General features: G+C 49.2%; 6 protein-coding genes across 10 annotated transcripts; 3 read left to right on the forward strand and 3 right to left on the reverse strand.

The window, feature by feature from the left end:
* The first annotated feature begins 59,373 nt into the window (after positions 1 to 59,373).
* TMEM63C (transmembrane protein 63C) lies at positions 59,374 to 93,359 on the forward strand. The gene is made up of 23 exons (XM_052647099.1): positions 59,374 to 59,523; positions 60,063 to 60,142; positions 60,507 to 60,588; positions 64,847 to 64,884; positions 70,195 to 70,337; positions 71,445 to 71,493; positions 73,262 to 73,370; positions 74,786 to 74,859; positions 75,258 to 75,338; positions 75,451 to 75,574; positions 76,344 to 76,477; positions 77,833 to 77,955; positions 78,381 to 78,534; positions 80,460 to 80,566; positions 81,528 to 81,614; positions 82,168 to 82,233; positions 84,912 to 85,074; positions 85,298 to 85,403; positions 85,800 to 85,967; positions 88,376 to 88,485; positions 89,922 to 89,927; positions 90,016 to 90,081; positions 92,971 to 93,359. The coding sequence occupies exons 1-23, from the start codon at positions 59,374 to 59,376 to the stop codon at positions 93,169 to 93,171; spliced, it is 2,421 nt and encodes an 806-aa protein (XP_052503059.1). The 3' UTR covers positions 93,172 to 93,359.
* A 9,621-nt stretch (positions 93,360 to 102,980) lies between these two features.
* On the reverse strand, positions 102,981 to 106,800 carry NGB (neuroglobin). Its single transcript, XM_052647080.1, has 4 exons — positions 106,712 to 106,800; positions 105,199 to 105,310; positions 104,480 to 104,599; positions 102,981 to 103,115 (listed from the first exon to the last, which is right to left on the reverse strand). The coding sequence occupies exons 1-4, from the start codon at positions 106,798 to 106,800 to the stop codon at positions 102,981 to 102,983; spliced, it is 456 nt and encodes a 151-aa protein (XP_052503040.1).
* A 7,311-nt stretch (positions 106,801 to 114,111) lies between these two features.
* On the reverse strand, positions 114,112 to 156,745 carry POMT2 (protein O-mannosyltransferase 2). 4 transcript variants are annotated; one of them, XM_052647398.1, is made up of 21 exons: positions 155,812 to 156,745; positions 147,833 to 147,917; positions 143,273 to 143,377; positions 140,884 to 140,992; positions 139,123 to 139,231; positions 137,206 to 137,365; positions 135,414 to 135,520; positions 134,489 to 134,571; positions 131,648 to 131,757; positions 127,671 to 127,737; positions 125,126 to 125,195; positions 123,320 to 123,398; positions 122,001 to 122,152; positions 121,475 to 121,566; positions 120,343 to 120,419; positions 117,211 to 117,282; positions 116,846 to 116,905; positions 116,650 to 116,755; positions 115,688 to 115,828; positions 115,428 to 115,542; positions 114,112 to 114,595 (listed from the first exon to the last, which is right to left on the reverse strand). In XM_052647398.1, the coding sequence occupies exons 1-21, from the start codon at positions 156,273 to 156,275 to the stop codon at positions 114,490 to 114,492; spliced, it is 2,469 nt and encodes an 822-aa protein (XP_052503358.1). In that variant the 5' UTR covers positions 156,276 to 156,745; the 3' UTR covers positions 114,112 to 114,489. The 4 variants fall into 4 exon arrangements, with proteins under 4 accessions (XP_052503358.1, XP_052503356.1, XP_052503357.1 ...); XM_052647396.1 differs by having other exon boundaries at positions 117,211 to 117,324; XM_052647397.1 differs by having other exon boundaries at positions 125,126 to 125,198.
* On the forward strand, positions 156,388 to 176,264 carry GSTZ1 (glutathione S-transferase zeta 1). 2 transcript variants are annotated; one of them, XM_052647400.1, is made up of 9 exons: positions 156,388 to 156,702; positions 166,072 to 166,123; positions 167,925 to 167,992; positions 168,512 to 168,592; positions 169,165 to 169,290; positions 170,472 to 170,550; positions 171,101 to 171,153; positions 171,900 to 171,949; positions 172,026 to 172,462. In XM_052647400.1, the coding sequence occupies exons 1-9, from the start codon at positions 156,688 to 156,690 to the stop codon at positions 172,030 to 172,032; spliced, it is 531 nt and encodes a 176-aa protein (XP_052503360.1). In that variant the 5' UTR covers positions 156,388 to 156,687; the 3' UTR covers positions 172,033 to 172,462. The 2 variants fall into 2 exon arrangements, with proteins under 2 accessions (XP_052503360.1, XP_052503359.1); XM_052647399.1 differs by lacking the exon at positions 172,026 to 172,462 and adding an exon at positions 173,200 to 176,264 and having other exon boundaries at positions 156,390 to 156,702.
* A 13,315-nt stretch (positions 176,265 to 189,579) lies between these two features.
* On the reverse strand, positions 189,580 to 218,554 carry TMED8 (transmembrane p24 trafficking protein family member 8). Its single transcript, XM_052647115.1, has 6 exons — positions 218,437 to 218,554; positions 202,120 to 202,201; positions 193,938 to 194,067; positions 192,013 to 192,139; positions 191,233 to 191,538; positions 189,580 to 190,009 (listed from the first exon to the last, which is right to left on the reverse strand). Exons 1-6 carry the CDS (start codon positions 218,552 to 218,554, stop codon positions 189,792 to 189,794), a joined length of 981 nt encoding a protein of 326 aa, XP_052503075.1. The 3' UTR covers positions 189,580 to 189,791.
* A 361-nt stretch (positions 218,555 to 218,915) lies between these two features.
* SAMD15 (sterile alpha motif domain containing 15) lies at positions 218,916 to 228,761 on the forward strand. The gene is made up of 3 exons (XM_052647216.1): positions 218,916 to 220,559; positions 221,794 to 221,892; positions 228,137 to 228,761. The coding sequence occupies exons 1-3, from the start codon at positions 218,916 to 218,918 to the stop codon at positions 228,356 to 228,358; spliced, it is 1,965 nt and encodes a 654-aa protein (XP_052503176.1). The 3' UTR covers positions 228,359 to 228,761.
* The last annotated feature ends 2,144 nt before the right edge of the window (positions 228,762 to 230,905 follow it).

A 230,905-nucleotide genomic window follows, 5' to 3' on the forward strand; every position in this document is an offset into this window, starting at 1 on the left:
CTACCAGTTTAAGAAACAAAACATTGCCAACATAGTTAACCTTTCCCTGATGTACCTCTTTTCATAAGAGGTAACTTCTGTGCTGAATCCTGAGGTTGATTATGTCCTTGTACTCTCTTCCATTTTTCCGATACATGGATAAATCTGATAGAAAGGATAGGTTGTGTTTAGAGAGTTGAGTTCCAGTGAAGGACTTTTAGGTTCTCCATTAGGATCTGGATGACTTCTAAAAGGGCTACAGGAGAACCAGAGAGGAAAAAAGACCATAAAGAGGAATATAGTCTCAGTAGCCTGTGACAGTATCAACGGGAATAATATATAAAATTATTCCATATCATTGAGGGGGTGCATATTTGAAAAATAAAGCCTGAAAATTTTTCAAATTTTTTGAATAATATAAATGGACACATCCAAGAAGCTGAACCATTGCCAAGCACAAGAGCATGACACCAAGGTACATCATATTTAAATTGCTGAAGATCAATGATATGATAATGATATATCATTATCAATGATGATCATTGTCAATGAGATCAACGATAAAAAATTTCTTTTCAGGGAGCCAAAGGTGAAAAGAAATATTTATGCAGGAAGGAAAATATATGAATAATCTCTGACTTCTTAGTAGAAATAATACAAGTCAGGAGACTAATTTTTAACATCTTACCAGAAAAAAGAAAGAATTGTCAATCCAGATTTGTTTCCAGGGATAAAGCTGAGGGGACTCATCATCTGCAGACCTATTGAAGGCTTGAGGGAAATGATATCAGGTAGAAACTCAAATCTCTACAAAGAAATAAATAGAAATAAATAAATATGAAAAATGGTAAAAGTAGAAACTCAAATCTCTACAAATAAATAAATATGGAAAATGGTGAAAGTAAAATATGTTTTCTCCTCATTCAAAAATTTATGTTAAAGATTAAAAGCTTAAGCAAAAATAATAACAATGTACTGTGGAGCTTATAATAAGCACAGAAGTGGAATGCATGACCCCAAAAGCACTAAGGACAAGAGAGGAAGGAAGGAACACAGCGTTGTTAGTTTCTTGTGTAATATGTGATGTAGGGTAACATTATTTAAAGGTAGAAATTAAAGATGCACATTGTAAACTTTAGAACAAACACTAGAAAAGAGAAAGGAATAACTAATAAGCCAACAGATGAAATGAACTCCTAAAAAATATTCAGTCTCAAAGAAGGCAAGAAAAAAGGCAAAAAACAGAACCAAGAACATATGGGACAAATGGAAAAAAAATAGCAAGATGGTAGACTTAAACTCAACCATAAAAATAATTACATTAAAAGTAAATGGACTACATGGATGAACCATGAAAATATATCAAGTGAAAAAAGCCAGTCTTAAGAGACCACATATTGGACAATTTTTTAATGAAATGTCCAGAATAGGCACATCTATGAAAACAGAAAGTGGATGAGTGTTTTTCTAGCGCTAGGGGAGGAAGGTGGAGGGAAACAGAAGTGACAGTTAATTGGTACGAGGTATATTTTGGAGGTGACAAAGCGTTCTAAATTTAGACTGTGGTGCTGACTGCACGAATCTGTGAATATACTGAAAACCATTGAATTGTACATTTAAATGAGTGATTTATATGGCATATGAATTGTTTCAATAAAAGGGTTTCCTTAAAAGTACATGGACTACATATTCTAAATTAAAGACATCGAACAGCTGATAAGAAGGGGAGGAAGGTGCTTTAGCTCTATAGACATTGCAAACTAGAAGAGAGAGATGCAAACTTGCAAGGGCTGTGGCTTTGGCTGCTAGGCCACCCAAAATGGTGAGTTCAAACTCCAATACTTGAAGCAAAGTATGTTCAAACTACTGTACAGTTGCTTTCATTTCATATGCTAGCAAGGTTATGCTCAAAACCCTTCAGCAGTACGTGAACCGAGAACTTCCAGATGTACAAGCTGGGTTTCAAACAGGCACAGGAACCAGAGATCAAATCGCCACATTCGTTGGATCATGGAGAAAGCAAAGGAGTTGCAGAAAAACATCTACTCTGGTTCCAAATTGGGACAGGAGTACGTCAAGGCTGTATATTGTCACCCTGCCTATTTAACTTATATGCAGAGTACATCATGCAAAATGCTGGGCTGGATGAAGCACAAGATGGAATCAAGATTGCTGGGAGAAATATCAATAACCTCAGATATGCACATGACACCACCCTAATGGCAGAAAGCTAAGAGGAACTAAAGAGCCTCTTGATGAAGGTGAAAGAGGAGAGTGAAAAAGCTGGCTTAAAACTCAACATTCTAAAAACTAAGATTATGACATCCAGTCACATCACTTCATGACAAATAGATGGGGATAAAATGGAAACAGTGATAGACTTTATTTTCTTGGGCTCCAAAATCACTGCCGATAGTGACTCTAGCCATGAAATTAAAAATTGCTCCTTGGAAGAAAAGCTATGATAAACCTAGACAGCATAATAAAAAGCAGAGATACTATTTTGCCAACAACAGTCCATCTATTCAAAGCTATGGTTTTTCCAGTAGTCATATATGGATATGAGAGCTGGACCATAAAAAAGGCTGAGCACCAAAGAATTGATGCTTTCAAATTGTGATCCTGGAGGAGACTCTTGAGACTCCCTTGGACAGCAAGGAGATCAAACAAGTCAGTCCTAAAAGAAATCAATATTGAATATTCATTGGAAAGGCTAAAGCTGAAGCTGAAGCTCCAATATTTTGGCCATCTGACTCATTAGAAAAGAGCCTGATGCTGGGAAAGATTGAAGGCAAAAGGAGGAGGTAGCAGAGGATGAGATGGTTAAACAGCATCACCAACTCAATGGACATGAATTTGAGCAAACTCTGGACAATAGTGAAGGACAAGGAAGCCTGGAATGCTGCAGTCCATGGGGTCACAAAGAGCTGGATATGACTCAGCGAATGAACAACAACTTTAAGCTAGCAACCAAAAGGACAAATCCTCAGTGTAACAATGAAGTAGAAATAAAGTTTTGTGTAAGCTTTTAGCCAGGGTTCTTATCACACCTGTGATCAAGAAAACCTCCATACAACAAGACTTAGGGTATTTCCAGTATGGCAGCCCTCAGTATTAAAAAGCAAAAGCAAATAAACATCCTCTCTGGAGAAAGTACTATGACCCTAGGCCTCAAAGTATTTCAGCAAATACTTTTTAAATGCAATGTCCATTTGTATAGCAGACAATTAAGTAAAACATAACCAAACACACAAGGAAACAAGACAGTATGAGTAAGAACCAGCAGAAACAACAGCCAACAGAAACAAACAACTTGAAGCAGTGGAATCCTTGATCACAGGACGTGAAATATATGCTTACTATTTTAAAAGGAATAAATGCTTAAGATATCTGCATGGGAAAAAAGAATTAAAACAAAATCTATAAGAAGTCACAGCAGTCACTGTAAGTTGCCAAGCTAACATTTCAAAGAGAAAAAAAGTTACCATGAAGTGACTGATAACATTGAACATCTATTCATGATATAAACTAGGAAGAGAGGAATACTTCTTGAATCTGATAAAGGATATCTATTAAAATTAGAGTAAACATCATGCTTAGTGGTGAAGCAAAAAAAGTTTTCCCTTATGGTTGGAAACAAACAAATATACTATTACATTTTATATTTACATCTTAGCTTAGAAAGGAGAGAGAGAGAAGGAGGGAGGGAGGAAGGAAGAAAAAAGAAGAAAGAAAGGAAAAGGTATAAGGGTGTTATATTAGTCTGCTGGGACTGCCATAACAGAATACCACAGCCTGGGTGGCTTAAACAACAGAAATTTATTTTTTACAGTTTTGGGGGCTAGACGCTCAGGATCAAGAGGCCAGCAGAGTTGCTTTCTGGTGAAGAGTCTCTCCTTCCTTGCAGATGGTCAGCTTCTTGCTGTGTCCTCATCTGGGCTCTTCTCTGGGCATAGAGAGAAGGAGCTCCTGTTCTCTTCTTCTTTCTTTAAAAGAAATATTTATTTAATTATTTGGCTGCACCGGGATCTTTAGTTGCAGCACTCAAACTCCAGCTCCAGCTTGAGGGATCTAGTTGCCTGACCAGGGACCGAACCTGGGCCCCCTGCATTGGGAACCCAGAGTCTTATTGGACCACAGGGGAAGTCCTTCTTCCTCTTCTTGCAAGAACATCAATCCTACTGGATTAAGGTTGCATCCTCATGACATCAGTTACCTTGATTTCCTCCTTAAAGGCCCTTTCTTCAAATTTAATCACACTGAGGGGTGGGGCTTCAACAGATAAATTGGGAAGGGGACACAATTAAGTTCATTACAGATAGGAAAGGAAGAAACAAAATTGTACAGATGATACACATGTATATGGAGAATCTAAAATAATCTAAGAATTATTAAAATAAATAGAGTTTAACAAAGGTGATGAGTACAAAAGTCAGTATATAAAAATCAATTATATTCCTATACAGCAAAACAAGTATTTTGAAAATGAGAACATTGTAATGTATTATTTAAATACAAAAATGCCAGAATTTGGAAATAAATTTTTTAAAAGATGTACAAGACCTCTTTGGAAAAATGATAAAACCTTATCATACTCTTGGTTTGATATACCATATTCTTGGATTGGGAGTTTCAATAATTTAAAAACCTCAAATCACCCAACTTATCTATAGGTTTGATCCAACCTGAGTCAAGGTATCATCAGGTTTGTTTTGGAACTTGAGAAACTGAACCTAAACACAAAGAACCAAATATTTTTTAAGTTTATTTAAACATGTGCTAGTTTTTACATATTTTTGTGAGTTTCCTAGATTTCTTTCTATTATTGGTTTCTAATTTTATTCCACTGTGGTCAGAGAGGAGAAGGTGATGGCACCCCACTCCAGTACTCTTGCCTGGAAAATCCCATGGATGGAGGAACCTGGTAGGCTGCAGTCCATGGGGTTGTGAAGAGTCGGACACGACTGAGCGACTTCCCTTTCACTTTTCACTTTCATGCATTGGAGAAGGAAATGGCAACCCACTCCAGTGTTCTTGCCTGGAGAATCTCAGGGACGAGGGAGCCTGGTGGGCTGCCGTCTATGGGGTTGCACAGAGTCGGACACGACTGAAGTGACTTAGCAGCAGCAGCAGCAGTGGTCAGAGAAGATATTTTGTATATTACGATCAGAAACCATAATACAAGATATTTGTGGTCAGAGAAGATATTTTATATACTTAAATGTCCTGCAATTTCTTTCATAGCTTAACTTGTATTCTATCCTGGAGAATGTTCCACACACACTGGGTTCTCAATACACATTGAGAAGAATGTGTATATGGCTGTTGTTGAGTGGAGTGTTCTACAGATGTCTGCTAGGGGTAGCTGTTTTATAATATTATGCAAGTATTTTTTTTATCTTTGCTGATTTCTATAGAGTCGTTCTACTATTAAAAACAGTGTTGAAGTATCCAACTCTTATTGTCAAATTCTCTATTTACCCCTTTAATCTTGTCAGTTTCTTCATATGTTTCGACACCTCTGTTGCTAGCGTTATATTTATAATTGTTACGTTGTTGTTGCTTAGTCCCTAAGTCATGTCTGACCCTCTTATAACCCCATGGACTGTAGCCCGCCAGGCTCCTCTGTCCATGGGATTTCCCATGAAAGAACACTGAAGTGGGTTGCCATTTCCTTCGCCAGGGGATTTTCCTGACCTAGAGATCAAACCCACGTCTCCTGCTTTGGCAGGCAGATTCTTTACCACTGAGCCACCAGGGAAGCTCTTATAATGATTATATCTATTTGATGAAATGACCCTTTTATCATTATATGATGCCATTTTTTGTCTCTTGTAACAATTTGGTCTCAAAGTTTATTTTTCCTGGCAATTTATTTTTTCTGACGTAATATAGCCACTGTAGCTCCCTTTGATTATTGTTTGCATGGACAATCTATTTCCATCTTTCACTCTGAACCTCTTTATGTCTTTGGATCTAAAGTGAGTCTCTTGTAGACAGTTTATACTTGGACCATGTCTTTAAAAAATTTATTCTGCTAGTTTCTGCCTCTTAATAGGAGAGTTTAATCCATTTAGAAAGTAATTGCTGAAAAGGGAGGACTTATGCTATTTTGCTATTTTCTTAAGTCTTATATTGTTTTTGTTCTTTATTTTATCCAGCACTGTTCTTTTCTGTTAAATATATATTTATTTTATTTGCTAATATACTTGGGCTTCCCTGGTGGTTCAGACAGTAAAGAATCCTCCCATAATGTGGGAGACCTGGGTTCGATCCCTGAGTTGGGAAGGTCCCCTGGAGAAGGGAACAGCTACCCAACTCTAGTATTCTGGCCTGGAGAATTTCATGGACTATATAGTCCATGGGGTCGCAAAGAGTCAGACACAACTGAGCAACTTTCACTTTCACACTTTCACTTTTTACTTTCCTTGTTATTTCTTTTTGTTGTCTGTTTTTGAGTTATTTTCTTAATGATTACCCTGAGGATTACAACTAACATCTTAATTGGAAGCATCTTATAATCTAGTGCAGATTAACGGAGAAGGCAATGGCACCCCACTCCAGTACTCTTGCCTGGAAAATCCCATGGATGGAGGAGCCTGGAAGGCTGCAGTCCATGGGGTCGCTGAGGGTCGGACACGACTGAGCGACTTCCCTTTCACTTTTCACTTTCATGCACTGGAGAAGGAAATGGCAACCCACTCCTGCGTTCTTGCCTGGAGAATCCCAGGGACTGGGGAGCCTGGTGGGCTGCCTTCTGTGGGGTCGCACAGAGTCGGACACGACTGAAGCGACTCAGCAGCAGTGCCGATTAAGGGCTTCCCAGGCGGCACTGGAGGTGAAGAACTCCCCTGCCAATGCAGGAAACTTAAGAGACTTCGGTTGGATCCCTGGGTCGGGAAGATCCCCTGGAAGAGGGTGTGGCAACCTATTGTCTTAAAGGTCTGGGAGCGAGAATTAGAACAGAAAACAGAAACTGGTGCAATGGGTCAGGGGACCTACAGCCTCTACTGGACTGAGGTGTGTAGTCCACTCCGAGTCCAGCTTTTACTCCTAACTGCAGACTACAGAACTGTCTTCGCTCTGTCTTTCCTACGACACTACATTGACATAGTCCGAGTCTCCCTGTTTTCACCCCAGACCATTCCCTTCGGACAGTCTCAGAAACAACCAGCAAGTGTGTAGTCAGTGTTCAAACCTAACGCCGACCCAGTGTTCCAAGGTCCATGCTTTCATGATTCCAGTCATACTCTCTTCTGGATCTGGCCCTGGGGTCTGTAACAAGGCTATTATTCTAAGAAAAACATGAAAAATAATCATCAACACAGTTTCTTGATATATGCTGTTTTTCCAGGTGCTATTTCTAAGAAGTTTCTCAAGGCTGTGAAAGTACATTATTAGAAATTCCCACTGCAGCAACCCACACCAGTATTCTTGCCAGGAGAATCCCATGGATAGAGGAGCATGGCAGGCTGCAGTCCACTGGGTCACAAAGAGTTGGACAGGACTGAAGGGACTTAGCAGACCACACACGGTGCAGATTAATATCAACTTAGCTTCAACAGTATGCAAAAACTTTGTTCCTATATAGCTCTACACCCACCTTTATGCTGTACTGTCACAAATTACATCTTCATACATTGTGTGCCTAGATTTATAATTTTGGCTTTATGTGGTTATCTTTTAAATCATATAGGAAAAAGAGGAACTACAAAGCCAAAATACGTTAATACTGGCTTTTACATTGATCTGTGCAGTTACGTCCTGTGTTTTTTATTTCTTCATACAGAACCATATTACTGTCTATTACCTTTCCATGGCAGCCTTAAGGACTCCCTTTAGCATTTGTCATAGGAAAGATCTACTAGTGGTGAACTACATCAGAATTTGTTTATACCCTTCACAAAAAAATTAACTCAAAAAGCATCATAGCGCTAAATGTAAAGTTCAAAACTATAAACCTCCTAGAAGATAGCACAGGAGAAAAGCTAGATGACCTTTGACATGATGACTTTTTGGATACAACAGGCACACAACAAAAGGCTGTGATTCATAGAAGAGAGAATTGTTAGGCTAGACTTAATTACATTAAAAACATGTGCTCTGCGAAACACACAGATGAGCCACAGATGGAGAAAAATATTTGCAAAAGGCACATCTGATAAAGGATTTTTATCCAAAATATGTAAAGATTTTTTTCAAAACTCAGAAGAAAATTAGTAGCCTGATTTAAAAATGGGCAAAAGGCCTGAACAGACAGCTCACTAGCAAAGATATACAGTATGTAACAAGCACGTGAAAAGATGTTCGATGGTGTATGTCACCAGAGAATTACAAATTATGACAGCAATGAGGTAGCACAAAACACCTACTGGAATGACTGAAATCCAGAACACTGACAAAATCAAATGCTGGCAAGGATGTGGAGCAACAGGAACGCTTACTGATTGAGGTGGAAACGAAAAATGGTATAGCCGTTCTAGAAGTTAACTTGGCAGTTTCTTACCAAACTAAACATATCATTACCAAATGATCCAGCAGTTAGACCACTTAATGTTTACCCAAATGAACTGAAAACCTATGTCCACACAACAACTTGCACATGGATGGTCATATTTGCCAGTTATTCATAATTGCCAAAATGTCCTTCAGAAATAGCCAAGATGTTCTTCAGTAAGTGAATGAATAAATAAGCTAAGGTACATTCAAACAATGAAATAGTATTCAGCACTAAAAAGAAATGAGCTATCAAGTCATGAAAAGACATGTGGGAAACTTAAATGCATATTACTAACTGAAAGAAGGGTGTGGATGGCATCACCAACTCAATGGACGAGTCTGAGCAAATCCTGGGAGGTAGTGAAGGACAGGGAAGCCTGGTGTACTGCAGTCCACGGGGTTGCAAAGAAGTGGACATGACATAGCAAATGAACAACAAGAAAGTGAAAGAAGCAAATGAAAAGGCGACATGACATTCTGGAAAAGGCAAAATTATGGACACAGTAAAAGAATCAGCAGTGAAAGAGAGAGAGAGATGAATAGGCAGAGCAGAGAAGATTTTTAGGGTGATAGAACTGCTCTGAGGAGGTGAATAATGGTGGATACATGTCAGCATGCATTTGTCAAAACCCTTGGGCTGCACAACACCAAGAGTGAACCCTAAAATAAATTATGGATTTTGTGTGACTCTGATGTGTCAATGGGAGTTCATTTTGATAGTAGAGAGGCTGAGCATATGTGGAATCATGGGCAAATAAAATCTCTGCCCAATTTTGCTGTGAACCTAAAATTACTCTAAAAAATTGTCTATTTTTAAAATACCGTAAAGCTTTCTTACTGAGATTCAGCTGTTTTTTGCTCGATGAAGCATTTCCTGGATGCTGTAAGCCTTCAGGTAGTTTCCAGAGTTCCAATAAAGTTGACTCTGATAGTTTTTTGCAAGTTTGTTCACTGCCTTTGGGGACGGGCAGACTTCTGGAGTTACCTCCTCAGCCATTGTCACTGATGAATGTTGGTTTAGACTTAACTGCAAGATGCAAAAGAACTTTCAAATTTTTAGAAGATAGTACAGAAAAATGTCTTTATGTCCTCAGAATCAGGAAACATTTCTTGAATATGATACAAAGAGATAGATAAGTTTTGCTAAATTAACATTTCAGTTCAGTTTAGTCGCTCAGTTGTGTCCAACTCTTTGTGACCCCATGAATCCCAGCACACCAGGCCTCCCTGTCCATCACCAACTCCTGGAGTTCACTCAAACTCACGTCCATCGAGTCGGTGATGCCATCCAGCCATCTCATCCTCTGTAGTTCCCTTCTCCTCCTGCCCCCAATCCCTCCCAGCATCAGAGTCTTTTCCAATGAGTCAACTCTTCCCATGAGGTGGCCAAAGTACTGGAGTTTCAGCTTTAGCATCATTCCTTCCAAAGAAATCCCAGGGCTGATCTCCTTCAGAATGGACTGGTTGGATCTCCTAGCAGTCCAAGGGACTCTCAGGAGCCTTCTCCAACACCACAGTTCAAAAGCATCAATTCTTTGGCCCTCAGCTTTCTTCACAGTCCAACTCTCACATCCATATAAGACCACTGGAAAAACCATAGCCTTGACTAGATGGACCTTTGTTGGCAAAGTAATGTCTCTGCTTTTCAATATGCTATCTAGGTTGGTCATAACTCTCCTTCCAAGGAGTAAGCATCTTTTAATTTCATGGCTGCAGTCACCATCTGCAGTGATTTTGGAGCCCCCAAAAATAAAGGGTGACACTGTTTCCACTGTTTCCTCATCTACTTCCCATGAAGTGATGGGACAAGATACCATGGTCTTCGTTTTCTGAATGTTGAGCTTTAAGCCAACCTTTTCACTCTCCTCTTTCACTTTCATCAAGACTCTGGTTAACTTGAGAACACCATAGACTGAAAAGGTAAGACTCAAAACAGGAGGAGATAATTGCAAGGCTATTTTTAATACCTTTTAAATCAATTATAAAGGCACCTCAATTTAAAATAAAAATGGGTGAAGACTTGAACAAATATCTCCAGAAAAGGAACTCCAAATGGTCAATACATTTTTGATCATATACCTCATCTCAATAATTCATGAAATGTGTATTGAAACCACATGAGACACTACTAAAACTCCTAGCAGGATAGTAACAAAGACGATCAGTGCCAAATATCAGGAAGGATGTAGACCACCAGAAACTCTTCGCCCACTGCTGGCAGAGGTACACATTGATACAGCCCTCCTTTGGAAACAGCATGAATTAGTAGAGCTGAAGACATGCACCCCCACAGTGGACGATCATTCCCTCAGCTTTACTTTTGGTCTACAGAAACTCCAGCACATGTGTACCAGGCACAGGGGCATTGTTTTGGAACACACACAGAAATTTCCACCAAACGGGATGAATTAATTACAGCAGAGTCAAGCTAAGGAGTACCATGAAGCAATAACAATGAATAGGCAACTTCACGCCACACTTGAATGGACGTTTAAAATACAATGTTAGACTTCCCTGGTGGTCCAGTGGCTAAAAATATGCCCGCCACGGCAGAGGACACAGTTTTGATCCCTGAACTGGGAAGATGCCACGGGACAACTGAGCCCGTGCCCACAACTACCAAGCCCACACGCTACAGCCTGTGCTCGGCAACGAGAGAAGCCACTGCAAAGAGACACCCACACACGGCAACTAGAGAGGAGCCCTTGCTCTCTGCGCCAACGAAAGCCTGTGCACAGCAATGAAGATCCAGCGCAGCCAAAAATTAAATACATAAATAAAAATTTCTTTAAAAATGTCTTTACATGGCAACATTTCTGAGGGAGGACTCGAATACATTTTTTAAAATACAATGTTGCATAAAAGCCTAACAAGAAGTATAAGTGTATATATAATAGATTCTAAGTACATATAGAATAAATTCCATTAATATCCACTTAAAAAAGAGACACAACCAAACTCTATTGATTAGGGGTTAATAATCAGGTGGTAAAAGTATAAAGAAAAGGAAGTGAAGGTTACCATTAAGGTCAAGAGGGGCCTATCTCTGGGTAGAGGGCAGTTGGAGGAGAAAGGCGTGTGACTGGACAGCAATACAGAGAAATGCCTCTTGAGAAATCTGTATGCAGGTCAGGAAGCAACAGTTAGAACTGGACATGGAACAACTGACTGGTTCCAAATAGGAAAAGGAGTACATCAAGGCTGTCTATTGTCACCCTACTTATTTAACTTACATGCAGAGTACATCATGAGAAACGCTGGGCTGGAGAAAGCACAGGCTGGAATCAAGATTGCCGGGAGAAATATCAGTAACCTCAGATATGCAGATGACACCACCCTTATGGCAGAAAGTGAAGAAGAACTATAGAGCCTCTTGATGAAAATGAAAGAAGAGAGTGAAAAAGTTAGCTTAAAGCTCAACATTCAGAAAACGAAGGTCATGGCATCTGGTCTCATCACTTCATGGGAAATAGATGGGGAAACAGTGGAAACAGTGGCTGACTTTATTTTTCTGGGCTCCAAAATCACTGCAGATGGTAACTGCAGCCATGAAATTAAAAGATGCTTACTCCTTGGAAAGAAAGTTATGACCAACCTAGCCAGCATACTAAAAAGCAGAGACATTACTTTGCCAACAAAGGTCCATCTAGTCAAGGCTATGGTTTTTCCAGTGGTCATGTATGGATGTGAGAGTCAGACTATAAAGAAAGCTGAGGGCCGAAGAATTGATGCTTTTGAACTGTGGTGTTGGAGAAGACTCTTGAGAGTCCCTTGGACTGCAAGGAGGTCCAACCAGTCTATCTTAAAGGAGATCAGTCCTGGGTGTTCACTGGAAGGACTGATGTTGAAGCTGAAACTCCGATACTTTGGCCATCTGACGCGAAAAACTGACTCATTGGAAAAGACTCTGATGCTGGGAAAGATTGAGAGCAGAAGGAGAAGGGGGCGACAGAGGATGAGATTGTTGGATGGCATCACTGACTCAATGGACATGGGTTTGGGTGGATTCCGGGAGTTAGTGATGGACAGGGAAGCCTGATGTGCTGCAGTCCATGGGGTCACAAAGAGTCGGACACGACTGAGCAACTGAACTGAACTGAACTGAACACAGAAATGTCTGGTATAATGTTCTATTTCTTGACTTGGGTTAGGGTTACATAAGTGTTTGCTTTATGATTATTCATTACAGTGCTCATTTCTATTTTATACATACTTCTCTAATTGTGTACTGTATTTCAGAAAGTTAATGCAGGTTATAAAACAAATAATGTGTTCGTTACCAGAAACTGACGCCAACTCCCAGAGGACCACAGAGCTGCTTTCAAGAGCCTGGCCATGGAGATGGGACCCTCACTTTGCAGCCCAGAAGAAATCCCATAAGAAACCCATGTTTCTGCCCCTTGAGGATCCGCTCCGGGTAGGAGTCAGGGATGGTCTCTAGCCTCAATAAATATCAACATGAGGACCTAAGTATTTTATTAGGTTTTTTTTATTGAGGCAACATTAGTTTATAATATTATATGTTTCAAGTACACATTATATTTCTACTTCAGCATATATTATATCATGCTCACCACTGATAACATAGTTTCCAAGTAATCTTTCACGACTTGATCCTACAGGGCATCAGCTAGGCTTAAGACAGGATGGAGGTGAGGTTGTGCAGGCTTCAGACCTCCAGATCTGCCCTGGAAATGTTCAGTTTAGCTCATTTCTGGTTAGGGAAGTGCTCCTTCTCCGACATGTGTCCAGAGTTCCGTCATGACAGGGGTGCCTCCTTTGTGATGTCATCAGCATCCGCCTCTGACCTCGCCCACCGGCAGTTTCCAATATTGATCATTGGTGGTGGCTGTGTGTGCTGAAGGACAGAGACCCCCCCCCCCCTCCCCTCAACTAGTCCTGACTTTCCCCTCTTCCAGGACAGAAGTACTAGTCAAAGAGGCTGCTGCGAGCTAAGAGCATCTACCTGGTGGGGCCTTGGTGAGTGGGGACCCAGCCTGAGGCCAGGGGTAAGGGAGGCCAGGGAGTCCAGGGCTGTGCCAGCAGAGGGGAGGCCTGGATTCTCTGCCTTGAGGACCACGTGGTTAGAGGGCTCTGACTTCTCCACTCTGGCCCCACCATCCTGGGAATTCCTGCTTCCAGTGAGGGATCTGAGCTGTGTGTCTCTTGAAATCCACAGCCTCATGTCTGACTAGACAGAGGACGTGAAAATCCCAATATGCTGCTCCCCTGCCTTCTGAACAGGAAACAAATCCCTATTGTTGCTCCTGTTGTTCAGTCACTGAGTCACATCCAGCTCTTTGCAACCCCGTGGACTGCAGCACGCCAGGCTTCCTCATCCTTCTCTATCTCCCAGAGTTTGCCCAAACTCATGTGCATTGAGTCGGTGATGCCATCCAACCACCTCATCCTCTGTCTCCCCCTTCTGCTGCCCTCAATCTTCCCCAGCATCAGGGTCTTTTCCGAGTTGGGTGGAAAGACAGATAAGAGGGTGTGTTCTGACAGAAGTCCAAGCTCCCAAAATAGACCCACTTTCTTGCAGAGTCTTGATTGGGCTCTTGGGGGCAGGGGATACCCTACAGTATCTGCATTATCCCTTAAAGTGTTAATAGGGATGTAGTTCTGCCTTGGAAACACTGTCCCTATCAGTGGCTACGTTTGCTTCTGGATCATATAGCAAAATCTGCGGACTTTCAAGATCATTACCTGCAGACCCATCACCCACCTTCTTACAGGCTGCTTAGCAATCTTACCCACCACCAGCCTTGGGGTGATGGGGACAATGGTGTAGCTCTGCTGCCTTGAAACCTAAAATCCTAGGAGTCGAAGTGATGTGAAGCAAACAAACTTTCCTGGGCCTCCCACTTTTCCCCTCCCATTTTGAGTTTTCCTGAACATCTCATCTAGACAGTGCAGAAAGGCCGTGCCCTGTTGTGTAGGCTGTCTTCAGTTGTATTTGGCTTTGGAATTACAACCAGTTCTGTAATGAAAATCCTGAGCATGTTGGCCTTCTGAGTTCAAGAGAGTGTTTCTGATGAAATGATTTCTAGACAACAGGAGTAGGGTCAACATGGGCTTTTAACACTCTTGGCTAAGAGGGCTGTGCTCCTGAAGCTCTCCACCAGGGTATTTTGGGATCTCAGGCAACTTTACTGCTCAATCGTCCACATCAGCTCGTGGAATCACTAAGCTCTGGAATCTAAGGTAACACAGATTTCACCCCTTTAGCAATTAAGTCATCATTATTTGAGTCATCATTGTGCCAGATACTAGGAATAGAAAGCAAAAGGAGATACAATCTGATTTTTAAAAAATATTTATTTATTTGGCTGCACTGGACCTTAATTGCAGCACACAGGGTCTTTATTGGCGGGATGCAAACTCTTAGTTGTGGCATGTGGGATCGAGTTCCCTGACCAGGGATGGAACCCTGGCTCCCTGCCTTGGGAGTCTTAGCCACTGGACCACCAGACAAGTCCCTACAAGCTGATCTTAAAAAGATTTATAATCTAGTGGGAGAGAAGGTAAATATCAGTGAATCAAAACCTCTACTTTCTGGCCCATCAGGAAAGGTATTATTTTTAATAGATGCTGAAGGTTTCTACCCTTAAGCATGCAAGTTTTATGTCAACTATATTCTATCATATATACTTTCTAAATATATCACATAATTGCTTTTCTTTCAATATAAAATATTCTGTCACAATTAACTTTCTCTTAATGATTCAAGATTGTTATTGTGACCATTTCCAATATTATCCTGTAATACGACAGTGCCCCCAAGGCTTCTTGGCATGATCCTGAACTAAATGACCCGAACTCTGAGTTTGTTTTACAGCTGTTCTCTCTCCTCTCACTCTAGGCTTTTGCTAATTTCACTGTGCTTACAGTTTTATGAAACCTTTCTCCTTCCAATATGCTGCTCCCTATCTACTGTGGGCTTGAAAACAAGGAAACTGATCGGGTTTATCAGTAAGGCTCTTGGTCCAGCTATTGTCAGAAAGACCAAGGTGTCAATGGTCCAGGGCTCTTCTCCTCTAGGTCATCATGAAACTCAGGTTCTGAAGGTCTTGTTGATTGGCCAACCTTAGGGTGCTGTCCTTGCCAGCATCATCAAAGATGCCCCCATTTCCATGTCCATGTCCATGGTCCAGTCTGCACAAAGGGAAAGAGGAGTGGAGAGCAGGCAACTTCCTTTTAGGAATGTGGCCCAGAGATGAAACAGATCACTTCCACTCACGTTCCATTGGCTATAAGTTAGTCCCATTGCTGCACCAACCTGCAAGGGAGGCTGGGATATGCAGTCTCTAACAGGGTAGCCACGTATCCAGGTTTTAACCTTGGAAGCTCTACTGCTAAAAGGAAGAGGGAAAGAAAGGACATAAGTGGACACTCAGTAGCCTCTGCCACCATGGAGCTGCTGAAACTGTGTAGAATAAACGTAGGTGGGCTGTCACTGAAGACACAGGTGCTCTCCTGCAGATAAAGCATCTGATTTGGACAGCTGACAGTTCTATCTGTTTGGGTTGCTCAGATGCCTTTTGGGTCTCCGTTGTTATTCTGGGTTATGTTCCCAGACAAGACACTGGAAGTTAAGAAAGCAGTCACAAAAACAACTCTCATCATCTTTCAGAGATCTCCCACCTCAATCCACATGAGTGAAAACATGAAAATGTTCTCAGCACCCACAGGCCAGAAGCAATTTTCCTCTGGAAGATTCTCAAGGCCATAGGTATTCACGAAAGCCTCAGCTACTCATTCCCACACACCTTCACACCTTTACAAACACCTTCTACCAGCCTGACACTCATCTAGGTTGTTGGTGTTCAGCCTTCTGGGACATGGGGTCGTCTCTTTGGGGCCCGCCATATAAGCCACCTGGTACTCCCATGATTCTCCCTGCTCTTCTGTATCTCGCTGTATTGTACATACTTGACGCTTATCAGGTCTTGCCTCCAGGAACTGGAGAGGGTTGGTACTGGCTCAACAATTTGATCCCATAGCTGCTGTTCAAAAACTTTCCATGGCTTCCTTTGCCTACTAAGTAAAGCCTAAACTCCTGAGCCCCATGTTCAAGACCTGCTTCTGGCCTCCCATTCTGGCCTCAGCTCCCAGAAGAGGGTACGTTAAGGGATATGGCTCATCCAGGAAGGCTGGTTCCTAGGTTCTGTGTGGATGGCATCTTGGCATAGGGGGTTGGAGAGCTGCTGCTGCTGCTGCTGCTCTGGGTCTGGACTAGAACGCCCACTACTCTGTCTCCCCACAGGACACTCAGTCAAGGACACCTAGAAATTTCAGTGCTAGGGCCTCCCCTCCATTCTATCTAGGTCCTTCCTGGGAGAGATTAACATTGACTGGGAATCTTCCGTTTGTGGAAAACTAAGTTAAATATTAGACATGCATTTTATATTCACAGTGACTCTGTGTTGTTGTTCAGTTGCTCAGTTGAGTCCAACTCTTTGTGACCCCATGGGCTGCAGCACACCAGGCTTCCCTGTCCTTCACCACCTCCTGGAGCTTGCTCAAACTCATGCCCATTCAGCCAGTGACGCCATCCAGTCCTGCCCTCAGTCTTTCTCAGCATCAGGGTCTTTTCCAAAAAGTCAGCTCTTCACATCAGGTGGCCAAAGCATTGGAGCTTCAGGGTCAGCATCAATCCTTCTAATGAATATTCAGGATTGATTTCTTTTAGGATTGACTGGTTGGATCTCCTCAAGAGTTCTCCAACACCACAGTTCAAAAGCATCAATTCTTCTGTGCTCAGCTGTCCTCATAGTCCGACTCTCACATTCATACACGACTACTGGAAAAACTATAGCCTTGACTAAACAGACCTATTTTGGCAAAGTAATGTCTCTGCTTTTTAATATCTAGGTTAATGTCTAGGTTCATCATAGATTTTCTTTTTAGGAGCAAGCATCTTTTAATTTCATGGCTACAGTCACCATCTGCAGTCATTTTGGAGCCCAAGAAAATAAAGCCCATCACTGTTTCCATTGTTTTCCCATCTATTTGCCATGAAGGGATGAGACCAGATGCCATGATCTTATTTTTTTGAATGTCGAGTTTTAAGCCAGCTTTTTCACTCTCCATCTTCATCAAGAGCCTCTTTAGTTCCTCTTGGTTTTCTGATATAAGGGTGGTGTTATCTGCATATCTGAGGTTATTGATATTTCTTCTGGCAGTCTTGATTCTAGCTTTTCACATGATGTACTCTGCATATATAAGTTAAATAAACAGAGCGACAATATACAGCCTTGACATACTCCTTTCCCAATTTGGAACCAGTCCGTTGTTCCATGTCTGGTTCTACTGTTGCTTGATCTGCATACAGGTTCTACAGGAGGCAGGTAAGGTGGTCTGGTATTCCCATCTCTTTAAGAATTTCCCACAGCTTACTGTGATCTACACAGCCAAAGTCTTTAGCATCGTCAATGAAGCAGCAATAGATGTTAATCTGGAATTCTCTTTCTTTTTCTATGATTCAATGGATGTTGGCAATTTGATTTCTGGTTCCTCTGCCTTTTCTAAATCCAGCTTGAGCATCTGGAAGTTCTTGGTTCATGTACTGTGGAAGCGTGGCTTGGAGAATTTTGAGTATTGTTTGCTAGCGTGTGAAATGAATGCAATTGTGCAGTAGTCTGAACATTCTTTGACATTGCCTTTCTTTGGGATTGGAATGTGAAAACTGATCTTTTCCAGTCCTGTGGCCACTGCTGAGTTTTCCATATTTGCTGGCATATCGAGTGCAGCACTTTCACAGCATCATCTTTTAGGATTTGAAATAGCTCAGCTGGAATTCCATGTGGATCTATGTGGTAGATATTATTAGACTCCTTTTATTTGCGTTATGATACTTATTTTACAGATGTGAAAATTAACGTTGGAGCAGTTAAGTAACTAGTACAAAGTCACTTTGTTTTTTAAAAAACAAAGCCCTGTTTTTTAAAAAAATTATTTGTGGCTGTGCTGGGTCTTGGTTGCTGTGTGGGTTTTTCTCTAGTTGTAGCAAGTGGAGGCTATGCTCTAGTTGCGGTGCGTGGGCGTCTCAATGTCATGGCTTCTCTTGTTGCAGAGCACAGGCTCTAGGGCGTGTGGGCTTCAGGAGGTGTGGCACGTGGAGTTGGTAGTTGCAGCTCCTGGGCTCTAGAGCCACAGGCTCAATAGTTGCGGTGCCCGGGCTTAGTTGCTCCGAGGCATGTGGGATCCTCCTGGACCAGGGATGGAACCCGAGGCTCATGCATTGGCAGGTGAATTCTTTATCACGGAGCCACCAGAGAACAGTTTTTTTTTTTTTTTAATATTTATTTTTATTTACTTATTTGGCTGCACAGGGTCTTAGTTGTGACATGCGGGATCCAGTTCCCCAACCAGGGATCAAACCCAGGGCCCCAGCATTGAGAGCTCACAGTCTTAGCCACTGGACCACCAGGGGAGGCCACAGAGCCCAGTTCTGAATGAAGGTTCAACCAGATCCAAAGACCATGTTCTTTCCCCTTAACATGGGATCTTTCTAAAAGAACAGCTATTACCCGCATACTTAAGAGGCTTACTCCCTTCACCCTGGGGTCAGGCACTAGTTCTGTGATGAGGAAGCACAGACAGAGGACATGCTGCTTGTGTCCAGGTTTTACTCTCTTCCACCTGTATCGGAACAACAGCAGCAAAAACAACAGCTGATATTCACTAAACATTTACTCTGTATATAATAGCTCACTTAATCCTCACAACTGCCTCTTAAGGTTGTTATTATTATTCTCCCTATTTTGCATATGCAAAGAAAGAAGTTCAGAGAGTTTAAGTCCCATATTTAGGTTGCCCAACTGGGATGCAAATCGAGGCAGCTAGTGGTCTTAAACACTACTTTTGTGCTTACCTTGTTTATCTTTGTTCCCACCAGCCTTTATCCTAAAAGAGAGGAATAGAAATGTTAGGGGCCAAGGGGCCTTACACCCCAACTAGCCCTCCCCTCTCAGGATTACAGATGAGAAAGAAAAACAAAGACAGAGACATCAAACAAGTTACCCAAGATTGCGCAGCACACTAACAGCTGAGCCGGGACTGGAACCCAGCCCTTGGGTTGCTACACTGTTGCTATTGCTCAATGCTGCTGCTGCTGCTATGCTGCTTCAGTCCTGTCCAACTCTGTGCGACCCCATAGACGGCAGCCCACCAGGCTCCGCCGTCCCTGGGATTCTCCAGGCAAGAACACTGGAGTGGGTTGCCATTTCCTTCTCCAATGCATGAAAGTGAAAAGTGGAAGGGAAGTCGCTCAGTCCTGTCCGACTCTTAGTGACCCCATGGACTGCAGCCTACCAGGCAGATAACCCCAAAGCCTTCCTGTCCCTGGAATGAATAAATAAATGAATGGGTGGTAAGTAAAGACATGGACAGATTTCAGCAGAAGGTGTAGTGGCTCATTTGGCGTTTTGATGGCACTTTGCTGTTGTTCAGTTGCTCAGTTGTGTCCGACTCTGCAACCCCATGGACTGCAGCACACCAGGCTTCCCTGTCCTTTACTATTTCCTGGAGTTTGCTCAAACCCATGTCCATTCAGTCAGTGATGCCATCCAACCATCTTATCCTCTGTCACTACTGGGTCAAAAGAACTCTGGGGGTGGAGGAGGGGATGGGGGCAGGTGCAAGGCACGGAGAGACATGACCTGGGTTGTGCCAGCCTGGGGGCAGCACAGCGCTGCTGCCTATGGGGAGTCAACCCATGAAAGCCTAGCTACCCTTGGACCCACAGTGTCTCACGACTTGATGTTCGCACTCTTCCACTGTGGCCTTCTTAGTGGACTGCAAACAACTCTGTCAGTATCTTAGCATTATATAACTGCTAAAAGAGTCACTTTCGAAGATTGGTCAGCAGCCTTCCTCTCCCATTAGGTCTTGTACTGCAATGACTGGATAAGGTCTATTAAACAAACTTGCTAAGGCCCCTTCCTGGGCGAGAGGAGGGTGACTGTTTACTGCTGCCCCTTAGCTTGTTGACTTCCCTGGTGGCTCAGATGGTAAAGCGTCTGCCTACAATGCGAGAGACCTGGGTTCCATCCCTGGGTTGGGAAGATCCTCTGGAGAAGGAAATGGCAACCCACTCCAGCACTCATGCCTGGAGAATCCCACGGTGGAGGAGCCTGGTGGGCTACAGTCCATGGGGTCGCAGAGTCCGACACGGCTGAGCGACTTCACTTTCACTTAGTTTGTTCTACTGATCTTTGGGGGCTCCAACACTGGCACCTGCTTCCTGGGTCGAAACGAGTGTCTCTAGCAGAGTAGCCAGGACTTTGAAAAAACTGGAGACCTACGGGAACTGTGGTCCATGGCAAACTAGAAAAGACAAAGCCCACTCTCTTGGGCCTCCCGGGCAGGGCTGTGGTCAATCTGTAGAGCTTCCCTTTGCTGGGGAAGAAGAAAGAACTGGGTACCAGCCACTGAGCAGGTGCCTGCAGCTGGCTCCTGGGCGGGGCTGAGCACTGCTACCTTTGTGCGGGGCTGGGCGTCTCTCCTGGCTTTGACTTTTTCTGGCGGGGTTGGGTGGGTTGCAAGGCGGACGTGCCTGGGAGGAGAGCACCAAGACCAGAGCTTCGGAGTGTCTCCCGCAAGGGAGCAGCAGCCTTGTAGATTTGCTGTGGTAATTTGCAGACGGTTCCTGGTAGCTACAAGGTCTCTGAGGCGGAGCCTGGGCCTTTGCATAGGAAAAAAAAAAAAAATCCAGCCTGGGTTCCCCGGCGGTCCAGCAGCATTGGGGCGGGGCCGAGGTTGGCGGCGGCCTGGGAGGAGCCGCGATGCCGCTCCCATGGTGATGCTGCGGGGAATTTGCTGACCGTCCCTTGCCAGGTGGGGCTGGCTTCGAGCAGGCCAGCGCGGAGGAGGACCGGCAGGCAGTCTCCTCCCAGGTAGGGATCGTGTCGCCTGGCCTCGCATCCCGGCCGCCTGCCTACCTTGCCTGACGCTGGGGCCGCGGCGCCGAGGGCGCAGACGTGGTGAGCACGCGGGTGGGATGCTCCAGAAACGATCCGGCTAGAAGAAGGGGGCGCGGAATATCGGTCCTGGACAGGGGTGGGGGTGGGTGGTGATGAGGAGGGGGGGCAGGACTGCTGGCTCTACGCTTTCCGGGACCTCGGACCCGGAGGGATGGGGCGGGGGAGACTGCGCCATACTCCCCGGTGGCTCGGGCTATCCCCCAGCCTGGACCCGGGGGAAGGGTGGAAGGAGCCGCCCACCAGGAGAGGCCGTGGCTCGGTCGACCGTCTTCAGTGGGTCGGTAGAGGGTGGGCAGGAGGCCTGCCTGGGGTTCCCCCGCCGCCTGCCTTGTTGGTTGCCTCTCCGGACCACCTCCACGCCGGGATTCCCCCGGGCTGTGCCTCCGGCTGGCGGGGCTGGCCTGGGAGGGCGCGCTCTCCCCCGCAGTCTCCCCGCGGCTCTGAGCGATGGCAGCGTCACTGCTGCGCTGCAGCGGGTGCGGGGCGGGGTGGGTGGGGGGAGTAGGGGTGGGGGTGGTCGTCATTCCGTGCCGAGTGGGCTGGATTTCTGGGCCCCCAGGGGCACAATACCGCCACCTTTTCTCCTATGCTTTCAAAGAAAGGCTCTTGCCACCATCCTTACCTTGGCCTTGAGGGAGAAACTTTGGATTTGGATGATGGACCTGGGGACACCGAGGCCCAGGGGGGTGCTGGTGGCTTCGCCCCAGAGTCGCTTAGCACGGTCCTGCAGAGCTGGCCTCCCAGGCACTGCCTTGACCTGATGCTCTCTGGAGGGGCGGGGGTCAAACTAGCGCTTTAGACTTCTGGTCCAAGCTGGGGTGGACTCCCACCCCCCCCTCCCCTAGGGCCCCCCTTTCCCCATTCCTGAGAATGCAGGGGCATAGGACTTCTGTGAAAGGCTCCCGAGTGTCATGGTGTGAACATCGCAGGGGTCGGAATTGTCTGAGGACAGGAAATAAAATGTTCATCTGAGCAGAAGAGCTACGGGGCCCCTGCTCTCCTTGAGGGCTCAAGGCGGAGAGTGAGGATTGTTTTCCGGGAGAGGAAGGGCCTTCTGGGCCTCAGTCTCGTGTACCAGCCCTGATGAAAGTCAAGTGGAAGTTCCCAGGCAGCAGTGGGAAGGACGGGGAATAGGGAGGTGGACTTTCTCCTTTCACAGCCTCATCTCCTGGGAGAAGAGGTGGGAGAACGGAGAACCGAGTCCGCCTTCTCTGAGTATCACCCGCTGTGGTCCAGCCTTTCTCTCTCCCCAACTCCTGTTCCCAGGAGGAATGGACTCTTGCCCTTGGAGGTGAACTTTTCCTGAATTTACCTTGCCTTCCTTCTCCTTGGCTTGGCTGACTTTCTCTGGAGGGAAACTGAGGCAGGTGGAGAGCTGTCTTTTATTTTAGAGCTGGAGCCGGGCAGCGTCACTGGTCAGGCCAGGGAGCTGAGTTGCAGAGGGTGTTCTGGGGCTCTCACCTGCACCCAGGTCTCCTGACTGCCTGGCCCACCTCCAGGCAGGTGGGATGAGGCCCCTTCCTCGCTGATCCTCCCCCTCTTCACCCCCAGCGCCCTGGTGAGGTGAAGCTGTGAGGGCCTCCTGATGAGAGGGGACAGCTCCAGCATCTTCTCCTCCATGAAGATGTGTTTTCAAGTTTCTTAGGAAAGAAACAAGTTGAAGAGGGGAGCTAAAGGCACCTAGCTACCTTCCTGTCATGCACCCACAGTGGACACACAATTTCTATGGGCCTCTCTGAGCCCTGGAGAAGGCAATGGCAACCCATTCTAGTATTCTTGCCTGGAAAATCCCATGGACAGAGGAGCCTGGCAGGCTACAGTCCATGGGTTCGCAAGAGTTGGACACGACTTAGTAACTAAACCTCTGAGCCCAGATGGCCTTGGGGCTAGCTGCTGTGGTCACAGCCACGGAGGGGGCCCAGGGGCAGGGGGGACTTCAGCGATTTCTCTGCCAGCATCTCAGGATGGGAGGTCCCGCCCAGCCCACGCGCACAGCAGTTACCTTGTGCCTGGGGCTTGAGTTGATGCTCTTCAGACACACCTTCTGAGCACAGAGCCCCTGAAAGCTGGCCCCTGGTGATTGCACGGCATGCCTTGCGCTCCATCATGACTACCAGTAACCACTGGGGTGACCCTGTGGGACGGGGTGGGGGTCCCAGTAAACCAGATGACAGCTAGCTGCCCATGGAGTGACAGTACAATGCCAGAGGGAGGAGTACTCAGGTGGGTCTGGCTCCCCTGCACCCCCCTCTCAGGCTTCCTTCTAACCCTTCTCGAGGAGAAAGGCCCCAGCCCATGATCCAGGGACGCTGGTGGTGACCCTTCCGGGCTGGCAGAGGCAGAGGCCCCTGTAAGAACCACTTACAGGCACAGTACCTGGTTCTGGACTAGCCCCTGTTAGCTGGCGCTCTGCCCTCCAGGTTTTCCTGCCGGACAGCTGGGCATGAAAACACCTTCCCCAGATGGGTGGGAGGCTTGGGAAACATGTCAAGTGCTTATTGCAGGTGGGGAATTATTCCTGGAGACTCTGGGATTGAAGCCATCTATTTCCTGCCTCAATGGGGGAAAGTGGCCATTCCCTCTATGAAGGATGCCTGACCCCCACCCCGCAGCCAGTCTAGGGCACCCTTCTAGGCTTGGAAGGCAGACCATCTCTCCCCAGCCCAGTTCAGGTTGTGCTTTGGGCCCCTGAGGACTTCCTTTCCCCCTTCTCCACCGCTGTGACATTTTACAGAATTTCCACACTGTAAAATGCAGGTGACTGGTGGCACAGTGGACCTGCTCACACTCCTGGACCTTCCCCCCTGATTCTTGAATCCCTTGGACTCTCTAGTCTGGCTTCTTCCTCAGAAGCAGCTGGTGGAAGAACCACAGAGATCATGGGTATCAAGTGCTGGGAGCTCTTTGCACAGAGTGTCCAGGGTGTGGGAAGGCCGCGGGGCATTCGGGGCCATGGGCAGGCTCGCTCTGGGAAGGCTGGACTGTAAGTGCTTAGGCGGAGCGAGGCTGACAGCTCTTGGTGCACTGTTTCGCCTGAGCTGGGGCAGAGCGTTCTCTCCTCTTCCCTCTCCGGGAGAGCAGTGGTTTTTGCAGGCCACTCCCACGTCAGCAGGGGTGGTGTACCCTGGGCCCCTTGTTCTTGCCCAGGAGGTGGCTGGTGCAACTTATGCAAAACAGGGTGACAGGGAAGCTGAGATGAGAATGTGGGCAGCTCACGAGGCACGCTGTGTCCTCGTTACAGTGTGTCTGCATTGCTTGGGGCCAGCAGAGGGGGCTTTTAGAAGAACATCAGTGACCAGAGCCCTGTGTGCTGTAGCTCTAGGGCAGGGTTTGCACCCACGCTGCCATGGTCCTTCCCAGCACGCCTGGGGCTGGTCCTGGGACCTGCAGAAGCGGGGGGGACGGGGGGGGGGAAGGGTGCCCCACTGTCGCCTCCCGCCTCCTGGTGATCAGTAATGTTCCCAAAGGGAACTGAAGCCTGGACCCCCACTTAGAAAACCAGGATCCAAGTGTCCTGGGCTCCCGCCTTCTGCTTTTTTCACCTTCAGTTCTGCTGTTTCACGCAAGCACCCTGAAGGCAAGCTCTGAAGAGCTGGGCTGGGGTAACTGAGGTCCGGCCCTGCCCTGTGCCTGCAGACACTCGTTCAGGCTGAGCTGCGGCCTCTGGCAGCCTCAGAGCATCAGAGGTAGAGGGGTCAGGCCAGCTTCCAGCCAGAAGCCAAGCCTGCCCCACTCATGACTGAGTGGCCTCACCAAAGAAGATGGCCCCAGAGATACAAGCCTTCTCCTCCCCCTGGCTGGATCTTCTCAGAATCGAGTCTAGCCAGAGGGGACTGGCCTCAGGCCATGGGGTCCTGGCAAAAGAGCAAGGCATCCTGAGGTCTGTGGAGATACCAAAGAGCAAGACGCACCTCTGGCCAATTGGCCAGGGAGACAGATGGCTGTTTGCTGAGTTGTTCGTGTGGTTGTCAGCTGTGCTTGATGGAGGGCTTGGGAGCGTGGAGACTGGCACACAAGACACATTACCTGAGGGCACTTGGGAGCTGGGTTTCCGCCTGTTTCACTGCCTGTTCACTTCACCTCTGTGAGTCTTCCTCTCACAGCATGATAAAATAACCCCTGGGGCTTCCCTGGTAGCTCAGCTGGTAAAGAATCTGCCTGTAATGCGGGAGACCTGGGTTCAATCCCTGAGTTGGGAAGATCCCCAGGAGAAGGGAATGGCTAGCCACTCCAGTATTCTGGCCTGGAGAATTCCATGGACTGTAGTCCATGGGGTTGCAAAGACCTGGACACGACTGAGCGACTTTCACTTTCAGAATAACTCCCAATGCATTGGACCATTCAGTGGGGGGAAGCAGGAAAGTGTCTGGTATGAGACTGGTGATGGAGAGCCCCCTTCTTTCCCTTTGTTCACCCTTTTACCTGCTGAGTGGCCAGTGGTCCTGGGGTTTCTGGGCCAGCCGGTCAGGCTTCAGTTGCAGCAGCTGACCAACACTGTTGGTGGCTCTGGTGTTGGAGCTGAGCTGTTCCCTTAAAAAGAGCTTCAAATCCCTGTAGACCTTGTAGAGGGGAACATCTCAGAGCCAGTGTGTGTGCTTTGGTGGGGTAGAGGTGTCCTTCAGTATTGCTTTGGGGGGGTAGAAGTGTCCTTCAGTACCACAAATAGGCTGGTACTGGGTCAGGGACCCTTCCTGGGCAGGGACCTATTATGCCCTGGCCTGTGAACTAGGCCAGGCTTTGGGGAGGCCTTCTCAGGCCCTGAACAGTGTCCCTGGCCTGAGATCCCCGTGCTATTCAGTGACCTCAGGTTCCTTGTCATTCCTTTTTTTTTTTCAGTAGAGGGGCTGCCCTTTGTCACAGAGGGCAGCAGAGGATGAGATGGTTGGGTGGCATCACTGACTCAATGGACATGAGGTTGAGCAATGTGAAGGGCAGGGGAATCTGGCGTGCTGCGGTCCATGGGGCCACAAAGAGTCAGACACGACTCAGCAACTGAACAGCAACCACTGCACTCAGCCTTTGCTGCAGCGAGCAGGGGTTACTCTCTAGGCATGGCACACAGGCTTCTCACTTCAGCGGCTTCTCTTGCTGCAGAGCATGGGCTCTAGGTGCTCGGGCTTCAGTACTTGCAGTACGTGGGCTCGGTAGTTGTGGCTCGCAGGCCCCAAAGCACAGGCTCAGTCGCTGTGACACACAGGCTTCGTCACTCCACTGCATGTGGAATCTTCCTGGACTGGGGATCGAACATATGCCTCCTGCATTGGCAAGTGGATTCTTAACCACTGGACCACGAAGGAGGTCCCCTTTGTCATTATCTTTTAATCCTTTGTGAGCCAGCATAAGTAGCCCAGGTGATAGATAAGAACGCTGAGGCTCAGAGAGGTGGTGATAGCCACAACCACACCCATGCACAGACGTGGCAGAGCCCACACCAGCCCAAGGGCTGGTCTGTCTGCAGCGGAGGGCTCCTCCTCCCCGAGCATGGCTGACATACCCTCAGGTCACCTGCAGCTGTCACTGCTGGTGGTTTTGCTGAAGTTGCTGAAGACAGAAAGACTTGGGAGTGAAGGTCGTGTGTTTTCCCCTTCCCCTCCACTCTGGGCAGGGTGCCCAGAGCTGGGTTCTGCTGAAGGACAGCAGAGAAAAAGGAAGGATAAGATTCCCACCCCACCCCTGCCCCACTGGGACACGCCAAAAGTGTGTTCAGGATGCCAGGTCCTGGCTCCACACCTCACGGAGGGGCTCCCTGGAGCCCTGGTCCTGTCATCTGTCCAGAGCAGCAGGGTTGGAGGGGCCAGGTGGTGGGGTGGCGGGGGTGGGTAAGCGATGTGCAAGCCCCTGTCCTGGGCCCCCAAGCTGCAAAGTGAAGGAGCACGTGGGCCTAGGGCCCGCTGCCTGCTGCCCTGATCTTTTCCCGGAGACAGAGGAGGGAAAGAGATGGGGAGGAGCAGTCTTTCTCTGACTGAGGCCTTATTCCAGAGGCTGAGCAGCTACCTGCCTGCTCATCAAATGAATCATCTTTGAGCTAGGCTCTGACCTGGTTCCTTCTCACAGGCTCCCCAGAGCCTGCCATTGAAGACTCACCCTGGAGTAAGCCCCAGATACCTCTTCCAGTTTTGCCCGCCTGCTTCTTTCATCCTGTTCCAGCTCAGAGGCTCTTCTTGCGTGGGGATTGGCGAGGAATCAAACCACTTTGAAGTTTTTACAAAATGCACACGCCCTTACCTGCAGCTCGGCTAGGAACCATTACTCCAGCAAATCGAATGGACCCTGGATTGTCTGACCCACTTCCTCCTCCCAGCCCAGTCCTTATCCTCATCCCCATCCTCACCTGTTCAGAGTCTCTCTGTTCTTCAAACCCCGACTTGAACGCCACCTCCTCCGTGAAGCCTTCCCTGGACTCCAGCCAGAGGAGGTCTCACAGCCCTTAATGCACTTGTCTCATTGGAGTCTGTCTCTTCTGCTAGACAGTGAGCTCATCCTTTCATTTATCAAGTGTTCATTGAGTGCCAGTCACAGACATGCCCTCCAGTAATTCACGGGGAAGGGGCGGGTAGGCGAGTCAGCGGATGGTGACAACAGCTTCAGAAATGTTCCAGTAATGGCAGTGCAAACACCAGGGGACGCTGGGGCAATGGCGGTTAAAGGTGAAAATGTACGTACTTTATGACCAACAGTTTCACATCTGGCTGATTAATTACCCAGAGAAACTCACGCAAGTGCATAAGGAGACGGTTCTAAGGATATCTAGGGCAGCAGTGTTCGAAACACAAAAAAAGAGGTCTCAACTCACAATGATGGAGTAGACAAAGACGGGATGTTGTGCGCAGCTACAATATAAATGACTGGGGAATTTTATGTTTTGTCAGTTATGCCTCAAAAAGGCTGATGTATATACACACATGTATTCATAGTATTATCATGAATCAGTCTCAAAAGCATTATTGTGAAAAAAAGGAAGTTGCAGAATAGTGCCATTAGTGAAAATTTAATTTTAATAAAAATCACAAAACAATATCTATGTTTTATGGGCACAAGCATGTTGCAATGCTGTGATACCTACCAGGCTTGTGCTTGTGCTGGTCTTTGGGGGTGTGGAGGGAAGTTGCTGACACTGACAGGAAAATAAACGATTTCTAATTTGTCCATAACACTTCTTTTAAGAAGAAAGACTGGAAGCAAAAATAACAGAATGTTAGCGTTGTTTTTTTTTTTTTTTACTTTACAATACTGTATTGGTTTTGCCATACATTGACATGAATCCGCCACAGGTGTACATGAGTTCCCAATCCTGAACCCCCCTCCCACCACCCTAGGGTTTGTATTTTTAAGACTTCTTTTTATTGAAGTGTCGTTGATTTACAATGTTGGACCAATATCTGCTGTACAGCAAAATGATTCAGTTAAACACATACAGACATTATATTTTTATATTCTTTTCCACTATGGTTTATCACAGGATATTGCATACAGTTTCCTGTGCTTTACAGTAGGACCTTGTCGTTTATCCGTTCTATACATAATAGTTCATATCTGCTCATCCCACACTCCCAGGCCTCCTCTCCCCTCCCCCCACCTTGGCAGCCACAAGCCTCTTCTCTATGTCTGTGAGCCTGTTTCTGTTTTGTCCATAGGCTCATTTGTGCCATATGTGAGATTTCATGGGCTTCTCTGATAGTTCAGTTGGCCAAGAATCCGCTGCAATGTGGGAGACTGGGGTTCAATCCCTGGGTTGGGAAGGTCCCCTGGAGAAGGGAAAAGCTACCCACTCCAGTATTCTGGCCTGGAGAATTCCATGGACTGTATAGTCTGTGGGGTCACAAAGAGTCGGACACGACTGAGTGACTTTCACTTAGATTCCGCATATAGGTGATATCATATGGTACAGCATTTGTTTTCTTTCTCCCTTTCCCAAGACCGGCACAAACGGCATTATTTCATTCTTTCTTACGGCTGAGTAATATTCCCTTTTGTATATGTAGCACCTCTTCCTTATCCACTCATCCGTCAACAGACACTTCAGTTGCTTCCATGTCTTGGCTATTGTGAACAGTGCTCTTATGAACATAAGGGTGCATGTATCTTTTTGAATTATAGTTCCATCTGGGTATACGCCCAAGTGGAACTGTTGGATCGTATGGTGATTCTATTTTTAGTTTTCCATAGTGGTTGCACCAATTTACATTTGCACTAGCAGTGTGCGCCCTCTCCAGCATTTGTTCTCTGTAGACTTTGTAATGATGGCTATTCTGACTGGTGTGAAGTGGTGCCTTGTTGTAGTTTTGATTCGCATTTCTCTAATAGTGGTGTGGAGTGCCTTTTCCTATGTCTACTGGCCATCTGTATGTCTGCTTTGGAGAAATGTGTATTAAGGTCTTCTGCCCATATTTTTGATTGAGTTGTTTGGTTTTTGTTGTTGTTGCTCTTGTTGTTCAGTTGTAAGAGCTGTTCGTATATTTTGGAGATTAAGCCCTTGTCTGTCGTATCATTTGCAAAGATTTTTCTCCCATTCTGTTGGTTGTCTTTTCATTTTTTTATGGTTTCCCTTGCTGTGCGAAAGCTTGTAAGTTGATTTGGGCCCACAGAATATGAACGTTTGTTAATTCCGTTGATTTTATACTTTTAACCTTTTGGGGCCTGAAATTTTTCAAAATTAAAATAAATTAAGTAATCTAAGACATCAGAGGAAAGGCACTGGCTTTTTGCAGGGAAATTGGGAAAAGTTGCAAGAAGGGGTGGCAGCTGGGTATTGAAGACTGGAAGTTGGTGGGTTTAACTGGGTGGGGGAGTTGGGGAAAGGAGATCTAGGGTGTTCAAGGCCAGGGAGTATGTGGGCAGGCTCTTTGTACTTTTAAAAAATATTTAAACATTTATTTATTTGGCTTTGCCAGGTCTTCACTGCGGTACGCGGGATCTGTATTGCAGCATGTCAACTCTTAGTTGTGGCTTGTGGGATTTAGTTCTCTGACCAGGGATCAAACCCGGGCCCCTTGCATTGACAACATAGAGTCTTAGCCACTGGACCACCAGGGACGTTCCTCTTTGTACTTTTAAAATGTTTGTCAGGCTGCCCGTCCCCTGCTACGTTCCTCATCCTCATACTGAGCTCATTCTAGCTCCTGTTTCTGGGTTGTACACACAGTAAATAGGGTCCTGGAAAAAAACAGTCACGTGTCATTTTATGATCTTTTTTAAAGTGTAGATAAGCTAACGTGAGCAAGGGGAAGAATGAGCCAAATATGTAAAACTGAACATTAAAATGGAGACATAGCCAGTGATACAGACAAGACAAAATAGAATTCTGTAAGGAAACTGTGCTCAACCACATGCAAATTTAGTTGAAAATCAGCTAAAATTGATAGTTTTCTGTGTGCTGGGCTTAGTCGTGTCTGACTCTTTGCGACCATCCCATGGACTGTAGCCCACCAGGCTCCTCTGTCCTTGGGGATTCTCCAGGCAAGAATACTGGAGTGGGTTGCCATGCCCTCCTCCAGGGGAGCTTCCCAACCAAGGGATCGAACCCAGGTTACTCTCATTGTAGGTGGATTCTTTACCTTCTGAGCCACCAGATAAGCCCAAGAATGCTAGAGTGGGTAGCCTATCCTTTCTCCAAGGGATCTTCCCAACCCAGGGATTGAACCCAGGTCTCCCACGCTGCAAGTGGATTCTATGCCATCTAAGCCACCAGGGAAGCTCAGATAGTTTTCTGAGAAAATGCAAATCATCAGCTTGACCCCAGAAGAACTAGAAAAACCTCAACAGACCAATAATCATGAAAGAAACTGAATTTTCATAAACTCCACTCCAAAACACCCAGGTTTAAACAGCTCTTCATTTCTATCAAACCTTTAAGGAAGAGAGTATTCCAGTGTGCCTGATCATAGAGAGGAAACACTCCATAGTAGTCTATGAAGCCAGCACAACACAGACAGAAACAGCCCACACAGGAAAAGAGAAAAAATACCAGAAAAAAATCTCATCTATGAATATTGGTGCAAAATTCACATATTAATAGAAACAAATAGAATCACACAACATTATGCTTAGAAAATGAATATACCATGAGCAAGTGGGGCTATCTTCCAGAGATATAGATCCAATATTAGGAAAACTATTAACATCATTGAACAAAGTAATAGTTCAAAAGAGATGCGAAAATAATATAGACAGCTCCATAAATGTTAAAGTACCTAAAAGGCATTTGATAAAATTCAAGACATGTCCCTGATTTTAACTTGCATTTAATAGGAATAGATGGATATTGCTTAACATTTTATGTGTTTGTGTATGTATGTGTATATGTGCGTACAGAGACATACGTACAAGGAAAAAGTGACCACCATTACCTTCATTCTTTAACACTTCTCTAGAAGTGCAAGCCAATACAAAATTTGAAAATATGGGTTATGAATGGAGAACGGTTTATCAGTTTAAATTGTAGATGATCAGATTGGCCATCTGGAGAAAAAAAAGAACAGGACAGTCCACTGAAAAACTATTAGAAATAATCAAGGAATATACTAAGATGGGACTTCCCAGGTGGCACAGTGGTAAAGAATCCGACTGACAATGCAGGAGACGCAAGAGATGAAGGTTCAATCCCTGGGTCAGGACGATCCCCTATAGTAGGAAAGGGCAACCCGCTCTAGTATTCCTGCCTGGAAAATTCCATAGACGGAAAAGCCTGGCAGGCTACAGTCCATGGGGAGTCGGACATGGCTGAGCGACTGAGTGTACACACTCACACACACACACTAAGATGACTGCTAATCAGTGTTCAGAACAAAAACGCATAGCTTTCCTGCATATAACTTTAGCCTGTTTTGCAATATAGTGAAAGAAAATATAATATCAGTAAATGTGCTAAAAATCACTAGAAGTGAGCCTAACCAGGGGGGAGAACAGCTCATATTACTGCTGATCACTCTTGGTTCTCAGCACTTAGAACAGGGCCTCACACATAATTACAGATACTTGTTGAGTGATGCAACTGGCTCATAGATCGAGGAAACAGAAAATACCTGTTAAGACCCAGATGCATTTACTATGTGATGATGATAATAGCTGTCACCGACGTATAGAGTTCCCATGTGCCAGGCACTGTTCCATGGCCCTCGCCACAACCTGAACACAGTCTATCGTAGAGAATGTTCTGTGTGCACTTGTGAAAAACACGTATCCTGCTTCTCTTAGGAGGAGTGTTCTGTATATGTCCGCTGGGTTTAGTTGGTCTGTAGTGTTGGATATATCCAAGTCCTCTGTTTCCTTATTGATCTTCTGTCTGGTTGTTCTACTCACTATCGAAAGAGGTTCATTGAAATCTCCTCCTCTTATTGCATTGCTGTTTCTTTTTTCCATTCTGTTCATGTTTGCTTCATATATTTGGGTGCTCTGGAGAAGGCAATGGCACCCCACTGCAGCACTCTTGCCTGGGAAATCCCATGGACGGAGGAGCCTGGTGGGCTGCAGTCCATGGGGTCGCTAAGTCGGACATGACTGAACAACTTCACTTCCACTTTTCACTTTCATGTATTGGAGAAGGAAATGGCAACCCATTCCAGTGTTCTTGCCTGGAGAATCCCAGGGACGGGGGAGCCTGGTGGGTTGCCATCTATGGGGTCGCACAGAGTTGGACCCAACTGAAGCGACTTAGCAGCAGCAGCAGCAGCAGCAGTAGCTGTTAAGTGCATATATATTTATAACTGTTATTTCTTCCTGGGGAACTGACTTTTATCATTGTGTAATATCCTTCTTTGTCTCTTGTGACAGATTTTTACCTAAAGTCTATTTTATCCGATGTAAATGTGGCCACCCCGGTCTCTTTTGTTTACCATTTGCGTGGAATATCTTTTCTATCCTTTCACTTGCAAGCCATGTATGTCTTTACAGCAAAAGTTAGTTTCCTGTAGAGAGCATATAGCTTCATCTGTCTATATCCTTTTGCTCAGATGATTCGGTGAACCCTCATAGTAAGCCTATGCAGATGTTGCTACTGTTGCCCCTAATGTTTCCCAAAGTTAGAAACGTTTATTTATTTGGAATTACAATGAAATCATATCAGATAATGTGTCAGAAAGCTGATAAGTATCATACATATCCAAAAATCTACTTTTCTTATTAAATGGAGTTACTAATTGAGAAGTCGGAGAAGGCAATGGCAACCCACTCCAGAACTCTTGCCTGGAAAATCCCATGGACGGAGGAGCCTGGTAGGCTGCAGTCCATGGGGTTGCTAAGAGTCAGACACGACTGAGCGACTTCACTTTAGTGAACTGCCTGAAAAACTCCACATTTCCCTATACTTTCCCCTGTGTAATTCAGTTAACCTCACTTTTAGATGAGGAAACTGAGGCTCATAAAGTTTTAGGTAACTTCCCCTAGATCCAGTGAAGGTGGAATTTGAATCAACATTTGATTCTTTGTTGTCCATGCTAATATAGTTAAACTGATATTTTGAATCTGGAAGAGGGAGGATGGGTAGGGGGAGAAAATGAATTATTCAAACATGACTTTGAGATAACCAGCCCCTTGGGGAAAGAAATAAAGCTGGGCCCACCACACTCTTAACACCAAAATAAAATCTAGAAAGAAAATTTAAAAGAAGGAAAGAGTAAAAGAATGATTAAAAAGAAAAAGAACCCTAATAATACCAGTGGAAAACATGAGCATATATTTTTAGGATCCTCTAGTAAAAATATTTTGGGCTATAGAAATATCTGAAATTTCTGTAAGCAGTGATGCCAAAAATAGAGTAAAAAAAAAAAAAAGACAAATGACAATTTGTAATGCACATAACGAAAAGTTAATGGTCTTAATTTAGAAAAATCTCTTAAAAATCAGTGTGTTAATTTAGAAGAACATAGTTCACAGAAAAATAAATGCAAAGGCCACCAAGCAACCTGGAAGCAATGCCTGCCTTTTCTGATATTTAAAGAACTACACTCTGAAACAAGATGTCATTTTCAACTCACATATTGGCAAAGTTTAAAATTTTGATGGCTGGCCAGTGCAGACTGGTTCATCTTCTTTGAAGGACAATCTGGCAAGACCTGAATTTTAAATCCACCTAACCTTCAACTCCTTACCCCCGGGGATTTATCCTACAGCTAACCTCACATGTATGCACTAACATATATCATCAAAGATGTTCGCTACAGCTTTGTCTGTGCAGCAAAAACATAGAAGCAACCTAGACATCCACCAACAAGGATAGATTCGTGTAAATCACAGTGCGTCCTTCAGTGGGAGGTTACGACAGCTACAGGAGTGAGAGATCTGTCTCCTGGTATGCAGAGATGTGTAATGCGTAATAACTAAGAAAGAAACATAAGTACTGGGAATATGGTCCCAGTTGGGTTTAAAATAAAGATGTAGGCATAGATATATATTTGTCAGTATTTATGGGAAAATTCTTGAAGAAAATGTTTATTTTGGGGAGTGGAACAGAGGTCTGGGACAGCAGGGAGACTTTTCATTCTGTGTTATATTGAATGGTTTGATTTCTTTCCCCTTACATAAGTATGTTATTTTCAGAATTCAAAAAGTGAATTTAAGGAAAAAAAACCAATGATACAAGGAGAATACTATTTAAAATGCTTCTGTGAACTTCCTTTTAAAATTCATTTCTCAGTGGGTTCACCTTTTTTTTTTTTAACACTGATAATTTTACACCTGGAAGGGCCCAAGAGATCATCTCTAACCTGCATTTTTGTCCACAAGGAAAAGAGACCCAGAGAGGGTTTCAGCAAGTTGCCCAGGGCCCCTGGCTGGTTGGCTGCAGGGACTGGGTTCCTATGATCCTGCTTTTAGGAAAGGGACCAACGACCCCCTCACGCATATGATCAAAGCTTCATCCTAGGACTTGTCAACCCTTTCCCAGCACACATAGTCCAGTGAGTCCTTGTTCTTTGGCATCCATGTGGCGAACCTGCTAAAATGCACGTTTCCAGGCACCTTCCTGGAGATTCTGATTCAACAGGCTAGGATAGGGCCTTTAAACCTGCAGCTGAGCAGGACCCCACCCCAGGCGATTCTGATCGTATTCAGAGTCACCTGGTGGTTACAGCCCCCTCCGGTCTCCCCAGCTCAGCCCTGCAGGCAGTGTGTCTGTCTGTGTGTCTACACTGAAGCCTGCACCCCACTGAGGGAAAGTGGGGTACTCTACCTCACCAGGGGCAAGTAGCAGCCACAGATGCCAGGACTTGTGGTACAGTGTCCTTCTCGGGCCCCCAGCTTCCTCCCAGCTTCTGTTGATCTTGGATGAAGGATGGCTCCCTGGCTTACCTACCCCAGGGCTGGGCATCTGGATGCAGAGTAGAGGGGCAGACTGGGGCTTATGGCTGCATATATGGGGCGCCCCTCACCTCGTCAGAGTTCCCATGAGGCAGACCTGGCGGGGAGGCTCTGACAAGCTTGGTGGACCTGGGAGGGCCTGGCCTGCTTGGGCTGAGGGAGGAGCCTCAGGGAGGCTCAGGGAGGATGGGGATCCATGCCCACCTGCACTGAGAGCACTTCTTTGTCCCAGTGCCACAGAGCCTTGGAGGAGCCCCCTTTGTGGTCGGGAATTAAGCAGAGACGCAGCTGGGACGCTTGGAAGCACCTGAGGATCGATTAAGGGGAGGGCGAGCCAGTGAGAGCTCATCTCGGAAGCCCCCTGACCTCACCTGCTGCTGCAGGTAAGCGCTTTTGCTCTCATCCCACCCAGCAGGGCTCAGTCCCCACTGCCAGCTCCTTCCTCAAGCTTGTGGCCCGCGGCTCTCTGCTTACCGCTTGAGCAAAGGCCCTCTCCAGCCCTCCCACACCCACAACCTAACAGCAGAGACCAGGAGGACAGTGTCCCAGGTGACCCCGGCTCCTGAGACCCGGGAAGGGGTTCAGAGCCTGTGTGGCTCTGGCTAGGATGTCCCCTGGCTGAACTGCCAGCTGGGTCCCAAGTGGCTCTTGCCCAGCTGACCCCAGTGTGGGGACAGGGTACACAACTCTTCTGAGCACTCACTGCCTCTTGATAATTTTTCCTTGGGAGAAGATTAAGACAGATGGTATCTTCACAGACTGTTGGAGCTGTAAGGACTCTTGATATATTCCTACCTCAATTTCTTTTAACTTCTCAAGCCTTGCTTGTATCAACAGTGTCATTTAAAATGTAGCCGATCATCTCAGAGGCATCAAGGGTAAATCACGTCAAAACAGCACAGGAAGCCCTGGGTCTCAGGCAGCCCTTCCTGGGTGCAGCTGCCTCCCCGCTGCCTGGCCGGAGCCACCCCGTGCCCTACATCCTTCCCTCTCCTTCCATCTACCTGGTGACTCCCAGAAATTCATCCTCTTTTGTGAAAGGAGCACTGGTGGTGATCACACATCCAAAGCTAGAAGGCATTAAAACTAGGTCAGCACCAAAGTGATGCTTTTTTCCTCCATTTAAGTAAATAAAAGTGTTAGTCCCTGAGTCATGTCCAGCTCTTTGCAACCCCATGGACTGTAACCCACCAGGCTCCTCTGTCCATGGAATGCTCCAGGCAAGAATCCTGGAACAGGTTGCCATTTCCTTCCCCAGAGGATCTTCCTGACCCAGGGATCAAATCCAGTTTGCCTGCATGGCAGACAGATTTTTTACTGTCTGCGCCACCATTTAAGTAAATAAGGTAATAAATAAAACCAGGAAAGGATTGGATAGACAAGGGAGGTTATAACTGTGATATTATTTCTCTGTGGGAGTCTCTAAAATCTCTTTTCCGTGAAAGAAGTTATCCTGTCTGGGCTGTTGTCCAAGAACATTGTGATTGTCGCTGTTATCAATAACAGTGATCTTCGCTACAGTTTTTTTCCATGCAGATCAAAGTGCTTGATGTTCATATCTCCCTTATGATTTCCTGGTCTGGCCATGTGAGAGCTCTCCAAGGCAAGGAGTCTTAACCGCAGGCAGTGTTTCACTTCCCTCCCTCCAGCCCTGCCCACTGCCCAGCCCAGATCACTGCAAGAGGCAGCAACGAATACTAGTAAAGAAGGCAGGCTTGGGAGCTAGGTGGGTTCAGTGCCCAACTCCACCACCTACAAGGCTGATAAGATCACTATACATCAGTCTTCCCGTCTGTAAAATGGGAATAACAATGTACCCTAGGGTTACTAAGAAGATTAAAGTTAGTATTTGTAAAGCTTGAAACAACCTCAAGTTCTCAGTAAGTGCTCAACACGTTAGCTGGAATCATTACAAAGGCCGGTTCTCCCCCAGCCACACTTTGCTGCTGCCAGATTCACCTCCTAATCCACCGTGTAGGTGTCTCACTCACCTGCTCTAGAATCATCCATGGTTCCCCATGGTCTATTTAGTGACTATGCTCTACTCTGTCCTTTAGAGCCTCAAAGGCAGAAAGCCTCTCTTTTCCTTGTACATAAGGACTCAATGATGTTTACTGAGAGGGAGGGTTTCTCCCCTCAAGGTGGGTTAACTGTGTTCCTGGGGTGGAAATGCACAGCTAGGAGGTTGAGCCAAGCTCTTCCACCTCCCCAGTGATGGCCCAGCTGTGAGCAGCCCTGGATGTTGGGCGTTGGGTCTGCACACAAGGGTAGGTTTGGTGTCCCTGGTGTCTGCTGGGCCGCCAAGGCAGGGAGCCCTGTCCTCGACTCCAGCTCTTGCGGTGCACACAGAAGTGAGGAGCGGGCACCTGGCCACAGGCCAGAGCAGGCAGTGCCTGCAGTTATAACTCTCACTCTCTGATGAGCTCAGGCCGGGTGGCAGATGTGACATCATTGTCCTCCTTCATTGTTGGGAAGTGGCCAAAACCTCAGCTCCTGATAGCTCAGGCAGGAAGCCCGAGGCCAGCAGAGACCTTTGTGATCTGATGACGCCTTGGACAGAGAACTCAGCAAGCCCCCCTCGCTGCATCTCAGCTGCTTCTCTCGCAGAAGAGAGCCTGTGTGCCATAGAGGAGCAAGCACTGGCTTGGAGGAGGACAGACCTGTGTTCAAACCGGGGCTCCCTCAGCTGGTGGGAAGAACTCGGCCTTATCAGTTAGCCTCTCTGAGCCTCTATTTTCCCATCTGTAGAATGGGAAGATAATACCCATTCCATAGCGTTAATGGGAGGCCCAAATGGAACAAAATGCATAGAGCTCCTCTACAGTGCATGCTGGGGTGGGCACTCGTTAGTAGCTGCAAAATAATTTGCAGTTATTCCAATGAGCCCATCAGAGTTCTTCCAGGCAGCTGGGTGGGGCTGCCTCAGGCCTGCAAGCCTCTTGCTTCCCTTGACTGAAATTTTCCTTGCCTGGCCCCTACTCCAAGACGAAGGGAAGTGTTTTGGCAGAGGAAGGGAGAAGGAACAGTCCAAATCTTCCCAGATTTCTGGCAAGGGTGAGAGGCACAGCAGGGAAGAAGCAGAATTCTGTCTGATTTTCTCAGAGATTTTTCCGCTTGAGTGCTGCCAAGCTCAGGAAGCCAGGAGCAAAGTGACAGGGAGGAGACAAAGCAGACCACGCTGGTTCATGCAGGGTGGAATTTTTCTCTTGATTCATTCCACACACGGGTGGATTTGTTGGGATTCCGGGCACTATGCCAGGCACTGGAATATTGAGCAGCAAGTAAAGCAGACATTGACATTTTCCTCGTGGGGCCTTCATTCCAACGAGGGTGGAGCAGATGACAAACAGCGTAACCCAGGGATGAAGGATGTTAGAAGGCAATGAATGTGACGGAAACACAGAGAAGGAAAAGGGGGAGGGCCAGAGTTGGTAAATAAGATCATCAGGACAGCTGAGTTCAGTTCAGTTGCTCAGTCATGTCCGAATCTTTGCGACCCCATGGACTGCAGCACGCCAGGCCTCCCTGTCCATCTCCAACTCCAAGAGTTTACTCAAACTCATGTTCATCGAGTCACTGATGCCATCCAACCATTTCATCCTGTCACCCCCTTCTCCCTCCTTCAATCTTTCCCAGCATCAGGGTCTTTTCAAAGAAGTTGGTTCTTTGCATCACGTGGCCACAGTATTGGAGTTTCAGCTTCAGCATCAGTCCTTCCAGTGAATATTCAGGACTGATTTCCTTTAGGATGGACTGCTTGGATCATCAGGACAGGCCTCACCAAAACAGTGACATTTGAGACACCAGTTGTCTGCTCCCCTTGGGAACCCCCTGAGAAGTCAGTGGACTCAGAATCAGGGCCAGGTGCCTTTCAGGAGCTACTAGCATAGAAGCACAATCTAGACTCCCTTCCAGTCTCAGCCCAGATAGTGCCATGCTCTTCCTCCGGAACCTTCAGTGGCTCCCTGCTGCCTACAGTATTATGTGCAAATCATTCAGCCTGAAATTCAGGACCTCATGGTCCCCCACCTGCCTGTTATCATACCAGATTCTTCTCACCCAGCCTCTGCAGTCAAGTCAATCTAACCTGCAATTTCTGGAATATTCCACTCTATGCTTCCTTTCTCTACTCATTTGCCCCCTTTGCCCAAACAGAAGACTGCCCCCACTGTCTTCTGCCAGCCGAGAAATCCCACTGCCCCTGTCTGAAGCCTTCCCTGACCCCCTGGGGCCCTGGTCTCTCAGCCCTATCACCTTGGCTTGTGCGTTTCTCACTGAATGGCCCTTGCTCTGCCTTGAATGTGGGCCTTGGTTGAACTGTCTGATCTCGCCTGTGCCAGGCAGAGTCTGTGGTTCTTTCACCTCCAGCAGGTGGAGGACTCAGTGAACACTGGCTGGGTGGAGGGTGCCCAAACTCAAAGGCCCCCAGCAACCCTGAGACAAGCCCAGGGGAGCCTTTGCCCGCTCAGAGAAAGAAGGCAGAAATGGGAGGCCAGCAGGAAAGGAGAAAAGGAACTAACCGCGTGGATGAGATTTGCTGGAGAAGTCATGGAAGAGGAGAGAGAGAGATCCCCACCGTGTGTCTTCCAGACAGACTGTCACAAAGACACAAGGTCAGGTCTCTTCCCCAGAAGAAAATCTCTCTTCTCCATTGAGTGTCCCAAGCCAGTGCTCTTCTTGCGTCTGATTAGAACACCTCTTGCTGCAGCTGAACTTCATACCCTCTGGTTCCATCCTCTGCGTTCAGGTCCCTATTTGAGCACTCTTTTCAGCCTGGCTCAGAGTGGCCTTCCTTACCCTCCCCACCAAGAGGTGAGAGCAAGGTTGTAATGAGGCTGGCTGGCAACCCCTATAACCACACAGAGGCGGCCTGGGGGCCAGGGACTGAGGGGCCACCCTGTCATGGAGGTTGTGCCAGCCAGTCACCCCTCAGCCTCTCTTCGGGGCTAAGCTTCATCACAAGCAGATCTGTAAATAGAGCGCCCCAGCCCTGTAGCCCTGTGGTTCTCGGGCCCCTGTGTCCCCGCTCTGGCCCCAGGCCAGGGGAAACCATGTGAGCCAGACCCACAGCCTCTGCCATCTGGCTCCCAGCTTCATTGGAGCAGCTGTGCTCACAGAGCACCTTCCCTCTGCCTCTCTCCAGCTCCCCACTGTCCCTCCCCGATGCTGCCCGAGGGAATGGTTTCCAGCTGGGGGAAAGCCTCTGCGCCCGCCTCCCTCTCCGCGTGGGTGCACATGCAGTCCCCTCCTGGAATGCCCCACCCTGGCCTCCACATCACAACTCATCTTCCGGTCAGGATCCATCCCCACGTAGGCTCAAGGTTGGGAACAAGGCTACTGGAAGCAGACTGGGCTCAAATCTCCCTTCAGCAATAATAGTTCCCTCTTATTTGAGTCTTGAAAGAGTGCGTGTTTGCAAAGTCTCAGCACAGTGCCTGGCAGTGAGCCTTCAATTAATGTGACTACGGTCGGTCGTTCCTCTCTTAAGAGCTAACTTTGGCTGACACCTCCCCCAGGCAGCCTTCCCGGGTTGCTCCAGGCTCAGCCAAAGGCTCCTCCTCAGTGCTCCCAGCATCCCTTCAGTGGGCCTCTGGAGTTCACTTAGGCAGAGCTGTCCTGGTTTCTCTGGTGGATCTGTGTACCCACTGGAATCTTGTGGCTAGACTGTCAGTGTCTTGAGTGCAGGGAACAGGGCCCATTATTTTACTGAATAAATGATTTCACAAGTAATAGGTGGGTGACTGTGAGGGCAGACCATGAGAGTAGAATTGAGTCTGTCAGCCCTGACTCTTCCAGGGGCCTGTCCTAAAAGATGTGGATGCCCGCTGCAAGGCTTGGGGGAGATGGAGGAGAAACCCCATCCCCTACTGTACGGGCTAACGTGGTGATTCTCAAAGCAAGATCCCAGGCCAGCAGCGTCGGCATCACCCAAGATCTCATTCGAGATGCAGACCCTCAGGCCCCACCCACACCTGCTGCATCAGACCCTCTGCTGGGGGCCTGGTCATCTGCCATGTAACAAGCCCTCCCGGTGACGCTGGTTTACCGAAGTTTGAGAACCGCTGCTCTCCTGTTTCAGAGTAACTCAGATTCATGGGAGGGGATCTCTCTCTCTCTTTCAAGGGTCTCTGCTCTTTTGAAGGACTCCAAGAAGGCTGTCAGGCTGGGCCCCCAGGATATGGCTCCTGCAAGACCCACACTCCTAACTAACCTTGAGACCCTTTTACCAACAGAACAGGTGCAATGGAGGACACCCGCCCAGCAGACCAGCCCCTTTCCCAGGTGGCCCTAGACCAGAGGACGGGCTGTGCCAGCCCAGCCTTGTTGTTGGTCCCTCTCCTCTATCCCTGGCCCTCATTTCCCTCAAGGCCAACCTCTGGAGCCCCAGGGCAGGCTTCTGGAAAGTTAGGGCCAAGAGAGACTTTAGAGATCGTTGACTGTATACACATCAGCTCTCAGACACACCAAAGCACGTGCACACACACACACACATAAATGTACACACAAAACTGCACATAAATGAACACACAAGCATGCATGTACCCCAAAATACACACAACACCTAAAATTCACATTGCAGTCATAAATACTTTCCCAGGCACACACAGACACACACAGATTCCAAACCCATTGATACATACACCTCAGAATACACAGACACAAATGCATAGGCGCATTGTCTTCGTTTCCTGGGGCAGCTGTAACACGTTAACATGAACCGGGTGGCAGACGTTTGCTCTCTCACAGCCCTGGAGGCTGTAAGTCCAAAAGCAAGCTGCTGGCAGGGCCGTGCTCCCCCGCAGGCTCGCAGGAAGCACCTTCTTTGCTTCTCCTAGCTTCTGGTGGGTGTGATGACCCTGCGTGCTCCTTTGCTGGTCTCTGCTCTGTCTTGACGTGGCTTTCTTCTCTGCGTGTCTCTCCACATGGCCTTATTGGAAGAACGCAGTCACTGAATTCCGGGCCCACCCTAATGCAGTATGGCTTCATTTTAACTAACATCTCTGCTTGGTGATAAGTCACTTCAGTCGTGTCTGACTCTTTGCAATGCTGTGGACTGTAGCCCGCCAGGCTCCTCTGCCCATGGGGATTCTCCAGGCAAGAATACTGGAGTGGGTTGCCATGCCCTCCTCCAGGGGATCTTCCCGACTCAGGGATCAAACCCGCACCTGCATTGGCAGGCGGGTTCTGCATTGGCAGGCGGGTTCTTTACCACTAGCGCCACCTGGGAAGCCCCAGTATCTCTGCAGATTCCCTATTTTTAAATAAGGTTGTAATTTTTTTCGGTTGTATTGTTTTACTTGAAGAATAATTGATAACGTTACATTAGTTTCAGTTACACAACATGATCTGATATTTGTATATATTGCAAAACGACCACCACAGTAAGTCCAGTTACCTGCCATCAGCATACATATTATTCCAATAAAAGCTATAAGCTGTGGGAAGTAGACATGCACTTTGGAGAGGTAACCTTCAACCCAGTAGGTCCACACATCCCAGGGTACAGAGACTGACCCCCCACACACACTCCCTGCAGATGGGAAATCTGAGTCCCTTGACGTCAGGGCTGCCCGTTCCCCCTCCCCGGGCCCAGCGTGGAGTTGCTGCCCCTCTGGTAGTACCTGTCACGTGGTGCTTGTCATCTTTGTTTGGCTTTTTTGTTCGTTTGTTTGTTTGGTTTGGTTAGTTATCATCTTAGTGCAAAATCCAAACAGTAGAAAGGAGGATATCATGGAAAGTCATCCTTCTTCTCCCTGCCTCAACCTCCATCTCATTCCCTTCCCAGGAGGCAGCCCCGTCAAGAGTTCCTTGAGTTTCCTTCCTGAGAAAAGTCCAGACGCGGGCAGGGCACCGGCAGTGGCGTGGGCATCTCTCTTCACAGGGGCATTGGTTCCTCTTTGCTCTGATTGCTCTCGCCTGACCGGGTGCCCACCGAGGGCAGAGCACCCTGCCGTCCTCCCCACATCCTAGACCAGTGCGGGGCACAGAGCAAGGCGTTCAGTGAAGGCTGGCTCTGTCTGCACAGCCCTGAATCATCAACATCTGGTTGGCCTGCGTGGGCCAGGGCTCAGCCTCCTGGCTGCAAGATTCTTGGGTCTTTCCATCTCCCGCCGGCCTGCGACACCGTCCACCACCAGAGCCCCTCTGACGGCAGGCGGAGCTGGGCTGGGACGGTGCCCCGTAGCATCCCGCCTGTTCACTCCTGCTGTCGGGCACCTTCCCCGCCCCCACCCAGCGGATGCAGATGGACTGGGGTCTTCCTCCGCCGTGGCTCCATCCCAGCTGCCCCCTCTCTCAGTCCACTGCAGAGGAGCCCATCAGACAAGAGGCTGAGGAGGAAGCATCTTAGCTGGCATCTTAGCCTGGGGGACGGGGGTCCTGCCACTGCTGAGCTCGGTTGGACTTGTCACCATGGAGACGGAAACTACAGCAATAACTCTGGTTGAATCGAAGCCTGCAGCTTCACCAGGTTGCGGAGGACATGGATGTTTCCCCCAACAATCAGATACCAGATGACGTGTCACCACTATTTCCCCCCACCCCCCAAATCCTGGTGGCTCATACAGTAAAGCGTCTGCTTACAATGCGGGAGACCCGGGTTCAATCCCTGGGTTGGGAAGATCCCCTGGAGAAGGAAATGGCAATCCACTCCAGTACTCTTGCCTGGAAAATCTCATAAACAGAGGAACCTGGCAGGCTACAGTCCACGGGGTCGCAAAGAGTCGGACATGACTGAGTGACTTCACTTTCTTTTTCTGACATAAATGGATACCTCGGTCCAAGATTTCATCATGCCCCCAATCCTCTGAACCAGGAGAGCCTGGTGGGGGCCCGGGGCAGGGGGTGGGGGGGCGGCAGTGGACGGAGTGGAGCCATAGCCCTTCCCGTGAGACTGCAAGCTGCGGAAATGCGAGCCAGCAGCAGCTTGCTCACATCTGAGGAAGGAGGGGCTTGGATTAGAGGGGCTGTAAGAGTCTCTCCAGCCAAGATGCTGAGTCTGAGATCACAGGGCCAGGCGAGACCCGCCCTAGTTCCGCTGCTAATCATCCCTTTCTGCAACAAATATTTGTAAAGCGCTGTGCTCTACCCAGCACAGCAGAGAAAATAATGAGCAAATACAGCCCCTGGGCTCTGTCATCAAAGAGCTTTCCATCCACCAAGGGAGGCAGCCATTTGCTGTGTCATTCCATGAATAAACATCAGAGAGACTAGGTACCCGGGGCTTCCCAGGTGGCACAGCGGTAAAGAATCTGCCCGCAGTGCAGGAGACACAGGAGATGTGGGTTCCATCCCAGGGTCGGGAAGATCCCCTGGAGGAGTAAATGGCAACCCACCCCAGTATTCTTTCCTGGAGAATTCCATGAACAGAGGAGCCTGGCGGCTTGTAGTCCATGGGGTCCCAAAGAGTCGGACCTGACTGGGCAACTGAGCACGCATGCACCAGTTACTCACAAGGAAATAATACTTCACTGTACTGAGCTGTGGGTATGTGCTAGGGGCTGCTCTGAGTGTTTCACGTGCTTTCGTTCATGTAATCCTCACATTCACCCGGTCAGGAAGATGCTATTAACATCCTCACTTTACAGATAAGGAAATAGGCCTGGGGAGGTTAAGACATTTGCCTAAAGACATGGAACTAGTAAGTAGCAGAGGTAGGGTTTGGGTCCCAGGAGTCCAGTCTTGCTAGGGGCCCACACCTAAGTGCCAAGCTCTGTCTGTCTCCCAGGATGCCCTGAAGCATGAGATGTGGGGGCTTGACCTGGACTGGAGCTGTTTGCTAAGGAGGAAGAAATAGAGCTGAGATTAACTAGTGGGAGAGTGAGTTAACTCAGGGGCAGGTGGAACATTCCAGGTAGGAGGGCTAGCATATGCAAAGGCAGGAGGGAAGGTGGCATGCTTCAGGCACTGAGGGGCAGACAGAGGGGCCAGGGGGTGGAAATGAGGGGAGAGGTGGGTGAGACGGACCTGGAGCCATGGGCAGGGCTTGTTGGCTAAGTCAAGAAGAGCTACAGAGAGCCCTTCCAGAAGATTCCATCATGACCTGCAGGACCACTAAGGCTCACCTGGTCCTAGAAGGGTCCCTGGACACCACCAATTGGGCTCCACACCCCTCCCAGTGAGTCCTGTCCCCAGAGCAGCCCTTCTTACAGGCTGTATGTTATAATTGCCTCTTAGCCAAGGCCTTTGACACATCCCTTCTAGAATGTGGCTGGTGAAAGGAGAGGTACATCTCATCCTCCTTAGTGCTGCCAGCCTTAGAGAACTCAGGAGAGGGTAAATGAAGGGAGGATGAGCTTGCTGAGACCCAGGGAGCCTGGAGAAAGCGAAGCTGAGCTGGACTGACAGTGGAGCATCCTTCTGTGGGGAGGTTCACGAGGCCTTTCCACAAAGGACAGGGATGGGGGGAGTGGAGAAACCCGAAGCCTTTGAGGGACAGGGGCTGCCCAGCCACTGGAGCTGAGGCTCTTTCTCGGGAGACGGGGGAGACGAGACTGGAGGAGTCCTGCGGCCAAGGGGGCCTCTGCCCGGAGCAGGCCAGGAGCCAAAAGCTCAAATGTCAGAGGGAGCTATGGAAAATCTCAGGCCTTGGCTTCAGACCCCTGCCTCCATCTGCCTCGCCACTGCGGGCTGTGTGACCCTGGCTAGGCTCCTCACCCTCTCTGGGCCTCAGCATCCTCTTGGGTCAGATGGAGACAGTCATTACCCCTGCTGCCACCAGGCTGTTGGGGGTCAGGTGGGATGATGACTGTAAACACACTTCGTCACCTGGAAGAATGTGTGCCCCTGTCAGGTACCACGGAGACAGTCCAGAGGCCAGGCCCAGCCCAGGAGGCTCCTGTCTCTCCTTTATTCCTTTCCCCATGGGGATCCAGGTTGAGACTGCCTCCAGGTATGCTGCTGGGGCCTTAGTGGTCCTGATCTTCCACTGACTGATCGGTGTGGGGTCTTTGGGAAGGGAGGCTGGCCCCCACTTGCTCAGGTGAGAGCTGCCCTGGGGCACCACGGAGCCCCCCTCCCTGGTTACTGCCCCTGGGTCCTCACCATGCGGCCAGCACCGCAGCTGCCGAAGGAGCTCTTGACCTGGGGGGGGAGGGCGGGCTAATGGCCACCTTGGGCAACAGCGTGCCCCTGGCCCAGCCAGGCCCTGTGGATGGAGCAGGGAGGAAGTGGCCTCAGATTCAGGCCTTCACTCTTCTTTCTGAGCAGGCAGCTGGCACAGGAACCCCTGGGCCACCCCGAGGGCCTGGCCCCTGCACCCTCTCTACCCTCTGTGCCCCACTGACAAGTTTGAGTGGGAGCAGGTCACGATGAGGCCACTCAAGGCGGGGAAGGAAAAGGATTTGATGCCAAAGGATGAGGAGAAGCTGATTGTATGTTCAGTTCAGTTGCTCAGTCATGTCTGACTCTGAGACCCCATGGACTGCAGCACTCCAGGCCTCCCTGTCCATCACCAACTCCCGGAGTCCACCCAAACCATGTCCATTGAGTCGGTGATGCCATCCAACCATCTCATCCTCTGTTGTCCCCTTCTCCTCCTGCCTCCAATCTTTCCCAGCATCAGGGTCTTCTCAAAAGAGTCAGCTCTTCACATCAGGTGGCCAAAGTATTGGAGTTTCAGCTTCAGCATCAGTCCTCCCAATGAATATTCAGGACTGATTTCCTTTAGGATGGACTAGTTGCATCTCCTTGCAGTCCAAGGGACTCTCAAGAGTCTTCTCCAACATCACAGTTCAAAAGCATCAATTCTTCAGCGCTCAGCTTTCTTTATAGTCCAACTCTCACATCCTAGAAATAGCAAGGCTGCCTTTTTGAATAGGATTTTTTTCTAATTATAAATAATAATATATGCTCACTTTTAATGGTTTTTCAAATTCAGGAAATACTTTTCAAATGCTAATGAAAGAAAATAGTCCCACCACCTAGAGATAGCTGGTCTTTTTTTCTACAGGTATAATTTTGGTTTTTTATACCCCCGCCCCTGCCTCTCTTTTTGAACTGAAATAATCTAGTTTGCCATCATTATAGCCTGCTGTTTTCACTCCCTACTTTGTGTTTTCAGCACAAGTAGGGCATTGTCCCTCCTTCTCCCAGTGTGTGCCTGTCACTGCCCAGCTCCCAGGGGTGGGGTCTTGATGTCCCCCTGCTGCCTCTCCCCCGCCTCCAGCCCTGTTTGGACACAGCTATGGCGGCTCACTGACTTCCAGGCCATAGGCAAAAAGGCATGGGCTCTGGGTGCGGGTGCAGAGTCTGGAGGGCAAGGGAAGGAACCTTCCCAGCAAGCAGAGGGACTCATGCAGGGTGGGGGAGCATGCAGAGGGAAGGCAGTGAAGGGGGAGCCGGCACACTCAGCTTGCACCCTGTGTCCAAGAGGCTACGGTCTCCCCTGTCTGCCCTCCAGCCCCCTCTACCCCGGCAGCCTTTCCTCCTGGTTAGAGGAGAGCCCCTGGGATGTAGTAGAGATCCTGGGTGGGGGAGTGGGGTGCTGTCTTCCTGAAGCCCAGAAATACAACTTTCCCCAAATGGGCAAGGCAGCTCTCTGCTCACATGGTGCCTTCAGAGGCCATGTGATGCAGTGGAACCCGACCCTTTAGATGTCAGTTCTGCCTCTGTCTCTCCTCCCTCAGCTGTGTGGCTTTAGGCCCATTGCTTGACCTCTGTGAGCCTCAGTTTCTCTACCTGGAGAATGGGGCTACTGATACCCACCTTTTAGGCTGCCGCCTCTGACCTGGCTTGGAGGCATGCTTGGTGATCAGGGGGACAGGGCCCTGTCTGGCCCTCCACAAACATCTGTGTCCTCTCCTTCCCCTCCTTCTTCTGAGGATTTGTCATGGGCTGTGTCCACTTGGGCCTGGAGTTCATCCCTGGGATTCTCTGTCAGCTTTTTCTCTTCTCCATTTAGCTTCTGTCTTTAGCCTCCTAGGAGCTTTGTTCCTATTTCCTGGGATGTTTGCTGGTGTTCACTGCCTTGGGGGTGGCACATGGCAAAATGGTTGGGAAGGGGGCAGGGGAGTCAGCTGTCCCAGGCTCAGGTCCGACTGCTCGCTGACTGCCTGAACTCGGCCATCACTTAACTCCTCTATGCCCAAGATGGGGAAATAATAGTACCTCCTCATCATTAGCACAGAAAGCAAAAACCACTCTAAGAACCTTAAGCAAACAGAATTTAAACAGAAAATTACATACTCGTAAAATAACCAGAAGGGTTAGTACCTGGGTCTTCAAAACAGAGCAGAGATGATGTAACTGCTTCTGAGCCACAGCCAAGATGGGCCTACCGGAGCCATGAATTCTGTGTTCTCTTTCTTGCAAGCCAGGACCTAGGAGCCTCTGCAACCTACCCCACAGTGTCTTCTCGCCCCTCCTCCCTGGGAGCCAAAGACTGGGCATGGATCTGCTGCAGAGAACTCCTTCCCCTCCTCAACATTGTTTGTCAGCAGAACGCAGTGAGGGCAGCGGACTTTATAAATCTATCTCCAGTGCATCTAAATCGATGGAACTCGATCTCTATTTAAAACCCCAGCCGCAAGGGAGTGATGTAAATGTAGTTTTCAGCTTTCTACCTTCTGCAATATAGGAACGTATACTGGAAAGAGGAGGGAATGGGTGCTGAAGGCCATTGACCGTACCCAGCAGGCAATCTGATAGGTTTGTTGTTAACCCAGTTGACGCATTAAGAGACTTGGCACAGTGCCTGGCACACAGAACTCATTTAGTAGCTGTTATCTGGCATTATTATTGGGCCAAGGGTATCATCGAGCAGTGCTCACAGGACCCTGGCTGAGAGAAGCAGCCCCAGAAAGGAGTGGCCTGGTGTGGTGCTGTCCGTGGTGCTGAGTGCGCTTCTGATCTTAGCGGGAGAGACGGCAAAATGAAACCCCAACCCACACACCCCACGCTGGGGCTGCTGGCTACAGGGGTGATGGAGGGGACCATTTAGGAGCTTCTGAATGGAGGCTGACCTTAATCCTAGAAAGAGGATAGCAAAGGCAGCAACCCACATTTGGGGTACTTATAGTTTATAAAAATGTCTCCATGTACTGTCTCCTTTAAGCAATCTTCATAACGACTCTGATATAGGCAGGATAGATGTAATTATGTTCGTTGGTGGCTCAGACAGTAAAGTGTCTTCCTGCAGTGTGGGAGACCTGGGTTCAATCCCTGTGTCGGGAAGATCCCCTGGAGAAGGGAATGGCAACCCACACCAGTATTCTTGCCTGGAGAATTCCATGGACTGTATAATCCATGGGGTCACAAACAGTCAGACATGACTGAGTGACTGCCCTTTCACTTTCACTTTGTATGAACAGCAAGAAGTTAAGTAGCAGTTAGCAGATAATAGAGCCAGGTCTACGCCAGACCTCCTGACCCCAAATCGCATGCTGTCTCTACTCTATGGTGTGACATGGGGAGCAGGACTCAGTAACCAACAATATGCCATGGGGAAGCAAAAATGAATGACTTGGATACCCTCTGCACACTAGGCAAAATGTGTGCAAATCACCTACATTTTATTTCTCACCCCAAATGCGGCCCTGAATAAAGGCCCGTGTATCTTTCACCGAGGCCTGTACATGTTGGTCATTGTGGGGGAACCACAATGATGTAGCTGCTGCCATCAAGGAGCCCACAGATTTGTCAGGGGAATTGACAACTCTTGTGCATGGAAAACCAGAAGAAGCGTGCCAGGTAGTGCTGGCAAAAGCTGGCTGTGTAAAGACTGGGGACAAGGTCCAGCCCAGGCCACTCATTGGAGGAAGGCCTTGAGCTGGACTGAGGGGCTGTACTGCAGATGAGACCAAGGCTCCAGCCAAGGCCAGGAAGAAGTGGCTCAAGCTCGATCAGGGCAGGAGGAGCAGCCCTGAGACTCATGGGGACAGGACAGCAGGCAGGCATGCTGGCCCAGGAAGAAGTGGCCAGGCCACTGGCCTCTGACCCAGGGAGAAATGCAAGAGTTTGGGGATTCAAGGGAAGAGGTGGTGTGGGTCTCTTTAGATTTCTGGTGAATGTTCCACTGACTCAGAACAAGCTGGGAGGTGGCGGGGAGGGAGATCTCCTGAGAGATGAATATAAGGGCCAGTCTCATGAGCCGCCCCACAGCGACACAACTTTAGGGATATTACCTGCAGCCCTTTATCCCCAAACCTCCTCATCCTCACTGCTTATTTAGGGGGAGTCAGAAAACCGTTTAGATCTTCAAGAACCCCTTCTCTAGCTCAAATAACCCTAGAAATCTTAAGCTGCTGTTTCTCTTTCTTGGCTGCACATAAAAATTGACTGGAGGTTTCTCATATCTGAAGTCTGGAGTGGGGCGTGAGTCTTCTGGATCTACTTTACACCTACCAGGTAATTCCAGTGTCCACCACCCCCAGGCTGAGCATCACTGGTCCATGCCCAAGAGTGCTGAATGGGGAGCCAGAAAAGTCAAGTTCTGATCCCGAATCTACCAACTTCCCCGTGCGTGCATGCTAAGTGGCTTCAGTCATGTCTGACTCTTTGTGGCCCATCACCCGCCAGGCTTGTCTGTCCGTGGGATTCTCCAGGCAAGAATACTGGAGTGGGTTGCTAGTCCCTTCTCCAGGGGATCTTCCCGACCCATGGATCGAACCCGCATCTCTTCCTGCATTGTCACACAGGTTCTATACCACTAGCGCCATCTGGGAAGCCCAACTTTCCCACCCTTAGGCAAATCTCTTAGCTTGCTGCTGACCCATTTTCTTTGTGTGTAATGTTGGGCAAACCATCCTTAGTGAAATCACTCAGTCGTGTCCGACTCTTGAGACCCCAGGGACTATAGCCCACCAGGCTCCTCCATCCATGGGATTTTCCAAGCAAGAGTACTGGAGTGGGTCACCATTTCCTTCTCCAGGGGAATCTTCCTGACCCAGGGATCGAACCTGGGTCTCCCGCATTGCAGGCAGATGCTTTTACTGTCTGAGACACCAGGGAAGTCCAACCTTAGCTGTGAAGATATGAGGAGACTCAAGGGCAGTTCAGAACAAGGAAGGACTTACTGACACTTAGGGGAAGAATCATAGCCAGCTGGCATGGCAGGGAGGGGGTCGTGAATCCAAACCTTCACTGTAACAGCCACTTCCCCTCCTCCCTGTCCCCCAGAGTAACCTCCCAGCGGTGAGAGTGAACCTGAGCTTTTGTCCTGGAAGGGTGGGGGTGGGGACAGAATCTGAGGGTGGAGGGCAGGGATGGGATATAAAGAAAGACCCAGAGAGGAGGGGAAATGGGACCGGTGCCCAAGGCCAGGAATGCTGTGTTTTTGTTTTTTTTTTAAGTCCAGAACCACGGGAAATAATCTTTCTTGTTGTGAACAAAGGTGAATTGCTGAAGAGGCTGAGAAGGCCAGATGACAGGAGGGCTCAGGGCGTGCTCTGTGGCTTCGTGTGCTCTGGCGGGGAAAGGCCTGGGGGAGAGGATCGGGCGGCTCCCTATCCACAGCTCCTTCCCCTGGGACACTGCGAGTGGCTGCAGTGATTCTCGTCTACAAGTCAATGGCCAAGCCCTGTGGACCAGTTCCTGAGAACTCATGGGAATTGCGGAGCAGAGTCAGCTCCGGCTGCCGGCTGTGTGGGTGCTGGCTGCGCCTCTGGGACGCTTGGGATCCTGGCTCCATCCTGGTCCTCAGAGACCTCCCAGCCAAACCCCTCATCCTACAGACAGGAAGCCAGAACAGGAAAGACACCTGCCCACAGGTGGCCTAGAGCCCAGCTCTCCTGGGATCTCTCAGTCCACAGTACCTTCCTCTGCCCCACCCTGAGAGACAGGGAAAGGCTCCATCTCTAGATGAGGGCTTAAGCAAGGTCGTTTCCTCCCCCTGACTCTTGCCCAGCTCTGCAGCCCAGCAGAGGCCCAGAGGGCCTGGGGGTATCAGAGCAGAGCGTTATGAACTGCCTGGGTTCAAGGGCCAGGTCTGCCACTTACCAGCATTGTGACCTTGGGCGAGTTATTTAACCTCTCTGAGCCTTAACTTTCTCTTTCATCTAGGGCTGATTCTAGTACCCTTGGGTACTTCTGAGGATTACATGAGCTGGTATTATTCTCCTATAAGTGCTCAATAAATGTTAGCTGTTAATAAGACTGGCCCCTTCTAGGGCTTCCTGAACCAGCTAAACTCTGGGATTTGAGCTCAACCACAGAAGACTTGGGGCTTCCCAGGGAGCGCTAGTGGTAAAGAACCCATCTGCCAATGCAGGAGACGTAAGAGATGTGACTTCGATCCCTGGGTCAGGAAGATCCCCTGGAGAAGCGAATGGCAATCCACTCCAGTTTTCTCACCTGGGAAATCCCATGGACAGAGGAGCCTGGTGGGTTACAGTCCATGGGGTCACAAAGAGCTGGACACACTGAGTGACTGAGCACACAGAAGACTTGGCCTTGAGATGGCCAGCTCTCCTGGAAGAAACCATGGCGGGAGGTGCTGGCCTGGCTAGTTGGGACAGCAGGAGCTGAAAGCAGGCCAGGTCTGGAAGCCTAGAATGGGCAAGAGGAGTAATAAAGACAAAGCCAGTTCAACTCTGCTGAGGCCTGGGACTGCTGAGCCTCCAGCTGGTGCCACCGGAGACTCAGTTCAGTTCAGTTGCTTAGTCGTGTCTGACACTTTGCGACCCCATGGACCCCAGCACACCAGGATTTCCTGTCCATTACCAACTCCTGGAGTTTACTCAAACTCATGTCCTTCGCATCAGTGATGCCATCCAACCATCTCATCCTCTGTCATCCCCTTCTCCTCCCGGCTTCAATCTTTCCCAGCATCAGGGTCTTTTCAAATGAGTCAGCTCTTCACCTCGGGTGACCAGAATATTGGAGTTTCAGCTTCAGCATCATTCCCTCCAAAGAAATCCCAGGGCTGATCTCCTTCAGAATGGACTGGTTGGACCTCCTTGCAGTCCAAGGGACTCTCAAGAGTCTTCTCCAACACCACAGTTCAAAAGCATCACTTCTTCAGCTCTCAGCTTTCTTTATAGTCCAGCTCTCACATCCATACATGACTATGGAAAAACCATAGCTTTGACTAGATGGGCCTTTGTAGGCAAAGTAATGTCTTTGCTTTTTAATATGCTGTCCAGGTTGGTCATAGCTTTTCTTCCAAGGAGCAAGCATCTTTTAATTTCATGGCTGCAGTCACCATCTGCAGTAATTTTCAAAATAAGTCTCTCACTGTTTCCATTGTTTCCCCATCTATTTGCCATGAAGTGATGGGACTGGACGCCACGATCTTAGTTTTCTGAATGTTGAATTTTAAAAGTCAACTTTTTCCACTCTCCTCTTTCACCTTCATCAAGAAGCTCTTTAGTTCCTCTTTGCTTTCTTCCATAAAGGTGGTGTCATCTGCATATCTGAGGTTATTGATATTTCTCCCAGCAATCTTGATCCCAGCTTGTGCTTCATCCAGCTTGGCATTTTGCATGATGTACTCTGCATATAAGCTAAATAAGCAGGGTCACAACATACAGTCTTGAAGTACTCCTTTCCCAATTTGGAACCAGTCCATTGTTCCATGTCTGGTTCTAACTGTTACTTCTTGACCTGCATACAGATTTCTCAGGAGGCAGGTAAAGTGGTCTGGTGTTTTCATCTCTTGAAGAATTTTCCACAGTTTGTTGTGATCTACATAGTCAAAGGTTTTGACGTAATCAATAAAGCAGCAGCTGCTGCTGCTGCTGCTAAGTCGCTTCAGTCATGTCCAACTCTGTGCGACCCCATAGATGGCAGTCCACCAGGCTTCTCCGTCCCTGAGATTCTCCAGGCAAGAACACTGGAGTGGGATGCCATTTCCTTCTCCAATGCATGAAAGTAAAAAGTGAAAGTGAAGTCGCTCAGTTGTGTCCGACTCTTCACGACCCCAGGGACTGCAGCCTACCAGGCTCTTCCATCCATGGGATTTCCCAGGCAAGAGTACTGGAGTGGGGTGCCATCGCCTTCTCTGAATCAATAAAGCTAGGAGTAGCTATTTTAGGGTGGGGCAGAAATGGGAGGCGAGGAAGGCCTCACACTTCCCTATCAGGTAAGATGTGCAACTGAAGAGACCTGAGACTCCCGACTCACCAGCCAACCTTAACATCCTCTCTCGCTGCCCCTCCTTGGTCCAAAAAGCAAGGCTGACATTTACTCTTCATGTCCAGGAAGAGCAGAAGCAGCACCACCCACAGGCTGCAGTTTGAGGATCTGGTAAAGTCCTTCCCTCACTCTCCACCTCTCCTTTTGCCTGTTGCAGAGCAGAGTAGGGGGAAGGAGACTAGGAATGATCTGGTCTGGGCCGCTCATGTCACAAATACGCTAATGACAGTGATCTTGGTGCTGGCTCATTTTGAGCACATAGATTCCCAAGCACCATGTGAAGGGCTTTGTGCAAATTATCTTATTTCATCTTCATAGTAACCCTGAGAGGCAGTTCTGTTATTATCCCCACTTTCCAGATTTGGACACTGAGGCTCAGAATGGTGAAGTCACTGTCCAGGGTCACACAGCTAGCAAGCATGGTTCTGGGACTTAAGCTGAGGCAATCTGGCTCCAGAAAGATGCCCTGAATAGCCAGCATCCCTGTGCTCTGCTGTGAAATTCATGCTCAAAGAGAAGAGCTCCTTGATGCCTGCTGCACCAGGCAAATTGGTGCCCTGCTCTGCGCTCCTTTAACACCCTCGGATTTTAAGTTTTATTATCTTGGGGGCTGATGCTCTGATTGCCAGAAAACATTCTGTCCTCTTTTTCACACACAAGAGCTAGCTCTACCGCCAGAATGCTGGCCTTCTGGAAAGAAAGGAGGAGGAAGGTCCAGGCATGGTGTAGGGGTGAGGAGAAAAGGTTGGGTACTACTGTTTCCATGGCAACACAACAGCCTCCCTCATTGCTGCGTCTGCTTGCTGCTGAGAAAGCTAAGGACGGTAGTGAGGTGGGGGTGAGGCTGTCTTCTCTCGTTTCCTCCGCACCTCCCCTTAAGGCTGGGCTGCAGATAAGCTGAAAGCCCGCACCTGACCCAACCTTGCTGGCTAGATTCCACCCCACTCTACATTTAGAAGCTGGAACCTTGTAGCTGGGTCCTCCCAGGCAGAATAGCAGTCTGGGCCAGGCCTCTCAACAGCATTCCTCTCCCCGGATCCCAAAGGCTGTGAACTCCCTAAGGAGGAGGAACGCATGTTTGTACTTCCAGAGTCTGCACAGGGCCTGGCGAGAGTAGATGCTCAATGAATTCTTGTTGAATGAACAAACGAAAGACCGGCGACCCATCTGACGCTAGAGCCGCGAGTATTCATTTTCACTTTCCCAAACCTCCGTGCTCTGTCTCCGCTCCACGTCTTTGCCAGTTCGGCTTCCTCTGCCCACGCTTCCCCACTGCACTGTGCTGTCCTGGCACAGAGGTCACTTTCCCACAGAAGGTTGTGTAGACTACTTGACAGTGAGTCCTCCCCATGGCTCTGGGCTATGAGAGTGCTGGAGTTCAGAAACATATGCCTTGTGGGCTTGTGTGTCTCCCCAGTGAGTCTGGGAGCCTCACGCAGGTGGGAACCATGTCTGCCAGGCCCCTAGAGCCTGGCATGATGCCTGGCTTATAGTAAGTATGCAGTCCTTCTTTCTGGAAGGTTGAAACGGAGGGAGAGAGGGGGCGGTTCTTTCGGAATAAGAGAGACTAACGTAGTGGGAGTTGATGAGTAAAAAGAACAGCGTCCAGAACTCAAAACCTTCTTAGATCCAGATGGGAACCAGAGCTCTTCACGGCCCAGGGATCCCTTCCGGGGCTCATCACACACAGTATCAACCAAATAATAACAGTCTCGAGTCCTTGTGGTTGGACAGCAGCTTACCAAGCTCTTTCACATCCTTGGCCTGGTTCCAGTGCCCAGACAGCCCAAAGAAGGGCTTATAAATTATTCCCCTCCTTTTAAAGATGCTGGGCAACTGGACAGCCACATACTACCCCAAATGAGCTTAGAACCTTACTTCACAACATATGCAAAAATTAACTCAAAATGGATCACAGATTTTGACGTAAGAGCAGAAACTCTAAGACAGAGAAGCATCAGGGAAAATCTTTAAGATTTGGGGTTAGGCAGAGATTTCTTAGACACAGTACCAAAAAAGCATGACCCATAAAAGAAAATTTGATACATTGGATTGTCAAAATTTGTGACTTTGGTGCTTCAAAAGATACTGCGACAAAAATGAAAAAAAGCAAGACGGCGAAAAATTATTTGTGAAACACACATGTGATAAAGAAAGAGTATCTGGAGCTTAAAGAGGAGGAGAAGGGGTCTGGGGGAGGATGCCACCAGCAAAGAGAGCCTGGGCTCCTAAGTCGGGGCCTCGCCACTGCGTCTGTTCTTTGCAGCACCCCCGTTCTTTGCAGCACCCCCGTAGCTGAGTTGGGCCGCCAGGCCTGATTGGGAGGCTCCCTGAAGAACTGATTCAAGTAGGTAAAGTCTCTCCCCTAGGCCTTCAGGCTTGATGGACGTGCCTGCCTCCTTTATCCACCTGCTTCCTCAACAAGGGCTCCCCCTGGTGGCTACTGGCAGAACTGTCATTTCATGCTGCAGCCGACCCAGACCCCGCGAAGGCTGAGATGCAGCAGGAATGCCACAGCTTCTACTCTGACTCTCCAGCAGACGGCTTCCTGTTTAAAATACATTGTGCTCAATATAACCTATTAATAATTGTACATTTGGCTAAACACGGTAGTGTGAATGTGTTAACCAGTGACCTGAGGTAATAAAATGGTGGGCAACTTAGGCAGAGAGGCGAGCAGAAAGTAGGAAAACCCAAGATCTGTCTCCATACCGGCCACTCCCATGTTGTGTCTCCAATTGCTGCTCTGCACTGCAGACACACAGCCCACCGCCTGCCCAGCGTGTCCACAACCCAGCTCCCAGTCCTCCCGCCCTGCACCTCCCACCCAGCACGTCCTGTCTTTCCCATCCAATAACAGCACCTCCAGTTTTCCAGTTGCTTAGTCCACAAGCCTTAGTCATCCTGGACTCCTCTGTTTCACGCTCCTTATGCAGTCTATCAGCAAATCTGGTTGGCTCCACCTTCAAAATATTTCCAAAGTCTGGCCCTCTTCTCACGGCTCTCATCCCAGTCCAGGCTTCCACTATCTCTTGCCTCGATTCAATTCAGTTCAGTCACTTAGTCGTGTCTGAGTCTTTGTGACTCATGGACTGCAGCACTCCAGGCCTCCCTGTCTATCACCAACCCCCGGAGTTTACTCAAACTCATGTCCATCACATTGGTGATGCCATCCAACCATCTCGTCCTCTGTCATCCCCTTTTCTTCCTGCCTTCAATCTTTCCCAGCAAGATCTCTTGCCTGGCTTGCCACAAATTCCTCCCAACTGACCCCCTCTACTTGCCCTTCCCCTCTACCCCTTTAAACTATGAGTCACGTCATGTCCCTCCTTTGCTCAGGCACTCCCCCCTGTCCAGCCACACTGGCCCCTTAATTCTTCCTCGCTCCAGGCAAGTTTCCACCACCACAGGACACCGCCCCACCCCACCCCTGCCACTCCATCCACCAACCCCAGGCTTTTGCTCTGCCTGCAGCGCCCTTCCCGCACAGCTGGTTGGTTCGCTCCCTCTTCAAGTCTTTATTCAGACGGCATCCTCTTTGTGCTGCTGCTGCTGCTGCTAAGTCGCTTCAGTTGTGTCCAACTCTGTGTGACCCCATAGACTTTGTGAGGCCTTCCCTAATCACCCTCTTTACAATCCTAACCTCACTCCCACCCCTGAACTGTCATTCCCCACGAGAATTCCATAAGGGAGGGTTTTGTGTTGTTGTTATTTTTTTTTTTTTTTTTGGTCTTACTATTAGTCTAGCACAAAGCAGTTGTCACCAAATATTTGTTGAATGAACCAGCCTGCTTTTCTTGACTGGGAGTGAAGAATCTCTAGGGTGTGATGTAGTAGTCTGGAGCCAAAACAAGTGATCATTTCAAATTGGAGCCACTTTGCAGATAAGTCCAAGCAGCTGCTGGTTCCCTCCAGTTTTCACTCACACTTTCTGCTCTTACCTAGGCCTGAAGAATGCAGATGCCCCTGACTGTGAACCCTGCATCTGAGTCTCAGGCTCATTGTATTGGCTCACAACCCTGAAGGGGTGTTGATCTCTCTGGTCAAGTTCAAGGTGAAATAGCAAGTCCCTGTGGTGTGCCAGGAACTCTACATTCTTACATTACTTAGTCTTAGAAGTGATTTGCCTTCCCTGGAAATTGGACCAGAGAGTCGTAAGATGATAAAGACGATCGTTAATGGCCCTGCCTGTACGGGTGTCCCGTGATGTGGTGGTTCTATCCTCTAAACTGAAATATTTTCTCCCTGAGACCTTTGTGAGGTTTGTTCAAGAAAAACATCACAGAGGTGGAAATAGGAAGGCCCACTGGATGTGTGTTTACCAATGTATCTGGGCTATTCTGCCATCTCGCCCCTGGGTTTGAGGAAGTTGGTCTCCTACAGGACAGGCCTGCGTGCCATCTGAGGGCTGAGCTTGCCTTGACCAGTTATAAGCTCAGTGTAGCCCTCCCAGCTCCCCGATAGGCTTCGGTATCTTGCACAGTGTGGGGGGAGGGGGGCCTCGTGTCTGACCTGGGGACCCCTCTCCAGCAGGGAGCCTCCCAGGATGACTGTCTTGCCGAACAACCTGAACATGTTGGGGAAGCCCCGGAACTTCACGGTGGATGACTGCTTCAACTCTCGGAACACCGTCCTAAAGGGGCAGCCCTTTGGGGGCATCCCTACCGTATTGTTCCTCAACATCATCTTGTGGGTGGTGAGTGCTGGGCACTGCGGAGGGCAAACCAGATGGGTCTCACCGGGGCACATGGTCCAGTTTTCCCAAGGGATACAAGGGGCCCCAGCTGTCTGTAGCTGTGTCCCACCAGCCCCAGCGGCGAGAACCATCTGAAGGGCAGCCTGCTCAGGGCGGCCCGGGGCGGGGGCACCTTCGAGAAGAGGGGGCTTTGGGTACAGATAGATCCCTGATTCTCTTTCTTGCACCCTTGTCCGAAGGTTCCCCCTTGGCCAGTGCCCTTGAGCCTCCCACCCGGCCCCTTGATGGTTTCTTCAAGGAGGCCTCTCGTCCATTGTTCTAAACGTGCCACCTTCATTCAACCAACTCTGAGCAACCACTCTGTGCCAGGATGCTGCTGGGCACTGGGCCTTGAAAAAGGCATGACCCCTACCCTGACAGAGCTGGCCACCCAGAGGGGAGCCCCTGGGGCCCTCAGGGACAGTCTTCCTCTTGGGAATGCAGGGGTGAGTCGAGGGGAAGGCGTCTGTGAACTCTCTTGCCCCTTTCCTGGCCCACAGGTCATTGTCTTGGTTTACTCCTTCCTCCGGAAAGCCGCGTGGGACTACGGGCGCCTGGCTCTGCTGATACACAACGACAGGTGAGGAGGGGCCGGGGTGGGGGTCCAGCTTCCTCGGGGCATTTGCTGCCGTGACCAGGACATGGCTCTGACCCGCGCCCAAGCTGCACAGGTGTCAGCAGGTGGCATCTCATTACCACCCCCGCCCTGCTCATCCCTCCCAGCACAGAGGTGACTTCTGGAGGGCAGCCCCCTCTGGACCCAAGGCCACTCTTTCCTCAGGTCTCAGACAGTCTGGATTACAACTCCCCAAGATGCCCAGAGCTGGTGTGTCTGCTCCTGGGCGGGAGGGGCCCCAGTCCTCCACCCCAGTCGTGGGCAAGACAGCGAGGCAGGCGCCTAAGAGCCTCCTCTCCTTGTCCACCTCCTCTTTCCTGGCTGGCAGCCTGACCTCACTGGTCTATGGGGAGCAGAGCGAGAAGACGTCCCCCTCGGACATCTCCCTGGAGATGGAGCACAGGGACAAGGTGGGTCCTGGGGAGCTGGTGCGGGGAGGGCGGGGGTGGGCGCGCTGGCACGGGGGGAATGGTGCAGGGGCGGGCGCGCTGGCCCTGGACAGGCGGCCTGGGCTCGCGCAGGACGCGCCGGCTCGCCGGCAGGGGCCACAGCACGCGCTCGGGCAGCCTGACCTCGGACAAACGCCTCAACCTTGCCAAGCCTGTTTCCCCAGCGGAAACACAGAGACTTGACCCCAGCTGCCTCCTAGGGCGCAAGAGCATGGTGGTGGTTAGGGCCCAGAGGATAACGGCAGCAAGGGGGCCCCCACGTGACGGGGCGGAGCTAACGTGCTCCGCGTGGCGCTCAGGGCTGGGTGCTCTTGAGCGGAACTCGGAAGAGAGGTCTGGCTTGCCACCTCCCCTGCTCACCTCCCTCTCACCCGTGGCTCCCACCCAGACAGCGCCAGGGTCACCCACAGCCCCACGTCACGAAACCCAGTGGCCGCTCCTCGGTTCTCATCTCATCTCTCAGAGCCGCCTTCCCTTCTTGAACAGAGGAAAGCACTTCCGGCCGCTTCCGCGGCATCCTGCTCTCTGGGATTTCCCTCTGTCGGTGCCGTCTCCAGGCCGGGAGACTTCCCCAGCCCCAGGCCTGTCATCCACACTCACTCACGACTTCAGTTCTGCACAAAAGTGAAAGTTGCTCAATCGGTCCGACTCTTTGCAACCCCGTGGACTATACAGTCCATGGAATTCTCCAGGCCAGAATACTGGAGTGAGTAGCCTATCCCTTCTCCAGCGGATCTTCCCGACCCAGGAGTCGAACTGGGGTCTCCTGCATTGTACGTGGAGTCTTTACCAACTGGGCTATTAGGGAAGCCCCCAGTTCTACATGGATCCCTCCTAAATTCCTGTCTCCAGCTAAACTTCCTCTGAGCTCTGGCCCCATTTGTCCAGTGGCCTTCAAAATATTGTAAGGGCGTTTCGGATTCAGTATGCTGTGATGTTCACCCCCCACAACCACCTGTCCCTGGACCCCTGGTCTCAGACTCTTCCCATCACCCACTCAGGTACGTGTCGCTGCTCTCACCCAGGCCCCTGGCGCGGCCGGCTTGTTACCTAATCGTGTTGCTCTGGCCTTCCCAGGTTCGTTTCTCTCCACCTCTCCCACCATCCCGCAGTCCAGCCTCCCTCAGGCTTTGGCTTGGGTGAGCACGGTAGCCGCTAACCGATCTCTTTTGGTCCACACGTGCCCCTTACTCCATCCAGAGTGAACTCCATGAACAGGGACACAGGGCCCCCTGTGTAAGCTTTCTGTGGCTTCCTAATGCTCTTGGAATCACATGGGCTTGTGGTTGGGCCTCTTGCCCACCTGTCCCGTCTCTCTTTTCCCTCCCGACTGCCCCACCCTCCACCACACTGGCCGTCTTTCTGACCCTCCTTCTCACCCCACGCCTGTCACCTGCTCTCCCCCTCCCCACTGCCCACTGGCCCCTCTCTGGCTAACACATCCACGCTCTGTTCAGATTTCAGCTCAAGCACCACTTTCCTGGGATCCTTGTCCGCTCCCCTGGATCCCGATCTCTTGTTATAGCCTCATAGAAAACACACGCCTTGTCTTCAGTGCTCTTAGCCCAGACTGTGAGGATTCCCCGTCCTACAATCAGTCAAGTGTGCCCACTTCCCCCCTCGAGACCAGTGTCATTCTGGTCTCACTTACCATTGTCCCAGTACCCGGTCCACCCTGTCATGTCATTAGTATCTGATACACATTTGCTGGAGGCAGGGAGTAGGTAGAACCCTATTCCTTCCATTTTCATTCCTCCAAGAGACCCAGTCCCTTTCCTTGCCAAGACCTGCCCCAGGCCAGGCCAGGAGCCTCAGACAGTTCGTGTCTTGGAGGTTTCCTCTGTCGAATGAGGTCACACCTACCTTGCAAGGTGATTCTCAGATTTACCTTTGGAAACATCGCTTTGCCTTTGTAGTTTTTTTTTCTGCACAATGACATTTTATTTTAAAAATATCTAGAAGATAAATCATATGGCAGCAGTGGGGCAGTCAAACAGATGAGGGTAGAAATTACACGCAGAGGGAGAGTGTGGTGAGGGGTCCCAGGCAGGCGGCAAGCCCCTAGCCTGGCTGAGCGGCATGAGTGAAGCCAGCCGGTCTCCCCATAGTGCCGTGAGCAAGTTGGGACAGGCGTGGCAGGATCGGGGAGGATGGGGCCACCGAGGTGGGTGGACTGACCACCGTCACTCAGTCTTGCCAGCTGAGCTGGCTCCTGGGAGCCTGTGACCATTTCCTCAGGGCGGGGAGAAGAGAGAAGATACGTCTGCTTCTCAGGCCTGCTGTTCAGCTGTGAAGTTTTCAGAATAGTTTATGCCTTTCAGAGCTGTGGTGTGTATGCAGGGAAGTGTGTGTGTATGAGAGAGAGAGAGACAAAGAGAGAACGGATCCACACATGGTCACTCACACATCTTTGTCCATGCACTCTGCACGAGTGTATAGACCACACTTCTACTCACGACCTCTGCCCTTTCACTGGTGGTCCTCCACTCCATGTAACCACTAGGGCCTGTCAGCAAACCTGCCTGCTGTCTTAGTGAACCGCGAGTTGGCCCAGCGGTGGGTGGTGGGGAAAGGCTCTCCATGCGGGGATGGGTGGCCAGTCTTGAGAGTCAAGCCCAGTCTTGTCTAGCAATTCACCCCCTGCCTGGGACTTGCCCGGTCGCCACTGCCATCTCCGTACCCTGTCCCTTCATTGCTCTGCCTCATAGCCAGGCTTTTATCCCTGTTTTAGTTCCCTAGGTCATAGCTAGGGGAATGATTCCCCCAACAGGCATTCCCGCTGTCAACCCACCCAGCACAGTAAGGAGGCCTGAAAGGTGGGCCTTACACCGAAGGTAGTGAGGAACTTCCTTTTATTTCGTGTTTACCAGCCTCTCCTTGCTTCCTTTTGTTGTTGTTCAGTCGCTCAGCCGTGTCCGACTCTTTGTGACCCCATGGACTGCAGCACGCCAGGCTTCCCCATCCATCACCAACTCCCAGAGCTTGCTCAAACTCACGTCCATCCAGTTGGTGATGCCATCCAACCATCTCATCCTCTGTCGCCCCCTTCTCCTCCCGCCTTCAGTCTTTCCCAGCATCAGGGACCTTTCTAAAGAGTCAGCTCTTCGCATCAGGGGGCCAAAGTATTGGAGCTTCAGCTTCAGCAACAGTCCTTTCAATGAATATTCAGAGTTGATTTCCTTTCAGATTGACTGGTTTGATCTCCTTGCAGTCCAAGGGACTCTCAAGAGTCTTCTCCAGCACCTCATTTCAAATACCTGTTCCCTAATGCACGTGGTTCAGCTGAGAGGGGGGCTGCCCAGTTCACTGATGTGCTCGTGACCCAAATGGGGTCCGTCAGGAACTGCAGCCTTTTCTGAGGTTTTGCCAAGCCCTCCAGAATCTCAGAAGCAAGCACTTAACCAGCTGCCACACCTGGCGGCTTTTAGAGCCATGACCCTCTACCCACCTTAGCACGCAGCTCCTAAGCTGACGCCCTCTCCAGGCTTCCCCCTGTCTCTGGCCAAGGCCACCTTTTCCCGTCACCCAGGAACTCCAGACAGCAAGACTGGAGAGAAAGGCGTAATTGACAGGATTCTCAGGTGCAGAAGAAGAAACCAGCTCTAGCTTACTGCTGTAACAAAAGGGTGATGTGTGGCTTAAGTGTGGAGAAATTAGGACAAGTGTCTGTTTCAGGTCCAGTTGGACCCAGGAAGTCCAGCATTGCCACCAGGATCCCTCTCTGGTCCTTCTTCGTCTGACTGGGCTTTTTCCTCAGGCAGACTGCTGCGTGTGGCATCAGAGACTCACCAAGCCCCTCCAGGCTGCCTGGTGTTGACCGAGAGGCAAGAACCCAGAGGAAGCCATGCCATATCAATTCCCTTAAGAGCATTCTGTTTGGCCCCACTTGGGTCAGGCTCCTGTTGGTCAACTGGCAGAAGCCTTCTTGAGGGACAGCCCACTGAGCCACATGCCTGGTGGAGGGGCATTTCCCAGAGGGACTCAATGAGGGACAAATAGAAAGCAACTGATGTCCACCCCAGAGTGCCTTCTCTCCCTCCAGTCCAAGGCCCCCCCAGGTCCCCACTTCCTGTCGCAGGATGCCCGACTTCCGAAAAGACATCCCCCTCAGCACCGATTCCGGTCCGGGCCTTGCCTGGGGAGGAAGCCCCAGACACTGCCTCACTGCCTTGGACGTCCCAGCGCTGGGTTTCTCACACTTTCTCTCCTTTTCCCCCAGGGCTTCTATTCCTGGTTTTTCAACACCATCACCATGAAGTAAGTGCCTGAATTTTCTGAGCCGCGGGGCCTCATCTGCTGGAGGGTAGGGGGCGGGTCTCCTTCCCCACAGGACCAGACCTGGGGCCTGAACTGTGTGCCCCAGCCTCCACTCCCCACTCCCGGCCGCCCACTGCAGCCCAGCCCGGGAAAAAGGATGCTTTCCAGTTGGTGAAATGGGAACTGGAGGGTGCCTGCAGCCCATTTTCCCTCTGCCACAGTTCCCAGGAAAGGACTCCTTTCACAGGCTTGTAAAAATGCTTTTATGAAGGCCACACGAGGAAAAAGAAGCCCTTCCCACGTGCTGTTTGCTTTTCTCCTGTGAACGTCATTCCTCATATTTGCCGAGATGGAAAAAACCAAAACTACCGGAGAGAAGGGCAGGCCTTGTCTCCCAGCCTCTGTGCCCACTCTGGAGGGGTAACCCCTCACCCACCGCATCTCTGGATCTCTTGAGTGTCAGACACCCTCGGCAAGGAGAGACCCCAGGCCTGGCATCTCCTGATTGCCTCATCCCCACCAGTCCCTGACTCTTCTCAGAGCTCTCTGTCTCTACTGCATGAACACATATGTGTGTACACACTTACTTGTGTGCACACAGCTCTGTCTCCATCTCAGAGCCCTCTATGTTCCTGGGTGCTCCCTAAATAGCTCCCATCCAGCCTGCCCTTCTCGTCCTTTGACCCCCTCCTCCAGGGTCCAGCCTTGCCTGGGATGCCTCCTTAGGGGGCTGCGTAACTGCTCCTCAGAGGCCACTGCACAGGGGTCCGCCTGGACCTGCTCATTTGGTTTTTTGCCAAGGCTCTTAGAGCGTCTTCCATCGTGTGTCTCCACGTCCACCGTTCAAGAGCCTTGCTGGGAGCATTCAGATATTGCCCCCAGACCCCGTCCCAACCCACACGAGCCACACCGGGGCACCTCTCTTTCCCCAGACCTCGGACCCCCACAGGGGTACAGGGCATCCTGACTGGCCCTTGGGAATCCAGAGCTGGCCTTGGGACTGGCAGTCTCTGGTGTTTGAGCCCCAGCCCTGACGGAGGACTCCCCATGGCCTTGGCCTTTCGTCTTCCTTCATCTTTCACTGAAGTCCCCAGGAAGTGATACAACTAGTTTGTGTGGGGGGTTGGGACTCGTAGCCCCATGTTGGGGGAGTGGAGGGAAGACTTTTATTTCCTGGCACTTTCTCTAGTTTTGCTTTATTTTGAAAAGCACACGCAAGCTTGCATAAATACAGTTTCATTGAGAGAAACGTAGATTCACCTGCAGTCTCTCGTCCATTTCATGATCCTCCCTTCCTGCAGAAGCCAAAGTCCCAGGGCACAAAGGCCACTCAGTCTAATCAAAAACACAAAGGTTAACCAGACCCACGACACAGAACTTCTCATGGGAAGCGCATAACTGCTGTGCAAAAGGCATTTGGGAGAGTGAGAACTTAATTCCAATGTGGGGGTTTGGGAGAAGCATGGTTTTGAGCAAGGCCTTGAAGAATGGGAAGAATTTTGGTCGTTGTGATATGGAGGGCCCAATCAGAAATTAAGGACTGTGGGGGCAAAAATTTGGGGTGGAGATGGCAGAGTGTCCAGAGATGGTAAATCTTGTGGTGTGCTAGAAGCAGGAGTACATAGAAAGAGACGAGATAAAAGATTGGGCCGGAAGGATCAGTGGGAATCTTGACTGCCATCCCGAGAATCTTGGCTTTTGATTTAGAGGCAGCAGAAAGACAGTGCCTGTTTTTGAGCAGGAAACTCAGGATGATGTCTGTTTGTAGGCAGGAGTTTGAGGGGTGAATGGCAGTTGGAAGAGGCCAAAGGCAATGCAAGCAGCTAAGAAGGCTTTCCCAGTGTCCAGGTGAGAGGTGGTGATGATCAGGGAATTGACGTGGAGGAGACATGGGAAGGGAGGCTCTGGGCGACCGTCAGTGGGTCATGGTTTCCACCTGGCTTCCACCTGGTTAGGAAAGAGGGAGAAGTCGACGTCTTGTCTCTGGGAAGGGCAGTGATGCCATTAGGTGGAAGGTGAGGAGACGTAATGAGTTGGGAAATTGATAACACAGAACCAGGGCGAGTATGGGAATTGACAGTCAAGCTATTGAAAAACAGAAATAAAGCTTAGGAGAAAGGTTGGAGCTAGAAATTTAGACTTGGGATATGGGAGCGAAGAGGTTGTGGTTGAAGTTGTGGGAGCAGATGGTTCACCCAAGGGAGCAAGATCAGAAAGGATCCAAGGGAGAGAATAGCTGGGGCAGGAGGAAAAAGCATCCTGTAGGGCAGCAGCTAGCTGTAACCAGGCAGGCACGAGGCTCCAGACATGGTGTGCTCTGCAGCCTCCAACCCTGCGACCCGGACTAGAATGAGTGCTCAGGAAAGGACGTCGGCTTTGAAGACTTGGGTCTCCCCTGGGAGGGCAGGTCCGGGATGAGGAGACGTCTGAGGAGTAGAGACTGAGAAAGGAAGTCACCTTTTTTCAAGAAGTGGGTGGGACAGGGACGTAAGGATATTGGATGGAACTTGAAGGGAAGCTGGTGAAGGAGTAGATGCTTGAGGAGCTTCTTGGGTTTTTCTAAGACTGAAACATGGACACTTGAACCTGGCTGTGGTTGAAAGGGAAGAAGTTGGGGTGGCTGAAGAGAAAGGAGGCGTTAAAGGTGAAAGAGAAGGATGCCAGGTACAGCGAGTCTCCAGTAAGAGGTAGAGGAGAGGAAGCGATTCAAGCAGAGACAAGAATTAATCATGAGTAGGAGAGAGGGTGGTCCCTGGAACGTTGTGGGGGCCGCACTTTAAAGAGCGGTGGGAAGAGGACAGAGTTGAATAGAGGAGTATAGATAGCTCAAAAATTCAGGCTTCCCTTGAAAGTGTAACATAGGCTGCTGAGTATAGCCTGGGTTTTCCGGTGCAGATGGAGCAATGAGCCCAGTAGGGGCAGAGGGAATTGCTAGCCCAGAAACGAAATTCTTGTGTTCTCGGTCCCATCCGGCCCTCTGCTCTCGCTATCTGATTGGAGGCTCTCACCCTGCCTCAGGCACACTGTTTATATCATATGAGCAGATCTGGGCACCCCAAGCCTGCAGGGGGACATTCCCCCCATTCTCCCTTCTCACCACTCCTCATCCACCCCATTCTTGGGATTAATTCTCAAATGCAGGGCTGCTGCTGCTACTGCAGCTAAGTTGCTTCAGGTGTGTCCAACTCTGTGCGACCCCATAGACGGCGGCCCACCAGGTTCCCCCGTCCCTGGGATTCTCCAGGCAAGAACACTGGAGTGGGTTGCCATTTCCTTCTCCAATGCATGAAAGTGAAAAGTGAAAGTGAAAGTGAAGTCATGTCCGACTCTTAGCGACCCCATGAACTGCAGCCCACCAGGCTCCTCTGTCCATGGGATTTTCCAGGCAAGAGAACTGGAGTGGGGTGCCATTGCTTTCTCCAAATGCAGGGCAGGAAGTGTTTTAACAGCATGAAGTTTAAAAAAAAGGTTGAGAGCTCTAAGTAATTACTGAAATGGTGATATTGAAAGCCTTGAAGATATGCTGTACATTGTAGTATTGTTGAAAAATAAATCTGAATATTGGACTGGGTGCTATAAGTTGCATACCACCTTCAAGTCTGATCAGAGGGCAAGGGTGAGTAAACTATGGTATGTCCACCAGTGGGGGGGGGGGGGGCGGGCAGATGTGCACCTTGGGGCTAAGTGTGAACTAATAATCCACAAACAGACCATTGTCACCATTATTACTGTGCAGTCATAAAAATATTTAGACAAAATGTTAAACTGTCAGAAAACACTTAGATTAAATGTGAAATGAAAGAAAGTGGGGAAAAAGTGAAAGAATTAGTCGCTCAGTTGTGTCTGATTCTTTGTGACCCCATGGACCGTAGCCCACCAGGCTCCTCTGTCCTTTAAATTCTCCACGCAAGAATACTGGAGTGGGCAGCCATTCCCTTCTCCAGAGTATCTTCCTGACCCAGGGATCGAACCTAGTTCTCCCACATTGCAGGCAAATTCTTTATCGTCTGAGCCACCAAATGCTGTTTATACTACAGTCACTAAGGTAAACCAGTAATATAATAAGAAACTAAAGGAAATTGACAAAAATGATTAATACCCATTGTCTTAGGTTTGATGAGATTGTAGATGAATGATTTTCTTCCTTCGTATTTTCCAAAATTTCTCTTATAAGCATGTGTTGCTTTTAAAATTTTTAATTGGAGTTAACAAACATGCAGAGACATGCCCAAAAAATAAATGTCCAGCTCAATTATCACAGCCTCCCTCCTAATAAAGATTAGAGCATTGCCAAGACCTCAGAAGCTCTCCTCCTGCACCCTCCCAGTCACCTAGCACCTCCCTGCTCTTCAGAGGGAACCAGCATCCTGACTTCTAACTCTTCAGTTCAGTATTGCCTATTTTTGAACTTTGTATGTGAAATGATATGGCATGTGTTGTTTGTGTGTGTCCTCTTTCACTCAACATTCCATGTGTGGAGTTCAGCTGTGGTCTTCCATTTTAATCTCTGTATAGTGTTTCACTACATATATGCATAATGTATGCAGCTCACTGCATGTGTACTTCATTCTTGTGTCCATCACAACTTTGACAGACATTTAGGTTGTTTCCAGTTTGGGGCCATTACAAATAATGCATCTCTGAGATTCTCATCCTTGTCTCTTAATGCCCATGTGCATGTATTTCGGTTGGTTATAAACCTAGGAGTGGGATTGTTAGGCCATAGGGTGTATATATAGTCAATTTCTATAGATAATGGCAACTGTTACCCAAAGTGGCCGTGCCAGAGTCAGTACCCATGAGTGTGAGAGAGCTCCCAGCATCCCACACCCTCACCACCACCTCCTCCCAGAACTTTCCTCACCAACTTTCCAATGCTGACCAGTCTGGCAGTATGGAGTGATATAGCTCATTGTGGTTTGAAGTTTTTAGTTCATTGTGGTTTTTAATTTAAGGAGAAGTTTTTTGAAAACTAGGATGAATCTTGCTATCACTAACGGTTTGTTCAGTACCTGTACCATGGCAGGAACTAGGAACGTTTGAAGAAGCAATAAAAGAGGAAATGAATGCCTGATTTAAGAGTGCTTCTGGATTCCCAAGTGCGTTATCTGCAGCCTCTTTCTTTGATACGCCTGTGAAATTCAGTGAAACCCACTTTGGGCCTAACAAGTTTTGAGAAGAGGGATGTTTCTGAAGATGAAGACGCGGGCATGGGGCGGTCACCTCCTCTCCGTTTGCTCCCTCCGCCCCGCCTCGAGTTGCGGCCACACTGGCTCCAGAGCAGTGTCCCCGTCTCTGTGTCTCTTCCAGGAATGAAGATCTGATTAGCAGGTGTGGAGATGATGCCCGGATCTACATCATGTTCCAGTACCACCTCATCATCTTTATCCTCATCCTCTGCATCCCCTCCTTGGGCATCATCTTGCCCATCAACTACACTGGAGATGTTCTGGGTAGGTGGACTTCCGTGGACCCCGAGCCCGGCCCACTAGACCTAAGAGGCAGCCCGGCTGATGGGACAGAGCTTGGGGCCTGGGCATCTCGAACTCTAACTTCTAGTTGTACTTCTCAGGATTAGTTATGGGACCTTAGGCAACCCGTGCTTCCAGTTCCCTCACGTGGAAACCACAGGTGATACCTCTCTAGGTACCAGTTTGGCCCAGGGTCTGGCGCAGAGAAGGCAGAGAGTAGTAATTCAGTCTAAAACCGAATGTTTATCCATGATCCATGACCCACACTGTACCTGGCCAGGTGTTCGTGGAGGCCTTGTTATGGCATGTGACCCACTGCCGAGATCCCTGGACCGGATCTCTCGCTGTACCCACTCTGGTGGACGCAGCATCGTAGGGGCAGAATTTCTCATCTGGAGTCCATCAACATTTCTCCTAGCAGGGCAGATTTTGACACAGTAGTGTGGTGGGTGAGGGCTTGGCCTTCAGAGACTGAAAACATGGTTCCCCACCGTTTACCCACGTCTGCTTCCCGGAAGATTATTTCATCTTCCGCAGTGTCCCCAGGCCTTGGTTTCCTCAACGGTCATGGGGTGGAGAGACAACGCATGTCGCGTGCTTTGCACGCTACCTGTAGTGGGTGCTCAGTGAATAGCAGCCAGTATGTCACTAGTGAGTGCAGACACAGAGCCGAATGAGGGCCATACAACTAGGTGGTGTGTAAACGTCCGGACAGCGCCAGGTGTGCCCTGACCACTCAGGTTCCCACCTGTTTCTCCTCGGCCACTGGTGCTCGTGCCCAGTCGCTCAGTCGTGTCCGACTCTTCGTGAGCCCGGGGACTGCAGCCCGCCAGGCTCCTCTGTCCACGGGGACTCTCCAGGCAAGAATACTGGAGCGGGTTGCCATTTCTTACTCCAGGGGATCTTCCTGACCCAGGGATGGAACTCACGTCTCTCGCATCTCCTGCAACAAGCCCTGGGGAACTAAAAGGAAGCGCAGGATGTAGGCAAGCATTTCTAGGCGCCAGGCATTCACTCGGGAACCCTAGGGTCTGGTGCCCAACCAGTCAAGGAGCCAGGCTTGAGGTTGGCAACTTTCTTCTCTTTCAGACCGGGATAGTCACTTTGGCCGGACCACCATTGTCAATGTCTCCACAGAGTAGGTACCTGATCCTCTTACCTCCCATTCTACTAGCTGGGGCAGGGGAGGTGGTATGGATGTTGGTGGGGAGAGGTGGTCTGACGGTGAGTCTAAAACATGGGCTCCTCTTTGCTGATGAGAAAGGCCTGGTTTCTTTGGGAACCCAGGTCCCAAGTGGGACGCCAGGCACTGCCTTCTCTTCGTGAGGAAATGTGCTTGGTGCCTCCGTGTCCCCATCTCTGTAATGGATGAACCTAGCTAAACCAGTCACTCCTGAAGTCTCAGCAAGGTGGTCCTCTTTGCCTGGTATGTCTAGCTCCCAATAGGCAGAAGCCCTGTAGTAAGTGGAGGTTTAAGGTACTGCTTCCTCTGCCCACAAAAGAGTTCAGCTCAGGCCTCAAGGAACTGAGTGAAGCACAGACCTGATGCCCGCGGCCGCAAGACTGAGGACCCAGAGGGGCTGGGTCCCTGCCCTGGCTCTGCTGTTAGCCGGCCCTGGGTCTGGGGCAGGGCGCCCTCCTGTGAGCCTCATCCCTCATCTGTGGTTGGGGAAGGGCTGTTGGACACGAGCTCTAAGGCCCCTCCAGCCCTCATGGTTCAGGAGCCTGTGGACGTTAACGTCAGCCAACCCCTCTGGTGGCCAGAGCAATCTGTAAGACCCAGACGCGGCCCTGCTGGTCTCGGCCGAGGCAACAGGCCCCCCAGGGCTCATGGCCAGCTTCCTGACAGAGCGGAAGCAGCCTTTCCAGCAGATGTGAGTGGGCCTACGCGCTCCTAACCCCACCTCCCTTTACCCCACCCCATCTTCTGACCCTGCACCCCTGCAAACCCCACCAAACTCCAAAAGCACCAGAAAGGCTGGGCCGCCTTTCGCCAGCTCCACCCTGGGTGTTGGCAGCACCAAAGCAGAGCTTAAGCAGCTTATTCCCGGCCAGTTGCTGGTGTAAGTGTGGCGCCTACAACTTCCAACAAGAAGTGAAGTCTAATAGGGCGGCCAAGAGCCCCTTCAACTTTCCTAAATCCAGAGAGCTGGAGCGTCCCTCAGGGACCATGTCACCTTGCCCTCTCTGAGAAAACTGAGGAGAGAGGCATTTAGCCAGATGGGGAAAGTTAAGTGAAATGCCAGGCGGAGGAGGTGGGGGGGCGGGGGACAGTGATGAGATATTTTGAAGCCAGGCAGCCTCTCTGTCCTCAAACTGCACCAAATAAGGCGGGCCCTGTTTCAGAGCAGCCTTCCTGGCCTGGTGCCTTGGGACAGCTTCATGTGAGTGCAGAGCCCCGGGACCCAAACACTTCCTGCCCCAGGGAGGTGAGGCTAATCTGCAGGCCCTCCTTTCTGTAGGCCTGCTCTGCTTGGCCTCATGGTCAGCTGTGCAGTGGCAGGGGGGTGTGGAGGGGTGGGCAGGGGGCAATACGACACGGTATAAAGAGTGTAAGTGCTTCTACAGTTCTGGACACCCCTCCCGGGACCGCCACGGCCAAGAGTAGCCTTGGGCAGACACTCTGGCCCTCGTTTCCCTACGAGTAAAATGAAGACATTCACAGCACCACGCTCACACGGTCCAAGATTCTAGCGAGAAAATGTACACAGAGCATCTGCTCCCACACTGGGTCTGGCATATAGTGAACACTCGATCAACGCTAGCCTTCATTCGTTGGAGTGGACAGCCCCTTCTCCATCCCCTTCCAAGGTGCCTGAGTGTCTGGAGGCACTGGAGGGTGGCCCTGGGGAGATGGGAGGGGGTGGGGTGGGGGTCTCACGCCTCCCGTGTCTCATTCTTGGCAGGAGTAAGTTCCTGTGGCTACACAGCGTCTTCGCTTTCTTATACTTTGTCACCAACCTCCTCTTCATGACTCATCACTGCTTAGGATTTGTGCCCAGGAAAAGCTACGCGGTAAGTAAGTGAAGAGAACTGCTAGGACCCTCTCGCCTAGAGCCCCTCCTCCTGCCCCCGCCATCCAGACCATCCCACTCCCAGCCTTCAGAAGCATCCCAGCTTGTCGTGGTCTGCACACCTCTGGGGGGCAGTCTCGCTCGAGCAGGGAGGCCTCCTTCGCTTATCCTGGGAATTGTCACCTGGCACATCCGTCTGGGCTGTGAAACCACTGAGACCCTTCTAAACCAGCTGGTGAATAGCTGCCCCCAAGTATGTCCTCCCACTACACCCCTGCTGCCCTGGACCCTCTCCAAGGACCCCTGGACCTCCCCACCACTGGAAAACTGAAGGCTTAACTGTGGCAGGGGTGACCTCCATCTTCAGCGGCCAGTGCCCCCAGTGGGTAGATACTTTGACTATTTTGCCCACTCTTGGGTCCAACTCCTGGCCCTTCCACCATCTCCCTGAGGTCAGAAACTCATGGGCTGCCTCTTTGTGTCCTCACTCTCTTGGTTTGTATTTCTCCCATCCCACCTCCCAAGCAGAACCTGAGACAAGGGTTTGAGTAGCATTTACTTATTTGGGAGGTGATCCCAGGAGGGACCACTAGGCAGGTAGGGTCTTCTAGCGGGAGGGAAGATGGCAGATAAAAGAGAGATGGGCTCCTTCAAGCCTTTCATCCTAAAGGACAGATTCCCTTACCCCACCCCAGAACACAACTGCACACACCCCAGAAGGCAATTGCACACACCCCTGAAAGGTAACCCCGAGTGTTTCAGCCTGCCAGGAGGCTTGGGCACTCCTGGCCCATCTGGACTCAGCCACATCAGCTTTCTGTCTTGTCACCAGAAGCTTCCGCCCAGACTCCCCTCTCTAGCAGCACAGTTTACAGACACCTGCCACAAGGCGATGGCTCAGGAAGACATGTCCCACTCACAGAGTAACATGTGAACTTTGAGGGACTTCCCCATTCCCTCCCCATAGTCCAACTCACCTTCCAGCTCCCCCTCCCCGGTCTGATGATAGGGATGTCCCCTTGAGGTGGGCATCACGTGAAACAGTGGAGACCAGAGGTCAGCAAGACAGCATGAGCTGCCCTTGTAGGTCATGGAGCGCTGGTCCCCCCTGAGCCCTTCACTTCTCCCTGCAGCCTCTGACTCTTCCTCTTCTGACTACAGCCATCCATGGCAAGGGGTCTCCTGGTGCAGGGGCAGGGGATGCGTGGCATGGGGCACAGGGATTCACAGAGGTGTAGCTTGCCTGCCTGCTGACCTCAGGGACGTGGGCTGGGTGGGGAAGCTGGCACCTGGCTTACCCAGCAAGGAGGCAGCCTGACATGAGTAGACGACCTGCTCCAGGTGGTTGAGGGCCACCGGAAGACCCAAAATTCCTGTGCAAGCAGTCTTCTTTCTCCACTGACCTTCCCCACCTAGGTCACCAGGACACTAATGATCACCTATGTCCCCACGGATATCCAAGACCCAGAGATCATCATTAAGCATTTTCAGTAAGTGGGGAGGGGGGTGGGGGTGGGCTGAGGCGTGGATGGCCTCCTCCTGGTCACCCTCCAGCTGTGGCGCCCAGTCTAGAACAGGTCATCTTATCTTGTGGCCCCTTCTGTGACCTGAGTTCCAAACCCTAGAAGCTAATTATCTGTCCATGAGCAGCAATATCCAGCTCTGCTCCCTGGCCCTGTTCTGTGTCACCTGGGAAGGATGTGGCAAGTCTCTCATTAACGGGGATCAACCCTGATGTCCAGGCTTAGGAGCCAGGGAGTGGATTCCACCACCCCAGCACCGGGAATCCCTGGGAGCTGTGCCCCTTAGCCCTGTGGGCTGTAGCTCTAGGGAGAGGGGAAGTCCCCAGCCCCGCAGGCTGGCTCATCATCTTTGTTCCTGGCTTCAGCGAGGCCTACCCAGGGTGCGTAGTGACCAGAGTCCACTTCTGCTATGACGTCAGGACCCTGATTGACTTGGATGATCAGAGGTGAGGCTGAGGTGGAACCTGTCTGGATCTGGGGTGGGGAGGGAAGGGAAGGCTGTTGCTCTGTGGGCCTCCGACCGCGAGACCCTTCACAGTGTCACCCGTTGGCTGGCAGGCGCCACGCGATGCGGGGCCGGCTCTACTACACTGCCAAGGCCAAGAAGAAGGGGAAGGTGATGATCAAGGTCCACCCCTGCTCCCGGCTGTGTTTCTGCAGGTGCTGGGCTTGCTTCAAAGAGGTAACTGGCACGAACATCGGGGACGCGGCACAGGGGCTGGGGCACCGGGGCTCCAGGCTCCGTCCACGGCCCAAGGCGGTACCCCGGGCCTGCATCCTTGGGCCGCAGACTCCGTTCAGAGCAGCCCCTGGCTCACGTTCTCCTTTCTAGCATGTCCTGTCTCCCTGTTGAGAAGGCAGAGGAGCCTTTCTCGGGGCCTCCCCCTCCCAGAGTGATCCAGGATGGGGCTGGTTCTTGCTCCCTTTGGGGCTTGGTGGGGAGGACCAGCAAGGACACAGCAGGCTGCCAGGCCTTGGGCGTTCACAGAGCTGGGACGGGAACATTTGAAAGCCGTGGGCTCCATTTTATCACCCCGCCCATGTGGCTAGAAGGAGGCCTTGGCAGGACTGAACTCATCTAGCCAGTTCTGAAAAAAAGCATGATTCCCTCACCTGAAAAGGCTGCAGGCACATTCTGTTGCTCCTCCGGAGTCCACCCCAAGGCCAAAGGCACCCCTTCACCCCTGGGGAAGCCTCCCTTTCCCCAGATCTAAGAGCAAGGAGCTTGTTTCAGAGTGACAGCCTCTTCCTTCTGGAGAGCTGGGACCTGGAGCCCACCCGGGGTCCTGAGCTTTTTTGCCAGGCATCCTAGGGAGCTGGGGATGGAACCAAGACACCCCCTCCCCGCAACCCGTCCCCGCCCCGCACCGGCCTGCGCCCTGTGAGGGAGAGAGGCGGCCTTCCTGGAGCCCTGGCCCCTCCAGCTCCGAGGCTCACGTCTCGCCCCCTAGGTGGACGCAGAACAGTACTACAGCGAGCTGGAGGAGCAGCTGACTGATGAGTTCAACGCTGAGCTCAACCGCGCGCGGCTGAAGCGTCTGGACCTGATCTTCGTCACCTTCCAGGACTCCAGGATGACGAAGCAGTGAGTGCCGGGTTCAGGGGAGAGGGTGGAGGGGACAGCTGCTTGCTGCACCCAGCCCGGCCCCAGGAGCGGGCCTCTGGTTCTCCGAAACCATCCTTTCCCACCCCCATTCCAGGCGAGGGGAGGAGGGGAGAGCACCTCCCTCCAGCGTGCCGTGCTCTGCCCTCCTGCCCTCGGCCCTGCCCTGCTCCTCGCGGGCATCGCCGCTGCCATCTTGCTTTCCAGAGCATGGCTGCGTGCGTCTTCCTCCAGCTGCCGGGCTCAGCTTGTCTCCAGAGACGCCCAGGCCCTGGGCTCCCCACCCCCATACGTCCTTGCTTCAGCCCAGAAGTGGTCAGCGTAGCCCTCGACCTCTTGGTTCCTCTTCCAGGCCTTGACAAGAATGATACCCATTTTCCGCCCCTACGTCACCCTTCCCCTCACCGCGAGTGACAGAGTGAGCACAAAGACCCAACTGCCATCCTGCTCCTCTCCTCTCCTCTGCAAGCCTTCTCTGTTTCATAGCTTTGCAGGCTCCTGCCCTCCTCTGCCCCAGCCCTGGCAGCCCGTCTTCATAAGGAATGGATGAGGTCTGCTCTGGAACGTTCTGGAAGGAGTCTTAGGCCTGGGTCAAATACATAGGAGCCTCAGAATCAGCCTTTTGAGGATGATGGAGCCATCCTCTCCCCAAGGGAGGCTGATTGTTCACAAGGCTTTGTTTTCACCGGCCCCGACCCTGCAAAGGAACAGTAGCGCAGGCTAGAATTCAGGGCAACAGGTCACGTGCAATTTTGCAAGTTAGTTATTACACCCTCAAGTTTCTTATTCATCAAATTTGGTTGCTTATATCTTCCTCGTCCACCTCCTGAAAGGGTAAGAAGGAATATGTGTTTTATTTAGTGTGTGTGAGACATCTACATATCTTTCTGAGAACCATCACTCAGTAGAGAGGGGTCTCAGGTTTAATTACAGCAGATGTGAGTTAGGAAACCCAAGATGGGGCCCCACCTGCCCCTCTTTGGTTGTGTCTTCAATAGTCTATGCAGCTAAGACGATGTGACTCACCAGTTAGCACAGTGTCAGGCACTGGGTGGAACAGTCGGTAGCTATTGATATTAAGAGGAGGCTAAACGCGTACCTCCCCTGTCAACCTCACAGAAGGAGCGTGTCTTTGTGCCGCCACTACCATTAGGGGTACAAGACGTGAACTGAGAACTACGTGGTCCCCTCTTTTCCTGGGCGGTCCATCCCTCTAACGCCCTTTCCTCCAGTGACCAGGCCTGAGGAACTGCCCACCTATAAGGCCAGGAGAGACATATCCAAGTGTCCAGGAATTCCTCACCCCCAGACCTCTGTCTCCTCCCCCGTCTCCGCAGCATTCTGCAGGATTACAAGTTCATCCACTGTGGGATGTCCCCCAGAGAGTCCTCAGTGACCACCGTCGTCAAGTCCTACCACTGGAGGATAGTCCGTGCCCCACACCCCAGAGACATTATTTGGTAAGCCCCCTCTGCCTGTCTCCTCTCCCTTGAGCTCTTTGGGATGGAAGAAGGCTGTAGGATGGGGAAAAGAATCAGGGCCTGCCCTCCTCCTTCACATACGGCCCCTGCTGGGCTGTGTCTCTCCTGGGCATCGCAGCCTCTGCCTGCCCCCAAGCCCACCCCACCACAAGCACAGAAGGCACCCAGCCTTTGGGGAAAAGGCTTTTCCTGCGGAAAGAATTCAGATCATTCTTCTGGCTCACCTGTGGGGTGTATTCAGAGCCTTGCAAGAGGCGTGATAGGAAAAGGCCGAGGGCTGTCGCATGCAGGCGTGGGCCCACAGGGAAGCCTGGTCCACAGCTGGCACGCAGAAAGCAGGGTGGCTGTGTCTGAGGGCTGAGACCCAAGGTCCTAAGTGCGTCTCCCTCCTCCATCCCACCCAGGAAACACCTGTCCGTCCGCCGCTTCCATTGGTGGGCCCGCTTTATCGCAATCAACACTTTCCTCTTCTTCCTCTTCTTCTTCCTCACTACGCCTGCCATCATCATCAACACCATCGACTTGTACAACGTCACCCGCCCCATCGAGAATTTGCAGGTGCCTCCTCCACTCAGGCCAGGCATGGGGGCCCCCCGGGAGACAAAGGAAGAGCTCCAGCGAGGATGGGATGGGGGGGCCCACTGAGACGTGACTCCAGAGCGCACAGTTGTGGCCCTGGCAGTGGGTGTACGTGGTGGCCCAGGGTCTCCCTTGCTCTAAAGAGGATGCGTGTGGGCCACTGCCCGTCTTAGGGACTAGGGCTAAAGGGTGGGGGCGCCTTAGGCAAGTTCTGGGCTGAATTTGGGGGGATGGGCTTGGAGGACTTCTTTAGATTGGGTCAAGCTGGAGGTACAAAAGAGCAGCAGAGGGTGGGGCGAGCGTGACAGCTCCGTTCTCCCCACGTTCTCTAGAGCTGAGTCCTTGCAGTGACGATAAGGCGGGGGTGGGGAAGACGGAGGTTAGTTCTAGGGCAGCCCTTCAAGAGGAGCAGGCCCTCTGGCTCTGGTTCCACTCGCCTCACTTCTGGACACACAGACCCCGGGTTGGTCCACAAGAGGCATCTCTGCCATATGCATAGAGGAGTTCTGAGGAGCTGGAAAGGCCCACATCCAAGTTCTGCGGCCTCAAGGCTCTTGCAGTGATCCTAGAAGGCCCCTTCTTTCATGTTATCCCCACGCCTGTTCCAGCAAAATACACGCAGGCACGCACACACACGTGCACACACAGCACACATGCACACACACGCACACACGTGCACACTTGCAGTGATCCTAGAAGGCCCCTTCTTTCATGTTATCCCCACGCCTATTCCAGCAAAACACATGCAGACACACACACATATACATGCACACGCAGCACACATGCACATACATGCACACACACATGTGCACACTTGCAATGATCCTAGAAGGCCCTTTCTTTCATGTTATCCCCATCTGTTCCAGCAAAACACACGCAGGCACACACACATGTGCACACAGACACACATGCACACTGGCAGTGATCTTAGAAGGCCCCTTCTTTCATGTTTTCCCCATGCCTGTTCTAGCAAAACACATGCAGACACACACACGTGCACACACAGCACACATGCACACACACGTGCACACTTGCAATGATCCTAGAAGGCCCTTTCTTTCATGTTATCCCCATCTATTCTAGCAAAACACACACAGGCACACACACATGTGCACACAGACACACATGCACACTTGCAGTGATCTTAGAAGGCCCCTTCTCTCATGTTATCCCCATGCCTGTTGCAGCAAAACACACGCAGACACACACATGTGCACACGCAGCACACATGCACACACATGCATGCATGCGCACACTTGCAGTGATCCTAGAAGGCCCCTTCTTTCATGTTATCCCCGTGCCTGTTCCAGCAAAACACACACAGATGCACACATGCAAGTGCACACGCAGCACACATATGCACGCACACACATGCACACACGTGCACACAGTCAAGCCAAGCCCTTGTGCTGCTGCTTCCCATTGCCCCCCTCCTCTGTCAGCTTCTCAACAGGCCCCAGGCCGGGGCACCACAGCTCTGCCCAGGGATTCTCACACCACACCCTCCCCTTTTCCACCATGTCTCACACAAAATCACAGTAAAAGGAGTGTCTCCTCCCTAAAGTCTGAGTGTCTCCTCCCCGAGTGACAGCAGGTGGCTATGGCCTTGGGGCCAAGTCGGTGGGGTCAGCCTAGGCCATCCCTCCAGCGACCTCAGCATAGGAGGCCTGCACCCCTTGGGGATGCCCCTTGACCTTGAGGTGTCAGCCTCTGGCTGCCCCAGCCAGGCAGATTCTGAGTGAGAAAGGCCCCAGCCCACTGTGCAGCCTTAGGGACACAGAGTCTGCTCTGGAACTGAGCTGGAGAAGTGCCCAGAGGTGTGGGAGAAGGCAGGGGAGGCCTGTGAGGGGGAGAGGGCTTCTTGCATTGACGTCTCTCTGCCCTACCTCCATCCACCCATACAGAGCCCCATCGTGACCCAGTTCTTCCCGTCTGTGTTGCTCTGGGCCTTTACGGTGACAATGCCTCTGATTGTGTACCTCTCTGCCTTCCTTGAAGCCCACTGGACCAGGTGAGTGGGGGCCTCCCCCTTATCCTTCCCTTGGCACCGGCTTCTTCCCCAACTCCCCTGTCCCCACCAGCCCTGTGCTCCAGCTTCCTCTCTCACCTGGGGAATGGAATTGATGCAGGATGGCTTTGATGCCCAAAACCATCCCAAAAAAGTAACAGATACTTCTGTCTTTGGAAAGAGGGGACTGGTTTGTCTCAGGGATGCTGAGATACCTGAAACCAAGCCCTCCTCAGGCTGCTCCCTCATCTTCCAGCCACGCACTGACGGCCTGGAGCTGTGGGCAGAAGTGGCCAGTGCCAGGAATGCCAGGGAGAGGGCAGAGGATGGGAGCGAGAGAACAGGACTTGTCTGAAAGATGTCAGAAGGGCTGCTACGGTCATCGCAGAGGAGCCCATGCCCTCGATCTGACTGAAGACCCGTGTAGCCCATGCGGTGCCATATTTTAAACAATCAAAGAGCCCCTCCCTGATTATTAGCCCTAATAGTTCTGTGGTAGGAGCTAATTAGATAGGAAGTATTTACTATATCTTGGGGCAAAATGGACCTGCTCGGGACTGAAGGCTGCATGGGTCTCAAAGTTATTTCTTGCCCCCAAAGTTTCTATCCTCCTATCAGGCAGTAAGCCAGGAGGTTTCTCTTAACAGAAATCCTTCCTGGGCTTTCCTACGGCCAAGGCTCATGCTGCTTATTGAAACGCTGCAAGGATTCTGAGTATTGTTAGTGATGTCCCTGCAGCAGGGGTCAAGTGCATGGTATGTGTGAGCCTCCCCTTCCCTTTTCTCTGCCCACGGCAGACATCTCTAGCTGATCATGCCGTTCTTTCCTGCTGCTCTCAGTGCGCTGTGGAGACGGCGTTGGTACGTGCTATGAAACTGCTTTCTAGCCCAGGTAGCTGTCTCTCTCTCTCTCCGTCCTGGAGTCAGTCATTTGGTTCTCATCATGTCTCTCTGTTTCCTTCTAGAACAAGTCAGAATCTGTTCATAGTGCACAAGTGCTACGTCTTTCTGGTGTTCATGGTGGTCATTCTGCCCTCTATGGGGCTGACCAGGTACCTCACCCCCGATTTACCTCTCCTCTCAGCCAGGCTCACCCTAGAGTCGGAACCTCCTCCTTCAGATACTGTAGGCCCACCTGTGGTTGCTGCAAATCCATTCCTCAAATGACAGTCCAGTGCCTGTCATGAGCCTAGCATGAGCCAGGTGTCATGTGAACTCTAAGCGGTCAGCCGTGAACTCTGCCCTCAAAGTGCTTATCATCCAGCTGGGGAGACAAGCCATACCTCCCAGCTGCCTGGCAGCCCAAGGTGGAGGAAATGTGCAATAGAAATTCAGAAGAGGAGGAGAGCGCTGTGGGAGAAATGGCTGGCAAAGGTTTGCTAGAGGGGAGGCCTTGAGTGGAAAGGTCAAAGAGGCAGGGGCAGGGTGGCCAGCATTAAGAAGAGAGGCAGTGTGGATTGGCCAGCGGGAGTATTAAGGTGCGAGAGTCTTCAGGGAGCAGGCAAGGACGGTTGGAAGGAGGGAAGCCAGCCCAAGAGAAATTGAACCCCAGGCCTTAGTTCATCGATTCACTAACTGGAGGGTCTGCTTTATTCTTGCTTCTAGTTTGGACGTCTTTTTGCATTGGCTCTTTGACATCTACTATCTGGAGCAGGCATCCATCAGGTTCCAGTGAGTACTAGAGTGCATGTTTCAGGCGTACTCCCAGTGTTCACCGGGGCTTTTGTGGGATCATACCAGCTGGATATGCCTATCCTTTATCTGCTCATATAGGTAGAGAGGAATGTGTGCCAACACTCTCATTAGGCAGCTTCTTAACGTTTCCTGTGCCATGAACCCCTTTGGGGGTAAAGCCCCAAAATTCCTCCTCTGAATGAAGTTTTTCAAATAATTGTAGATTCAAAAGAAATTGCCAAAAAAAAAAAAAAAAAAAAAAAGCCCTATATACCCTTCATCCAGTTTCCCCCAGTGGTCACATCTTGCATAACTAAGGTACAGTATCAGAACCTGGAAAGTGACATTGATACAATCCACAGAGCATGTTCAGATTTTGCCAGTTTTATATATACTCTGAGTAGATTTCTTATATATATTTTTTAATTGGAAGATAATTGCTGTACAATGTTGGTTTGATTCTGATTCGATTTCTTTTTAAACAATTATTTATTTTTGGCTGTGCTGGGTCTTCATCGCCGCACCGGCTTTTCTCTAGACTGAGAGCGGGGGCTGCTTTTTGTTGCAGCGTGGGCTTCTCATTGCGGCGGTTTCTCTTGTTGAGGAGCGCAGGTTCTAGCATTTGGGTGTCAGTAGTTGTGCAAGTGGGCTCAGCAGTTGCGGTCCCCCGGCTCTAGAGTACAGGATCAATAGTTAAGATGCACAGCTTGGTCGCTCCGGGCCATGTGGGATCTTCCTGGTCCAGGGACTGAACCCATCCATGGCTCTTGAATTGGCAGGCAGATTCTTTACCACTGAGCCACCCAGGAAGCCCAGAGTTCTTTAAATGTACAAAATACCTGGGCTATAACAAAAACTGGTTATGTCAAAATATAGTTACCGAAAATATTTTAGAATTCAAATGTATGATACAGTCTCTGTTAATACATTTAATAATAGGTCAATGCATTCTAAATGGAAGCAAGCAAAAGTTACATTTTATTGTTTTAAAGCCATCTATGTGAAAATTGATGCTACTTAGCTAAAAGAAGAACATTCAACTGGAACAGAGGAGTGCATTTTTGACAAGGCAACATGCAGGTCTTGCTGGACATCCAGCCAGGTTCTCCTTTTGTTTGGTTTTGTTTTGTCTTCAGGGTTACAAATGTTCAAAGTCCCAATTTTTCAAAGATGTGCTGTTGCCAATGCCACGCAGGCTTTCATAGCTTGCTTTATAGGGCAAGAGCCAGAATTCTCCAAGCTCGCTACAATTAAACTAAGCTTAGTTTTACCCAAGATGAGTGAGTTCATCTTTGGCTAGGTCATTATTTTTAACACAGTTTGTAAATATATGAGAAGGAGAAGAATTGTGAGTTCATGACTCAACTTTGATGCCCTCAAGAAAGAATAGCTTTTGAAGGAGTTCTGAAATATGTGCAGGGGCTCACAGATTTTTCTTCTTGAGGGAGTTATCAGAACTGTATAGACAACAGAGATGCTTGGGTCACCAATGTGAGAACAGGCAGTGTGATAATCCATTCAGGTGGCTGAATGGCTCTTAGTTGAAGTTGGCCAGCTAGCTACACGTGTGCAGACAGGAAAATCTCAATCATGTGAATTTAACATGTCTAATTTAGTGGCCTAATAACTAGCATCATTTTGAAGAGATGATGAATACAAATGGTATTGTGAGCGCTCAGCAATAAATACAACATGATATGAAAATACCTCACTTCAACTGGCGACATACTCACAGCCATGGCTTACATGCCTGTGATTTGTTGCCTCCGCTCTTAATGGAAGGAAGTGCTAAACTGCAGAAAGTGAAGATGCAGTCTTTTCCCTATTCAAGGTCAGTTCAGTTCAGTCGCTCAGTTGTGTCCCACTCTTTGCGACCCCATGAATCGCAGCACGCCAGGCCTCCCTGCCCATCACCAGCTCCCGGAGTTCACTCAGACTCACGTCCATTGAGTCAGTGATGCCATCCAGCCATCTCATCAAGGTCACAGACCCCCAAAAGTCTACCTATGAACTCTCCAGGGTCTGTGGATCCAGTCAAACAGCGCTTCTTTATTTTTGTTTTCTTTAACAGCCCTTCTTTAGATCAAGCCAGTACATATGTCTCCTAACCCATCCACACTTGCTGTACACCACCCCTATCCTTGCTCCAAAGGGCCCTTTTTTAAGTTACATTGGGCTGGAAACTCATGTATACAGTCGGCCTTCCATATCCACGGATTCCACATCTTCAGATTTGACCTACTGCAGATCAAAATATTCAGGGAAGAAAATTCAAGGAAGTTTCCAGAAGCAAAACTTGAATGTGCTGTGTGCAAGCAACCACTTGCATAGCGTTTAGTTGTATTTACAGCTGATTACATTGTGTTAGGTGTTACAGATAATCTAGAGACAGAGTACTCAGGAGGATGGGCATGGCTTATCTGCAAATATTATTGACATTTTCATATAAGGGACTTGAGCATCCCTGGATTTTGATATCCACAGGGGCTCCTGGGACCAACCACCCGCGCATACCAGGGGATGACTGTATTTGAAAGCTCTTCTCCCCATCTCTATCTCCACCCCCTGCCCATCCCTTCAATTCTCTTCCTCTCTCTCCTCTTTGCTCCCAACGTCTCTGCCCTCCCCCTCTTCTCCGGCTTCCTCGGCCATCTCCTGCCCTCCTCCACACCCAGGTGTGTGTTCCTGCCAGACAATGGCGCCTTCTTTGTCAACTACGTCATCACGGCAGCCTTTATTGGCACAGGCATGGAGCTGATGCGCCTGGGGTCACTCTTCTTGTATACCATCCGCCTCGTCTTCTCCAGGTCGGAGCCAGAGAGAGTGAACATTCGAATGGTGAGGGCCAGGCCCTTCCCTGACACAGCCTTTGGAGCTTCCCTTGGGCGGCTGTTGGAGTGGGGGGTGCCTGTTAGAAGTGTGGAGCAACCTGAGGTTGGGAGGCCTGGTGGGCGGAAGGGGCCAGGTGCTTCTCCAACACCAGCCTTGGAGGGGAGGCTGCCTTGCTGGATGAGGAGCTGCAGAAGCAGCCAAGCCAAGTGGACCCTACCTTCTACCCCAGAACCAGGCCATGGACTTCCAGTATGGGCGCGAGTACGCGTGGATGATGAATGTCTTCAGTGTAGTGATGGCGTACAGCATCACCTGCCCCATCGTTGTTCCTTTCGGTGAGTCGTCCCTGAGGGCCCCCCTTCCGGGGGGAGCTGCACCCGCCGTTGCAGCTGGGAGCCCCAGAGCATCCAGCTCCCTCCTGGCTCAGGAGGAGACCCAGGGCCAGCGGATCAGAAGGGCAGGGAAGGGGGGCCAGGTTGGTCAGGAGGGCCGGGATTGGATGGCTATTTACAGAGGATGCTCTTTAGGGAATGACCACTTACCAAAATGACAGAATAGGTGCTAGGATTCAAGGGAAGCAGCTGGGCACGCGGGATCGGCCGCACAGGGCTCCCGCAGCCTGGCCCTGGCCCCCTTGCCACTGTGGCCGACCTGTGTCTGGCATCTCGGGTCCGGGGGAGGGGAGGGTCTTGGGATGGCCTCTGAGCCTGCCTCCGTCTGCCGGCCCCCAGGGCTGCTCTATCTGTGCATGAAGCACATCACGGACCGCTATAACATGTACTACTCCTACGCGCCCACCAAGCTCAACGAGCAGATCCACATGGCCGCCATCCACCAAGCCATCTTCGCGCCGCTCCTGGGGCTGCTTTGGATGCTCTTCTTTTCCGTCCTACGCTTAGGTACGTGCCGAGCCCCGCGCCCCCGCCCCGGCCTCCCGGCCTCCCCGCCTCCCCGCCTCTTGTTCCCCCATCGCTCCATCGCCCCTCACCAACGACTCTTGCTGAAACAGACCAAGCCCCGGAAGGAGCGAGGTGTTCCTTGTGGAGCACGGCCTCGCTCAGCGCCTTCTGTAGGCCCAGCGGGCTCGTGTTAGAGTCCCGGCTGACCTTGGAAGTTAAGGGGTAGCACCGGTGTGGTCCAAACTGTATACATTTCGGTTTACAATTTTCAGGGAAAAAACAACAACAACAAAAACATCCTACTCCTTCATTCTAACTCAAGGCTGGCAGGAAATAAAATATTATAGTGTCTATCATCAGTCAGTTCAGTTCAGTTGCTCAGTCGTGTCTGACTCTTTGCGACCCCATGGACTGTAGCACGCCAGGCCTCCCTGTCTATCACCGACTCCCTGGAGTTTACTCAGACTTATGTCCACTGAGTCTGTGATGCCATCCAACCACTTCATCGTGTCATCCCCTTCTCCACCCGCCTTCAATCTTTCCCAGCATCAGGGTCTTTGCCAATGAGTCAGTTCTTCATATCAGGTGGCCATAGGATTGGAGTTTCAGCTTCAGTTCCCTGCAGGAAATCAGGGTTGACTTCCTTTAGTATTGACAGTGGGTTGCCATTTTTCACTCCAGGGTATCTTCTCAGGGATCAAACCCTTGTCTCCTGTATCTCCTGCATTGGCAGGCAGATTCTTTACCCTGAGCCATCTGGGAAGCCCCCTGGCAGACTTCATTTTTTAATAAGACTTTTCTGCCAGGTATAAAAGACTACAGATTTATTATCAAAAATAGGAAAAAATGGAAAGATTAGAGTTTGAATGCCTATCATCTCACCTACAGCCTCCTGTCTGCTGCTCCCAGACCTCACTCTGTGCATGTGCTTTAAAGGACATGGCAGAGTAGGAGGGGGTTTACTGATCGACTTTACACAACTGTGGCTCCATTTTATTCTAGTCGGACTTACAGCCTGAGTTTCTTCACTGAACATTATGCTCTGAGCAGTTTCTCCCATTATTAAAATACTGTTTGAGCACATGTCTTTTAATGGCTGCATTAATTTGCCAGTTTTAGTCAGTTCTCCGTTGTTGGGATAGTGAAGCTGTTTACCATTTTTTGCTTTTATAAAAACACAACGATAAACATCATTTTGCAATAACTTCCGACTGTAAAGACTGATTTTTAATATTCATGTAGTTAGAAAACTGCTGTCATGAAAAAGTTACCAAACATCCCCAAACGAAACATAAGTGACTTTTAAATTCTGAATTGCTTTTCCGTGCTGTTAGCACATGTCATAGAGTATGCTTACTTCAAAAGGGCTTATGAGAGTTAGACAAATTTCATATGATATTGCTTATATGCGGAAAATGATACAAAGGAACTTATCTGCAAAACAGAACCAGATTCACAGATTTAGAGAAAGAATTTATGTTTACCCAGGGGGAAGAGCAGGGAGGGACACAGTAGGAGTTCGGAATGGATATGTACACACTGCTATTTTTTAAAACAGATAACCAACCTCAACCTACTGTATAGCACAGGGAACTCTGCTCAATATTCTGTAATAACTTATATGGGGGAAAGTATTTGAAAAAGAATAGATACCTGTATATGAATAACTGAATCCCTTTGCTGTATACCTGAGACCAACACCACACGGTTAATCAGCTGTAGCAGTAGTCATGTTAGTCACTCAGCGACTGATTGTGACCCCACAGACTGTAGCCCGCCAGGCTCCTCTGTCCATGGGATTCTCCAGGCAAGAATACTGGAGTGGGTTGTCATTTCTTTCTCCAGAGGATCTTCCTAACCCAGGGATCGAACCTGGGTCTCCTGCATTGCAGGCAGACTCTTCACCGTTTGAGCTACAGGGAAGTCCACTCCAATATAAAAATTTTAAAGAATTTTTTTTTAAAGTGGCGGGGAAGGGCTTACAAGGAAAGGTGTGGGTCAGTCACTGCATTTGGGGACAGGGATATAAATGAGTGACCTGAAGGAGTGACATAAATGACTCAGATACTTCCCAGGGACCGTGATATGGAAGGTAGCTGACATCTAGGGGGACATTAAATGGGCACCTAAGTGGCTAAGTAAATGAATTTTTTTTCGTGGAATCCACCAGATGCTGAAGTCTAAACTGGTCAGGTAGCACAGAGGGATGATGTCCCTGGTGGGGCTCATAGATTATGTGGTTAAGAGGAGAGCTAGGCAGAGACATTTCCACCCTAGGCTCCAAACTCCTGAACGGGTGCTGGGCCGGGGCCCCAGGCATATGTCAGCCGGGCCAGCATCTCTGCCAGCGCCCCGCACGCAGCTCTGGTCCTCAGGCGCCAAGCCCACGCCTCTCCTTCTCCTTGCAGGGTCCCAGCATGCCATCACCATCTTCTCCCTCACCACCCTTATTATTTCCATAATAATGGTCTGCGTTGCCACCTTCCTGGGGAAGATGTCGAAAATGACTAACTATGAGGTGAGTTGCCAGCCTGCCTTTCCTCCCGCAAGTTCTCCCCAGGGCGCACACAGCTTGAGGACCCCCCCTGCCTGAGGTGTCCACAGCATCAGGGCGCTGAGAGGCTCTTGCCTTTCTCTCTGATGGTGGGATGGGCAGACAGTGCTGGGTGTGCATACTGTGTGTGTCCTTGCACTGGCCCCAGAATCACGCCTCCCAGGGCAGAAGACAGTCGTCCTCTCCTCTTCCCCCCTCTGATGTCTCCTCCAAACCACAGGCTGCTGGCCCATCCCTCCTACGATGTGAGCCTGTCCAGCCTCAGAGCTGCTGGGGCCATTCCAAGGGATGGAGGGTTGAGAAAAAGGACGGAGTGAAGGAGTAAAAGAGAGGGTGGTAAGGATGATACCCTGGGGAAGGGGACCAGTCATCTAACTGTGAAGAATATTAGGATACTCTGATCTCATCTGGAGGGGAGGCCTGGCTCTCTGGGCCCCATGACTCCTTTGACTGTTTGCCAGCATTGTTGTTTAGTTGCTAAGTTGCGTCCGACTCTTTGCAACCCCATGGACTGCAATACACCAGACCTTCTGTCCTTCATATCTCCTGGAGTTTGCTCAAACTCCTGTTCATTGACTCAGTGATGCCATCCAACCATCTCACCCTCTGTTGCCCCCTTCTCCCCCTGACCTCAATCTTTCCCAGCATCAGGGTCTCGGGGCCCAGCCAGTTATTAGAGAAGGGAGCCCATCCATGCCAACAGAACTGTGTGCTCTAGATCAGCACTTCCTAAAGTGGGGTGACTTTAGAAGTGCACTGGAATGATTTCCAGTGGACCGAAACCTTTTCTGTTTTTCCTGGTTACACCTTTATTTTTCTAGTTGACCTTGTTTATGGCAGCTGACACAGGATTTTTGTTTATAATAGCGAATTGTTTCCTTTTCAAATGAATTTAAATAAGAAAGAAAGTTGACTTCAAGTACTAGCATACTACTGAGTGGAGAAGGGAACCTCTGAGAAGAGGATCTTCTTGCTTCCGGTGGTCCCATCTCTGGGGTCCTGGCATAGGCGCTTACTCCCTTTCTCCCCGGACCCTCCTCCATCTCCTGGCCTGAGTCCGTGCTAGCCAGCACCTGGGCAGATAGCATCTGTGGCTCTTCCCAATGCAACAATGTCGTGGGATCTGGTTGTTCAAGTGTCCACTCCAGAGACAGAAGGTGACCTCCATCTCAGATAAAAGGAAACTCTGGCAGGGAAGAGGGGATTGTTGACGTCAGGGCTTCTCCTGGAATCAAAGCAGCAGGCTCATCTTTGCACCACGGCTTCCCACAGCTCCTTCCAGAAGGGTCTCCCCAGCATCCCGGTCTTCACTCTGTCCCCCAAGGGTTCAGCCCGGCCACCTGGGCTGCAGGTCTGGAAAAACAGAAGATGAGTTGAAGGGGAGCGGGGGCCCTCTTAAGCCTGAGGTTAGGGTCTGAGTTTCTCTGGATATGGGGAGGGCGGCGGGGGTGGGGGGCCATTCACTGCCCCTCCCTGTCTCTCCCACTGCCGCAGCCCGAGGAGATGGAGACCGTGTTTGACCTGGAGCCAAGCAGCACCTCCTCCACACCAACCTCCCTTGTGAGTCAGTGCCTTCGCCCTGGGACAGGTCGGGGTCGGGGAGTGGGGTGCTTACAGGGATGGGCTTCTCCAGCAGTCTTGTGGGTGCACCAGCGGTTAGAGTCCACCCTGGGTATCGGGGAGGAGACGGGGTGCCCGGGACTCCCCCCTCTGACGCAGCAGGACTTGGCCCAGGTCAGATTGTTGCCGTGGCCCTGGCTGAAGAGCCTTCAGAATGATAGAAGATCCAGGAATGTCTCCAGGACACACTATAGAAGGAGCTCAGAGAGGAAGAGAAAGGGCAGGGCGGACTCAGCCTCAGCGAGCTCAGTCGTGTAGACGCAGGGGCCTGCTGGGGTCCTTCGGCCTCAGGACCGAAGGCTGCCGCCAAGGGCGCGGGTGCCAGGCAGCGTGGCGCGGACAGAGCTGCCGCGAGCTATTGGAGGTCTGCACGGAAGGGTAAGACGAGTGAGCCCGTCAGCTTGAGAGGAGACGAGGCTGGACTCCGAGCGCAGGGGTCCCGCAGGCTGGGTGCTGGCTCCCACCCCCGTGGCTCAGCCTGAGACAGGCACGAGCGCACGCCGAAACACGGCCACAAGGGTGGATGCCAGGCTGCCATGGCATGCACTGAGCTGGGTACTGGATTGGCCCGTGCCCCGATGCCAGGGTGCCTTGGAGGAGCACTGAAGAAGAGCACCAGCCAGCCCTGGGCACTCAGGGAAGGCTTCCAGGAGGAGGGGAGGTCTAACCAGACTCCAGGCACAGGAGAGTTAGGGGTTGCCGGATGGAAGAGGGTGTCGGGGAGAGCACTCGAGGAACAGGACCAGCCTGTGCAAGCGCCCAGAAGAGAGACTTCAGGGCATCAGGGAACCAAAGACAGTTTTGGGCCAGGGGCAACTGCCGAGCAGGCAGCACTCACCGAGTGGGTGGGAGGGGGTCCCCTTAGACGACAGTGGGAGGACGTGCCCACGCCAGGCGCACAAAACTACAGGCCTCACTCTGAAGCGAGCCCCGCAGAGAGGGCCCAGTGAGCTCTGGGGGATGGCAGGGGGGATGGAGCTTCAGTACCAGGAGAGACAAAGGTTTCGAAGCAGGAGTCTCTCTCCACGGAGCATTTCTCCTAGGGCCCTTCTAAGATGACCCTTCCAGAATATTGTCAGCAGTTGGTTATTGAAACCTTGCAAACTAGATGCTTCACCATTCTTGCTCTTGATCTTAACGCTTAACCCACACGGGGGGTGGGGGGGTGTTTATCCTCATATTACAGATGAGGAAACTGAGGCTCAAAGACCTGACTTAATTTAGACCCTAGGGTACTACTGTGCAAGAAAACGGCAGAACAAAGTTTGAACCAGGTCTGCCAGACTGCAGAGTTTGAGCTTTTCTTTTTTTTTTTAAAGAAATTACTGGAATTGATTTTTTAAATCTTTCATTATTATAACAGAGATTTCTGAGTGTTGCAGGTAACTATGGGGGAAAAAACAAGCCAAAATAAAATAAAAGTCCATATTTCTACCACCTACAATGACCACTGACACCTCAATGTATATTCTTACAGATACATATTTCTTCTAAAATGTCATAACACTGCACACTGTTTCATAACCTGTGTTTTTAGTTAACAATCTCCGTCTTCCTACATATATACGTTTTTACCTCTTCAAATACCTAGTCCATATTCAACTTGCCCTACGGTTTCAGAAATATATTTTACAGCTTGTCCAAACTAGGATCCAATCCAGGGTCTGTGCTGGATTAATCTGGCCCCTGCCCATGTCCCTTTTCTTTCAGCCCCATCTCTATTTTATGACTTGTTGGAGAGACCAAGCCTATAGTCCTCCAGAAGGCCCCGTCTTCTGGCTTTTTCTGGCTGTTTCTTCATGGTATCATACAGGAGGTTACAGTATCTCCTGTATTTCCTGAAAACTAGAAGTTAGGTTCAAAGGCTGGAATTGAAGATTCAAGTTCAACACTAGGGCCTAGAACATTACAGGCAGTGTCACCTGAGGAGATATATAATATCCCATTTATTGCCATTAATGATGCTAAAGTGACTCTCGGGTTCAGGGATGACTGCTGGCTTTTTCCATTTTTCAGTTACCATTTTCCCTGGAGGACCCAAAAGTTACCTATGGGGTTGACTTGGGCCCTATGAAAATATCTAAATTCTATTGCAGAAAAAAATGTTCCTTCATCATGTAGGGTTCTTTAGTCTCACTCTAATAAACTCCTACAGAAAAGGTTTCATTCTACCCAATAATTACCTGTTTTCAAAATAAGGAGTTGGTTTCAAAGTCCCTTCAAAGGACAACAGACAGCCCCATCCCTGTTACTTCTTGTGTGTTTTTCTATTCGGCTGTTGTCCCAGGCATTCCTGAGCCCGGGCCTGGACTTCACAGGTCTCATGACTAAGACCTCAGATGGCAGCCTTGGTTTCAAATCCTCATTCACGGGCCTGCCAGCAACGCAGCCCAAGGGTGTTGGATGCATCGCTCAAGCTGCGATAGAAAGCGCACTAGCTCAGGAATGGGGGTTCCCCCACCAGACCCCCAGTGTCAGGGAGCCTGTCATCTCCCCCTGGGTTCAGCCGGACCTGGAACCGAGACAGAACGGCACGTGTGCTGAAGGAGCAATGGGCTGGGAGTTAGGAGACCACTGACTAGTCCAGGGAGCATGTAGATGCCCTCTCTATGCTCGAGAGCAACCGGGAAGGCAGACTGGGCAGGCTGGCCATGACGCGGGCTGCCAGGGGAGGAGGAAGGAGCCATAGCGTAGAGGGCGGGGGCCCTGAGAAAGGTCGAGCGTCAGGGCGGGGTGGGCAGGGTCGGGTGGAGGGTGTGCCCAGATGGACATGACCTCGCCTCGCCCCGCGTGTGACCTTGTCCCATCTCCCTTCTTTGTCCTGAGCAGCTGTATGTGGCCACCGTGCTGCAAGAGCCAGAGATGAACCTGACCCCCGCCTCCTCCCCCGCCCAGCCCACCTACGGCACCATGAGCAGACAGCCGGAAGAGGGAGAAGAGGAGAGTGGTGTGAGGGCCTTTTCAAGGGAGCTGGACTCGGCCCGGTTCCAGGAAGGAATGGAACTGGGGGACCAGAGCCAGTATCACTGACCAGGACCCAGGCCTCCACCTGGCAACTCCAGCCAGGAGTGGCTGCCAGGGGAAGGGCCTGGCAGAGAGAGGCAGCAGGGCGCCCTGGTCTGCCCCCCCAACACATCCTGCAGACTTTGGAAAGGCTCCAGCGGAGCCCTGGCTGTATCTCTCGGCCACGTGGAGGCCCCGGCCTGCTGACCAGCCGGAACGGGAGACGCTGGGCAGTCTAGATAGAAGGGCCTCCCCAGGATGGGACGGAGGATATAGGCAAGCCTCGCCTCTTGGCAACAGCGGCTGGAGCCCAGAGCACAGAGACTGGAGACTTGGAGGGCTTTCCTGGGGTCACGAGGAAGGTGTGCCTAAGGGAGGAGGCAGGAAGAAGACTCTTTGGGGTCTTCCCCACCCTTCCACCAGCTGCCCTGCCCGAGGAGCTTCTGCGGCTGCGCCACCCCCCACCTACCCTCCTCCCAGCCCCATCCCTCCCTTGCAGTCTGCGGAGGACCCAAGACACAGAGGACCACCTCCTCCCAGCTTTCCCACATGGAGAGCCGCAAGGAAAAAGTCCTGCACCCCACCGGCAGGAAGGGATGGGTGAGACCGTAGATGGGAAGGAGGCGACTGACCCCCCTCTGTCCCCCGCTCCTCATCAGGGGTCCCAGGAGCCACAGGGTAGAGATTTGTTCTCTTGTCTGTCCCTGCAAGGGTAACGGGGCTCATTAAATGGGACCTGTGTGCATTCTGATGAAAGCAACCCAGGCTGGTTACTGTCAGGCGGGAGGGACAGAGGCAGAATTCACGGAGTTGGCTGGGGCGGCGGGGAGGAGGAGGTGTCTTCTCCCAAAATGCCAAGTGATGAGAAACCAGATATGCCTCCCCCAAGCCCCAGGGCCTAATGAGAGGACCCCCAAGGTCAAGGATGTGGCTTCTGAGAGCTGCCCCGCCTCATACCCATCTGAGTGCCTAAGCCCCCAGCCAAGGTGAGGGGGGGCATAGTTTAGGGTAAGAAGCCCACGCTGCAGACCAGGCACTGATTGGCCTTTCCCCAGGCTCTAAGCGGGACCCATATCTCCTCTCTGGGCCGCCCTGCACTCTCGGCTGAAGAGTGCCTCCGGCATGGTCCTGGCTCAGACACTGTGGATTCCCTGTGGGTGGTGGGGTCGGGGGTGCTCAGGCTGCCCTCCCAAAGCGGCCACCACCCGGGACCCGGAGGAGCTGAATCCTGAGTAGGAAGGACTCTGGTGGCACCCTCGCCCCAGGCAGGGAGTTGCAGGCCTCAGCCTCTGGGGACAGGTGGCCCACCAGGACCGCCAGGCAGCCAGGCCGAGGGAGACACAGAGAAGGGCTGCAGGGGCCTCGGCGGGGTGGGATGAGCCACTCCAGGTGGGGTCTGTGTGCTCTAGGGCTTTCCTGAGCTCTGTCATCCAAAGGCCTGGGTCCCTGCGGCCAACCTCCTGAAGGCGGGCACTCGGGTCCCCCTCACCTGGGTGTTAGCCACCAGCTCCTGGGCACACGGGTGCTCCTGAGTTCAGATCACTTGAGCCTCACTTCCACTCCCCTCGCTGCCCATATCCTGGCTCCAGAAGCTCCAAGCTTGACCCCAGAGGAGAAATAGCACTTGAGCAGCAAGAAGCCCTGCTCTGCCCCGACCCCACCACCCCACCACTGCGACCTTGGCCCAGACTTCGGCATGAGGGCTAATTTCCAGAGAGAGCCTGGGTCAGCTGGGGGGAGAAGGGGGTCTTACCCCATCCAGGTCTGAATAAGGAGGAAATTATCCCCATAAACCCAGGCCCCACAGGCCTGCTCCCCAAACATTTCACCAGCCGTCAAGGGGAAGGGTCCCCTCCAGAGCAGAGCGGTCAGGACCCCTGGCCTGGAGCCCTGTCCGCCACGGGGAGGTGGCGACTCCAGCCCCTCCACCCCCCACCAGCCCCCAGGTGTCCAGCAGGCATGTCCCACCAGAAGCTGGCCTGAGGGCTCCCTCTCTCCTGGCACCTCTTGCTGGCATCCAGCCCCCGTCTCGTGGTCCCCGCTGGACCATTCCTGCGGCGGCTGCTCTCGCCTGGTCCCCCTAAGTCTGTGGAAGCTGCGTATGGGAAGGGTCCCAGCAGATGACACAGCAGCAGGGCTGAGGCTGCCTGCTCTGAACCTGGGTAAAAGGTGGCCTGGTTCTGAGAGAAGATGGGGAGGGTGTTGGGAGTGTTGGAGTCCCCTGGCATCTCTACTCTTCCCAGAGACCCAGGGCAACCAGCCGGGGCCCCGGCCACAGCTGCTCCACTCGCTCGGGGCGCGGGTGAGCCTGGGTCCCGCCACAGCACAGCCAGGCCCTCCTCGGGCATTTCCCCTCCAACCTGCACCCTCGGCCCACACGGGTCTCACCCGCTGGCCTCTGCCTACCACCATCCACCCCATCCACAGCCCCCTTCCCCACCTGCCCCCTGCCCCATCTGTCCCCCACGGCCTCCCCTGACCCCTAGAGCATCAGACCTGCTCCTCTCTGGAGGGAGCTGCCTCCCAGACCAGGGATCGCCTAGAGTCTTCGAGAAGCGCCCCTCCCTGGGCCTAGGGCAGCTCCACACCTGCCTGCCTCTTCCTCAGAAGCTTCTGGAAGCAAAGTGCCTATTAGCAGCATTGCATCCTCTGGGGACCCCAGTGGGGCGTGTGGACTTCCCTTGGCCACCACCACTTAAGGAATGTGCCAGAACGCCGAACCTTCTTGTTATTAACGCTATGACCGTGCCTTGAATAAACAAATCCTCCCAACCTTGGCTGGCCTGTGCCTCTGAGTCTGAACCTGCCTAGCAGGGCCTCCAATCCATCTGGAAGGAGCCGGAGCTCCTGGAGGGGGCCAGGCTGAAGCACATGTCTTGCGCTGTGGCTTTGGCACCTGGGACCGGAAGCTGTCCCCCTGGGAAACCCTTGAGCCCTGAGGTCTTCCCTGGCCCCTGGCCTCACAGGAGAAGAAGGCCTGGCAAGCGCTGCCTGGTCTCCTGGAGAGCCCAGAAGTGAACCTGCCTCTTTCTTTCCACTGCGGGTGCTCTGAGAGTCCCCTGACCCGTCTGCTAAAAGTGTGTGCTCAGTTGTATCTGACTCTCTGCGACCCCACGGATGGTAACCTGCCGGGCTCCTCTGTCCGTGGAATTTTCCAGGCAAGAACACTGGAGGGGGTTGTCATTTCCTACTCCAGGGGATCTTCCTGACCCAAGGGTTGAACCCGTGTCTCTTGTGTTTCCTGCATTGGCAGATGGATTCTTTGCCACTGTACCACCTGGGAAATAGATGAGAACTTTCTGGTCGCTGAGGTACCTAAGAAGCCATCAGGCAGCCTCCGCTGGGCAGCACAAGCTCCAGCTGAGTGCTATGCCCTGAGAGCTGGCTCTTGGCCTGATGAGCAGCTGGATTTGACCCATGGAGGACCCCAGCAGAGGCAGCAGGCGAGGCTCAGGTCTGTACCAGTCTCAGCCAGCGACACCGGGGCGGGGAGAGGTTAGGGAGAGGTTGGGCACTTGGGCTGCCTCGTCAGGCCTGAACGGAACAAGAAAACCCTCTAGCAAAGTGTAGTTATGTCAGCTGTCATGCCCATGACAAGGAGGAAAACTTCCCTACCCTGGGGGACAATGACATGTCCTCGCCTAGGAGACCAGGATTCTGGGCCTTTCTCTAGGCAGCGTGGTGTCCCTTCACTGGTCACCTCATCCTGAAAGCAGGAGGACGGGAAGTCAATCGCTCAGTCCATTATTGAATGGAGCAGATTCAGCTGCAGGGATAGAGGGAATGGGGCGTGGAGGGGGGCTTCCTCCGTCACTGCCCCCTGTGAGGGCAGAGGACACTCTCAGGGCTCGATTCCCAAGGGGTGCTCGGGAGCACCCTTGCTGGACCTTCTCCCCAAGCTTTCATGGTCCACTCATGGGGGTGGGCTCAAAGCTCCCCATGATGTGAGCCTGGCCAGGGGCCCAGGCCCCAGGCCCCAGGCCCTTGACCCCTCTCCCCTCAACACTATTAGTTTCTGAGTAGAGTCAGATAAAATCCACAAAGACACTTCAGTGGAGAGGAGAGCGGGAAGACCACCCTGGCCGGACAAAAGGGGCTGGGTTCCATGGCCTGGAAACAGGGATGGGGGGTGTTGGGGAGGGGGAACTGGGCAGATGGCCAGGAGGGAGGCCTGGTGCCAGGGCAGTCCAGGATGCCAACTTCATGGGGCTCTGCCCAAGAGGGTGTTGGAGCACCACCCTGAGTGCCGGGCTGGGGTCTGCAGGGCTTGGGAGGAAGCAGACGGGCCCTGGACTCCTGGAGGCTCTGCCTGTGGAGGCCAAGCTTCTGGCGGCTCCCTGCCACCCTCCCAAAGCCGTCGGGGAACTCTGTGCTGGCTGACTCTGCCAGCAAAGCTCGCTCTGTAAAGGCCCTGGGGAAGCGTGGCAGAGTCCAGCTTCTGGGAAGACAGCACGCAGGTTTTTTTTTTTTCAGCAGAGGCTGTTTTCTGAACATCTGAGATACTGTGGCCTTGACAACCAGCAGCCCAGCCTCTCTCAAGCCTCAAGTACTGGGTCTCTATTCTGGCTGCCGGTGGAAGTCTCCTTGGAGATTGTAAACAATCCCAACGTCCAGGCCGCCTCCCTGAACAAGCCAGAATTTATGAGGTGGGGCCCGATCACCTCTGTTTCACACAATCCCCCCAGTGACTCTGGGGTGCAGGAGAGTTGAGTGGGCAAGGCTCTCCTGAAGCCATCAGGAAACCATCCCAGCCTCACGGAACCAGGGCAGCTGGTCCCAGCACCTCACACCGCCTTCACCTCCGGGAAGGGGTAGCCCTGTAGCTGCTGGTTGTCATTTAGTTGCTCAGCCATGTCCGACTTCTTTTGTGATCCCATGGACTGTAGGTTCCTCTGTCCATGGGATTCTCCAGGCAAGAGTACTGGAGCGGGTTGCCATTTCCTTCTCCAGGGGATCTTCCCAACCCGGGGATGGAACCCGTGTCTCCTGCATTGACAGGCGGATTCTTGACACTGAGCCACCAGCAGAGCCCCCGGTAGCCGTACCTAGTTACAGATGCACAGGCTGGATAACCTCTCGTCCCTTCACTCTGCCTCCAAAGAGCTGAAATAGCAGGTGCCTGGCAGATAACCAAAGATTAGGCCCAAAGAAGCATTTGCCGTTGGGCTTACAGTGATTAATGCCAGCGGGGGGACGACTTCTGCTGTAATCACCTTTCTTGGCAATAAGTACTACTGTTGGGTCGGAGAGAGACACAGATCAGCCTCGGGGGTCACTTCCACCTAGCTCAGCACCTTCAGCCATGGTTTGAACCCGCCCCCTCCCCTCCCTTCCAAACACAGAGCCCAAAGTGCCTTTCCTGACAGTCTTCCCATGTCGATTGCAATGGAATGTAAGTGCAATTAACACATTTAGTGGAATGTCAGGACAGGCGCTTTGAAGAAAAAAACAAAGCAGGATGGGAAAGTGTCTGGAGATGGGGAGGACTCGGGACAAGCTCCGGGGGAACCAGACACATGAGCCAGTGGAGGCGGCGTGAAGGGGACGGGGAAACAAATGGATGAAGGGGCTAAGGACCAGAGAGGAGGCCGCAGTGGCCGGAGCAGAGTGAGCGAGGGGCAGAGGGGTGGGGGTGGGGTCTGAGGGGAAAACGGGGCTCCGTGGGCCAAGCACTGGAGGATTCATAGCAGGGAAGAGACACCCCCTCACAAGCCACAGGGAGGGGACAAGATGGAAGCAGAAAGCCCCCTTGGAGGGCTCTGATGAGGGCAGCCTGGAGCAACCACATGGTAGCTCAGACAAGGAGAGGGCAAGTGAAAGAGGAGAGAGGAAGTGAGATTTGGTACAGGGCTTGCAGATTCCTGGATAGATTCGGCGTGAGGTTTGAGCAAGGAGGTAAGGATGACTCCCAGTTCTTCAGCCCGAACAACTAAGTAAACTGGTTCACCACGGTTGAGAAAGCTGGGAAGGAGCATGTCCCAGAGCTCCACCTGGGTCATGTTACCTCTGAGATGGTGCCCGATGCGAATGTTGGGCGGGTGGCTGGAGACAGAGTCTGGAGTAGAGGTGAATTAGGCTGGAGGGGTGAACTCTGGAGCCCTCAGCATCCAGATGGTGTGGAAAGTGTGGGACTGGCCGCGACCTCCAGGGGTGCAGGCAGAGGTGAGGAGGAGGCCAGAGGGAGATGGGGAGAAGAGTCTGCAAGGGAGACTGAGAAGGAGCCACAGAGAGGAAGGGGGAAACCAGGAGAGCCTGGCGTCCCGAAAGTCAGGGAGGAAAGTGACTCAGAGGGGAGGGCATGGGGTCACCTAAAACACACTTGACAGTAAATACGGGGCAGAGACAGGTGAGCTCAGAGACGCCACCAAGAGGCACCCGCCAGGTCAAATGCTGGACGAGCCATGGAACAAATGACCAGGTTTCACCCACAAATCAACGGCACAGGGCAGAGAGCAAAAAGCTGGAAGAAAACGAGACGTTTAAGGGGCACAGCCAGATATGGTGTGTGGCCCTTGACTGCATCTTGAATTGAATGAACCAGCTGCAGAAAGACATCTCTGAGATACCAGGGAAATTCAAATACGGACTCTGCATTTGGTGATGTTGAGGAGATAACCGTTTATCCTGGTAGGTACATTGATGGCGTGGGTTAAGAGGTTAAAAAAAAATTAGCTAGAAAACCATATGGAAGACCTTATGGGTGGAAGAACACGAAATCTGGGATTAGCTTTGAAACTGTCCAGCAAAATTAGAAGTCAGGAAGAGGTCTTGAGTTGCTCAACGCGGATGCAGGGGTGAAGAGTACCTGGAGATCCGTCAGGCTCTGATTCCTGTGTATGTTAACACATCTCCACTATAAAAAGTTTAAAAATAAAAAATTGCTCACCAAAGTGCTCAACTCATCCAAGCGCCGCTGAGCAGAAGAGCAAAATGAAGCCTGGGATGCAACCCCTGAGTTGGGCAGGATGGAGGCTACTGGTGACCTTGATGGTGAGCTGGGGGCTGGGGAACGAAAGCCTGGCTGAAATGGGTTCCTGTCCTCTCACGGGAGTGAGGACATGAGAAAGACAAGGAAGGACAACTCTTTTGGAGACATGCACAAGTGCAAGAAAGACCTTCAAGAGAGGCGAAAGCACCCTGCTTAGGATGGCTCCAGACACATCGGAGGAGAGGGTGCAGCCCATCCGGAGCCAGGTCACCCCGTCTCCAGTGTGGGTGTCAAGCCTTCAGGAGCCTGAGGCTAGGCGTGGCCACCTGAGTCTGAGCCACTCTTTGGTCACACAGCAGAGGGGGCCCCCCGCATGGGAGCCTGTGGGGCTCAAGAGAAAAGTCCCTTAGATGCTCCAGTGGAGAAAAGCCTTCCTAACGTGCTCCAGACCCAAGGCCTGGCCCCCAGAGCTTAACAAAAGTGAGGCCCTGGCTCCAGCTAGGGAGGCTCTGCTGGCACTGGTGGCATTGGTCTTGGGCTGAGAAAATCAGACCTCGGGGTGAGGACAGCTGGCCTGGGTGCAGCCCCTCCAGCTACTCACAGCCCAGCTCCAGGGCCGCACACACTGGAGGCCAGGAGTAAGTGGGGAGCAGGCAGGGGGTAACCCCAAGTCTGCTTGGATGAAGGCCACTCTTAAAGTCGCTCATTCCCCATTCACCCGGCTCTCTCTCTACGGTTGCCTGCCTGTTCCTCCTCACACACACACACACACACACACTTACTTACACTCACAGCTGGTCTTCAACTCCAATATGTACACCCTAGCTTAACACATATAGTCTCCCTAAAAAGTCCACTCTGGGATTAGCACCTACCCCTCCAAAGAGGTTCTAGAAGCTTTCTTTGGAAACCCTGCACGGTTTGTTGCTGTGCGCTGCTGTCCTGACACCTAGCCCATTCAATTTGTGGCCTCACCCTGTCCACCAGCGGGTGGGCTCCCAGACCCCTGGCCAGTGAACTGCTTCACACTCCAGACTAGTGTGGGTATGTGTTGAAATAAACCAACCCCCAAATGTGTAATGGCACAAACACAAGTTTGTCTCTTTCCTGTAAAATTAAAATGAGTGAGCCCCTGCACTACATTCAGGGGAAGTGCTTGGATGCTGCAAGACACTTCTAATTAGGGGGTGCCCTCCTCCAAGCAGTGATCTGGGACTCAGGCTCCTTCCACCTTGTGAGCCTGCCACGTTCAAGGCACGACCCTCAAGGTCACTGAGATCTGCATCAAAATGGCTGGAGGATGACAGAGCACGGAGGAGCAGGCAGGAGTTTGGGGGGACCAGGTCTGGAAGTGGTATACATGTCCACACATTCCACTGGCCTGAACTCAGTCGCACAGCTCACCTAAATGCAAGGGACACTGGGAAATGTAGTCCGGCTGTGTGCCCCGCTGGCCAGTTTCCACCACAGACTCCTCGCTCCATCTCAGCCACTGGCTTCCCCACACCCCTTCCTTCTTTTCTACCCACTCTGGCCTTGATTCTCCTGACCCCGACCTCCCACATTACCCTCCATCCACCACCCTGCAGCTTCATCTGGACACAAGCCAACGCCAAAGAAAAGACCAGTCCCAGAGGGTCAGAGAGGCACACAGAACAGGTTTATTTCTCGTGTGTTTATACAACCACGACACGCAGCAAAAGATAAAAGTGGAGACAGTTCAGAGCGTGGGAAGGCGGACTCTCTTGCTGTTGTCCATCAACCCTGCTAAGTACAGGCACACGCACGTGCGTGCTATCGCTTCAGTTGTGTCCGACTCTTTGAGATCCTATGGACTGTAGCCCGCCAGGCTCCTCTGTCCATGGGGATTCTCCAGGCAAGAATACTGGAGTGGGTTGCCACGCCCTCCTCCAGGGGATCTTCCCGACCCAGGGACTGAACCTGCATCTCTTATGTCTCCTGCACTGGCAGGCAGGCTCTTTACTACTAGCGGCACCTGGGAAGCCCAGGTACAGGCACACAGCAGGTATTAAATATGGGAGCCTAGAACCTGCTGTTGGTGTGGGCAGAGGCAGAAAGGGGTGGGGGTGGGCAGGGGCTAAGCCTCAGGCTCTGTAGGACTCAGGGCTGGGAAGCAGACTCAGATCTCTCGGGAAGGAACCCCCCAGCTTCCTGGCCCTTCCCCAGCCCACCTACCCTGGCTGGATAGCTGCTTCCTACAGAGATACAGGGGAGTTCCCATCTGACACGAGAAAAAAACTGCTCTGTCGGGGGGCATCTGAGAGGTTGCCCCTCCCCGAGACCCGGAGGGGCCCTGTCACAGAGCCAGCTGGTCTCCGGCCACCTGCTCCGGCTGCCTGGGGTTCTGCCACGAAGGCCGGAGCTGTCCCACTCCTCTCCTTGTGCAAAGCAAACACATTGCTGGGAGAGAAATGTGCTGAAGGCAGGCGAGCTGGGAAGGTGCTCGAACCTCAGCCAGCCCACTGCCCGCTTCAGCCCAGGCTCACCCGGGCAGGGAGGAGGATGGGAGCGCCCACCCCTCAAAGCCCCGTGCCTCCCCCCACCCTCCCTGGGCCCCATGCCACCTCTGCCACCAAAACACTGCTCCTCCTCCTGGTGGAGGGGGTGGGGAGGCCAGAGGGGAAGGCTGGGCCGGTAGAGAGGAAGCTAGGGGAAACTGGAGGAAATCGGAAAGGAAAAGCCACCCCACCTGCGGGTGGGGGTGAGTGGGACTGAGGCCCAGCCCTGCTCCATCACCTCCCTGGCACAGCCAAGGGGACAAGAACCACGAGGCAGGCAGGCCTAGGGGAGCCTGGGCTACGATGGACACAGACCAACAGACAGACACAGACAGGCGGGGGCGGGGGGGGGCGGGTACCAGGTGGAAACCATTGGGCAGCGCCGTCTCTTACTCGCCACCCCAGCCCCGACTCATGGCCTGCACCACGGCCCCGTAGAGCTGGCTCCAGGCAGCCCGCGTGGCGGGTGTGAAGGCAGGGCCCAGGCACTTCTCCAGCATGTAGAGCAGGGATTCACCCACCGTCTGCAGAGGCAAGGGGGCCACCTGTCATTCCCAGGTGCAGGGAGGCATGCCCCTATTCCACAGGTGAGAAAACTGAGGCTGGGGGCTGGTAAGGACTCCTGGGCTTTTTGGCTCTCCTGCACGGGGTCCATGCTTCCTGAGCAGGATTCTGCCCCTCAATCCTTGGGTGCCACTTAAAGGTGAGGCTTTAAAGTGAACGAAGCATTTCGCTCCACTCCCAGCCTCACGACTACCCCATGAGTGGGGAGTGAGGGGTTGCCTGGCACTTCCAGCTCACACCAAGCAAAGTCATTGTCCCTCCTCCTCTGCAAGACAGCAGTCACGAGGTTAAGAGCACAGGCTCTGCCATCCTGAGTTCACTTTCTGACTCTAGTGCTTGTGAGCTGTATGACCTTGAGCAAGTTAGGTAACCTCTCTGAGCCTCAGTTGCTTCACTAGTGAAACTTTCAACTCATCAAATTGTTGGAATGGTTAAGAGATTATCTACTGAAAGCTCTCAGCACAGCATCTATACCTAGTAAGTCTTCAGCAATAATGATGGCTCTCATTTTTAAATTATTAATTATAAAATACAGTGTATTTATTCCACAAATATTTCCTGAATACACACTAAAGACCAGACACTGTACTAGTGCTGGGGATGGAGAGAATGACAAGACAAACTCAGTCCATTCCTCAAGGTGATTACATCTGACAAGGTGATTAGACCGTGCAGTGGGCCATCAGGTGAGTGGTCCCGTGAGGGGGCCGTCAAGGATTCAGGCCCTCGACATGGGGCTCATCCATGTGACTGGCTTTGGCGTGAGGCATCAGTGAGTGATGCAAGCAGAGGCTGGCTTGTCTTCTTAGAATACTCCCTCCTGGAGCTCAGCAGCTACTCTGGAATGAAGCTCAGCTCCACTACCGAATGATTAGGGGCCACAGGGAGAGAGATCCCAAAGGATGACAGGCCATCTTGGACATTCCAGCCCCAGCTGAGCTCCCAACTGAATGCAGTGCACGCGTGACTCCAGCCACAGCACGTGGGACGGAAGAACCACTCAACTGAGCCCAGGGGAATCAGAAGTTATTGTTTTAAGCCAGTTTGGTTCTGGGATAGTTTTATGCATGCTGATATAAAACTGAGCAGCAATCCCAAAGGCTCCTTCACTTTCTACGGGTTCCAAGAGAAACCATACCAGAGAAGAAAAACTGGAGGCTCAGAGAGGTCAAGGCAGTGACAGGGTCACACAGCAAGTACCTAACAATGCAGTCACCTGAAGGTTTAGGAGAGGGAGAAATGAACAGGTGGATAGGAGGGGCCTGGGAGAGAGTGGTGGCCTCAGGCCAGGAGCTCTGGAGAGAGAAAGGGCCCCTTTACCCACCGAGAAGGAGCTGAGCTTCACGCCCACTGCCCGGTGCTTCCGGCCCAAGCCGGCCAGATACTCCTCCAGGGAGGACAGGTCCTCCACGTTGGTCACTGCAGCATCGATCACCAGCATCACCTGCCAAGGTCAAGATTGCAGTGAAATGGAGATCAGAGCAACTCCCTGCCCCTGCTCACAACCAGTCCAGAACCTGGGGGTCCCAACCAGAAGGAAGGGAAGACCCTTGTTTATCCGGGATCAGAGACGAAAGGCAGCCTGTGTCTGCCTACTGCAGGCGCTCACATTATGGTAGCCAGACTACTAACGTTAGGCCATGAAGGAAGCTGCCTTCTGCTGAGGGCCTCAAAGCCCTAGACACACCAGTTGTACAGTGTTATCCTCCTGGGTTGGCCTCCTGAGACCCTGCAAGAGCCACCAGCCTCTAAGGAAACCCCAGCTTGGTTTTACAGGGGGATGGTCCCTGATGGATCAGCACCAACACCACCTACAGGAGCCAAGGGATGAGGCCGAGGGCAAAGGGCAGAGCTGGGAGCAGCTGGCCGACCGGGTGCCCCAACTCTGCCCAGTTCAGCACAGAGGGAAAGTAGCAGATGCCTCCGACAGGAGGGAGCAAAAGCGGCACAGCCCGGGGCTGGGGCAGGACGCCAAAGGAATTCTCCCACCCTGGGTTCTCCCTCTCCTGTTCTCCCCCAGGAAGGCCCTCCACCTCTCCTCACCTTCCTGATATGGTCCAGGAACTCGGGGGAAGACAAGCAGTCCTCTGGGCTGGAGAACTGGCGGCAGTTGTACTGGAAGAGGGGCAGCAGGTCTGGCTCCAGGTCAAACAGCCTGCATGGGGAGTCCCGGTGTCAGCCCTGGGGGGGGTCGCCCCTCCAGGCTCCACGGGCCCTGGCTGCCCTGAAGCAGGGGAAGGTGCGCAGAGCCTGGGCTGTAAACTCCAGCTCACCCTCAGCCTGGCACGCACCGCTTGGCCAGCTTTGCCGCTGGCCACTCTTACCTCTTCCGCATCGTGGAAAACACGTGTTCCCCAGGCCTCATACGGAAGCCCCTCCCATAAACCGTGGAGGGGTGTGGGCTGGGACAGGCAGGGGTCCTCAGACAGGAAGCCCGGAGTCCATGGTGGGGACTCCCCTCCTACCGTCTGTCTCCTTCTCCTCCCCTCCCTCCCATTCTTGGATCAGAACCCCCTAGTCCCATCCTGGCCAAAGGCGCTTGGCCCAGCAACAATAATAATTAGTATTCAGAAGCCCTAACACTTTCTGAGCATTGAGTACCTTGCACGTGGTTTACTCAGGTATCCCCTCACAATCCTAAACAGTGGGTGTAACTGTTACCCAGTTTTATAGAGGGGGAAACAGAAGCCCTGGGAGGTTGAGTCATGTGTCTCAGATCACACAGCTTGGGAGCAGCATGGCCAGAGGGCGCCGGAGAAAAGACTGGGTTTGGGGAAAGCTGAGAGGCCCAAGTATAAGCTCTCATCCTTATCTGGGAGGCCCGAGACTGGAAATTTAGTCCCTTTTTGTTTTCGAGGGGGAGGCTTTACCAAAACCTCTTCAGAAGTTCTGGGCTGGCTTAAAGGAGCCAAGGCTCCTGAAAAACCATGGTGAGGGGGCATGTCTTCTTGGTGAGGGCAGAGGGGCTACCTAGACACCCTCAAGCTGAGCTTGAAGGCAGCCTCCCCTCCCCTCCTTCGCCCCTCTGTCTCTGGTGGTGAGAATTGGGCATCTGTCCTCCCTTCCCTGAAGGATCTCAGGTCCTAGCCTGTCGTTTCCTCGGAAAGCTTTATCCTGAAGTTGATTGCTGGAAGCGCACACTTCCAGGGCCCAGACCCCGCGCCCTGCGGACCAGGCGCCCAGTACAGCCTTCCCACGCAGGCCCTTGGGACACCCCGGTATCTCTCCATAGGGGCAGCGGTGGGCACCCCTGCAGTCATCACCCAAGGAAAGAAAACTCAGGAGGCACACGGCCGGGGAGGGGGCGCAGCGCGGGGCCCGGAGTATAGGGAGACGGGCGGCGGGAGAGGACCCTGGCCGGCGCCCAGAGAGCCTCGCTGGGAGCGGGGTGTGTGCGCTCGCCCAGACGCGCCGTGGCCGCCGCGGGAAGAGCCGCAGGGGCTGCGCCACTGGTCGCCGCGCCCCGCTTCTCCGGCGCCAGCTCGGCCGCCTCCGACTCATTCCTGGAGAGCCACCCCGCTCCCCGCACCCCCGGGGATGCTCTGGCCGCCCTCACCTGGCGAACAGGACGGTGCCATGCTCCAGCGGGCTGCGGCTCACCGCCCGCCAGCTCTGCCGGATCAGCTCGGGCTCCGGGCGCTCCATGCTCGCCCCGGGGACGCGGGGCACAGGGCTGGGACCCTCGGGGCGCGGGCACCGTCACCGCACGTGCCGCGCCATCTCCGCGGCGACGCGGCCACTCGGCGCCTCCTACGGCCCCCGCGCCTCGGCCGGGGCGCCGCGGGGGTGGGGAGAGCGCGGATGGTCCAGCCACCGCTCCTTCCCCGCCCAGGTGGAGGCGCCCCCGCCGGCCCGGCGCTTCCAGGGAACCCCCGCTCCCGGCCGCTGTGCCTTGCGCCCCGCCCCGCGCCGCCCGCCTGGGGCTTTTTAAAGCCGCCGCGGCCCCCGCCCCTCTCCGTCCGGGTAGACACGCATCTCCGGGCGACCGACTCTGGCCGCGGACTTGGCGGCTTGGGAAAGGACAGGGCTTCAGAGCTTCACGGAAATCGCCGAGCCTCTGGGGAACTCGGTTTCTCATCCGGTGACAATTTTACCACTTGCTAGTTAGGGCAAGAAGGCAATGGCAACCCACTCCAGTATTCTTGCCTAGAGAATCCCAGGGACGGGGGAGCCTGGTGGGCTGCCGTCTATGCGGTCGCACAGAGTTGGACACAACTGAAGCGACTTAGCAGCAGCAGCAGCAGTTAGGGCAGGGAGCTGGAGCTGCTCGCCTCTCCGCTACCCCACCCAAACGCTGCCTGGAGGCATCCGACCCCTGGCACCATGTCTTCTTCCTGCTGCCCCGAGGTGAGGGTGGAAGAAGGCCAGGGTGCCTGCCTGTGTGACAAGGCGGAGCAGGGGGAGGGCCGTGAAGGGTAGGGCAGGGTCTGCCCTAGCTCTGGTTACTGACTGAAGCACCCCGGCACACTCAGGGGCCACCAGGGTGCTCAGCTTTAGGGACAGGGCCAAGACCACCGCCGTGTCCAGCCAGGCCTGCGTTTTCTTGAGGCTCCATCCTTAGAAACCTGTCAGCTCCGGTTCTAACCCCAGCCGTGCTTGGCCAGGGGTGGGGTCTCAGGTGCAGCAATGGTGAGCACTCCACTGTCTGGACAATTGAGGGGGTGCCGGGAGCCAGCGTGAGGAACTCCGCCCATGGCAAAGGTCATGAGGAAGGAGGCTTTGGCATAGGCAAAGGCTGGATCGAGCCTCAGGAAACCCCCTGTTCCCGAGCATCGCCCTCACCTACACCTCTGACTGTACGGGGGCGGCAGGGGTGGGGGGGTGTGCTCTCCCCCATCACCATTTCTCTCAGAGAAGGAGTTAACTTGCAGCTCCAGTTAATAAAAATTCCTGGGCGTGACAAGAGTGTTTCAACTTACAAACTCCTCTGAAGGTTCTCTAGCCTGCCTGAGCGGGTTCGTCCCACCACATGTGATTGTTTACAGCCTCCCAACAGTGAGAGGCACGAGACGCTTTAAAACTTTCTAAATACAGACTCTTTTGAGAAGTTAGAAAATTATTAGTATAGTATAGTGGGATGATTAGAAATTATATTGGTGAAGGGTTTTTCATTTGTTGAGCCAATATTTACTGCTAAATCTCCATATTCCCTGCCCTTATAATGAATATAACTAGCATATAGGAGAAATAAGTATTAACCTTTAAGATTAATCATGTTAAACCTTAGGCTAAGTAAATTCCTTTCTTGATTGTAACCCACTACACCCTCACCCTATAGGAATGCAACTTTATTTGGAGGGTGGTGCTTGGTTTAAGAAAAAATCACCCCTGGAAAAAATAAGTTTTCTGGTTGACTGACCGTTATCAGAAAGGGCCATAAAATGTCAGCAGGCCTCATGGCCAGAGATGATGTAAAACCTATAAGACCTTTGTATACATTTATATGAAGCACCTGATTTTGACAAGGGTCATGTCTGCTGACCCCTGCGTGACTCTGTATTCATCCCTATGTATAACAAAAAGTATATAAGCAAACCTGAAAAATAAAGAAATCGGGTCAGTTTCTGGAAAGATTGATTCCCCCGTGTCGTTCTTTCTTTCCCCTTCTGGCTGAATTCCCATCTGGAGCGTGGATACTCAATTGCTATTCCACATAAACCAAGTTATTCAGCCTCCTTTTCTCCACTAATATTTCTTACTACACTATCCTTTTCTAATCTCTCTTTATATCTGTAATTAAGTAAGTTTTTTCCTAGGATGCAGATTCCATCTCCCCTTCCAATTACCCTGGATCCACCGGGGCTGGACCCCGGCAAGGGGGTTCAGCGAGAACCTTCTACTATTCAGCGATTTTTTAATAGACTTTTGTACACATTTAAATAGAAGCACTATTTCTTTCTTTAATTTGAAGTTCAGGAAACAGAATCTCCTGAATTTGCCATTCAGGGTGTAAGGTTGGTCACCTATCAATTAGACCTGAACCTTTCTCTTTCAAGCCTGAAAGTGCCTTGGGCCCCAGCCCAGTCCTAGTGGCCCGTGTTTTAAAGAACAAGATCCTCACTTATCTTGCATTATGTTGTCTCCAAGCCTATCTCCTGTCAGTCTGCCCGCCTCTCTTTCCCAGTTTCCTCAGCGGTGTGGTAAGAGGGGTGGAGTGGGGTCTCCAGGAGCCTCTCAGTCCACCTCCTTTGGTCCGTGGGTACAAGGTGGGTGTACCCTTCAGCCATGAACTGGCTGAGGCTCCATGCCAAACCCTCTGCTAGGCATGAAGTATGGAATCCTTTGCCCTCTAGAGCATCTGCTGGCCAACCCTCTGCTAGGCATGAAGTATGGAATCCTTGCCCTCTAGAACACCTGCTGGCCAACCCTCTGCTAGGCATGAAGTATGGAATCCTTGCCTTCTAGAGCATCTGCTGGCCAACCCTCTGCTAGGCATGAAGTATGGAATCCTTGCCTTCTAGAACTTCTACTGGCCCTGAATCAGGCCTGAGGGCCTCAGCAGCACTCTTCTTGCTCCCAGGCAAGCTCGGCCAAACCATCTCGCTTCTCTCCCTCTTCCAGGGATGTGGGGCTTTGGAGCACACCTTATTTCTCTCTTCCCCATCCCTTCTCACATCTTGGGGATTTCTGGGCTGGAACAGGGGAGCAAAGCTGCAAGGCAGCTGGCGTGTGTCCTAAGGCGTCCAGGAGATCCCTGAGGGAGGGAGCACAAAGGGCCTGGGGGCTGAAGGGAGAAAGCTGGGGTGCTCGGGGATTAGAATCCTGGGTCGGCGTCCCATTGCCCTGCAGCCAGCTTGGCAGGTCATGGGGAGGGCCACGTATGTCTCTGGGGACCTTTATCTTTCAGTGCCCAGATGCCCAGGGCTCCATGCAGGCCTGCTGGCTCATCTAAGGCTTCCCACTCCACCCAGTGTGCACTTCCTGGCAACAGTCTACTCTCGGGACGCTGCTTGCCTCTTCTTTCCTTTGGGCAGGGTCTGAAGTCTGACGGGTTAGTGAGCTGATGGCCTTAGATAGTAAGCAGTGCACTCAGCACTCATTCTGCCTTTTCAGAGCCAGGAGGAGAGAGCTAAGTGCTCTCTAATCTCCGCTCCCCTGAGCGAAAAGGCCCAGGAAACTGGCTGAGCCTTGCTGTCTGGCTGGTGTATTCTAATCAGGAGACACAGGGGTGGACTCCACATTTGAGAGGCTGGGGGAAAGTCACAGAAGGCCCCCTCCCAGCATCTGCCCACAGACTTGGGCAGGAGGTTCTAACTGAGGAGAGGCCAGTGTCCTAGGGCCAGTGTTGTCACGGAGGCTGCTCTATCACCAACGATAAAGAGCTAACACGTTCTGAGCATCCATATCCAGATACTGTGCAAGGGACTTTGCGTCATTACCCTTCTTCATTCTCATAGTAACTCCGTCAAGTAAATCCTGTTTATTTTGCCCTTACTGTTAAGGAAATGGAAGCAACGAGGTTAATAACTGGCTCATAAGTGGTGGGGCCAGTATTTGACCTCAAGGCTGACCCTGCCCCCTCCTCCGGACCTCTGTGCTCCACTGCCTCCCTCACTTTAATGGACTGTGACCAAGAGCTGCATCCATAGTTCTGACCAAGGCAAGGTCACTGGGTCTGGGTCAAAAGGGTGCTGAACTGGCTCTTAGATGGCTTGGGAGAGCCAACTGGGTTCGTCTTTCCAGTTTCTCAGTGACATCAATCAAGTTAGTGGCCTGGAAGAGGCCATGGTGGGGCATCTGCACCGTAAGACGGGACAGATGCTAAGATCAGGGCTTTTTCCCTCCCAGAAGACCACTGGTCTGGCTGCACCAGCAAACACCAGGCCCTGGACGAGCTGTCGATGCTTTAGGCGGCAGGTGCGAAGGGGCATGCGAATCTGAGGCTATCCCTTCTCCCCAGCGGATAGGCTGTCCTGGGCAGGTGCTTCTAGTCCTAGCACCAGGCTGGAGAAGCAAAAAAAGCCCAGCTCAGTGCTGAGGCCCTGCTGCTGCTGAGTGCTCAGTCGTGTCTGCCTCTTTTCAACCCACCAGGCTCCTCTGTCTGTGGGATTTTTCCAGGCAAGGATACTAGAGTGGGTTTGCCATTCCCTTCTCATGGGGTATCTCCCCGACCCAGGGATTGAACCCAGGTCTCTCCCATCTGCTGCACTGGCGGAAGGACTCTTTACCACTAGCGCCACCCAGGAAACCCAGCCCCGGCTCTACTGTTGACTGATTGTGGCACCTCGGGTAAGGAATCGAATCCCTCCTGGGTGGAATGGGGACAAAAATGCTGGTGACTTCACTGGGCCTTTATGAGGACTCGGGTGTCACAGACCTGTCGGGAGGTGGTAAGCCAAGCTGTGCCAGGAAGGGTTTGGTCCTTTCCTAGCCTGCTTGTCCTTGGCAGTTCTATCCCCTAGAGGGGCTGCAGGAGGAGGGTGTGGTCAGGGAGCCCCGAAGACCCCTGGTTTCACAGTACACTGGAATCCTCTCCTCCCTCAGCTACGGTCCAAAACACATCAGCTCTTACCTCCTTCAGACCTTAACGTGACCCCTGATCAGAAAACACCTGCCAAGACAGGGGCCTCTGGGGAGCAGAATGGACATTGGTGCCACAGTGCTGGGCCGCTCAGCTGGCTCAAAGTGGACGCGCTCTCTCTCTCTCTCCTTATACTTGTGTGACGAGATTACAAGAGGGAAAAACAAGGTCCAGCTTCCTGCTTATTTGGGAATACGTTTAAATAAATACAAGTAACGATCAACATTACTCAAGTAACCTTATCTGTGAGAGGGCCTCAGTGTCCTCTGTCCCCTGCTATAGCCGGTTCACCTGCCCAGCCCAGGGCCTCTGCTGGAGTCAGAATGGCTCAGACTCCAGACACAACGGAGCGGCTCTTGCACTCCAAACATTCTTTTCGTTCTGGGAGCCAGAGGGCAAGTCAGATTCAATTAAGTACAACAAGAACAACATGGCATTCAAAATAAGAGCTATTTATTACAAAAGTAAATGGCCTCTGATTATCCGTGGAAAAATTGTTTTTTTCTTTCTAATATAAAATGTGGTTTAAGAAGTTGGCTGGAGGTTGAGCTGGCAAATGTCTCCTTCCTCCACCAGCATGTCTGCAGGACATGTCACATTCTCCCGGGGGCTGGAGCCCATGTGCAGAGCATGGCTCCGACAGCCCCTCTCCCCAGCATCTTCCAACAACACAACTTGGGTCCTTGGAGCTGTGTCGGCCCATGCAGCCACACAAGCGTGCGCCAGCCTGGGCAAAGGAGGGGGTGGGGTGGGCAGACAGCTCTTCTCCCATCTCCGGAGAGCAGTGGAAGAGACCAAGGAAGCTCTTGCCCCCGGGGTGGCCAGATTAGGAGGGCGGCCGGGCAGGAGGCCACCTGAGCATTTGCCCTCCTTGCCCTCACCAGAGTGGCTGCCCCTCTGGCTCCTTCAGGGCACCTCCCTTCCAACGAGTTCCTATTAGGAAGTAAGGCACCGAGAGAAACAGCCACCACCTCCTGGTTGTCAGCATGGGGCCACTGTTTTTTAAAACAGTCAAGCCCAGGGTCTCCGCATTCCACCTCCAGAAGAGCCCACCCAGAGGGCTGCCCCCACTCCCAGCTCAGAAGAAAGCAACCTGGTCTGGGGGAGAGAAAAAGGGGCCTGGGAAGCATGGGAGAGCAGACGTTCTCCATCCCTGCTCTCCCTCCCTTCCAGAAACGCAATTAAGCAAGCAGCCCAGACTCAGCACCCGGCAGCAGCGCTTCCTGCTGGGGGAAGTCAAAAGGGCTGCAGCCCTGGGAAAGGGAGGTCACAGGGTCCCCAGATCTAATTAACAAACCTGCCTTGCTTTGGATGTGACTGCATTTCCTCTATTAACATTAATGATGGTCGGTCTGAACGTCCGAGCACGGCCAGAAGCTTCCCTCCCCACCACCCAGTGCGGAGCACAGCCTGTCCTTGGGACCAATTTCCAGTCTCCGTGGCAACCGCGGAGCAAAGAGCTTGAAAGAGCTCTGACCTTGGCAGAGCTGGTGGGGGCTACAGAGGAGGGAAGATGGAAAGTAGCAGAGGTTCATCATTAAACCCTGAAGTATTATAGTCCTCTGAGACAAAAAAAAAAAATACTTTGTCATGCACCAGGAGGATGGAAGCGGGCTGAGGGATTGGCCTTGGGTTAGTTCAGTTCTGGCCCAAGGGTTTTCTTTCTCTTTTTCATCTAGGGAGGAAGCAAAAGGAACAGCTCCGAGCTGCTTGCTTGGGCTTCAAGGTGGTAAAGAGAAGTTCTGATGCATGTCTAGGTGCTCTGGGGCCTTGAGGAAAAGGAGATTGGTGAAACAGTGACCCAGAGGAAGGGGAATGAAACAGTGAAAGGAGGGCTTCAGCACGGGGGACCAGAGAAGGAAGCATGGGGAAAGCTTAGTGAGTGACAGGAACACTAGCCCAGAAAGGCCGGGGCAACCCGGCCCCTGACACCCCACCAGGAGCCCAGGCAACCCCACACATTCACCTGGGTGCTAGGAGAGGGGCCGGTGGGAGCATGTGGGTCCCAACCTCACAGCTAGGCTGGATGCAGAAGGAAGGGGATGGGCAGCCACTAGTTGCCCCTGGCTCCCAGGCCCCGAGGACACAGCACCAGGGACAGGGTGCTGTGCCCCTCACCAACCACACGTCCGGCGTTCCCAGATGGTGAGGAGCCGAAGGCTGAGGAGAGTCAGCGGGGCTGCCTCGCGCTGGGGCCCAGGCCCCTGAGCACACACTGCAGGCAAGAGGTGGGCCCTCCAGCTTGGGGTGTTCGGCTTAAGGATCTGCTTGTTTGTGGGAAGGAGGGCGGCACAGCCTTGACAATCCTGGCCGCTCCACCCGAGGTGATTCCCCAAGGTGGGGTCAGTGCAGTCAGCCTTCCTGGAGCTGAGAATTTCTGATGAATCTTACAACCCAATCCAGTGAGAAAATAACACCAGAAAATACTACTGTAGCCCTGGACAATTTCTTAGAGTTTATGACGCTCCACTGTCCACAGTCACGGTCTACACTGCACAGGCACACGGACACACGCACGCTCACACTCACCCCCACACTCTCCACACTCATCCTTCCTCACGCCGCTCACAGGGGATGGGCCTGAGAGGGAAGTCGTCTGTGGCTGAGCAGACCCAGTGGAGGAGTCTCTGTGAGGAGTAGGGCCGCGATGCTCCCCAGTGGGTTGCGCTCACGGGGTGGGGTGCCGGCAGGCAGTGGAAGTCCACAGGCTCCTCGGGCTGCTTCCTCCATGGCTGGGAGGGTCCGGGGACTAGCTCCACAGCTGGCCGTCCCCACGAAGGTCCTGGTCTCAGGCTGGAGTCCTTGCAGTGGCCTCAAAAGTCCCACGATTCCAGCCACCTGAGCCCGGCCATCGGACTTCGGGGGTCCTGGGCCAGGGGACCTACCATCCCGTAAGCCAGAGGGTGGAAGAGGTAGAAGCTGCGGGGGAGAACCAGTGGGGGGGTTCGGGGGGGGCAGTTGGCACCCTAGGGCCTCAGCGGAGGCAGGGAGCCCTGAGACCCCTGACCCTCAGCTCCTCAGACCTTCTCTACCTACGGGACCCACCCCGACGTGTCAGCACGCCTGTGTGACTTCACCACCTGGGGACACCATACTCTGGGATCTTGAAAGAGACCAACGTAATGACAGTAAGGGAAAAGGGCTCTTCTCAAGAGGCCCAGGAGACAGAGCAGGCCAGGGTCTGGTCATGGGCTGTGTGGCCCAAACTCCCTGTTAAAATGTGGACCTGCTTTCAGGTCACAGGTCCACTATTCCCAGTTCAGGACTTTATGTTGCCCCTGGCCCCTCAAGGCCAGTGATGCTCAACCGCAGATCTGTAGACTGTGAGATGGGGGAGGGGGCGGCCTGCCAAACAGCATCCTCCCTGCAGTTACTCTGAGCCACACCGCACCCCCTGGTGACCCTCTACACCTGCCCCCCTGCCCCCCGCCAAGAGCCCCGCCAGCTGGGAGCCAGGTGACTGCAGAGAGGTGCTCTCCAGCGTGGGCCAGGGAGGTGCAGAGCCGGGAGCTACCGGCTAGAGGCACGAACGCAGGGCGTTGGTCCACGTTTCTCCACCTGCTGCCCCTTCAGGTCACGTGCAGGGCTTTGGAAACTGGCTGACAGGGCCCAAACTGGGCTCAACAAAACCAGAACCAACCTCTGGAGACAGAGCCAGGCACCAGTGTGCTTCAACAGGGGTTCCAAAACGCACCCAGGGCTGAGGCCTCGGGGTTGGGGGGTCAGCCATGCAGGTGCAGGGGGTGCTCACCTGTAGGCAGTTCCCAGGAGCAGGGTCAGGATGCCCAGCACGTGCATGCATCTGGCCAGCGGATAGGAGGCCAGGCTCCAGGCACAGAGCCGCAGGAGGGTATCCCACAGAAGGCCTGGGGAGGAAGGGAAACCCCTCATTGCTCCGTCAGAGGACATCTTCTGGGGAGGCAGATGGGCCCCTCCCAGCACCGCCGCTCCACGGTGGTCTCGTCCCGCCTGCCCACCCTCATCACCCAGGTCCCAGAGGGCAGTGCTGACCTGTGAGCATGCTGGAGAAGAGCATGGCGGGGAAGTAGTGGTGGAAGTAGAGGACCCGGCCCATCAGGAAGAAGGGGAAGTAATGCATCATCCAGCCGAACAGGAGCTGCCCACCTCCTCGCAGCAGGACCTGGGACAGCCCTGGGCCCCAAGCAGCACAGTCCAGTCAGCCGACAGGGATGGGCATGGAGCCTGCCCCGTGCAGTTCTGCCCCTTCCTTGCCATGTGACTCACAGAAGCCACATCACCCGAGTGGGCCTTCTCTCCCTCACCCCCCAGGGTGAACAACCCTACGGCGGCTGGCAGGAGAAGGAACTGCTCACTCCCCAGCCCGGGAGGCCTAGGCACTCCCGGCAGGGGGGCCCAACCCCAGCAGCAGGCCAACTGGCCTCCGGCCCCAGCTCCTGCATCTCTGCTGCCACACAGATCTCTGCAGCCAGACGGGGCAGGGGTGCGGGCACAGGAGAGGACGGGGGTTGGGGAGGGGTGGCCTGGGACCACGTCTGCAGACACGGAGCTGCAGAGGCAGCAGAGGACCTGTGTGAACGTCTCAGACACTGCGGCCCATGGCCTGGGGGCTGCTTTCCTCCTGACTAGAGGACAGAAGAGCAGAAGAGAAAAAATGGGCAGTCGTGCACAGAGTATAGAGGTCAACAGTGAAGGCTCTGAACACAGACTGCCTGGGTGTGAACCTCAGTTCTGTCACCTACTGGGACAAGGTTCTCAACCTCCTTGTGCCTTGGTTTCCTAATCCATAAACAGAGGTAATAAACTCTGCTGGGAGGATACAGGGTTTAACACAGCGCTAGGCATCTGGTGCTTTGAGCTCTAAAAAGTCACAGAGAAGAAAAGGGAAGAAGGGGAGGGAAAGGCAGAGGATGGCCCATCAGCAGGTAGGCACTCCCCAAGTGCGGGCACCCTGCGGGCTGCTAGGTGGGGGCAGGGGAGCCCAGGGACCCGACCTTCAACCTTGACAGGCAGATGCGCGCCCCTCTGCACAGCCACAGCAAAGATGCTCGCTGAGAGGATGTAGAGGGCGATGCTCAGCAGGTTCAGCCACCAGATCACCTGCAGGGAGATGGGCACAGGCGGGTGAGAGGAGGCAGCAGCGCCCCACGGGCACGCTCAGGGCCCCACCGCAGCACGCGGGACACTTACCGGGTTACCCAGCAGATACACTCGGAAGTCAGTGTCATTGACCCCTGAGAAGCGCAGGCCCTGTGGAGCAAAGGACACAGACTGGACACAGGGCTCAGCCCCTCCCAGCCACACGAGTCTCCAGGGGAGGAAGATGGGCCACCTGTCACACAGAGGGAGCCTGGGCAGGAGGCTTGGAGCGGGCACTTTCTCCGTGAGCTCCCTGGGGAGGCTGGGTCCAGCCGAGCACAAGCAGAGCCCATCTCTGGCCACCCTCCACTCGGCAAGGCCTGCCTCCCCACCCCGGCACCCCACACCGCCAGCAAGGCTCCACAGCCTCCTCCTCAGCTCCATGCCCGGGGAGGAGCTCTCGCTTTGGGCCCTACCTGAAAGTTGATAGGCCAGTGCCAGGGTTTGGACGTGAACTCGTTGTCCTTGGGCTTGAGACCATTGTTCCCCTGCAGGAAAGTGGTAAGGAAAAAGCTGGTCCAGACAGAGCTCTAGAAGGCCAATAGGAACGGGGGTCGGGCATCTCTGATGTGTGGCCACATGTCAAGACAAGCCCTCTCTCCTCTGCCTTCTCCCTTGCTGGCAGGGGAGAGTCAGGGGTCACTCTCAGTCACCGCACACCTGCTGACCACAGCTGCCCCACTTCGCCCAACGAGCAGGCCTCCATGTCCCGGCAGAGACAGTCCTCTCAGACTCTCTCTGCTCGAGGGAAAGAGGCATGACAGACCTGTTTCCCTTGGCACAAAATATATATCCATCTTCCTGGCAAAGGATAAGGTGTCAAGAGGATGAGGAGAGGGGCGTGTAAAATCAGGGCTCACTTATTTGTTTCCTTGAAAGGCCAATTTCAAACCCAAACCCAGAACTCTTAAGTCCTGGACTCTGGAAAGGTTACTTTAGCCTAGTGTTTCTCAGTAATTTTTTTTTCCATTACTACCTGTCCCCAGTCAATATTTTTAAGATATATTTTCCTTAAATACTCCCTTGCAGTGACATTTAAAGCATTTTTTTATTGTGGTATAATTTATAGATAACATTATATTAGTTGCAAGTATACAACATAATGACTTAACATTGGTATATACTGCAAAACAATCAGCAGAATAAGTCCCCTCATGACATTTTAATACTATAGGTATTCTGTATATCTGTTTATATAATGAATGAATACCTGTGTTTTATACATTAAAACCTGTTTCCTTTTTTCCGCCCTCTAAGAATGCATTACCCCCTGGTTGAGAATGCACACTTTAGTCTGAAGGACTCAATCTCAGTCCCTTCAGTCCACCAGCCAAGAATATCTAATCACCTATCTTCATATGGCAAAATCAGACCTTCGCTAAAACAAGAAGGAAAAGGGTCAGGATCCTGGATGCTAACCAGCAAGATGGTGCCAGCCTCGTCATCAGACAGACTGAGAAGCAGGAATCAGGTCAAAGTTTCTCCACCGGGGCACTATGACACTTTGGGCTGCAGATGTCTCTGGTGGGGGCTGGCCTGTGCAGTGTAGAGTGGTGAGGATCCCTGGTTTCTACTCACTGGATACCAGGAACACCCCTACCCATTATGCCAGCCAAACACGTCTCTGGAAGTCGTTAAATACCCCCTCGGAGGCACAAACCATGTTCTACTAAGGACCACGGGTCTAGCCCAAGAAAGATCCAAGCCTGGTTCATTGAACCACCAGCCAGGGCCTTATTAACCCAATGCCTCAAGGGCTTAGGAGTCATCTGCAGGCCTCACTAGGGTGGCTGGGTTGCTCCTTCAGGGTAGAAAGTGCAGCAGGGTGTCAGACCCAAAGGGGCTAGTTGCACAGCCCTTCAACCATTATGGCCATCTTAAGAACCTCACAATGAAGAATGAATCATTCTGGACCCCAGAGCAGCTGCTGAGGGAAATCAATTCCTTCTAGCCAGTACGGTTCAGCCCTAAACCCAGGGACTCCAGCCAGAGTTAGAACAAGCCAAGGGCATCCTACACATTAAACTCTTCAGAAACTGAGCTCCTTTAGTAAACCAAGAAATGGAAGCAAGGAAAATCTGTATATCTGTGCATTGTTCTCTATGCTTAGTACCCAGGAGGCTTGTTCCAGCTAACCTCAGCAGGCAAGGTGCCTTCTCTGCCCAGGCCTGAGACTCCTGCTTGGCTAACAGATGCCCTGTGGTTTCTACAGTCCAGACAATTCTGCTCTCTCTCCCCACTGTGACTTTACATCTGTTGAATAAGAAAGTTTCCTTATGTCCCTTTTCTTCTTTGATTCCACCTCTTAGATAATGAAAAAAGAAAGAAGACTATTTAGACTTGGTCTTAAAATTCTACCCAGACCTAAAATGATATTTCGACTGACAGGCATATATTCAAAAGAGCTCTGTCATCAGGCCACAGTGACAGCTACAAGCACAGAGTCAGGGAAGAAGTGACCCGGAGATCGGTTACTGTCAACTCATCACCTCCCAATGTGCAAAAATGACAAAAGTTGAATTTTTAAATTGAATCTGCTGAAATAAGTCAACTGTATTTACCAAGCGCTGCTTACATAATCACTTCCAGGAGTGACCAATTGACAATGGCTCGCCAGGAAAGAAATAACAAGTGCTACTGCTCTCTGCATCAATGCAGAGGTCCACAAACCTGGCTCTAAACATTGCTCCTGCAGAGCGCCAGTTTTCCAGAAGTCACAGTAAAGAGGTTTCTCCCTCTACATCAAAACTGTAGCAGGGTTTTTCCAATTCAAAGAGGAAATTTTAAGCTGGTGGGTAGAATTTTCTCAATTTAAAGATTTGGTCTCTCAATTGTTCTTAAACCTGTGTCAGCTGTCAACTACTAATGACAGAGTACAAACAGTGAGTCTTTAAAACCTTGAAAAGCATCAACCATGCCCCCCTATGCAGTTTGTTTCTCTGGGAACATGAGTGGGGTCCTGGTTGGGATTTTATGCTGCATATAAACAGCATACTCACACTGGCCTTTCATCCTAGCTGATTCTAATTTCCTATGATGGAATCAACTATCAGTGTCTCATGACTTTCAACCAAGAGCACTGTGATGCTCAGGGGCTCTGCCACCTGAACAGATCTGAGAATCACTTAGAGACAGAGGAGTGTAGTGGTCACTAGCACTGACTCTGCAGGCCTAGATCCACCACTTCCATTTAGCTGTGACCCTGGGTAAGTTCCTTAACCTCTGTGCTCAGGTCTGTCTTCTGTAGACTGGGGACAGGAATCTCTGGAGGACTGTAATGAGTAGTGAGTGAGTTAATACATGTGCAGTGCTTACAGTAGTGCCTGGCACACAGAAGCTAAGTAAGTGTTCACACAGTTACCACCAGCAGCATCACCACCATTATTTAGTGCCTTTGAAGACCAAGTTTCAGTCAGTATGTGAAGACACTTTCAGAGTCCTCCACAAGGGGGCAGCGGGCCTATAGCATGGTTACTGATCTGTGATCCAAATCCGCGGATGCCCGAGAGTTCTTAGAGAAGCTGCACAGTGGGAAGGGGTCACAGTACCCGGATCATCACCAAGTGGGACTCCAGCATTATCTCAGGGAAACTGGGCTGCAGCACCTCCAGGCTGATGTTCGGCACTGGAAAAAGAAAGACAGAGGCGTGACCCTTCCTCACACAGCCTCTCCTCACAGCTGTCTGTCCATGATATCCACTCTGCTGCCAGGGTCTGAGTGTAACCTTCTTGACAAGCCAACAAGCCTGTGAGAGTGTTGAGGAATTCTCCATCATTCCCTCAGCCTGTAGCACTCAGCAGGCATTCTGAGGGAGGCAATGGCAACAGATGAAAAGCCCCACCCCACCGCACCCTCCACCAGAGGCACCCACAGCCCTCGGGCTGTCACCCTTCATGATGGTGCTGCCCCAAATGCGGCTCCCACACCTGAAGCAGGTCGTGAGGCCTGAGACCCAGCCTATCTCATTCACCAAGGCATCCCCAGGGCCCTACAAGGCTCCCAGCATACTCGTCAGTGAATTGTTTAATTAGCTAGTTAATTAGCTGGTTGGTTAAATTAGGTGGTAAGAATGAAGTGGGAAGCATGCAGAAGAAAAATCAAGCCTAAAGGGGGTAGTTTAGGAGGCAGAGGATGAGCTCAGAGACTCGTTGAGTTGAAACGACACTGGACTGGAAATGTCAGATTGGAGCCTGGGAGTATAAATACAGGATCGATCAAGGGCCGTGGCCATCACCTTCTGTAATAGCCTTGGCTGGATGTGGGGAGGGGAGGAGCCTACGCAGGGGCAGAAAGGGAAAGCACCAGCTTGCGCTGAGCCTTGAGGTTAGGGAGGTAACCACAGAGGGGACAGAGAGCCCAGAAGGAGGCAAGCGAATGGACCTGCATTGCAGGCGGCAGGAAGAGTCAACCCCAGTGAGAGGCAACCAGCTCTGGCCCCGAGTGAGGCCACTGGTCACTTGTGGGAGAAGAGCTTAAGAAGGATAGGAAGTCTAAGTGAGCAGGAAGAAAAAGGAGCTGCCCATGCCGACAATTCATATGAACAGACTAGGTTTAAAAAAGGAAGATAATGCAACAATAAGATACCATGGCAGCAGAGTCTGTAAAGGGTTATTTTCCTCAGATGAGTGTGACTTAGAGATGTTCCCTTCAGAGCCAGCCCAGGACATGACCTCACTCACATTTGGGATTGATATGGTCCTCCACATTCCAGATGGAGCTGAGGGTTTCCTTTAGGTATGGTGTGCATGTGACTTCCAACTGCTCCCAGCCCCTGTGAAAAGGAGTCACAGATGTCTCTCAGAAGACTTGAAACTCACCAGACAGCAGTACTGCAGCTGCACGGAACTCTTCTCTTTCCAACCTAGTGACCATGCTCTTTCCAGCCTCTCACTTTTCTGTTCCATGACTATTCCAGAAGTAGTCTAGCATACATCATGCCCAGTTTAGAGACACAGAACCAGAGAGTTATCACAGGCCAGAGATATAAATGCTCAACTATTACAACACGTAAAACACCACAGGAACTCTGGAGCTCTATGCTCCATAAAGTTCTTGATGCCTTTTCTCCTTCCATCTACCAGAAAGACAAAGCAAATACGAGGTGAACACTGATCATTCGGGAATGGAAGTTTGGGGCATTCTCCTTATAAGTGTGAAAGGAAAAGCATGAGCCACTGCTGGGATGCTAAAACCCCAGAGACTTACCACTTGGGCAGGACCTTTCCCGAGGAGCCCAGGACACAACCTGTGACCAAATGGATGAGGCGAATTCGACTTCTCAGCACTTTGATTCGGTTTCCAAATTTTCTGTTTATAACCTCAATCCGCCAGAAGTCATTCGAGTCCCCTGACCCATTCTGCCACATAAATCAAGAAAAAAATACAAAGAAAATATTAATAAGATGACTTCAGAGAAGGCGCATCAAAAAAGGGAGATGGTCAGCCTTTCAGATGCCATCATGTTACAGAGGTCAAAGACCAAACTGGCCTAAGTGACTGAGGTGGGAAGGAGAAAAAGAGGGCCAGAGAAACATCCCAAGGAACATCCCACGTAACTGCCATTTCCCCAGGCCTCACTATCACAACCAAGAAAAGTAGTATGAAGCCTGGAACCTGAAGTCCAATCCTTCACTTTGCAGAAGTACAGTTTAAGTTCTAAATAGATGCTTCTGCCCTTAAATTAAACTCAAGACATCACCATGAACCAACAGAAATAAATTTGGGTCATTTGCATCCGTCACCATGGCCATACAGACACTCATCCATCTAAGGAATGTCTGGCCTAGATATCAAACTGTGGAAATTAAGACAGTTGTATCTAATTCTCATCAGGAGATGCTCACCAGAAACAGATGAAGTTCAGAGTCTTGGCTCTATTATAATGTGGGATAAGCAAATGGAAAGAGGATTGGGAACTCTACCTTAAGGAACCCAGAGTCTTTACTGAAGCACCAAAGCCCTTGGAAGGGAGCTTAGACAGCTAGTCATAAATCTATCTTCTCACTAGGTGTTTTTGCTTTCAAACTCCTTCCCAAGTCCTAAATACTCATAGAGCTTCCTCAGTAAGCTGCATCACCCCAAGAAGTAAACATCCAAAAGCAAGGTAGACAATATTCCTCTGCAGAACAGAGAGGTAATCTGTAAAAATAAAGCCAATGAGAATTTGGGATCTGGCAAAGGATAGACCTGTCTATTCTTCTGGGTTCATATTGTGGCCCTGTGGCTTCTAAGTACAATATGATTTTAAAAGAGACTCAAATAGTATTCATATTTGACATTTATTATGTGTCAGAACATAAAAATGGCATGGTTATTATAGAGGCAAGAGATGGAAAAAAAATAGACTTCACAGGCGGCCTTTCCCACAGCAAGCCTAGCCAAAAAGCTCCTGAATGCTAAGAGTCCCTGTGCAACCAATCGTTAGGAACATTCCGGAATTCTGGGAAGGGCGTGCTCCACCTCATGGCGCTGAGCCAGGCCCCACAGTGTTTGGTGTCCTGCTCACACTCGAGTGGCTCACTTACTATGCCATAGCCAGTGACCTGATAGTGCTTCCGGGTCAAGGGGGCCTCGTGATAGTGACTGTGCAAGTTCCGAGAAGTCCTAGAAATGAAGAGAGAGAAGTGCCATTATCTTGAAGAAAAGAGATGTGTGATGTTTCTTCTTTTACCCAGGATATTCAGAGTCATCTGTTCAGGGAAGAAAAATTAGAATCCAAACTACAAAATCCAACAAACCAGGACCTTCTTGCCCATTCACTCACAAGAAATACCCAGAGAACTGGAGAGCTGCCCAAGCCAGGAGGGACAGACCGACAGGAGTACTGGACCACATGCCAAGAAAGAGGCTTCACTTCTTGCTCACCCATAACTTGAGCAGGGGGGAGAGGGGATGACTGAACACATTGGTGGTTTGAGGCAAGCTAGTCTGAGTTATGAGGCAGCTTTAGGGGGAAGAAAATTAAAATTTGTAATCCATATATGCCAGAGATAGGCAAACCTCCTCCCTCTCATCTACTGTTTCTGCTCCTGTCAGTTTTACCAAATGGGGATCTGTGCAGGAAGTGGAGGGTTATCCGAGATTTTAATTACTTTTGCTTTTTGTAATAATCCTTACTTTTATCTATAACAAGTAGTCAATGTTCATTATAAAAATAAAATTAAAATTTAAGTATCCATAATCCTACTGACTAGGGAAAAAACACTGCTTTTATATCCATATCTATATCTATATCTATATCTATATATAATGACCACTGATTTTATTTTAAAAATCTGTATGTGATAATTCACATGAAACTTTTGCAGGGCTGCTTCTGTCATCTACTGTTCCCATTCATTTTGTACACAGTGCCCTATTTCCTTGAGTGTTTGGTTACTTTTGGGGTGCACTGTTACTGAAAAACTATTTATAGGAATGGATAACAGCATTTCTTTCCCAAAAGAGGGTTCACATTTGCTTTTGGCCAGGTTCCTAGGAGACATTACCACATCTAGGATTATGTTCATTTAAATTCATGCCTTGAAGATTTTGAGACAATCCATGTAAAATGAATTTGGATTGCAAATCCATATGAAGATCAGTTGGTAATCACTACTTCTCAGGAACCAGATTTTGTTTCCCTGACAAACCTTAACCCCCAAGGCACTCTGACCTCCCAAATAAACTCTGAATATAGGTAGATAGGGCAGATTTACCCTAACACCAAGCCTTTGGGGGTTATAAATCTGAAGTGAAGATCACAATAACCCACCACTTTGGGTGAGCCTAAAGCTTGGTCTTCAAAATTTCTCTCAAGAGGCAGTCAAAAACCAAAACTCAAGATCGTAGGCTCAAGGCAGAAAGGGCCACAGCATCCCACATTTTCTCTGTATTTCCCCTTTCACTGAGATTTTGATGTAGTAATTCCTTACTATCTTGTCAGTTCTTTATGCTTTTCAGAAGATGTTTCTACATTGTTCTGGCATTTTTAGTTATTTTCAGGGAGAACACTGGAGAAATGAACTAGTTTGCCATATTCAGAAACAGACTCATATCTTTTTAAAGGCAACCCCTTAAGAAGAAATTTTGGGCCATTCAAATACTGCCCCCACCCCCTGCTGCTCCTGGGCAAAGGAAAACTGAAAGGTACCCTCGAAGTTCAACTCAAAGTCCAAAGCTTCCCAAAGCCAAAATAGGCAAAGTAATTATTCTCCCATTTTAGCATAGCAGCCTTGCTCCGTTTACTAGGGCCTTGGTCCACATCTGATTCTGTTTATTTCCTGCTTAAAAGAGCTCCCTACCTTTGGCGCTCAAACCACTCATTTATGCCAAACAGCAAATTTACTTACTCTTTGTGTTCTAGTCGAATGATGTCTCCATGTCTCACAAACTCCACTGGGTGTGAAGGGTCTAGGGGATCTGCTAAGAAGAAACAAGCACTGATGTCCGAAATCATTCACTCATTAAACTAGTATTAATCGAGGGCCTACCAGTAAAGAGTTATAGTATTTACAACGTGGTAAGTCCTGTTCCTGCTGACTTCCCCGGTGGCTCAGACGGTAAAGCATCTGCCTACAACACGGGAGACCTGGATTCGATCCCTGGGTTGGGAAGATCTCCTGGAGAAGGAAATGGCAACCCACTCCAGTACTCTTGCCTGGAAAATCCCATGGTCTGAGGAGCCTGGTAGGCTGCAGTCAGTCCATGGGGTCGCAAAGAGTCGGACACGACTGAGCGACATTTACTTTACTAAGTCCTGTTCGAGGTGCTGACAGAATGCTGTGGGATCAAAGCCAACTGTCTGAGAGGAGAAGAGAAGCGTGTCCCAGAGATAATGCTGGAAAAGACTCTTAAAGGAGAGGGAGAATTTTGTCAGGTGAATGAGTGGGGAAAAGGCACAGAGGTATGAAAGAGAAAAACTCATTTGATCAATGGCAAATGACTTCACATGGTTAAGGTGGGCAGAAAGGAGAGTGGGAATCGGCCAGGGGATGGACAAGTGGGGCAAGACTGTGTATGCCAGGCTGGGAAATGTGGCCTTTAATGGCCAAGCACTGAAGCCCCCAACTAGAAGATTTTTAAGCTGGGAAGATAAATAATAAGATTTTCCTTTGGGTAGTAAAAATAAAGTCTTCCAAATATTAATTCCAAGCAAATGATCATTTGCACAGCTCTCTTCAAAATCAAACATTAAACCCTGCATATTTTGCTAGTGATTATCTTGTCTCTGACAATAGACTTGATCAACGTGAACCAAAGAAAATGATGGAAGAAAAGGACTACTTCTATATCATCAAAAAGTCAAGATCAATGAAGATCTAATGAAGTGATGACAGTGGAAAAGGAAAGTGGCAGGAATCAGAGCAACACAGAAGGATCCTTGCAAATTTCTGTCCCAGGAGTGGACACCAACACTCAAGGTCAGGAAAGAGATCTGCCAGGACAAATCACTGGCTCGCAAGAGAATTAGAGAACTCAACTAGAGAGATCCCCATTCCTACGCTGTCTTCTAAGGTTTCTTAAAAACAATAATCAGCAAGATGACAGATCAGATACATCAACGGGGAGGGAAGTTTTACTTCACATGGGCCTGTAGAGGAGGGGCACTCACGGCCATCAAGAACACAGAGACCTTCATCAAGACAGTTCCCACTTCCCAAGTGCTTGAGGCAACCTGCCTTCACATGACTCCTTCATTACTGGGTGAAATGCAGCCACCTTAACCTGGAAGCTACAACAGGGTAACAGAACAGGGATCTTTAAAAATTTGGTCTGTGCCCACGTGACTTTAGAAAGAAAGCTGGTCTTCCCTCATAAATCCTCACTGCAATAGACCACTTATATTTGGCCTGTTAAGTCAAAGCACAATCTATACCAGTCTTATAAGGTACGAAACAGACCTGGCAGAGGAGCCTGGTAGGCTACCGTCCACAGGGTCGCAAAGAGTTGGACATGACAGAAGCGACTGAGTATACAGGCACACAATGGTGTCATATTCATATTACTGAGGAGCAGGTGCAAAGACACTGGTCATGTCGGTCACATTTCTAGTGAGAAAACCATGGCAATAAGAGGAGCTGGGGAAAGGAACAGAGAAGATGAATTCAGATGAGAAGCTGCCACTTCCCCATGAAGACCAGGAGCAGCTGACTCGAGACAGGCTGAGCCAGGTGGTGTTTGCCGAGGAGTCACAGTGTACACCTGCGGCATAAGACAATTGGCAGGTGAGTGGGAGACGCCCTTTGTTCTGTTCTCTTCTCAACTGAAGCAGAAGGCACAGTCTGCAAGTAGCCAGCTGTCTGTCCAAAACACAGAAGACACAGACACAGCCCTTGCCACAAAGCCCCAGGAGCCCAGGTGTGCTTCAGAGCTGCTTCGCCCAGGTGGTCAGAGGCAGCTGTGCAGGCCTAGACAAGGCCAGCCAGAGGGCTGGCAGGCCCACAGGTCTCCCACTGACTGGCCCAGGCCTGGGCCAAGCAGTGGGCAGTGGCCCTCTATCACATCCAGACAGCCAAGCCATACCACATGCTGGGGACTGCACGGCTTGCTGTGCTCCAAATCAGACGAGAGCAGCGACTGTGTGTCCCCGGTACATGCCCAGGGAACCTCATCCAGACGAAGTCTGAGGCTCGGCCTGCTCTCTGGCTTCAAAATGACAGCTCTCAGGGCCCGATCTTATCACTCTAGCTTACTACTTATCCTTAGACCAACCACAGTCCTTGGGACATAGCGGGGGCTCAATAAATCACTGTTGAAAAGATAACTGAGATCAGTCAAGATGGCAAAGAATCCTCAGGAAAGCCCATCCTAGAACCATTCTTTTGGAAGCATGAGGAATGTTAAGGAGGGCTCAGCGTAAGTAACAATAGAAGCATCAGTTCTCTGCTGCATTACCTGAGTTCGAATTATGCTTCTTGATAATCCACAGGTTGTTGTAGTCCTTGTGCAAATAGGTGGTGACCTGGGTGGGGTAGGGGAAGGAAGGGGAGGTGGGAGGGAGGAGAGTGTTACCATTAGCACAGTCAGCCACAGGACAGTCAGCAGTGAGCTGGGACTGCTCCGGGCTCTCTCAGAAGCCCCAGCCACCCACCCGAGGGGCCGTGTTTCCAGATGGGCCAGAAGCAGCGTTTGGTAAGTGTGGTTTTCTCCTTCCTTCAGCACTTAGAGGCATCTTCCCACAAAAGCCCTTTTGACTGGTCTCTTCGTGCCTCCCTGCATCCTGTCTTTCAAGCTCCAGCCTCCTTGAGGCAGGAAACATGACAACGCAGTGTAACACAGTCTGCAGCACAAAGAGGATTTAGCACATTTTAAAAAGCCATCAAGACCATGCCTCAAACTCTCGACATGAAAAATTCAGGCTGTTATATTTTCTAGAATGTGGTCAAATGAAATGGAAGAAGCTCTATTAATATCTTGTCCTAGAAGCCTGAAATTTTAGCCATAGCCATTTTGTATATGCTAATTTTTAAAAATGGCATGTGTGTATGTGTGTGTACGTCCATGCACACATATTAATGCTGCGATTAATCCACCAGCAAAAATCTTGGGAACCCCAATAACAAAGGAATAGTTAACATGATGGAATGTCCACAGGAAAGAATATTACACAGAAAACATTTCAGGGCTTTTTTTTTTTTTTTTTTTTTTACCAGCACAGGAAAAGGCTTATAAAATGCTGCTGGAAACAGCTACCATCTATTGCCAGGCCCTGTGCTAAGCACTGGGCACGTCTCATCTCTAGGCTGCAGGTACAATGGTTACCCTCACCTTACTTATAAGGAAACTGAGGTTAAGCAATTCCACTCAAGGTCACACAGCTTGTCAACTAGAGAGACAGGATTCAAACCCAGCCAGCTAATCCAAAGCTCCCAGGATAGACTACATACATACAATCATGTCAAGCATGTAAACAAGCACATAAACACCCAGAAGCAACAAAAATAAACACCTCTCTCTTACAATGTGAGTTTTAATAACTCCAGTTGGATAAAACATGACATTTACTTTCAAAGTGGTTTGGAATTAGCATATAGGAAAAAAATTATTCATATATTATGGCTGCTTTGTTTCAGTGGCTCTTGCTTTCTCAGAAAATATTAGGGCCAATAGTATTAAGAACATACAAGAAGTTAAAAGTTTGGCAGCCATAGAGAAATTAAGTTCAAACTCTGGAACAAAAGCCCATATATCTACTTCACCCAACCTGAATTTACTCAAGGATGTTAAGCTTTTGTGGTGCTCATGGGTGCACTCTGTGTTGTTTGTTTATTTTTACAAAAATCATTATTATTAAAATTCCTATTAGAAAAGTCATTTATTTATTATGAATATAAGTCCATGACCTCTTTTTCCCACTGAAACATTTATTTTAACAATGAAGTTTTTTTTATAATATGAGGTCTCCTAGGAACATAGGTATCCTATTACAGTAGAATGTTGTACATCAATCTACATGGATTAACACTGGTCCTCGGATTATGTCTAACTTTTTTAAAAATACTTTTCTATATTTTCCAATTTTGCTTTAAAAACATTTAAAAATCAAGACCTAGAGTTGTTGACAAGACATTGAGAGGTTATTAAGTCCAATCCCCCAGTTTACTGATGGAGACACAGGTGAGGAAGGCTCAGAGACTCAGTCAGTGATAAAGTCAGACTCTCTATCCCTTGGCCTACATGCTCGCTGTAGATGACTCTCACAACTTCATGTCTCCACCCATGGGCTTCAAGTGGGTAACGCTAGGACCAGCTTCATAGGGCCTTTCAGAACATGGCTCTTTGCACAGTATGAGTGAGTGAGTGTTAGTTGCTCAGTTGTATCCGACTCTTTTGCGACCCCATGGACTGCAGCCTGCCAAGGCTCCTCTGTCCATGGGATTCTCCAGACCAGAATACTGGAATGGATTGCCATTCCCTTCTCCAGGGGATCTTCCCGACCCAGGGGTCAAACTCAGATCTCCTGCACTGCAGGCAGATTCTTTACTACCTGAGCCACCAGGGAAGTCACAGCATAGGGGTTCCCAGGCACCACATCTGTTACTACATGACATTAGGAGCAAGGTATCACCACAGAAGGGCAACTGTATGTTAGACTCCTCTGGAAAGCTTAAAACTGAAACAAAAATACACAAGGCATGGGCTGCATCCCAGACTAATTAAGCAAGAATCTCAGAATTTTTTAAAAGCGCTCCAGTGGATTCTATGAAAAAAGCGCAGTCAGGGCTGAAAACCACTGCGCTACAGAGAAGCAGAGAGCCCAGAGTGGGAAACTGATACCAAAACCCAATACTCTGGGTCAACTTTCTAGTAAATAAGGAAATAATAATAAGACACTTTGAGATGCAACAGTTTCTCACAGAGTAAAGATTTAGCCCATTTGGCGGGAAGAGAAAGCGCACTTCAAGCTTCTCAGGACAGCAGCCAGCCCTGCAGCCCCCTCCTCCCTCTCTCTCCTCAGGTCACCCATCTGAGAGCTGGGCCCTGACCACGCCACAGAAGCCTCCTGGTCAGAGCTACCAGGCCTCCCACACGGCCCTGCCCAGGCCTCCTCCTCCGCAGTCTCTGCAGCACCTGAACTGCCAGCGTCTCCTGCCCCCGGAGACTCTGCCGGACCCTCCCCTCCTCTTCTCCTCCGGCCTCCCCGTCCACGCCCTCCTTCTCAGCTGCTTCCCCAGCACCACTCTGAGCGCGCCTTTAATGCTGCTTTACACACTGCCCTCCCCTCTGCACACCCTTCAGGGCAATGTCACTGTGTCACTACACCTGTATGCTACACACTCACGTCTCCTTCCTGAGACAGGCCCCGGGCCTAGAACACACACCAAAAACTCATCTCCCAAGCCACACTTCCTCCTCCCTTTCTGATTACAGTGAACCAGCATCATCACACATACACCTTGACCTCCTGACCCCCAAACTACAGACCTGATATGGCTCACCCCGGACATCTGTCGGTCTCTGGGCCCTGAATCACTCCCCACCTCTCCCTGAGGACTGTTCACCATCCTTTGTTATGACTATTGCCTTTGGTCTGCTCTTCCTTCCAATCCATGACACTCCTGCTAGAGCTATCTTTCTAAGCTAGCAGCCTAATCACATCTTATCTCTTAGTAAGTTTCAATGCCTCTTCAGTGTCAGCAGAACAAAATTAAATCTACTGGAGGCCTCTTCACAAGCCAATCCCACCAACCTCTCCAACACCCTCCTCCCTCTCAGGCACTGTCCCCACAGCCATACCGACCGCCCTGTCACGTGGACACGGACAGCGTCCCTCACCCGTTCAGATGATACTCACGGCTAACCCTTCAATGAGCACTTCACATGGATTATCTCCCCCAATCCTCACAACCTTAGAGATGGAGAGAAGTACCATTTATTTTCCCTAATTTAAAGATGAACCCACGGAAGCACAGAAAGTTTAAGGAATTTGTTCAAAGTCACACTCTTGTGGAACCAGGATTCAAACTCAGATACACTAGTCTGGTTCCCAGGTCTGGGCTTATAACCTTTACGCTCTGCTCGTCATCCACTCTGTGCCGGCCACCGAGCCAGGCACCAGAGCCTCCCAGGAGCCAACAGCTGAACAGCAAGGAGATGGGAGGAAGAAAGCACTCCCAGCTCAACGGGAAGAGGGTTACCACACAGGCTCGTCAAGGGTTCCGAGAACGCTGCCCACACCAGACACACCTGACCCAGGACGAGGAAGAGGCGGGACATGGTGGTCAGAGGGGAAGCCCCCAGGGGAAGCCTGGGAAGCTAGAGCTAGCCAGGGGAAAGAGAAAAGGGTGCAGGCGGGGGCAGGGTGTTTCCAGCAGGGGAAACAGAGCAGGACAGCGCGGGAAGGCAGAGAGAAGGGCGGGTGTGCCACTGACCTGCTGCTGGCGGGCGCCCACGCCCTCGGGGTAGAAGTGCCTGTGCGAGTGGAGGTAGCCGATGGCCATCCGCAGGTTCTTCACAGTGATCACGGAGCCGTAGGCCAGGTCTGGGAGGAGGAGGGCAGCAGATAGTGTGAGCTGGCCCGGGGTGGATGCGGCCCCTGACAGGGCTGGGGGTGGCTCTGAAGCCACAGGACCCCCCAGCCCTCTAACAGACTCCACTGGGCCCAGGACTGCGGAAAGCGAGACTTGCAGCTGCCTCCTCACCCCAAGGGAGTCACCTCAGGGGGCGGTCACCAGTGTCTCACCTGCGCCCTCCCCCCCCCTCCCCAAGGGAGTCACCTCAGGGGGCGGTCACCAGTGTCTCACCTGTGCCCTCCCCGCCCCTCCCCAAGGGAGTCACCTCAGGGGGCGGTCACCAGTGTCTCACCTGCGCCCTCCCCGCCCCTCCCCAAGGGAGTCACCTCAGGGGGAGGTCACCAGTGTCTCACCTGCGCCCTCCCCGCCCCTCCCCAAGGGAGTCACCTCAGGGGGAGGTCACCAGTGTCTCACCTGCGCCCTCCCCGCCCCTCCCCAAGGGAGTCACCTCAGGGGGAGGTCACCAGTGTCTCACCTGCGCCCTCCCCGCCCCTCCCCAAGGGAGTCACCTCAGGGGGCGGTCACCAGTGTCTCACCTGCGCCCTCCCCGCCCCTCCCCAAGGGAGTCACCTCAGGGGGAGGTCACCAGTGTCTCACCTGCGCCCTCCCCGCCCCTCCCCAAGGGAGTCACCTCAGGGGGAGGTCACCACAGTCTCACCTGTGCCCTCCCCGCCCCTCCCCAAGGGAGTCACCTCAGGGGGAGGTCACCAGTGTCTCACCTGTGCCCTCCCCGCCCCTCCCCAAGGGAGTCACCTCAGGGGGAGGTCACCAGTGTCTCACCTGCGCCCTCCCCGCCCCTCCCCAAGGGAGTCACCTCAGGGGGCGGTCACCAGTGTCTCACCTGCGCCCTCCCCGCCCCTCCCCAAGGGAGTCACCTCAGGGGGAGGTCACCAGTGTCTCACCTGCGCCCTCCCCGCCCCTCCCCAAGGGAGTCACCTCAGGGGGCAGTCACCACAGTCTCACCTGCACCCTCCCCGCCCCTCCCCACTCCAAAGCACTTCAGAAGAGGCTGGGTTTCACAATGCTATTATCAAAGCACTGTTTATAAGAGCAAAGACCAGAAACAACTTGTCCCTTAGTCAAGGTCTACTATATACATTCCATGGAATAAAGAAGGAGAAAGTATTTATGTCTTCATCTCGAATGTTCTCCAAGATATAATGTTAACACAGAGAGGCTGTTAAGATAGATTTTTCACTGTATATCATTTTGTGCCTTTTGAGCCTAACACATGCAGTAGTTGCTCAATGAATTTAAGCAAAAAAAACCCCAGAGTAAACAGCTTACCCAAGAGCATCCATCCTCCCACCACAGGCCCTGGGTTATGGGAAAGAAGCCTCTTGACTGTCCCTCCTCTCCATGCTCCGCAATGTGGCTGCCCGCCCGTCCCCACTCCAGGGAAACAGGTCTCACAGCACCTGAGCTGGCTGCTCCTGCCCCCCTTTGTTCATTCATTTTGGTCAAAAGAATCAATTACACAGTGGATGCAAAGGTGGAGGAGGCCTGGCTGTGGACCTAGCAGAGTCCAGTCTTGGGGATGATGACCTCACACAGTGACCAGCATAGGATGATGCGCCCGTGTTCCAGCGAAAGTGTGACAACGTGTGACATGGTGGGAGCCCAGCGAAGGGAGGAATAAATTCTTGCCCAAAGGGTGAGAAGAGGATGGCTTAATGAAGAGAACATAACTGAACCAGGCCTTTTAAATGGCAAGTAGGAATTTGATAACCCCACAGCACCATCCTTCCAAGGCCTCGTGCTGGCCAGCACACACAGCCCCGCACGCTGCTGGCCACGGCTGCGTCCTGATTAGGCTGTCTCCCTCCTCAACCCCACACTGCCCCCTGGACTGCTCCTGCAAAGCCCTTCCCCTGCACTCCCCAGTGACCTGACCTCTCCCTGTCCTCTCCTCTTTCTACAGCTTCTTCTCGGACCACAGCCAACGCCCAGCATCAACTGTCCCTTTTCAAAGGACTCCTTTGAAAACCTCAGCTGAGAGCCCATAGGCCCCACTGTGTGGGTTTCCTCAAGCTTCTCAAAGCCAATGTGGAACCCAACGTCTACCTTTCCAAGCCAATTTTTACCTGCTTTCCTATTTCTCATTCCTTCCACAGTCTGGGCGGGCCCACTGTGTTCAAGGCCCTGGAAAGACCACAGGACACTGTCCATGACTCCAGGAAGCAATCTCCTGGGCCCAACCTATCTCGCTCTGTGTGCCTCTAATCCCTGCCCCCTGACCCCCTACAGAAGTGATCTCTTATACCTTCGATCCCCAGAGCTCTGCACTCCCTCTTTATATACTGAGCTCACATGGCCACATCGCATAGAGATCCTACTCCAGGCCCCACTGCCTCCAACATGGCTAACACGCGCTCAACTAGTCTCTGTGAACAGGACACTCTGGTGGGAACTGACCATTAGCCCCAAAGGGCTCACTCCCCCGCCCCCAGGTTCCCTCTGTTGTCTTCCCATAGCCACACCGGACAAGCCATCTTCTGATCAAAGAGTTCACTGCTCAGGACGCCCCCCTCTGCCTTTCTGTGTCCCTGTTCACTCTCATGAGTGCTCAGACCAGATTTAACTGATCTTTCTCCCACTCTGCCATCTAAAGTAACTCAGGCTATCATATCATCTTTTCTAATCCAACTCCCAGGAATCCCTCCTGCCCTTCTCTCTTCATAAAGGCCAAGAGACACTCACGTTCAGGGATGGATGCGTTGTGAAGGTTGTTTCCTGAAAGCCGGGCCTGGAAGGCAGAACTGAAGAAGCCATCACCGGGACCGCTGCGGGGGAGGGCGGAGCAGAAGGGAGCAGTCAAAGGAGTGGAAATATGATTTCCCAGCAGCCCTGGGAAGAGCTCTGTGTGGTTGGTTTAAAAGACATACAAGGGAGTGGTGGGCTTCCCAGGTGGTGCAGTGGTAAAGAATCCGCGCACCAGTGCAGGAGATGGGGGTTCAATCCCTGGGTTGGGAAAATCCCCTGAAGAAGGAAATGGCATACCACTCCAGTATTCTTGTCTGGGAAATCCCACAGACTGAGGAGCCTAGCTGGCTAATGTCCATGGGGCCACAAAAGAGCCAGACACGACTGAGGACCTGAGCACATAGGCCCAAGGGAGTGGCGGCACAGTGTCGTGGACGGACACAAGGGGTGGAGTCAGAGAAACGGGGGTCCAAACAACAGCTCCCCCGCTAGTCAGGTGAACTCATTTAATCTCAACGTCTCATTTATAAATCAGGGATTTAAACAAATCAAAAGAACTGTTGTGACTAAATGAGATAATGTATACAAACACTGAACACAGTTCTGACTCAGTCACTGCCTTCTAAATGGGAGCTGCCGGTGTCCTTGTTATTATTATCCTCACTCCAGCTGTACGTGCTCAGGGTCCCCCATCCCTGTCAGCACAGGGGACCGTTTTTAGGGATAAGAGGCAGTTTGGCTACAAAGGCCTTCTCTTCTTCCTTCAGGCCAGGGTACCCAGAAGACAGAACCCAGGAGGAAACCAACCCTGGGTCCCCTTCGGGTCATCCCAGCCACAGACCTAGGAAATCACGCAGCTCCTCCATGGGCTTAGAGACAAAAGAAGGACAGAAGCGAGACACTGGCAAGGCTCTGGCGGTACCTTTTGTTCAGCACCATGAAGTGGACAGCGTAGGTGGCAATGTAGAGAGCCAGTGGCAGCACTATGAGGCACAGGATGCGAGCAGTCAGGTGTTTTCCCAAGGTCACCTGCAAACAGTACCAGCACTGGGCACAGGAGGCTTCACTATGCCTTATGCCTGATGTGTGTGTTATTTCTAAGTTTTTACATGTAAGTCATTGGAGAAGGAAATGGCAACCCACTCCAGTAATCTTGCCTGGAAAATTCCATGGACAGAGGAACCTGGTGGGCTACAGTCCATGGGGTCGCAAAGAATCAGCCACGACTGAGCACATCAGCCCATATGTATAAGTCATAATCAGAAACAACTGAAAAACTGGCCATCAAGAGAAAAAGGTATGTGGAAACCCTAAGCCTTCTTATAACACCCAACCAACCAAGCACTGCCGGGGGCTGACACTGGCCAGCCCTCCGCTGCCTGTCCACACACTCACCCAGGGCCCTGGGCTGTCCCCAGACTGCTGACAAGGCGGGACCTGCATCTTCAGCATCATCACCCCTCACTCCCTCTCCCTCCCAGTCACACCAACACCCTGCACTTTCCCTACTCTTCTTGCACTGCACTGGCCCCACCCACCATGTGAACATGAATAAATGCCCCTGATCTTAACTTTGGGCCTCAGCTTTCCCCCAGGAGCCTTCCTGGAATGCCTGGGCCTGAGCTCGCGCCCTCCTCTGTGCTCTCACAGCACTTGTTGGCTGGAACATGACTTATATTTTTCTTTTCATTCTTATTTCTCTCTCTGTCTCCATTGTCTCTAGAGGGCAGGAATCTTGTTTTATTCTTCTGCATGTTCTGGGTCTCACACTCAGTGGATGGTCTGTCTATATTTTCTAAATGAACTTGTTGGGACTTAGGGCCAGAGGTGATGGAGAAGTGTTACAGCAGAGCAGTAGGTGTGGAGTCAGCCTCTCCTTTCTGAATCCTAGATCTACCTTTCACTATCTGTATGACCTTGGGAACAATATCACCTCTCGAGGTCTGGTTCCCTCATTTGTCAAGGGGGTAATAACTACCTGCCTCACGGGATTGTTATGAAGAGGAAATTAGATGATAAAGGTAAAGCATTTTCCATAATGCAGGACAGAGTCAGCTCTTAATAAATAATACTGTAATAAACTATAAAGCCCTTCCTGGCCTCCAAGTCCGGAGACTCTGGGTCAGGAAGAGAAAACCGTTAAGTTCAGGAAGTCAGCCCACTGCGTTTACTCAAGCCCCATGCAGTCAGCGTCTGCCACGCACGCGGCTGAGCCCAGTGGAGCAGGAGCCCCTTGGATCATCCGCTGTTGCTCAGTCACTCAGTCGTGTCTGACTCTTAGCAGCCCCGTGAGCTACAGCACACCAGTCTTCCCTGTCCTTTGCCATCTCCTGGAGCTTGCTCAAACCCATGTCCATTGAGTCGGTGATGTCATCCAACCATCTCACCCTCTGTTGCCCCCCTTCTCCTCTTGCCCTCAATCTTTCCCAGCATCAGGGTTTCTTCCAATGAGTCATTTGTAGAGCATTTAAAAACCAATGCAGGAATGAAAGCCAAAAGAGAACCCCAAGGATGTCAGTCCATCCTCTCCGTTTCTTCCTCTCCAGCCCGTTGGTCATGGCCCAGCCCCTGCTGCCTTGTGCCCTCCAGAGGGCAGCTGGATCCAGTCCGCCTGGGGCCCGGAACACAGCCATTCTGCCCCCCAGCAGCAGAAGTGGAGAAAGGCCGCTGGCTCTAGGGAGCGAAGACATTTCTAAAAGTGCTTGGGTTCTCACCATTGAAAGACTGAGGTCTCCGAACAGGTGCCAAAGGTCTGAAAGGGTGTTCCACCCCACTTGCAGGATGATAAAGAGGCCAACAAACTTGACTCCCAGAGCGCCAGCCAGATTAACGCCAGTCAGGCTGAGCCAGAACCACCAGGGGGCAGAGAAGGGCCTGAAAACCAATAAGACATAGAGTTCAGCTTGGCGGCTGGAACCAAACTCAATAGCAAGTGCAGCGCGGGGAGGGGCAGAGGTCCCCGGACTCTGAGAGGCTGCCCTGTGGCCTTTCTCATGAGGGCTCCCAACCTCAGGGACCACACATGGCGCCGAGGCGGATGTGGTCTGTGTAACCCCTGAGACTGTGGGAGCACCGTGTAAGAACAAGATTCTTCTGGGGAGGAGGGTCATGGCAGCCCTGGCTAAGTAAGTAAGGGGCGTCAAATAAGCAAGAGCTTATTCTTCAGTGGTGACCAATCAAGTGGAAGAAAAAGGAAAATCCAGAGAAGCCCACTGGATTCAGGCTGCCTGTCCCCTGTAAAAGGCAGCTATTACTGAGTGTTACTACATGTTAGGCATTGTTCTGAGCACTTTGCTAGTGCGTGCATGGGTGCGCAGTCATTCAGTCGTGTCTGACTCTCTGCGACCCCAATGGGCTGTAGCCTGCCAGGCTCCTCTGTCCATGGGATTTTTCCAGCAAGCATACTGGAGTGGGTTGCCATTTCCTCCTCCAGGGGATCTTCCCAACCCAGGGATGGAGCCTGCATCTCCTGCATTGGCAGGTGGATTCTTTACCACTGAGCCACCAGAGAAGCTCCATGGATGCCCCATTACCACACCCCGTATTAACCCTTTAACTTTCACTACAACCCCATAGAGGCAGAGCCTGTCATCAGCCTCTTCTTCCAGATGAGGACTCGAGGTACAGAGAGGTCATGTAACAGCCACCAGCAGTGGAGCACGGTACTAAGCCAGGCGGTTGGTTTCAAGGTCTGCTGTATTAGAGCACTTAGTGCTCAGAGCTGCAGACCCCCAGGTTCCACAGCCTCGCCCCCACCAGAGCAAATGCACCTTAACAGTCAAGATCTATGTGTTCCTGAACCCTCAGCTCTGGGCACAGTACCTGGCACATAGTATGTACTCAAGAAATGGCAGCTAGGAGGCGATATGGTGCAGGCAGAACATAAGCCAAACCCAGAGAGAGCTGGAAGTCATGGCCTGGCTGCCATGAAATCAGGTTGCTTCTGGAAAAGCCTTGGCAGAGCCAGCTGTTTTGGTTTGGATGCAATGACCTATTCTACTCTCATAGAGGCGAAGGATGATCTGGAAAGGACTCTTCTGGAAGAAGACCAGGCCCTCCAGAGCAGCTTTAGGACTGACCAGGGCCTGCAGGGATTCTCTTGATCCATGTGAACCCTTCAAGCCAACCTCTGTGTACATCAGTCCCATCCTTGGGTCAGGACTGAGGGCAGGGAGCCAAACAGTTCCCAGGCAACACCTACTCTGGTGCTCTCCCCTCTAGGACAGAGCACGTGAAGAATGAAGTTGTCCTGAGATCTCCTAACCAGCATGGTGCTCAGGAGTGGCTAGCTGGTGGGGTGGGGGAAGGCATTAGGACTCCTTCATAAAGTAACATAAACCCCTACCCAAATCCACCCTCGTTGTAAAAATAACAAGACTCTTGAAAAAGACAACTGATATCTTCTTAGTCTTAGGAAAACAAAAATAAAAGTTATCTATAGAAAACTTCTGTAAATCTATTTTTATGATCTAAAATGGGCAATCTAAAATATTTTTTTAAAGTATACTTGCCTGAAATTCAGCTTCAAGACAAGTCGTCTAGGCACTGTATCCACCCCAACCCTGGACATTATAAAAATTCTCGAGCTGCCACAGCTTCTGATACCCCCTCCCAGAGATGGTATTGCTGACCTGTTGGCACAGGAGTTGTACTTGACCATGCTCAGCATGGCAGCCATGATGAAGAACATCAAGATGGGGTCAAGGAGGATGTACTGGGACAGAGTGAGGCATCCTGTGTCTGAAAAACATGAGCTCAGTGGTCAAAAAGTGGAATCAGAGACAGGCCCCCCCGAGAACAAAACACCCCAGCATTAAGAAACAGTCCCCCTTGGGCTTAACTGCACGTAAGGGTTTGTGCAGTCAAGATTAGATGGGCAAGTGAGTCAACTGGAAAGCGGAAGGACACAGCTTTGGGGTACACCAAAGCCCAATGATATGAAAGAGTATCTCACACTTTCAGGCCGTTGACCCCAGAAGGGATCGTGTCATTCATTCAGACAGAGTGATCCTGAGAAAAGGGCTCTTGCTAACTGCCACCATCCAAAGTTCTGCCATCATGCTTACATAGCCACAAACTACATATACCCAGGACAGAATCTTAACCATTTCACATGAAGTCTCTGTTGGGAATTGACTCTCCATGCAGGTGCTAATTTTTTTTAAACAAAGTTTCATTACATCATGGCCTGGCTTAAGTCTTTCAGTGTCTTCCCATCTCACTCAGACTAACAAACTCCTCGAGATGGCCCTGGTCTCCCTACCCATCCAGCCTCCTCTGCTCTCAAGCTCTGCTCTGGCCTCAGCGTCTTACTGTTCTCTGAACCTCTCAAGGGCTGCCTCACACCAGGACCGCAGTACATGCTGTCCCCGCAGATATCTGCTCAAGGCTGCCTCCTCAGGGGGCTCTTCACTGACCACCCTACCTAAAACAGAATCACCCTGTATTACTCTATTTCTTACCCTATTCTATTTTCTATGTTGTACTTACTCTTTAAAATGTTAAACTACAGACTTACTAATTTACTTGTTTATTTGTCATCTGCCCCATTAGTAAGCAAGCTCCATGATAGTCCTATCTCATCAGCATAACCTCTGAGGCCAAGAAAGTGGCTTAGCACAAAGTAGATGCTTGAAAGTAGTTGTTGAATGAAAAATGAATAAATGAACTACTGAGGAGGGAAATTAAAGACCCAAGGAAAAAGCCACCAGTCCTCAAGAGGGAGATTCTATAATCTTGCAACCTTATCTGTCAGGGCAAAGTCAGAATCACCCCTAAAGTAACCATCTAAACTGGTTTGGACTTCTTTAAATGTTAAGCTCAATGAGGTCATGAATTCACTCTCATATGAGCCAGGCTAGCAACAGGATCAATTTCTATAGATCAACTCTCAATTATCCATGTGAGGATTATCCACAGAAATAATTTAAATTTCTATTTTGTTTTCCTCTGTCACCCAGCTGCCTTGGAGGCATATGCCCTTGCATTCAAGTGAAATTAGTTTAAGGAATGCAAACTAATCTTGCAGACTAAGACTAGTTGAAGTAGAACTGTAAGCCTCCTTCAAACACACACACACACACACACAAACACACATACACATACACGTATTATCCATTCCAAACTCAAATGCAGATAACTTAGAGATAATGTATTCCTTGGGATTACCCATACCCCCTCACACCTCCAATACTATAAAGGCTTGCTACATACAAGTACTCATATATGTAAGTATCACTAGTGAGTAAAAGGAAATCTGGAATACATTTACCCAGTCCTAAGGTTACTTCAGAACTGGGCCCACAGACAAGGATCTTCAAGTGCATTGATTTCTAGCTACATTCATAGAGTGGCAGTCAATTTCCCAAGAAACGTGGTCCAGGACAACTTACCGAAGGTGAGGAGGGCAGCCGTGAGCAGCGCTGCTGGGAGAGACCGGGACAGCTCCAGCACAGTGAGGTAGGCCAAGGGGATGAGCATGGAGCCAAGGAATGCACAGAACTAGGGAAGGACAGGAAAGCAGTCAAGGGACCAACTAAGCAAAGCATCAGGGACCTACCTGTCTTGGTACAGACTGGTCTTTTGAGATGGAGGGCCCTGATGACAGATGGCATGACTTGATGACTTTGAATATATTTAAATATGAAAGGGGTAGTGTAATAGTGAAGCATCAAATGAAGCAACATTCACGTTCCCATTGAGCACCAACTTGTGCACTGACATGAAATCAGTGAAGTTCAGCCCGGGAGGTGTGGGCAGGAGGGCACACTGGTTTTAAGTGGGAGACTCTGGTGTTGGACCAACCCATCACTGCTAGTTGTGACCTTGACAAAGTCGTATCTCTGTATCTCAGCCTCCCCTTCTGTGAAGTGTTCCTACCTCAGACGGCGTACTTTTTAATTTTTATTTATTTGTTTAGCTTTGGCTGCACTGGGTCTGCGTTGCTGTGTGCGGGCTTTCTCTAGTTGCGGTGTGCAGGCTTCTCATTGTGGTGGCTTCTCTCATTGCGGAGCACAGGCTCCAGGTGTGTGGGCTTCATTAGTTGTGGTGCTCGGGCTTGGCTGCCCCGTGGCATGTGGAATCTTCCTGGAGCAGAGATTGAACCCATCTACTGCATTGGCAGGTGGATTCTTAACCACTGGACCACCAGGGGAGCCCCAGGGCTTACTTTTTAGATAAAATGAGCTAAAGTTTATCACCACACAGAAAGTTCTTGATAGACGCTAGCTTCTGTTACAAAACTGGGTGTAAGGAGAGAAATAGCTCTCTGAAGGTATTTTAATATTTTAGAGAATTCTAATGCTATTTCTGCTTTTTCTCCCTTGGTCCTTTTATCCAATCACACCAGGAACCACTCTTTAATCTATAGGTTGTATTTTGATTTTACAAAAAAGACAGCTTGATGCTTTAGCATCTGGACAGTTGTTTTTCGGTTTGTTTTGTTTTTAACCACCAGTGTTCTCTCTATTCCCCTACCCTATCCATCGAAAGTAATCAGACGAACTCAAAGGAATGGAAATTCTCACATTTGGGTTGTCACTTTTTGTCAGCAGAAAGCAATGTGCCCTGGTGTGAAAGGCAATAGGCTGTTCTATTTGGCCTTCTCACTTCCACAGCAAGTTCGTAGTCAGGCTGATATCCAATTCTGTATGCTTGGTGGTGATCAAACATCATTAGGAAGACACAGAATCACTCAAGAACTTGAGGGTAGTAGACAGTCCTTGTTTAAAACAGTATGATATGACTGCACAAGCAAGCCAATGACTAGAGCCCAAATAATCACATGACCTTTATCTAAACTGCTTTGAACTCCCTGAGGGAAGGGATTTGCAAATGCAACCCGCTCTGAGAGTTCCACACTGGAGGATGGTTCCTGTAGGTCCAATTTAGCTCTAGGTATGGGGTGCCCCAGAGAAGGAAATGGCAACCCACTCCAGTATTCTTGCCTAGAGTATCCTGTGGAAGGAGGAGCTTACTGGGCTGCTGTCCATGGGGTCGCACAGAGTCGGACATGACTGAAATGACTTAGCATGCATGCTTGTATTGGAGAAGGAAATGCCAACCCACTCCAGTATTCTTGCCTGGAGAATTCCAGGGACGGAGGAGCCTGGTGGGCTGCTGTCTATGGGGTCACACAGAGTCAGATGCGACTGAAGCGACTTAGCAGCAGCAGCTGCTGCATGGGGTATCCAGACACTTGGGTCTTCAGGCCCTGCCATGTTCTGTCAGGGCTGGTGCTGGGACTCAGGGCACAGTGGGACTGAGCAAACATACACTTCCTTTAAAAGACTAGAAAACCTACGTGTGCCTGAAATCTTCATGGGGAAAAGAGGGAAGAACCTGGTCACGGAGGGTGGGAGTGCTAACGTGTCAATAAAGGCCTCAGAGGGAGGCAGTACTGCAGCAGTTGCGGCCACAGAGGAAGGACATGTAGCCTGTCACTGTGCTGAGGCCCACATTAGGGCCGCAGCAGCCTCCTGGCCGCCTGAGTCCTAGGCTGCCCTCCGATTTGAAACTTGATGCCGCTTGTGGGCAGGGCAACAGGTGACAGGTTGGGCCTGCTCCCACCTGTGTCATCCCCGTATTACCTGTGTTCTCTCTAGCTCTTCTTACTCACCCCAGCTCTGAATCTTGACTACCGGGCACGGGTCCAATCACCTCCTCCTCCCCAAAGTCCCTTTTCCTAGACCTGCCACCACTTGAGGGCTTCTGACTGTTAACATTTCTGACTGAGTGTGGCCCCAGGGTTCAAGCAGCCAATTGCAAGTCAGGAAGCCTTACTCCTCTCATTCCCATGTAGCTGTGATGCTCATAGTTGTCCCCAGGCTTCTGGAACAAAAAGGTGCCATCGTACCCGCTCAGGTAGCCAGCCAGACCAATCAGCATCTGAGGAGAGAGGCGGAACATAAAGATGAGAGGCCTCGGAGAGAAGACTCCGTCTCCTCCACACTGCCCTCCCAGCTGCACCCAGACCTTGGCTTCCCTAACAACCGCCCACAGGAGGAGCCCCCAATATGACACTTTCTCCGGCAGCTGCTGCAGAGCAAAGACTCTTTTGTTTACAGAGCTCACGGCTTGAAACAAATCCTCTCCTGTGTTAAGGCCAAGTCCTTGGGTACAGTAAAGACTGAGTACTTAAGAAGAAAATAACCCCAGTGTGAAGGGCAGGGCTAGTGAGGGGCTTCCTCATTCAGCCTTCTTTCACTTGCTGTGAAGTAAAACACGACAGCTCATGGACGGAGGCTGTGGGCAGGGGCTGATTCCTGGGAGACCGCACCACTGAAAGGAAAATGAGGCTCCAAGTCAGGATGAGGAGCAAGGAAAGAGGCCAAGTGGCTACACACCAGGCATAGAGAGAAGGGGAGAAAATGGGGAGCACAATGCAGATGGATGCACCTCCCCAGAGCGGAAGGGAAAAGTCCCAGTGGAAACAAAGCCAGAAGGCTGGTTTCTCCTACTGCCAGTCTTCCAAAGGGAGGCCACCCTGGCACATCCCCATACTGAACACATCAACTGCAAACTAAGCCTGTGAGTTGTGAATCCCTCAAAATGCTCGAGAGGATCGGCCTCTTCATTTCTCTTTCCTTGACCATCAATAGTGTAAAACTTGCTTTTTCACACATATAATCAGAAGCAGCTAAAACCTAAGAACTGTCAGCAAATACCAAGTGTCGGTAACAGCCCCGGGCTGCCTGGGCCCAACCCCTGCACTCAAGCTGGGCTGTGTGGAGGGAAACCCTTGCCCAGCAACGCTGCTTCTGGGGGCTCAGATGTGGACCACTAATTCACTTTTTTCTCTAAGTAGTTCTAAACAGAGTCACTCTCCATAGTCCATGTCAAGACACAGAAACCAAAACTCAGCAGTAAATTAATATAAATCCTTATTAAAAAAAAAAAAAAAGAGGAATCCAAGAGTCCAGAAGTTATATTTAATGTCAATTAATTTAATATAAAGTAATATAAGGTATTGAGAAGACAGAGCCATCTGAAAACCCAGATGAACTTAAAATGAGAAGTGACAATCAAATCAATGTTCCTTCCCACCTGGGATCTCAGAGGACAAGCTCACCTGGTGCATAAATTCCCAGACAGCTGGGCTGGTGGCACAGCAGGAGGAAATGTACAGGTGACCTGGATCTCGGTGCCTCCCATATGAGGTCTCTAACTGGGGACAATACTTAGTACTTTCTGAACTACAAGTAATAAAGCCTTCCTCGCAGATGACTGTAAGGCTTAGAGCAGATGCCAAAGGTAAAACATCTGGTACTCTGCCAAGCATTCAACAAGCACTAAAAATTCAGTTCCCTCTCAGTTCCAGTAAGGTTAAAAGTAGTCCTGAGGGGATTCCTAGGTGGCCCAGTGGTACAGAATCCACCTGCCAATGCAGGAGACACAGGTTCGATCCCTGGTCTGGGAAGATCCCATATGCCGTGGAGCAACTAGGCCCGTGAGCCACAACTACTAAGCCTTTGCTCTAGAGCCTGGGAACCTCAACTACTAAAGTCCACAAGCCCTAGAACCAGCACACCACAACAAGAGAAGCCCCGCAACGAGAAGCCTGTACACTGTAATGAAGAGTGGCCCCCGCTTGCTGCAACTAGAGAAAAGCCTGAGCAGCAACAAAGATCTAGCAGTCAAAAATAAAAAATTAGAAATTTAAAAAGTGAAATAAAACTTTTTAAAAAAGCGTGTGTTAGTCGCTCAGTCATGTCTGACTCTTTGCAACCCCATGGACTGTTGCCCGCCAGGATCCTCTGTCCATGGGATTCTCCAGGCAAGAATACTGTAGTGGGTTGCCATTCCCTTCTCCAGGGGCTCTTTGCAACCCAGAGATCAAACCTGGGTCTCCTGCACTGCGGGCAGATTCTTTACCATCTGAGCCATCAGGGTAGCCCACTCTGCTGATTTTCTAACTCAAGAACTCATTCAAATCAGTATGAATAAGAGGAATTTACTAGAAAAAAATGCTGTCATAAAAATATAAAACACTAATGGCTAACAAACATACAAAAAAAATTTTCAGTTTAATTTAGGAAGACATGCAAATGGAAATACTTATATACCACTCTTTACTTTCAAATTGGCAAAGTTTTGGCAGCGTGATCATACCAGTGCTAGCAATGAGGTGAGGGAAGCAAGCGCCCTCGTACACTTTTGGTGGGAGTACATATATTATCACGTTTTGCAGGATAACTTAACAATGTCTAATTCAAATCTAAATGTGTACATCCTTTGCCTCTTCAGTTCAGCTGCTGAGGCTCTTTTAGCCACACCTGCACAACTATGAAAAGACAATTGTACAAGGAAGTTCACTGCATTATCTTTTGTAATGACTCAAAACTGGAAGTAACATAAATGCCCACCAGTAGAAGAGAGGCAAAATAATTTATGGCTTACATGTATAATGGAATATTATATAGCCACTAAAAAGAATGGGGTACATTTTATATGCTGATGTGGGAAAAAAGTAAGATATATTTAAAATACAAGTTGCTCAATTTTAGTCTGTTTCTATTGGCATATATAATGTGCTGTTCATGTGTACTAATACATACATGTGAATAAATGCATACACACTTGTATTTGTATAAAGTTTCTGAGAGGATATATGAGAAAATGTTAATAAAGGTGGCTCTGGTGGCCTCTGAGGAATAGAAATGTGAGAGAAGGTAGCTTTTGACCTTTTATTTCCTTCTATTTGAATCAAATTTCTTGTTATATGCAGGCATTTTTATTTCTTTTAAAGCACCTATTTCCCTGGAGCCCCTGGCACTCAGGGCTGGGGCCAGTGTGAAGCAGCAGGCATTGGCCTCAGTACTATAGGAGAAAACTTCCTAGTCACCACTTCAAGGGGTTTTTGTTTTCAGTTTTTTTTTTTTATGTGAAGCAGTTTTTAAAAAGCCTTTATTGAATTTTTTACAATATTGTTTCTGTTTTATGGTTTGGCTTTTTGGCCTTGAGGGCATGCGGATCTTAGCTCCCTGACCAGGGGCTAAACCTGCACCCTCTGCATTGAAAGGTGAAGTCAACCACTGGACCACCAGCTCCCATGGGGCTTTCTGATTCTTTGACTAGCTTGGCTTCAGAACCTATGGAAGCTGCTTTGCTCATCAGTCTCTTTCAAGCAGGTAGAGCACAAGCAGACAGACTGCACTCCCTGGTGGCAGCCTTACAAAGAAGCCTCCCACGTCTCCCTTCACACCGGAGCCAGATGGGAGGAAGGGAAGGCTTCTGCAAAAACAACGCTGCCAGTGTTCTCACGTCTTCACTGCGCTGAGCACTCAGTTCAGTTCAGTTCAGTCGCTCAGTCGTGTCTGACTCTTTGCGACCCCATGAATCGCAGCACGCCAGGCCTTCCTGTCCATCATCAACTCCCGGAGTTCACTCAGACTCACGTCCATCGAGTCGGTGATGCCACACAGCCATCTCATCCTCTGTCATCCCCTTCTCTTCCTGCCCCCAATCCCTCCCAGCATCAGAGTCTTTTCCAATGAGTGGAAATGGCAACCTATTGCAGTATTCTTGCCTGGGAAATCCCATGGACAGAGGAGCCTGGCGGGCTATGTGGGGTCGAAAAGAGTTAGACACAACTGGGTGACTAACCAGCAGCAGCAGCACATACCATAAAATTCACCGTTTTAAAGTGTACAATTCAGTGGCTTTTAGTTTATTCACAAGGTTGTGTGACCATCACCACTACCTAACTCCAGACTATCTCATCACCCCAAAGAGAAACTCCACACCCATTTTCAGTCACTGCCCAATCCTCCTTCCCCCTTGTTACTGTTGTTGTTTAGTCGCTAAGTCATGTCCAACTCTTTTGCGACTCCATGGACTGTAGCCCACAAGGCTCCTCTGTCCATGGGATTTTCCAGGCAAGAATACTGGAGTGGGGTGCCATTTCCTTCTGCAGGGGATCTTCCCCACCCAGGGATCAAACCCAGGTCTCCTGCACTGCAGGCAGATTCTTTACCATTGAGCCACCAGGGAAGCCCTGGCAACTACTAATGTAAATTTCTCCACGGATTTGCCAATTCTAGATATTTCATATAAATGGAATCATATAATATGTGGCCTTTTATGTCTGACTTCTTCCATTTAACATAACGTTTACAAGATTAGTTCATGTTGCAACATGTGTCAATACTTCTTTCTTTTTATGGCTCCATAATATTCTAACTCCATATCTGAGCCCAGAGAACTCCTAAAAATAGCAAAGGTTTCCCATGAAAACAGCTGTTCTGGGATGTCAGAGGGTTCTTTCTACAAGCCCACGAATTAAACCTCAACCTAAGACTGGGCTCCAACCCTTAGCAGCGTGCAGTCCACCACACTGCTCACCTTTCCCAGAGGTGGGTGCACATCAAAGAAGAAGGTGCGGTTGATATAGTAACTTCCCATTTTTCCAAAGTGAGTCTCATCCCAACTAAAAAGAAAACAGAAAGAGAAATGAAATTCTTAACATCATCATACAACCCAAATAGCCTTAATACAGCATGGTTAAATTTACAGTTAAAACCCAAGGCTACAAGTTTCAAGCAATTAATGAGAAAATCTGGATTTTAAAAAAGTGCTTTTAATGCAAGTAGTTTGAGGAAACAAGACATCAAGCTGGTCCTTAACCTGCATTTAGACAGAAGATAAAGGCTAGCAAATACCAACCTGTCATCATAAATTTAAGTTAAATCTATACTTATTCTGTATCTTGAGTTTCTATTTATTTTAAAAAGGCAGAGTTTCCTATACTATAAAAAGTTTTGCAATAAGTTTTCTTCCAAGTCTGCTAACTTCTAACCCCAAGACTACTAAAAACTACGTTATTTTTGCTGTTACAAACTACACTGTGGGCTGGAGTCTGATTTTGCTCCCAACCTTGTGATAATTAACCTCTGACTGTGAATTCTGATCTTGCTATAATAATGGACATGAGTTTGAGCAAGCTCTTGGAGTTGGTGATGGACAAGGAAGCCTGGCACGCTGTAGTCCATGGGGTCACAAAGAGTTGGACGTGACTGAGCCACTGAACTGAACTGAACCAGTATATAAAAAGTGACAGCTTTCTCACTAAGTTAACAATCAATCTAAAGCCCATCTTCATTGCTGCTGCTAAGTCACTTCAGTCGTGTCTGACTCCGTGTGAACAAATAGACGGCAGCCCACCAGGCTCCCCCGTCCCTGGGATTCTCCAGGCAAGAACACTGGAGTGGGTTGCCATTTCCTTCTCCAGTGCATGAAAGTGAAAAGTGAAAGGGAAGTCGCTCAGTCATATCCAACTCTTAGCAACCCCATGGACTGCAGCCTACCAGGCTCCTCCGTCCGTAGGATTTTCCAGGCAAAAGTACTGGAATAGGGTGCTATTGCCTTCTCTGAAGCCCATCCTCATTATTTACTTGCAAATTACCTTGCAAGGAAAGAAGTGATTCTAACACACTAGCTTTTAAACATAAAGTAAAAACCCTGTTCTTCTACAAATCCACAGTAAACCTTTCACACCCTACATGCGGGCTTTACAGTGGAAGGCCAGTTATCCAGCAGAACCTGGCCGTTTGTGTGTGTCAGTCTCTCCCTGCAGCTCAGAGGAGCAGTTGCTTTCCAGTGACTATCCATCCCCAGGTCAGCTTCAATAAGCAGTTATCGCTGACCTACAACATGAGGGGCAAAACACGCTCTTAGCAAAAATACAGGGTTCTTTTGTTGGTCTTACTCACTGGGTCTAATAGCTAGGCAGAAGGGTAAATCTACTCCTGCATCTGCTGAGCACAGGGTTTGACATGAAATGAGGATGGTGACCTGGTGACGTCAAACGGAGAAAATAACTTCCAAGCAGCGTGACAAACAGACTTGCAGAAAAAGAGAGCGATAGATCCGGTCCCAGCACCGCCACCCACTGGGTGAGCATGACCCTGCAAAGTCACTCACCATCTCAGGACCTCTTTTCTCATCTACATGAAGCAGACAATAATAGTATCTGCCGGTCCATCTCCCAGGGAGTTATCAAGTAACACACGTGAGAGAACTCTGCAGACTATAGTCCCACACATGCAGGGCACTATGTAAATTGTCCCAAGATTTGTGGTTAGTTTCAAAGTCTGTTTGGAAACATGCTGGTAAAGGAGTATAATATTTTTACTTTCAAGTAAAACTAGTAGTTATATTCACACTTCCTCTTGGCTTCCACTGCATGGTTGCAGTAGGAGATAGTCCTCCCAGGCTCTCTCCTGTTCCTACAGACCTTGCAGGATATGCCAAGAATGCAAGGTCCTGATAGCTGTTTACTCAGGCCATTTCTCTGGGTTATGCTTCCAGCAACCTAAAGGAAGACACAGAATCTCCCTCTGGGACAGCAAGCAGTCTGGTTTACTGCTTATTATAAAACAGCGGCTTCCCCAAGCTCCATACACCTAGGCTGTGATGCAACCCACTGCATGTGCAGGCATTCACCCATGCCCAGGGCATCACATGGGGCACTAGGGGCAAGCGGAGCTGATGCCAACATACTGATGCCCATCCTGCTTGCTGTACTGTGAGAAATGAAATTGGCTGTCTCTGACCCAGGACTTTGTCTCCTGACAGCATCCATAAAACAGTGACAGACTAACTGATTAGTTGGTAAGTAGGGTAAAAATAAGGGCTTCCCACATGGCACTAGTGCTAAAGAACCTGTCTGCCAATGCAGAAGATGTTGGTTCGATCCCTGGGTCCAGAAGATCCCCTGGAGAAGGGCATGACAACCCACTCCAGTATTCTTGACTGGAGAATCCGATGGACAGAGGAGCCTGGTGGGGTACAGTCCATGGGGTTGCAAAGAGTCAGGCATGACAAGTGACTAAGCATGCACACAGGGTAAAAATAAAACCCTAAACCCTGATGAGCCAAGGATGCTGAGTTATAGCTTTCCTTAAGAGAAAGGACTTGTGCCCTCAGGGACAGGGGTAGGGGATGACAGAAGACTCCCTGGATCTGGTAGTAAATGCTCTTGCCCAAGCGGTGGGGAAGGGAGGTAGCAGGAATCTTCCACTGGCCTACCTATGAACAAGGCTGAGTGGAGAAAAGCAGAAATGAAACAAACTGTCTGAATGCTGCCTTGGTTACTGCTCACATTCTTCTGGGTAAAAGCAGGAAAAGATGTAATCACCAGTATGGGGCAACCAGCTGAGAAGCCCCAGTCAAAAGGCAATATGGATGCAGCTGAAGAATCACAGAGCTCCCAAAGCTTACCTTAATGGTGCCCACAGCAAGGACCTTGCTATTCCATACAGAACTCTGGGTAGAGTGAAAATATTGAAAGGTCCTTGGATGAGCTGTGTGCTCAAGCTCAAAGTGTGCCTTGCTCAGAGATTCGGAGCCACTCTGTCCCTCTGGGTCCCATGATCCCACCCCTCTGCCACAATCTGAGCTGCTTCAAAGAGAAAAACGACGAAAGGTGAGGTTAAGGTCTCCCTGTCCCTAAAGGGGACTATAAAGGCCACACACACCCATCTTAGCATGGTGAGGAGAGAGGACTCAAGCTCAAGGTCCTGTTGGATACAGGAGCACCCTAGTCAATCCCTTAGAGTTTTGGAGACAATCTGCCAGGTGCAGGGGTTACCAAAAGTGCCAAGGACTGCAGGGAGGACCAGAGCAATGAGCACAGGGACTGAAAGAAGAGGGTCCCTAAGCCCAGGGGCTCACCAGATACAGGAAAGTACACTGGGAAGAAGTGGGGCAAACCTATCCAGGGGCTACAGGGAAGAAAGGCTTCCTCCTGCCCCCTGCATCCAGCACTGCCCAGACTCCCCACCTGGGAGTGGCGTAATCTCTAGGTGGCTGGCTGTAGCTCCCGATGCAGGCCGATTAGACTTGTTAGTTCAAAGAGCAGAGAAAGCACCCAAATTTAACTGACAGGGTCTAAGCCAAGTTCCTATCTGGGAAGGGAAGGTAAAGTGCCATTGTGGGTGGGGCCCTTGAAACTCCTGCTGTGGCTCCCACTGCTGGATGCATAGTTGTATTTATCCTATGCATGTCAAAGATTATCCCATTCAGGGACCGCTGTATAGTGAGAGGTGATCCTGTCCCCTCCAAAGGGGTCCTAGAGAAACAATATAATCACAAAAAAGGGACCGGCGGGCAGGTTCTCTATGAAAGCAATGCCATCTGCTGGACATAGGCTTCAAGTACATACCTTTTTAAAGAAGCAACTATCAACCTACTCCTAAACTCTTGTTGAAATTAAGAACCTGAACCATAGTCTTTGGCCTGATCGTGTTGCTTTGAAACTGGCTAGCAAGGAAACTGCTCAGTAAGCCTCGTTGGTGAAACAGAAGTGGTATATTCAAGAGCATAGCTGGCCTGGCCCTAGAAGCATCTTGATTTTTCAAACAGAGGTGTTAGCTGTCCCTTTGGAAGAAACTATCTTCCACTCCACTACCTGCAGCAAAGCCCCTGACTCAGTGAGGTCTTGATTCCCAGAGTTTCCTCTTAATGTTTGTGACTGGTTTACTGATGGTTTGGCTAAACTAAAAGCTGATGGTAGCCACAGGGCAGCAGCTATCATCCAGCCCCACTGACAACTCTGGAAAGACGACTGCAAAAAGGGTTCACTGGCACAATGCACTGAATCAAAAGTCAAAACCTGTGCCTTAGATGATATTCTTAAGAAACAGACAAGTAATATTTTTACTTATTCTTAGGCTTTTGCCATTGGCCTAACCATCTGGTGTGTCAGTTGGAAGGCTACATATATTAAGAAATTTAAAGCCCCCCTCTTTGGAGCCAATCATGGCTGCCTGTCAATGGGACAATCTGGATCTCTCATGAAGATACACCCTCAGAAAAGGCCAGTATTTTAATAAGATTGATTAGAATCAAGCTGCTGATCTAACCTGCACCATCCTGACCACTGCCATCGCTGCCAGGATACCACCTGCTGCCATCAACACACCGGGCATGGAAATACATCTACCACCATGGAGGCACAAAGTAAAGGGCTGTCTGTTCCCAAAGCAGAGGCCGTTGCTACATTGCGGGAACTTGCGCTGCCGAACAAAGGCTGTCCTGTTTGTCTTGTAGTAAAGGAAGCCACACTGCATGGGGCACTGACCCTGCCCACTCCAAGGAAACTGGCCATATCAGGACTTTGTTCCCCTCTCCAGGCTATCACTGGTGCCCTGCAGCTGCTGCCACCTTTTCAGGTTACAGTGCTGATACCGCTATTCCAGTCCAATCACCTTCCTGTAGACATACCACTGTGGCCCTTGAAACTGAACTGTGTCATGTTTTCAGCATTCCAAACCATCTACAGTCTGACAATGGTGTACCTTTTTTTTTTTTCGCAATGGCCCAGCAGTCAAATTATCCAATGACATTCCAACTCCAGACCATCCACAGGTATCTAATGTTGTCAAGCACTAAACAGTCTTCTCAAAAAGATTTCTGATTATACTTCCCTCACCTCCACTTGGTTCATACACTTCAGTCACATAGTTTGGCCACCTAAAACTAGGTGTTTATCTCCTCTTGGCCACCAACTGGGTAATGATCAAGAAAAAAGGGTGGAGTATTATAAAAACCTATTGGAAAATTTGAGATTCTTCCTTGACGATTCCTGGGCTTGGTTTGTCTCCCTTAACAGCAACTCCAGATCAGTCTGGGGGTGAGGGGTAGGGGTGTGGGATTTACAGGATTCTAACTTAATTCTAGTTCAGTTACTTAGATTTTCTCATTGGAGTGAGGTTAAAAATAAAGGTCACTTGGTTGAGTACACTGCTTGTGAAGACCCTCTACAATAGCTCATGTGGGCCAAGGTGGGAGGCATAATAAGCCTCTGTCAATTTTCTGACAGTGCTCATGGCAGAAAGCTCTGGATATTAGTAGTAGGCAATAACTGGAGTAAAGGTGAAATTACAGGTACTAAGTGGGACACAGGGATTATATGGCAGTGGGAGGAAAGAAATAACCTTGCCATCTAGGGAAAGAACATCTTAGGCCCCTGAAAATGTAAAGAGAAGGGAAATAATGAATGCTGTTTACCTGCTAGGCCCAGAGTCCATACTGCCAAAACACTATGGTATAGTTAAGGCACCTGGCAGCTGTATATAGCAATAGACCTGCTGCTGAATCAATCACCCTGCTATGAAATCAGAAAGACTCGTGTACATGGCCAGTCTTGAACTATCTTCATGTACCTGACGATATCAACATTAATCCCCAACATGGATCTCCCTTCACATGTGTGCAAAAACACAGAATGACACCACCTTTATCAGTATGCATGCATGCTCAGTCACTCAGTCATGTCTGACTCTTTGCAACTCCATGGACAGTGGCCCACCAGGCTCCTCTGTCCAGGGGATTTCCCAGGCAACAATACTGTAATGGGTTGCGATTTCCTCCTCCAGGGGATCTTCCCAACCCAGGGATTGAACCCAAGTCTCCTGTCTCCTGCACTGACAGGCAGATTCTTTACCACTGAGCCACCTGGGAAGAATGACTGATACAAATTCATATGCTTCTCCTGACACCCTAGGGACCTTAGGTTATACATTATATACTGACTGACACTGCAACTACTCAGTGACACTCACTGCCCATGTGGTTTAACCAAATCACTGAAATGGTGGTCTAAACCAAATCTGATGGCAATCCCAATAAAATTTGATAGAAAATCCTGAACTGCAGTGACACGCACCCCTTCAGGTAATATGTTAGAATGTAGGAGAGAATGGGCCTTGGAATGTCTTTCCATTGGGCATGAGAGTTGCTTTATTAATGAGAGAACTCTTAATTATTGGCAATGACACCAAAAATCAGAGGTCAGTCTAAACATCTGTGTACAGACCATAATGGATAACAGACCAGACTTAGATTACATCCCAGCTATCTGAAATAAGACTTACTGGTCCTTCCTCTCCACTCCTCCACACATATAATTCTTCCTAGGTGGCCGAATCCAGAACCCTGGAGGGCATAGGTTAATATTACAGGTTGGCCTCACCCTGCTGCTTTGAGTCCTAGTGACAGCAGCCTTAATCAAGTCTTGTATAAGATAAATTAAACAGACTTGGTCTATGCCTCTGTGAGTCAGGCTACCCAGAGTAGCCAATGGAGCTTCACATTCATATGAAGATTTGCTAGAAGCCAAGACAGCTTAAAATCAAGCGGTGAGCATGTTGGGAAAGACAGTCCTCCATGGCTCTCTTGTACTTCCACATATCTCGCTGGATATGCCCAGAATCCAGGGCCTTGATTACATTTTACCTGAACCATTTCCCAAAGTTGTGTTTGCACCCAGCAGCCTTGAGAAATGAGATAACGTCTCTCTCTAGGACAAAAAGCATGCTTGCTTATTGCTTGCTATAAAACAGTAAATACCTTGGATTTGTTGTTCCTTAGATGCAAGGCAACCCACTGTGTGTGCAGTCATCCATCTGAGCCCATGGCGCCACCATGTGGGGTTTTCCGGCCATGAGAAATTGAATCCAACTTGCCCACATTCATCCTGCTTCCTCTGCCATGGGTAGTAAGTCTTTTGACTCTGACCTAGGAGTCTCGTATCTTCCGTCAGCACTCATGAAATAATAACAAGCTAATTCCTTAGTTTCCAAGTGGAGTAACCTGATAATCTGTTAGCGTGCTTTTTAGTCAAGGAGTTCCATTTCTACCAACCTCTACACTAACTTTCTCCTCAGTGATGCAGAGAAAACAGTATCACTTTTTGGCCAAACACATTAACCATTTTCAGATCATATAAAGCTCTTCCTCCTTCCAGCGGGAGACTCTTGAAGTTTTTTAAATGAATTTGACTCCTGCAACCCAGTTCAACAAAATCTTTAAGAAAATATGTCTATCCTCACAGGATGGAGGAGAGATAGCCAGGTGGGACCCTTGTTATCACCCATGGACACACAAGTTGTTCAGATTCTTAGAACCTGTTAGGAACCAGTTAGGAACATTCCCACCCCCCACCATCCCGCCCTCTGAGGCGCGGACACCCTGCAGATTAGGAACTCGTGCTTAGGAAATTCTATACTGAGGATTTCCAATTCTCCCGGGAAAGTTCAGAGCATCTTTAAAAGCCACGTGAGGCACTGCAGCATAATCTGCAAGACAGGAAGACTCCTTCCTCACATACTGAGGAATCCCACTGCCACCCACCAAAGCAAAAATCTATTCCTTCTCCCGAGGGTGCCAGAGGCCACCACCAGCAACCTGTATCCCCACCCTCCAGCGGGCCCCGCCCCTCCCACTGTGAATCCCGCCCCTCCGCGACCCCGGGCCAATGAGAAGGCGCGCCCCTCCTTCCGCGTGGCCACGGTGCCCGCCCAGGCCCTCCCAGCACTCACCAGATGTGCGGCGGCTGGTCCAGGCGGTGGAAGCGGGTGGCGAAGGACGTCAGCGTCACCAGGGCCAGGAGGGCCCACCGGCCGGCCGCCTCGAAGCGCCGCGAGCTCGGAGGAGCAGGCCGTTTGGGGCTCCGCGCTGTAGCCGTCTCCGTGGCCACGTCCCGGCCCGCGGCCCGAGCCGCCTGGGACCCGCATCGGCCCCTCCGGGGGCGCAGTTCGGATCCCGCCAGGCCTCCGCCCGCGGCCGGCGGCATTCTTCCCCTCCTTAGGATGGCCCTCCGGCCCGTAGACACGCTGGGTCCCGCAAAGCGCCCCGCCAATAAGTCACCAGGGGGCAGCTCGGGGTGCCCTGGGAAATGTAGTTCCCTGCGCCGGCTCCGCGGCGCCGGGCCCCGGCCTCTGGGGTGGGCGGGGAGGGCGCTCGCCGCCCGGGCCGCTAGGAGGCGGCTAGTGGCGCACAGCATGACGCCCGGGCGGTGCCGGCCCGGAGAGAAGGCGGGCTCAGGGAGCTGCGGCTCCCAGCGGCGCCGGGGCTGGGGGCGTGGCGGCGAGGCGGGCAGAGCTACCCGAGACCTTGGAGCGCATGCTCAGCCGGCCCCTCGCTTTTACCGGGACCGAAACCCAAGTCCTGACGTGTTGGGCCCGGCCCCTCACTTTTACCGAGACCCAAACCGAAGTCCTGACGTGTTGGGTCCGGCCCTTCGCTTTTACCGAGACGGAGTTCTGACGTGTTGGGGGCCGGCCCCTCACTTCCACCCAGACCAAAACCGAAGTTCTGACGTTTTGGGGTCCAACTGGGCCCGAATCGTCACCGAGTCGGAGAGTCGCAGGCGCGAAGTTTCCTGACCTGGAAGGAGGGGCCGCCCGCAGCGCGAGATGCAAGTGGGGAAGGTCTGTGTCGCGTATCCGAGGCGAAAGGCCGCTGCTTAGAAACACTGAGGCGACCCTGGGGTCGGGGTCAAAGGTGACCGCTCGGCCCCGCCCACAGCTCCCACAAAGACTCCCAGCAGGCCGTGCGCCGCTCAGACTCGGCTCTGCGCCTGCGCGTTGAACAGTGTTCGAGGGTAGGAGCGGGGATTGGGCCCGAGGCACGGAACTTGAGGTTGCGCGGGTTGTTTCAGTCTTACCCTCCGTGCTAGTCTCGCCAGCCCCCAGCTCGACCGGCTGGGGCTTCCTAGCGCCGTCTCTCGTCTCCCTGTTCTGTACACTGGCCTTCGTACTTTTTCCCGGGGGTCAGCCCTACAGGTCTCCAGTTCAGTTCAGTCGCTCAGTCGTGTCCGACTCTTTGCGACCCCACGGACTGCAGCACGCCAGGCCTCCCTGTCCATCACCAACTCCCGGAGTTTACTCAAACTCATGTCCATTGAGTCGATGATGCTATCCAACCATCTCATCCTCTGTCGTCCCCTCCTCCTCCTGCCTTCACTTTCCCAGCATCAGGGTCTTTTCCAAGGAGTCAGATCTTCGCATCAGGTGGCCAAAGTATTGGAATTTCAGCTTCAACATCGGGTCTAACAGCAAATGGGTCTTAACAGTTAGCAAATGGCCTTCCAGGGTTGTTTGCATTTTGGGAGATTGCCAAGGGGAGGTGGTGGCACTTGTGATCATAACAATCAGTTGGGGACCTTACCGGTTTTAATTTGCATTTTCCAGGCCTGTCCCCAATCCGCTATATCAATCTCTTTATTAAAGAGTGAGAACAGCGATTGTAGCTCAAAGGAAGATGGCAGGAACATCAGGTGGAATATAATGGCAATCCACTCCAGTATTCTTGCCTGGAAAATCCCATGGTCTGAGGAGCCTGGTGGGCTACACAGTCCATGGGGTTGCAAACAGGCAGACATGACTGAGCGACTTCACTCTTTTAACTTTTAAAATTTAGCTCTACAAATGCTAAAAGGAACATGGAATGGTTTATGCAGGTATCACTGGTAAGAGAGAGATCAGAAACCCCCCTTGGTTATATCTGCTGGTGGCCCTCACGTAGGAAACGTGAGGGCTTAATGGCATTTACAGTGGTTCTGTGCTCATCCTTAGCACAGGTCAAAGGTATAACATTTAGTAACTAGGTAAGGTGTTTCTTCAGAGATTCTAAGCTACTGTTTGCGGCTCTCTAGAGATTCCATTCTGTTTCAGCAGTTGCTGCCTCGGCCCGAGGGCCCCCTCCAGCCTAACCAGGTAAGGAAAGGGAGGCACCCTGGAGCAGGGTACATCTAATTGTGGCCACCAAACTCTTCCTCCAAGGATGCCTGCTGCCTATCACTTGTCCTTTGTACCAGAACTATCTTCACTTTGCCCATGAAAGTTTCCTTCAGGACAGACTGGAACTCTCAAGCTCAGGAACTAATTTCGGAAAACTGGATTCCCACTTGTGTCCTTACCCGCATGGAAAGTGGAGTTGGTAGTTTGAGGATGAGGAAAGCAGGGTCAGGTAGTGAAAGGTTGTTGCTGAACCACACAAAGACGCTGGGATTCTTGGCCTCCGGAGAATTCAATCCAGGGCCAGAGACGAGGCTTGATCGCTCAGAGCTTTTGTGTAATAAAGTTTTATTAAAGTATAAAGGAGATAGCGAAAGCTTCTGACATAGACATCAGAAGAGGGTAGAAAGAGTACCCGCTTGCTAGTGTTAGCAACAGAGTTATATACTCTCCAATGAGTTTTTGAGTTGGGAGTCAGTGTTTGTCCCAAGATATACATCATCCTTCCGAGTAAGGTCATAAAGCAGAGTAACACTCTAATATATTTTTCTGGGTCCTCTAAATAGTCTCCCAGATCCTCCTTGATTCTTTGTATTTCTTGATAAGAAAAAGGCTTATTAACTCTCATAGACTGATTATTTCTCCTGGCGGGTGCTTCATGAAGAGGCAACAGCTTGTGTGGCTGTTCCTCAGTCTCTCTGGCTGCTCTGCACATATGATCCCAGGAATATATTGGAGAAACCTGCTTTTCTTTATCTCTTTGTCTCCTGTCCTCCATCTCATCTAAAAAGTAGGACAGGAGGGAGCTGAAGGAGTCACGCCCAAATGTATACCCTTAGGACACAAGTCTGGCATATTTCGCATAGAAAAAGGGGCAACACATATGTTACTTCTACCCATTTCCCTTGTTTTCTACAGAACCGGTCTAATGGTAAAACTGTATTACACTTTCGAGACCCTCCACCGGCCACCGTTCGCCATCCTCCAATGGATACCGTGGCCATGCAGTATGACATAGGAAGACCAGGTGTGTCTTCTTTAAGCCCTGGGGATCAAATCTATCCCAGTTTTTCAGGATACAGTTCAAAGGAGTGAGGCTGGAATTGCTAGCTCCCATCTGTAAGAGAGAAAAAAGCGACCAGCACCATCTTTCAACCGGAGGCGTCCCTCCTTGCCCTAGATGGGGCTGTAGACAGATTTTACACCAAAACTTTTCTTTCCTGGTCGGACTTAATCTGTCCGTTACCGACACAGGCGCCGTACTCGTCCCTCCCGGTTCTACCACTGAGATGGGGTGGGGATGCACCAGGGGTAGACCTGATGGCATCCCTAACTGACGTCCAGCTCTTCATCATCACCTCTGATGCTGCCCGGGGTGCAATCAGAGTAACCTTCCGGAATGCCCCCCAGGCTAAGACCGCTGGGGGCACCGTTCGTCACCTGAGTGCCTGTGCACGACCCTGAGTATATTCCTGACCACAGTAAGACCAATACGAACATAAAACTGAGATGTTCCTTCCAAGTGTCACCACACCAGTATAAGAGCCTCCTAAGCGTCACCACACCAGTATAAGAGCCTCTTCTGGTCCACTAAGACCCAGCGTTACCAAAGGAAAAAAAACCCATTGTAGTTCCAATCTGAGTAACCTTTAACCTCAGAGATGCTCTTGTAGCTAGAGCTCCATCTAACTTTCGAACTTTCGATTCCTAGTGAAGCTAGGCGCTTCCTAACTACCAATCCAAGTTTGGGATCTAAGTAACAATACACAGTAACAGCAGAGATCACAAGTCCCTTGAAAGTCTATGAAGCGACAGATTAGGTAGGTACTTCTAATTTCCAAGGAGTTATGAAATTGTCAAAAAGACTAAAAAGTTTGACCAAGAAAGAGTTCAGTCCACATGCTTTGCCCATTTCTGGTCGGTTACAGAAGGAGACATTGGGTGCCTCTTGGCATTGGCAGGTCGGTATAATCCCCTGACAGGTTTCTGCTGTAAGCCGTATGAGGTCACCATGGAACTGCAGAGCAGGGCTCCTCACTTGCTTCATGCAGTGAGTTTCATTCATTCACGCAGGCACACTGTAGAGTTAGTAAAGTACAGCAGAAAATGTGTTCGCTAGGAGAACAGAGAACTAGAGCTCCAAGCATCCTTACCTTGTCCTGAAGAACCCAGACGAACCCCCAAGGTGAAAGGTTGTTGCTGAACCACGCAAAGACTCTGGGATTCATGGCCTCCAGAGGAGAAGAATTCAATCCGGGGCCAGAGACAAGGCTTGATCACTCAGAGCTTTTGTGTAATAAAGTTTTATTAAAGTATAAAGGAGATAGCGAAAGCTTCTGACATAGACATCAGAAGGGGGTAGAAAGAGTACCTGCTTGCTAGTGTTAGCAATGGAGTTATATACTTTCCAGTGAATCCAAAGAATGTCTGGAGGTTGTAAAGACCAGACCTACTGCCATAATTTACATTTTAAGATAACAGGATTCAGTTCAGTTCAGTCGCTCAGTCGAGTCCGACTCTTTGCGACCCCATGAATCACAGCACGCCAGACCCCCCTGTCCATCACCAACTCCTGGAGTTCACTCAGACTCACATCCATCGAGTCGGTGATACCACACAGCCATCTCATCCTCTGTCATCCCCTTCTCCTCCTGCCCCCAGTCCCTCCCAGCATCAGAGTCTTTTCCAATGAGTCAACTCTTTGCATGAGGTGGCCAAAGCACTGGAGTTTCAGCTTAAGCATCATTCCTTCCAAAGAAATCCCAGCGCTGATGTCCTTCAGAATGGACTGGTTGGATCTCCTTGCAGTCCAAGGGACTCTCAAGAGTCTTCTCCAACACCACAGTTCAAAAGCATCAATTCTTTGGCACTCAGCCTTCTTCACAGTCCAACTCTCGCATCCATACATGACCACTGGAAAAACCATAGCCTTGACTAGACAGACCTTAGTAATGTAATGTCTCTGCTTTTGAATATACTATCTAGGTTGGTGATAACTTTTCTTCCAAGGAGTAAGCATCTTTTAATTTCATGGCTGCAATTACCATCTGCAGTGATTTTGGAGCCCCAAAAAATGACACTGTTTCCACTGTTTCCCCATCTATTTCCCATGAAGTGATGGGACCGGATGCCATGATCTTTGTTTTCTGAATGTTGAGCTTTAAGCCAACTTTTTCACTCTCCTCTTTCACTTTCATCAAGAGGCTTTTGAATTCCTCTTCACTTTCTGCCATAAGGGTGGTGTCATCTGCATATCTGAGGTGACTGATATTTCTCCCAGCAATCTTGATTCCAGCCTGTGCTTCTTCCAGCCCAGCGTTTCTCATGATGTACTCTGCATAGAAGTGAAATAAGCAGGGTGACAATATACAGCCTTGACGTATTCCTTTTCCTATTTGGAACCAGTCTGTTGTTCCCTGTCCAGTTCTAACTGTTGCTTCCTGACCTGCATACAAATTTCTCAAGAGGCAGGTCAGTTGGTCTGGTATTCCCATCTCTTTCAGAATTTTCCACAGTTTATTGTGATCCACACAGTCAAAGGCTTTGCCATAGTCAATAAAGCAGAAATAGATGTTTTTCAGGAACTCTCTTGCTGTTTCCATGATCCAGCAGATGTTGGCAATTTGATCTCTGGTTCCTCTGCCTTTTCTAAAACCAGCTTGAACATCAGGAAGTTCACAGTTCACGTATTGCTGAAGCCTGGCTTGGAGAATGTTAAGCATTACTTTACTAGCATGTGAGATGAGTGCAATTGTGCGGTAGTTTGAGCATTCTTTGGCATTGCCTTTCTTTGGGATTGGAATGAAAACTGACCTTTTCCAGTCCTGTGGCCCCTGCTGAGTTTTCCAAATTTGCTGGCATATTGAGTGCAGCACTTTCACAGCATCATCTTTCAGGATTTGAAATAGCTCAACTGGAATTCCATCACCTCCACTAGCTTTGTTCGTAGTGATGCTTTCTAAGGCTCACTTGACTTCACATTCCAGGATGTCTGGCTCTAGATTGGTGATCACACCATCATGATTATCTGGGTCGTGAAGATCTTTTGTGTACAGTTCTTCTGTGTATTCTTGCCACCTCTTCTTAATATCTTCTGCTTCTGTTAGGTCCATACCATTTCTGTCCTTTATCGAGCCCATCTTTTCATTAAATGTTCCCTTGGTATCTCTAATTTTATTGAAGAGATCTCTAGTCTTTCCCATTCTGTTCTTTTCCTCTATTTCTTTGCACTGATCACTGAGGAAGGCTTTCTTGTATCTTCTTGCTATTCTCTGGAACTCTGCATTCAGATGCTTATATCTTTCCTTTTCTCCTTTGCTTTTCACTTCACTTCTTTTCACAGCTATTTGTAAGGCCTCCTCAGACAGCCATTTTGCTTTTTTGCATTTCTTTTCTATGGGGATGGTCTTGATCCCTGTCTCCTGTACAATGTCACGAACCTCATTCCATAGTTCATCAGGCACTCTATCAGATCTAGGCCCTTAAATCTATTTCTCACTTCCACTGTATAATCATAAGGGATTTGATTTAGGTCATACCTGAATGGTCTAGCGGTTTTCCCTACTTTCTTCAATTTAAGTCTGAATTTGGCAACAAGAAGTTCATGATCTGAGCCACAGTCAGCTCCTGGTCTCGTTTTTGTTGACTGTATAGAGCTTCTCCATCTTTGGCTGCAAAGAATATAATCAATCTGATTTCGGTGTTGACCATCCGGTGATGTCCATGTGTAGGGTCTTCTCTTGTGTTGTTGGAAGAGGGTGTTTGCTATGACCAGTGCATTTTCTTGGCAAAACTCTATTAGTCTTTGCCCTGCTTCATTCCGCATTCCAAGGCCAAATTTGCCTGTTACTCCAGGTGTTTCTGGACTTCCTACTTTTGCATTCCAGTCCCCTATAATGAAAGGACATCTTTTTTGGGTGTTAGTTCTAAAAGGTCTTGTAGGTCTTCATAGAACCGTTCAGCTTCAGCTTCTTCAGCATTACTGGTTGGGGCATAGACTGGGATAACTGTGATATTGAATGGTTTGCCTTGGAGACGAACAGAGATCATTCTGTCGTTTTTGAGATTGCATCCAAGTACTGCATTTCGGACTCTTTTGTTGACCATGATGGCTACTCCATTTCTTCTAAGGGATTCCTGCCCGCAGTAGTAGATATAATGGTCATCTGAGTTAAATTCACCCATTCCAGTCCATTTTAGTTCACTGATTCCTAGAATGTCGACATTCACCCTTGCCATCTCTTGTTTGACCACTTCCAATTTGCCTTGATTCATGGACCTGACATTCCAGGTTCCTATGCAATATTGCTCTTTACAGCATCAGACCTTGCTTCTATTACCAGTCACATCCACAGCTGGGTATTGTTTTTGCTTTGGCTCCATCCCTTCATTCTTTCTGCAGTTATTTCTCCACTGATCTCCAGTAGCGTGTTGGGCACCTACTGACCTGGGGAGTTCCTCTTTCAGTATCCTATCATTTTGCCTTTTCATACTGTTCATGGGGTTCTCAAGGCAAGAATACTGAGGTGGTTTGCCATTTCCTTCTCCAGTGGACCACATTCTGTCAGACCTCTCCACCATGACCCACCTGTTTTGGGTTGCCTCGCAGGCATGGCTTGGTTTCATTGAGTTAGATAAGGCTGTGGTCCTAGTGTGATTAGATTGACTAGTTTTCTGTGAGTATGGTTTCAGTGTGTCTGCCCTCTGATGCCCTCTTGCAACACCTAGCATCTTACTTGGGTTTCTTTTACCTTGGGCGTGGGGTATCTCTTCACAGCTGCTCCAGCAAAGCACAGCCGCTGCTCCTTACCGTAGACGAGGGGTATCTCCTTACCGCCACCCTTCAGGATTAGCCAGAAGGTTTAATCCAGAGACTGTCCTCAGGCAGGATATGTTATTGTTATATAATGCTTGTAAAGACCAGACCTACTCCCATAATTTTCCCATAGTCATGTATGGATGTGAGAGTTGGACTGTGAAGAAAGCTGAGCACCAAAGAATTGATGCTTTTGACCTGTGGTGTTGGAGAAGACTCTTGAGAGTCCCTTGGACTACAAGGAGATCCAACCAGTCCATTCTAAAGGAGATCAGTTCTGGGTGTTCTTTGGAAGGAATGATGCTAAAGCTGAAACTCCAGTACTTTGGCCACCTCATGCGAAGAGTTGCCTCATTGGAAAAGACTCTGATGCTGGGAGGGATTGGGGGCAGGAGGAAAAGGGGACGACAGAGGATGAGATGGCTGGATGGCATCACCAACTCAATGGACATGAGTTTGAGTGAACTCCGGGAATTGGTGATGGACAGGGAGGTGTAGCCTGCTGCAATTCATGGGGTCGCAAAGAGTTGGACACGACTGAGTGACTGAACTGAACTCCCATAATTTACATTTTAAGATAACAGGATTAGCCAGAAGGTTTAATCCAGAGACTGTCCTCAGGCAGGATACATTGTTATATAATGATAAGGAATGTAGAGGGAAAAAAAAGCTTGTCCATTCTTCCTCCTTGAGAATTCCAGACCCCTCTCTCCTTGGGGACCCCTAGACTTCTTATTGACCTGCCTAGGAAATGATTCTCTCAGTAGCAAGCAGGTTGGTGACCTGGCGCATGCAGAAGCAGGAAGAAACTTGGGTGAAGTGTCTATAGAGAGATGGTAGACAGGGGTAATCTGAGAAATTCTGTTGAGTTCTCCCTCATCCATAAGGCTACATATGTGTCTGCTGGAAGATTCATGAGTGCTGCTGCTGCTGCTGCTAAGTTGCTTCAGTCGTGTCCGACTCTGTGCGACCCCATAGACGGCATCCCACCAGGCTTCCCCATCCCTGGGATTCTCCAGGCAAGAACACTGGAGTGGGTTGCCATTTCTGTCCTGGGTTCTGCTTTGGAATGCTGGGTACCTGGAAGCACCAGAGAAACTAACTTTGAGTCCCCGAAAGTTTAGAGGCGATGTCTCACATGCTATTGCCTTCAGGGGCTTCAAATCAACAACAATGAGGAACAGGGCCATGGCAGATCTGAGAGGGCATGCCTTCTCTAAAGGGGGTTATTAATTGTCTCTGTTCGGTGTTGCTACTCAGAAAGAAAACAGTCCAGTATCCCCAGACTTGTTTTTTTTTTTAAGGAAAAACAGGCAACAGGATTTATATATAAAACAATGTGATTTTTAACGTTACCAACTAATTGAAAGGTTTTTAAATACAGTATAGACCAAACAGAACACTGTGGACTGCTGGCTTGTGACCTCAGCTTTGGAGTCAATGGGCATAGTCCCTAGCTGTTTTAATGAGATCACTTGAGAGCATGGAGGACTGGTAGGTGGAATGTTGAAAGAGATGGGCACCAAAGCTCAGAAAATTAGATTTCCCGATCTCTCTGCCACTGTTGGAAGGTATCAAGCTATCATTTTAGGGCAACCCTTCGTTTCACAGATGAGGGAGCTGAAGACTAGAGAAGGCGGGGCTCTGTGCCCAGTCACGCAGAGCTAGTTCCTGCGCTGGGACCAGCCCCCAGGTCTGCCAGCTCCCAGCCCACTGCACCGCATCAAATACTGCTTCAAAACTACGCCTCCTGTCTGCCCGGCTCCACCAGAAGCAGAATAGGCTTCCCACAAGTTCAAGAGGCCCTTTCTGACCAGACTCAAAGTTCCCCGATGCCTGTTTAGCCCAGCTTCCCATTGGCTGGTAGTAGGATCCACCCCTTTAGGGTTACTCCCCCTGCCCTGCAGCTCTATGAGTGGATGTTCCCTGGGAGGCCAGGGGTCACCACAGCAGCATGGCTGAATCGAGCAAGGTAAGGAAAGCATTTGCAGACTGGCTTCCCCTGTGGGGAGTCCCTGGGTCCTCAGGGACGCATGACAGCATAGTTGGAGTCACCACAGGACCCCCAAGGCCTTTATCCCAGATAGCTCTAAGTCTGGGCTGAATTTTCCCGATGCTAGGCCAAAGGAAGGAGGCCCGGCTTGCTGGGAGCCTCCTGGCTGGGAGTTGCCTCCCCTCCAGTGGATTTCTGGGGCTGAGAACCCACCAAGCATGGGTTAACGTGCCTCCTTGTTCTCTCTCCTCAGCCCATCCTGTATTCCTATTTCCGAAGCTCCTGCTCATGGAGAGTTCGAATTGGTAAGAGCTGCGCCTCCACTGAGAGCCGGGGTGGGGTGGGGTGGCGTGGGATGGGGTAGAGGGAAGCCTGGGTGAAAAGCTGGGTACCAGCTTTTCAGGGTACCACCCCCAGCAGATCTCCTGGAGCCCTCAGCCTTGAAGACATGTCCACCTTGGAAAGCCAACAAGAGGAAGGAAGGGGCTGTTTTTCCTCTTAGACCCGCCACCTCTCCCACACTGCTCTCCAAAGCCCCGTAGTAACCATGCTTCAGGCAACCTCAGAGAACTCAGAGGTCCTTGGTAACTGGCAGGGAACAGCTGGCATTCCTCACTTCTTATCTTATTTGATCTGGCAAATTAAACAGACACTGGCCAGTGTCAAGCCCAGAGGCCTCAGGGAAGGAGAAACTGCGGCCCTTCTGGTTCAGTCCTCATCTGACCCTTCTCTCCCTCAGCTTCACTCAGCCCTTGGCCAAGCTCAGAGTCACAGGCTCTTGCTGAGAGAGAATGGGGCTGAGTGCTTTTGTGCCCATGACTCCATTTAAACCTGAACAACCCTAGGAGGGAGGTATTATTGGTGTCACCATTGTACCGGTGGGAAAACTGGGGCACAGGGAGGTTGCCCAAGGGGACTTGCCCAAGGTCACGTAACTAGTAAGGGGCGGAGCTGGAATTTGACCCAGCTAGTCTGGCTCCAGAGTCCATGTTCTTTCCTACCCTGAGCTGCCCATCAGCTGGGGAAACGGGCACAGAGGCTCATGAAGTTACCTGCCCAAGGCCACGGGGCTAACAGGTGAATGTGATGGTGTTTGAACCCCGGCAGCCTGCTGCCAGGAGCCTGGTCCTGACTGCGAAGCCATCCTCCATGACCACCTCTTCCCACAGGCCCCTGGTATTTGCTAGATTTGGTGAGCAAGAGCACTGGGCTGCCGGAGGACACGTTCCTCGAAGAAGACACCCTCCCCCGGCCCACAGCCTCCGCCCTGGCTGGGCCAGACGGCAGCGTGGGCGCTGTCTGCGGGGCTGGTGTACCTTGGCCCCAACCAGGCTCAGCCTCCAGGGTGGAGCTGACCACAGAGCCCAGCGTCCTCCAGGCTCTGCAGACTGTGACATGTCTCAGCCTCCTCCCCTCATTCCTTCGCCTGATGCCGGCCATCACCGTATTTTAATGCACAAGTGTGCACACTTGCAGTCTCCTCCACTGAGGTTGACTGTTTTACCCTCACTTTGCTGGGAGGGGTGGTGGGGGGTGGGGAAACATCAAAGGAGGAGAAGAGGAAATCCAGCCACTGGGAGTCCCAGCTATGCAGTGATGAGACCACCGGAGAGTCCCGGCGCCCTGCTTGGACTCTGCAGTCAGCAACCCGGAGAACAGAGAGAATGAATTAGAAAGGGCTTCCTCTCTAAACAGAACCAGAGTGTCATCGGTCGATGTGGGCCCTGCCTGGTCACTGAGCACCTTCCCTCAGCCCTCAGGTGGCCTTGGCCCGGGGGATGAGTGCGTGTCTCCAACACATCAGCCCCGCTCACCGCTGCCTGAGGCCCTGCGTGGGGCAGAGATGACGGGGACACTTCCCTGCTGTCCTCCAGGAGCCCGTGGCGTGGGGGCACAAGGCTCCCCTGGGGATACAGTGAGCCCAGGAAGAAGAAAGGCAGAGCGTCAGGGCCCTGGGATAGGAGAGCAGGTGCTGCTCAAGGGAGATGGGAAGCAGGGCCCAGAACTTCCCCCAGTGGCGCAGAGAAAGAAGACTCCATCTCTCTGGTCACCCCGGGGAATGTGGTTGGAGGCGGTCACCTGACTGCCATCTCCCGGCTCTCCTAGCTCTGGCCTTGAAAAACATCGACTATGAGACAGTAGCCGTCAACCTCACAAAGGATGGGGGCCAGCAGGTAAGGAGGCTGCCCCCAGGCCACTATGTAGGAGGCAGAGGCCTCGGACAGGGGCCCAGCAGGGGATGCAGACTTCTGCCCGTGAGAGATGAACCCTGTAGTCTTGCGCCCTGTAGTCCCCCCAGCCAGAGGAGGCTGCTGGCTCTCCCTCATGGGACAGGGCGGCAGGCTGTGCAGCAGCGCCGGGGCCATGGGGAGGCCCAGGTTCCAGGAGCCATACCGCAGCACGACTCCAGCAGGGCAGATGGTGAACCCTGCGGAGGCGCCTTGGTGGCCACATACGAGGTGCAGGGACAAGCACACAGCCAGGCCACTGGGACAAAGCCTGTGTCTCAGCGGCCACTGGGCTTCAGGATTCTGCACGGATTCCCCCTGGTGTCATCCAGAGCCTTGGAGCCAGGGCCTTCCCCAGGGAGGGGGGTGCAAGTGGGCAGTAGGCTGGGGGCTTCCTGCTTGCTCCTTTCTGCTTTAGCCGTCTCAGGCCAGGCCTCCCAGTCCACCAGAGCCTTGTCTCCACAGTTCTCTGAAGAATTTCAGGCCCTGAATCCCATGAAGCAGGTGCCAGCCCTGAAGATTGATGGAATCACCATCAGCCAGTCCGTAAGTGGAAGCTTCGGGAGACCCCGCATGAGTATGGGGTCCTGGACAAGAGGACCTCACAGCCCTTCCTTGCCTGTGTCTACCCAAGACGCCCAGCTCTTAGGAGGGACGCAAGGGAGGTTGCCCGCTTGCTTTGGGAAGTGAGGAGAGTCTTAAGCATGGGGGGAGCCCAAGCTCAGCAGGACAAGGATCCAAAATGAGCTCATCCTCCCGGGGAGCCTCTTGGCTTCACGGGGCTCGAGGGGAGGATGGTAAGAAGGGTAAAAAAGGTGGGGTGGTGATTTGGGCTTCCCCAGGTGGCACTAGTGGTAAAGAACCCACCTGCCAATGCAGGAGATGTAAGAAACCTGGGTTCCATCCCTGGGTCGGGAAGATCCCCTGGAGAAGGGCATGGCAACCCACTCCAGTATTCCTGCCTGGAGGATCCTGCAGACAGAGGAGCCTGGTGGGCTGCAGTCCATGGGGTCGCGAAGAGTCAGACGCGACTGAGCGACGTAGTGCAGTGTTGGAAGTGGAGGAGGAGGAATCGGCCGTCCCCTCTGGTCCCTGTCTCACTGCTCCCCTCTGCACAGCTGGCCATCATCGAGTATCTGGAGGAGACCCGGCCCACGCCGCGACTCCTGCCTCAGGACCCGAAGAAGAGGGCCCAAGTGCGCATGGTGTCCGATCTCATCGCCAGCGGCATCCAGCCCCTGCAGGTGCGGCGCCTGTGTGTGCGCTCCCTCCCTCCCCTCCTGTGAGCCCACCCGGCAGCACCCAGCTCATCAGTGGGCGGGGGCTGGGGGCAGAAGGACAGAGGGGACCCTCAGGGACTTGCCCTGGATTGTGGGGCAGAGGGAGGAGGGCAGCCAGAAAATACCCATCCCCCGGGGACCCCCAGGTTTCCAAGGACACCTCCAGAGGCACCACCTCCCTCCGAGGTGGGAAGGGGCCAGGAGGCAGGGAGAGGTGAGCCACCCAGGTCCTGCCTAGGCCCACAGCAGCCTCCCTTTCACCTGTTCTCTGTCATAGACTGGGATTCGCCTCAGATTTTTTTTTTTTTTAATTTTCACTGGTAGAACAGAAAAGTGTTAAAAGAGTTCATCTGTTTTTAAAAAAATTCATCTGTGCTAACTCTTGACTTTGCAAAAAAGAAAATAGCCGAGAAAGGTGGAGTGACTTTGCAAATAAGAAAATAGCCCAGGGCTTCCCTTGTGGCTCAGCTGGTAAAGCATCTGCCTGCAATGCAGAAGACCTGGGTTCGATCCCTGGGTTGGGAAGATCCCCTGGAGAAGGGAAAGGCTACCCGCTCCAGTATTCTGGCCTGGAAAATTCCATGGGCTGTACAGTCTCAAGGATCCAAAAAAAAAAAGAAAATAGCCCAGAAAGGTGGAGTGACTTTGCAGAGTCACTCTCAGTGTGACAGACCCCAGACTGTGCACCTGTGCCCCTTGTTGCTTTTTATTTTTTTTAACAAAGGAGGTTAGAGCAGACAGACACCCGGATCTCCTGAAAGCTAGTCCTGTGTGCCTCCCACCCCATCCTGCCCCGTACCGTCTCCACACCCCCTCTTCACAAGGGACCATGTCATAGAGAAGCACTGGATGCAAGGGAGAGAGGCCTTGGGTTGCATCCCCCCACCTTCCATGTCTCTGCTGGAGTCACGGGCTTCCGGACTACCGGGGACTCTGGGGCAGCCTGAGAAGGTGGCCTCCAAGATTGTCACCTCCCTTCCAACCTGGGGCCCAGATGGGAGGAAGGAGCTCGCAGGGTCCAGGGTAGGACAGGTGTACGGTCAAAGACCGCGTGGGAACTGGGCTTGCCGGAGGGGCCTTGGTGGAGTGGGTGGGCTCAGCCTGGCTCCCAGAGCTCACCTCTGATTTTTCCTTGGGCCACACAGAACCTGTCTGTCCTGAAGCAGGTGGGACAGGAGAACCAGCTGACCTGGGCCCAGCAGGCCATCACTTCTGGCTTTAATGGTGAGTCCCTGCTCCTGTGAGCTGCCCCCTGGTGACCTCTCAGAGAAACGGCCCTCACACTTGGGGCCCCGGGCATCTACAGCAACCTCCCAGGCCCTTTGGCCTTGACAGTGGTGGCATGGATGGGCAGGGCCGAGGGGGCAGTGGGTTGGGCAGCAACCAAACCTGATCCGAACCCCTGGTACTTCTGGGACCCTCACGCCCGAGGCCTTTGGGAGATAGGAGTCCCAGCTCCACTGGCTCCACTGCCCACTGCGGGCAGGAAGCCAAGGCCCGCGAAGCGCCCGCCCCTCAGCTTGAGACCCGCTGCCTTGGCCAGAGGCAGGTCTTGTCCTCTCAGGGGAGGGAACCATAGCTGCGCTGGCCGAGGGCAGGCACCCCACACCCCGTCACCGTCTCCAGGCCCGATGGCTGCATTCCCTCCAGCACACACTCCAGCCTTGCTACTCAAGACAGTTGCCCGTGTCATAGCTATGGATGCCAAAGCCCAGAAAGGCTGACCTCCCCTTTCCGTGCCCAGAGTGAGAGTCGCCGTGTTGCCTCCCCACAGCTCTGGAGCAGACCCTGCAGAGCACAGCGGGGAGGTTCTGTGTGGGGGACGAGGTAAGCCCCTCCCCGGGCCGCCTCAGGCTGCCACCTTCTCCCCCTAAGACTCAGCCGCCTCCCTCCAGCCCGGGGCAGGCTCGGTCTCCAGAGCTTCCCGAGGAGGCAGCTGTGGTGGGTGTGGGGGAGGGCACCCTCTGTGTTAAGCAGAAGTTGGCTCATGGGGCGCTCCTCAGGTCCCCTTGGTCGGCTGCCTCAAGAGGAAGTGAGTTTCTAGTTCCTTGAGGTATTCAAGTCGAAGACCCCGTCTCTGAAATGCAGAGGCGGTCCAGCCGTCACAAGAGGAATTAGACTAGACAATTCCTCCATTCCCTTCCAGTGACAGGATTCTAGGGTTCAGGCGCCCTCGGCTCATACAGGCTGAGGCCCTGGCCCTGTGCTAATTCTGGTTCCTGAGCGCCACCCCGCAACCCGCACCCAGAGGCATCCCATCCCTGCTGGGCGCCCTCCCTGCGTGCTGGTGGGTTTTAACGAGGACATTACTGTCCACTGAGGCAGGCAGGCCTTCTCTGGCTACCCACAGAGCTGGTTGTCAGGGCAGCTGGAGCTTAGCCGGGAGAAGTGCTTCTACCCCAGGGACAGACCCCGCCCGGGCCCACGGGAGACAGGCAGGGGGAGGGCGGCCTTGGGGTGGGTAGAAGAGCCAGAGGCAGATTGCAGCATCAGAGGCCAGCACCCCGGTACAGGAACCGGCGTGAGTCTGGGGTGCGCCCCCTGATGAAAGCGCCCCCTGACCCTCTTTGCAGGTGTCCATGGCTGACCTGTGCTTAGTGCCTCAGGTGGCAAATGCTGACAGGTAAGAGCATGCCACAGCACCCTTTCTCCTCCTCCTGCCGCTCCCCTCAAAACACCCAGCTTCCTCCTACTGTCAGGCCCTGACTTCATCTACTGAGGTGACATCTCATGCAGACTCTTCCCGACTGGCCAAGGTACCCCCCCACCCCATGCTAGGCCACAGCAGCCACTGTGGCCCGTAGGAGACGGCCAGAAGAAGCTGGCGTAACACCGTTGCCATGCCCACCACAGCCCAGGGGATACCTCGCAGTCCCTGCTCCCAGGAGGGGGTGCCTCGCCAGGTGGACACCCCTGAAGGAGACCCTCTGAGAGCCTGCTCTCCCCCGTGCGGTGTGTCTGTGCCCAGCAGTGAGCTCTGCTTTCCTCCCATCAGCCCTTCAGGAAAGCCCAGATAGAACCTCTCTGTGGAAGGCATCGTGCTGAGCACTGCTGTGTGTGTGTGTGTGTGTGTGTGTGTGTGTGTATGTGTGTGTGCGCACGTGCATGTGCACGCGCGTGTGCTCAGTTGCTCAGCTGTGCCTGACTCTTTGGGACCCCATCCCGCCAGGCTCCTCTGTCCATAGGATTCTCCAGGCAAGAATACCAGAGCGGGTTGCCATTTCTCACGCCAGGGACTGTTACAGTTATGGAAACACTTAACAAGAATGTGTTGGAGAAGGAAATGGCAACCCGCTCCAGAACTCTTGCCTAGAGAATCCCGTGGACAGAGGAGCCTGGTGGGCTGCTGTCCATGGGGTTGCGGAGTCGGACACAACTGAAGTGACTTAGCATGCATGCAGGCATTGGAGAAGGAAATGGCAACCCACCCCAGTATTCTTGCCTGGAGAATCCCAGGGACAGGGGAGCCCAGAGGGCTGCTGTCTATGGGGTCGCACAGAGTCGGACACGACTGAAGCAACTTAGCAGCAGCAGCAGCAAGAATGTGTAGACACATTCCCTCCCCTCAAGAAGGTCATGAAAAGGCCAGGAGATCATCTGTATATGAGAGCCCAGCACCAGCCTTACACATATAGTTCATGGAGACTGCCATGGCAGCCTGTTCCCATGGAGTGGGAACAGCGAGAAACACGGCACTGCAGGAGGCCTCCCCCTCCGCAGAGAGCTCCCTTGTGAATGGAGCCCCCAGCCGGCAGGGCCGCCTTCCTATGGCTGCGCCGGCCCGCCCCAGGGGCTTCATCCAGCCCTGCCCGCCTGCTGCCCACAGGCTGTGCCCTGCAGACCTCGGCTTAGATGGATGTTTCTCTGCCCCAGGTTCAAGGTGGACCTCACTCCCTACCCTACCATCAGCCGCATCAACAAGTCACTGCTGGCCTTGGAGGCCTTCCACGTGTCTCACCCCTGTCGGCAGCCGGATACACCCCCTGAGCTGAGGGCCTAGCTCTCAAACTGCACCCCACTGGTGCCAGGGCGGGGGGCGGGGAGGGGTGCAGGGGGAGACATGGCCTGGGCTGAACTTGCCTAGAAATGAGCGAGCCCCGACTGCAGAGATGCGGAAGACCTGAACCCTCGCTCTGGCTCTGCCTTCCCACCGGACCGCTCTCTGCCTCGCCCCTTCATTTGGCACCTGTGGTCAGGGTGGGGTGGAAGGATGCGGGAGCGGGTAAGGCAGGACGTTACCTGGTGTCTGGGTCTCAGGCAGTCAGGAGGATGAAGTGAATGTAGGCTGAAATGTCTGGCCAGTTTACCAGAGCCATGAGGAAGTCTGCGCACTCTTCCCATCTCCTCGACTGTTAACTGACTTCCGAGAGAGCCCACCCTGGAATCTGATCATTAAACTAAAGCCCAGGTGTCTGCGCTGTATCACTTAAAGCTGAGCTGGGTTCCAGAAGGTGAACCCTCTTCCTGGCTGGAATCCGCCTGCGTCTGGACCAGGAGAGAGTGAGCCAGCCCCTTGCCCGCCCCCTGTGGTTGGCCTGGCCCTCAGGACCTAAGGGCCAGGATGAGAAATAAGCCCTAAAGCCTGCTTGAGAGAGTCAGACAAGACCTAGGAGAGAACAGGTATGAGAAGCAGGAGAGAGAGCATCCTGTGAGCTGAGCGCCCAGGGCTGAGAGTGGTACCACTTCTAAGGCTCTCTCAGCCAAGTCCCTCATCTTCAGGGGCAGCGTTCTCTGGACCAACCCCAGGGTTTGATACTTAGGATACATCCTGTTGTGAACGGTCCTGAGGGTGGAGGCAGGCTCCTCCATGGGCAGCATAAGCAGCCTCCAACTGGCGAGCTCAGGAGACCAACCTGGCAACAGCTTACCTTGGGCTGCCCTGGAGCAGGTCCCCAAGCCTGGAAGTGAGCAGCCAGAACCAGGATCACGTCTAGACAGAGATGATCTCCCCACTGCTCTCTGTGGGGAGATTGGGGTCACTTCTGAGAGAGAAACAAGATGACTTGTATATCCCATACCTGAGATTTCTCTTTCCCTGTGTAACTGAGGTTTAAATGGGGAATTAAGATATATGTGTCCAGTCCAAATGGAAGTCCCCTCTCTCAGCCATGAATCTCTTCTTCTTAAATATTTACTTTTACTTATTTATTTTTGGCTGTGCCAGGTCTTGCTTGCACCATGCAGGATCTTTAGTTGCGGCTTGTTAACTCTTAGTTGTAGCCATGTGGGATCTAGTTCCCTGACCCAGGATCAAACCTGGGCCCCTGCATTGGGAGCTCAGAGTCTTAGCCCCTGGGCCACCAAAGAAGTCCCTGTAAGTCCCCGTTTCTTGAGCTCCAATCCCAGGGCACCTAGCTCTTCCCTCTCGTCCTAGGTTCCTTGGTGGCATCTCATCTTAGATGACCTGGGTTCCAGGCTCTCCAGTGACCAAGGTGGGCCACTGTGGTCCCAAAGCGAGTTTGTCCTGTTGGAGACAGACAGAAGCAGAAGAAGGGAGATGAGACACAGCAGTGGAGAGGGAGGCTGTGCGTGTCTTGCTCTGCTGCCTTCTGGGCCCTTTCCCCCAGATTGCTCCAGACTCGCCTGGCTGCATCAGGCTCCCCTGGGCTCTCTCCAAGAAACCTTGAGATCAGAGACTAATCTCAACTTGGGGATCTGTAACGGTCACCTGACTTGGACTTTGAAGGTGATTCAAGCTCTGGTGGATTTTAAAGAGGGACTGAAAAAAAATAAAGAGGGACTGAGCTCAGGGGGAAGAGTGGGGCCCCACACTCCAGGCTGTGCTCCCTGGCCATCCAGAGAGAGTGGAATCTGCAAGGAGCAGCAGGCAAGTGGCAGAAGCGAGGCTTGGCCAGTTGGGGTGCTGCTGCCACGACCCCAGATCAAGGCGACAGCTGGCTCTGCCTCTCACTCACAGGTGCCTTCAGGAGCCCAAATAGTCCAAAGTGATTGCCAGCACTGCTGAGGTTACCAGGTCCTCCCACCCCTCCCTCCTTCCAGCCTCATTTCCAGGCAACAGAGAAGCCCAACAGACTTCTGGGAAGTGCGGCCACCAGCCAGAACCCACGTCTAGGACAAGGCTCTGGACGCAGAGACAAGCTGAGCCCATGCCCCCAGTCTGAACGATTCCACGGGGAACTTGCTATAACGAGCTGGGCGGGCTGGGGTTCCTCCTAGAAACTAGCTGGGGGCTGTCCTGCTCCAGCTGCTAATGGACCCCTCTCCTTCCACTCAGTCCACCAGTGTGTGGTGAGCCCTCCCACCCCACGGGCTGGGGGCTGGGGGCCGGGGGCCGTCCTGCTCCAACTGCTAGTGGACCCCCCTCCTTCCACTCAGTCCGCCAGTGTGCGGTGAGCCTTCCCACGCCCATGGGCCAGGGGCTGATGGCCGTCCTGCTCCAGCTGCTAGTGGACCCCCCCTCTTTCCACTCAGTCCGCCAGCATGCGGCAAGCCTTCCCACCCCACGGGCTGGGGGCTGTGGCTGTGTGATTGGATAAGGCAGCTGCAGCCCCTGCTCTTGCTGAGCTTATGCCTCCCCACTGACTTCTGGACATTGACCTGACCAGCTCTCACTCCACTGCCTAAACATCATGCCTGTCTGCTTATATGTCTGATCTGAGATAATGTCCAAAAGCTGATGTATTTCAACTCATGTCTCCTCCTGGATGGGTAGCACAATATTAACCTGTCTGGGACTTCCCTGGAGGTCCGGAGGTTAGGACTCTGTGCTGCCGATTCAAGGGGAAGAGTTCAATCCCTGGTCAGGAAACTAAGGTCCCACATGCTGTAGTGAAGTAAAAAATAAAAAATAAAAAAATAACCTGTTTAACCTAGAGCCTCCATCAGCCATCCTAAAACTGGTGGCCAAAGCCGAATGGATTTTAAGGAAATCCAAATGAGGTAAAGAGGTGATACAGCCTCCGTTATCAAGCAGTTGTAGAAACCATCCTCATGCACAAAACTCATTTTGATATTTTTCTCATAGTTCTGGTCCTCTCTAGTTCAACATAAATTTTCTGACACGTGTTGTGAGGTGAACAGCAGCAGGTGGGGGAGGGTAGAGATCAAACACTGTGACTTTTCCTGGGCTCAGAGAGATCCTTGGAGTTGTGACATTTCTGAGGCCCTCCTTTTGTCTTCTGGTTTTCCCCGAGCCCAGACAAACCTGTTCTTCCCCACAAAAACAGATGTGTCTAAGCCAAAGAAACTCACTCTGGGCTGCTCTGAGCTGCCGAGAAACACTGGGTTGGGTTCTTCAGGCATCCCCACATCCACAACCCAAGCCATTCAGAGGTGTGGCTGACTAACCTTTGTGGTTCTCAGCTGTAGAGGAACCATAGTCCATCTCCTTATTTCATGATGCTTTTGTGAAGGGGAGACTTTTGTGTTTTAAAGAACCTGAGCCATGGAGCTCTTCACATAGTCTATAGCAAAACGGTCTCCAGGTCAGGGCTGGGAACCATTCTTGCCGCCTTCTTCACCTGAAATCAAGGAGAAAACTAACCCAGAACCAACTCAGCTCCCAAGAGGCTGCTGCAGCTTTCCTGGAGTTTCCTGTGAGCTCTGGAGCCTGGGACTGTGGAGGTGAGGGAACCTGGGGGGATGGAATTGAGAGGAACAGAGAGCAGGCAGGCCCAGGGAAGCCACCAGCTCAGGACCAGCTGACGGATGGAAAAGGAATGGGGCAGGGGGCAGCGGGATGCATAGCGTTGTGGCTCCACTGAACAACACAACTCCTGAGAAAGAGGAGCATCTGTGGGTTTCCAGGCCTGCGGTTTTAAAGCTACCGAGGCTATCTGTGTTCCAGCCCTGGGACCTCCACGGTGTCCAGGACATCAACATGGGTAGCTGCCCTGCTGCTCAGAAATGTGGAGACCTGAGATGTGACCAGCTTCAGCCCCTCCCTCTAGGAAACCATCCTCCCAGAACCTGGGGCTGGATACATGGGCGAGAAGAGAAGACTCTTCTCTAATTCCAGAGGAACTTAGATGTGCTGTAGGAAGAAAGCAACATTCCTATACCTTCTCCCCTGTGTGAGGCAGAGCTCCTGCAAGCTCCTCTAGGGCTGCACTACTGACCAGTCTCTCTTGACCCCAGTTCCAAGCACAGCGACTAGCCTCACTTCATAAATGCAGGTGAAATTGAAAGGTGCTCTTCCTCTAGTCATGGCTGGTTGCCTTCTCCCTCCCTGAATGTCTCTTCCTCTTTTAGGACCCTGGCAGATCATGAAGAAGCAACATTTCCCCAAGTGTGTAGACTTTTCTCTAGAGGTCAGACAGTGGCTCTAATGCTTAGCAATAATTAAGCTTCTATAGAGGGTTTTTAAAACGACCTCCTCTGCAACTGTCTCAAGTCTGCAAGTAAATTCTTATTTGACTGGGTGGGGCCTGAGTTCAGATATCTCTCTCAATCCAAAAGCCATCTCCTATTGAGAGGATCCAGGAGGGGTTTCTCTCCCATGGCTGACCGAGTGGTAAAAAGCAGGTCCTTCTTTATTTCCACATCAGCTGTTAGATCTGTGAAGACCGATCCCAGGATACCGAGGACGGCAGGGAGGTCTGATCTGCCCTCCTCTGCAGTGGGCGTGGCCATAGTGGATGAAGAACAGATACTGGAATGACTTAATGCTGGTAATTAGATATGGAGAATCTTCCAGCTCATGGAAGTAGTGAAGTGAAAGTGAAGTCGCTCAGTGGTGTCCGACTCTTTGCGACCCCATGGACTGTAGCCTACCAGGCTCCTCTGTCCATGGGATTTTCCAGGCAATAGTACAGGAGTGGATTGCCATTTCCTTCTCCAGGGGATCTTCCCAACCCAGGGACTGAACCCGGGTCTCCCTCATTGTAGACCGTCTGAGCCAGCTCCTGCTTTACCATCTGAGCCACCAGGGAATAGTAAGTCCTGATAAATACTTTAGAAGGATGAAAGCAGAATGAGGGTGCTGCCAGGAAATCTTTAAGAACATAGCAAAATATAAACGATTTTGTTCCAAAGCAATTTTACATAATTATTAAGGACAGCAGCTAACTTAACTACTGGATAAGCAGGTAGATACACATGTCCATAAGATAAGTCTCATTCTATTGGGTCCATGGCACCCCACTCCAGTACTCTTGCCTGGAAAATCCCATGGGTGGAGGAGCCTGGAAGGCTGCAGTCCACTGTGTAGCTAAGAGTCGGACACAACTGAGCGACTTCACTTTCACTTTTCACTTTCATGCATTGGAGAAGGAAATGGCAACCCACTCCAGTGTTCTTGCCTGGAAAATCCCAGGGACGGGGGAGCCTGGTGGGCTTCCGTCTATGGGGTCGCACAGAGTCGGACACGACTGAAGTGACTTAGCAGCAACCTTTGAACATAGCTTATTTAGCTCTTGTTTCCAAGGTCAAAAGCAGGCATTAGCCCACTTAGGGCAAATACCTGAACTAAGATGTCTGCTGAATGTAGCAAGAACTTCACGGGCTAAAGAGCGTCAGACTGGATGTCAAGGGCTGCAGTGTGTGGCTGCACACATGCATATGACCCTGAACGACGTCAGGGTCAATGATACGACAGATCATATAAAGAGTGCCTTTAAAGTTAGAAAATGGGACTGCCCCGGTGGTCCAGTGGGTAAGAATCTGCCTGCCAACGCAGGAGACAGAGGTTTAATCCCTGGTCCAGGAAGATTCCACATGCCACAGGGCAACTAAGCCCATGAGCCACAACTATTGAGCCTGTGCTCTGGAGCCTGGGAGCCGCAACTACTGAGCACATGCTTCACAACTACAACAGGCTGCCTGCCGAGAGCCTGCGCTTCTAAGCAGGAGAGGCCACTGCCGTGGGAAACCCAAGCACCACAACCAGAGTAGCTCCTGCTCGCCACAACTAGAGAAAGTCTGTGAGCAGCAATGGAGACTCAGCACAGTCAAAAATAATAATTTAAAAAGAGATGCCTGTTCACATGCTTCCTGATTTCAGTGGGTGCCAGGGTCCAGCCCCGGTGGATCCAGGGTGATTCGAAGGGGAGACGGAGTAGGCGAGGAAAAAACTTATTTATATAGAAATATAAAAGAGATTAAGAAGAAATAGTGTAGTAGGAAAATTAAGTGGAGAAAGAAGGCTGAATAACTTGGCTTACGGGGAAGGCCAATAAAGTTCCAGACAAGGAGCTTGCACCATCTATGTTGGGCCACCGGCGCCCACTTGAATATCGAAGGGTGCCCCGCCTTAGGCTCCCTTTCGCGCGGGTCTTAAAAGCCAGGGCAAGTAAGTAGATGTGGTGAGCCGCCCCGCTCCAGATGGGAATTCAGCCTGAAATTAGAGTAAAGAGGAGACACGGGGGAAACCAGTCCAGTGACTTGTCCTGGCCTCTATTGTCTAGAAAGGCCTTTTATACCTTTTTGATTGTACATAGAGATCAATGGGTAATACAAAATTATGCAGCGTTAGCAGCCCAGATTCTTATCAAAACCAGGCTTTTCTCTCTGCATACCTAGTTGTATACACAAATCTTAGGTAGTTTACATCATCTTCCGGCCAAAAGGGCCAATTAACATTTTACAGCCTTTTTTCTGATAAGGGTTTGTCAACCAGAAGACTTATTTGTGTTGATCTTCCCAAAGTCTGGTGCCACTCTCAGAAAGCACTAAATAAAGTTACATTCTTACATAGCAAGGACACAAGAGGAGTGCAGTGATATATAACAAAGAGAAAAGTAATTAACTCAAAAGTCTAGTGTTGCTAACATCAAAACTATTATATATCTTTTTCCATATCCCATTTACATTGCTTAACATCCTCCCAGGTGCCTAAAAGATAAAGAATATGGAGGCCTGTCGGCAATCATTGAGTCAACAGTGAAAACCTGTCACCAATATGATTTTTAGCTCTTTAGAAAAGGCTCTGTATCTTTAAGATGTTTTAAGCTTTATGCCTCTCACGGTTGGGGGCTGTAAGCAATCCGGGGGAACCTGTTAGGCAAGCTAGAGAGTTATAAGAGGGGTTTTTCTGAAACATCCCTTTCAAATGCATAAGACTAAAGCCCTGATTTGACTTTTTCCAGAGAATACCAGAAGAGCAGAGTACAAAAGCCGGCAGATTTTTTTTTGGGGGGGGTACATGCCTGGGAAATACTAGGGGGAACCCCTGAAGCCTTATCACGTCCTTGGTTTTGTCAGGCTTCCTTCTGCATGACCTTGTCACAGGTGGGATTCCTCACGCTGGCCCCTGGCAAGTGGGGATGAGATTTCATGCAGCAAAGGCCAAGTGATAATGGTTTAACTATGAAAAACAACCATTTACAAAAAAAAAAAGATAAAAGAAAATAATCTCCAATATGTTCTGTGTCATCAGTGACATAATATACTTGGCATACCCAAACACAATGCATTAAAGATCCCCAGGGACTTCCCTAATGGTCTAGTGGCTAAGACTCCGAGCTCCCAATGTAGGGGACCCAGATTCAATTGCTGGTCAAGGAAACCAAGATTCCACATACTGTGGGGCAAGCCCACACGCCCCATCTCCTGAGCCCCTGCACCATAACTAGAGAGAAGCCCTCCCATTGCAAGGAAAGATCCCACATGCCACAACGAAGATCTGCCGTGACGAAGACCTGACTTAGCCCCAAAAAAAGTTAAATAAAAATATCAGTATTTTTTTAAAGTAAGTTATAATACATGTGTGGCAAAAGAAAGCAGGGAAAAAATCAACAGGCTCATATTAGGACCGCAGGTATCACTTAAGAAAATATTTAATGGTGCCCCTCTACTCAGATGTTGAGTCCTTCCTGTTCTGGAGTACACACCAAGGATGTGCAGAGGCGGGATTATAAGGCAGGTCGAAGATATCTTACTGTATCATTTCTGCAAATGAAAGTAGGCTGAGTATTACCCAGACTATGTTAAATGAATACTATGGTGTCCAAAGTACTGATTCCAAGTTTGAATAGAGTCAGCCCACCGGAAAGTGGACATCCCTGGGGATCAAATACTAACAAAACAAATGAAGTTCTATTTAGTAATCATCACTCTAAACTTACGGGCTTCCTTGGTAGCTGAGTGGTAAAGAATCTGCCTCCCAGTGCAGGAGACATGGGTTCAGTCCCTGGGTCAGGAAAATTCCTTTTGAAGGAAATGGCAATGCACTCCAGTATTCTTGCCTGGGAAATCCCACGGACATAGGAGCCTGGCAGGCTGCAGTCCGTGAGACTGCAAAAAGAGTTGGACATGACTTCGCGACTAAACGACAACTCTTAACTTTTCTTCCCTTGGGCCAAGCCCAGATCCCAGTTCATACTCAGCTATAAATTTAAATGCAGACTTCCCTGGTGGTCCAGTGGTTAAAGAATCCGCCTGCCAATGCAGGGGACATGGGTTCTATCCCTGGTCTGGGAAGATCCCACATGCCACGAAGCAGCTAAGCCTGTATGCTACAACTACTGAGCCCGCAAGCCGAGAGCCCATGCTCTGCAACAAGAGAAGCCGTGGTGATGAGAAGCCCGTGCGCCACAACCAAATAAAGTCCACGTGCAGCACCTAAGACCCGGCACAGCCAAATATATATATATATTTTTTTTAATTTAAATGCGGATGAAAGCTCTATCATTAATCTCACTCTTAACTTTTTCTTGTTAATTTGTTTTAAATTTTTGTAATAGATTATAAAAGAATTCAAAGATTTAAAGAACACTTATCCTCTTAAGACGCAGAGGAGAGATGAAATGTTAAAAATTAAAGTATAACTCAGATGTTTCAGGTGCATAGTGAAAAAGTTTATTTATGACAGATTTCAAAATTCGGAAGAGAAGACAAAGAATGCACAAAAGCATCACAAAACGGTTACATAATATAAAAACACAAGAACTGAGCTATTTCAGGAACAATAGCTCAGGATCCTCTGTGTATCAGGCAACACACTCAGTGCCACGGGGTGGTGGAAATACAGTATTTTATTAAAGGGAAAACCACTCAGCAGGACATAACAAATAACAGTTTGGTTCAGAGTTCTTAGAAACCATAGGCGATGCTGGCAGCATTTGTCATGAAAGGGAACACATAACTAGTTGACTATGACAAATGGTTGCTTGCAATACAGTGTATTTTAAAGAAAAGGTTGTGACACTGTTTCCCTTCCAGACCCCTTTTTGTAATGTCAGCATCAGTGCGTGATCTAGAATGATAAGGAAAGAATGCCTTTGTGGTTGCCAGTTGCTTAAAAATATTTACCAAGAAAGCATGATCATCTTTCAGTCAACTGAGAGATCTCAGTGCATGGCACCAAAGCAGGCCTTTCAGAAACACAAGCTAAATGGCATAAGGTCGTTTAGGAGATCTTCAAGCACCTCCTCTATTCCAATTATCCTTACCCAAAGACTGGCTTTCTTATAATTCATCACTTTGGTTACAAAGCAGCTTTCTTCTGGGGATTTCAGGACACTTCCCATTATTAAGGGAAAAGGGTACACCAGAGTCATGGGTGATGGAGTTGCTTTCTCCAGACTTTACTTGCTCTTAAACTAGCTAAATGGAAATAATACTGCTTGACTAAGTAAAAAACAAATTCATTTATGGAACAAGCATTTCAGAAAAGGATGTTAGTGGAGTTTTTAATATGAAATTTCTCAGTAAAATATGCTGCTTAGGAGAGGAAAGAAAGAATTAGGATAATGTTTTCCACATGATTCTTGACTGAACCTGAAAACCAATGGTAATAATCAATTACAGGTAACATTACAGATGAGGCATTTCAAACCTGAGTGAGGAAAAGGGTTCCGGAAGAGAGCTCCTTTACCCGACTGTGAGTTAAAGGCTCTTCTGTTATCCCATGTAGTATCATATTTTAAACCAAAACTTTACAATTGTTCATGATCCTGTATCAGAACATTCAGAAAATATATGTACTTGATCCCCTGGAAACCATTTCACATATTTTATCCCTAGATGAATCAAACCTGTCAGCTTAAAATGACAGAGAACTATGGAATTTAATTTTTCAAAAGCCTGTATCTCTACATTTCTGGCATACATTTTCCTCATCTGTTTATAAGAGTGAAGAAGAGCCATGAAATCAACTCTGGTCCACATATCTGGGGGACTGAAAGAAATCAGATTGTGAGTTCAAACCAGTGACCGGGACTACAGATCATTTCAAAGCCAGAGTCTTGTGCCTTTGGACTTTCTGAGGACACTGCTGTTTGTAAATGAACCCCCACTAACAAGGGTTTACGCAATTAATTGCGTTTTCTTAAGACTGGTGACAAGACTTTAAGACAGGAGGGGCTCTGTCTGGCCTTCTGGCTTCAGGAGGGACAGTGCCGCGCCCCAGAGGGAGCGGTGATTTCTGAAATCTGGCCACACAATACTTAGCAAAGTTTCTCTCACCCTCTGGGTCCCAGATCCTGGCCTAACCTCACTACCTAAATACTGGGTAGACGTCAAAGGTGTGCCCACAGGTGCTGGACTGGCTGGACGGAGCAAGTGGGTGACACTGATCACTAACCAGGTACCAAAAGAACCAAAGCAGCTCTTGCCGGGGTGCCACCGCCCATTCCCAGAAAAGAGGCCACTGGGAACCGACTCTCAGGAGGTTCTCCTTTGAGGGAGGCCAGAGTCACTGTCCACATTAGACTGGCTCCTTAGTGGGCCCTGAAGCCAGACTCCACCTCACGCTGAGACTGCACACACAGCCGGTGACAGGGTCTAGTGCCCGTAGACAGAGGCCTTGCTCTGTCTCCTAGCCAGCTCAATTAGCATGTCATCCTCATCGGCACGGCATCATCTCATCCTCTTCACTCACTTGGTGAGCTTAACGAGAGTTCCAACTGCAGTCACACAGGAGTTACCCACCCAGTTACCCCAATGTGCGGCTGTAAGTCATATGCCCTCCCCAGCCCTACTTCCAGCCAAGCTTGATCAGCTTATCTACTCAGCTCACACTATTATCTAATTCTGGTTAATTATGCAAACTTGGATATCATGCTGCCAGTTGCAAAACACTACCATAAATAAGAGAAGTGGAGGGGGTGTAGCCCCCCTCTCTCTCTCTCAGGTGTGTGGAAATGAGAGCCTAGGGACAGGATCCCACATGCATGAAAACTGGGGCTTCGGTCATAGGGACACTTACCATATATTGGGTTCCTGGGAAGCACCCAACTTGTGACGTTTTAAACACCCATCCCCTATTTACTCCCCAAAGATTCATGCATCGTGGCTCCATGAGCACAATCAGATACAATGAATACAAGGACTTGCTCTCTAAAGAGCATGAATCCCTTAACAAGCTACCCCTCACCAAAAAAATGAGACCACCTTCCTTCATACAGAAACTCACTTTCCAACTCTTTTCGACCACTAAGATTCTATAGGGTCAGTGCCCTTTCCACTTCGAGCAAATTCAGGCTTCCAAAAGGTCTACACTTCTGGCTAGGTGGAAAGAGACTAGTTAAAGAGGTTGGTGTGAACTTTTTCGACCCAGGAGAGATTCTAAATGGAGGCTCTAAAAGGAAGACCAAATTGTGTCTGTCTGTTGGTCCCACTGACTGTGTGTGTATGACTGGCCCACACAGATGAAAGGGAATGAGATTCCTACCCCTCACAGGGAGGTCAGCCTACAGAGGGCACAGCTCGTTCACAAAAAGTTTTGTGGCTTGAGGCTATTCCAGGATGTTGGTCAAACTGAATCTGGTTTTGTTTTTTTTGGCCATAGTCAAAACCAACTGAGGCTATGGGGCAGAGCAGGAACTCCTCCTAGCCCTTCTAAAGTCACCATCTATTTTCATGGTGCTGGACCCACAAGTCCCAGAGGGTGCAGAGGTTACAATCCTCAGGCCAGGGTTACACTTAGCAGAGGAGTGTGTGTGTCGCTCAGTCGTGTCCAACTCTTTGCGACCCCATAGACTGTAGCCCACCAGGCCCCTCTGTCCATGGGATTCTCTAGGCAAGAACACTGGAGTGGGTTGCCATTTCCTTCTCCAAAAGGAACTATAGAAAGAAAGAAAGTGAAGTCACTCAGTCATGTCCAACTCTTTTCAACCCCATGGACTCCATGGAATTTTCCAGGCAGGAGTACTGAAGTGGGTTGCCATTTCCTGCACCTACTCCAAAATATTTCTAAAGGCAATCTTGGAAAAGAAAGCAAAGTGAGTTTGGGATGTCTCCAACAAGCACAGTGAGAACCAGTGAGGTTTCTGGCCGAAAGAAAAATTCCAATGGATGAAAAGCAAACTAAAGAACTACACAGAATCAGAATATGAGGAAGATTCTGGGATACATTTGATAGCTTTTCTCTCTCTCATTTTCATTCCTTTACTATCAATGTTAAAAAAAAAAAGGCAGTTCTCAAGCTGCATGAACCTTTTCACTCCTATCCCTTCCTCTAAAACAATAGCTTTTTGTGTAAATGTTAGGGTCACACGGAGAAGGCAATGGCACCCCACTCCAGTACTCTTGCCTGGAAAATCCCATGGACAGAGGAGCCTGGTGGGCTGCAGTCCATGGGGTTGCTAAGAGTCGGACACGACTGAGCAACTTCACTTTCACTTTTCACTTTCATGCACCGGAGAAGGAAATGGCAACCCACTCCAGTGTTCTTGCCTGGAGAATCCCAGGGACGGGGGAGACTAGTGGGCTGGCGTCTATGGGGTTGCACAGAGTTGGACACGACTGAAGTGACTTAACAGTAGGGGTCACTCAGCTCTGTACCTTAGAACCTTATACTTTGGGGTTAAAAGGCAACCTTTTGCAGAAAAATGGTCTTAAAATAAACATAAAAATATTTTGGGTTTGGGTTTCACCTAATTTCTTTCAAAGAGGGACTGGATGGGGCTCATCAAAAACATACAGGTATTTTCTGTAAATGATGTTTTACAATAATATCTAAACCCGCTGATTAAGATAGTGAGCTTTCAGGAAACTTTCAGTTAAAACTCTTCCATATATATATTATAAGGGATAATATATACTTTTTAAAAGTATAAGATTTTCTTTCCTAAATAACAGATAAAAATATTTGTATAGTGCATGAATCAATTAAGAAAAAAAAAAAAAACTAAGAATGGCCTAATTTCAAGTTACTACCTACTTCCATTTTAAAGCTATATTATGTCTGAGGATCCGAGTGTTAATTTCAGTCCTGAGGATACGGTGGAAAGCAACAAAGATCAGAAAAAAGTCCTTCCAATGGAAAGCAGTTTCACAATCACCTTCACTCTGACATGCCAGATAGAGAAGAAAACATTAGCTTTTAGAGCCTAAGGGAAGGGGGAAATATAGCGTGAGTTCTGCAAGATGGAGAACAGGAAACATTTTTATAATCACCTCCTTGGTTAACTGGCACTGAATGAGGTGAGTTTGCTAAAAACCAGGAACTCTCTGACACTGGACAGCTGATGTCTGTGAAGGGAATACTCTACTGGACACCTCAGCAGAATCATCTTTGTTTAAAAGTTAGCAGTTTATAATTTTAAAATCTACGTGATGGATATACATATGGGTGCTTATACTATACTTCTTTTAAATGTTGTTTGCTGAGAATTTTTCAAAATAAAATGTTGAGAAAAATTAACACCCTAAACTTTCTAAATGCCCCATCTCTCAACAAAGTAGCAAAACTAAATAAACCAAAGAAACTTAAGAACTTGGCCACCTTGTGGAGAGACTTCCAGTCTCTCCTACTGTGAAGTACTTTCTTTCCACTGTACGTTAATATGTATGCTCTAAAGAACAGGGTGAAGGTGAAAGCAAGTGATTTTCACTTCATTGTTTGGTTCTGTAAACTGAGACAGAGAGAGACTAAGGAAGTGACTACCTCTTAGGATTTGCTGAACCATGAAATTCTCAGTTATTACATGTGGTTTATAGGTAATATTTTGTCCCCAAAGTTCAGTAATTTCAGATGACTTAATGTGGGATAGTAAATTCATTAGATGGTGAAAATATCTTCTTTTAGCTATTTGTGTGTGTGTGTGTGTGTGAATGGATCAAAGAAGCACTGACTGTTAACGAAACACTGGTACAGAATGAAATATAACAATGTTCAGGACTTCAAAAGTGAGCAGACAATAAGAGGCACACTGAGGCGATGGGAACGAGTCCCTCAGGCTTCCCTGATGCAACAGAACTAGGATTCTAAAGGAAACAAGTGTACAGAGACTCTAGGGCAAAAATCAACAACAGAAAGTGTCATCCCAGGGAGCCTCCAATGACCCGACAGCTCCGTCTTAAGAGAAAGTCAGAAGTTAACAACAAACAGGAAAAAGAAGCCAGGCTTTAGCTGACTGGAGAAGAGCTCAGTAGAAAATTATTTTATAAAGATTCTATTCAATTAGCTAAGGCATGATTTAATTTCAGTGATGATCACACGGCTACCTGATGGGATGACCGCACAGCGAGTTTGCTTTCAGCGCCTCAATAGGCAGTTGCTAGAATAGTTCCTAACTTCTTACAGGACACGGAAATTTGGGCCAGTGTATAATCCTCTACAGAATGCACTCAGATGTAAAGTAATGGAGGTATGAGGCCGCTTGGAGGAGGAGGGATGCTACAGCGGGCCCTGGCATCCTCTCCCACCTGGGGCTGTGCTCCCGGAGGAACAGGTGCGGCTCTAGCGCCCTTTGTTCGTGACGGAGGTGCCGCCACGGACCTGTCGTGAGGAGCCCTGGTCGCTGAGTTTCTGCTTCTGTGCAGAGGGGAGGCATGGGGTGAGGCTCCCACACAGGGAAGGAAGGAGCCAAAGGAAGCATCGTGACACAGCTGACTCCTCAGACCAGGCGGAGGGCTTGGCAGTCCTGGCATCACGGGATACCTCTGGTTGGCTGGTCAAGTCCTCTACACTCACTCAAACCTGGACAAATGGGCAGATTTCCTCACAACCTAGAGATCCTCACAGGGAGTGCTGGGGGCAGCAGGCTGGGGTCAGGGGGGCATCATTCATCCATCTCAGGAGGGGCAGACCCCTCCCAGAGCCTCACTGGGACTGACCCCACAGGAGTGGAACATCAGCCCTCCCTAACTTCGCCTGAAATCTCCATTTAGTTAGACTCCACAGGAGAGGGGGCCTCGGTGGCTCAAAGCAGGTGGAAGCCTCCTGAGAAACAGACGGGAACTGTTTCAAAGGTGAAGTGAAATGTGGCTTTAACAATAAATAAAAGTAATAAATAAATCTAATTCTTCCTCGGAATTCTAAGGCAGTAGTAACAGGCTTGACGCAAAGAATAAGAGGAGGAGGCACACGGTTGCAGTGGTCCCTTCTCTGCCTCCTCCTCGGCCGAGAGGGGGGGGCCCAGCCACCACGTGCCTCTGGGGACACTGGAGGCAGCTCCCCACGGCACACCCACTTCATGGCGTGCAAAAGGCCGTCCCCGGGGAACGCACAGGCTTCAGCCTGATAAAAGAACAAAGCCGACCAGCAGCAGCAGTGAAGCTTCCTGACCACCTCCCCTTCGAGACTTCGAACACCAAAAGCCTGTAGCCCTGAATGCAAGCAACCTAGACATCTGGAAACTTAGGAAATCTGACTGGTCCCAAAGCAAAATTTCTAAATATCACCCCTTTTCTAAAGACTAAAAAAAAAAAAAAAAAAAGCGGTGGGGAATCTAGAGTGTTGTTCTGTTTTTTAACCTCTTCTCTCAGATTATCTACCCCTCCTTCTTTGATTATACACAAAAATGATTTAGTAACACTTGACTTCTGGAGATGTGGCATCTGAGATCAATCCAGTACCTAATTTCCACCCTTCCCCCTCGCACCCCCAGGGCCCTTGGAAAGGGACACCACCTCTTGAAATAGGAAGTGATGGAGGCAGTTTTTCTTCCCAGAATAGCTTAGACTACAGGGATCATCACTTTGGACTGCATGGAAGTTCTTGAAAAGGGAAAGGAGAGAAGGAGAGGCAGGGTGAAATCCCCAGCGCTCCAGAGGCAGTGAGGGCTCCCAGCCTGTGCTAGAGAACGAGAAGAACCAGCAGGCGGAAACACGGCAGTGGTGAGAGGCTGGCCAGAGCCTTCCGCGTCCCCGACACTGGGCTCCTTCACGGACAGAGTGCTCTTCCCTCTTTCAGTCCTTTCGAAAAGTGAAGAGAGCGGGTGGCCACTAAACCCGCCTGCGTGAAGGCTCTGCAAGAGGAGAGCGCAGCAGTTGAAAGCATACACCTGGAACCAAAACAAACCTATTTTGAAAAGGCAACACCCAACTTCCTCTTAGGCTTTTGGCCTGATGGGTGTCCTCCACAGAGAGATTTTGCCGGAGTCGGAAGCAACGAGAGCGTGAGTCAGGAACCACAGAGCAGGGGTGCCACGCCACCATCTGCGGAAGCCAAGGACAGGGCAAAGCTACACGGATGGGCCAACAGTCAGGCCCGCCAGCAGGGCGGGAGGCTCGGGCGCCCCACGCTCAGCTCGGAGCCCTTGCCTATCCAGGACAAGGGGCCCCAGCTGGCAGCCTGCTCCAGCCAGCGTGCGCCGCCTGTGTCCCGCCCCGGCGGGCCTTCAGCTCGTGTAGTAGACGTGGAAGTAGAGAGTCTTGTTGCGCAGCAGGGAATAGGAGTTGTCGAACTTCAGGAGGTAGATGCCCTCGCCGGGGTAGTCGTGGCTGCCAGCCTGCACGTCTCGGTGGCTGTCCCGGCGGTACACGGGCATGACCTCCCCGTAGCGGCCCCGCAGGGAGCTCCTGGAGCCTCGCTCCACGTCTCCAGCTGGGACGGGGTCTGCGTGAGCAAAGGGCAGAGTGTTCGGCTATGAATTCACAGACCAAAGAGGCCTACCTGAAGGCGAGAAGATGAACCAGGTAACAAGCTGCTGGCTTTCCTCCCACGGGGCATTTGGAAATGTCTGGTGGCCTCCAGCTAGGCCATCAGAGTGACCAGTGGGTGATACCAGCATTTAGTGCCCAAGGGTTCAGGAGTGCTAAATGTCAGGATAGCACCTTCTCAACAAAGAAGTGTCTCCTTCCAAATGCCAACAGTATTTGCACTGAGAAACAATGATTTAGCCTTACAGAGCCTTCCTAGATCCAGGAGTATCTGGAAATTTCCAAGGGGGAGGGCAAGATATTTAGAAGGGAAGATTCAACAGGTCAAAGAACTCGCTAAAGGAAGTAGGAAATGCAGGTAAAGGTGCTATAGCAAGTGACCCCCAAACCCCTACTGATCCCCTGAGGAGCAAAAGATAAGATCCTAGGTTCTCCTCCTTCTTGAATACATGCAGACCTCCCTATAGACTTGCTTTTCCATGAAGAAGCAAGTTAAGGGGTTGACTGTAGGATGATATGGGAAAATCAAGGAATAAGGCTAATGCTTATTTAAAAAAAAAAAAGGCAGCCTTAGGGCCATTGTGAGTATGCTTGTGAGTAAGGACTGGAACATAGCACAGAGACTATTTTTAAAACTGCTCTGGGCACGAAGGAAAAAGTAAACAGAAGTCAGCCAGCTGTGACAGACTGGAAGGAGGAGAGAACGGGTATGTTTGGCAAAGTGCAATCACTCAGCTTGGTTCCAGACCAAGAAGAAATCTAAATATTCTACAGAGAAAAAAATATAAATATCCCTAAGAGAGAAATAAAAAATAATCTCAGTTTACAAACATGATCTGAAAAACACTGCCGCTACACACAGCAGCACAACACCCCTTTCCCTGCCCCCAAACCACCCCTGTCCCCAGCAGATCCTGGGGGGACAACATAGCCAGGTACAGATTAAAAAGAACATAAGCCTTCCACTCAGGCATCACTGCTACCCCACCAGAATGTTCTCTGAGGGTCGGACTTCAGCCTGCATCACTCAACTTGGCTTGCAAAGCTGAAAAGGATTCTCTGCCTGCATTCTCAGAAACAGGAGGACGGGTACAAGGCAGGAAGTGATCGCCTGGTGATAGCTAGAAATTAGGTTGAACCAGGAAAGGAGACCGGAAATTATGTTCAAATTCAATGTACCTTCGAGCTCCTCGTCTTCTTCCTCGTCTTCGTCCTCATCCTCACTGGAATCACTGACTTGCACCGTTATGTCGGTGCTGGTTACCGGGGTCCAGTCAAAGTAAACTCCAAAGCCAATGTCATAGTCATCGGTCGCAAACTCCCAGCAGACACGCTTCCCCTCGGGATGGGTCGGCACCCGGATGGTCACCACCTCCCCCCGCTTCACCACCAGACGGCTGTTCTTCTCCTTGCCCAGCTTGCTCTTGAATTCCTTCATCTTGGCAAAGGTCCAGATGCACGGAGGAGCCATGAGAGGTGGGGAGACTGAAAGGACAGGCTGCTTACTACTGAGAAAGAAACCCCGAGGAAACTGCCACACCCGGCCTTTTGCTTAGGGGAGGTGGTCACAGTCAAAGACGTTCTTCCTACTGGCTTCCTTGACTTCTGTTCACAGGGAAGGAGGGAGCATTGCCCTGAGGTGGGTCAGCTGCTCAGTTCAAGAAACAGGTCTCTCTTAAACTTTATTATAAATAAATATATAAATATTTATCTATACACACACACACCAGGATCGAGTACCAGACATATATATACTGAATAGAGTACCATATATATATATATATATAAACTGAATAGAGCCTACTCTATTCAGACACTGGTTGTTTTTCCTCTTTTTGTCGGATGTAATCCGATGCTTTCTCCTTCCTTCCGTTCTTTCCTTCCATCTATCTGCCTGCCCTTCTTTAAGTACCTATAGGAACAAAACAAAAACACCTTCCACGGCCCCAAAGGTCTCACCTCTCCTGTGGTCCCCCAGCAGGTCTGCAGATTCCAAATCGGCTGACAGAATACCAACAGCTCCTGTGTGCTCAGACTGGATCATCACGATGTCCCCAGACCTCTGTGGGCCATGGTACCTGGCCATCTGCACAAGAGAGTTCTGGTCACAGGACATGTTCAAAGGCAGGTTCCTATTAGCCTCTTTCGAACTGAAGGCTGCCGGCCCTGCCTTATTATTATTACCTCCACTCTCCCGACTCACAAGTCTCCTGACCCCCGTTGGTCAACGATCCTTTTCTCTCCTCCAGCCACAGGTTGTAATAAACTCTACCCACTTTTATTTTCATGCCACCAACATGTTCCCTAGTTTAGAACTTCTTTCATGTTCTCTCCAGCTTTTTGCTACTTTCCCACTTCAGACTCTTCATAAAAACCTGGCCCACAAACATCCTCAAGGTTTGCTACTGACTTTCCTGTTCAGGGTGTTTCTTGGCCACGCCTGCACAGCCCCTCCCCAACGGCTCCTCTCAGGACAGCTCTTGCTTCTGGGCCTTCACTCAGCCACACATCCTCCTGCTACAATTTCCATCCAGAGGTTCCTTCCAGATCACAGTCAATCAGTCCACCAAAGTACTGCAGAGAGAGAACCCGGCTCCTACTCCAGCTACCTTTGTCCCCCTGTCTCTCGCCCGTGGCACACCTTGGATGTCCCATCCGACACAGGCTGCTTCATCCACCAACAATGTTCTATAAATAATCACAATCTCACCTTAGACCAGCCCCAGGATTTGCATTTGAACCGTATACCCACTGCCAGACATCTGACTTGCATAAAAGAGTGCAAATGTCAATCGATACTCACAGCCCTCACTGACCTACAGCAGGAGCCGGCGGCCTCTCCCTAGTGGGTTTCACTTCAAACCACTGAGATTAGCATTCCCCTATTTCACGCCATCGTGCCTTAATTTCCTGCTCCTCCAAGCAGTTGGCAGGCAACTCAAGAAGAAATGCACACCGACTGCCAACACGGAAGAGCCCATCAGTGAGACAGCTCACATCAGAGACTCCAGCCAAGTGTCAGAATGATATTTGCAAGAAATGAATGAGTGAATGAACATATGGATGCTGTAATCCTCCCAGATTAGATTCTCATAGTACCTGTTTCTAGAGAGTCCTTCAGCTCTTAGCACCACTATTAAATGAGTTAAACCAGACTTTGACTAACTTCCTTAAATGAGTCCTTCCTTTTCCAGAAGGTTAAACAAAGATTTAGCTTGCAACTTGTTAGCTGCATAGACTTAGTAAGTCAATATCAGCTCTTAACAACAGTTTCCTCATTTGTAAAACAGCAACATAATAGTGCCTATCTCATGGGGCTATTCTGAGGGATAAATGAAGTGTTGTTGGATAAAAATGCTTTGTAAACTATAAAGCATTATACAAATGTAATTATAATGCCTGGCATTGTCTTTACTGACACCAGCACCATTTGTTATTCTATATATGTTAATATGTATATATTATATATAATGTATTCTGTATATATGTATACATTATACATAATGTATATGTTAATAATGATACAAACAACTCTTCTCTCCAAGGCAGGAAGACCACTGCTATCAGTACCACTTCTATGGAATCTTTACTATCAATCCCAAGTAGATCTACCACAAGAAAGCTGAGACTAATATATAATCCAATGGTTAACGGCTCCTCAGATGGAGAGGATTTTAGACAACAAGTGAACATTCATTATAACCCTTCATTTCTTGAACAGATGCTTACTGGGTGCTAGTACAGAGATGGACCTGGGGACCATACACATGATTGTTCCCCACATGACTAAACGTGAGATGACAGTGCTTTCTAATTCCAATTTATCCAAATGCGTCCAAGCTTGTACTTTTCAGAGACAGAGAGAGTAAGAACGTGCTCCCGACCTTGCTGAGGATCTGGGTCTGGTCTGCAGAAAGCAATTCCTGTTCCACCGAGGCCTGGGCCTCCCCGGCACTGGCGGCCTTCTGCTTATCTTCTGTGGCATCCTCCGTCACTGGAGACACCATCTGTGACCTCCCAAAAGAAGACAGCATGTCAATTCATGGACTCTTTTTTTTTTTTCAGCTGTGCTTTGTGGCTTCTGGAATCTTAGTTCTCCGACCAGGGACTGAACCCAGGTCCTTGGCAGTGACAACATGGACGGAGACCTAACCACTGGACTGCCCAGGAATTCCCCTCAAGGACTCTTCTAAAAGGTACAGTAGTCCTGGAAAAACTCAGAAAGAAAGCAAACAAAAAAAGCCTTCAAAGGGCACCCCCAACCCCTGCCTTCCTCTGGCATTTAGGTCCACTGTCATTTCAGCTGACCAACGCCCTGGGCTGAAATGGCCCCACAGACAAGCAGTGATACCATGTGAGGACCCAGGACGGACAACGCCAGGTCCCAGGACCCGAGAACCATAGTAAATACACGGGTCAGTTGTCTAAGGTGGACCGCAGGTCTGGCTTTTATTCCTCACTCTGGGACCCATGCCATTTGCTCCAAACAGAATTTCAACAAAAGAGGGGCTGGAATCCCAGTTCTGTTTCACATGGAAAGCTGCCATTAGAAGTAAAGGGAGGAGGCCCCGCCTAAGCCTGAAACTGATCACAATGGAAAGGAAGTGCAGACTGATTAGCTAGGCAAGGTTCTCCCCTGCAATCCCAGGAGCAGTTCAGGGTTTCCATTCACGTCCTATCACTGACAGCGCACAGCCAGTTCACGGGTGATAAAAGCAAGGCAACCAGTTTTTTTTCCTCTTTTAAAACAAACACTTCTTTCTTAAATTTGTCGTTGGTTGTGCTGGGTCTTTGCTGCTGCCCGGGCTTTTCTCTAGCTATTCTCTAGTTGTGATGCGTGGGCTCCTCACCACGGTGGCTTCTCTTGTTGTGGAGCACGGGCTCTGGATGCGCAAGGCCTTCAGTGGTGGCTGCTCGTGGGCTCAGCAGCTGGGGCCCCGGGCTCTAGAGCGTGAGCTCAGGAGCTGTGGCACAGGGCTCAGTTGCTCCAGGCACGTGGGATCTACCCAGATCAGGTTTCGAGCCCCAGTCTCCTACATTGGCACTCAGATTCTTTACCACTGAGCCACCAGGGAAGCCCACTTTTTTCCCTTTTTAAAGCATATTAATCTACTCTTCCAATGACTTCAAATACAACTATTCTAATAACTAATTTTAAAGAAGCAAGGGAATAACGTATTCTCTCTTCATTTCTTCTGGCTTCAGAGAGAACAGAAAAGTGGAGTTAAATGCCAGGGCTGTAGTGCAATATCTTGAAAATTTGTTGCCATAAAAATGCGGGGTGGAGTCTTCAGAGAAGCAGTTATCAAAGTACAGTCTGGGGACCACTGGCACCCATAAGACTCCTCTTTCAGGGCAGTGTGTGAAGTCAAACCCTTTTCATAATAATTCTAAAATATTGTTTGCCTTTTTTCATTATCATTTTGTTAAGCATTTTCCAGACACTATCCGACATACGATATCACAACAGAATGAACACAGGAGCAGATCTGAGAATCCAACTGTCTTTTGTTAATGCAGACATTAAAGAGATTTACAGCATCCCTCTTCTCACTAAACTATTCTTTGAAAATTATTTGTTTTTCATTAAAGCCAAGTTATTAATATTAACATGTAATGAGCTCCTTATTGTTATTTTAAATGAATGAATAACTTTTTTTAATTTTGCAGTTTTAATTTCTAGTATGGTGAACATTGATAGATATAACTCACATAAATAAAAATTCTTTAAGGTCCTCAATAATCTCTAAGAGTGTAAAGTTTTGAGAGCTGCTGCTTTAGGGGATCGCCCACGTCCTCAGAAAGGCTGAGTGAATGACTGGGAACCAACACTGTAAACTGCATGGGGAAACAGAGGGTTTACTCTGGAGTTCATTAGTTTCTTTTCTTCTTTCTTTCTGAACATAAACAAGAAAAATCACTCCTAGTTTATAAATCAGCTCTTCTTCAGATAAAACAGAGCCATCGTTTAGAATATCTAAGTCACTCCAATTTACCTCAGAACAAACAAGAGGCAGTTACTATGAAGATTAGAGCTGCGGTCGATTATCCTGTGTAAAATGTAAATTGGTCTAGGCTGTGAGTTTATTTTATTCTCTTAAACCCAGAAATCAGAGTCCAATTTGGTTTCCGGACATTACTTATTAACTGTCTCCTCTATTAGGAGGTGAGCTTGACGGCAGGGACTCTGCACGCACAGCGTCTACAGCCAAGCCTGTCCCGTGGAACCCCAAGGCCCTCTGCACTCTGACTTCATCTCCTAGAATGAGCTCTTGCCCTCCCCAGTCCACTCCAGTCACGACTGCCTCTTTCCTCTCAAGTCCGCTAACACCTCCCTCTCCCTCACCTAAGGGACTGGGGTGTGCTATGGCCTCCACCTGCCAATGCGGGAGACGGGCGTTCGCTCCCTGGGTCGGGAAGATCCCCCGGAGAAGGAAATGGCTAACCACTCCAGTACTCTTGCCTGGAGAATCCCATGGACAGAGGAGCCTGGCCGGCCACGGTCCACGGGGTTGCGGAAGGTCAGACGACTTAGCAACTAAACAAAAACAACAACACAGCCTCAGGTTGGAATCGTCCTCCCCCAGTTTCTCGGGGCTGGCTTCCTTCCTCCTTCCCTTCTGCTCATCCATCACTTTTGGGGACGCTTCCTCTTCCTGGCCCATCACTCCTTATACCCTGACCCTGCTTCATTTTTCTACACTGCACTTATGACTGCCTGACGTACTATGTATCAAATTTTTGTTGATTGCAAGACACACTTTTGTTTTCTGACTTTAATACAGCTGATATACAGGATGTCCTAAAAACTGCTGCTGTCTTAAAACTATCTGGGGCCTGGAATGACACGGAATCCCTGCCGGGGCCAGGGAATTGCACCAACTGAGGCGACTTGAGTTGAGTTGTGTCTAAGAGTTTTGTTTAGATCACACTGGCAGAATGAGTTCAGACAACAGACTTCTGGCTCATATTCTCGGGGGGGGGTGTTTTTTACTCCCCTCGCTCAGCACCAAGGCGGAGACATTCAAGTTGCCCTCAGGTCCTTTTCTGTGTGGAACGATCTCTTGTTTCTCTTCTCACTGAAGGTGCAGGTTCTTGGGGTCCCAGTGTCATGTGTGTGTGTGGGGTCTCTTATTAGCCTGTCTTGGGCATTCTTTCCTTACTTGGTAGTATATAAAATAATAGTGCATCTTATAGTTGATGACAATTTAGAGTCTATGAAATACAACGTTTCCTTTTTTTCCATCTGCCTCCCCCACTAGAATATAAGCTGCATGAGACCAGGGACTTGGATTGCTGATTCATTTATAGTATCTTCAGTGCCAAGAACACTGCCAGCTAACAGCAGGCTCTCAACAAGTAATCTGTTGAATGATTAAATAAGTGAGTTAACTTTCGTTTGGGAACAAAAGAGGACTATTCAGAACATGAGAACACAACAGTTAATCTGACCATCAGCCCGAGCTTACTATGTATGGTCTCTAAAATGTAGTCTCTCCTTTGCCTTTGTGTATGTTACTTTGCACAAATATGCTTCTGCTTATTTAGAAAAATATTTTAAACAGGACAGGTAACAGCTACATAAATTTAATATTCACATTAGCATTTTATGGTCTAAAGAATTAGTGAAGGGTATTTGGGGAAAAATAAATTGCAAATCACTTGATGCTGATGATAAACCATGTAAGGGAAGAACACTCACTGTAAGCCCTCTGGTTTATGCTAACCCAGAGCAGGGAGGCCATCCCAAAGGGAGAGAGAGCCAGGTCAGCCAGCCTCACTAGAAAAGATAGAGCCGTGCCATTTCCATTGCTAAAATATACAAAACACAAACACCAGGCTTCAGGCATCATACTCGCTGGATTTTTTTTCTTCACACATTAGATTTTAGAAAAAAAAACTTGAACAATGTTATCTCCCTTTTTCTAAGAATATTCTTCACTCAAAATATTCATTTACTCTTAAGAGGAAAAAGAAATCAGTTCTGTACCAAAAGCCATTCCCCAAGGATCCTACAAATCAACATGTGCAGAACAAAGGTGGTAGCAGGAAAACGGAAGAACAGAGGACATTCTCCTCAGGGGATTTGCTGAGAACACGAACTCTCTCTTTCTCAGGTGGCTCAGTGGTAAAGAATCTGCCTGCAATGCTGGAGACCTGGGTTCAACCCCTGGGTTGGGGAGATCCCCTGGAGAAGGAAGGGCATGGCAACCCATTCCAGTATTCTTGCTTGGAGAACTCCATGGACAGAGGAGCCTAGAAGGCTACAGTGTATGGGGTCGCAAAGAGTCAGACACGACTAAGCAACGGACACTTTTTTCACTTTTTTTATAATCAGTGTTTTGAAGAGACTATGTCTTCCAAAAGGATCCTTATATGTAATAACCTAGTAGCTTTAACAGACAGAATGCCTGATGAACTATGGACGGAGGTTCGTGACATTGTACAGGAGATAGGAATCAAGACCATCCCCAAGAAAAAGAAATTCAAAAAAGCAAAATGGCTGTCTGAGGAGGCCTTACAAATAGCTGTAAAAAGAAGGGAAGTGAAAACCAAAGGAGAAAAGGAAAGATATAAGCATCTGAATGCAGAGTTCCAAAGAATAGCAAGGAGAGATAAGAAAGCCTTCCTCAGTGATCAATGCAAAGAAATAGAGGAAAACAATAAAATGGGAACGACTAGGGATCTCTTCAAGAAAATTAGAGATACCAAGGGAACATTTCATGCAAAGATGGGCTCGATAAAGGACAGAAATGGTATGGACCTAACAGAAGCAGACGATATTAAGAAGAGGTGGCAAGAATACACAGAAGAACTGTACAAAAAAGATCTTCACGACCCAGATAATCATGATGGTGTGATCACTCCCCTAGAGCCAGACATTCTGGAATGTGAAGTCAAGTGGGCCTTAGAAAGCATCACTACAAACAAAGCTAGTGGAGGTGATGGAATTCCAGTTGAGCTGTTTCAAATCCTAAAAGATGATGCTGTGAAAGTGCTGCACTCAATATGCCAGCAAATTTGGAAAACTCAGCAGGGACCACAGGGCTGGAAAAGGTCAGTTTTCACTCCAATCCCAAAGAAAGGCAATGCCAAAGAATGCTCAAACTACCGCACAATTGCACTCATCTCACATGCTAGTAAAGTAATGCTCAAAATTCTCCAACCCAGGCTTCAGCAGTACGTGAACCGTGAACTTCCTGATGTTCAAGCTGGTTTTAGAAAAGGCAGAGAAACAAGAGATCAAATTGCCAACATCCACTGGATCATGGAAAAAGCAAGAGAGTTCCAGAAAAACATCTATTTCTGCTTTATTGACCATGCCAAAGCCTTTGACTGTGTGGATCACAATAAACTGTGGAAAATTCTGAAAGAGATGGGGATATCAGACCACCTGACCTGCCTCTTGAGAAACCTGTATGCAGGTCATGAAGCAACAGTCAGTACTGGACATGGAACAACAGACTGGTTCCAAATAGCAAAAGGAGTACATCAAGGCTGTATATTGTCACCCTGCTTATTTCACTTCTATGCAGAGTACATCATGAGAAATGCTGGGCTGGAGGAAGCACAGGCTGGAATCAAGATTGCTGGGAGAAATATCAATAACCTCAGATATGCAGATGACATCACCCTTATGGCAAAAAGTGAAGAGGAACTAAAAAGTCTCTTGATGAAAGTGAAAGAGGAGAGTGAAAAAGTTGACTTAAAGCTCAACATTCAGAAAACAAAGATCATGGCCTCCGGTCCCATCACTTCATGGCAAATGGGGAAACAGTGGCTGAGTTTATTTTTCTGGCCTCCGAAATCACTGCAGATGGTAACTGCAACCATGAACTTTAAAGACGCTTACTCCTTGGAAGGAAAGTTATGACCAACCTAGACAGCATATTAAAAAGCAGAGACATTACTTTGTCAACAAAGGTCCATCTAGTCAAGGCTATGGTTTTTCTAGTGGTCATGTATGGATGTGAGAGTTGGACTATAAAGAAAACTGAGCACCGAAGAACTGATGCTTTTGAACTGTGGTGTTGGAGAAGACTCTTGACAGTCCCTTGGACTGTAAGGAGATCCAACCAATCCATCCTAAAGGAGATCAGTCCTGGGTGTTCATTGGTAGGGCTGATGTTGAAGCTGAAACTCCAATCCTTTGGCCACCTGATGCGAAGAGCTGACTCATTTGAAAAGACCCTGATGCTGGGAAAGATTGAGGGCAGGAGGAGAAGGGGACAACAGAGGATGAGATGGTTGGATGGCATCACCAACTCAATGGACATGGGTTTGGGTGGACTCCGGGAGTTGGTGATGGACAGGGAGGACTGGCATGCTGTGGTTCATGGGGTTGCAAAGAGTAGGACACGACTGAGGGACTGAACTGAACTGAGTAGCTCTAAGCATAGAACTCAGAACCCTTCTATTGCTATTTACGAGAATAAGCTTTAGAGCAAACAAAACTAAAGCTGTGTGAACTTGGGCAAATTACTACATTCACTGTTTCATTTTCCTCATCTTAAAAAAAATACTTATTTCATTAGGTTTCTTACAAGGATTAAATTAGATAACACATTTAAACACCTAGTTCAGTACTGAGCAAACAAATATTTGATAAAAAGTAAGATTTTATTCGGGGCTTCCCTGGTGGCTCAGAAGGTAAAGAATCCACCTGCAATTCAGGAGCCCTGAGTTCAATCCCTGGGTCAGGAAGATGCCCTGGAGAAGAAAATGGCAACCCACTCCAGTATTCTTGCCTGGAGAATTCCACAGACAGAAGAGCCTGGCGGGCTACAGTCCATGCGATCGCAAAGAGTTGGATACGACTGAGCGACTAACACACAAGATTTTATCATCATTATTACAGAGAGACATTCAAAAAAAGTGGCTATTATATTATTATCACCAACTCTATTATAATTACAGTAATCATTATTATCGTCCATGTCTGAATTCTGGAGGAAAAAGTTTTATTTCACATACAAAGGCAGGAAGAAAGAATTTCTACTTAAGACATAATATTTTAAAAATATCATGGGGGGCTTCCCTGGTGGTCCAGTGGTTAAGATTCCACACATCTACTACAGGGGACTAAGGTTCAATCCCTGGTCGAGGAACTAAGATCCTGCGTGCCATGTGGTGTGGCCAAGAAAAAAAAACCCTGACGTTCCCCCACCCCAAGCCGTTAACTTTGGGTGGGGCATGGAGACCACAGATTCTATTGGCCAGTACTATCCCATGAGCTGATCAGCCGGACTGTAATACCCACTAGCACAGCACAGTTTTTCATTAATCATTCCAATAATGTTGTGAGGTTTCCACTTATTTCAGGACTCAGTACTACTATTCCCTTTCTGCTATATACTCTGATACCAGTAAAGGCAGATGAATGAGATGGGTGGAGTAGGAAATTAAGAATGACAATCTGAAGATCATCACCATGATTTAATCTGAAAATTACACCATGAAAATCTGCCTCCAATGCTGTACTTCTGCGTGTGTGTGAATTTTATGGGTAAAAACCAAACATACATTCTCTTGAAAGTCTAAATCTATTTCTAAATGTTTTAACGTTTGAACCTGGTCTTCAAGAGGAGATAAATGAAGATACTACACTATTTGTTAGTTTTATTCAGAGAGTAAAAGAAAATCTTATAGCCCGAGATAGACCTGACTTTGCCCCTAAACACACTTTGTTGTTGCTCAGTCGCTCAGGCGTGTCTGACTCTTTGCAGGCCTATGGACTGCAGCCCGCCAGGCTCCTCTGTCCATGGGATTCTTCTGGCAAGCACACTGGATTGGGTTGCCAGTTCCTCCTCCAGGGGATCTTCCCGAGCCAGAGATCAAACCAGTACCTCCTGCAAGTCTCCTGCACTGCGGACGGATTCCTTACGGCTGAGCCACTGAGGAAGCCCTAACATGCTTAAGGATTGACTGACTAACGAACAAACATTCCATGCTCTTTACTTCAACTTGTCTTCCCCCTTGAAGTCGCCATTTACTTTTTTCATCAGTTACAACCTCAGAAGATAAAACCCCAAGAAGCAAAATATCCAAAGTAGTTGCGGTCCCTACCTGTAGGATGAGGAATGGGGCTCTGGATCAGAGGCAGAAGCTGCTAGAGAGGTGACCTTGGTGTTTTCTAGATCTTCATCCTCTGGAAAATCAGGGGAAGAAAAATTCAATACTTGAGAGGGAACACAATCAAAATTATCTTGTATCTTTAAAAAAAAAAAAACCTGGCAGTTTCATCTAACTTGCTCTTTCTAAAAATAGTCTAGGCACAAACTTTATACTCTGGGAGGCCCAGTACATAAATTACTCAAGTCTTCATATCTAAGAATTCTCAAGACCGTTATAACCCACTCATTATAAAAAAAAAAAGTCATTTCCCAAAACAAGTCCCCACAAAATTAATCCTAATTCAAGGATCACATTTCACAGACACCAAATGGTTAAATTAGGTAGAACATAAAGGACAGAATGGAATGTAGAATGAAATGAACTGGAATTCAGTGCCAAAGCAAAGAGTGCCATCTCTACATTCGACCAGCTCACATCGCTGTATTCAGGATAAGGTAAAGGATTTTTGTCATTTCATTCATGTACTCACTCACCAATGACTTACTGAGTAACTGCTGGGCATCCTCAACGAAAAACAGGTGAAATGTGCCATGAAGACGAGGTTCACAACAAGCCTACGGTAGATGCTACCATCGCCACTTAGCAAGCAAGCAAAGGAAAGCACAGAGAGCGGATGCAAGCCCAGGCGATTAACTGCAAACATTAGGCGCTACCAAGCTTTACAGTGTGTACATTTAGCCTTTCTGTGAGCACTCAGAAAAGCGTTTGCTTCAGTGTGTTTAGATAACCCCTGGTGACCCTCCTCTAGTAAAGACAGCAAGAAACTGAAGCCCAAAGTTCACTTCTCAATATAAAATACAATTCACTGACGTAAACTTCAAACACTGAAAATTTCAGAGTTTGGTAGCAATATAAGAGTATAAATGACAAGCAAATATTTGTGATTCAACTTTTGTCTTCTTTTTTGTCAATTCATAAGTGGAAAGACCTTAGAGCTTTTGCGACCAAATTTCCTGTGAGATAATAGAAAATACATATATTAGTTTCTGCCCCTAGTTCCTGGCACAGAACTAAAAGCTTTCAATTCCCTAAGTGGTTAGAGCACTAGGAGTTACCTTTTGTTCTAATATTCGGTCTCTGACTTTGGTTCCTGACACGGAGTTCCTTAATCTTGTGGAGTTTCCTGGGTGATAAGGGTCTCCTGTTCTAATGAGGTGACTCTTGGGCTCCTGGGTGGGGGCTGGAGGCCAGAAAGACCAAGCCATGGTTAGAAACTTGGGATTTTCAGCCCCACCATCCACTCTCCTGAGAGAGGAGAGGGACCAGAGATGCAGTCAGTGATGGATCCCACTTACATTATGAAGCCCCCATTAAAATCCCAAAAGTACTGGCTTTGGAGAGCTGACAGTTCAGTGAACATGTCTCCATACCAGAAGGGTGACCCACCCCAGCTTCACAGGGACAGAAGCTCCTCTGTTTGGGACCCTCCCAGACCTCGCCCTCTGTATCTGACTGTTCATCTGAAACCTTTACCATATCTTTTAATAAACTGGTAGACCTAAGTGTTTCTTTGAGTTCTCTGACTTGTTCTAGCAAATAATCAAATCCAAGGGGGAGGGGGTCGTGGGAACCTCTAGTCTGTAATCACCTCTGACGGAAGTTGTGGGTAACCTGGGGACCTACTACTGCTGTTTGGCATTTGAAGTGGGGTGGGAGCAGTCCCAGTCCCGTAGGACTGAGCTCTCAACCACTGGGGTCTGACACTATCTCCAGGTAGAGAGTGTTTAACATTGAGTTCAACTGTAGGACACCCACGTGGTGTTGCAGGATTGCTCAGCGCACGGGGAAGTACTCCATACATCTAGGATCAGAAGTGTTGGGAGCGTGGGAGCGAGATAGAGGAAAGGAGAAACACGGGAAGAGGACTGAGGTTTTCTCACACCTCTCTACATAGGAACTGGGTCTAAGACAAAAATCCCCAGGGTCCCCAGTCTGTTCCTCATGGTCCAGCAGTCTGTGAAGAGGCCCTTTTCACCAAGAGATAATGAGACTAGAAAGCTCTTTCCTATGTTGACCTAAGTAAAATTTGCTTCCTAATAAATTCTGCTCTTCGATCGCTACTCCCCACAATATCCTTTCAAATATTTACAGACTGCTATCACATTTCCTGCAAGTTCCTTCCCAGGCCAACCACCTCTAGTTCTATCTTCCCTCAGACAACCTCTGATGGTGCCGGCCTGGTTTTGTTGTTCCTCTTTGTTCCGCTGCAAGTAAAGAGCTAAAATGGACAACTTTTTCATATGTGTTCTAAACCATGCAGAGTACACTGACAAAATCATCTCTTAATAAGGACACGGTATTTCTTGATGTAATATATTAACTGGGCTCTAGATTTTTTTTTTTTAACTGCAAACTTATCCCATTGGCCTAAATAAATCAATCGAGATCTCCAAGAGCTTATAAAAATAAACTTACTCCAAGCTTAGCTTCTCCTAGGCTCTATTTTTGAAACAAATTTTTAGAAAAATTTTAACTTAAATGCAGAACTTTAAGTATCCATATTATCTATTTTAAACTAGGTTGTTGAAGGGCTTCCCTGGTAGCTCAGCTGGTAAAGAATCTGCCTGCAATGCAGAAGAACCCAGTTTGATTCCTGGGTTGGGAAGATCCCCAGGAGAAGGGATAGGCTACTTACTCCAGCAGTCTTGCCTGGAGAATTCCATGGACAGAGTAGCTTGGCGGGCTACAGTCCATGGGGTCACAAAGAGTCGGACACGACTGAGCGACTGAACACAGCACAGGTTGTTGAAATGACACAAACACGTGCTTTGCTCATTGTATAACGAGCTAAATACAGGTAAGAAAACATTTTGCAGTTACCCTTCCAGACTTTAATACACAAATAATCCATTATTCAGTGTAGAAAAATCAGGAAACACAGAAAACAGAACAAAAAAAACAACCAAACACAATCCCACTAGACAAAAATAACCACTGTTAACCTTTTGGTGCATGTCCTTTCAGAAATACACACAAATATATATGTGCACATATATATAGATAGATCAATATATACATGTATACATCTATATATTTATATATTCCCCCTCTATCCACAGCCATCAACTTTGTGTGGGGCATGGAGACCATAGGTTCTAATAGACAATTTTGTACCATGAGTTGATCTGTTGGAATGTAGTACCTACTAGCTCAGGTATTAAAACAGCTTTTCAGTAACCCATTGTTTCCTAGCTTCTTATTCTAGGGTTCAGTACAAATAAAAATGTATATATAATATTTATATGTGTATATATTATATAAATATTTATATACAAATTATGTTTATATACTTATATTTCTGAAATGACATGTACCTAGTATTAGTGAACATTATTTATGAAAATTTTTCAGTGTCAATAAAATTGGACTAAAGAAATTTTTTTTTTTTTTGGTCACACTGTGGGATCTTAGTTTCCCGCTCAGAGATCGAACCCTGTGCACTTGGCAGTGAAAGCATGGACTCCTAATCACTGGACCCCCTGGGAATTCCCGGGGCGGAAAAAATAATTTTCAGTTCAGTTCAGATCAGTCACTCAGTCCTCCTTGCGACCCCATGAACTGTAGCACACCAGGCCTCCTTGTCCATCACCAACTCCCGGAGTTCACTCAGACTCACGTCCATTGAGTAGGTGATGCCATCCAGCCATCTCTTCCTCTGTCGTCCCCTTCTCCTCCTGCCCCCAATCCCTCCCAGCATCAGAGTCTTTTCCAATGAGTCAACTCTTCGCATCAGGTGGCCAAAGTACTGGAGCTTCAGCTTTAGCATCATTCCTTCCAAAGAACACCCAGGACTGATCTCCTTTAGAATGGACTGGTTGGATCTCCTTGCAGTCCAAGGGACTCTCAAGAGTCTTCTCCAACACCACAGTTCAAAAGCATCAATTCTTCGGCGCTCAGCTTTCTTCACAGTCCAACTCTCATATCCATACATGACTACTGAAAAAACCATAGCCTTGACTAGACAGACCTTTGTTGGCAAAGTAATATCTCTGCTTTTTAATATGCTATCTAGGTTGGTCATAACCCTCCTTCCGAGGAGTGTCTTTTAATTTCATGGCTGCAATCACCATCTGCAGTGATTTTGGAGCCCAAAAAAATAAAGTCTGACACTGTTTCCACTGTTTCCCCATCTATTTCCCATGAAGTGATGGGACCAGATCCCATGATCTTCGTTTTCTAAATGTTGAGCTTTAAGCCAACTTTTTCACTTTCCTCTTTCACTTTCATCAAGAGGCTCTTTAGCTCCTCTTCACTTTCTGCCATAAGGGTGATGTCATCTGCATATCTGAGGTTATTGATATTTCTCCCAGCAATCTTGATTCCAGCCTGTGCTTCTTCTAGTCCAGCGTTTCTCATGATGTACTCTGCATATAAGTGAAATAAGCAGGGTGACAATATACAGCCTTGATGTACTCCTTTTCCTATTTGGAACCAGTCTGTTGTTCCATGTCCAGTTCTAACTGTTGCTTCCTGACCTGCATACAGGTTTCTCAAGAGGCAGGTCAGGTGGTCTGGTATTCCCATCTCTTTCAGAATTTTCCACAGTTTATTGTGATCCACACAGTCAAAGGCTTTGGCATAGTCAATCAAGCAGAAATAGATGTTTTTCCGGAACTTTCTTGCTTTTTCCATGATCCAGTGGATGTTGGCAATTTGATCTCTGGTTCCTCTGCCTTTTCTAAAACCAGCTTGAACATCTGGAAGTTCATGGTTCACGTACTGCTGAAGCCTGGCTTGGAGAATTTTGAGCATTACTTTACTAGCGTGTGAGATGAGTGCAACTGTGCAGTAGTTTGAGCATTCTTTGGCATTGCCTTTCTTTGGGATTGGAGTGAAAACTGACCTTTTCCAGCCCTGTGGCCCCTGCTGAATTTTCCAAATTTGCTGGCATATTGAGTGCAGCACTTTCACAGCATCATCTTTCAGGATTTGAAACAGCTCAACTGGAATTCCATCACCTCCACTAGCTTTGTTTGTAGTGATGCTTTCTAAGGCCCACTTGACTTCACATTCCAGGATGTCTGGCTCTAGGTGAGTGATCACACCATCGTGATTATCTGGGTCGTGAAGATCTTTTTTGTACAGTTCTTCTGTGTATTCTTGCTACTTCTTAATATCTTCTGCTTCTGTTAGGTCCATATTGCCTATTATCCCATATGCTGTACCATAATTTCTTTAACCAATCCCCAAGCTTCTACTATTAGAGCTAGAGATTGTTTCAACTCCTTCACTGTTATATAGAGAATGATGTTATATTAGAGAGGTTTACAACTCTTTCTTAAGAACTTTCTCCAGGGCTTCCCCAGTGGCTCAGTCGTAAAGAATCCACCTGCCAATGCACGAGACGTGGGTTTTATCCCTGGTCCGGGCAGATCCCACATGCCACAGAGCAACTAAGCCTGGGAGCCGCAACTACTGAGCCCATGTACCCCAAGTACTGAAGCCCACATGCCTAGAGGCCATGCTTGGCAACAAGAAAAGCCACTGCAATGAGAAGCCTGTGCCACAACTCTCTAGATGTGCTTACCACACAACTAGTGTCCCTGGTAGTGTGTCTAGTGGTAGCGTGTCTCTAGCAGTCCCTGCTTACCACAATCAGAGAAAATCTGTACAGCAACAAAGACCCAGCACAGCCAAAAATAAATATATAACTTTTTAAAAATTACTTAAAAAAAGAACTTCCCCTGTCCACAGCTTTGAAGGGGTAGTCCTGTGACCAAGGAACATAATGCTGGCCATTGTTTTGGGGTGAACATTTACCCCAAAGAGTCCAGTTCTCATCCCCAAAATCTGGGGTTGATACCAGAGACCAAAACAGACCCACTGGGTCTGTGTGAAGAGCCTCAGTTGGGTAAGGGACTGAGCCTACCTTTTGAGAGAAGCCTTCACAGGCCATATGAAAGCAGATGGCTAAGCAGACAACGGTCAGAGACAGAACATGATGCATTCGAGCAATGCATCAAGCAAAAGAAGAAACAAGGGATTGTGGCGTCCAGGCAGCTGGTGTCAGCTGAACTTGGATCAGGGACAACCAAACGAAGGCGCACCTTGGCCTCCTCCAAGCCGAAAGCTGAGAGCTGAATTGTCTTTTTATTATTTATGAGATCTCTATACAAAGTTTTATCACTCATATGTGTTATAAACCCATGCTTCTACTCTGTGATTTACCTTTTTACTCTTTTAATGCTGTCCTTTGATGAACCAAAGTTCTTAATTCAAAATGTATCCATCTTTTCCTTTATTAGTGTTTGTCCTATTTAAGATATCTTTCCCTACACTGAGATCAAGAAAATATTCTTCTAGACTATCTTCTAGGAGTTTATTGTGGTTCTTTTCACATTTTGATCTACAATTCAACTGGAGTCAATTTTTTTGTGTTTATGGTGTATGAGATCAGGATGAAGTTTTTTTTTTTCCTTTCCTTTTTTTTCTCTTCAGTACAGTCCACTCAGTCGTGTCCGACTCTTTGCGACCCCATGAACTGCAGCATGCCAGGCCTCCCTGTCCATCACCAACTCCCAGACTTCACTCAGACTCATGTCCATCGAGTAGGTGATGTCGTCCAACCATCTCATCCTCTGTCGTCCCCTTCTCCTCCTGCCCCCAATCCCTCCCAGCATTTCACCAGCAACACTTATCATTCCTTCTCCATTACTCCACAGTACAATCTTTGTTGCAAATCAAAGATTTTGTTTCCAGGCTTTTATTCTATTTCTAGGGCCTAGTGGGCTGTTCTATAAAAGCCTTAATCCATTTATGTTTTCTTCTGCCAGAGCCACGTGGCATGTGGGATCTTAGTTCCCTGACCAGGAATCCAACCTGTGCCCCCTGCAGTGGATGCATGGAGTCTTAACCACTGGACCACAAGGGAGGTCCCAATAAAATTTTTTAAAAGTCTTGATACATGATGGAACAAACCTTACCATCTGTTGTTCTTTACTCAAGTGTCTTGGCAATTTTATGGCCTTTCATTTCTATATATATATTTTAGAACCAGCTTGTCAAATTCCACCCTAAAAGCCCACCAGAACCCTGCTAGGATTTTTATTGGGATTGCATTTTATCTATAAATCAAGTTGGGGAGAATTGACATCTTCACAATATGGAGTCCTCCAAACTGAGAATATGATACATTCTTCCGTTTACTTAGATATTCTTTAATTTCTCTCAATAATAATATAATCTTCTGCATAAAGTTTTTACATATATTTTGTGAGGTTTACTCCTAGGTATTTGAACTTTCTTTATGCCAAATTATATATACATATATATGTATTTTTAACTTCTTTGCTAGTATACATGAATGCAATGGAATTTTGCATATTGGCCTGTACTCAACAATCTGGACAAACTTATTAATTAGACAAATTATCTATAGACTCTTTTGGACTTTCTGTGTACACAGTCATCATCTGCAAACCACAGGTTCAATAGGCTTCCTTTAAAATCCTCATATATTCTCTTTTTCTTGCCTGACTGTTCTAGCTAGAATATTCAGTAAAATGATGAAAACCAAGTGGTGAGAGTGGGCAACCAACTGAACTGAAAAAGGAAAACTTTCAAATTTCCCCATTAAGTTTGATGCTGCTTGTGGGGTTTTTGTAGATACGCTTTATCCAATTAAGAAAGTTTCCTTTTAATCCTGTTTCCTAAGAGTTTTGAATCATAAGTAGAGGCTGAATTTTACCACTTTTTTTTTTTCTGCTGCTATTAAACTGGCAATTTTAATCCTCTACTGTATAAAAATGGTGATTATACACTCACTTTTTAAAAAAATGTTAAAACAACTTTGCATTTCTGTAAAACCCCACCTTGGTCATACATAAGGCTGGATCAGTCTGCTAATCATTTGCTAACGACTTTTTCCATCTATGTTAATGAGGGACATTAAACTGCAATTTCCTTTTCATCTGGAATCATTTTGATTTTGCCTAAAGAATATAGTTACCTGTAGGTAATAAATCCTGCTTTTAATTGCCTGAAAATATCTTTATTTCACCTTCATTCTTGAAGACTATTTTCACTAAGAAAAATTCTCTATTGGTAGTTATTTTCTTTCAGTCTTCTAAAGATAATCTAGCTTTCACTGCTCTGTGCATAAATCAGATGTCAGCCTAATTACTATTCCTTTGAAGGGAAACTGTAATTTTTTTCTGGCTACTTGTAATATTTTGTCTTTGCTTTGGTTTTGTAGCAGTTTTAATTTAGTGTGTACCTATTGTCACTCACATACCCCTGCTTGGGGTATACAAGGCTTTATGAATCTGTAGATTCCATTAGTTTTGGAAAATTCACAGCCATTATCTCATCAAACATTTCTCTGTCCATTCTTGACCTCCTAACCTTCTAGGACTCCGACTGTATGAATGTTAGACTTTTTACCACATCCTCTATGCCTCCTATATCTTCCCTGAATTTTCCACTGTTGTATTTTACATATTTTCTTCTGACCTTTCTTCCAGTCCACTATTCTCTCTTCAGGTGTAATAACTTATTCTTAAACCTATCAACAGAGTTTTTCATTTTCATCTGTATTTTTCAGTTACAGAATTGCTAATTGGTTCTATTTTTATAAATTTCCATTTTCTGCCAAATTTCTCAAGCTTCTCTTTTATCTCTTTGGACACAGTAAATACAATTTTTAATTGAAGTATAGTTGAATAGTATATTCACTATACTATAGTATGATGGTATAGTTGAATTATATTGAATTACAATATAATTATTTTAAAGTCTATATCTGGTAACTCTAAAATCTGATGTTCCTGTGGATCCAGTTTTATTCATTGTTTGATTTTTGTTCAGATTGGGTCTTTTCAGGCATCTGATCATTTCTGATACATGCCAGAAACTGTCTCACAAAACTGTTTGTCAAAATAAATTGAAGACTACAGTGACCCTTCAGAAAAGATTTGGCTTTGCTTTTTCCATAATGAGGGGGCATTAACACCCTGGGGTAATCTTAACCCAATTTCATGAACTCAGATGTTTCTGAAGCTGAGCTGTAGTCTCTGCAATGGTCTGCTTCTAACTTACCCTTACTTCTAGAACATAGCCTTTCAAGGTTCTAGCCCAGAGAAATGGGGGTTCACCAGAGTTCCCCCTACTTGATTAATCCCTGTTGCTTTAATTCAGAGACATACTTTCACAGTCTTGCCATTCAGTCTGTCCACTTAAGAGTCCAGCATATCCTCTCAGAGGAGAGAAGAACCCCAAATTGGACTCTGATCCTCGGTCCCCTCTCTCTCTGCCCTCACATGGATCACAGTCTAATAATCATTCATTACCTGAATAATGAATCTCCAGGATCTTTAAGCAGATATTTATATTTCGACAATTATTTCCTAATTGTCTCCAGTGGGAGAACTAACCCCAACTATCTAGTATGCCATTACTCAAAACAGAAACCTGCATTGCCTCGCCCCTTTTCAGTTTGAAGATACCTTAGTGAATAAAATGGAAACAAAATAGAAACTTTAAAAGTCTGCCTTCCCTCTGTCACTGGAAAACAGTATAAGCCTCTGTAAGTAGTGAGTCATAATGAATACTTCGATAACATTGAATTTTAAGACAGAAATGAAAATTAGCACAAAAATAAGGCTTCCCTGGTGGCTGAGATGGTAAAGAATCTGCCTGCAATGCGGGAGTCCTGGGTTTGAGCCCTGGTTTGGAAAGATCCCCCAGAGGAGGGCTTGACAACCCACTCCAGTATTCTTGCCTGGAGAATCCCATGGACAGAGGAGCCTGGCGGGCTACAGTCCACGGGGTCGCAAAAGAGCCAGACATGACTGAGCGACTAAGCACAGCACAGCACAACAAAGGAAGACAGAAGTGGATTTAAAGAGTAACAAAATAAGCTAACATGGGGAACATAGCAAATATTTTATCATAGCTATAAATGAGTATCACATTTAAAAATTATGAGTCATTATATTATATACATGTAATCTGTGTATTATACATCAACTATACTTCAATTAAAAAAAGAATTACATGAAAATAATCCCTAAGCAGATTTGCAAACTGTATTTCATAGAAATTTCATCTGAGAGAAAAAAGTCCAGAGGTCAGTTCCTGATGAGCAAAAAGAGATATGAAGAATGGCTGTAACTTACAAAATAAACACAGTGAAGAATCTTATAACATGCTTGTGCATACTTTTTCTGAATATGTAATATATGCACATTATTCAAAATTCAAAAACCATAAAGGTATACAGTGAAAACTTCCTCCATTCTCAGTCCCTACCTCCAATGTTATCAGGTTTTGTGTAGTCTTTCAGAGATATGTTACATTAAAAGTGTCTGTATAAAAAGAAAAAAATATATATATACATTTTTTCATACAAATAATGGACATACTAGACATCCTAACACATTCTTTGTTTTCTCCACTTATATCTCAGAGACCTTTCCATAACTATTTATAACAAACTTCCTCATTCCTTTCCACAGCTGGTTAATATTTCATTGGCAGTGTATTCCATAATTCATTTAACCAGTTCCCTAATGATGGACATTTACATTTTTTCCAATCTTTCACCATTACAAGCATTGCTATAATAAACTTGTATTTGTTTTAATTAAACAGGTGTGTGATCTATAGGATAAACTCCTGGAAAAAAATGGGGCAATAAGGACATATATTGTCATTCTGAAAGATACTGACAAATTGCCCTCCATGGCACTTGTACCAATTTCCACCCCCTTCGGCAATGCATGCAAGTGTTTGTTTCTGCACACCCCTATCACCAGTGAGATATCAAACTACCCAACACAGTTACGATTTCCACTTTCCTCACAATGAGTTAGGCTGAGCATCTTTCATATGTGAAAGGCCACTTCCCATAGCATCTGAACGACTTACTGTATGCGGGGGAAAAGAATGAAAAGAGATACTGCTTTTGATTTTTAAGGTTAAAGATATTCACTAAATTATATAAGAACTGCTGTGAAAATAACTTGTAATTGGATTTAAAGAGGCAGGAAGGAAGAAAAGAAGAAATATATGTTTATTTCCAGAAGTTTAAAGTGTTGAAGGTGCAGTCCTGTTTTAAAGAGAAAGAAAACAATTACAAACACAGCTTTTTAGGTTTCCTAAATTTAGTTAGTAAAGTTAAGAACACTATAAAGAAGAAAAAGCCAATTTCTCTATAATATAGCTTTTACTATGTCAGCCAAATGTAGACCAATTCTACAAGCATTCCTACAAGAGAACAGAGAAACCAGGACAAGTGTTGCAAATTTAGATGGTACTTAGGACAATGTTTTTTATTTTACTGGGATTTATTTTCATATGTCTTAAGAAAACTGATGCATCAAACTAGTAATATCATGAATATTATTTAGAATGAAACAATATTTTAAATGTCAATTTAAAGAAAAAACAATAACCATTAGAATGTATTCTCTAACATGACAAAAATTCTGACTGTGGTACCTGAAAGGCCAAAGTCTTGGAAACAACGAACAGAAAGAGGAAATGGGAAACTCAAGAATAACTCAATTTTGAAGACTCAATGCGTTCATTGCCTGAGGACCATGTTCAATCCCTGGTCAGAGAACTAAGATCCCACACGCTATGTGGCTCAGCGAAAAACAATTTTTAAAAAGAATAACTCAATTTTGGGGGACTTCCCTGGCAGTCCAATAGTTAAGTCTCCAAGCTTCCACTGCAGGGGACGCAGGTTCAATCCCTGGTTGGGGAACTAAGATCCTGCATGCCGCATGGTGAGACCAAAAAACTAAGAAAAAGAAAGAGAGAGAATAACTCAATTTTGAATTGATGGCCTTTATAGCAAAAGTGAGAAGGAAAAAATAAATTTTCTTAAAATAATTTATTTTATATCTGACAATTTAAAAAACATGTTTTCTTTCTATGTTACCAGAATAAGGTTTTAGACATTCTGGTCCTGCTACAGATTTAAATGTAGTGTTTAAATGCATTGTGTACTTTATACTCTTTACAAAGAGAACCAAAACGCTGGCTTTTTATTTGAATATCAAGTCGGGGTTCTTCAAAATAGGTCTCATAGGACTTTCCCTTCACTAAACAGGCAGCAAAGAGATAATTAGCCTAGCCTCTTAGATTCAGCTACAGAGGAACCAAAAGCAGGTTAGGTGGTTATAGACTCAAGAAGCTTAAATGAAAAGAAACCAGCTGAGTTTAGAGTCCAACCAAATCCAGAGACCACGTCCATGTGATCCAGTTTCTCTTTAGCCCTCGGGAGTGGGTCACACCCCATGGTCATTCAGATTACAAACCTCAGTTGTACCATTACAAACAGAATTATGACGGGACTAAATTGACCACCTCAACAGCATAAAAACACAACTGCTTTAAAAAAAAAGAAATAACCACAGGCAGAAGAAATTTATACTCTTTGGATATAAAACTACAATAGAAACCCCAAAACCATAGGGACTCTTTGGCATGGACATCCACTCTTTTGCTCCGTCCAACATGATAACTACCAATTTTAAAATTTTAATTGAAATTGAAATAGCCACAGATAAGCAACATTTCCAAAACTGGAGAAAGACTTATTGCTCTGCTCTAAGTCCTACATAAGAATAACAAACAAGTTCAAGTTCACCTGACCTGTTTGCAGTCCTTGACAGTCTACATGAATTGATAGTTCTCAGGGTCATATACACCAGACCAAGTTCTACTGCTGACTTCAAGGTTATAACAGACTTCGTCCTTTATTTTCTGCAAAGTCCCTAAACTACGAAGAAACAAACCATGAAAGAATGAAAAGACCTGTTCTTAAGTGATGTAATGTATGCCTCAGAGTTTCACTCTATAAAGAGTGCTCACTCTCTCTTGGGAATTGAAGGACCCAGGTGCCCCAAATAAAAGACTATTAAAAATAATTACAGTTCATAAAGCAACAAGAACACTATGACCACTGGAGAACTTAGTTCAGAACATCAACATTTTTCTTAGTTCGTAACCAAAACCTCAGCTGACAAATATGAAGACCCTGAAAAGGTAGTCTCTATCGAGAATACTTTTAAAAAACAAGTCACAGTTATTCTGGATAATTATAAATTCCTGCTTTGAAAGAATAAGATACACTGAGACATCTAAACCCTTAATTCAATAACAACTGCATGTCCAATCTCATTTCTTACTGCACTTTTCCCTCTAAGAAAGAATGACAGAAACCTCTTGATTTCATTTTTAGGTCTCTATTGGTTACTCCATTCCTTACTCATTGGGTCATTTTCCAGAGGAAGGTGGCACAAGGATTCAATCAAACTCCTATTTTGAAGCAGTGTATGGAGTTTACTCCCAAGCCTACACACCTCTGAGCTAAGGCAAATGCATGCTGTCCACACAGCTTTGGAAACCCAGCTTAACTCTAATTCAGGATTTCTCGATAGCAACACTACTGACACCCGGGACCAGATAATTCTCTTGTGGTGGGGGCAGTCCTGTGCATTGGAGGATGTTTACCTGGTGGCTCACCCAGTAAAGACTCTGCCTGCAAAGCAGGAGACCCCAGTTCGATCCCTGGGTTAGAAAGATCCCAGAATGGGATGGCAACCCACTCCAATATTCTTGCCTAGAAAATTCCACGGACAGAGGAGCCTCGTGGGCTACAGTTCATGGGGTCACAGAGAGTTGAACATGACTGAGCAACTAATATTTTACTTCTTTCCTATACATGGATGGAAGTTTCTGAGTCTCAGTAATAGCGCTTCCTCTCCTCCCCAACCCAAGTGACAATCAAAATGTCCCCTAGGAGAGGCAAAATCTCTCCTGGTTGAGAACCACTGCTTTAACCTAAAGAACTTTCTTGATATGCACTGGATGCTCCTTCAAATCTCTATGTGTGTTGAGACTTCGTCTCACAATCTGGCAAGCATTTCCAGAACACCTAGGACACAACATCAAAGGCTCCAGGAGAGAAATACACAAGATAGACTCTATCTCCACCCTCCAGCTGACTTCTTGGGTGTACGCACATAAATAACTGCAATAAAAAACACCCAATTATATGAAGTTTTGAATTGCTGATTTTTCTTCCTGGCACTCTCATTTTACCAAACTATAAACCCCTTGATGGCAAAGACCATTACCTGCCCAAGAATATCAATACTTGATTAATGGCCAAAAAATAAATAAACTATTGGGAACTTCATCAAAACAAAGTAACAATTTCATACAGATGGGGAAACTGCACACCTAACTTGGGCAAGTAAGTTAACCTCTCTCAGCTGTAGCTTGCTCTGTAAAATGGGGAGGAAATGACTGTTGACAGGATTAAGTCAGATAATACAAGGAAATCTTTTTCCACATTCTGGCACAGTGTAAGCATTCAATTAGTGTAAGCTCTCATTACTATTATTTTATTAGCTATTTTATTAGCAACAAATGTTACCTCAAGGGGAAGAAGTTGTTCTGGACCACAATAACAAACCCCTACACAACATAAAAGAAAACAACACTCACCCTGCTTTCTGAGGGCAAGAGGAAGGAAGTAATCATAAGTATTTCTATCAAGTCCTAGGAGGAAAATGTGAATGCAGGAACCAATTACAAGGGGTGGGCTCGGTCGAGACACACTCAGAGACAAACCCACTATCCTCCAACACACTTCTGGACTGAGGCCTTTATATTTAAAATGTTTGGGTATATTTGCCACAAAGATCTAAAGAGGAAGTTTAAAAAAGCCTTAATTTATAAATACTGATAGATGCAAGGGACACATGTTAATGAGACATTCTGAGTGTTCATTTGCTAAATCTTTCAGAAAGTAGGCTTAAAATTTCTGATTTACTACAAAGCATCAGAGTTCATAAGAAGGAAAAAGCCAAAAATTGTTAAACATTTTAAAGTAAGAGAACATAAAGTCACAGGAAAAGGAAAAAGCTGGGTGATTCAAAGGGGTTTGTATGTGTGTGTCCCAAGTACTATCGCCCATTAGGAAATGGGAGCTATTTAGGACAGAAGAAAAAAACAAGGAATGTCACCATGCTCGAAGGTACACATTCAAGAACACCTCTGACCGCACGTGGAGTTTCAGACCTTATTCTCACTGTAATGGGTAACACCAGTAATCGTGCATACCCTGGGCTAGGCACCAAGTGCCTCATACACACTTGTCTATGCAATCCTCCCAGCAGTCTTTCAGGCAGGTACTACAGTGTCCTCAGTTTATAGATGAGGAAACAAATTGAAAAATAACTTGCCCAAGTAAATGAAAGATTCAGCCTCCAACGCAGGCACCATGGCACCACCTGTACTACATGGGGTCGATTTTAATTTCAGAACTGGAAAGTTAATTCATACTTGCTACTTGGGGAGACTAGTCCTCTCCCCACCTACCCTTCTGTATTTCAAAGGAGCATCTTTTCAGTTGCATTCCGTGTAGAGATAAGGAGACGTGAAAGGTAAAAGTGCAATCGCGGGACACTTTCGCCTTCGAACACTGACAATGTAGCAATCCACACGGAGGAAACTAGCGTGGGTAGAAACGAGATCAGTCTCCTGAACAAGAAGAGGGTCCCGGAGAATGAGGGAGGTCACCAACGTTCCTGCTTGGCCGCTATTTCCTGCCTTGACCGCTATATTCATTCAAAGAGACCCCAGAGCCTACATAACTTCCAACTCTGCTTTTCATCTCTCCCACTCTTGATGGACAGAAAAGGATGCGAGGTGAGGTGCGCGGGGCCTAGGTGCAGGGCGTGGAGGAGGGGGAAGGAGGCTAGAGCAAATGAGATTCTGGACAGATGAAGGCGAGGCTGCCTCTTCGGATGCCGGGCGGAGAGGCGCGCGGAAGAAGGTCGGGACCTGAGACAGAGGTGAGGATCAGGGCGGGGAGCCAGAAACCCCGGGGCAGCCGGGGCGTCGGGGTCGGGGGTCAGCACCCAAGGAGTGATTGGCGGGCGTGTGCTGAAGGCTGAAGAGCCGCCGGGGGCACAGCAGCTCGGTCACTGCCACCGGGGCTGATCTAAGAAAGGAAGCGGGCAGGAACTAAGGCATTTCGAAAACAGAAGTAGAAAATAATCTCGAGCGAAGGGCAAGCTCGGAGGATGGCAGCGGCCGGGATGGGGGGTGCTGGGCGAAGGAGGGTCGCGGCTCGGGCAGGAGCCGAGGCAGGGGCTCCGCGCGCGAAGGGGCTCCCCCCAGGCCGGTCCGCTCCTCCGGGCATCGCTGGACGGAGCTCGCCCGAGCCTCGCGCCGAAGCGCGGGGCCGAGGCCGGCGACACGCACCCGCCGGCGCCCGGCCTTGCGTACCTGAGGCAGCCGCCTGGCTCCCCTCCACTCCCGGGCCGTCCCCGAGGCCGCGCGCCGGCCCTCGGCGGGCTGCGGGGCTCCAGACGCCCGGCCCCTCAGCCGCCCGCGGGTCCGACATCTGCAGCCCGCGCCCGCAGCGCCTCTGCCGCTCGCCGCCGGGAGCTCCGGAAACAGCCGAAGGCCGAGCTCCGCCGCGAAGAGCCGAGCGGAGCCCGCGGGCCGGAAGGGGCATCGAGCCGGGCCTCGCGCCCTCGCGGGAGCTCTGGTCAGCGGAGGCTGGCGACCCGGGCTCGGGGGGCGGGGGCGGGGGGGTCAGTTCAGTCAGCCATGGCAGATTTTTAGTCAGTGCTTGACAGAACAAACAAAACCCCTGGAGGGGTAAGATTCCTTGAGACCTGGCCGGAAGTCGTGGTCTCCATAGAGACGCTATCGGAAGTTGGAGTTGCTAGGTGGCCTGGGCGCGACGGCTCATCTGCGTCATGGCTGAAGTCCCAGAGGATTACGATTCCCCCTCTGACGAAAATGAAGACCTGAAGACTGAGAGACCGAAACTTCAGTTTCTTCAGGTGACCGAAGATATCGAACCAGGCAGCGTGGCAGAGGCAGGCCCAGAGATTCCTGTAGAGATTGACCAAGAGCCACAGCCAGAGTCAGAGGAAGAGGCCTTCAAAGAGAAGACCTCGGAGAGTGCTAAAGATGTGCCTCCGCACCTAAAACCAACCCGGGCGTCCGAGGAAGAGGTTCCCCACAAGTCCAGGATAGACCTTTTCAGCGAGGTTGAGCTAAGGATTCCCCTAGACGTAAAATCAGAGACTTTTGGACAGATAGAAAGAGAGCTTTTCAAGGATTTGCAAATCCCTGTGGACAGAAAACCTGAGGAACCAGAGGAGGAAGCCAAACCGGATGTACCTGAGTATGTACCCATAGAAGAGAGCAAACCAGAGGTTCCAGAGGAGTCACTCCGAGAGCAATATGAAAAGACAGATCTAGAACCTACAGAGCCGACCAAACCAGAATCTCCAAGTGAGAAACCAAGAAAATCAATTGAAGAGGCAGATCAACAGCCACCAAATGTGGCCACATCAGATAATCCAGAGGAAATACAAAGTAAGTCACCTACAGAGAAAAGGACAGAGTCACCTGAGCAGGCCAAACCAGAGTTTCCAGAAGAGAAACCAAGTACGGCTACTGAGGAAACACAAGAAAAAACTCCAGAGCCACTAGAAGAGATGGAATCAGAGTTTTCTGAGGAAAAGTCAAGAAAACCAATTGAGGAAACAGTTAGAGAGCCATCAGGAAAGACCACACCAGAAGTTCTGGAGGAGACACCAAGTAAGTCAACTGCAGAGAAAGTTCTAGAGCCGCCAGAGGACACCAAACCAGCAGATCAAAAAGATAAGCAGAAAAGGTCAACCGAGGAGACAGATCTAACACCATCACGGAAGTTCAGATCAGAGGAGACACTAAGAAAGTCAACTGAGGAGAAAGGTCCAGAGCCCCCAGAACAAACTAAAGCAGAGTTTCCAAAGAAAGAACCAGAGAAAACTGAAGAAACAGGTCAAGTGCCACCACAGATGATCAAATCAAAGGTACAAGAGAAGACACAAACAGAGCCAACTAGGGAGATAGATTTAGAGTTATTGGATAAAACCAAACAACTACTTAGAAGAGAGACACCTGTAGAATTTGCCAAGGAAGATAGGCCAGAAGCAATCAAATTTAAACATTCTGTCAACAGGGATGAGCCTGAGTACTCTGACTATCCAATAGGAAAGTTGTTAATAAAAGAAACTAAAGTTTCAAAAGACTGTGTATTAGAGCCTTTTCCAATAAGTGAAGTAGACTCGGTGAATACAGATTATGAGTTTTCTAAAGAACTCCAAAATCTGTTCCAGCTTTCTGATACCAATTATGAATTCTACTCCTTTTTCTCTGAGTCTCAGAGGGATTTAAAAGAGTCCTCTGGTGAAAAGCAAGATCTGTCTCTAGAGTCACTGAAACTGGTATATAAAGATAAAGACACCCAGCCAGAAAAAAATTCTGATCTACAATTTGAGTATCTTCAATGGAGCCCAGAAAAAGTTGCCAAGTGGATTTGCCAGCTAGGCTTCCCTCAATACAAGGTACACAAAAATAACATTTTTGTGTGTGTATTACATACTCTCATTCCTTCACTTCTTATTCCTCTATCCTTACCTGAGATTTTGCATCTTCACTGGAAGAAGTGTAGGACAGGCATGGACGATGGTAGAGGTAACTTGGATTTTAATTTTGGCCTTTCCACTGATAGATACATATCTTCGTATATTGGGAGAGGAGGGAAAGGTTATATTTGTTTTTCCTATTCATCACAGTGATTATACTTCTTTACAATCCTTGAATAAAGACTAATTTACATAGGCTTCTTTTCATAGAAATCTGTATTCCTAAAAAGATTTCATCCGTGGTAGATTTTTTTGGTGTGGGGTTTTTTTTAAGCTTAAAAAAAATTATTTTTTGGCTCCCCTGGGTCTTCATTGCGGCTCATGAGCTTGGTAACTGCTCCATGGCATGTGAGATCCCAACTCCCTGACCAGAGATGGAACCTGCATCCATCCCCCACACCAGAAGGCAGGCTCCCAACCACTCGATGGACTACAAGGGAAGTCCCTGAGGTAGACTTTTTGGTACTTTGTTTTTATTAGCAGCTCCCTTAACTTGAACTTGTATTGTTAGTATCTACCCCAAATGTGTTATATGTATTGTGATCACCCACCAGTACTAATTTTTATAGCCAATTAACCAAGACTAGTTTTCTTTTTAAAATGGAGTGAATCCTCTTATTTCACTGCCAACTATGTTCTTAAGTGTAGTCGCTCAGTCGTGTCCAGCTCTTTGCAACCCCATGGACTGTAGCCAGCCAGGCTCCTCTATCCATGGGATTCTCCAGGCAAGAATACTGGAGTGGGTTGCCATTTCCTTCTCCAGAGGATCTTCCCGACCCAGGGTCTTCCGCATCACAGGCAGATGCTTTACCCTCTGAGCCTTAGGCTACTACAAACAACACAAGATCTGAAATCTTTGGTACTTCTGTACTTAAAAATGTAGTTCAGGTAAGAAAGAAGCACTGGTTGTATCATACCCCCCCAAAAAATAATAATAAGCAGCAGTATGAAGTTTAATCAAGAGTTTAAAATATGTAGGATTATTAGGACTATTAAAATTATTTTTTCTCAGTACAGCGCTAGCAACAAACATGATTTATTTATCCCTCCCTCCTTGCCTCTTTCCTTCCTTCCCTCCTCCCTTTGTCTTTCTTGCTTTTTCTTCCTGTATTTGCCATCCATCTTTTCAGTAATGTTCTCATTGTACTGACAGGAGTGTTTTACCACAAACTTCATCAGTGGCCGAAAACTCATACATGTAAACTGCTCAAACCTCCCTCAGATGGGGATAACAGATTTTGAGGACATGAAGGTGAGTTGTGTATGGTTTCCTAACAGAGCACTGCAGCAGTACTACCATCTATCTCAAACCAACCTCCTTTTATTCCAACCTGGCCTTTGATTTCTGCCAGTGGTGCTGTCATACTCCTAGTCCCCCAGGCTCAAAGTGATTGCTTCCACTCTTTCCTTTGATTCCCCACAAAGATCCCAAGAACTATCTCTCCTCCTATAGCATCTGGTTTTCTCCATTCCCACTTGTTCAGACCTTTATCAGACCTTTACTAGAATATACACAACATTCCAGTAGCCTGCTTTTAGCTTCTGTCTATAGTCCCTTTGGGGGCTTTGCAGGTGGTGCTAGTGGTAAAATATCCACCTGCCAATGCACAAGACACAAAAGACAGGGGTTCAGTCCCTGGGTCGAGAAGATCCCCTGGAGGAGGGCATGGTGACCCAGTCCAGGAATCTTGCCTGGAGAATCCCATGGACAGAGGAGCCTGGTGGGCTCACAATAGGGTCACAATAGAGTTGGACACAACTGAAGCAATGTAGCACAGCATAGGCCCTTTGGATTCAAGGGCCCTGATTTTAGACTGTCACTTTCCAACCATTTACACAGTATTCTCCTCAGAAGCCTTCTTTAGATAGTCTCAACTCCTTAGCTTCACTGTGGTGGGCTTCCCTTGTGGCTCAGGTGGTGAAGAATCCTCTAGCAATGCGAGAATCCTGGGTTCAATCCCTGGGTTGAAAAGATTCCCCTGGAGGAGAGCTTGGCAACCCACTCCAGTGTTCTTGCCTGGAGAATCCCATGGACAGAGGAGCCTGGCTGGCTACAGTCCATGGGGTTGTAAAGAGTCAGACATGACTGAGTGACTAAGCACACACACAACTCCTTAGCTTAGGATTCAGGATCCTCCACAAGTGTTCTCCCACCACCATGAATCTCCTGCTCCAGCCTCACAGGTCAAGCTCACACCCTTGCAAACCTGTCTCATGCATTCCCTCCGATTAATATATCTTTGCTTAATACCCCCTACCCCTGCATGACTACTATGAATCTTAGTCATCCTTCATGACCCCAGTCAATTCTCATCTCCCCAGGAAATTTTTCCCGATCTTCCCAGCCCATAGTAGCCTCACCTCCAAAGCTGTCCTGCATTTTATGTCTCTAACACCCATATGGCACTAAAAAAAAAAAAAAAAAAAAAAAAACCCATATGCGTTTTGCTTGCTCTACTCCCTAACTTTGAAACAAGTTACATTAACCTCTCTGGACCTCAGTTTCCTAAGATCTCTCCAGCACCAACAATCCATGATTATCTTTGCGTAACAGTACCCTTTGCTTCAATACCTTCCATCTCAACATACCAGTGGTTTCATTTATTACTCTTTTGCCCATAAATGCTCTGCCTCAGTGGTTCTCAATCTTGGATAGGCTTTGGAATCAAATGAGATTAAAAAAAAAATAAAAAGATTCTTGGGGTCCAGGCTGCAGAGCTTTTGATTCATTAGGTCTCGGGTAGGCCCTGGAATTTGTTCCCTAGGTGATTCCTTTTTTCTTTTCTTTTTCCCCACCCAAGGGGAATTTGGTGAGTTTTATTTCTTTTTTGGCCACGCCACATGGCTTGCAGGATCTGAGTTCCCTGGCCAAGGATTAAACCCAAGTTCTCATCAGCAATAGCACAGAGTACTAACCACTGGACTGCCAAGGAGTTTCCCCCTAGGTAACTCTTGATCAGTCCTTAGAACTATATAATTCCATAAGTCATATGATTTAGAAAGTAAGAAAATTATCCTTGTTAATATATAAAGTCCTTTTTCTGACAACAAGATATAAAGAAATCCTTTAAATTGTTAAATACATAGTCCTAAGTGAACATTTAGTCTCTTGTACTCTATCAATAGCTATCCTCTCTAAGTTTTTACTGTATGTTGGATACCATACAGCTATCACTTCATTTAATCCCCATTTACAGAAGAGAAAACTGAGGCCAGAAAGGTGAAGCAACTTACACAAAATCATTCAGATAATAAGAGCCAGGATTCAAATATATTCTGTGTAATATCCCAATCCATGCTCTATTTAAACCACTACATTATATTGCCTCTTTTTTTTAATATTGCCTCTTTAAATGAATAATTTTGTAACTGTGAACCCACATATACGTAATATAGAAAAGGGAAACTTACTACAAATTATTAATTACAATCATGCTTTCATGTAGTTACCAAGTACTACCAGGTAAATATCTTATCCTTTTTATGTTCAAAGATAATACAACCATTTTTATGAGCTCTAATTTCTACTTATGTATATAATGTACTCAATTTTCTAAATAAGGAACAGAAATGCAAAAGTTTTACAAACATGCACTAGTACAATAACTTGTAATATAAATTCCTAAAACATTTAAATACCAGAAACTTCAACTTTTCATCATGAGAAAGTGTTAAGAGTCTGCCAAGTCATTTTGCTTTCCTTGACATTTTCATTCCAAAAGTACAATATCAATGTGAATAATAAAAATTCTAATTATGCTTTTTCTAGTCTTGCAAGAAGCAAGAGGTCTTAAATATCTTCTGAAATCCTCAATAGTAAATGATGAACTCAGTAGTCTCTCCTTATATTCCAAGAAGTTTGAATAAGCAAATTTTGGAATACTTATTATCAAAGTCAGTAGACAAATATGGCCTCTCCTTGAAATCACTAGGGTAACAAAGATCAATATATTCATACAGGTATGTTAGATAAGCTTTGCTTGACAGGTCCACATAAAAAAAAGTTAATTATACAGTATGATACAGGTAACTTTTTAGAGATCAAACGTGACCTTAAACATACCACAGATACCTTCCTTACTGATATACTAAGCGTTTGTTACCCCACCATTGTAATTATAGCACTAGTACAGTACATTCGCAATTCTATCTCATAACAACACTTAAGCAATGTAGTTATCTTTTTCTTGCCAACTCTCAATTATCATCGTTCACAGGTGTTAGAGACTGGGAGGAGTCAGGACAGGTTGCTTGAGTGTACAGAATTTTGGACATGGCTGCCAAGAAATTGGATCACATGTAAACTGTGCTTCCCATTTATAAGTGAAGTGAAGTCGCTCAGTCATGTTGGACTCTTTGTGACCCCATGGATTATAGCCTGCTAGGCTCCTCTGTCTGTGGAATTCTCCAGGCAAGAATACTGGAGTGGGTTGCCATTTCCTTCTCCAGGGGATCTTCCTGACCCATGGATCGAACCCAGGTCTCCCACATTGCAGGCAGACGCTTTACCGTCTGAGCCACCAGGGAAGCCCCATTTATAAGTCTTATAGTTAATTCATGGCCAGTTTCTGTTCTCTTCAGCTTTCTTTTACTTTCATAATTTTGCAACTACTCATTCTTCCCCTACAGAAATAACTCACCTTTCCATTTGTCCTTCCTAGGACCAGAGAAGAGCTAAATGTATAGGTTAGACTGGGAGGAGCAGAGAAGAAAAGAAGCACTAATTATTCTTCTTCTCTGGCCAGGGGAGCTCTGGAAACTGCTCTCCTGTGTTTCCCGTTTGTAGTGATGCACTCGTTTGGTAAAAAGGAGGAAATATTTCTGTATTGTCCTTTTCTTGTCCCTGCTTATCCTAGGGACAAGCTATTAATAGACAAGATAGCACTGCGTTTACTTTAGCTTTCTGTCTTAAAAAAATATTTCTCAAAATATTTTCAACCATTCACTTCAAGTGAACAAAAGATAACAGATAACTGTGACAAATATTTGTAGAACAGATGAATTGCACATTCCTTTTATATCCCTGATTGTATATTTCAAAGTAGAACCTTATCAGCTTTATAATAATCTCAGCAATTTTACTACACCTGCCTTGTTGCAAGCTGCTTAAATAGCACAACTCATGTCACAAACAACATGTCAGCAATTGTCACTAAATGAAAAAGAAATTTTTTAATTTTCAGATAATTTTAGTTTTACAGAACAGTTGCAAAGATAGTACAGAGAGTTCCCATATACTCTTAACCCTGTTTCCCCTAGTGTTAACATCTTATGTAATCAGGATACCTTTATCAAAACAAAGAAATTAACACCAGCACAGAACTATTAAACAAACTATGGACTTTATACAGACTTGTACAGTTCTCCCACTGATGTCCTTTTCTCATTCCAAGATCCAGCTGGAGATTGCATTTAGCTGTCCTGTTTCCTTGGTCTTCTCCAATATAGGACAATTTCCTGATCTTCCTTTGTCTTTCATGACCTTGACACTTTGAAGAGTAGTAGCCTGGTATTTCGGAGAAGGCAATGGCACCCCACTCCAGCACTCTTGCCTGGAAAATCCCATGGACAGAAGAGCCTGGTGGGCCGCAGTCCATGGGGTCGCTAGGAGTCGGACACGACTGAGCAACTTCACTTTCACTTTTCACTTTCATGCATTGGAGAAGGAAATGGCAACCCACTCCAGTGTTCTTGCCTGGAGAATCCCAGAAACGGGGGAGCCTGGTGGGCTTCCGTCTATGGGGTCGCACAGAGTCGGACATGACTGAAGTGACTTAGCAGCAGCAGCAGCAGCCTGGTATTTTGTAGATTTCCCTCAGTTTGTCTCATGTTTCCCATGAAATTATACTTTGTGGGGAAACCATCACATAAATGATGATATCATTTAATCATGGCAGGGAGTACATGGCATTGACATGATCTATTATTGGAGATGTTAACTTTGATCACTGGGTTAAGGTGGTGTCTGCAAATTTCTTCACCACAGTTACTGTGTTTCTCTTTCATATTCTCTTCATCAAAAGTGAGTTACTGAGTCCAGCCCACAGTCAAAGGGAGGAGAATTAAGCTCCCCCCGTCCTAGAGGGAGTGAAGAATCTGCAGGCAATGTGGGAGACCTGGGTTCCATCCCTGGGTTGGGAAGATCCCCGGAGGAGGGCATGGCAACCCACTCCAGTATGCTTGCCTGGAGAATCCCCATGGACAGAGGAGCCTGGTGGACTATCGTCCATGGGGTTGCAGAGTAGGACACAACTGAGCACCTAAGCACAGCACAGCACAGACCTAGAGTAAATACCACAAGTATTAAACATACTGGGGGAGGTAGTTTGAGGCTATGCAAATTACCTGTTTCACCTTAAAGCTTTGCCCGATAACTTTAGCATTCATCAGTGTATCTTCCCTGCATCAGTTATTACTGTTATTCTAACAATGATTCGCTATTTCTCCATTCCTTCCACATTTAATTGGAACTCAGCTTAAGGGACTCCCCTGTGTTTGTCTTTTGAATCTTGAAACCTCAGTGGCCACAGAACTCAATTAGTATTCCCACCGGGAGTGCAAGGCAATGATATAGACTCTGTCCTTTACCTACAACCACCCCTAGAGTCTGAACAACTCCAATTTAAGTCAGATTTGAGAAGAAAGCTATCTTATCTAAAGTGCACTTTCTGGGCCGTTTTGCATCAGACTTAGAAATATCTGTGGTGTGAATTTCACAGTCTTGTAACTATGGCCAGTATTTTTAAACACATGCAGATTCATTCCACGTACTCCTTTGACTGTGTTATAGCAGCAGTCTCATGGACTACATTCTCACCCAGAGGCAGAATATGAATTCAAATAGCAATGTTATAGCAGATGTACAATTGAAACTAGACTTTGAAAGCGCAGTGACAGTTTAATCGAGCATAGCAAGTGGCAGGGTTCTCAGTGAATACAAACTGTATTTTGGAGACATTGAAAATTCTGGCAAAAGTATTTTTTTAAAATACACAAGTATAAGCACTAATGCATTTTAACTGGAATTTTAACGTCTGCTTTTTAGTGTGAGATTTATTTCCAGTCCAATGCATTGAATAACTATTTGAGTAATGATTTTTTTCTTAGTTGATTATTAACTGAGCCCCTTATAGACAAGTTATTTATTAACCTTCCTAGAGAAAGTCATGACTCCTAATCTGAACATATTATCTGCTCATATCGTTGGTCAGATTGCTCAGCCAAAAAAAAGAGAAATGAACCCATCTGTGCCTATGTGATCCAAGGGCCTAGAAACATCTTTAAGTATAAAGATAAATCATGTGATGTTTCTCTTAAGAAATGTGTTTTGATAATGCCAGGGTGGGAAGCCTTTCAGTGTATTCATGGTTTTATTTCCTCATAGAACTAGCTTGAGGGGTTAGCATTCAAGAGGTCTATGAAACTAAGTAAAACTTAACTTGATTATAGTTGTATTTTCAGGAAATTCCCATTAAAAAGCTATCCTTGCATTACAGGTAATTTCTCGGCATACCCGGAAGCTGCTGGGAATTGAAGAGCCATTATTCACACGCTCCATCCGCCTTCCCTACAGAGACAATATGGGCTTATTTTTAGAGCGAAAAGGTCATAGTGGAGTTACGTCTGATTCCTTGACCTTGTCTGAATTTGTGCGAGAAGCAGGATTACAGGATTATGCTCCACGGGTGACCACCCTTAAAAATGACGCAGCGTTATAGTCCGTTGACCTGTAGGGCAAGCTGGTTCATGTAACTTGAAAATCAAACTAAATTATGTGAGGGAGAAATGAGGCATTTCTGTGTTTTCTTTCTCCTCCTCACTCAGAATCAGAGTTTGAACCGCTGGTCCATTCCTAGCTCTGCCACTGACTCACAGCGTCCTCCCCTTCTTTATGTTTCAATTTCGCCCCTTGTTAAAACAAAGATAGCAATAGCTCTCTTTCTGGGTAACTGTAAGACTTCCTGATAAATTCTACTACTTCATCTGGTTCTGGAACACATTGGGAAAACATAACTGAAAATAAAATCACCTGCCAACTCAGATAATCCCAGATAAGTATTGAATCAGCATTAAATCAGACTGTGATGCACATTACAGGCAGGTCGCTAAAGAGATTGCTGAGACAAGGACCTCTCACCTTTTTATAGAGCCAGGCAGATATGATCCATTCTTGACATGTTAACTGTCTGTATCCAAAAGAAATTAAAACTTTTCATATCTTTGTGACAAACAGAAAGTTACTACCTGGAGCCAAGTCCTTAGGCTAAACTCCCAGTGTCAGGAAGACAAAGTGCCCCTGAAATGTTCACATTTCAAAGTGGCTCCAACAGCCCTGCCCCCAGAAGACCATCCTGGGATGGAAAACTGGCAGAAGGTTTACTCACTTTAAAAAAAATATTAGCATACATCTCCAAAACAGAGAAAAAGGATTAAAATTACAAGTTTTAACAGAAAATGTTTTGTGAAAAAGTGGGGGCGGGGGGAGTTCTCATTCCTTTTTGGCTTCAGAGAACAAACAATTTTAAATATCTTTTTAGATTTGTATTTACCTGTTAAAACAGCATGGCTTATAGAAGTATCACAGACCATGGATTAGGTCTGGGATTTGTCTACAAGGCTTTCTATGCGGCACCACGAGACTTTTATAAAATGAAATACAGACCAGTGGCTACACATGACTGGACTGCTCACAAGAAATTAAAAATACTTTTTGTTGCTTGAATGACTCCGATTCCTTTGATAGACTTTAACTTCTCTTTCTCTTCCCAGGGACACTTCTTAATCCTAAAAACCACTGTACCCTATCCAGTTCCTTACACCTGAATGAATATTCAAAGGAATCCTTTTTTATTTTTCCCAGTGAGAGAAAGAACAGTGCCTCAATTTAGCTTTCATACCAAGAATATTAATGTTTGATGATGAACCTAATCTTTTCCCCACAATTTTATCAAACTAAATTTTATCTTGGACCATTTAAGATAGTACCATTGAGTCTTCTTGGCTCACAAGCATGCAAAAGAGAAAAATGTAAATGATTAACCTAAGACCATGGTGGTTTCCATGTACAGTGAATAGCTTTGTTCGAAAGTACTTTCAGTTCAGTTCAGTTCAGTCACTCAGTCGTGTCCGACTCTTTGCGACCCCATGAATCGAAGCACGCCAGGCCTCCCTGTCCATCACCAACTCCCGGAGTTCACTCGGACTCACGTCCATTGAGTCAGTGATGCCATCCAGCCATCTCATTCTCTGTCGTCCCCTTCTCCTCCTGCCCCTAATCCCTCCCAGCATCAGAGTCTTTTCCGATGAGTCAACTCTTCGCATGAGGTGGCCAAAGTACTGGAGTTTCAACTTTAGCATCATTCCTTCCAAAGAAATCCCAGGGCTGATCTCCTTCAGAATGGACTGGTTGGATCTCTTGCAGTCCAAGGGACTCTCAAGAGTCTTCTCCAACACCACAGTTCAAAAGCATCAATTCTTCGGCGCTCAGCCTTCTTCACAGTCCAACTCTCACATCCATACATGACCACAGGAAAAACCATAGCCTTGACTAGATGGACCTTAGTCGGCAAAGTAATGTCTCCACTTTTGAATATACTATCTAGGTTGGTCATAACTTTCCTTCCAAGGAGTAAGCGTCTTTTAATTTCATGGCTGCAATCACCATCTGCAGTGATTTTGGAGCCCCCCAAAATAAAGTCTGACACTGTTTCCACTGTTTCCCCATCTATTTCCCATGGAGTCATGGGACCGGATGCCATGATGTTAGTTTTCTGAATGTTGAGCTTTAAGCCACCTTTTTCACTCTCCTCTTTCACTTTCATCAAGAGGCTTTTTAGTTCCTCTTCACTTTCTGCCATAAGGGTGGTGTCATCTGCATATCTGAGGTTATTGATATTTCTCCCGGCAATCTTGACTCCAGCTTGTGTTTCTTCCAGTCCAGTGTTTCTCATGATGTACTCTGCATATAAGTTAAATAAGCAGGGTGACAATATACAGCCTCAAAAGTACTTTAGCATTTGGCTAACAATAGTTCTGTTTAGTGACAGCATAGTCACCACCATCCTTTCTCAACTTAATTGTTACTAATACTGTTTTCTATTCTGATTAACATAAAGTAATTGCAAAACGTGAAATAAATCTGAACTGTGCTGTGCTTAGTTGCTCATTCGTGTCCGACTCTTTGTGACCCCCTGGATTGTAGTCCACCAGGCTCCTCTGTCCATGGGTTTTCTCCAGGCAAGAATACTGTGATTGTTTACCACACA

This window comes from Budorcas taxicolor, chromosome 10 (assembly GCF_023091745.1).
Source record: "Budorcas taxicolor isolate Tak-1 chromosome 10, Takin1.1, whole genome shotgun sequence".
In the NCBI taxonomy this organism is placed as follows: domain Eukaryota; kingdom Metazoa; phylum Chordata; class Mammalia; order Artiodactyla; family Bovidae; genus Budorcas; species Budorcas taxicolor.

Coding starts and splice junctions, on each gene's coding strand:
- TMEM63C (XM_052647099.1), top strand. CDS start 59,374: ATGACTGTCTTGCCGAACAACCTGAACATGTTGGGGAAGCCCCGGAAC. Junction 74,860..75,257: donor ATCATCATTAAGCATTTTCA/GTAAGTGGGGAG, acceptor TCCTGGCTTCAG/CGAGGCCTACCCAGGGTGCG. Junction 82,234..84,911: donor CAGGCATCCATCAGGTTCCA/GTGAGTACTAGA, acceptor CTCCACACCCAG/GTGTGTGTTCCTGCCAGACA.
- NGB (XM_052647080.1), bottom strand. CDS start 106,800: ATGGAGCGCCCGGAGCCCGAGCTGATCCGGCAGAGCTGGCGGGCGGTG. Junction 105,311..106,711: donor GGCACCGTCCTGTTCGCCAG/GTGAGGGCGGCC, acceptor CTCCCCATGCAG/GCTGTTTGACCTGGAGCCAG. Junction 104,600..105,198: donor TCCTGGACCATATCAGGAAG/GTGAGGAGAGGT, acceptor TGACCTTGGCAG/GTGATGCTGGTGATCGATGC.
- POMT2 (XM_052647395.1), bottom strand. CDS start 156,275: ATGCTGTGCGCCACTAGCCGCCTCCTAGCGGCCCGGGCGGCGAGCGCC. Junction 139,232..140,883: donor GGCTGCCCTCCTCACCTTCG/GTAAGTTGTCCT, acceptor CATGTTTTTCAG/ACACAGGATGCCTCACTCTG. Junction 116,756..116,845: donor TGTATCTGCTGGGTAACCCG/GTAAGTGTCCCG, acceptor ATCTCCCTGCAG/GTGATCTGGTGGCTGAACCT.
- GSTZ1 (XM_052647399.1), top strand. Junction 166,124..167,924: donor CTCATGGAGAGTTCGAATTG/GTAAGAGCTGCG, acceptor CGGCTCTCCTAG/CTCTGGCCTTGAAAAACATC. Junction 170,551..171,100: donor CATCACTTCTGGCTTTAATG/GTGAGTCCCTGC, acceptor GCCTCCCCACAG/CTCTGGAGCAGACCCTGCAG.
- TMED8 (XM_052647115.1), bottom strand. CDS start 218,554: ATGTCGGACCCGCGGGCGGCTGAGGGGCCGGGCGTCTGGAGCCCCGCA. Junction 192,140..193,937: donor AGACCCAGATCCTCAGCAAG/GTCGGGAGCACG, acceptor TCTCTTGTGCAG/ATGGCCAGGTACCATGGCCC. Junction 190,010..191,232: donor AGAAGACGAGGAGCTCGAAG/GTACATTGAATT, acceptor TTGCTCACGCAG/ACCCCGTCCCAGCTGGAGAC.
- SAMD15 (XM_052647216.1), top strand. CDS start 218,916: ATGGCTGAAGTCCCAGAGGATTACGATTCCCCCTCTGACGAAAATGAA. Junction 220,560..221,793: donor TAGGCTTCCCTCAATACAAG/GTACACAAAAAT, acceptor TTGTACTGACAG/GAGTGTTTTACCACAAACTT. Junction 221,893..228,136: donor CAGATTTTGAGGACATGAAG/GTGAGTTGTGTA, acceptor CTTGCATTACAG/GTAATTTCTCGGCATACCCG.